The 288358-nt window shown below is 40.8% G+C and overlaps 5 protein-coding genes and 2 long non-coding RNA genes across 9 annotated transcripts; 2 read left to right on the top strand and 5 right to left on the bottom strand.

The window, feature by feature from the left end:
* Positions 1 to 9796: 9796 nt before the first annotated feature.
* On the bottom strand, positions 9797 to 17948 carry LOC307163233. Of its 2 annotated transcripts, XR_013822040.1 has the most exons (6): positions 17725 to 17948; positions 17369 to 17478; positions 17230 to 17273; positions 15575 to 15639; positions 13922 to 14023; positions 9797 to 12163 (listed from the first exon to the last, which is right to left on the bottom strand). It is a non-coding gene; the product is annotated as an uncharacterized lncRNA (long non-coding RNA). The 2 variants fall into 2 exon arrangements; XR_013822041.1 differs by lacking the exon at positions 13922 to 14023 and having other exon boundaries at positions 11486 to 12163.
* Positions 17949 to 65141: 47193 nt separating this feature from the next.
* On the top strand, positions 65142 to 149205 carry st3gal1l3 (ST3 beta-galactoside alpha-2,3-sialyltransferase 1, like 3). Its single transcript, XM_079878107.1, has 7 exons — positions 65142 to 65193; positions 65608 to 65871; positions 66065 to 66255; positions 121423 to 121602; positions 133354 to 133399; positions 136645 to 136764; positions 145282 to 149205. Exons 2-7 carry the CDS (start codon positions 65629 to 65631, stop codon positions 145444 to 145446), a joined length of 945 nt encoding a protein of 314 aa, XP_079734233.1. The 5' UTR covers positions 65142 to 65193; positions 65608 to 65628; the 3' UTR covers positions 145447 to 149205.
* Positions 149206 to 153012: 3807 nt separating this feature from the next.
* vps52 (VPS52 subunit of GARP complex) lies at positions 153013 to 218192 on the bottom strand. The gene is made up of 20 exons (XM_079879279.1): positions 217942 to 218192; positions 211741 to 211825; positions 211590 to 211642; positions 211436 to 211511; positions 210879 to 210946; positions 210117 to 210292; positions 209880 to 210030; positions 209662 to 209762; positions 206950 to 207082; positions 200451 to 200506; positions 200156 to 200291; positions 196503 to 196658; positions 196168 to 196286; positions 162736 to 162859; positions 162134 to 162229; positions 161946 to 162053; positions 158617 to 158682; positions 158392 to 158503; positions 154669 to 154787; positions 153013 to 154565 (listed from the first exon to the last, which is right to left on the bottom strand). The coding sequence occupies exons 1-20, from the start codon at positions 218026 to 218028 to the stop codon at positions 154419 to 154421; spliced, it is 2169 nt and encodes a 722-aa protein (XP_079735405.1). The 5' UTR covers positions 218029 to 218192; the 3' UTR covers positions 153013 to 154418.
* Positions 218193 to 218273: 81 nt separating this feature from the next.
* Positions 218274 to 232975, top strand: rps18 (ribosomal protein S18). The gene is made up of 6 exons (XM_079879280.1): positions 218274 to 218365; positions 218862 to 218960; positions 219051 to 219137; positions 230973 to 231074; positions 232430 to 232521; positions 232871 to 232975. The coding sequence occupies exons 1-6, from the start codon at positions 218363 to 218365 to the stop codon at positions 232944 to 232946; spliced, it is 459 nt and encodes a 152-aa protein (XP_079735406.1). The 5' UTR covers positions 218274 to 218362; the 3' UTR covers positions 232947 to 232975.
* On the bottom strand, positions 230974 to 232423 carry LOC307163260. The gene is made up of 2 exons (XR_013822047.1): positions 231792 to 232423; positions 230974 to 231615 (listed from the first exon to the last, which is right to left on the bottom strand). It is a non-coding gene; the product is annotated as an uncharacterized lncRNA (long non-coding RNA).
* Positions 232976 to 237929: 4954 nt separating the features above from the next.
* LOC307163257 (E3 ubiquitin-protein ligase RING2-A-like) lies at positions 237930 to 257071 on the bottom strand. 2 transcript variants are annotated; one of them, XM_079879278.1, is made up of 7 exons: positions 256937 to 257071; positions 256362 to 256456; positions 255577 to 255737; positions 255226 to 255441; positions 254382 to 254702; positions 239481 to 239691; positions 237930 to 239398 (listed from the first exon to the last, which is right to left on the bottom strand). In XM_079879278.1, the coding sequence occupies exons 2-7, from the start codon at positions 256440 to 256442 to the stop codon at positions 239249 to 239251; spliced, it is 1140 nt and encodes a 379-aa protein (XP_079735404.1). In that variant the 5' UTR covers positions 256443 to 256456; positions 256937 to 257071; the 3' UTR covers positions 237930 to 239248. The 2 variants fall into 2 exon arrangements, with proteins under 2 accessions (XP_079735404.1, XP_079735403.1); XM_079879277.1 differs by having other exon boundaries at positions 239129 to 239398; positions 256362 to 256471; positions 256937 to 256991.
* A 19924-nt stretch (positions 257072 to 276995) lies between these two features.
* LOC307162528 (uncharacterized protein) lies at positions 276996 to 279605 on the bottom strand. The gene is made up of 2 exons (XM_079877904.1): positions 279336 to 279605; positions 276996 to 278704 (listed from the first exon to the last, which is right to left on the bottom strand). Exons 1-2 carry the CDS (start codon positions 279568 to 279570, stop codon positions 277488 to 277490), a joined length of 1452 nt encoding a protein of 483 aa, XP_079734030.1. The 5' UTR covers positions 279571 to 279605; the 3' UTR covers positions 276996 to 277487.
* Positions 279606 to 288358: the final 8753 nt, after the last annotated feature.

Raw genomic sequence — 288358 nt, 5'->3', positions numbered from 1 at the left:
AAAAATGCCCTTAGACCTCAGAGGGTTAATTTGTTTTTGCAGGCATTACCACTGTGCAGGTGCCAGACAGAGTGATAGCCGCCACGGGGGAGCGGCAGGTAGGAGCAATGACTTCTGGGGAGAGGGGGACATTGGTCACCATCGCCTTCGCGGGTAACGCGCAGGGCAACCATGTCCCCCCGTTCTTCATATTCCCAAGGAAAAAATACAAGGACCACTTCGTCAGGGATGGTCCGGCTGGCTCCATTGGGTCTGCAAATGGATCCAGGTGGATGCAAGAGGCAGAGTTTTTGCTCTCACTGTTCCCACCGCCTCCAGCCTCTGGATCGAAGTGTGTTTGGTCCACTCAAACACTACGTGAACACAGCTGCAGACCTGTGGATGAAAAACCATCCAGGCCTTCATATGACCATATGTGATGTCCCCTCCCTGGTGGCAGCAACACTACCCCTGGCGGCAACAATATCTAACCTGGCGGTTGGGTTCTACTGCACCGGGATCTGGCCCCTGAATCCTGAGATCTTTGAAAAGGATGCCTTTGCCCCGTCATTCGTGACAGACTGTCCTCCTCCCCCACCTCCTACCCCATCACACAGTGCAGACCAGGTGCTGGAACCCTCTGCGACTCCAGGTACATTAAATGGATGGATGAATGGATGGATGGATGGATAAATAAAATAAATGCATGAATGAATGTTACATTTAAAATTAACCAGTTCTTTAAAAAAATGTCATCCTTCCATTTGCAGACATCGACATCCTTGAAGCTGCCCAAGAATTTAGCCTGGAGGCAGTCCGTCCTTTTCCTAAGGCTGGTCCTAGGAAGGAAAATAAGAGAGGAGGGAGAAGGAGGCAAGTGAAGTTTAGTGTTTGACTTCTCTTCCTTTCCAGTCATGTGCAGTGAATTCCAAGTTGTTTAACCCTCTGGGGACCAAGGTGTTTTTGGAGCCCTTGAGATGTTCTGACATGCCTTGACATTTGTGGTTTTTTCAGTTATTTATAAACATGTTAATGGCTAAGGTGTAAATTCACTCTATATAGCACAAACAGGGCTACCATAATATGCGAGCAACGTGTATGTAGATGTTTGTATTTTTAAGAGAATAATGTTTATGCGTGGTTATTGGAAAAAATAAAAATGAAAGTTGCTGAATTAAGACCACAAAACACATATTAAATATGTGTCCACAAGACTTTTGACTAATGGGTGTTGTCCCTTTGAGTTCTAGCTTCAAAATTATGTGAAAATAGTCTTGCTTTATCGTTCACAAAAAAAAATACATTGATTTAAATGGTGTAAAACAGGTTTTGCTTGGAAAGCCATTATGCGAGGGGGGCGTGGAGGAGGAGTAGTTTGTCCCACCCACTCTGCATAATGACTCTGCCTAATGCCCATTCATTCAGGTGTGACACTGACTGAGCCACAATGCAAGGACAAAAGATGTATTTAGAAGAAGACTTATATTGACCATTTAAGATTTCGCTTACATCTCTCTTGTAAATATGTTTTGCTATTTTATTAAAAATGTTACAATTACAACAATAATTACAATTTCAACAATATTTCAAGTGTACTCTTTCTTTGTAAAAAAAAAATAAAAAAAGATTATAGGCCTACATTTTATCATATGTATTCATTAGTTTGAATATAGCCAACATTGGAACATCTAACATCTTAGTCTATGACTTTATTTTTGACAAAAATAGTATATATATATATATATATATTATATATATATTATATATATATATATATTATATTATATATTATATATATATATAACGTTAGATATGAGCAGAAATTGCTAGTCAACAAAATGTTGTCTTTCATACTTCGCCTGACTGTAATGTTGTTTTTATGAAATATTAGGGCATATAAATGCTAATTTGCAGTTTAATACGTTGCTTATACAAATACATTTTATTTCAACATATTCCAGTCGATTTTTACTCATCTCAGTAGGCTATAGCAAAGCAGTTTATTATTTTACACACAGACGCGCGATTCATATTTAGGCTAAACAGTCTTTACAAATATGTCCCCTTCATTCATCTCACAGAAAGGCGAGTCATATTATAGAAATGGGATTCATCTTTTTGCGGTTTACATAGGCCTACACTAACGTTATTCCATAACGTTATTCCACACGTGAGAAAAGAAAACAGCCTACCTCACTCCTCAGCGGAATCTGCTCCTCATTTCAGGAGATATTGCTCCTCATCAGCACTGTTCTGAGGAATCGTTTCTCCATAAGGTAGGCTATAATGTCTCACTCGCGAGGAGTCGCGACGCGCTTTGTTTACAGCTGATGTGGGCGTTTCACAGCTCTGAAATGGTTCTCAGAATTTGCGTTTGAATAGCACGCGCTCTCCGGGGCGTGGTCACATTACTGTGAATCATCTCGTAATGAGGTCGACTGGAGTCGCTCTCTTTTTATACAGATTACAGAAGCTGAGAATATTTGTTTTTTATATAAATGACTTCATTTAAAAGATGCGATCTCAAGCTTTATGCCCGTGGGTCTGTTTGCCTGTTTGACTGAATTTTCGCGGAGTTATAGATCATTTTCGAACGCGTTTCAAATGGAGGTTTACTGACAGAGAGAAGGCAGAAATCGCATCGTTAATTTTTCTTTATTTGTCAAAAAGCAAAACACTTTATTTTTATTGTGAGTATACAGAAAAAAAATAGACACTGAACAGGATCGATTGATGTATTACACGAAAATGAAAGATCAAAATTAACAGAGCATGTGGTTCCAACAAATGAATGATGTAGGCTATATGACACCCTCACAAGAAAAACTATATCTCTCAAGTAGATTATCGATGGCCGAGTAACGCGAGAACGCGCGAGACCGAGTGCAAGACGTAAAATGGCGGCGTCCGTCTGCTAGAAACAAACAACCTCAGTGTTTTCTTTTTCTACCGTTTTCTTTTCTTCCACACATTGAAAATTGGACTAAATCAACACAACTGGACTATTTTCCCTCCACTGTTCACCCTGGATCAACTCGAAGAATACATCGACGCTCACTACAACACACTCGGCTGTAACATGAACACGCCAAATAACAAAGGTAATCCCACTTCAATCTCCAAGAGACCCCGTACTGATTCACCTTCAAGTTTAAATTCAACACCATCCTCACCATCTTGCTGTGCCGAGGTAAGCGATATATTACGCTCAATTGAAAACAAACTTTCCGGACTCAACACAAGAATCGCATTAATAGAAGTCATTCACAAGGAATTCCAAGAACTACGTCAAAGTTTAGAGTTCAGCCAAGAACAGATAGACACTCTCACTAAAGAAAATAACTTTTTAAAGGACTCAGTTCACACACTTTCCGCTCAGCTCACCTCCGTTGTCACAGAAAACAAATCGATGAAAGAAAACATTCTGGACTTACAAGCACGCAGTATGAGAGACAATCTAGTGTTCACAGGCATCCCGGATCAAACGCCAGACGACCCCGAAAAATTAATCAAGGACTTCATGACAAAACAACTCAAACTACCAGCTGAAACTGTACAAAGCATCACCTTTCACCGTGTCCATCGCATCCATTCTCAACAAAACAACAACCGACCGCGACCTATCATCGCAAAATTTGAACACTACAAACACAAAGAACTGGTTCAAAAACAAGGCAGAAAACTTAAAGGTACAGCTTACGGTCTCAACGAACAATATCCAAAGGTCATCCTCGAACGTCGAAAACAAATCTTCCCAATCCGAAAACAGAAAATGAATGAAGGAAAACGTGCAATCATAACAGTGGACAAATTATACATAGATGGACAATTATATCGTGACAAGGACATTACCCCCTGGCTTTTTTGAACACATCACTCTGCATTATCTCTTTACTCAGCTCCTTCATATAACTGAGTTATGTTTTTGCAATTGCACCTAGGTCTCATCCCCCCCCCCCCCCCCCTTTAAACATTATGCTGGTCTTTAAGTTTTTTTTTGTTTGTTCATTGTTTTATTATGTACGTTTTGTTAACTACATGTCTAAATTGTACATCTATCAGTATAACAATAACATTGCGTTGTCATACACACACACTCAGGTACACTACCACACCTTTTCAAATGCATACACTCACATACATGCATATGCAGTACTAACAAGCCCATATATTAATATACATACATATCATTTATTTATTCATTTTGTATTTTTTTGAGAAATGTCGCCAATCACTTTTTTATCCTGGAATGTCCGTGGACTTGGCTCCCAGACAAAGAGGATCAAAATTTTTAATCATATAAACAAATTACAAGCAGACATATGTCTTCTCCAAGAAACACATTTATCTGAATCTGATCAAAACAAAATCAAATCATCACAGTATCATTTATACTCTGCCCACTACAACACGAAACAGAGAGGGGTATGTATTCTAATAAATAAAAAAATACCATTTGTTCATAACACCACAATTACAGACCCAGAGGGACGTTTTATCATAATTAACATTTCAATTAAAAACAACTCAGTCACAATAGGAAATTTATATGGCCCAAACACAGATGACCCATCTTTTTTTCAGAATTTTTTTTCTTCCATTTCAAATATTTCTGATTGTCCAATCATAATAGCAGGTGATTTCAACACAGTTTTAGAACCAACTACAGATAGATGTAACAACATTGACAATAAACGCATTTGGAAATCTGCAGAAACCATAAAACAGTTCATGTGGGATCTTGGTCTTGGCGATAGTTGGCGCCTCCAGCATCCGGACTTTAAAGCATTCTCATTTTTTTCACCAGTTCATCATTCATATTCTCGCATTGACTTTTTTCTCACCAGTAATTCTATTATATCCAATATTTCCGAATCAAAGATCCACCCAATAATCATTAGTGATCATGCTCCATTAACATTAAAATTGAATATAACCACTGCACATAAACCCATTTCTAGATGGCGATTTAATACCTCACTTCTACAAGACCACGATTTCAACAGCTACTTTGAAAGAGAGTGGGCTTGCTTTCTAGAGATGAATGACTCCCCGGAAACATCCCCATCTCTTCTGTGGGAAACAGGAAAGGCAGTATTAAGAGGCAAAATAATTTCATATTCCACTTACAAAAAAAGAAAGAGAAAGAACAACAAGATGCACTAGAACAGAAAATTAAAGAACTAGAAGACATCAACATAAATAACCCAACAGAAGAAACACAGGATATTGTAACGCAAAAGAGATGGTCAGATCAACAGCCCTCTCCCTCTTATGTTTAAATTACTGAAATTACCCTGTGATCAAACCCCCTTTGGTCTGAGACCTAATCAAATCACTGGCATCGTAATCCACAAACACCTCTATTGTCTCACAAATGCCGCCACGCAGGACGTGCAGGACGTGCGGACCAGTGGCGGCTCCAGAGATTTTCTGTTGCAGGTGCTATGGGGATGCTCAACACTTAAAAGAAGGTGCTTTGAATTTTGGGGCGTTTCATTTTGGAGGTCGCATTGGACCACCATAATGAAACGCCATCATGAACAACACCATAATGAAAGTATACACATGCGTACATGCCCGCATTAACTATACTCGTTCTGCGACTATAAGTAGTATATATATATACTGTATATATATGTAAAAGTATTAAACGCAAGGGATATAAACAGGGACGCAACTACCCAGAGGGGTATGCAGCAACAATTTTGGCAATCATCAATCTGGTGCACTTTGAGAGTTAAAAATTAAAAGCTCCAACCCATATTCAGTGTGCAAATTAAACAAAGAAAAATTCAAACCTCTTTTAGTTACAGTGTCTACATTACACTACTACATAATAATAGTTATAATATTAATCCCATGATAGTAATAGCCATATATTGTAAATGCACTGAAAAATAAAGGAAACTTCCATAATTAATTTTGTACTAATTTATATATTTGAAAGAGTATATTTCTATACTTCACATTAAAGATGTGATTGGGCCAGCCCAGTGTCAATCAAGAAAAGAACCAATGGGCCGCTGAGCTACGTGTTTCATGGGGTGTCAGAAAAAAACAACAACTAACGCTGACTTTTTTTAACCAATGCATTACACCGGCACTAACCCATGCGCCGCCAATTAAGCAAAACAAAACGAATGGGCCGCCGATGTACTAGTTTTATGGGCCGTTAAGACAAAAAAAAAAAGTATGAGATGTATCGGCCCAAAAAGCACGTCGGCCCACCGGGAATCTCCCGGTAGTACCGATGGCAAGTAGCCTACATGCCTGGACGTCACGCTTTAAATCCTACCTGTTGCTGTAAATAATCCACTTATTTACAGTAGCTGCTGTCACATCAATTGACATGCCATCTCCTTTTCCTCTTTCTTTTTCTATTTTTAGTCCCCGACAGCTTTTTTGCTTTATCCATCTTTTTCGACGACAACTCACTAACGTTACTCGTTCCTGCTCGCTCAGCGCTCATGGCGACCGCGCCCGTGCCCGCCCGCGCGCGTCCGCTCGCGATTTTTAAATGATTATTTAATTCCTATTTTTAACAACATGAAAAAGACTATTCAAACATGACATTAAAATATAAATATAAAAAAATTACAGACATTTCTTGGGGGTGCTGGGCAGGTGCTATGGCTATTATAGGGGGAGCTACAGCACCACCTAGCTCCCCCCTGGCGCCGCCACTGGTGCGGACCCAAATGGCGCCGACAATTAGAAAAACTCATCGATTTCCACCTAAACACACAGAATTCTTGTTCTCGAACCAACAAGCGCCTTTTGGTTTTATTGCCCTCCGGGGAGTCATGAGCAGCAGAAACGCCGTGATGTCTACAATCTTTAAAACCCCTGGAGATCGTTTGAGATACTGATTAACTGCTCAGGACAACAGAACAGTGTCCGACCGGACGTGTTGGCCGCTAATCTAATCAACCCAAGCCAGCACACACACATAAACCATCACCCCGTGGCTCCAAGAGCAAAAGTTCAGCAGCGTGGTGAACTTTCAGTGACTGTTCACACACACACACACAGAAACACACACAGATCCTACACGTGTGAATCAAAATCATCTTGTGAAATGTTTAAAATGTATTCTCTTGATGTATGCATGATCCCTTATCCCAAATATTATGCCTATATAGCTTTATTGATTTGTAATCCATTTGATGTGACTATAATCGCGAAAAATCATGTATCCGCGGGTGACTATGTCATAAAGTTACCATTCGTGGTATCGTTGTGCTCCATAAATCCCAACGGTGTGGAATCTTTAACCCAAAATATCAGAGGATGCATTCTCTTATTAATACCAGTGTTATTAATGTTAGGAACGAATTTATCTTCCAATACTTAGTTGGAAGGGGCGTATCGACCCTCGAAACGTCAGGAGGTGGACCCGACCCGCCGTTAAGGACCATTGGCTCACATACGTGAGAGGGCGTGAGTTGGGCCCCTTTAAAATATCATGTTTTCCTCCTCTAAAGAGCACTTCGCCAGAGAGAGACAGACGACACGCCTTCTTCCATCCTTGGAAGCCTTGTTCGCATTTATTTTCATTTTTCTTCCAAGTTTTACTTTCTTGAAACTACTTTTACTTCAGTTGATAGTCTCCTTCAACCAACCAACGAAATCAACTTAAAGCTAAAATCATCTTGCTAAGTTTTCGCTCGTTTCCAGTCGCCATAGCAACTAGACGCTGTGACATCTGTTTCGGTGACCACGTGACCAGACGCTTTGTCTACTCCGACTCGACGCACGGACACACAAAGGCCGAGCTTCACCCAGAGTAACGTAGACTTTAAATTTACAATCTGAAGTGCTGTTTAAAGTGTCTAACATTACTGTGTCTATTGGGGTTTCGTTGTGAATGACTGAACTGTTCTACCTATCTCTAAATTCTCTCACTCACACTTACACACTCTTTTTACGCACACATCTGCACATACACACACACATACACGCCCACATACCCACGTGTTCCTAGACAGAAACACACAACCACGTGCTGCTAAAGGCGTGCTCCTAGCACACACACCCACACCTCTCCTTACCACGCTCTCAGTGTACACACACAAAACCCATTCTTAAAAATCTCTCTCTCTCTCTCTTATATTCTCCCTTTTCCTTCCCCTACTCTAACCTTTGATCTTCCGTTTATTTTGTTGTATTCCTTATTTGCGATCGTATATTGTTTTTGTTTATGCATATTTACTCCTGTGTGATTTAAAATAGTATATGTAACCAGTAGCTCGTTTGAATAAACTTTGTTAAATCATTTGAATTAAGTTTGCCTGTTTGTTTCAATACTGAGTCCCTGAGTAGTACAGATTTTTACCTCTTAACGCTCTACGATAAATTTTACTATTGAAAGAAATCTCAAATGGTCTAAAACACTAAGATAATTATTTTCTTTGTGGCCACAGAAAAAGGAATCGTCTATCAGTGTTAAAGACGTGAGATTTCCGTTCAGATATTGTACATTTTGTGTGCTGGACGTACAGTTCGTACAATAAATGAACATTCTTCAACTTATACCTAAAATTTCCCCAAATTGAACATATTCTACCCGTCTATATCAGTGAGTACTCAAAGTAATTGTGTAAACTCTGATATAAGCCGAGGTTTTGACCAATTCCCTATTTGGGAATTCTTTAATTCCTGTAAGCAACATATGCATATTCACATTAATGCTGATTTGAGCTAATTAATTCCCTAAACATAAGTCATTGTTGCTACAATATGCTAAGAAAATATAAATCGCAATTAAATAAACTAATTAATATGCATACTCAATTCCTTATTCACAGACTACGACAAGAACACTTCCATCATAGTAATAAATCTGGTAAATACCTGGCTAATCAAATCAAACACAATAAAGAAAAAACAACTATATCAGTCATTAAGGACTCAGCAGGGACACCCACCAACTCACCAGAAGAAATAAATCAAATCTTTCAAAAATTTTACAGTAAACTATATTCCCCTGAAAAGAATCCATCCCAGGATGACATAAATCTGTTTTTAGCAATATCAACTTACCTCAACTTAACAAACAGCAAATAGATACTCTAGAATTACCTTTATCAGAACAAGAACTTTCTAATGCTCTTAAACACATGCCCAACAATAAATCACCAGGTCCTGATGGCTTCCCTGCTGAGTTCTACAAACAATTTTGGTCTATCTTATCACCACTTTTCATCCGGTTGATATGCGAATCAAAACAAAAATCAAAACTTCCAGACACCATGAACACAGCCACAATTGCACTCCTCCTCAAACCCAATAAAGATCCAACATTACCATCAAGTTATCGCCCAATCTCACTAATTAACGTAGACACTAAAATAATTGCTAAAGCCCTTTCCCATAGAATAGAAAAAATCATGCCAACTATAATCCATCCCGACCAAACCGGTTTCATTAAAGGTAGACAAGCATCAAACAATACCCGCAGACTCATAAACCTAATTCACCACTCATCAATAAACAAAAACAAATCTGTCATAGTCACTCTTGATGCAGAAAAAGCATTTGATAAAGTAAACTGGAAATTCCTGTTTTCCACATTAGAGAGGTTTGGTTTTGGGGAGTCATTCATCAACTGGGTTAAAATTCTCTACACATCACCCTCAGCCACTGTCATTACTAACGGACTAACATCACGCAGCTTCAGTCTACACCGGGGAACTAGACAAGGATGCCCACTCTCTCCATCTCTATTCACCATATTCATCGAACCGCTTGCAGCAGCTGTCCGTCAAAACAACTACATCAAAGGAATTCAAACATTAAACATACACCATAAAATAAGTCTTTACGCTGATGATATATTATTATACTTACAAATCCCCCAAAAATCATTACAAGAAACAATAAAACTCATTGATACCTTTTCAAACATTTCTGAATACTCAATTAACTGGAATAAATCGGCTATACTTCCATTAAATTCCACCAGTGTGGATGTGACATCCCAAACATCCCAAATCCCTTTGTGCACCAATTACATCACATATTTGGGAATCAATGTTTCCGCCAAGCTGCCAGAGTTGTTTACACTCAACTATACCCCATTACTTAAAAAAATAGATGACGATCTTCAACGTTGGATGAACTTACCATTATCAATCATGGGCAGAATATCAGTAACAAAAATGTCTATACTCCCAAAAATAAACTACTTATTTTCAATGATTCCAACACAGCCCACTCGTATCTGGTTCAAATCATTAGATTCAATTATTACAAAATTCTACTGGAAAAACAAGACCCCAAGAATTAAATTAACAACCCTACAGAAACCAAAATCACAAGGTGGATTAGAGGCACCACATTTTTATAATTATTTTCTGGCAAATCAACTCCAAAACATATACAAATGGATTCAACCTAACTCTTCAGAATACACATGGCAAGATATTGAACAATCAATCTGCAAAGACATTCCCAGCTAGAAATTTTTTGTTCTAAAAATGTTCTAAGAACATTAGCATGTATTGTTCTATAAATGTTTTCAGCGGCTAGTTTTAGTTTTGTTCTCAGAATGTTCTTTTAAAAATTTGGAGAACATTCTTTAAAAACATTATTAAAATGTTTAGTAGTAACATTCTTTTAACATTATTCTCTAACATTCTTAGAAAGTTTTCAGCGGCTAGTTTTAGTTTTGTTCCCAGAATGTTCTTTTAAAAGTTTGGAGAACATTCTTTAAAAACATTATTAAAATGTTTAGTAGTAACATTCTTTTAACATTATTCTCTAACGTTCTTAGAAAGTTTTCAGCGGCTAGTTTTAGTTTTGTTCCCAGAATGTTCTTTTAAAAGTTTGGAGAACATTCTTTAAAAACATTATTAAAATGTTTAGTAGTAACATTCTTTTAACATTATTCTCTAATTTTCTCAGAACGTTTTCAGCGGGTAGTTTTATTTGTGTTCCCAGAATGTTTTTTTAAATGTTTAGAGAACATTTTCTAAAAACATTATTAAAATGTTTAGTAGTAACATTTTTATAACATTATTCTCTGACATTCTTATAATGTTTTTAGCGTGTAGTTTTATTTTTGTTCCCAGAATGTTCTTATAAATGTTCGTATAACTTTTTTTTAAAAACATTATTAAAATGTTTAGTAATAACGTTCTTATAACATTATTCTCTAACGTTCATAGAACGTTTTCAGCGGGTAGTTTTATTTTTGTTCCCAGAATGTTTTTTTAAATGTTTAGAGAACATTTTCTAAAAACATTATTAAAATGTTTAGTAATAACATTCTTATAACATTATTCTCTAACGTTCTTATAATGTTGTAAGCGGATAGTTTTATTTTTGTTCCCAGAATGTTCTTTTAGATGTTCGGATAACATTATTTAAAAACATTATTAAAATGTTTAGGTGTACCATTCTTACAACATTATTCTCTAACGTTCTTAGAAAGTTTTCAGGGGGTGTTTTTATTTTTGTTCCCAGAATGTTCTTTTAAAAGTTCAGATAACATTTTTTTTTTACAACATTATAAAAATGTTTAATGATAATATTGTTAGAACATTATTTCTCCTAAAAGGTAGGATAACATTCTCTAAGAACACTCTAAAAATGTTTTGTGATGATGACCTTCTATAAATGTTTAATCATAACATTTTTAGAACATTATCCCTTTATTCTTATAAAGTTTTTAGCAGGAAGTTTTATTTTTATTCTTAGAACGTTCTTCTAAAAGTTAGGATAACATTCCCTAAAAATACTCTTAAAAATACTACTTAACATTCTAATAATTTTTTTAGTGGGAAGTTTTATTTTTGTTCCCAAAATGTTCTCTTAAACATAAAAAATGCTTAGCTATAACATTGTTAAAACATACAATTTTATTAATCTCTAAATAAAACAAAAATCTAACAGGTTTATGAATGGCATTCACATAAATTATTAGAAGTTCTGCGTACAGTAGATGCCCAACATTAAATGAAGAACTCAGTAAAGTCCAATGTGCAATCACACGTCTTGACTGCTGTTTGCTCAGAGCGCTCATCATCAGTCTTTGGTTGTCTTGGTTCTTGCAGAAAAAGAATAAAGTCATCTGCATTAATAGGTGTTCTACTGTTCTTCTCTTCTTTTTCAGCTGCTATCCCAGTTAGCAGAATTGAGCTCCATTCTCTGTGTGCATGGTAGAGTTTTTCCTCATAGCCTATAAAAGAAGATCATGCAACAGTGTAAACAAAAAATAATACAAATACATATTACATATTAAGATCACAAGCAATATTGACTTTGAAAACTTTCAAAATTAACCAGCCTAATTATTAATCAGAAATTAATTAGATTAGTTTATTTAAAAGTATAAATATGATACCTTATGAGTATCTATTTTGTTTCTGTAATTTAAAACATATACTTAATCCATTATATACATGTTAAAGGGATACTCCACTTTTTTTGGAAATAGGCTCATTTTACAACTCCCCCAGAGTTAAACAGTTGAGTTTTACCGTTTTCTAATCCATTCAGCCGAGTTTCTGATATTTAGAAGAATGTCAGTAACCAGACAGTTTCTGGTCTCATTGACTTCCATAGTATATATTTTTTCCTACTATGGAAGTCAATGAGACCAGAAACTGTCTGGTTACTGATATTCTTCCAAATATCAGAAACTCGGCTGAATGGATTCGAAAACGGTAAAACTCAACTGTTTAACTCTGGGGGAGTTGTAAAATGAGCCTATTTCCAAAAAAAGTGGAGTATCCCTTTAATAACACAACTAGAGGCTAAATTATTTTAACAAACTACAAACTTGGCTTGAGAAGTGTGAACCTCGAACTCAGGTAGCCTTGAGCACAGCTGCAGCATGTCACAGCACTGCCCACGATGCTTTTGCTCTGATGTAACAGCTCATTTTCATCAGTTATATTGTCTATGGATTGTTACATTTCTTACAGATTTCTGCTTGTTTTAAATCAGATACAGATAATGTAGTACTGCATTTGAGATAGAACAATTTCTAGTGTGATTTAATCATACCTGTGAATCGTCTCTTTGCTATTAGCTAAGCTGTAAGTTTTAGTTACTTCAAAAGCAGAAAGAAAAATATGCTATAAATTCTGTTTCTTATTGAGAAATCACAGGACAGTGTTGACACTAACTTTTTGTGCTCCAGTAGGTTTCTGTGTGCGCACAATCTGCATGTTAAATGTGAGCTACTGTCTGTGCATATGAAAGCTTGTTTCCGCCATGGAATACAATTTTTAAAAAAGGTAATTGCGAATCACAATTCAAACTTTTTTTTCTCAGAAGTGCGAGATATAAACTCGCAATTGGCCGTTTGAAAGTCAGAATCACAGGATAAATTAGTGAAACCTGAGAAAAAAAAGCAATTCTGGCTTATTTTTTTTTTGCTGTCTTTTCTATATGAGAACATTAATGCACTTCATCAATACAGCCGCTCTGAGAGTCACTTCAGCAGCATTTTAGCTTCATTTGAGAAAAACTATCATCATATCATAAAACACAGAGAAACTCAAAGGTCTACACGGCAATCCGTCAAATAAAAGTTTGGTTTAACCTTTGAAGAACGTTTTGCTTAAATCATTACATTTTAAATAATTGGTTATAGCAATTTAATTAAACCATTCAAATGGAATCAAGAAAACAAAAAAAAATTAACTTTTGGGAGATGCGAGAGCGAAGTAGTCCAGTGATAATTAACAGGCAGCCATGGTTAATGCAATTTGCAAAGACCCGCCCCCTTTAGTTACTGTTGCTATGTCCAACAAGCCATGGCGCTCTCACGCCACACATCATGTTGTCACGCAATGAAAAATACATTGCGGATCACAGAAAAAACGCTGAAACGTTTAAACGCAGAGACAAGACAGAGCAGGTTACTTTTGATATGAAAGTTGAAACAAAGAAAAAAATATTTTTGGTAAAATAAAAATGTAAAAAATACCTGTCAATCAAACTCCCTCGAAGGGTGAATTCTGAGGGGAGTAAAAAAGACAGCTCACAATTCTGATATTTTCTTGCAATTGTGTGTTCTTGCCTCACAATTCTGAGAGAAAAAAAAAACTGTAATTTTACTGATGGAAACAGACAGTTAAAAAAGTGGACTTCAAAGATTTCTTATTCTGTAGCTCCCTGTGGGATTTTTTTGACAAGTCCATAAAAATGCATCCATCCATGATAAAAGTACTCCACACGGCTCTGGCAGGTTAATAAAGGCGAAAGGTGAAGCGAAGTGATGCGTTTGTGTAAGAAACATATCCATATTTTATATTTTAGGGCTGGGAATTGATTAAAAAAAGTAACTGATTATTTACACAATTTGCTGTAATTATATGCAATTAATTGCATTTCCCCCAAGCTTGTAATCATCAATATTTAAACTTAGAATAACCTAATTAAACAACAAAAAGGAAAAAAAGGAACAGAAAATAGCCCTGTATTAAAATAATATTAAACATCAATATATCAATATATTATTATTTTCAATAATCAATCAACATAATAAATTTAACAATTTATTATTATAATTTTTTTTTTTACTAATTATCAAAATAAAACATAGTCCTACAAAGCTATTAGCCTATTACAAGAGCATGTGATCAGAGCAGGTAATTTTACCATTGTTGTCAGCATGACTATACCAGCTCAGTAGGGCTATTTCACAGAAGTCTACTACTGAGAAATTTCACGTTATTTGACTTTGCTTTTCCAGTGCATGATCGGTACATGATTGGAGCGTTTGGGCCGTTAACATTGAGCAAAGAGCTCAATGTTTGCTCAGTGTTGTGTGTGTGTGTCAGTGCGCCGACACACACACACGGAATGGAGAGCACGGCGCGGAAAAGACCCGCTCATGAAAGCTGCGCGAGAATAAAACCTGATCGCCAAACACGGAGGGGCGGGACGGCATATTTTGCAGCCTTTTCCGCAACAGGAAGTCATTAAAATGAGGCAAAAGAAAGTGCTGCGTTAATTGCATTTTTTTTATAAACTCGTTAAGCATCTCAAATTAATCGCGAAGATTAACGTGTTAATTCCCCCAGCCCTACCATATTTATAATTTTATCGACTTAAATAACTAGCTTCCAGCAGACAGCCATATGCAAGTCAAATTACGCCCAAAGAGTTATAGAGTCAACGCATCGATACGCATATGCGCCTGCAAGGCTACGCATCACTACACTTCGGCCGCCATATGCGTCTATGTGTGTCGTCCCAGTTTTTGATACGCGACGCACCGTTGTATGCAATACTATGCGTTGTTGGTGGGGGCAAAACTGCAAGTTGCTTGCGTCCGACGTGTTGACTATAAAAGGCTCTTGTCGGTGCATGACATAGGAGTAGCATAAGCTTTGACGGCTCTTGCGGTTCAAACAAACAGGGCTAGGCAATAAATTCAAGCTCCTCCCACATTTCTCTTTATATGATTCTCTTTAATGATAATTTTTCTAAAAATCTCTGTGGAAAGAAAGTCAGATATAAATCTGGGACAGATATAAATCTGGCACGAGGGAGAAAAAAATAGATCATTTTTATTTTGGAGTGCATTGTGCGTTTAAAATTGACTACGGTTTTATAAAATGCAGTGGATACTTACTAGTGATGGACTTGTTTCTCTGTTGGTGCCTGTTCTGCTCCGTAAACATTGGTCCAATGCTTGATCTTAAGAAAATGTAAAAAGTGTGTTAATGTGTGTTAACAGACTATTGATCTGGGTGACATAGGACCATTTTTTATGTTTTTCTTAAGTGTTAGGCTATATAAATCTGGAGAACCCTTACTAACATTAACCATGGTTTTGCTACACTAACTAAATGGTAATAAATTATTGTAATCAATCCACCATAAAAATATTGTTTCTACACTTTACTATAATAAAAACCATGGTTAATTTAGCAAAGGACCCTGGGAACATGTCCTAAAAAGAACAGCTCATCCAAAAAATAGAGTTCTCTCGTTATTTACCGGTACTCCATGTTGTTCCAAAACTGTATGAATTTATTTTGTATAACCTTAATTAAGATATCTTGAGAAATGACTTCGCTGTTTTTTTTTTTTTTTTTTTTTTTCATAAAATGGGTTCCAATGTTGTTTTATTCCCAACATTCTTGTGTTTCAGAGAAGTAAGTCATACAGGTTTGAAAATAATTTCATTTTGAAAGGACATTTATGTTATGTATAAAGACACAATGTTCTCAGTTCCCTCATTGTAAAGCTCCTATTCTGAGGTTTATTTTATTTTATTTTTTCAAAATGTTGCAAGTAAAATGTTCTAATTGTGTTAACTCGTCACATTAGAAGAACGTTTTATGAAGAACATTCAACATCTCATCTCTCAATGATATCCTCAAAACATTTCCCTAACGTGACAGAGAGAATGTTCTTCTTTTGTTATCATGAAACATTGGGACAATGTTATATTGAGATCATTGTACAAACTTTAACTTTAGCAACATTCCCAAAATATGCTCAAAATGTTGCAAGTAGAATGTTCTTCTTTTGTTATCATGAAACATTGGGACAATGTTATATTGAGATCATTGTACAAACTTTAACTTTAACAACATTCCCAAAATATCCTCAAAATGTTGCAAGTAGAATGTTCTTCTTTTGTTATCATGAAACATTGGGACAATGTTAATGTGTGTTAACAGACTATTGATCTGGGTGACATAGGACCATTTTTTATGTTTTTCTTAAGTGTTAGGCTATATAAATCTGGAGAACTCTTACTAACATTAACCATGGTTTTGCTACACTAACTAAATGGCAATAAATTATTGTAATCAATCCACCATAAAAACATTGTTTCTACACTTTACTATAATAAAAAAACATGGTTAATTTAGCAAAGGACCCTGGGAACATGTCCTAAAAAGAACAGCTCATCCAAAAAATAGAGTTCTCTCGTTATTTACCGGTACTCCATGTTGTTTTAAAACTGTATGAATTTATTTTGTACAACCTTAATTAAGATATCTTGAGAAATGACTTCGCTGTTTTGTTTTTTTCCATAAAATGGGTTCCAATGTTGTTTTATTCCCAACATTCTTGTGTTTCACAGAAGTCATACAGGTTTGAAAATAATTTCATTTTGAAAGGACATTTATGTTTGGGTCAGCTTGGCCCGTAAAAACTCATATCAAGAAGACAGGTACAATTTTGACTGGAGGGTTTGGACCAGTGTGCCTTTGAGCAGAGTTTACATGTTCTGCCTCTATTTCACGTGTATTTTACTATGACAATACTCACCGCAACTGAAGATCATGTGGCTGGATAATTTATTCCCAAAATTCCTGGATAATGGGAAACACACACACACAGCAATATTATTAGCTATTTGTATTTACTTACTAAAAGAGACATAAAAAGCTTGCAAAATTTTACTCACCAGCTCAAAAACATATTATGATGATGACTCATCATTTTGACGGTAACGTTAGGCCGATATCCCGCGATCATTCAAAAGCCTAGTTTTCATAGTGTGGTTCGAGTTCCTCTCTGTATAAAGACACAATGTTCTCAGTTCACTCATTGTAAAGCTCAGACTATGCTGAGGTTTATTTTTATTTATTTTTATCAAAAACTAACTTAGCTGACAATATTTAGCCTAACGTTACACATGCAGCCTGAAACATTGACATTATATCGATATTGCTCTAATCGCATTTAAAATTAGCTTCTCAATTTAACACACTATATTTTGATATAGCAGAATGTATTTTTATATAAAATAAAGTTATTTACCTTCCGCAGATTGCAATATGTCCGTTACACGTAGGCTACGTTGTTAAAATTCGTTGTCCATTTACATCCCGCAACTCGCTCAAAATAAAAATGTAACAGTACGATGCAAAATAATCCATGTTTTAAACAATGTAAAAGCCACAGAACCGAAGGAGGCTAGTACTGAAGATCCTCCCGAGCAGCAGCAGCGCGCACACACACACTCACTCTAACAGACGAATATTCAAACTTCAAACTTGACCAGTAAAAGGCGCGCATAGCTGCTATTGGCCAGATTCCTGGATGACAGTCTGAATAGCCAATCATGCTCAAAACAACTCGAAGAGACAGCCAATAATGTGGTAACATTGCAATTACAGGAAAAGATTACATGTTTTAAAAGAAAGAATATGAAAAAAATGTGCACGGCTATTTATTTAGTTGTATTTGTAAGCTGGCTGTTATATTTAATCAATTGGTTAAATGGTGTCTTCATTGCAGTGCATGATAAAAAAAATAAACTTACAATAACATATAAATAATAATAATAAATTACACAAATAATATATACCATGTATAACAACATATATTTACCACTGCTCTGCCAAACAGCAGTTTAAAAGAGCAAACATATTATATATTAAACAGAGCAAACATTGCATATGTAGGCTATTCATATACAATTCTGTATACCTACCTACATGAAAAACTAATGGATTGGTATCATGGTAACATTAGAGTTACATTCATGTGACCCATAATAATCCTTTTGCACTTTAACAAAATATTGACCTTTCCTTTAGAAACACTCTTATGCCTAATAATGTCAACTTGCTTTTCACCCTGTGTGGCACAGTTACACAACCTTTTGGTTTAGGGTTAATCCTCTGTCCAACACAACACTTTGCTAACATTGGCATAATTCTATACAAGTTGCAACATATACCCCAGATTTCACAGGCATGGTTTAAGCCTGTAGTCCCAGACTAAAATGCACGTTTGAGCTGTTTTACCTGAAAGCAACTTGCACTGACATATCTTAAATGTCAGTGCCATTGTTTTGTCTCAAGATGCACACCAGTAATGTTTCTTTTTCTTTTTTCTAAGGCACATTTTTAAAAGCTAATTAAATGCACTAAGGCCTAATCCTGGCTTAATCTAAACTCTGTGAAACCGGGTCTGGGTTAGAAATTAAGGGTTAAGGTTAACCCTAACCCTAACTCTAACCCTAACCCTTGTCTACAGACTTTTATTTAACAGCATGGATAGACTCCAAGGTGTTGACTGCAGTGGTTAGGCCTTTAGCGTTGATACAGGACAAATAACTTCTCACTGTGACAGTCTGTAATGTATTTTAACAAGAGTGTTTGTATGGATTGTCCCTAATTAAGCTAGAGCTATTGGTGCATTCAAGTCATGTCATAAAGATCGTATTTACAAGTTGAACGCCACCACAATGATGAGAATATGAGTAGGAAGCTCAGGATTTTCTTTAACCCCGATCTTGAAGAGTTAGGGGTGTGTCAGTGGGAAACATTGTGGGATACCACTATACTTAGGTATTCAGCAGTGACAATGAAGTAAGCTAATGCCTGCACAAAATATGATAGCATTAATATGTAACAGTATAATATGTGATGATAAAGTTTACAGTGGCTTCATTAATTTAAAACATTAAACAAAATTGTAAAACCTCATGAATACAAACTTCCCAGGAGGACTTAAATGCACCATATGTTCCATCGTGAACCCTGTTGGCCTGCTGTCTGACCAGCAAGCTCAATTTAACAATAATTGTGTAGTTTGATTGCTAAATGTTACATTTAAAATGTTCTAGTTTTGTTAACACGTCACATTACAAGAATTTTTTTTAAAAACACTCATCATCTCAGGTCTCAGTGATATACTCAAAACATTTTACGAACGTTGATTTGATAATGTTCCTCCTCTGTTATTATGGAACATTGTGCCAATGTTTTACTGAGAACATTATATAATCTGTTATCTCAACAACATCCTCAAAACATCCTTAAAATGTTGCAAGTAAAATGTTCTAATTGTGCTAACACATAACATTACAAGAACGTTTTATAAAGAACATTCAACATCTCATCTCTCAATGATATCCTCAAAACATTTTCCTAATGTGACAGAGAGAATGTTCTTCTTTTGTTATGACAAAACATTGGGACAATGCTATATTGAGATCATTGTACAAACTTTAACTTTAACAACATTCCCAAAATATCCTCAAAATATTGCAAGTAGAATGTTCTTCTTTTTTATCATGAAACATTGGGATAATGTTATTTTGAGATCATTGTACAAACTTTAACTTTAACAACATTCCCAAAATATGCTCAAAATGTTGCAAGTAGAATGTTCTTCTTTTGTTATCATGAAACATTGGGACAATGTTATATTGAGATCATTGTACAACTTTAACTTTAGCAACATTCCCAAAATATCCTCAAAATGTTGCAGGTAAAATGTTCTAATTGTGTTAACTCGTCACATTAGAAGAACATTTTATAAAGAACAATAAACATCTCATCTCTCAATGGTATCCTCAAAACATTCTACAAATGTGACAGAGAGAATGTTCTTCTTTTGTTTTTATGAAACATTGGGACAAAGTTATTTTGAGATCATTGTACAAACTTTAACTTTAGCAACATTCCCAAAATATGCTCAAAATGTTGCAAGTAAAATGTTCTAATTGTGTTAACTCGTCACATTAGAAGAACGTTTTATAAAGAACATTCAACATCTCATCTCTCAATGGTATCCTCAAAACATTTTCCTAACGTGACAGAGAGAATGTTCTTCTTTTGTTATGACAAAACATTAAGACAACGTTATTTTGAGATCATTGTACAAACTTTAACTTAAACAACATTCCCAAAATATCCTCAAAATGTTGCAAGTAGAATGTTCTTCTTTTGTTATCATGAAACATTGGGACAATGTTATTTTAAGATCATTGTCCAAACTTTAACTTTAACAACATTCCCAAAATATGCTCAAAATGTTGCAAGTAAAATGTTCTAATTGTGTTAACTCATCACATTAGAAGAACGTTTTATAAAGAACAATAAACATCTCATCTCTCAATGGTATCCTCAAAACATTTTCCTAACGTGACAGAGAGAATGTTCTTCTTTTGTTATGACAAAACATTAAGACAACGTTATTTTGAGATCATTGTACAAACTTTAACTTAAACAACATTCCCAAAATATCCTCAAAATGTTGCAAGTAGAATGTTCTTCTTTTGTTATCATGAAACATTGGGACAATGTTATTTTAAGATCATTGTCCAAACTTTAACTTTAACAACATTCCCAAAATATGCTCAAAATGTTGCAAGTAAAATGTTCTAATTGTGTTAACTCATCACATTAGAAGAACGTTTTATAAAGAACATTCAACATCTCATCTCTCAATGATATCCTCAAAACATTTTCCTAATGTGACAGAGAGACTGTTCCTCTTTTGTTTTTATGAAACATTGGGACAATGTTATATTGAGATCATTGTACAAACTTTAACTTTAACAACATTCCCAAAATATGCTCAAAATGTTGCAAGTAGAATGTTCTTCTTTTGTTATCATGAAACATTGGGACAATGTTATATTGAGATCATTGTACAAACTTTAACTTTAACAACATTCCCAAAATATTCTCAAAATGTTGCAGGTAAAATGTTCTAATTGTGTTAACTCATCACATTAGAAGAACGTTTTATAAAGAACATTCAACATCTCATCTCTCAATGATATCCTCAAAACATTTTCCTAACGTGACAGAGAGAATGTTCTTCTTTTGTTATGACAAAACATTAAGACAATGTTATTTTGAGATCATTGTACAAACTTTAACTTAAACAACATTCCCAAAATATTCTCAAAATATTGCAAATAAAATGTTATAATTTTGTTAACTCGTCACATTAAAAGAACGTTTTATAAAGAACAATAAACATCTCATCTCTCAATGATATCCTCAAAACATTTTCCTAATGTGACAGAGAGAATGTTCTTCTTTTGGTTTTATGAAACATTGGGACAATGTTATATTGAGATCATTGTACAAACTTTAACTTTAATAACATTCCCAAAATATCCTCAAAATGTTGCAAGTAGAATGTTCTTCTTTTGTTATCATGAAACATTGGGACAATGTTATATTGAGATCATTGTCCAAACTTTAACTTTAACAACATTCCCAAAATATTCTCAAAATGTTGCAGGTAAAATGTTCTAATTGTGTTAACTCATCACATTAGAAGAACGTTTTATAAAGAACATTCAACACTTCATCTCTCAATGATATCCTCAAAACATTTTCCTAACGTGACAGAGAGAACGTTCTTCTTTTGTTATGACAAAACATTAAGACAACGTTATTTTGAGATCATTGTACAAACTTTAACTTTAGCAACATTCCAAAAATATTCTCAAAATGTTGCAAATAAAATGTTATAATTTTGTTAACTTGTCACATTAAAAGAACGTTTTATAAAGAACAACAAACATCTCATCTCTCAATGATATCCTCAAAACGTTTTCCTAACGTGACAGAGAGAATGTTCTTCTTTCGTTATAATGAAACATAGGGACAATGATATTTTGAGATCATAGTACAACTTGTTATTTCAGAAACATTCCCAAAACATCTTTTGAATGTTGCAGTTAAAATGTTATATCTTAGTTTTCATATAACGTTATAGGAACATTTTTTAAAATGAGAAAACATCCTTAAAATGTTCGGTAAACATTACATTCAAATGTTTTCTTTAGAACATTAACCAAACTTGTAGGGAATGTTAGCGAAAGTTCTGAGAACGTTCCCTGCTAGCTGGGTTAGCATCTCAGAATTACCTTTTCACAGTCAAACAATCAAAAAACATCACTGTTTTAAAATGCCAACAATAGGAGCAACTCTGACAGCCTGGTGGAAGTTCCATCAGATCACAAATTCCCCACTCATACCATGTAAATACACCCCAATTTGGAATAACCCAGATTTTTTAGCTAACAAGAAGCCACTAAACTTTCGCACATGGGCAGATAAGGGAATCAAACAACTACAGCATAATATTAATAATAACAACCTGGCACCATTTTCCCATATAGCCCAGACATACAGCATTGGGAGTAATTGCTTCTTGGAATATTTACAAATCAAATCGTCAATTAAATCAAAATTACTTAACCAACCAATCAATCTAGACCTTTCCCCTCAAATTTCTGAGTTTATTAATATATCTTCCTCCAAAAAATTACTCTCCAAAATATACAAAATGATATCAAAATCAGACAACGCATTAGCTTTACCAACCACCAAATGGGAATCAGACTTATCCATTACTCCCAATGCTGATTTTTGGACTCAAATTTGCAAAAACATATACTCCATGACTAAAAATGCTAACTTACAACTCATACAGTATAAAGTACTTCACAGAACTCATCTAACTGGGCAGAAATTATTTAAAATGGGCTTCACCTCAGAGACATGTTCACATTGCACACAAAACACTCCTGACACTTATCTTCACGCCTTATGGCATTGCACTCCAATTAAAACATTTTGGGAAAAGGTTACCGACTCACTCTCCAACTTCATGGGATGTCACATCCCACTGTCTCCCTCCCTCTGTGTGGCCGAACAGCCTTGTGGCATATAGTTGCCTTGTCTGTACATAAAATAAATAAATAAAATAAAATAAAATAAAATGGCCATGGTGGTCTTGTGGTCCATTGTGGCCTTGCTTTCATGTGACCTTGCGGCCTTGTCCAGTCTTACTTTGTCTTCTATGTGGCATTAGAGGCCGTTGTGGCTAATCGCCAGCCTTGTCTCTGTGGTCTACTAAGGACGTGTGGCTGTTTGCGGCCTTGTCTCTGTGTGGGCTGTCACGGCTTGCAGATTTCATGGATTGTCTATATGTAGCTATGTTAGCCCTCATCTCGGTTAATGTTCCACTATTCCCCAGCTCTTGCTTCCCTTCAACACGTCCTTCTCGTAGCTCAACAGTGGAGCTTATAATGCTAGGTCATGTGTTCATTCTCCAGGGAAAGCAAGAACTAATAAGAATGTTATGTTATCTTGAATGTAATGTAAGTCGCTCTGTATAAAAGCGTCAGCAAATGCATAAATGTGTTTATGTAAATACAGCACCAGAAAATATAAAAATGCAGAAATGCATGCAGTAAATGCACATCTTCACATAGTACCTTACAGGTTCACTGTTTCTCACAATAATGAAGTGGCCCTCTTTACTAATTAAGCCATCGGCCTATGAGGCCGTTCCATGTTTTATCATGCTTATTTGCTAACGCTTTTTTCTTCCTATGTTTTAGGAATTACAGGATACATGACTGGTGAGTATACTTTTCTTTGCCATTCTTTGGGGTGGGCTCTGTTCCGGTTGAATTATTCTTCCACCTATTTTTGGGGGTTGGCTGCGCCCCTGCCTTTGTCTTCAGACAGGAAATGCAGAGTCCGTACCCACAGATTGCGAGCTACAGACGGGGCCTACGCCATTTGAGTTCACAATGTACGGCCCGCCCTCCAATCTGATGTCTTGGTTTGTGGCAGTGAGTGCATCTATAGGCCATTTACACAGCACGTTGATCCCAGAAAATTGAAGTAAAATTGCTAGAGTGCCTTCTGTGTGAACGCAAACACGTTCCGGGATTGATGCATAAGTGGAACGACATATGGGGAACGAGCCACTCGGCAAACCCAGTGGTGCTACTGGGAAGTATGGACTCGTCTTCGTGTAGAAATGACAAAGAGGAGTTATCAGCAGCATTGACATCTGACAGGACTTATCATATCCTGACATCACGTGTCTTTACCGGATCTCTACGGGATGTGTGTGAAACGCATTCACAGATTCCGGAAAATCACAGGCAGTGTGAATGAACCAAAACCAAATCCCGGGACACATTATCCATGTATTTCTTCTGGAATCTCTGTGTGAAAGGGGCTATTAAGGGATGTGCAAGCACTGAGTGTGATAGGGCATTTTACTTCAAGCAGCTTGTCATCAATGATACCATCAGAGTTTGCTGCTAGCCGTGGGTCTCCTGCACACACTACTAACCCTTTGTCCATCGCTATTCAACCCCTCTCCCTAATCTACTCCTTAGCAAGTCCCTCGCTTTCCTTCCTATACCTTGTGGCCACACTCCCCTGGAACTTTGGATAGAGGTGTTCAGTGAGAAACTTAGCCAGGTCAGTTGTCTCACACTGAGGCATCTTGCTGGCTGTGCTTGCTGTTATGCGCAGCTTGCACGCATCATGCCAAAGTGGTTCTATGCTCTGTTTTCTGGTGTTCCTTTCTAGTTCCACCACTTAATCTGGGTTGGGATCTTCGGACAGCTCAAAGCACTACCATGTTCACTGTGGGGCTGAGCTAAGCTGCTGAACACGTTGAATTCCTCTCCCTGAGCATCTTGCTCTCCCTGACTGCTGGTGAAATCCTGACTACCTGACTCAGAGGCTGTGTCTGTCTCACTGCTGTCACACATGACAGAAAAGAGAGCACAGTCTGACACTTCCTAAAACAAATGGTGAAAATACCTTACCTACACTGCCATATATAGTACTGAATCTTTTAAATTAAATTAACTGGATGATTTGTTAGAGATATATAAACTATACTTAAAGCTGCAGTCTGCAGTTTTTCCTCTTTGTCGCCATCTCTGTTCGAAATCTGCGATTGCAGTTATTCGCGGAATTATCAACTTTACGTGCGTTGTGCCTCGGCATGGCACAGCACGGATGAATCCAATGTTTTGAGGAGAATGTGGCTGTCAGTCACCGAGCCGGTGTGGATACTGTCATTCGCAATCACAGATTCTACTTTTAGGAAGTATGACCAACATAAGAATTTTCACTGGAAAATGTCGTCTGAACAAGTAAGTATCATCCACTTTTGTTCTGCCCAACTAAGGGGAAAAAGCATTGCAGTAAATCGCGCCGATTAAATCTAACGATCGCTCATCATATCACGTCAAACCGTGCAAATTATACTTTGTTCTCAAATTGTTAATGTTAACAACATCAGCATTGCGTGACTACATTTAATGCCCTTCCGATATTTATCCTTGTTTTCGCACGGGCCGGTTGCAGTCTCTTTTTTTCTCCGAAGTCTTTCGTGTTTTACAGCGGGTGAATCTCCTGGTGATCAAAAGTCATTTGAACCTTTCTGGATCCGCCTCGAATTGATAAGTTTAATTATATCAAGTGCTGCGAGAAAAGGCTATAAATCTCCACCTCCAACATCCTCACACGCAATATAGCCTACTAGCCGAGACACCTTCTTTATGTGTACAGATGTGACGTAATGACGCAAAGACATGCTCAAATTTCCCGCGGAAATCCACCAGTACCACTGGAATTAAAAACATTATTACAAGCTTACCATTTTGAATCGAGCTAAGGCAAGCAGATCGTGTTGAACACTGGCTGGTTATGTACTTGCTCAAAAATTTATTTTGGATAATTTTTAACCCAAAAAAGCTACGGACTGCAGCTTTAACTTTCAGGGCTTTAAAAAGCTTTTTAGCGCAATTTTCCACCAGACAAATTGCGATTGTTAACTCATGATTTCTGTTCTGTGCGTCTGTGCGCACCAATCTTGCACTTCTATCTACTCCTCAACCAGACCACCTAGAGACTTCGGGTTTTTGGCATTATGTTAAGGAAGGTCTAATCTCGGGAACGCACAAAAAAAATCCAGGAAACGATTTACTATCTCTTAGTGTTGTGATTCCATGAGGTGAGAAAATTGCGCTAAAACACTCACTGAGTTTTTATTACTTGTTTGGTTACTCATTATGTTGCTGCAGGAAATTGTTAAACATATGTAATGGGCACATTCTAGTGGTTACATTTGTGATTACTTATGCTTATTCAAACTAAAAACTGCCTAAAATCATAGCACCATATCCAAAGTGTAATCTGTCAGCTTGAATTTGAAAATTCAGTTCAGCCAGATTCTCTGCCCCTCCGTATTTGTGATGTTATAGTACAAGTACAAGTATCAGAGGACTGGCTAACTGTAGCCTCAGCTTGTTCCTCTCACATATACCCCTTTTCCACCAGCAACAACCAGGTGCTAGTTCAGAAACAGAGCTATTGCCAGTTCAGAGTTGGTTCGACTGACGAGCCTTCTAAGAATGGTTTGCCTTTCCACAGGCCAGAAAGCCTCCACAGAGCCAGATCTTACGTCACTGTATACATCTTATGTTGCCCAGCAACGCTACCGCGGCAGCGCCAAACACACCAGGCTTGTTCGAGATGCATCGGCTTCTCGCAGACCGATCAGCGCATGACATCAAAGCACTGCGAGAGCAATCCAAAAGCACAAGGAGTCGTATGCTCTCCAAACACTCCCGCAGCTCCAATCGGTCCGCGCCGCCCCGATGCATCTCCAACAAGCTTTCCATCAAGCCGACCATGGCGGTCATTGTGTTACTATTGATGCTTATGGCTTTGCAAACTTACATCGGCATCGAAACACAGTGAATCCAACACGTTTGTGCAGCTCGCCATAACTTGCATAGACGGAGATTACAATCAAGCTGCTATTAGCTCGATTAGCTGCTATTTTAAAAATGGCGGTCACAAGTTTCTGTTCGTCTTGCTGGTAACCCCGCCATCAGCCCCTGACACAAGCGGTTCTCCCTTCTAGACCAGCAATGTTTTGGTTCTACTTAAGAACCACTTTTCCTGGTTCAGAGCTGGTGCTTTGGGTGTCGAAAAACAAAGAACCGATTTGAAGCTAGGCTCGGGCTCCGAACCAGCACCAGCACTGCCTTGGTGAAAAAGGGTTAACAAAGCTGCTGGTAGTATTAGCATTAGCAAGCCTGATAAACAGCAGGGCAAGCCATGTACTGACTCTCCCCCATAGACATAATACTCAGTCCTGAGTTGGTTTGAGTGGGCAGGAAGGCATTAATACCGACTGATGAATCAATTTGCTTGGCCAGTAGGATATTAATTTTGTCCAACAGTTTGCGCAAGTATAGGTCAGTTTGCTTCATGCAATGCAGTATTGCAGCTTTACCTGAAGTTAGTCACTGCAGGTGTTAAGTCTTTCCTTGATGACACTTTAAATATTCATGATAGAATTACAAGATGTTGCCGGTGTGCTTGGCTGGCCGTCTGTTCCTTGGCCTGTTTATTTGCTTTTTTATTTCCTTTTTAACTCAGAATGTTTTTACTTTGATTGTTTATGACCGTCAAATGCTTTTGAATATAAGGGACTCTGTTTAGGTTTCATCGAACGCTGATTTAAAATTCTTTCACTCAAACTACTCCCCTCCATTTTTGAAAACTGTCCCGGCCTATGAAAGCCGGTTGCCATGGGGTTTTCATGGTAAGAAACACCACAGGAGAAGAGGAAAGCGAGGGGGCACTGCGGCTAAATTTAAGTTAAGTTTAGTGCGTCAGCTGAAATCGCGTCATGGCATGGATCGCCTTCAGCTCGGGCCTGGATCTGGTCGCTTTGTTATGCGGCGATCACTTGAGGTGGCTAATCAATGGATTTTACCTGTGACCCAGGATACATTTTTAATCTTCATGCTGTCGGACACCCCGTTTGCGTCACAGAGGTGTAAATCTCTGCAATATTCACCCGTTGTGCCGTGCAGCACAGCCGGACTGCGATCCAGTAAGTGTCAGGATGGCTCTGGTAAACGCAAGATCTCTTGTAAATAAGACATTTATTTTGCGAGATTTCTTCAACTTAAATAAACTGGATTTTTTACTAGTGACTGAGACTTAGATGAGTATGGATGGGGATACAAGCCCTTTTTCTGAACTTGTGCCCTCAGACTGTTCCTTTTTGAACTGTCCCAGACTTTTTGGCAGAGGTGGTGGGCTTGCGTCTGTTTTTAAAAGTAGTTTTTGTTGCCGATCTTTACAGACAAAAATGTTTTCTAGTTTTGAAGTTCTCCTGTTTCAGCTAAATATGGATCAGTTAGCCATCGCTGTGGTTTATCGCCCTCCAAAACCAAATAAGGATTTTTTAAGTGAGTTTGCCAACTTTTTAGGAGACATATTGTTCTTCATTATGATCGTCTTTTGATTGCGGGGGATTTTAATATCCACATTTGTTGTGAGTCAAATTCCTTGGCCAAGGATTTTACTAATCTGATTGATTCTTTCGATTTCACTCAAGTGGTAAATGGTCCAACTCATAAACAGGGCCACACATTAGACCTTGTGTTGTTGCACGGTATTTTGATCTGTGAACTCGAAATCCTTGATTTGCATTTACTTTCTCCTTTCCAAATGAAGTTTCAAAAACATTGAGGGCTTCGCAGCAGATTCATACCTTTAGTCCTTCTTCTAGTGATGATTTGTCTGTTCTTTTCAATGAGGCTTGCCAAATGTATGGTCTTGATTCCCTTTCAAATTTGCTTAATGTTGATGAACATCTTATGTTGTTCAATTCCATTAGTAATTAGTAACATGCAACTGTTAAACCCCTTCTTACAAAACCCAATCTTGACCTAGCCATACTTTCCAATTATAGACCGATTTCAAATTTATCTTTTATTTCCAAAATCTTTGAGAAAGTTGTTTTGGAACAACTGCAGAGTCATTTGGAGTTAAATATTGTTTTTGAAGAATTCCAGTCTGTGAAAATATCACAGTACTGAGTCATCTTTATTAAAAGTTTTTAATGATACTGGAATAACTTCCTCTTTCCTTGATATCTATAACTTCTTTTCGCTTTTTCAGATCATCCCTAGCTCTATATCTTAAAACAACTTGTTTATGCTTTTAACTTTTAAGTTAACTTCAATCCTTTGTTTATTTGTTAAAATGTCATAGTTTCTCATTTATTTATTTAACTTTGAATAAAAAAAACAGGTTAGTGTGATGGTCGGTGTGAGTTGGTGAGAGAATTTGTGTATGAATGAGTTGTGTATGAATGAATTTGTAGGTGTATCTGTAATGTTGTTATTTATTGTTTTTGCTTATGATTTGTCTTTTGTATTCTGTATTTGTGTTTATAGGACCCTCTTGAAAATGAGATGTTGCATCTCATGAGGCTATCCTTTAATAAATAAATTCAAATTCAATTTTATTGTCTGTTGACTCAGGGGATTCTGTGATACTTTTACTCTTAGATTTAAGTGCTGCCTTTGATACTGTGGACCACAAAATTCTTATCTCACGACTTGAACAATGTGTGGGTATTGAAGGTTGCACTCTAGATTGGTTTAAGTCCTATCTGAATTAAGAACGTTTTCTGTTTGTCTAGACGGCTTTTCTTCTTCTATTTCTATTTTGGATTATGGAGTCCCTCAGGGCTCCAATCTGTTCCCTGCTCTGTTCTCGTTGTATATGCTCCCTTTGGGGACTATCTTTTCTAAACATGGGGTGTCATTCCATTTTTACGCTGATGACACCCAAATTTATTTGCCCCTAAAGAAAAATGACGAAAAGGGCCTAAGCTCATTGTCAGCATGCTTGTCTGATATTAAGTCCTGGTTTTCCTTAATTTTTTTGCATTTAAACGAGAGCAAAACTGAAGTTATTGTTTTTGGGACCTCAGGTGTTTATGTTACTCCTGATGGCGATTTGGGAGATTTTGTCCCCTATGTAAAACACTCTGTGAAAAACTTGGGTGTTATTTTTGATTCTACTCTTAAATTTGAAAAACAAATAAATGCTGTAGTTAAACCTAGTTTTTTTCCAATTAAGATTATTATCTAAGGCTAAGAGCTTTTTAACATTTGCAGAGTTTGAGAGAGTGATCCATTCGTTCATTTCATCTAGACTTGACTATTATAATTCTCTTTATAGTGGAATGAGTCAATACAATATTAGTCGTCTCCAGATGGTTCAGAATGCAGCAGCCAGACTTTTGACTGGCACAAGGAAGTTTGATCATATTTCCTCAATACTGCGTTCGTTGCACTGGCTGCCAGTTTGTTACAGAATTGATTTAAAAAAATTCTGCTATTTGTTTTTAAAGCCACGAACTGATTAGCTCTTTCTGATCTTTTGAAATGAAATAACTCTGCTAGATCATTGAGGTCATCTCAAAAAAGATTGCTGATGGTTCCGAGATCTAAACTTAAGATGAGAGGTGACCGTGCATTTTCTGTTGTTGGTCCAAAATTGTGGAATAGTCTTCCTCTATCCCTAAGACTAGTATCCACAGAGTCTGTTTTTAAATCTAAGTTAAAAACCTACCTCTTTTCACAGGCTTACAACTGTCCTTGATTTTAATGTTGAATTTTCAAATTGGTGTTTCCAATGAAAACTCTTTTTATCATTCGTTTTGCGTTTTTTTTCTCTCTTATCTTTTCTTCTTCTTGGTTTTTTAGATATTTAACCTGTTGTACAGCACAATGGCCAACTACTGTTGCTTTAATTGTGCTATATAAATAAAAGCTGATTGATTGATTGATTGATAAATCATGGTGCTATGATCATTAGACAGTTGTTCTTGTTATTTTATTTTATATTATATTTTATATTTGTATTATTTCCATAAACATAATTAATCATAAACATAAATAATCATAAACATAACCACCATGTGTGCCCATGACATAATATACTAGACAAAAGTTGAACACGCTTTCTCATTCAAGTGAATGTGAGGTTGGTTCAAACTTTTGGCTGGTACTGTCCATGTTCTACAACAGCAAAATTAGAAAAGAAAACCGTTAAATAACACAGTAAAATATTACTGAATTGTAAAAAAAAAAAAAAAAAAAAAACGGAATTGATAAAATCACAGGAAACCATAATTCAGATGTCATAGAGTATAATTGTAACATGTATATTCTGTTTTGGTTTTGTACTGTACCTAAGACTAGTATCCACAGAGTCTGTTTTTAAATCTAAGTTAAAAACCTACCTCTTTTCACAGGCTTACAACTGTCCTTGATTTTAATGTTGAATTTTCAAATTGGTGTTTCCAATGAAAACTCTTTTTATCATTCGTTTTGCGTTTTTTTTCTCTCTTATCTTTTCTTCTTCTTGGTTTTTTAGATATTTAACCTGTTGTACAGCACAATGGCCAACTACTGTTGCTTTAATTGTGCTATATAAATAAAAGCTGATTGATTGATTGATTGATAAATCATGGTGCTATGATCATTAGACAGTTGTTCTTGTTATTTTATTTTATATTATATTTTATATTTGTATTATTTCCATAAACATAATTAATCATAAACATAAATAATCATAAACATAACCACCATGTGTGCCCATGACATAATATACTAGACAAAAGTTGAACACGCTTTCTCATTCAAGTGAATGTGAGGTTGGTTCAAACTTTTGGCTGGTACTGTCCATGTTCTACAACAGCAAAATTAGAAAAGAAAACCGTTAAATAACACAGTAAAATATTACTGAATTGTAAAAAAAAAAAAAAAAAAAAAAACGGAATTGATAAAATCACAGGAAACCATAATTCAGATGTCATAGAGTATAATTGTAACATGTATATTCTGTTTTGGTTTTGTACTGTACCTATTTGTCCTGTCATTATTTGTTGACTTTGGCTGCAGCCTAAATCGCATACTTCCCTACTATATAGTAGGCGAAAAACAGTGACAAAAGTATGCCTGAATTCCTACTCATAAAAGAGTAGGCAAAAAAAAAAAAGTTTTTGAAAGTTAATTTGAACATCTTTCAGATCTGTAGAACACAGGATTTTTTATTTATTTCAATGTTGTTGCAATAGACATCAGGGGCCGTATTCACAAAGAATTTTAAGGCCTGTTCACACCGGGACGAATTTCGCGCGCGATATTCGCCGACGTTTAACGCCTCATGACTAAACAAAGGGCGCCAATGTGAGTGTGCACACCGGCGCGAAAAACGGCACGCGTAAAAGCGTCATTTTTAAAAAAACGCCTCGGGTTCGTTTTTTTGGTTTGACGCGCCGCGTCAAAAACTATCCGACCAATGAGATTGGCGCTTTTGTTCACGTGTCTGGAGCTTCTGAAGTTACAGTAAAACACAACTTGGGGGCGCTCAAACACAAAACGGTCTTGCCGTGCACACATGCGTAACGGCGAAGAAGATATACACCAAGTAGCGTCTACACTGCCGGGAAGAAATAAGACGAGGAAGATGCAAGGCAAGATGATTGTAGAGCTGCTCGTTGGTGTCGGAACATAAAGAACTATATGACAAATGCGACAGCGACTACAAAAATCTTGATAAAAGAGAACTGTTGTGAACTGGAGTGGTTTCTGTTTTACATTAAGCGCCATCTAATGTCAGGGAATGAATTTGCATGTTCACTCGGCTCATCGTCAGCGAAAATCGCTTGGGTGTGAACACAAAAAACGCGTTGTGTAGGGGCCTTAAAAGTAGCTCCTAACTGGCGAATTTAGGAGCAACTCCTAAAAATAATGGGCGTGTCACTCGTAACTTTAGGACTCCTAATTTTTTTGACTAAGAGTAATTCACAAAGCATTTTAGCCCTAAAAGTAGCACCTAAGCCTGGGACAGCATAAAAGAAGTCGAGAGGACTCCTAAGGGACCGTTCGGTATTTATGGAAGGGGCCACCGGAGGAAAATAGGGGAGGGTCATGTCTTTTTATTCTTTGTTGAGGGGAGGGTCATCCAACTTTTTTTAGTCTAGGGGGAGGGTCACCCAACTTTTATATTCATTAAAACAGCAACATTTCAAAGTGGCTTGTTTGGTGCTATTTTTTTTTTTTTTTTTCATTTAGCTCCATGTTGATCTCGCGTTATCAGCCCCCCTTCGATATCAGATGGGTCTGACCCAACAAAAATCCAGTTTGGCGCTGTTTGACAGTGCGCGCGCACTTCAGTTCGCGCTTAGAAAAAGTGCATCATGTCAGAACAGAATGCCAAAGAAATGTTTACCCGGCAAAGCTTTAAAGCACGAGCAAATAATGAACTTTTGTTAAGTGCACAGTGTCCTGTGAGTGTAACTCTACGGGCCCTATCTTGCACCCAGCGCAATTGACTTTGTACACCGACGCATGTGTCATTCCTATTTTGCACCCGCGCAAAGCGCGCTTTTCCCTCCACAGAAGCACGTCGCTAAACTAGGGAATGAACTTGCGCTCCCTGGGCGGTTCAGCGCAAAAAAGGGGGCGTGTTCCGGCGCAAATGTTCCTTCATGCTATTTTGCAGGTTTAGAAAACAATTGCGCCACTATAACCAGGAAAAAATAGTTTAAAGTCAGTGGCGTGTTGCGCATGTTATTCATATGCTATTTTAAGGGCGCATGCTTGGCCATAATCAATGTAGCGTGTTCTCAACGTGCATACACTTTAATTCTCTCATCTACACACAGACGCAGCAGTTATCATTTTTGCAAATCATACATTATTACGATAGATAGATAGATAGATAGATAGATAGATAGATAGATAGATAGATAGATAGATAGATAGATAGATAGATAGATAGATAGATAGATAGATAGATAGACGCCAGTTTAACCGAAGTTAATTTGGATGGCTTTCTCCATTTCAATGTAACTTATCTCTTTTACGACCGTGACGAGAGCGTTGCTCTCCTTGGCTGTGAACCGCTCCTGGCACGCGTCTGGCAAATCCGCCGTTATGATAGGAATCCGCTTTAGAACAAGCGCGCATGTTCTTAAAGGGAATGTGAGATGACGCTCTGGGGTGCGTTTCCCGAAAGCATCGTTGGCCAACTATGGTCGCAAGTTCCGTCGTTACCAATAGAGTTCAATGGACATTGCGATGAACTTGCGACCATAGTTGGCCAACGATGCTTTCGGGAAACGCACCCCTGATTGGTTTATTTCACGTTACGGCCAAACCACACCTATGAATAATGAAGCTACTTCAGACCAACACATTTTAGATTTTCGCCTGGCGCAAGAGTCATTTATCCCGCCGGGAAAATAGCAACAGCGCCGAGACCCGCCCACAAAGTTACTTGCGCTTTGCGCTTGACACTTGCGTTTCAGATCGTTAAAATAGGGCCCTCCCAGCTAACACAAATACGTGACTGTTACGTAACTGCAACGTAATCTGGTGACCAAACTTTCGTCGTGGCGACGTAACTAGTTACGTCGTGGCAACCGGAAAAGTGAAATTCCTGGATTCGTTGTCACGACGTAACTTTGTAACGTTGTCAGTAAGTAACGGCGACGTCATTGCAACGTTGTGGATCGACAGTCGTGTGTTGGTAACTAGTTGGTCATTTTAATTTTTAATAATATGGGCGGACATGCAGTGGTCTAATTTAACTTGTCCTCATTGGCCCAAAACTATTTTAGAGACTTTTTCAACAACATATGAACGATACAGACTCAAAATTTGGTTAATTCAGTTAATTTACTATAGAACAAAGCACAAACAGCAAAAACAGTATGCAAACAGGTTATACATTTAAATGAACAAGGTTTTCCCCAAAAGCTTGAACATCTAACTACTCCTACACATCTTCATTTCGGTGGCCCTAATAACAAAGCAAGAATAAGAAAAGAAAAATGCAAGAAAAAAGAACAGTTGAGTGTTTTCCCATTTAACATTTAAATACACAAAGCAATTAGCACTGAAAGATAGAATCTGTTTAAGAAGACAGTTTTGTTTAAAAATCGCTCATATATTTTTCTAAACATTTTCACAAAGTTATGTTGTGGCAAGTGCATTATTTCCTTTTAAAATAATTTGATAACTTCATGACATGTATCACTATATTCTATAAAACCTATAGTTTGAAAAAATTTTTTTTTACATTTAATATTACATATTATTTTGTTTTTGTTCTTCTTAAGTCATGATTACAATGTCCATTTTTTAACTAGGAAACTATAGGCCTATTTATTATTCCTGAAAGCAGCATTAAACCCCCAAATTGTCAGGTGATGGTGCAACTGTCCAAACAAATGAACAGACTAAGAAAACAATTTAAAATGGTGTCTTAATAATAAAAAAATAAAAACTATGCCATCATTTTAGGTTTGAAGCCTTTCATATAATTGTTTTTTATAAATATCAGTAGTTTTAAAGCTGTTGAGATAATTGAGAAACTTTTGTCCAGCAATTTGTATATTCTCAAATGTTATTATGAATTTACAAGGTAATAACAGTAAACATGATAATGCATCATCCAGAGGAGCCTAACTGATCTCTTTGGCAGAGTGAAAAAGTTTGTAGAGCCCTGATAAAATACTGATAAAAACTGCTAATTTCAAGTATGGGTAGGTTGGTGGTACAACTACAATACATAATATTTTTGTTGTACCACCTGACATGAAAACTTAAATTAGTTTAAACACTTTAAAATATCATTTAACATCTGAAAATTGTTTAAACACATTGTCTTCGTGAGTGTTGATGTCATTAGAAGTCTTCCCAAGTGAGGCTGGAGCCTGGATCCGAACTGGAGCTGCTGTAATCTCTAGTAAAATATGCTGAGCATCCTGAGATCGAAACAAGGAGACAACAGGAGAAAGATTAGCATTGCTGCTGTTCATATTATTTCAGGCAAAAGATGGTCATGTGCACTTTTTACTATTTCATCACATAGTGCAAGATTATGAGATGTGTTAATTGAATGCTTGGCTAAAGAGATGTGTCTTTAATCTAGATTTAACCCTCTGATGGTCCTCGGTCATTTCTGACCGAATAATTTTCTGTTTTGAAATTTAAAAAATCACAGCTTCATCGGAAGGTTATGAAACTTGGTGACTTTTCTGGCATTAGGTATGTGAATACAAAAAAAAATTGAGGTCATGATCCGAGCATGCTAAGTGGTCGTAAAAAAAATAGTCACACTCGTGGTCTTCGGTCAAAAATGACCGACCCATAGGAAATGAATGGGAAATTGACAAAAACACAAAAATTCTCAGAATTTTTGTCTGTACAATCTACAAATCGGACACGATTCTAAAAAAAAGTACACCGCAGTAAAGGGGTGACACTCTACAACATCAAGAGTGCAAAAAATTCACACCCACCCACACACACACACATACAAACACACGTTTATACACATACACACCAATAAATTCAGATTACAAAAATCTGTTTTGAATTTTTAAAAATCACAGCTTCATCAGAATGTTACGAAACTTGGTGACTTTTCTGGCATTAGGTATGTGAACACACAAAAAAAATTGAGTTCATGATCCGAGCATGCTAAGTGGTCGAAAAAAAATTAGTTATGATTTTGGTCTTCGGTCAAAATTACCCCCATAGGAAATGAATGGGAAATTGACAAAAACACAAAAATTCTCTACAAATCAGCCACGATGCAGAAAAAAAATGCTCAGCAATGAAGGGGTGAAGCTCTAAAACATCAAGAGTGAAAAACATAACATAACTAATAATTATAATTAATATATGTATATATAATTAATATAATAATTATTAAAATTATTAAAATAATAATTAATAAAATGTTATAAACCTTGGCAAAAAGTATTATTTGAGAATTTCTAAAAAAATACATTCAATCCACATCTTAAAAGTAAGTAATTTGGTCCAAAAACAACTAGAATTCACAAACATCTCCATTTAGAGCTATACAGGCATCTAGTGGTAAACCCATGCAATATCATGTTTTATTTAATTTTATGATTAATAAATTGATGAATTTTTTTTTATTTTATTTTTTTTCTGAAAGCCTAGTCTCTATTTTACCCGAAAATACTGCATAGAATTTTTTTTTTTTTTTTTGTCAAAAAAAAAAAAAAAAACATTATTTTCAATGTCAAAAAATGGACTATAAATATTGCATAAATATTAATAAGTTCAATCAAATTGTCTCAAAATTCTAAATTAAAAAGAATAAATATTATAGAACAAAAATAAATTGCATTGGTTTTTACTGGGATGGAGGAAGTTTCATTTTTAGGTGTCCGGTCATTTATGACCGGGAAGGCCCCCAGTGTGACTGCTAAACGAAGACCATCAGAGGGTTAAATTAGGATAGTGTTTCTGGGCCCCAAACATTATCAGGAAGGTTATTCTAGAGTTAATCCCTTACATTCTATTAATAGGAAATCATCTGATATTAATGAGAAGACATGGCCTAACGAGTCAGCATTTTAATATTTGAATACTATATATTCTTACAATGTAAACGTCCTAAACATTTCTGAGTATTATCAATGTTGAAAACAGTTGTGCTGATTAATTTTTTTTTGTGTAAACCAATGTAAGTTTAATCCATTTTCTTTTTTCTCTCTCCAGGATTCATTTTTAAATAGACCCATCATATATAAACAGTAGTTTACACTACTGTTCAAATGTTTGGGTTCAATAGAGTAAAAAAAATAAATAAAAAAAAATCATATTTTATTCAACAAGGATGCATTAAATTGACCAGAAGAGAGAGTAAAGATTTCTGTTTCAAATAAATGCTTTTTTTCTTTCATTCATCAAATAACCTAGCCTGGGTGCCAGCCCGAACCCCGCCCACAATATTTTTTGGTCGGGAAGTTCGGTCTGGACTCGCTCCGTTGAGGAGCTATTATGCCCGAACAAAAATTGTTCGGACCAATCAAATTGTCAGGGCGGGCTTTATACGATGATGGACAGATGAGCAACGGTAACGTAATCACCTACGTCACCAAAGAGTGCTTGATTTGAATTAGTTTACAACAAAGACGAGTGCAGCTGGAGAATTGAGATTTCACGAGTTCACATTTACAAATAAGTCAGATAGAATAAATGCATATAAGATTTCACGAGTTCACACAAATAAGTCAGATTAAATGCGTATATGACGTGCTGTCCGAGGGCTGTGGGCTCGGTAGCCATACTCCCCCGTGTTCCTGGTTGTGAGAGAACAAGACAAGAGTGAGGATTCGGGGTGGTGGAGGGATGCTGAAAAACTGTCAAGGAGTGTTAGGTAAGTTGACAGAGTGAATATGCTTCCTCATGCTGATATAGGGTAACGTTAGACATGGTATTGTTTGATGACAAGTTGATATTGGATTGATTATTTGTACGTGCTTCTCCCGAACTTTGTTTATGAAACATCATGTGTAGATTCCGCCATCGCGTCTGTTATAGAAGATATCCACAGCGCATTCATTTTAAAAGAGGAACAGAGAGCCGCGACATTTTGTTGGTTGAAAATATGAATGAAGAACATGCGTCATTTACTCCGTTGCTCTGATTGGTTGTAGGTCTATCCAATTGAGTGCAGAGGTTTTTTTTTTTCCTGGTTCGGTTGAGACACGCCCCATAATCAAATCTCTATGGAGCAGTCTCAGACTCACATTCTGACTAGAATATGAGTATGACGAAGTCAGGCTACAAATAACCCTGAAAAACACAAAAATATGAAGCCGCACAGCTGTTTTTAACACTGATAATAATCATAAATGTTTCATCTATGGTTTTAGTTTTACTTATTCACTTATTCATATTGCTCATACAGTGTCATTTAAGTTTGGATGTCAAAACTTTCTTAAAATAAATTAAATAAGTAAATGTAAATATGAGAATTTAAAAAAAAATAAGAAAATAACAGATGCATGGTGATATACAGTAAGTTATGTGACAAAATATTGTGAGAAAATGGATATGAAGTTATTTAATGAGCTTCCTCACTTCACCTGTTTCCCACTTCTCTGGCACCAGCTTTCTTCAGAAATGTTGAAGTCGTGGAGCTTCCCCCCTGTTGTAGAAGGATTATTTTGTTGCTGCTGAAATCACAGAACTATTTTGATCAATTTGTGTTAACCATTGAGCTAGTTTCAGACAATTTTCTCACTCCATGTTGTGACGTCATCGAGTACGTTTATGTTAAATAAATTAGCTCACTTCCAAACTAACTTATTTTTTACAAAACTATCAAAACCTCTCATCTACCCATAAGATGTGATTAAAAGCCTAAACTTTCATATCAAAAGCTCAAGCTATGAAGTTAGCATAACATTACCTCTTCTGAAAACGGTTGAGATGCTAACGGACTTTTTCGAAGACACTAAACCATTTCTATAACGTAAATATTCAACAGAAACATGTCAATTACAAGTAAGAGAAGTGTCAAGAACAGTTGTGTGTATTATTTGTGTGATTTTAGAGACTAAACTCACCTGAAAGCAGTGAAAACAACAGCGAGAGACGGAGATCTGCTGCTTTGTCAGTTGCAGTCAGTGGGGCGGTCTGTCGGTTTCCATGGCAACTCATCTGTTTGAGAGCGAATCGAAGGTTCACGCGCACGCGCCCATTAAAACCACAAAGCCACGCAACATTTATAAACATCTAGAATTATAACCTTAAGGTAATAAACCTTATAATTACTTGAATAAAATGAACGTGGAATGGAATACTAAACAAACAATTGAAACAAATAAAATATTTCATAGAAATGCAGTCTGATAAGATGGTAATGAAATTACGGGCCCGTGACGTTGCAGTTCCGTTGCCAGTAAGTCATAAAATTACCAAGTTATTACGAATAGAGTACGTATCTGGAACGTTGTTGGTTATCTTATAACCTTAGGAGGATGTACTGACGACGTTGTGAGTTGGTAATATGATGGTAATGAAATTCCGGTCCCGTGACGTTGCAGTTACGTTGCCAGTAAGTCGTGAAATTACCAAGTTATTACGAATAGAGTACGTATCTGGAACGTTGTTGGTTATGTTATAACCTTAGGAGGACGTACTGACGACGTTGTGGGTTGGTAATATGATGGTAATGAAATTCCGAGCATACGACGTTGTAGTTACGTTGTCAGTTAGTAAAGTCATGACGTGACCAAAAAGTACGAATACATTACGTAACTGTTACGTCGTGTGTTAGCTGGGCTACCGCTGCATTAACATGTGATGTGAACGTACGTCGAGTTTAACAGTATTGGGACTGAGGCGCCAGAACTGCAGCTGATAGAATGTGCGCTGTAGGGCGATAGGCCTACAGCATATTTTAGTTTCCATTCTTATTTTGTTTCCACGATGTGTAAGATGTAGGGCTACCACATCTTTAAATTACTATTAGTATTATTTAAGTTAACATAAAATACATAGACCTACACCACAAAAACTAGTTTAGGATAAATTCGTTAAAATTGGGCGATTCCAGTGTTATGGACGTGACATTTGCAGTCAAAACTTAAAATAAAAATTCTCAGAAAATGCATTTAATACCAATATTTTGAAACGTCTGAAAGGAGTCAAGACATTAGAAAAATATCAGTCTACACATGCGTTTTATTAATATGAGGGAAATACACATGTGGCAAAATATTTTTTAGTAATTCTATAAATTACACTGTGCAAACCAAAGATATATACCCACCGGATGAATAAAGATCGGCCTCCACAGAACATAAAATATTATATTATTTTTATTTTATTTTTCGTGTTCGCATTTATGTGAAAAAAAAAAAAAAAACAATGTTACGGACGTGACAGTTCTCCATTACGGGCATGACTGCTCTGAAGCGACTTTAAAAATTTCACAGAGACCTCAAACAGAAAGCACAAAGCCTTTCTTTAAAGTGAATTTCGTTTTTTTATTAATTTTATCTTAATTTTAATCAATGTTTCATCTGGATTTAATAAATAAGAAGTAGTCTAAATATAGTAGAAAATAGATAATCATGACACGGAGGCGCGGGCGAGTGAACTGGACTCTTGTCTCATAAATGAACCGAAACTCAGCGTAAGGTAGGCTATGCCTCACAGACCTGAGAAATATATAGAAAGCTTGAAATGTCTACTTTTAAACAGAACAATTCAAAACTAAAGAAAACAGACTGCTTTATGCTTATGAAATGTGCATTTCTCTCTGGCGCGTTCTGAGAAGATCGCGACGCATCGTCAACTTCATCTTTGCAGTAGACACAGAAAACACTTGTTTATTAATAAACAATTAAAATGTCTCCTAGCTATATTTGACATATTAATAATCATTACTTTTGCCGGTTCTTTGTGACAGCTTTTAGATGCTTTATTCGCAACGCCACCCACATGTTGAACGAGTGGAGTCACACCGCATCAGCACCGAAAACATGATTTTTTTTTCAAATCTAAAATCAAAAATCGTGATACGAACCGGTTTGGTCTATCGTTACAGCCCTAGTAAGATGAGAAAGCAAGAGTTTATGGTTTAAAAAACAAACAAACAATGGCTATCTGAACATCTTTGCCAAGCGCAAACCAGTACAGAATTAGGCTAATCAATAAATTATCGGGGAGGGTCATGCCTTTTTTCACAATCATTTTGGAGGGTCATAGAAAAATTTATTGCTGGCGAAGGGAGGGTCATGTCTTTTTTGACAACAGATCTCAAAACTCCTCCGGTGGCCCCTTAAATAAATAACGAACAGTCCCTAATTCACTAAGACCTATTCACAAACCGCTTTTTGTGGCATTTCACGTTGCGATGTTTTGAAATGCGTATGCGGCGGCTACAGGAGCTTCCAATCGCGAGGGAACAATTTTGCATTGTAGGCATAACTAGGGATGCAATAACGCCACCAACAACAACCAAAACTACTCATTGCATGTAAACTAATTGTAACGTTTCATTGTGAATCAAATTAAAATGTTCTTCTCTTTGCAAATGTATAGGCAGAGGCATATAGTGACAGATATTAATTCAATAATGTTGCAAAGATATTGCATCAATCCATATGTTTCATTAGGCTAGGCTATTTGTTTTGCCTTACTCTTTATTCATTTAGGCTATTTATTCAGTTATTCATCATCTTCCGTCCTTCGCACTACTTGAGTAGCGCACGCATTCTCAGACCTGTCACCTGTCACTCATCATCGTAGGGGAGGTGTTTGGAATCATTCCCGCGTTACAATCATCAGCCAATCAAGGTGGTCACTTCAGTCAAGCTCGTGCATGAGTAATGACGTCATCCATAGCAACGAAGACTCACTCTTAGTTTAGGAGTTGTCATTTTTCTTTACTAAGAGTAGGTCTGGAAGGCGTTGTGAATAACTTTTAAGAGAAAACTCCTAGCTAAAATCTTTTAGTGCGATTTAGGAGTACTCCTAGTGGTAAGATAAAATGCTTTGTGAATACGGCCCCAGGTCTTGATAGATATTAGCAGGAACCTCATGACTTAGTTTTGTGCCAGGTTGTGAAATTTGTGCAAGCATTTCAAAGCATAATTACAGAGCTACAAATTCTAATGTTTATGTTTAAAATACAATGAATTTAATGTTACTTCAGTCCTGGTGTATTATAGTGGACATAAAAATTTTCTAATAAAAAATGAGTTGGCACAAGTCTTGTTTTTTAGACTCATTTATTCATTGGAGAAAAACATGTCAAGTGGACAAAAATTTATTTACTCAGTGGAGGTTGGTGGTTGTGGAGATTGCATAACAATTAGCAAGCACCATCGCACACCTACAGGTGATAGGTGCGTGGGAAAAAAAGACCATATGAGTGGGTCAAAAAATCTACAAAAAACAAGGAACTCTCGCACACTATCAGTATTTGCAATTGAGTATCAAAATTTTATTAGCAATGTTTCGGTCTCAAGACCTTCATCGTGTAACGGTCACCAGCTGGAGTGCCTTCGAGAGCCACCAGAGGCCACTCCACACTAGACTGTGATCACTCCTTCAAACACTACATTTCCCATAACGCACTGCCCGTACTCATCAGCACTCATCTCTTTCACCTGTTTCTCATCACCTTGTTTCACTCACACCATAAATACCTGGTTTTCACATTCACTCATTGTGAAGTCTTGTTGTACTGTTAGTCTGCATTCCTGAGCGGTTTTCCCATGTTTGTTTTCTGTTTTTGACCCTGGACTGTTTAACGTTTCTGACTCTGTTCTGCCTGCCCCTATCTGGATTGTTTATTGGACTCTGTTTATTGCTGCCTGCCTTGACCACTGCCTGTTTACTAGATTTCGAGTTTGGATTACCCTTATTTAATAAAGCTGCGTTTGGATCAATCTTCGTGTCTCGGAGCATTCATAACAGAAGACTTCGCCTACTACAGATCCAGCAGCCAAGAAAGATCCAGACCTACCATGGATCCAATAATTCGTCTGTTCCGTCTCAGCCAAGGTGACCGCCCTATAGAGAGGTATGTGGAGTTCTGTGAACTCTGCCATGGGGTGGACGTAGATGAGAGTGTCCTGAAGGACATGTTTCGCTATGGGCTTACAGACATTGTTGATTACCTCATGCCTGATAACACCCCTCAATGGACTTTAATTCAATATATTGATCTCGCTCTCCGGTTAAGTGCCTCATCCTTCACAGTGGGCTTTATGGATGAGGGGTCCCACAAACTCACAGCATCCGCTGAACCTGAGCCCTCAGCGAAAGTGGCCACCGCCACGTCACCAGAGCCCTGTTACGTCTCAACAGACAGTCCAGAGTTTCCCGAGTTGCTGGCTCCGTCCAGCCCAGAGTTTCGCGAGAGGCTGGTCCCGTCCAGCCCAGGCTGGCCCCGTCCAGCCCAGAGTTTCGCAAGAGGCTGGCCCCGTCCAGCCCAGAGTTTCGCGAGAGGCTGGTCCCGTCCAGCCCAGAGTTTCGCGAGAGGCTGGTCCCGTCCAGCCCAGAGTTTCGCGAGAGGCTGGTCCCGTCCAGCCCAGAGTTTCGCGAGATGCTGGTCCTGTCCAGCCCAGAGTTTCGCGAGATGCTGGTCCCGTCCAGCCCAGTGTTTCGCGAGATGCTGGTCCTGTCCAGCTCAGTGTTTCACGAGATGCTGGTCCCATCCAGCCCAGAGTTTCACGAGATGCTGGTCTCGTCCAGCCCAGTGTCTTTGGACAAGATGGCCGCCGCCGAGCCAGTGTCTTCGGACAAGATGGACACCGCCGAGCCAGTGTCTTCGGACAAGATGGCCGCCGCCGAGCCAGTGTCTTCAGACAAGATGGCCGCCGCCAAGCCAGTGTCTCCGGACAAGATGGATGCTGCCCTGCTGCCTGTTCCTGAGCCGGTGTCTCTCCTCTCAGCCGGTCACGTCACGTCACATCTGCCCAGCCAGAGACTCGTCACGTCTGCCCAGCCAGAGGCTCTTCACGACACGTCTGCCCAGCCAGAGGCTCTTCACATCACGTCTGCCCAGCCAGAGGCTCTTCACGTCACGTCTATCCAGCCAGAGGCTCTTCACGTCACGTCTGCCCAGCCAGAGCTTCACGTCAGTCCAGCCAAGCCTGCACTTCACGCCAGTCCAGCCGAGCCTGCAAGTGTCATGCCCGCAGAGCCAGAGCCAAAGCCCTCTTCGCCGCTGGTCCTGCCCAGTCCAAAGCTTTCTTCGCCGCTGATCCTGCCCAGTCCAAAGCTTCCTTCTCCGCTGGTCTCGCCCAGCCCAAGTCCTCCTCCTCAGCCGGTCTCACCCAGCCCAAGTCCTCCTGCTCAGCCTGCAATGCCGTGGTCCCCTGCTCAGCCTGCACCGCCGTGGCTGCCTGCACAGCCTGCTCCGCCCTGGTCGTCCGAGGGGTCGCCTGCTCCGCCCTGGTCACCCGAGGGGTCGCCTGCTCCACTCTGGTCGCCTGCACAGCCTGCTCCTCCCTGGCCGCCTGCACAGCCTGCTCCTCCCTGGCCTTCCGTCCTGCCACAGTCTCCAGGTCCTCTTCTGCTCCACGGACCTGGCCCTCCATCCCGCCCCCGGATCCGCCTCCGCCCCACCTCCCTCCTGGACAGTTTTAAAGCGCCTGGAAGCCGCTCTTTGGGGGGGGGCTATGTAACGGTCACCAGCTGGAGTGCCTTCGAGAGCCACCAGAGGCCACTCCACACTAGACTCTGATCACTCCTTCAAACACTACATTTCCCATAACGCACTGCCCGGACTCATCAGCACTCATCTCTTTCACCTGTTTCTCATCACCTTGTTTCACTCACACCATAAATACCTGGTTTTCACATTCACTCATCGCGAAGTCTTGTTGTACTGTTAGTCTGCATTTCTGAGCGTTTTTCCCGTGTTTGTTTTCTGTTTTTGACCCTGGACTGTTTAACGTTTCTGACTCTGTTCTGCCTGCCCCTATCTGGATTGTTTATTGGACTTTGTTTATTGCTGCCTGCCTTGACCACTGCCTGTTTACTGGATTTCGAGTTTGGATTACCCTTATTTAATAAAGCTGCGTTTGAATCAATCTTCGTGTCTCAGAGCATTCATAACACATCGGGCATATACAAACATTCAAACTCAATCCCATTTAAAATTATCACATGACCAATCAATGTAAAGATCCATTTGCAACCAATTAGGCTCAATGACTGAATTCATAATTAACACCACATCATCATAGACAGGTACAAACATAATTGTAAATAGGGATGGCCCGATACCGATACTGGCATCGGGGATCGGGCCGATACTGTCCTCATATACTCGTACTCATAAAAATTCACGGATACCACAGACATTAAACAGACATCAGTGGAAAGTTTGTTCAGTCGGATGTCAATGGCAAAGAAAATAAAACGAGGCATGTAGCTTATTAACGTTAACTGATGAGAGAGAGAGAGAGCGCACTTCTGTTGAATGCTCTTGATTGCTGATCGTTCACTCAGCACATGTTATTTGGATGAAAACTAAATCGTATATGTAAGTAAAGTAAAACATGAACTGTGTTACCTGATTTAAGTATAACGAGTGGTTCCCTACATTATTACAGGACGTGTGCAGGTCAAGAATTCCATGAACGCAAACATCCAAAGCGTGCGCCCCACAAACCAGCGTCTCAGCGCGCGAATACTGAATTAAATTGTCTTTCACGTCTTGGGCTTGTACGGACGAATTCACACAAAATTATGTAAAAACGCCTGTCTTGGCGAGTATCCTATAGTAAACAAAGTCTGTTATATCTCAAATGAACGTAGCCATGTTCAAATGCGGTCCGTGCGTTCGGTCTTAAAGGGGTAGCAGTTTGATAAACCTGCTTCTGTGTTTTAATGTTAATCAAACAAAGGACAAAGAAATACTCACTGCTCTTGACTAAATAGGCTACCCTTTTCAATTTTACAAAAATATCAATCTATATATAATTTATACAGTAATGAATATGCTTTTTTTCACATTTGATTACTTTATTCAAATTTCTGTACCTGTTAGATCTACCTGAAAAACTCTAAAAACACTGTTTATTTCATTTGTAGCCTTTCTTTGTTCTATTGTATTTATTTGTCCTATTTGTAATTCAGTTGTTTGTTCTTATTTTGTTACTGACTGCTTGCTTGTTTTAAATTCACATTAATTAGGCTGGTAGTTTTTGTTGTAGTATCAAAATTGGATTAAATAATTGATATTTCACTGGTTTTGACAAACATTTGAACCTCTGACCCGATCCTCAGCACTGAGCCCTGCTGAAGCAGCTCTAAATATGTGCTGTGGCTATTAAATGAAGATAAAATATGATAGAGCAATAGAATGAACAGTGACAGTAACAGAAGCTCATACAATGCATTTTAGCAGGCTTAATTAAGCATGAAAATAACTGAAAGAAATATATATTTGATGAACAAATTAAGCCAACTAATATGATTTATATTCTTTTGGTTTATCTACTAATACATTTAAAAATTAGAAATGCAGTGAAAATTCAGGGATCGGTTACGGTATCGGTATCGGCGAGTACCAAAAATGAAAGTATCGGTATCGGACTTGTTCTGCAAAAAGTGGTATCGGGACATCCCTAATTGTAAATAATATCAAAGTTCAAAGTTTAACATCACATTAAATAATGCTTAATCATTCATACCCCTAGGTGATGAAGTCTGAAGGGTAAAAATCTATCAAAAAAATCAAAGTTAAAAAAATAATCAAAACACTTTATAACATCACATTAAATAATGCTTCATTATTCATACCCCTAGGTGATAAAGTCTGAAGGGTAAAAATCCAAAACAGTTCACGTCTCTGTAAGAGCAATTCAATATCACCCCCTCTAGGTGGCACACTCACTTTTTCAATCCCACAAAAAGGTAAGGAGGAAACATTGTGATTCAGACAGAAAATTAGCCACAACTGGATAATTTACATCTTTTCCTCTGATAGAACTCTTATGTTCACTAAGTCTTTGTTTCAATTGACGTGACCGTGACGTTTTTCCCACATAACCTAAACCACAAGGACAACGGATCAAATAAACAACATGAGTGGAAACACAAGTAATCACACAATTGATTATATATTTTTTTTACCAGTTCTTGGATGACAAAAAAAATGATGTCTTAAATGTATTATTGCACTAAGCACAATTCCCACACCGATAATTACCATTCTGTAAAGGACTAAGTAAACTCTGAGATGGACGCTAACACTCTGAAAACGAGTATGTACTAGGCAATCTTGTAAATTCCTAGCCCGTTTATCAACGGAGGATGCTGAAAAATTTTGCTCAACTCCGGATCAGAAGACAACAAATGCCAGTACTTTTTAAAAATGGGTTTTATCACAGAGGACTTAAGTGAATGAGTCATAGTTAAAGTAAAAGAATGCTTTGTTACTTTTTTTGTCTTCTTTTTTAACAACTCAGAACGTGTCTTTTGAAATGATGTATTAAATGCTTCATCAACCCATTCTGAAGGGTAACCCCTATCTAAAAATTTATTTTTCATGATCTTCGATTTTTCTTTTTAATAAAATCTGAATCAGAATAACAAATTCTTTTTTTTTTTTTTTTTTTTTTTTTTTTTACAATAAATCCATACAGTAAATCCATAATTTACAATTATGTTTGTACTTGTGATGATGTGGTGAATATTATATTGTGTAGACTTGAAAACTATGTCTCAGGGAACATGTAACAGCATGTTAGTCAGACAAGTTAGACGCATGTGCTGTTAACACTGTGCAATAGGCTTGCAGTGTGATAGCATAATCATGTGTATAGAGTTTGTGTTTGTCTTCATATATTTGGTTTTATATCTATTTCTTTAACGTGCCATTTAATATGCTACTTATAACTAATACTTGAATACTGCTTTATAAATCTATAATTGTACAATTGTTTATATTTTGTATATTGTTTGTGTTTACAGAACCACACTCATACATGGAAGTTGCACAATAAATCATCTTGAAGCACAGACTTGTGTGAGACGTAATGTTCTAACCGAAACTATTCCTGTAGTTGTTCAATTAATCCAAACCAGTGAGACAGCAGAGAAAGCTGCAGTCTTTACATGGTCCTTCGAGCCAGATTGAGTGGATCTCACCCAGAAAGAGATCCCCCTGCTGTGTGACCAAGGAGACACGTTAACCCCCCCGCTTACCTTTAAGTCTATGAGCTCAGCGGACCTGGGCCTCATCCACAGCAGCCACGGTCACCTAGCTACCAGGGTGTACTGGAGGATGAACCATAACCCTATATAGCGACTCACCGCAGTTCAGGTATCCGGACTCGCCCCCGTATTCCCTGCCATGTAAGCTGTCTGAGTTTATGGCCCCATCACAGGACCAGAGGAGGCCAGCCCACGCTTAATACACTTCAAAGCATCTCTTACCTTCATCTGCCCAGGAGAAAATCTACAGAGGTCCAGCTCCAACCATCCCTTGCTTGACGTCTCCTGACCCTATGGAGTTTTCAAGGCTGAGAATTGCATTAGAAAACAGCCTGACGATGAAAAAGAACCGATGCTAGCGTTGTGGTTGTGGACATGCAAGTGACAATAAGAGGAGAAGATGACATGACTCACCGTGTTTGTGGACTGATCCTACTCACCACAGTTGTTTGATGGACTCGTAAAAGGCACGTGATAAAAAATAAAGATGGCAGACACGGATGGCGCGAGCGCGCACGCGAGTAAAAATAAAATAATAAAGACCGCAGATACGGATGGCACGTTAACAGGCTAGCGAATTCTTAGCGTGTTGAGCTAGTGTAAAGGGTTAAAAAAAAAAGTGTTCAAAGTTAGGCATAAGAGATTTAAAAAAAAAAGGTAATTGAGTTAGTACAGTTTATTATACTACCATTTATCGCAAAAATAAACAATGTGGGAAAAATAGACACCCATATATTTTTTTTATGATAATGTGTACTAAATAGTTACGAAGAGACCAATTTCATTGTATTGTACTTGTTACTATCAAGTCAAGTCATCTTCATTTATATAGCGCTTTTAACAATGTAGATTGCTTCAAAGCAGCTTTACAGAGATAAGCATATAATTTAAGGTAACAGAGATTGTTTTGGCTTTATAGCAGAGTTAAGTTATTTCCATCTAAAGTTAGTTTTGATTGATTTGCTTCCGTCGCAACGATCATTTGTTATTAAATTAGGGGCCGCTAAGACAACACCATTCCCTCTACACAGACTTTAAACGCGAACCTATGAGAAACGCTGATGGCGTTCACATGCGCATTTAGAATGGGTTCTATAGTTATGTGCGTTTGAATATACGCAGGTTTGGAATTCCCTACAAGCCAAGCCTAAACAAAGTACTTGTCTTTCCTTATAAATTTTGATAAAGAATTTTATTTTATTTTGTTGCTTTGGGGTAGGAACGCGAAATGAATTTTCCCGACAACGCCTTATCTGTATAGTGGTAGTGGGATCCTCCATAGGGAGAGACTAGTTGGCACTTCAGCACTGCGTTGTCATCGGTCCAGGCGAAGGTCCTTCGTCAGATCTGGATACGGCCTGGATCCGGCAGGCTGCAGGAAAACCTCGGGATAAACACAGACACTAAAATTAGCGTAGATGCCATTCTTCTCATGATGTAACGAGTACATCAGGATTTTTGGGAAGTGTTCCCGGTTCCGGCTGACCTAATATATGCAGCCTAACATTAAATTATAGAAGTCTATAATGTATTATGTGAAAGCTAGGTCAAAGAGATGTGTCTTTAATCTGGCTTTGAACTGACAGAGTGTGTCTGCTTCCCAGACAATGGTAGGAAGACTGTTCCAGAGTTTTGGTGCTAAATAGGAAAAGGATCTACCGCCAGCAGTCGATTTTGATATTCTAGGTATTAGTAACTGGCCGGAATTTTGAGATCGCAATAGACGTGACGGACTATAATGCGTTAAGAGCTCGCTCAAGTACTGCGGAGCTAAACCATTTAGTGCTTTGTAAGTGATCAGCAATATTTTAAAATTTATGCGATGTTTAATAGGGAGCCAATGCAGTTTTGACAGAACTGGGCTAATATGGTCATACTTCCTGGTTCTGGTAAGAACTCGAGCTGCTGCGTTTTGGACCAGCTGTAGTTTGTTTATTAAGCGTGCAGGGCAACCACCCAGTAGGGCATTACAATAATCTAGCCTTGAGGTCATGAACGCATGAACTAATTGTTCCGCATTTGTCAATGAGAGCATATGGTGTAATTTAGATATATTTTTAAGATGGAAAAATGCAGTTTTACAGATACTAGACACGTGACTTTCAAATGAAAGATTGGTATCAAAGAGTACACCCAGGTTCCTAACCGACGACGAAGACTTAACAGAGCAGCCATCAAGTGTTAGACAGTATTCTAGGTTATTACGTGAGGAAGTTTTTTGTCCAATAATTAGAAACTCTGTTTTTTCAGAATTTAGAAGTAGGAAATTACGAGTCATCCAATTTTTTATATCCGCTATGCATTCCGTTAATTTTGTGAATTGATAAGTTTCGTTAGGTTTTGAAGAAATATAGAGCTGAGTATCATCGGCATAACGGTGAAAGCTAATGCCATGTTTCCTAATGATATCTCCTAATGGTAGCATGTACAGAGTGAACAGCAGGGGTCCTAGTACTGAGCCTTGTGGTACGCCATACTGAACTTGTGATCGATGAGACATCTCATCATTTACTGCTACAAACTGATAACGGTCAGATAAGTATGATTTAAACCATGCTAGTGCATTTCCCGTAATGCCAACATAATGTTCTAATCTATTTAAAAGAACGTTGTGGTCAATGGTGTCAAATGCAGTACTAAGATCGAGTAACACTAATAGCGAGACACAACCACGATCGGATGATAAGAGCAAATCATTTGTGACTCTAACGAGAGCTGTCTCGGTACTATGGTACGGTCTAAATCCTGACTGAAAATCCTCGCAGATATCATTTCTTTCAAGAAAGGAACACAGTTGTGAGGATACTGCCTTTTCTAATATCTTTGACAGAAAAGGTAGATTCTAGATCGGCCTGTAATTGACTAATTCTGTAGGATCAAGTTGCGTTTTTTTAACAAGCGGTTTAATCATAGCCAGCTTAAAGTTTTTTGGTACGTATCCTAGAGACAAAGACGAATTAATGATATTAAGAAGAGGATCTATGACCTCTGGAAGCATCTCTTTCAGTAGCTTAGTCGGTATAGGGTCTAACATACATGTTGTAGATTTAGATGATTTAATGAGTTTAGTAAATTCTTCCTCTCCTATAGCAACGAATGAATCAAATTTTTCCTCAGGGAGACTACAATGCACTGCCTGATGCAATACTGTAGTAGACGGTTGCATAGTTATAATTTTGTCCCTGATATTATCAATCTTATAAGTGAAGAAGTTCATAAAGTCATTACTGCTGTGTTGCTTGGAAACTTCGGTGCTTGAAGCTTTATTTTTCGTTAGTTTAGCCACCGTTTCAAATAAATACCTAGGATTATGTTATTTTCTTCTAATAGGGTTGAAAAATAAGCAGATCTAGCAGCTTTTAAAGCCTCTCTGTAAGTAATTGAGCTCTCCTTCCATGAAATGCGAAATACCTCTAGTTTTGTTTTCTTCCAGTTGCGCTCCATTTTTCTGGCTGCTCTCTTAAGGGCCTGAGTGTGCTCGTTGTACCACGGCGTTGGACTATTTTCTTTAATCTTCTTTAAGCGCAACGGAGCAACTGTGTCTAAAGTGCTGGAAAAGAGAGAGTTAAACGTTTCTGTTGTAATATCTAGTTCTTCTAAGCTATCTGGGATGCTGAGATGATGAAACTGATCAGGAAGATTATTAATAAAGCAATCTTTAGTAGCAGAAGTGATAGGTCTCACATATTTGAAACACGGAGTCGGCTTTGCAGCCTTGGCTAAATGCAAATTACACGAGACTAGATAATGATCTGAGATGTCATCGCTCTGCTGCAGAATTTCAACGGCATCAACATCTATTCCATGTGATAATATTAGATCTAGAGTATGATTACGACGATGAGTAGGTCCTGACACGTGTTGTCTAACTCCAATTGAATTTACAATGTCTTTAAATGCCAATCCCAATGCATCTTTTTCATTATCGATGTGTATATTAAAATCACCAACAATTAGTACTTTATCTGCAGCCAATACTAACTCTGATAGAAAGTCTGCAAATTCTTTGATAAAGTCTGTATGGTGCCCTGGTGGCCTGTATACAGTAGCCAGCAAAAATCTCAAACGTGATTTACCGTTTACACTATATATTTTTACATTAAGCACCAATGCTTCAAAAGAATTATATTTAAAACTTGATTTCTTAGTGGTTTTGAAACTATTACTATATATTACAGCAACACCACCCCCTTTGCGTTTCAGACGAGGCTCATGTTTATAACAGTAATCTTGCGGGGTTGATTCATTTAAAGTAATGTAATCGTTTGGTTTTAGCCAGGTTTCTGTCAAACACAGCACATCTAGGTTATTATCTGAAATCATATCGTTAACAACGAGTGCTTTTGAAGTAAGCGATCGAATATTCAGCAACCCAAGCTTTAGCATTTGCTCATCTGTAATATAGCTGTTTTTTATTTGTTGAACATCAATTAAATTTTTAACCTTAGATGGGTTTAAACGTTTTTTGGATTTCCAAATTCGGGCAACAGACACAGTCTCTATATGATGATAGCTAGGTGAAAGAGGCTCTATGTGATGGGATTTATCTGAACAGAAGCTAAAGTTTTCGTCTCATTGTTTCTATATACAGGATCTAAAATCACACTCACCCCCCCTGACACTCACCAGGCCAGGGGGGCAACAATTTTGGGGGCTCGTCCGGGATTAGTGCCTTGTCCTGATGGCAGCTAATCACCAATAAATGAACCTGACGTCAAGTTCCTGGACCAACGTGCTACACCAGCGATTCCTGAGGGGAAGAGATGTCTGCTCTACAAGAACTGCGAAGGGGAATCCAGAGGCAGCTCCATCAGCTGTTCAACTCCGCCAAGACAGATGTACTCCACAAGCTGGCAGCCTCCATCAAGGATGAGGTGGAGGAAGATCTACCAGGGGATGATGCAACGGAGGTGGAACTCTATGACTTCATCGTGGACTTTTTAAAAGGTGACGAGTTGGCAAGTCAAGAGGACCAAGGCATGACCCGCTTGCTAGTCTTCAACGATCTCATCACTGAACTGCAACAACCTCCAGCGGCTGCAGAAGAGCAACGTGAGTTACTGGCAGAGACTGAATCATTAGTGGCACCTTCAGTAGTGAATGTTAAGGCAGACAAATTATCAGTTGTAGCCAGCCAGGTAACTGATGTGATAAAGTTGACAGATGTTGCTGCTTTACTGCCTCGAAGAGAATTCAAGATATACGGTGGCCAGATTTCTGACTCCGATTCTGATGTTAGCTATAGCTCACTGTGTAGGCAGATTGATGAAGGGATATCTGAGAATTTCACAGAGGTAGAAGTAATTCGTACTGTTCTAAAGATAATTAAGCCTGGTACTTTCAAAGACATGCTGATGACCAAAGATGGGTTAACTGTAGCTGAGCTTAAGCGTTTCCTCAGAGCACACTTACGAGACAAGAGTAGTGCAGAGTTATTTCAGGAGCTTAGCAATACCAAACAACAGGACCGAGAAAGCCCACAACAGTTCATGTACCGGTTAATGGGGCTTAAACAGAGAATATTGTTTGCCTCTCAGCAAGGTAGCTCAGAGTTTCAATATGACGACAAACTTGTCCATGGGGTATTTCTTCACTCGCTGTATCAGGGGATAAGTGAGAAATATGCACATGTAAGGCGAGACCTTAAACCCCTCCTTACCAATACAAGTATAACTGATGATTTCATCTTAGAGATAATGACAAAGTCAGTTAGTGAAGAGGTTGAGAGACAGGCACGCCTAGGTCAGACACACAAAACCAAAACAGTCACAGTCAATGCCACACAACAACGGGAGAGACAACATGCAGTCCAGCCTCCAGCTGAAGTGCAAGCCAGTGTTCTTCAAACGCAAGCCGAAGTCCAGGCGAACCGCACAGCGATACACGAACTGACAGCACATGTCTCAGCCTTAGCAAAAACTATAGAGAAGGCTCTCACCCCTACAGCCAGTACTCCAGTGCCGTCACAGGCCAACCCGTTAAGTACGGTGCAACCACCCAAGTCTGCCACAAGGGGAAAATGCAAGTCATGTTTAGCTCAAGGGACTGCAAACTGCAACCACTGTTTCAGGTGTGGCCAGGAAGGGCACAGAGCTGTGGGCTGCCTGTCAAAGCCTAAGCCAGCGGGAAATGTGATGGGGTCACTGGGGAGGGACCACCAGTGACCAAACAAGAGCCAGAGTCCCCTGCTTCCGTAACCAGCCATGACTCCATAACTCCCACTCATTGTCTATCACTATCGAAACATAGAATAAGAAAAGGAAACCATTTAGCAAAACTGATAGGCAGAAAGTGCTTGCTAACCTGTACTCTCAACGGTGTGCAGATTGATGCGCTACTAGATAGTGGAGCTCAGGTTACGATACTGGAAAAGTCCTGGCTAAAGAAACACTTACCTGACATTAAAATCCAGCCACTCACAGACCTACTACCAGATAATCCACTCAGAATCACAGCTGCTAATGGCACAGATGTACCTTTTGAAGGGTGGGATGAAATATTGGTGGAAATCAAAAGTGTAAGACATGGTCAAGTAGCCATTAATGTACCCATGCTAGTGAGTCAGAGCTGTGTTAGTGGCCTGTTGCTAGGGTTCAATGTGATAGAGGAAATCATTTTAGAGAGTCTGGAAGAGCCAGGAAGTGTCAGTCTAAGTGATTTGCTAGCAGAGGCATTAAAGCTCCATCGAGATACAGCTGAAACTATTGTCTCCGTAATTAGTGATACTCCAGCAAAAAAAAAGCCTGCAAATGACACCATCAGAGTGGGGAAGAAAGGTCTTACAGTCCCAATTAGCCAAATATGTGAACTGAAGTGTCGTGTCAGATCATGGCCACAGAGAGGAACAATGCTTTTTGAACCCACCTTAGAAAGTGTCTTACCGGAGGGATTACAACTATTTCCTGCATTAGTTGATGTGCCCGGTGGTGCCTCCAAAGCTGTGAAAATCTCCATCTGCAACTCCACCAAGCATGACATTTTTCTGCCACCAAGGACAGTCTTAGGCTGTATAGAAGAAATCGTTGACAGCAAACCAGTCAATCTGTGCTCCCCGGTTAAGCAACCAGCAAAGTCAAAAAGTGATACATACACGTGTGTCGCACAGGTTAGCCCAAGCAGCGGTGCCAGCAGCAGAACGAACAGCTCAGTAGAGTCTCACACACAAGAAAAGTGGCACCCCCCGGTCAAATTAGAACATCTTGATCAGCAGCAGCAGGAGATTGTGCGCCAGATGCTTTTCGAGGAGTCTGATGTGTTTGTAAAAGAAGAAGGAGGCATTGGTTGTATACCCGACTTACAGCTGAAAATCAATGTGGTAGACAACAACCCAGTTCAAAGGTGCTATAACTCCATACCTAAGCCCTTATACAAGGAGGTGAAAGTTTATGTGCAGAATCTCCTAGACAGAGGTTGGATCCGCAAATCTGTGTCTTCATATTCGTCTCCAGTTGTTTGTGTCCGGAAAAAGGACCAGAGTCTGTGGCTGTGTGTAGACTTCAGAGACCTGAACCAGAAGACCATCCCAGATCGTCATCCATTGCCCCGAATCCAAGACCTGCTTGACAGTTTGGGGGGAAACACATGATTCTCCATCCTGGATCAAGGCAGCGCGTACCACCAAGGGTTCGTGAGCGAGGAATCCAGACACCTTACAGCCTTCAGTACACCCTGGGGGTTGTATGAATGGATACGGATACCATTTGGCTTGACGAACGCACCTGCGGCTTTCCAGAGGTGTATTGAGGGTGTGTTGGAAGGTATTCGAGATGAATGCTGTGCTCCATACCTCGACGATGTGCTGTGTTACTCAACATCTTTTGAGGATCACATACATCACCTCAGACAAGTTCTCAGTCGCATGAGAGAACACGGCATCAAACTAAGATCAACCAAGTGTGAGTTGTTTAAAAGAGAGGTTTGTTACCTTGGCCGATTGGTGTCTGGGGAAGGAGTCAAGATTGATCCACAGGATTTGGCAGCAGTGATGGCACTCAAAGAAAAAGAGCCTCGCACAGTTGGAGATGTCAAATCCCTGCTGGGGTTTCTGGGGTACTACCGCTCCTTTATCCAAGACTTCTCTCGACTTGCTAAGCCACTGTTTGAACTGCTGCAGAAACCCACGGAAACAGAAGGAAGTCACACCAAAAATCGGACAAACAAAAGTAAAGGTGGAGCTCAGAAAGTAGATAAAGGACAACTCCCATCCAGAACCCCGATCACATGGAGAGCACAGCACAGGGATGTAGTAGCCAAGCTAGTTGACATGTTGACGAATCCACCTATCTTAGCTTACCCAAACTTTAACCTCCCATTCATACTGCACACTGATGCGTCCAATGAAGGATTAGGAGCAGTGCTATATCAGCGCCAGGACAACAAGTTGCGGGTCATTGGGTATGGTTCCAGAACTCTTACACCTGCCGAGAGAAATTACCACCTCCACTCCGGAAAACTTGAGTTCTTGGCTCTCAAGTGGGCCATTTGTGACAAGTTTCGTGATTACTTGTATTATGCTCCAACATTCACAGTTTTCACGGATAATAACCCTTTGACATATGTCCTTAGCACTGCCAGACTAAATGCTGTTGGACACAGATGGGTTGGTGAACTGGCCAACTTTCACTTCGATATTAAGTACAGGCCAGGGAAGATGAACACTGACGCAGATACACTGTCAAGGTATCCTTTGAAACTTCAGGATGGCATGAAAGATCACACGGAGACCATGTCACCTGAGGTTGTGTCTGCGGTATGGCAAGGCAACAAAGCCCTTCAAGAAGGTGACGTACCTTGGGTTGCAGCCTTGCAGCTGGAAGGTGGAAGTGCAGAGGTTGTGCCATCTGCAAGTATTTCCAGTGTTCCATCAGAAAACATCCGGGCAGCACAGCAAGAGGAATCTGCTATCTCAGAAGTTGTTTCCCTAAAACTTCAAAACTGGATTCCCAACAAAATGGACAAAAGAAACATGAGGAAAGAGACCAGGAGACTGCTGTATGAATGGAATAAGTTAGAAGTGGATGACGGGATTCTCTATAGGCGGACTGAACAACACAGGCAGCTCGTCCTCCCTGAGAAGTGGAAACCCATTGTGTTTAAGACCCTGCACAATGACATGGGACATGTTGGTGCAGAGAAAGTATCTCATCTCACCTGCAAGAGGTTTTATTGGCCAAATATGCAGCAGGATATAGAGGACTATGTAAACAAAAGATGCAGCTGCATTAAACAGAAACGCCCAAATCTTCCACAGAGAGCGCCCATGGGACACATATCCACAAGCAGTCCATTTGAGTTGGTGTGCATCGACTATCTCCACCTGGAGCAAAGTCAAGGCTATGAGTACATCTTGGTCCTCATTGACCACTTCACACGCTTTGCTCAAGCATACCCAACAAGGAACAAATCAGGAAAAACAGCAGCCGATAAGATATTTCAAGACTTCATCCCTCGCTATGGTTATCCTGAGAAGCTCCATCATGATCAGGGGAAGGAGTTTGAGAACAGTTTGTTCAACAGGTTACAGCAGCTGGCTGGTATTGGTCATTCACGAACCACACCGTACCACCCACAAGGTAATCCCGTGGAGAGACTGAACCGCACGCTTCTGCAGATGATGCGTACCCTGGAAGAGGAAAAAAAGAGTCAGTGGAAAGATCACCTGCCCCATGTTGTGCACGCCTACAACTGCACAAGGCATGAGGCCACCGGCTTTTCCCCATTCTTCCTCTTATATGGTCGACCTCCACGCTTACCTGTTGACTTACTGTTCCCACCAAAGACAGAGCCTGAGTCATCCGATCGACAGACATATGCACAGAAGTGGGCAAAGAGGATGCGTTCCGCATATGAAATTGCTGCAAACAACAGTGAAAAATCGTCAGCCAAAGGAAAGAGTCAGTATGACAGAGCAGTCAGGGGTGTTGTTCTTCAGCCAGGCGACCGAGTGCTGGTAAAAAACCTGTCAGAGAGAGGCGGGCCTGGAAAGTTGCGGGCTTACTGGGAGCAGACAGTACACCGTGTTGTGGAGAGAGTTGATAATGGACCAGTTTATAAGGTGCAACCTGAGAAGGGACCCAAAACCCTCCGTGTGTTACACAGGAACTTACTTTTGCCGGTGAACGAACTGCCACTGGAGGAAACACTTCCTGCACCATGTTCAAAAGGAAAAACAAAGTTAAAAAAACAGAAACAAGCCATTGCAGATACTCATGAAGAAAACACAGACAGCTCTGATGAGGAATACACTTACCAGCAGATTCCATGCTACAGGTTAGTGAGATCCCAACAGGTAGAGCATCATCAAGCAGTGCATCATCCTCAGACTGATCAAAGGCTAAGGGCTGAAGCTCGTGAGTTTCACTCTACTGTCAGAGAGGGCATAGACACCCAGGATCATGTTCAGAACACATCACACACACAGGACAGAGCTCTTGAGGATTTCAGAGTGGAGGATGTACATCAAGTGGAGGAAGAGCAACAGGACAGGTCGCAAGTGGACATGGCAGTGGGGGAGGATGAACACCAATTGGAGGGAGGCAGTCAGAAGATCCCAAAGGACAGCCAAGCCAAAGAAACTGTTCACCTATGGTACACTGAGACAGCCATCGTATCAGCAGCAGAATGCAGGGGTAAACTCATTACTGCCAAGCTACCCTCTCCAAAGTAATCTCAATACTGTCCCTCTTCCGTACTTCACATATCCACACCCTTACTATTACAACTGCTTCACCCATGCATACTGACATATCACAGACTCACGTACATCTTAAGACATACAGTCAAATGTCAGGAGACATTAAAAAAAACAGGGGAGAGTGTAAAGGGTTAAAAAAAAAAGTGTTCAAAGTTAGGCATAAGAGATTAAAAAAAGGTAATTGAGTTAGTACAGTTTATTATACTACCATTTATCGCAAAAATAAACAATGTGGGAAGAATAGACACCCATATATTTTTTTTATGATAATGTGTACTAAATAGTTACGAAGAGACCAATTTCATTGTATTGTACTTGTTACTATGGTGGGGCGATACTTATAGAGGTCACTAGATGGCGCTGAGCGCCGGGAGGAACTTAAAACCATTATGAGACAAGCGCTGCAGAATAAATACTGCAGTTGAGCTGAACAGAAGCTAAAGTTTTCGTCTCATTGTTTCTATATACAGGTGGGTTAATGTTCCTCAAAATGGTATGCATGTATCTCAGTATAAGAGATAAGAGTGTTGTGAATCTGTAGTGAGTACGTGCAATGTTTAGAGTTGAGTAGTTTTGCCATAATGTGTGAAATAGTGATGTTCAGCTATACACTGCCATACTAAGCTAGCGGACCTGTTGCTATGAGTAACCAAGTAAACAATAGAAACGCGAATGGTCTCGTTTTGATCTGAAAATGCATTTAGTGCTAATGTGTGTATAACACATCATGTTAAACGTTTTTCCTGTGTTTAAACAGAGTAGTTGACTTTAAAAGTGAATCAAATTTAGTAATTTGTGTAATGTGATGGAACTAATGTTTATTACAAGAACTAAATGAGAACAAGTAAAAAATGTTGTTGTTCAACTGGTCAATATACAATTCATGTCAAATGAAGCACAATGAAAAGTATGGACATTAATATGTTTTATTTGACTGTGCTTCCGTTATTATTATTCCATTATATATTTGGGTATTTTTCTGAAGATATGGTGATATCTTAACACAAAGTACTGTGAAATACATGAGGCTACAAGCATTTTGTTTATTACCTCAAGGAGTCAAACATTACTTTTTTCTTTTGTGGAAGCAGAATAAATACTGCAGTTGAGCTGAACAGAAGCTAAAGTTTTCGTCTCATTGTTTCTATACAGGATCTAAAATCACACTCACCCCCCTGACACTCACCAGGCCAGGGGGGCAACACTAGCGATAATGATTTAGATTGAAGTTAGCGATGTCAGGTTAATGTGTGGTGATGAGTAAGTTATATTTAGCAATATAAACAACAAGGAATGATAGTAAATAAAGATTAAAAACAGAAAGCTATACAGAGCATATACAGATGCAAACCACTCAGCAGCAAGGCAAAATAGCCTGCCTTTTAAGCACCTTTGTCACTTTGAGCAGCACTTTACTGCCGGATGTTGGGCAGTCAACATTCAAAAAAGTTGACAACGAAAGTTGTCGAGGCAGCCCTTGTGCCACTCCGGCAACACGGGGTTCACATCCTGAACTATCTCGACGACTGGCTGATCCTTGCTCACTCTCGAGACCAGGTTTGCGAACACAGGGATCTGGTGCTCCGGCACATCGCCTGTTTGGGCCTTTGGGTCAACTGGGAAAAGAGCATACTCTCCCTGTGCAGAGGATCTCAGTATGGAAATCGACTCTGTCGCCATGTGCGCACAGCTTACAAGCGAGCGCGCGCAGTCACTGCTGAATTGCCTGAGTCAAATCAAAGGCAAGAATGCGGTTCCACTGAAGTTATTTCAGAGGCTCCTGGGGCATGTGGCATCCGCAGTGGCAGCCACACCACTCGTACTGTTTCATATGAGACCGTTTCAGCACTGGCTTCGCGATCGAGTCCCGAGATGGGCATGGCAACAGGGCACGCTCCGAGTACCAGTTACTCGGGCCTGCCGTCAAACCTTCACCCAGTGGACGAACCTCTCCTTTCTACGAGCCGGAGTTCCCTTAGAACAAGTTTCCAGGCATGTTGTTGTCTCGACAGATGCCTCCACACGCCTATGCGTTGAAGTGGAACCTTTTCGTCACCTAATGTTCTTCTCACTGAGAAAACCCCAGAAAATGTGCGATAGGGCCCATGCACTCCTTCTTCAAAGAAGGGTTGGAGCGAAGGCTGTCTCCTTCCACCCTGAAGGTTTACGTGGCTGCCATCTCTGTGCACCACGACCTTATGGAGTAAAAAACGGTGGGACAGCATGACCTGGTCGTCAGGTTCCTGAGGGGGGCGAGGAGACTGAATCCTCCTCGCTCTCCTCTTATACCCTCTTGGGACCTCGCAGTGGTCTTATCAGCCCTGCAGAGAGCTCCCTTTGAGCCATTGCGATCAGTGGATGTTCCTGTCAATGAAGACAGTGCTCCTGGTCACTTTGGCTTCCATCAAGAGGGTAGGGGAACTGCAGGCATTTTCGTTTGACAAAGCGTGCCTGGCTGGCTAACTCTCACGTAATCTTGAGACCCTGCCCTGGATACGTGCCCAAGGTTCCCACCTCTCCTTTCAGGGATCAGGTGGTGAACCTGCAAGCGCTGCCCTTGGAGGAGGCAGACCCAGCCTTGGCACTGCTCTGTCCAGTACGTGCCCTCCGTGCTTACGTAGACAGAACGCAGTGTTTCAGGACCTCAGACCAGCTCTTTGTCTGTTATGGTGGGAAGCGCTGAAGGGAAAGGCTCCAAACAAAGGTTGTCTCACTGCATAGTGGACGCCATTGTCTTGGCTTACCAATCGCAAGGTCGACCATGTCCCCTTGGGGTGAGGGCTCACTCCACCCGGAGTGTAGCTTCCTCCTGGGCTTTAGCGCATGGCGCCTCGCTAACAGACATCTGTAGAGCTGCAGGCTGGGCAACACCCAACACTTTCACAAGATTCTATAATCTCCGCGTAGAGCCAGTGTCTTCTCATGTACTCGCTTCCACTAGCCGGTAAGCAGGACCTGCTCGGTGTCATCGCTTGCTGCACCATTCCACTCCACGGACTGGATACGTGTGTCCGGTTGGTCAGCCCTTGTGTCTGGCTAGGTGCTCCATGTGCATGGTTCCTCCGTTGGGCGACCCCGACTTGTGTATTGTGTTTCTATTCTGAGTTTTCCATATGCATCCCGCTCTCGAGTCATATGTGTATTCTAAGTTCTCCCCTCGGGTAGGCGCTGTGTTACATATTCCACCTATATGATATGCGATATGCCACCCAGTGTACCTTGGTATTTCTGCGTTAAGCCTAGCCCTACTCATCACCATTCCAAATCTGAATTTCTTTCTTCTGTGGAACATAAAAGACGATAATTTGAGAAATGAGAAGTGTCTTTTTTTTTGGTCCATACAGTAGAAGTTGAATTGAAATTTATTTGACAAGTTTACAAACTGTACAAAACAATTATCCCACACACTTTAAAAAACTGTCAAGGATAAAAACACAAAGCCATTGGCTTATTTACGTTGCTGCCCCCGATGTTAATAAATGGGAAATCTCAGGCAGAGATAAACATAAGGAACACAGGACCTGCTCGAAATGCTGACAGCGAATACAAACCAAAACAAACAAACAAGACTTCAAATGAATACAGGGCAAAAGGCATTTAAATAGACAGGGATAATGATCAAATGAAACAGGACACAGCTTTAACAGATAAACTAATAATGAGCAGAGAGTTCTGGGAAATGAAGTCCGGGAATAACATGGTGGCAGTTAAAGGGATACTTCACCTCTGGAAAGATGAATGTGTATTTAAATTGTGTCATTTATGTAGTAGAAATGTGAAATTATTTTTTAATTTGGAGCCTTCTAGAATGAGAAAAGCCAGAAAATGTATTTTTGGCTCATGTGGATGAAAGACAACAACTCCCAGAATGCACTTGCTTCGCTGCTCTACGAGGCCACTCCCAAGCCACGCCTACCGGTTACAGAGCAGTTGTAAACAATAAAGCTAAGCTACAAGTGAGTCTCCGTGACGAGTCTGCCCGGGTTTTTGAGATTGCACAAAATGTCCGGCATTCGGCTTTTGCGTTCTACAGTCGCCATTCATCATGTTTACTGTGGCGAGCAGGACGAGGCTAGGGCCGTGGGAGAACGACGCGAGGCCGGTGGCGTGATTACTGATGAGCGACACCTGTGAGACGCACTGGTCGCGTATCTCTCACGGAGGAGCGGGTATTTTCTTAACAATGGTAAAACGCACATCAACAGATCACGCTACCAGCCTCACGCCGTTCTCCTGCAGCCCTAGCCTCTTCCTGCTCGCCACAGTAAACATGATGAATGGCAACCATAGAACAGCCGTAGAAAACCGTAGAAAAGCCGGTGACGTGATTACTGATGAGCGCCTGTGAGACGCACCGGTCTCGTGGGCTATCTCTCACGGAGGAGCGGGTATTTTCTTAGCAATGGTAAAACGCACATCAACCGATCACTTGTTTAGCGTTCATGTAAACACTACATTCAGATTCACCAGTCGGAATGAATTCAGTTAGATTGAAACAAAAGGTGTGCATGTAAACAATGAATGGCGACTGTAGAAAGCAAAAACTGAATCCCGGTCATTTTGGACGATCTCGACGGCCGGACATGTCCGGGAAAAAGAGGATATATGGTAACCCCTACTACTCAGCTTTCTCCACAGAATAAGAACTCGATAGCTTAGCTTCCAAAAAAAGATGGCTGACACTGCTTGTACATTCTGTGAGTGAGATCCCACCCTCTATGGGCGGGTTGAAAACATGCAGAAAAACGCCTTCTACTGGCTGTAGTCTTTAGCCTCTGGCCAAAAAATCCTCCGATGACGCAAAATTACGATTTTTGCGTCATCGGAGGATTTTTTTCAGACAAAAAATACATAAATCTGTCATATCAGGGGGATATGAGGGGGGAAAGCATGGTAATTCGAAAATACTACAGGTTTTCTACTGATACAAAGCTTAATGCTAAATCCTGAAGTATCCCTTTAATGATGGTTAAACCTGCTGTAGATCAGTGAGGAATGAGGCTGCCATCTGCTGGTAGTTAAGGGGACCGTAGCTAACAGATGTAACAACATGAGGGAGAGTAGCCTAAATGATAACAGAATTTATAAAGAGTAATTTACTGCACCCTTATTCAAAATCAATGCTTTACTGTCAAGTGAATTTCTATGTGACAAAAATGCAATATTAACTTTGTTAACTGCGTTTGCCGTCTATTCAATAATATATATTATTATTTTTTCCTGTCCTGTATTATTTGTTCATTTATTTAAACCAATTTAAGGCCATTAACCCCAGCAAAACATTCATGTGGGAACTTGTGAGCCGGATTTTAACCCCAATCCAGCCATGGATGTCAGTGTTTAACTTTGAAAGCCAAATATTAGAAGTCCTGTTGAAAACAAAGAAACATACAGGATTTCAGCCAGGCTTATTTGTAGTTATTCAAATATTTTCATTGCTGTGTAAAGGCAGACACACTCAGTCACACTTACGCACATGTCGACCATTAACTACCTTAACTTCAGGACTCATTGATGAGCTATAATCTGTGCTGTTGGAAGAAAGATGAATGAATAAACAAAGACTTGATACGCATCAATCCTTCTGCTCTCTGCATCTGCACAGGTGGGTTGAAACTCAAAGCCTTATTTACATCAAGTAAATCAGAGAGTAGGGATTCTGATAAAAAGCTGTTCAGCCTTATTACAAGATGGTTATTACAAGTAAAAGTCACTTTAATGAATGAAATGAATCTCACTGGTGTTTCAAGTTAATTAAATAATTAATGCTTGTTATATTTTTAATGTGGCTGTTGCTATTTTGTTACTATCTTGGTTTGACCCCCCTTGTTTTTGTTTTTTTACAAATTTAACTTTAACTGATTTAAATATTAAGTTTAATCAATATAGCTTTCCATTAACCATGCCTGGGGCAGAGTTATTTGTGTAATTCAGATACTTTGATAAAAACAAAGAATATAATACAAACACTTTTTACTAAGTTTACTTTATTTTTACTAAAATACTTTTCTTGTTCAAGGGTTCAAGAGATGAGTAAAAGATGCTGTGCTTTGCCACCAAAAGAGCTCGATACATCACCTTAAGTGTGAGTGTAATCATCTGTCTATTTATAATCTCTCGACCTTCTGTACAAAGACATATCTTTGGAGCATGTGCATGTGGTCAGTGTGTGCTAGACCTCACTCATGACACCTGGTTCCAGCAGCACTATGACCCCTACACCCAACCCTTACTGACTAAGAAAAACAGCAAACTCAGCAACGCCCTCTATTGGTGGTGGCAAGTAAGTGCCTCGCCCAAAATATCCACAATGTAGGATTATCTATGCAAAATCATTATTGGCATTAATTTTAAATTACCTTGAAGAAGGAAATCTAGTGTATTGTACCACTGGAATCCATTGGATTATACTTGGTTTTTTTAGCAGAGAAGACAGCTTTGATAACCATGTATGTTCTTCCATAATTTTTTAACAGAAGCTGCAATATAAGAGTAGAGTGAACTACAAAGCAATAGCCGAGATGTTATTTGGCATCTTCCCAAATGAAGAAGATTACTCTGATGCTGGCCCAGGCCGCTGCAGAACCTGTGCTGTAGTGGGGAATTCTGGGAACCTCAAAGGATCCCACTATGGTGCTCTCATTGATGCCCATGATCTTGTTGTTAGGTGAGTGATTTAACTGCATTGAGTTAACAGTGTTAACTGCATGGAGTCTCCATAAACTAGAATAATTATACCATATGTAGTCTTATTGGTCTTCTCTCTACATATAGATCATTCTATAAATAATGTTTACTCCTTAAAAAAAAATATTCATTTTAAATTAATTTTAATTTTATATTTTATTAAATTATGTATAGCATTGCAAGAGATGATGTATAGTAAGTCAAGAACAAAAAAAAAATCATTACAATGATTTCTTGGTCTGGGTGTTGTTGTATGCACTATGTATGAAGCATTTACGTTTTACTGTGGAGTGAGTGTCTCTTGGCAGTTCCAACTTTGCATAGAATTATTTAAATATACTATTTGCACGAAATAGTACATTTAAATAGATGTTATGGGGTGTATGCTTCTAACATACAATATGTTTCCAAAACACTGAAGTTCTGCAAAGATGAAATGCCTCTGAAAACAGAAACAGAGCATAGTTTGGTCTTGATAATGCAGACAAACTGCTGCCAATATCTGAAATTGGAATCCAGCCTCTGAAGGATTGTGGCTGTGATACAATTAGCAGATAAGCTTGAGAGTTGTAATAACAATGACATAAGCCGCTTTTCCAATGTTGGGCCAGTGAGAGCCAGGGCTAACAACATGCCTTAGACCTCAAGCACTGAGGCCAAAATCAAATTGCGTTTCCACTGTTGGGGCAGTGTTGATACAAATAAACGCCTGTTCTTCTAATGTAACCGGTCCTACTCGACCCACACCAAGCGGGATTCGAACCAGGGTCTCCAGTGTGGAAGGCAGGCGGGCTAACAAAGACGTTAAAGACCACAGCTGCTAGCTCGCCTCTTGAGGCCAAGGGAGTGAGGTTTACTCGCACAGCTCTTACTGGTCCAGCTGTGTTACACTCACCCCCCTAAACCTCACTCCCATCCAGGTCAATAGCACCAAATGTAACCTGTCCTACTCAAACCGCTCCGAGCAGGATTCGAAACCGTGGTCTCCGGGCATGCTAACAAGGACACTAAAGACCTCTTGAGACCAGGGGAGTGATGTTTATATTGCACTAGTGTCTTGAGTCCTCGCCTTATCCCTCACCGACCCTGACAATGACATGTTATGGAAGGAAGGTTTGCTGATAAAATTAGATCAGATTGGAATGGGTGGTAGTGGTAGACTATATCATTGGATTAAAATAATAATAATAATAATAATAATAATAATAATAATAGAAAAAATTATAAAAGTGATGATTAGAGAGTATATATCAGAAAAAGGTTTGATTTAGAATGGGACTCCACAGGGTAGTGTCATAAGTCCATTGTTAATTATTATTATGATTAATGACCTGTTTGCAACAATAGATATTAATATAGATATATTGTTGTTTGCAGATGATGGAGCTCCTTGGTTTAGAGGAATGTGGATTATATTGTTAATAAAATGCAATCAGCTTTAAATAATATTGATAAATGGTCTTATAAATGGGGATTAAAATTCTCTATGGAGAAAACCAAATATATTTTCTTTTCAAATAAAAAGATAAGTAGTGATTTAAATCAAAAAGTTTGTGACATGAAGTACACACATAAATAAGATGGAAGACAAATGTAAGGTTTTAAATGTAATGAGTTGCGTATCAGGTCTTGAATGGGGGGCCAATAGAATGTCAAATCCACTTGAGAAGGAAGCAACTGACATTGACATACTGGGAAAATTTATATGGTCAGAAGAATAATCATTAGAGAAAAAAATATATTAGAGGCAAGTTGGGAACATTAATAGTTTTGGCTGCATCACACTGAAGATTTAGTACAGGATATGAAATTAAACGAGTATAAAGTTATCCTAGCTGTAATATTACCACCAATACCTCTATGGATTTTACCACAACCAAATGTTGTTTTATTCCTATTGGAAGCAAGACAAGAAGGGTCAAAATGCATTAGAGGCAGAGTTAACAAGGGAGTTTATGGACTAAGAACATTATATACAGGTTTTTACAGATGCATCTAAAGATCCAGGGAAAAGTCAGGTGGGGTTGCATACATCATACCAAGATTGAAAAATTATATCAGATCAAGTTTCAGTGTTTACGGGAGAATTACTAGCAATTTTGATAGTAAAATAAAATAAATTAAATGGGATTAAACAAAACTCGTATATGTTCAGATTCAAGCTTGGCCCTGTTAAGACTGGATGCTCAACAGTCTGAAACTAGACAAGATATATTGATGTAGATCCTTCAGATATTATATAATGCAGCAGACAAAATAAGTTTTATGGGTTCCTGTGCATACTGGAGTATCAGGGAATAAGGAAACAGATAAATAACAAAACAAAAAATGACAAAGAAAAGTACAGATATGCAAATAATCTATAGTTGATCAGAACTTGAAGAGGAACTATGCAGGTTTTTTTAGCTTAATATACCTTAACTGAACAGCTTCCAGTCATTGGAAAAACAGTCATTGGCCCATTGGAAAAACACCCTTGCAACTTTGCCGGCCTCAGCGTCAGGACGTATCGCGTGATATCAGGTCTTGCGATGTAACGAGTTGCTTTACGGCACTGCACACATACACTATCTAAACATTTGTATGCTAGCCTTCTGTGTATCATACATACCTCAGTGGACATGGCTTTGTCAGCTTCTTTGAAAACAAATGCACATGACCACAGGGAGAAGATGGGAGAGGATAGAGTCGCCAAAGTGTTTTGACGACAGTGTTGTCAAATATCTATTCCGAAGCTGTAGGGGGAGCTCTATAGAGAAACCTGCGAGCAAAAAGCTAGAAAACAGCAAAGAAATTGCCAAAACTGCATAGCGCCGCTTTAAATCAATAATAAAAAAAGGAGCAATTTTATTGGGATAATGAACAAAAGGGCAGGTATCTACATTTAATACAACCATTAGGAGGAAGAAAAAGGAATTCAGGTGGGAGGAAGAAAAAAAGATTGTATTATATCTAGACTCAGACTGGGACATACAGGCGTCACAATCCCCAGTCACTTTACTATAACCTGTCACCCTCACACTACATTTCCCAGCATCCCTCCTGGTCCCCACCTGCACTAAGTCAGCCATCATCACATCTGCCACTGATTATCAACTCCTCAAGAGACACATATAAGCAGCCACTCTCCACTTCATCCATGTCTGCTCTCGTTGTTTCCTTCGGAGTTATGCTGGGGCCACACCACAAAATATTCGGTCCAATTTCTCCCCTTCCGACAATCCTAAGTAAAGTCCCAATTACCTTGATGTTTCTATTATTTTATCAGATTTTCCTGTGGTATGAGGTGTGTTAAGAGTGACCGAACCTGCCCGGAAGAACATTGGAGCCGCCCGATCGCAAATTGTAAATATTCAACATATTTACCAACCGAAATTTACCAAATAATCCACAGTGAAATACACCGAATACAAACAAATAATGCACTGCTGAGACATTCACATTGTTGGGGAAAAAAACCCCACTATCCTAGCATTAGGATTGTTTGGAAGGTAATGGTATTGATCCTGTATCGATCTTTTCTCGTTCTCATGTCACTGTTGACTAACGCTCGTTTGCTGGCCTTGGTTTCAATAAAAGCAGTTTTTGGAATAACAAGAAAGTTTTGAGTTTTGAAACTTACAGGGTATTTTTATAGTATGACGAACTCTTAACTGTCAAAGGATCAAGGAACATTTGAATTCTCATTCTATTACCCCTTTAAGGCTGTATCAACATATAAAGCAACACCTCCTCCTTTTTTATCATAATCGTAAACAAATTGTATCCAACTCTACATCTTGTACTTTCTCGTTATCAAGCCAAGTTTCTGACTCAGCAATTACATTAAATTTGTTAAACTGGCACAATTTCATCGTTACCAGCGTAGTCACCATCCAACACTACATTTCCCATCATCCCTCCTTCTGCTTACCTGCATGGAATCACCAGGCTCCACCCTCACTCAGTCACACCGATCGCCATCACCTGAATATTAATCACCACCAGCTGTCACCCATCACCGCAGCACCAGTTAAAATGACTTGCCACACACACATACTGCATCTCAATTCGCCTACTTATACTACGCCTGTTGTGTCATGTACTGTAATTCCTAAAGCTACCTCTAGAGACGCTGTGTTGTAAGAAGAAGAAGAAGTGGGTGAAAGAAAGAGAAGAAGAAGAAGAAGAAGAAGAAGAAGTGTGCTTAGTGTTAAACATGTGAAGTTACTGTTCAGAATAAAATACGAGATCTTTGAAGATATACGGTGTCGTGCTTACTACTCACACAAGATCTAACAAATTGGCGACGAGGATACTAAGTTTTGCTTAACGTTACTGACTTATCAACCATGTCTTTGCATGTCTCTGCACCGTCAATGTTCCTGGCCTGCCCGGGAGAGCCTACCATGCCATTCGGCATGTGGTTGCGCATGTTCAATAACTATTTGATGGCAATCAACGCAGTGGGCGCTGCATGGCCTGAAGCTCGGAGGAGGGCTACATTACTTCACTGTTTAGGTGCAGAGGGTCAACGGATCTTTTACGCACTGAAAGACATTACAGAAAGCAACTACCCTTGCAACACAATTAGAAGCTGCGGCAGAGCACACAAAGAGAATGACGGCCGACAGAGATGCTCCAGTGCGAGCCGTACAAGTCAAGCCACATCATGAGAGAGGGAAACACCCTTCACGTCCGACTGCTGTCCCCGCTTCTTCGACCCGTAAGTCATGTTTCAGATGCGGTTCAGACAAACACCTAGCTAACTCAGCACAGTGCCCAGCTGCAAAGGTGTTTTGTAAATTATGCAACAAGAAGGGACATTTTGCTTGTGTGTGCCGTTCAGCCCCAGCGAGTGATGTGCAAGTGCATGACGTCACAGTGCTGTATCTAGAGAACTCTGCCGAAGTACCAAAGAAACTACATTGCGAAGTGACTGTCAGTACTCCTGCTTCACCTGGCACCACAGTACAATTCGTTGTGGATACAGGTTCTTCTGTGTCTATATTGCCTCTTCACATTTATAAACACCACTTCAGTGCCACACAATTATCAACACCTGTCATCCGTCTGGTGACTTATACACAGTAATACATACCTGTACTCGGATGCCTGCAAGCACAAGCGTGTGTATCAAGTGCGTCAGCTGCTGCCACGTTCTTTGTTGTGGATAATGGGACTGCTTTGTTAGGCATGGACTTCTGATTTCTGCCATAAAACTTCAAATAAAGGGTGATAATGTCTGCTTCTCGATCATGGCCACCAATACCACATGCCTGACAGATACTGAAAAAGGATGTGTAAAGAACTTTGTCCACAAGGCAAAAATTGACCCCACAGTAAAACCTGTGCGTCAGAAATTGGGACGCTTACCTTTGCAGTCCGAGCATCTGTTTCAGCTGAATTAGATTGTCTGCTAAAAGCAAGCGTCATCGAACGTGTGGATGCTTCAGCCTGGGTGTCCCCCATTGTTGTTACTGGGAAGAAAACAGGTGGGATACGAATGTGTGCCGACTTAAGTGAAGTTAACAAAGCCGTCATTATTGACTGTTATCCATTACCACACATTGATGAAATTCTTACCAGCCTTAGGGGTGCTACAGTATTTTCTACTATTGATCTGGCTAATGCATACTATCAGCTTCCCCTGCATGAGGAGTGTAGAGATATTACAGCTTTTATCACTCATGACGGCCTGTTCAGATTTTGCAGGGTTCCCTATGGCCTGGCATCGGCACCCTCCACTTTCCAAAAGATGATGGCCACCATCCTGGAGGGAGTAGCAGGTTTCAAAAATTATCTGGATGATGTTATCGTGTATGGAGAAACAGAAATTGAAAGAGTCTGGGCTGGTGTTAAATGATAAAAAATGCAATTTCAAACAGACTTCACTGCAGTTTCTGGGCCATGTAATCATGGAATCCTACCTGATCGAGAGCATCTGGATGCTGTCTGTGAAGCTCCGCCTCCATCTAATGCAGTGTCTCTGCAATCCTTCCTAGGATTACTGTCCTGGTACTCAAAATTCCTTCCTGGGTTTGTGACAGTTGTTGCCACAATGCATGAGTGCGCTAAAGAAAAAGGACAATTTTCTTGGACGCCTGCTGCTCAAAGCAGTTTTGAGAACATTAAACAGATGCTTGTGTCCAGTCCAGCCCTTGCCATTTATGAACCCACAGTTCATTCAGTCATTTCAACGGATGCCAGTGACTACAGGTTGGGTGCAGTGTTCGCCCAAGTGCAATCAAACAAAACAGAAAAACCAGTGGCTTTCGCTTCCCGCACACTCACTGATGCTGAAAAAAATATTCTATAGTGGAGAAGGAGGCTCTGGCATGTGTGTGGGCTACTGAAAAATGGCGAACGTATGTGTGGGGCCATCGCTTTACACTTCGCACAGATCACCAGGCACTCACCACCTTACTGACTACAAAAGGCATGGGGAGAGCCAGAATGCGGATTGCTCGTTGGGCAGCACGTCTGCTTTGTTTTGATTATGACGTTGTCTATCGGCCGGGTTCCCAGAACCACATAGCAGACTGCTTGTCTCGTACCAGCATCTGCTGACTCCTCTGCTGATTTAGAGCCTGAAATAGTTGCATTAATTTTCCTCAACATTATGTTCTCTTTCAGTGACTGATTTTGAAACTGCCTGTGCCTGTTGTCCTGAACTGGAAATGCTGCGAAAGCAAATTACACATGACTGGCCACCCTCCATCAAAGTGGTGAGTCAGGACATGATTCCATACTTCAGAGTGAGAGATGAACTTGCAGTGAAAGATGCTTTCATTTTCAGAGGAACAAGATTGTTAGTTCCTGTAGCCCTACGACACGCTTTGATTTCCTTGGCACACGAGTCTCACCAGGCAGTAGTCCGCACAAAACAGAGGTTGCGGGATCTTTACTGGTGACCGAAGATGGACTCTCAGGTCCAGTCAACTATCGCTATATGCATTCCCTGCCAGTCCAACGACAAATCTGCTGTGACGCATCCAGCACCTCTGCAGCCAGTTCAGTTTCCTGAGGGTCCGTGGAAAAAACTGGATCTGGATATAGTCGGACCATTTGAAACAGCCACCCCTGGTTGCAGATATGCTATAACGCTCACAGACTATCATTCCAAGTGGCCTGAGCTTGCATTTGCTAGCACTGCAACTACTGAGGATGTTATCAAATTTCTGAGTATGGTTTTTAGTCTTCATGGCAACCCAGAGTGTATCATCATGGACAATGGTACACAGTTCACCTCAGCTGTCTTTTGAGTTTTTGAAGGAACGAGAGTTTTGCTGAGTTTTTGAAGGAACGAGATAAAAAAAAAACTATCCGTACATCTTTGTACTATCCAGCATCTAATGGTGCTGTTGAAAGATTTCACCGTGCACTGAAAGGTTGCATCCAGACAGCCATTCAACACTCACAAACATGGAACAGAGCTGTTACAGAGTGGCTCAGGTGTACAAACCCTCATGCTACTACGGGTGTGTCACCATACGAGTTCTTATATGGGAGGAAGATGCGAACCAAGCTTAACATCCTGCCTTTACAATGGGAGAGCAAATGTGATCTTGCTGCTGTCCGTGAAAATGTGAAAAAGAAACAGGACAAAATTAAATTATACACTGATCTCAAATGCAGTGCTCGCAATTCTCTCTTTGGTGTGGGAGGGAGAGTGAGAATAAGGCTTCCTCGTGCAACCCCAAAGGGTCATCCTAGATTTTCTGCTCCTGTAAGAGTAGAGAAGAGAGTGGGACCCAACACATTCCTGCTCATTGATGGGAAAAAGTGGAATGCTGCTCACCTGGCATACTCGACTGGATTGGCTGACTGTGCCAGTAACACATTACAGCAAACACACAACACTACACACAGTTGTGTGAAAGTCACAAGGACTATGAGATACACTAAACAGGACTGTTTTACACAACTGTAGCTCTCAATGAAGAAAAAAAAACTGTTCTGAATGAGTTAATCACTCCTTGGTTTACAAAAGTGTTTGAAGTAACAGTAAAGGAATGTTATTAAATATGTTCAAATGTTAATTGCCTTCTTTTGCTGACCATTCATGTATTGATGTCATGAGTTATTGATGTCATGAGTTATTAGGTAACAGAGATGTCACTGTTTTACATACATTGAATATAATGTACAGACTGTTACTGAATAGTTGTCTAGGTTGTCACAGCTACTTTATTCAGAGTACATGTTTCCTTCTGGTTGAGTTAAGAAAAATGTTTTTACAAAGAGGGGCAATGTTGTGTCATGTACTGTAATTCCTAATTCTACCTCTAGAGATGCTGTGTTGTAAGAAGAAGAAGAACTGGGTGAAAGAAAGAGAAGAAGAAAAAGAAGTGTGCTTAGTGTTAAACATGTGAAGTTATTGTTCGGAATAAAATATGAGGTCTTTGAAGATATACGGTGTCATGCTTACTACTCACACAAGATCTAACAATGCCCTAAAAGTATGTACTCTTTTTTTGAAGAAAAAGTAGATGTAGAGTAGTGATGGGAAACCGAGGCTTTCTGAAGCATTTGAGGCTTTCTGAAGAATTTGAGGCTTTCATCAAATTGTGCCGAAAAAAAGGTTCATTAAGAGTAAAAGAGTACACAAGCTTTTGGACATACTATCATGTTATACAATTGCGTCCTTAACAGTTGCTCTCTGTCGCATCCTGTCACTAGTGATGGGCAAATGAAGGTTTGACGAAGCACTGAACCACTGAACCAGAAGAATTGTTTTGAAAATGGGTTCATTACTCGAAGCTTCATTAACAGCGACCTCACCTGGTGAAGTGCCAAGGCTGCATCTAAATGATCCCGGCTCGATAGTGGACAGGAGGCTTTAAAGGATTAGTTCACCTCAAAATTAAAATTGCCTGATAATTTACTCACCCCAATGCCTTCCAATATGTTCATGTCTTTCTTTCTTCAGTGGAAAAGAAATTAAGTTTTAGGAGGAAAACATTTCAGGTTTTTTCTCCACACAATGGACTTCAACGGTAACCAAATAATTGAAGTCCAAATCAATGCAGTTTCAAAAGGCTTTGAAGTGCTTCAAAGGGCTCTGCACGATCCCAGCTGAGCAATAGGGTCTTATCTAGCGAAACAATTGGTCATTTTCTAAAAAAATAAAAAATAAAATAGGCACTGCTACTTCTGCGGATTGATTTACTCCAACTCTGAGCGAACTCTCTGCTCCTCACCACGGGGCTTCTCAGGTGCTGCAGGCAAATCACTCCGCCCAAGTAGCAGTGCTTCGCCTTCTGAGAATATAGTTCCCAGAATGTATACGGTTAGAAGATGGCTGTGTCTCATGTGACCTTGTTATTTGTACACGCTGTGACTATACAAAAGGATGAAAAGGGTAAGTATGGACTTACCTAACTTTGGGGGATAAGGTGAATAAACTGAAGTCCCAAAAAGTCGGCGTGTTCCTTTAAAGGGACACCAGGCAACGTTTTTGTGTTAATTAATCATCTTCGTAAGTCGGTATATGGTTAAATGACTCATTACAGGGCGAATGAAGACTCTCTCGCCCTTCCCTACTGCTTGTAGGAAGAATATCCCGCTTGCAAGTTCGGTGTATCCTACCCGCGTCTTACCCGCGTCCTTCAGTCTCACAAAGTCTCAGACATCGCGAGAAGCAGGATCAGTTTACGGCAAGCATCCCCAGAACAGAGGCAGGCTAACGAAACCCAGCTAGCGATTGTTGCAAACGTGTGTTGAAAACGTGCCTCGTTCATATCGTTCGTTCCCGGTAAAAATACTAGTATGCATGACAACACAATAAATAAAAAAACTCCCCATCAGTTGGAAAGAAAATATTACTTTACTTACCTCGGTAGACATAACTGGTTTTGAAATAGCCGGTTCCTCTGCTCAGCTGGGTTGACAGCTGATCAGCTGGGTTGCTCGTGGCGAGGGGGGAGGGACAACAGTTCGTTTTTACGACGGTGTGTTTGAAAGCATTTACTACCAGACACTAGGGGGAGACCAGACCTCGCCTTATGGTACCCGGTGCCGGATTGCAGCTTACTAGGCGGCTCGTGGCTAGGCTGTTCGTGGACGCTGCGCGGCGCCCCCTAGATGATTTTTGGGGGGCCCGGGGCCGCCCTGGGCCCCTCGGCCCTCACCCAGAGAGGCCCTGGGAGGCGGTCCCGTGGCCCCAGCCCCCCCGGGGGCCCCGCCAGGGGGCCCCAAAGTCCGACCTGGGGGATTTGCAAAATGCTGCAGTTCGGGGGCTCGCCACAAGGCGGCAGCACGCCGTCCCACGTGCAGCCTATTCGACGGTCGTCGAATAGGTTGTGGTATGGCGCCCACCAAGTGCCTATTTGTCCACCTAAGTGCCTACTCCTCATCATTACGTCCACGAAGTGCCTAAAGTGCCACCTAAGCGCCTACTCTTCACCGTACTCTTCCTCTCGTCCCACGAAGTGCCTAAAGTGCCACCTAAGTGCCTACTCTTCACCGTAGTCTTCCTCTCGTCCCACGAACAGCCTATTCGTCCACCTAACAGCCTATCCTTCATCGTTACGTCCACGAAGTGCCTAAAGTGCCACCTAAGTGACTACTCTTCACCGTAGTCTTCCTCTCGTCCCACGAACAGCCTATTCGTCCACCTAACAGCCTATCCTTCATCGTTACGTCCACGAAGTGCCTAAAGTGCCACCTAAGTGACTACTCTTCACCGTAGTCTTCCTCTCGTCCCACGAAGTGCCTATTCGTCCACCTAAGTGCCTATCCTTCATCGTTACGTCCACGAAGTGCCTAAAGTGCCACCTAAGTGACTACTCTTCACCGTAGTCTTCCTCTCGTCCCACGAAGTGCCTATTCGTCCACCTAAGTGCCTATTCTTCATCGTTACGTCCACGAAGTGCCTAAAGTGCCAACTCTTCACCGTAGTCTTCCTCTCGTCCCACGAACAGCCTATTCGTCCACCTAAGTGCCTATTCTTCATCGTTACGTCCACGAAGTGCCTAAAGTGCCACCTAAGTGACTACTCTTCACCGTAGTCTTCCTCCCGTCCCACGAACAGCCTATTTGTCCACCTAAGTGCCTATTCTTCATCGTTACGTCCACGAAGTGCCTAAAGTGCCAACTCTTCACCGTAGTCTTCCTCTCGTCCCACGAACAGCCTATTCGTCCACCTAAGTGCCTATTCTTCATCGTTACGTCCACAAAGTGCCACCTAAGTGACTACTCTTCACCGTAGTCTTCCTCCCGTCCCACGAACAGCCTATTCGTCCCCCTAAGTGCCTATTTTTCATCACTGTGTCCACGAAGTGCCTAAAGTGCCACCTAAGTGCCTAAATGACCCAAACCCATATGGGACTTTGACCGGGTGCATCTTGGGAACCAAGCCGACTTGGAGCTCCATACTCCGGGCACGGGGAGGTACCAGTGGGACCCCCATGACCCCACAGCCCCCATGGTCCTGTGACCTTCCGGTTTGGAACCAAGCCGACTTGGAGCTCCATACTCTGGGCATGGGTAGGTACCCATGGGACCCCCATGACCCCAGAGTATGGAGCCCCAATTCGGCTTCGTTCCTGAGATATGGCCACTTCCTGTGGGACTTTTGACCGGGCATATCTCAGGAACCACGCCGACCTGGAGCTCCATACTCTGGGCACGGGGAGGTACCAGTGGGACCCCCATGACCCCACAGCCCCCATGGTCCTGTGACCTTCCGGTTTGGAACCAAGCCGACTTGGAGCTCCATACTCTGGGCATGGGTATGTACCCATGGGACCCCCATGACCCCAGAGTATGGAGCCCCAATTCGGCTTCGTTCCTGAGATATGGCCACTTCCTGTGGGACTTTGACCGGGTGTATCTTGGGAGCCAAGCCGAGTTGGAGCTCCAAACTCCCGGTGTGGGGTGGTGCCCAAGGGCCCCCCATGACCCCAGAGTATGGAGCCCCAATTCGGCTTCGTTCCTGAGATATGGCCACTTCCTGTGGGACTTTGACCGGGTGTATCTTGGGAGCCAAGCCGAGTTGGAGCTCCAAACTCCCGGATTGGGGTGGTGCCCAAGGGCCCCCCATGACCCCAGAGTATGGAGCCCCAATTCAGCTTCGTTCCTGAGATATGGCCAATTCCTGTGGGACTTTGACCAGGTGTATCTTGGGAACCAAGCCGAATTCGAGCTCCATACTCTGGGTATGGGGGGGGGGTACCAATGGGGCCCCCATGACCCCAGAGTATGGAGCCCCAAGTCGGCTTCGTTCCTGAGATATGGCCACTTCCTGTGGGACTTTGACCGGGTGTATCTTGGGAACCAAGCCGAATTCGAGCTCCATACTCTGGGCATGGGGGGGTACCAATGGGGCCCCCATGACCCCAGAGTATGGAGCCCCAAGTCGGCTTAGCTCCCGAAATACATCCGGTCAAAGTCCCGCATCCCACCTGTAACTTATTTGACGGAGCTCCTATATGCTGTCTGTGGACAGTTGATTTTTATGCAAATTATGCATAATAAACTGCTGTAATGTACATCAGTGTGTGGGGTTGTGTCCCCTGAGTGGTGTACAGTAGGTTTCACCTCATACAATCACTGCATTTATGAAATATGACCTTTTGATGTACTGGCATCCCACCTGTAGCTTAATAAGTTACTCACCGTCATCCCTAATAATCACACGTATTTACCCTGAAACTCACATCCCACCTGTAACTTATTTGACGGAGCTCCTATATGCTGTCTGTGGACAGTTGAATTTGATGCAAATTATGCATAATTAATAACTGTAATGTACATCAGTGTGTTGTGGTGTGTCCCCTGAGTGGTGTACAGTAGGTTTGACCACATAAAAGCACTGTAGTTATGAAATATGACCTTTTAATGTAATGTCCACAGACAGCATATAGGGGCTCTGTCGAATAAGTTACAGGCGGGACTTTAACCAAAAGATCCCACCTGTAACTTATTTGACGGAGCTCCTATATGCTGTCTGTGGACAGTTGAATTTTATGCTAATTTTGCAAAATTAATAACTGTAATGTACATCGGTGTGTTGTGGTGTGTCCCCTGAGTGGTGTACAGTAGGTTTGACCACATAAAAGCACTGTAGTTATGAAATATGACCTTTTAATGAAATGTCCACAGACAGCATATAGGGGCTCTGTCGAATAAGTTGCAGGTGGGCTCCAAACTTTGAACGGCTATAACTCGGGGGCCCAGCCGCCTAGCAGCACCAAACTCGGGTCAAAGTAAGGTCCCCAGGGGCCCTCTCCAACGGGCCCTAACCCGTGCTTCTAGCGCCGCCACAGGCCGAGATACGGGGGCCAACAGGCAAGGGTGCACTTCAGAAGGAAGGGTCCCAGAGGCTCAGGACTCTGAGGTCTGAGAGGGCCCCTGGGGGCCCCTCACCACCCCGAAGGACGATCTGCTGGGACTCGTCCTTTCCGAGATATCGACCGTTTTGTTCAAAAGTCCCTTATGTATAACCGGGTGTATCTTGGGAGCCAAGCCGAGTTTGAGCTCCAAACTCCCGGAGTGGGGAGGTACCCAAGGGCCCCCCATGACCCCAGAGTATGGAGCCCCAATTCGGCTTCGTTCTTGAGATATGGCCACTTCCTGTGGGAGTTTGACCGGGTGTAACTTGGGAACCAAGCCGAATTCGAGCTCCATACTCTGGGCATGGGCGGGTACCAATGTCGCCCCCATGACCCCAGAGTATGGAGCCCCAAGTCGGCTTCGTTCCTGAGATATGGCCACTTCCTGTGGGACTTTTACCGGGTGTATCTTGGGAGCCAAGCCGAGTTTGAGCTCCAAACTCTAGGTGTGGGGAGGTACCCAAGGGCCCCCCATGACCCCAGAGTATGGAGCCCCAAGTCGGCTTCGTTCCTGAGATATGGCCACTTCCTGTGGGACTTTGACCGGGTGTATCTTGGGAACCAAGCCGAATTCGAGCTCCATACTCTGGGCATGGGGGGGTACCAATGGGGCCCCCATGACCCCAGAGTATGGAGCCCCAAGTCGGCTTCGTTCCTGAGATATGGCCACTTCCTGTGGGACTTTGACCGGGTGTATCTTGGGAACCAAGCCGAATTCGAGCTCCATACTCTGGGCATGGGGGGGTACCAATGGGGCCCCCATGACCCCAGAGTATGGAGCCCCAAGTCGGCTTAGCTCCCGAAATACATCCGGTCAAAGTCCCGCATCCCACCTGTAACTTATTTGACGGAGCTCCTATATGCTGTCTGTGGACAGTTGATTTTTATGCAAATTATGCATAATAAACTGCTGTAATGTACATCAGTGTGTGGGGTTGTGTCCCCTGAGTGGTGTACAGTAGGTTTCACCTCATACAATCACTGCATTTATGAAATATGACCTTTTGATGTACTGGCATCCCACCTGTAGCTTAATAAGTTACTCACCGTCATCCCTAATAATCACACGTATTTACCCTGAAACTCACATCCCACCTGTAACTTATTTGACGGAGCTCCTATATGCTGTCTGTGGACAGTTGAATTTGATGCAAATTATGCATAATTAATAACTGTAATGTACATCAGTGTGTTGTGGTGTGTCCCCTGAGTGGTGTACAGTAGGTTTGACCACATAAAAGCACTGTAGTTATGAAATATGACCTTTTAATGTAATGTCCACAGACAGCATATAGGGGCTCTGTCGAATAAGTTACAGGCGGGACTTTAACCAAAAGATCCCACCTATAACTTATTTGACGGAGCTCCTATATGCTGTCTGTGGACAGTTGAATTTTATGCTAATTTTGCAAAATTAATAACTGTAATGTACATCGGTGTGTTGTGGTGTGTCCCCTGAGTGGTGTACAGTAGGTTTGACCTCATAAAAGCACTGCATTTATGAAATATGACCTTTTGATGTACTGGCATCCCACCTGTAGCTTAATAAGTTACTCACCGTCATCCCTAATAATCACACGTATTTACCCTGAAACTCACATCCCACCTGTAACTTATTTGACGGAGCTCCTATATGCTGTCTGTGGACAGTTGAATTTGATGCAAATTATGCATAATTAATGGCTGTAATGTACATCAGTGTGTTGTGGTGTGTCCCCTGAGTGGTGTACAGTAGGTTTGACCACATAAAAGCACTGTAGTTATGAAATATGACCTTTTAATGTAATGTCCACAGACAGCATATAGGGGCTCTGTCGAATAAGTTACAGGCGGGACTTAAACCAAAAGATCCCACCTGTAACTTATTTGACGGAGCTCCTATATGCTGTCTGTGGACAGTTGAATTTGATGCAAATTATGCATAATTAATGGCTGTAATGTACATCAGTGTGTTGTGGTGTGTCCCCTGAGTGGTGTACAGTAGGTTTGACCACATAAAAGCACTGTAGTTATGAAATATGACCTTTTAATGTAATGTCCACAGACAGCATATAGGGGCTCTGTCGAATAAGTTACAGGCGGGACTTAAACCAAAAGATCCCACCTGTAACTTATTTGACGGAGCTCCTATATGCTGTCTGTGGACAGTTGAATTTTATGCAAATGATGCATAATTAATGGCTGAAATGTACATCAGTGTGTTGTGGTGTGTCCCCTGAGTGGTGTACAGTAGGTTTGACCACATAAAAGCACTGTAGTTATGAAATATGACCTTTTAATGAAATGTCCACAGACAGCATATAGGGGCTCTGTCGAATAAGTTGCAGGTGGGCTCCAAACTTTGAACGGCTATAACTCGGGGGCCCAGCCGCCTAGCAGCACCAAACTCGGGTCAAAGTAAGGTCCCCAGGGGCCCTCTCCAACAGGCCCTAACCCGTGCTTCTAGCGCCCCCACAGGCCGAGATACGGGGGCCAACAGGCAAGGGTGCACTTCAGAAGGAAGGGTCCCAGAGGCTCAGGACTCTGAGGTCTGAGAGGGCCCCTGGGGGCCCCTCACCACCCCGAAGGACGATCTGCTGGGACTCGTCCTTTCCGAGATATCGACCGTTTTGTTCAAAAGTCCCTTATGTATAACCGGGTGTATCTTGGGAGCCAAGCCGAGTTTGAGCTCCAAACTCCCGGAGTGGGGAGGTACCCAAGGGCCCCCCATGACCCCAGAGTATGGAGCCCCAATTCAGCTTCGTTCCTGAGATATGGCCACTTCCTGTGGGAGTTTTACCGGGTGTATCTTGGGAGTCAAGCCGAATTCGAGCTCCATACTCTGGGCATGGGGGGGCACCAATGGCACCCCCATGACCCCAGAGTATGGAGCCCCAATTCGGCTTCGTTCCTGAGATATGGCCACTTCCTGTGGGACTTTGACCGGGTGTATCTTGGGAGCCAAGCCGAGTTGGAGCTCCAAACTCCCGATTTGGGGTGGTGCCCAAGGGCCCCCCTTGACCCCAGAGTATGGAGCCCCAAGTCGGCTTCGTTCCTGAGATATGGCCACTTCCTGTGGGAATTTGACCGGGTGTATCTTGGGAACCAAGCCGAATTCGAGCTCCATGCTCTGGGCATGCGGGGGTACCAATGGGGCCCCCATGACCCCAGAGTATGGAGCCCCAAGTCGGCTTCGTTCCTGAGATATGGCCACTTCCTGTGGGACTTTGACCGGGTGTATCTTGGGAACCAAGCCGAATTCGAGCTCCATACTCGGGGCATGGGGGGGGGGGTACCAATGGGGCCCCCATGACCCCAGAGTATGGAGCCCCAATTCGGCTTCGTTCCTGAGATATGGCCATTTCCTGTGGGACTTTGACCAGGTGTATCTTGGGAACCAAGCCGAATTCGAGCTCCATACTCTGGGTATGGGGGGGTACCAATGGGGCCCCCATGACCCCAGAGTATGGAGCCCCAAGTCGGCTTCGTTCCTGAGATATGGCCACTTCCTGTGGGACTTTGACCGGGTGTATCTTGGGAACCAAGCCGAATTCGAGCTCCATACTCTGGGCATGGGGGGGGTACCAATGGGGCCCCCATGACCCCAGAGTATGGAGCCCCAAGTCGGCTTAGCTCCCGAGATACATCCGGTCAAAGTCCCGCATCCCACCTGTAACTTATTTGACGGAGCTCCTATATGCTGTCTGTGGACAGTTGATTTTAATGCAAATTATGCATAATTAATGGCTGTAATGTACATCAGTGTGTTGTGGTGTGTCCCCTGAGTGGTGTACAGTAGGTTTGACCACATAAAAGCACTGTAGTTATGAAATATGACCTTTTAATGAAATGTCCACAGACAGCATATAGGGGCTCTGTCGAATAAGTTACAGGCGGGACTTAAACCAAAAGATCCCACCTGTAACTTATTTGACGGAGCTCCTATATGCTGTCTGTGGACAGTTGATTTTAATGCAAATTATGCATAATTAATGGCTGTAATGTACATCAGTGTGTTGTGGTGTGTCCCCTGAGTGGTGTACAGTAGGTTTGACCACATAAAAGCACTGTAGTTATGAAATATGACCTTTTAATGTAATGTCCACAGACAGCATATAGGGGCTCTGTCGAATAAGTTACAGGCGGGACTTAAACCAAAAGATCCCACCTGTAACTTATTTGACGGAGCTCCTATATGCTGTCTGTGGACAGTTGAATTTTATGCAAATGATGCATAATTAATGGCTGAAATGTACATCAGTGTGTTGTGGTGTGTCCCCTGAGTGGTGTACAGTAGGTTTGACCACATAAAAGCACTGTAGTTATGAAATATGACCTTTTAATGAAATGTCCACAGACAGCATATAGGGGCTCTGTCGAATAAGTTGCAGGTGGGCTCCAAACTTTGATCGGCTATAACTCGGGGGCCCAGCCGCCTAGCAGCACCAAACTCGGGTCAAAGTAAGGTCCCCAGGGGCCCTCTCCAATAGGCCCTAACCCGTGCTTCTAGCGCCCCCACAGGCCGAGATACGGGGGCCAACAGGCAAGGGTGCACTTCAGAAGGAAGGGTCCCAGAGGCTCAGGACTCTGAGGTCTGAGAGGGCCCCTGGGGGCCCCTCACCACCCCGAAGGACGATCTGCTGGGACTCGTCCTTTCCGAGATATCGACCGTTTTGTTCAAAAGTCCCTTATGTATAACCGGGTGTATCTTGGGAGCCAAGCCGAGTTTGAGCTCCAAACTCCCGGAGTGGGGAGGTGCCCAAGGGCCCCCCATGACCCCAGAGTATGGAGCCCCAATTCAGCTTCGTTCCTGAGATATGGCCACTTCCTGTGGGAGTTTTACCGGGTGTATCTTGGGAGTCAAGCCGAATTCGAGCTCCATACTCTGGGCATGGGGGGGCACCAATGGCACCCCCATGACCCCAGAGTATGGAGCCCCAATTCGGCTTCGTTCCTGAGATATGGCCACTTCCTGTGGGACTTTGACCGGGTGTATCTTGGGAGCCAAGCCGAGTTGGAGCTCCAAACTCCCGATTTGGGGTGGTGCCCAAGGGCCCCCCTTGACCCCAGAGTATGGAGCCCCAAGTCGGCTTCGTTCCTGAGATATGGCCACTTCCTGTGGGAATTTGACCGGGTGTATCTTGGGAACCAAGCCGAATTCGAGCTCCATGCTCTGGGCATGCGGGGGTACCAATGGGGCCCCCATGACCTTAGAGTATGGAGCCCCAAGTCGGCTTCGTTCCTGAGATATGGCCACTTCCTGTGGGACTTTGACCGGGTGTATCTTGGGAACCAAGCCGAATTCGAGCTCCATACTCGGGGCATGGGGGGGGGGGTACCAATGGGGCCCCCATGACCCCAGAGTATGGAGCCCCAATTCGGCTTCGTTCCTGAGATATGGCCATTTCCTGTGGGACTTTGACCAGGTGTATCTTGGGAACCAAGCCGAATTCGAGCTCCATACTCTGGGTATGGGGGGGTACCAATGGGGCCCCCATGACCCCAGAGTATGGAGCCCCAAGTCGGCTTCGTTCCTGAGATATGGCCACTTCCTGTGGGACTTTGACCGGGTGTATCTTGGGAACCAAGCCGAATTCGAGCTCCATACTCTGGGCATGGGGGGGGTACCAATGGGGCCCCCATGACCCCAGAGTATGGAGCCCCAAGTCGGCTTAGCTCCCGAGATACATCCGGTCAAAGTCCCGCATCCCACCTGTAACTTATTTGACGGAGCTCCTATATGCTGTCTGTGGACAGTTGATTTTAATGCAAATTATGCATAATTAATGGCTGTAATGTACATCAGTGTGTTGTGGTGTGTCCCCTGAGTGGTGTACAGTAGGTTTGACCACATAAAAGCACTGTAGTTATGAAATATGACCTTTTAATGAAATGTCCACAGACAGCATATAGGGGCTCTGTCGAATAAGTTACAGGCGGGACTTAAACCAAAAGATCCCACCTGTAACTTATTTGACGGAGCTCCTATATGCTGTCTGTGGACAGTTGATTTTAATGCAAATTATGCATAATTAATGGCTGTAATGTACATCAGTGTGTTGTGGTGTGTCCCCTGAGTGGTGTACAGTAGGTTTGACCACATAAAAGCACTGTAGTTATGAAATATGACCTTTTAATGTAATGTCCACAGACAGCATATAGGGGCTCTGTCAAATAAGTTGCAGGTGGGCTCCAAACTTTGAACGGCTATAACTCGGGGGCCCAGCCGCCTAGCAGCACCAAACTCGGGTCAAAGTAAGGTCCCCAGGGGCCCTCTCCAACGGGCCCTAACCCGTGCTTCTAGCGCCCCCACAGGCCGAGATACGGGGGCCAACAGGCAAGGGTGCACTTCAGAAGGAAGGGTCCCAGAGGCTCAGGACTCTGAGGTCTGAGAGGGCCCCTGGGGGCCCCTCACCACCCCGAAGGACGATCTGCTGGGACTCGTCCTTTCCGAGATATCAACCGTTTTGTTCAAAAGTCCCTTATGTATAACCGGGTGTATCTTGGGAGCCAAGCCGAGTTTGAGCTCCAAACTCCCGGAGTGGGGAGGTACCCAAGGGCCCCCCATGACCCCAGAGTATGGAGCCCCAATTCAGCTTCGTTCTTGAGATATGGCCACTTCCTGTGGGAGTTTGACCGGGTGTATCTTGGGAGTCAAGCCGAATTCGAGCTCCATACTCTGGGCATGGGGGGGCACCAATGGCGCCCCCATGACCCCAGAGTATGGAGCCCCAATTCGGCTTCGTTCCTGAGATATGGCCACTTCCTGTGGGACTTTGACCGGGTGTATCTTGGGAGCCAAGCCGAGTTGGAGCTCCAAACTCCCGGTTTGGGGTGGTGCCCAAGGGCCCCCCATGACCCCAGAGTATGGAGCCCCAATTTAGCTTCGTTCCTGAGATATGGCCACTTCCTGTGGGAATTTGACCGGGTGTATCTTGGGAGCCAAGCCGAGTTGGAGCTCCAAACTCCCGGTTTGGGGTGGTGCCCAAGGGCCCCCCATGACCCCAGAGTATGGAGCCCCAAGTCGGCTTCGTTCCTGAGATATGGCCACTTCCTGTGGGAATTTGACCGGGTGTATCTTGGGAGCCAAGCCGAGTTTGAGCTCCAAACTCCCGGTGTGGGGAGGTACCCAAGGGCCCCCCATGACCCCAGAGTATGGAGCCCCAAGTCGGCTTCGTTCCTGAGATATGGCCACTTCCTGTGGGACTTTGACCGGGTGTATCTTGGGAACCAAGCCGAATTCGAGCTCCATACTCTGGGCATGGGGGGGTACCAATGGGGCCCCCATGACCCCAGAGTATGGAGCCCCAAGTCGGCTTAGCTCCCGAGATACATCCGGTCAAAGTCCCGCATCCCACCTGTAACTTATTTGACGGAGCTCCTATATGCTGTCTGTGGACAGTTGATTTTTATGCAAATTATGCATAATTAATGGCTGTAATGTACATCAGTGTGTTGTGGTGTGTCCCCTGAGTGGTGTACAGTAGGTTTGACCACATAAAAGCACTGTAGTTATGAAATATGACCTTTTAATGTAATGTCCACAGACAGCATATAGGGGCTCTGTCGAATAAGTTACAGGCGGGACTTAAACCAAAAGATCCCACCTGTAACTTATTTGACGGAGCTCCTATATGCTGTCTGTGGACAGTTGAATTTTATGCAAATGATGCATAATTAATGGCTGTAATGTACATCAGTGTGTTGTGGTGTGTCCCCTGAGTGGTGTACAGTAGGTTTGACCACATAAAAGCACTGTAGTTATGAAATATGACCTTTTAATGAAATGTCCACAGACAGCATATAGGGGCTCTGTCGAATAAGTTACAGGCGGGACTTTAACCAAAAGATCCCACCTGTAACTTATTCGACAGAGCCCCTATATGCTGTCTGTGGGCAGTTGATTTTTATGCTAATTTTGCAAAATTAATAACTCTAATGTACATCAGTGTGTTGTGGTGTGTCCCCTGAGTGGTGTACAGTAGGTTTGACCACATATAACCAGTGCATTTATGAAATATGACCTTTTAATGTAATTGTCCACAGACAGCCTAGAGGCCGGTCGAATAAGGTACAGGCTGGACTTGATCCCACCTGTAACTTAGTTGAGGTGGCAGGGGGAAAAGCATTTTTAGGGCAATTTTGCCCCGTTGTGTGGCCCCTGGAGGGTCTTGGGAGACGGGACCACCGTCTGCCGCCTCAGGGGGAGAGGCCGCATCGAACCATGGGCGTTGTTTGGGGGCCAAAAAATTATTAGGGGGCGCCGCGCAGCGCTTAGTGACTCTTGTCCACGGGCTACCTTTTAAGCTGTAAATGGGTACAAGGTTCCAGAATTAAGCAAATTAGGGAAAATAGGCAGTCTGTGGACAATTCTTAGTTCATATAAGTTGCCATATGGCGAATTAGTTGTACGAAGGGATACAAAGGCACCATTCCGGATCCTACGTCCAACTTATATGAATGGTTTTCCCTAATAATTCGTTAATTGAACCGAGGTGGCACATAGGCTCCTAGGTGGCCACCACTAGGGGGCCAGGTTCCCTAATCCATGTCCACGAAGTGCCTAAAGTGCCACCTAAGTGACTACTCTTCACCGTAGTCTTCCTCTCGTCCCACGAACAGCCTATTCGTCCACCTAAGTGCCTATTTTTCATCAATTCGTCCACGAAGTGCCTAAAGTGCCACCTAACTGCCTATTCCCATGTCCACGAAGTGCCTAAGGTGCCACCTATCTGCCTATTCCCATGTCCACGAAGTGCCTAAAGTGCCACCTAACTGCCTATTCCTCATTATTATGTCCACGAAGTGCCTAAAGTGCCACCTAACTGCCTATTCCTCATTACTATGTCCACAAAGTGCCTAAAGTGCCACCTAACTGCCTATTCCCATGTCCACGAAGTGCCTAAGGTGCCACCTAACTGCCTATTCCTCATTACTATGTCCACGAAGTGCCTAAAGTGCCACCTAACTGCCTATTCCTCATTACTATGTCCACGAAGTGCCTAAAGTGCCACCTAACTGCCTATTCCTATGTCCACGAAGTGCCTAAAGTGCCACCTAACTGCTTATTCCTCATTACTCTGTCCACGAAGTGCCTAAAGTGCCACCTAACTGCCTGTTCCTCATTACTATGTCCACGAAGTGCCTAAAGTGCCACCTACCTGCCTATTCCCATGTCCACGAAGTGCCTAAAGTGCCACCTAACTGCCTATTCCTCATTACTATGTCCACGAAGTGCCTAAAGTGCCACCTAACTGCCTATTCCTCATTACTATGTCCACGAAGTGCCTAAAGTGCCACCAAACTGCCGTGCAACTTATTGCATGCGTTTTCATAGGTGGTTCATGGACAGTGGTCCAAAAGGTCCGTTTGGCAGGGGTCAAAAGGTCGCAGGGGCTCCAAATTTGACACGGTGGTAGTCCAGGGGCCCCCGGTTCAGGATCATGGGTTTCAGGGTCCTAGGTGGGTGTTAAAATTTTCCCTGAACTCTAGAGACCTGTCCTCCTGATATGAGTCAGTGGGGCCCCTAAGCTACCAGCATGCGAAGTTTGGGGGCCCTCGGACCCCCGGGGGCCGAACAGTAGCCGAGGACACGTGCAACTTATTGCATGCGTTTTCATAGGTGGTTCGTGGGACATTGGACCAAAAGGTCTGTTTGGCAGGGGTCAAAAGGTCGCAGGGGCTCCAAATTTGACACGGTGGTAGTCCAGGGGCCCCCGGTTCAGGATCCTGGGTTTCAGGGTCCAAGGTGGGTGTTAAAATTTTCCCTGCACTCTAGAGACCCGTCCTCCTGATAGGTGGCAGTGGGGCCTCTAGGCTACCAGCATGCGAAGTTTGGGGCCCCTCGGACCCGTTTTCGTGCTTAATTGGCCCAATTGTCCACGAACAGCCTACATCAAATAGGTTGCAGGACGGACGTCTGGAAAGCAGGGGTCAAAAGGTCGCAGGGGCTCCAAATTTGACACGGTGGTAGTCCAGGGGCCCCCGGTTCAGGATCCTGGGTTTCAGGGTCCTAGGTGGGCCCCGAGTTTTTTTTCTTAACCCTAGCCTCTCTTTTCATTGTGCCCTGTCTCTCTGTCTATGAGCGCAAGAGGCCTTTGTGAGAGATTTTGACAAAGCAGGCCCAAAAAAATTCCCTTTGCTCTACGGACTCGTCCTCCTGGGTTGTGGCAGAGGGGACCCTGGGCTACCAGGATGCGGAGTTTGGGGCCCCTCGGACCCCCGGGGGCCGAACAGTAGCCGAGGACACGTGCAACTTATTGCATGCGTTTTCATAGGTGGTTCGTGGACAACGGACCAAAAGGGTCAGTTTGGCAGGGTTCAAAAGGTCGCAGGGGCTCCAAATTTGACACGGTGGTAGTCCAGGGGCCCCCGGTTCAGGATCCTGGGTTTCAGGGTCCTAGGTGGGTGTTAAAATTTTCCCTGCACTCTAGAGACCCGTCCTGCTGATAGGTGGCAGTGGGGCCCCTAGGCTACCAGCATGCGAAGTTTGGGGCCCCTCGGACCCGTTTTCGTGCTTAATTGGCCCAATTGTCCACGAACAGCCTACATCAAATAGGTTGCAGGACGGACGTCTGGAAAGCAGGGGTCAAAAGGTCGCAGGGGCTCCAAATTTGACACGGTGGTAGTCCAGGGGCCCCCGGTTCAGGATCCTGGGTTTCAGGGTCCTAGGTGGGCCCCGAGTTTTTTTCTTAACCCTAGCCTCTCTTTTCATTGTGCCCTGTCTCTCTGTCTATGAGCGCAAGAGGCCTTTGTGAGAGATTTTGACAAAGCAGGCCCAAAAAAATTCCCTTTGCTCTAGGGACTCGTCCTCCTAGGTTGTGGCAGAGGGGACCCTGGGCTACCAGGATGCGGAGTTTGGGGCCCCTCGGACCCCCGGGGGCCGAACAGTAGCCGAGGACACGTGCAACTTATTGCATGCGTTTTCATAGGTGGTTCGTGGACAGCGGACCAAAAGGTCCGTTTGGCAGGGGTCAAAAGGTCGCAGGGGCTCCAAATTTGACACGGTGGTAGTCCACAGGCCCCCGGTTCAGGATCCTGGGTTTCAGGGTCCTAGGTGGGCCCCGAGTTTTTTTCTTAACCCTAGCCTCTCTTTTCATTGTGCCCTGTCTCTCTGTCTATGAGCGCAAGAGGCCTTTGTGAGAGATTTTGACAAAGCAGGCCCAAAAAAATTCCCTTTGCTCTAGGGACTCGTCCTCCTGGGTTGTGGCAGAGGGGACCCTGGGCTACCAGGATGCGGAGTTTGGGGCCCCTCGGACCCCCGGGGGCCGAACAGTAGCCGAGGACACGTGCAACTTATTGCATGCGTTTTCATAGGTGGTTCGTGGACAGCGGACCAAAAGGTCCGTTTGGCAGGGGTCAAAAGGTCGCAGGGGCTCCAAATTTGACACGGTGGTAGTCCAGGGGCCCCCGGTTCAGGATCCTGGGTTTCAGGGTCCTAGGTGGGCCCCGAGTTTTTTTTCTTAACCCTAGCCTCTCTTTTCATTGTGCCCTGTCTCTCTGTCTATGAGCGCAAGAGGCCTTTGTGAGAGATTTTGACAAAGCAGGCCCAAAAAAATTCCCTTTGCTCTAGGGACTCGTCCTCCTAGGTTGTGCCAGAGGGGACCCTGGGCTATCAGGATGCGGAGTTTGGGGCCCCCGGGGGCCGAACAGTAGCCGAGGACACGTGCAACTTATTGCATGCGTTTTCATAGGTGGTTCGTGGACAGCGGACCAAAAGGTCCGTTTGGCAGGGGTCAAAAGGTCGCAGGGGCTCCAAATTTGACACGGTGGTAGTCCACAGGCCCCCGGTTCAGGATCCTGGGTTTCAGGGTCCTAGGTGGGCCCCGAGTTTTTTTCTTAACCCTAGCCTCTCTTTTCATTGTGCCCTGTCTCTCTGTCTATGAGCGCAAGAGGCCTTTGTGAGAGATTTTGACAAAGCAGGCCCAAAAAAATTCCCTTTGCTCTAGGGACTCGTCCTCCTGGGTTGTGGCAGAGGGGACCCTGGGCTACCAGGATGCGGAGTTTGGGGCCCCTCGGACCCCCGGGGGCCGAACAGTAGCCGAGGACACGTGCAACTTATTGCATGCGTTTTCATAGGTGGTTCGTGGACAGCGGACCAAAAGGTCCGTTTGGCAGGGGTCAAAAGGTCGCAGGGGCTCCAAATTTGACACGGTGGTAGTCCAGGGGCCCCCGGTTCAGGATCCTGGGTTTCAGGGTCCTAGGTGGGCCCCGAGTTTTTTTTCTTAACCCTAGCCTCTCTTTTCATTGTGCCCTGTCTCTCTGTCTATGAGCGCAAGAGGCCTTTGTGAGAGATTTTGACAAAGCAGGCCCAAAAAAATTCCCTTTGCTCTAGGGACTCGTCCTCCTAGGTTGTGCCAGAGGGGACCCTGGGCTATCAGGATGCGGAGTTTGGGGCCCCTCGGACCCCCGGGGGCCGATCAGTAGCCGAGGACACGTGCAACTTATTGCATGCGTTTTCATAGGTGGTTCGTGGACAACGGACCAAAAGGGTCAGTTTGGCAGGGTTCAAAAGGTCGCAGGGGCTCCAAATTTGACACGGTGGTAGTCCAGGGGCCCCCGGTTCAGGATCCTGGGTTTCAGGGTCCTAGGTGGGCCCCGAGTTTTTTTTCTTAACCCTAGCCTCTCTTTTCATTGTGCCCTGTCTCTCTGTCTATGAGCGCAAGAGGCCTTTGTGAGAGACTTTGACAAAGCAGGCCCAAAAAAATTCCCTTTGCTCTAGGGACTCGTCCTCCTAGGTTGTGGCAGAGGGGACCCTGGGCTATCAGGATGCGGAGTTTGGGGCCCCTCGGACCCCCGGGGGCCGATCAGTAGCCGAGGACACGTGCAACTTATTGCATGCGTTTTCATAGGTGGTTCGTGGACAACGGACCAAAAGGGTCAGTTTGGCAGGGTTCAAAAGGTCGCAGGGGCTCCAAATTTTACACGGTGGTAGTCCAGGGGCCCCCGGTTCAGGATCCTGGGTTTCAGGGTCCTAGGTGGGCCCCGAGTTTTTTTTCTTAACCCTAGCCTCTCTTTTCATTGTGCCCTGTCTCTCTGTCTATGAGCGCAAGAGGCCTTTGTGAGAGATTTTGACAAAGCAGGCCCAAAAAAATTCCCTTTGCTCTAGGGACTCGTCCTCCTAGGTTGTGGCAGAGGGGACCCTGGGCTATCAGGATGCGGAGTTTGGGGCCCCTCGGACCCCCGGGGGCCGATCAGTAGCCGAGGACACGTGCAACTTATTGCATGCGTTTTCATAGGTGGTTCGTGGACAACGGACCAAAAGGGTCCGTTTGGCAGGGTTCAAAAGGTCGCAGGGGCTCCAAATTTTACACGGTGGTAGTCCAGGGGCCCCCGGTTCAGGATCCTGGGTTTCAGGGTCCTAGGTGGGTGTTAAAATTTTCCCTGCACTCTAGAGACCCGTCCTCCTGATAGGTGGCAGTGGGGCCCCTAGGCTACCAGCATGCGAAGTTTGGGGCCCCTCGGACCCGTTTTCGTGCTTAATTGGCCCAATTGTCCACGAACAGCCTACATCAAATAGGTTGCAGGACGGACGTCTGGAAAGCAGGGGTCAAAAGGTCGCAGGGGCTCCAAATTTGACACGGTGGTAGTCCAGGGGCCCCCGGTTCAGGATCCTGGGTTTCAGGGTCCTAGGTGGGCCCCGAGTTTTTTTCTTAACCCTAGCCTCTCTTTTCATTGTGCCCTGTCTCTCTGTCTATGAGCGCAAGAGGCCTTTGTGAGAGATTTTGACAAAGCAGGCCCAAAAAAATTCCCTTTACTCTAGGGACTCGTCCTCCTAGGTTGTGGCAGAGGGGACCCTGGGCTACCAGGATGCGGAGTTTGGGGCCCCTCGGACCCCCGGGGGCCGAACAGTAGCCGACGACACGTGCAACTTATTGCATGCGATTTCATAGGTGGTTCGTGGGACAGCGGACCAAAAGGTCCGTTTGGCAGGGGTCAAAAGGTCGCAGGGGCTCCAAATTTGACACGGTGGTAGTCCAGGGGCCCCCGGTTCAGGATCCTGGGTTTCAGGGTCCTAGGTGGGCCCCGAGTTTTTTTCTTAACCCTAGCCTCTCTTTTCATTGTGCCCTGTCTCTCTGTCTATGAGCACAAGAGGCCTTTGTGAGAGATTTTGACAAAGCAGGTCCAAAAAAATTCCCTTTGCTCTAGGGACTCGTCCTCCTGGGTTGTGGCAGAGGGGACCCTGGGCTACCAGGATGCGGAGTTTGGGGCCCCTCGGACCCCCGGGGGCCGAACAGTAGCCGAGGACACGTGCAACTTATTGCATGCGTTTTCATAGGTGGTTCGTGGACAGCGGACCAAAAGGTCCGTTTGGCAGGGGTCAAAAGGTCGCAGGGGCTCCAAATTTGACACGGTGGTAGTCCAGGGGCCCCCGGTTCAGGATCCTGGGTTTCAGGGTCCTAGGTGGGCCCCGAGTTTTTTTCTTAACCCTAGCCTCTCTTTTCATTGTGCCCTGTCTCTCTGTCTATGAGCGCAAGAGGCCTTTGTGAGAGATTTTGACAAAGCAGGCCCAAAAAAATTCCCTTTGCTCTAGGGACTCGTCCTCCTAGTATGTGGCAGAGGGGACTCTGGGCTACCAGGATGCGGAGTTTGGGGCCCCTCGGACCCCCGGGGGCCGAACAGTAGCCGAGGACACGTGCAACTTATTGCATGCGTTTTCATAGGTGGTTCGTGGGACAGCGGACCAAAAGGTCCGTTTGGCAGGGGTCAAAAGGTCGCAGGGGCTCCAAATTTGACACGGTGGTAGTCCAGGGGCCCCCGGTTCAGGATCCTGGGTTTCAGGGTCCTAGGTGGGCCCCGAGTTTTTTTCTTAACCCTAGCCTCTCTTTTCATTGTGCCCTGTCTCTCTGTCTATGAGCGCAAGAGGCCTTTGTGAGAGATTTTGACAAAGCAGGCCCAAAAAAATTCCCTTTGCTCTAGGGACTCGTCCTCCTGGGTTGTGGCAGAGGGGACCCTGGGCTACCAGGATGCGGAGTTTGGGGCCCCTCGGACCCCCGGGGGCCGAACAGTAGCCGAGGACACGTGCAACTTATTGCATGCGTTTTCATAGGTGGTTCGTGGACAGCGGACCAAAAGGTCCGTTTGGCAGGGGTCAAAAGGTCGCAGGGGCTCCAAATTTGACACGGTGGTAGTCCAGGGGCCCCCGGTTCAGGATCCTGGGTTTCAGGGTCCTAGGTGGGCCCCGAGTTTTTTTCTTAACCCTAGCCTCTCTTTTCATTGTGCCCTGTCTCTCTGTCTATGAGCGCAAGAGGCCTTTGTGAGAGATTTTGACAAAGCAGGCCCAAAAAAATTCCCTTTGCTCTAGGGACTCGTCCTCCTAGTATGTGGCAGAGGGGACCCTGGGCTACCAGGATGCGGAGTTTGGGGCCCCTCGGACCCCCGGGGGCCGAACAGTAGCCGAGGACACGTGCAACTTATTGCATGCGTTTTCATAGGTGGTTCGTGGACAACGGACCAAAAGAGTCCGTTTGGCAGGGTTCAAAAGGTCGCAGGGGCTCCAAATTTGACACGGTGGTAGTCCAGGGGCCCCCAGTTCAGGATCCTGGGTTTCAGGGTCCTAGGTGGGTGTTAAAATTTTCCCTGCACTCTAGAGACCCGTCCTGCTGATATGTGGCAGTGGGGCCCCTAGGCCACCAGCATGCGAAGTTTGGGGCCCCTCGGACCCGTTTTCGTGCTTAATTGGCCCAATTGTCCACGAACAGCCTACGTCAAATAGGTTGCAGGACGGATGTCTGGAAAGCAGGGGTCAAAAGGTCGCAGGGGCTCCAAATTTGACACGGTGGTAGTCCAGGGGCCCCCGGTTCAGGATCCCGGGTTTCAGGGGCCTAGGTGGTTGCAAATTTTTTCCCTGCACTCTAGAGACCTGTCCTCCTGATATGTGGCAGTGGGGCCCCTAGGCTACCAGGATGCCGAGTTTGGGGCCCCTGGGACGAACTGGTGAAAACTAAGCTGTTAGGTGGACAAATAGGCTGCTCGTGGGCCGAGAGGAAGACTACGATGAAGAGTAGTCAGTTTGGACGAGTTAATGAAGAATAGGCACTTAGGTGGACGAAAAGGCCGTTCGTGGGACGTGAGGAAGACTACGGTGAAGAGTGGTCACTTAGGGGACGTTTAGGCGCTCCGTGGACGAATTGGTGAAAAATAGGCACTTAGGTGGACGAATAGGCTGTTCGTGGGACAAGAGGAAGACTACGGTGAAGAGTAGGCACTTAGCTGGCACTTTAGTCACTTTGTGGACATATTGATGAAAAATAGGCACTTAGGTGGACGAATAGGCTGTCCTCGGGACGTGAGGAAGACTACGGTGAAGAGTAGGCACTTAGCTGGCACTTTAGTCACTTTGTGGACATATTGATGAAAAATTGGCACTTAGGTGGACGAATAGGCTGTCCTTGGGACGTGAGGAAGACTACGGCGAAGGGTAGGCACTTAGGGGACGTTTAGGCGCTCCGTGGACGAATTGGTGAAAAATAGGCACCTAGGTGGACGAATAGGCTGTTCGTGGGACGAGAGGAAGACTACGGTGAAGAGTAGGCACTTAGGTGGCACTTTAGTCACTTCGTGGACATATTGATGAAGAATAGGCACTTAGGTGGACAAATAGGCTGTCCTCGGGACGTGAGGAAGACTACGGCGAAGGGTAGGCACTTGGGTGACGTTTAGGCGCCCCGTGGGCGAATCGGTGAAGAATAGGCTGCTAGGTGGACGTTTCGGCGCTGCGTGGACAAAACGGTGAAGAATGGGCAGCCAGGTGGACAAAAATGGCTGTCCGTGGGATTGTCCCCTCAGCACAGCTCAACAGCGCCCCCAGAGGTGTCCCCACGGGGCCTATTGCGCAATCTGGTGAAAAAAACGGACTTAGGCGAAAAGCGCCAACTCGCAACTTATTTAAGTGCGAAAATGGATCCAAATGTAGCCTACGATCCCTTGTACAGCCTATGCGTCATATGGCAACTTATTTGAATGGGCCGAGGTCCCACGAAGAGCCTAAAGGTCCTAACTCTCTCTCTGGCGTCTTGTTGAAAGAAAACGCGAATGTGTGACGTAGTGGGCTATGTGGGTTTCCGTAGTGTAAACAAAGGATAGCGGGTGAATCAGTCTGAGTTAACAGTGAAAAATGTGGTAGTGACGCAGTCTATGTGCCAGTCGAATGCTAGCAAGCAAAGTGCCTTTATGCTGTGAATGTGTACCACTGTGAGTAATAAAGCCCGAGTTCATTGCTGAAATCAACCGACGCATCATTGTTTGTGCTTCGGCTCTGTTAGCCCGGATCACTAGACGCAAGTTACCTGCCACGAGCCAAATTATTATGTTTAGACTAGCTCGCTCCCAACTACGGTTCGGAGCGTGAAAGCTGTAAAGGTAACACTGGGGGCTCGTCCGGGATCTAACAAGCAAGAAAAAAAAAAAGTTCGTCGGACGCAGAATGACGGCGCTCGGGGCTCGAGCTAATGGGACTGGGCCTACGAGGTCTGTTGAGATGGAAACCCCAGATATAAGCACCAATCCGTTTTTAACGGATATAAGAGACATTAATATGGACCCAGTTAATCACGGGGACGGCCGATACGCCGACAGCACCAACCCTTTCGCGGCTGGCACAGAACGAACGTTAGCCGCGGACGGCGCGATTGTTTACGCCCGGATGCCGTCATTCAACCTAGCTTCGCCCCCCCCAACCCCCGTCATCACAGTTGACTAACCCGTTCCTAATGCCCGTGGAACCTCAGAATAAAACAGATGGTGAGTCCACATACTTTTATCAGCAAACATGTGACTGTTCAAAACGTATGACATCCAGAACAGCTGCATCTCTACCGAACAGTTTGAAAAATAGCCCCACTCCAACGTTTGCCCTTCGCAGTGCTAACCAGCTAGCTAACCCATTCACCTCCATGAACTTTATGGCACAAAACCCATTTTCCCCGGCCCACGCATTGCTCTCACGGTTCACTTCGACACCTTTTCCACCCTGCATGCCCCGGCCCGTGGAACGTAGTGGAGTAATAAGCTATGATGATGACTATGCCTCACACCGTGATCGATACCAATATGGTCAGTCAGCTGTGGAAAGGGCCAAGTCGGCGTCACGTATATCACACAAAGAGCCAGATGTTGAAATAATGGACACTAGTGATGATGAGTATTATGGGCATAAAGAGAGAATTCCAATATTAAAGCCAGGCCATTTTGATGGAACGGGCTCCTGGAAAGACTTTATTCACCAGTTTGAAAGCTGTGCAAGGGCAAACCATTGGTCAGAAATGACAATGGCGGTTCAACTGAGATTCAGCCTGACTGGCGCGGCTGGAGCTATCGTCCATAAAAACCCCAGATCTGACCGCTGGAGCTACCGGCGGATTGTGACTGAAATAGAGACCGCCTACGGGCCGCGCTCTGACCATGCGGCAGCCATCGGCATTGAACTGAGACAGAGGGTTAGGGGGCAAAACGAAGCCTTACACCTATTAAGGGATGACATATACGAGAAAGTGTCCATTGTGTATGCTGACCGTACAGAGCTGGAGCAGGATGCCATCAGTGTGGAGGTCTTCACCAACGCTCTGGCCGACCCTGAAGTGGTGCAAAAACTACTGGAGAAGCAGCCGCGCACCCTATCCAGAGCATATGACATCGCACACAGCTACGAGACTACCAAGAGGGCCGCCAGAACGGTCACACAGTTCATGCAGCCTGGCCAACGTGGTCACGTAAATCAGAGAGCCAGGGCCACCACAGTACGTGAGAATAACAGCAGGCCAGCTTGCGTGGAGCCAGTGGGGGTAGCTGTTTGGTCCATCAATTCGCCAGAGAAGGCTCCAAGATTTAATCAGCAGTGGCGCCAGAAGAGAGACACAAATGTCAAAATGCCTATGGGGGATGTTCAATGCCACAACTGCTCCGGTCTGGGGCATATCCAGAGGAACTGCCCTTCCCCCCGTCGACCCAGACAGCAAGGCTGGACAGTCAATAAGAACACAGCACCCGACACAGGTAAATTGGTCACCTGTACTGCGAGTCAGGAAGATGATATGTGTGTTAAAATATTGATATATGAACTGGAAATGTGTGCTCTGCTTGACTCTGGTGCTCGGAGGAATGTGTTGCCCCTCCATGTCTTTAACTCCATTCCCACAGAGTCCAGAACCCCAATAGAGCCATCTGTCCCACAGGTCCTGCAGGGTATCGGCCCCAGTGTTTTGGCAGTGCTGGGGGAAGTCAACCTACCAGTACAAGTTGGGAGCAGAGCTACCAATGTGAACTTTATTATTGCCGACACAACGAAGAACACAGAGGTTATTCTGGGGCACCCTTTCCTCCATCAGACAAGTGCCCAGCTGGACTATGGTCGCCGTGAGATAACCCTCTTCGGTGAAAAGGTACCTCGTCTTAACCCAAGCCATCAGTCCCGGGTGCACATTGTCAGAGTGGCCCGCACAACAGTGTTGGAGTGTGAGTATGTAGTGCCTGGCACCGCCCACCTGCGCCATGCTACTGAGGGAGACCTGATGCTGAGCCCAACCAAGGGTTTCAAAGAAAAGCACCATGTTCTTGTGGCTCACATAGTCGTACAGGCGCAGCGGTCAACCAATGTGCCCATCAGAGTCTTTAACCCTGGTGCCTTACCTGTCACTTTGAAGAGAGGTGCTGTGGCGGGGATTCTACAGCCAGCCACGGTGTTGGGGAAGGTGGAGCCCCAGCCACCCTTGGCCCCACCGGCCCTTGAACCTATTAACTCTGTCTGTGCTTCTTTACCTAGCCACCTGCAGGTCCTGTATAACGAGAGCTGTGGTAGTCTGTCCAAGGGCGACCAGGAGAGGTTGGCCCGCCTGCTACGGTCTTACAGTGACGTCTTTTCCTCGGGGCCCACTGACCTTGGCCGTACTGGACTCGTACAGCATGAAACCGCCTGTGAAACAGCAACCACGCAGGATGGCTAGAGACAAACAAACTGCAGCAGACCAGCAGGTGCAGCAGAGCCTGGACACTGGTGTGGCCCAACCCAGCAACAGCAGCTGGGCTGCACCAATCATTATGGTCAGAAAGAAGGACGAGACCTTGCGGTTATGTGTCGACTACAGGCCCCTAAACGAGGGAACCATAAAGGATGCTTATCCACTGCCCCGCATCCAGGACACCTTAGACACACTTAGACACTGCCAGGTACTTCAGCACGCTGGATTTAACATCAGGGTTCTGGAAGATGGAGATGACGCCGAGAGCCCGAAAAGCCGCTGCTTTCTGCACCCGTAAGGGCCTGTTTGAATGGAACGTGATGCCTTTCGGACTGTGCAACGCGCCGGCCACGTTCCAGAGGCTCATAGATTGTGTCCTGGTGGGGCTGCAGTGGGAGACCTGTTTGGTCTTCCTCGATGACATCATTGTCCTGGGGCGGGACGGAACTGAAATGTTGGAGTGGCTGAGTCAAGTGTTCGACAGACTACGCACAGCCAACCTGAAACTTAAACCGTCAAAGTGTGTCCTGTTCCGAGAGCAAGTGGCTTACTTGGGGCACATTGTCTCCGCCAAAGGTGTCGCCTCCGACCCCCAAAAGATCCAAAAAGTGGCTGGGTGGCCCGCACCCCAAAACGTATCTGAAGTGCGTCAGTTTATCGGCCTGGCATCGTATTACCGACGCTTCGTTAAAGATTTCGCCAAACCCCTCCATGAACTGACCAAAAAGTATGCACGTTTTAACTGGACGGATGAATGCCAGGAGGCGTTTGAACAGCTGAAAAGCCGCCTGACGTCAGCACCCGTGCTGGGCTATCCCCTCGACAGTGGCCAGTTGCTCCTCGACACGGATGCCAGTGACTGGGGAGTTGGAGCAGTCCTCTCCCAAGTGCAAGAAGGTGAGGAGAGACACTGCATGAAAAGTGGGATTTTCGACAGTTACCGGCGCTGTAGATTGTCGTGAAAGTTCAGGTTTACGACTGCAAACGGCAATTTACAGGCAACACTGCAAACTGTCGGAAATTGTCGGAAATTGACGTGGGACTTGCTTGCCCCATGACCCCCCTCCCTCTAATGCTTTAACATGTAAATGAGACTGCTGTGAGCTTTACAAATGCAAATGAGGGTAGCAGGGGGAGTTTTATCCCAGGTGACTAAAAGGTATTAACTTAATTTAAAAAAAAATACAATACAATATTTATTTATAACGCACAATTAAAAACAGCCAAGGCTGACCAAAGTGCTGTACAGGGCAATAGATAAAATGCAGGGCAGAAACAGGACAATTAAAAAAGAAAAAAAAAAGGCAATAGTTGTATCATAGTCAAGGGATATTAAAAGCAAGAGAAAATAAATAAGTTTTCAAGGATGTTTTGAAGATGGAAATTGAGGGAGCTAGTCTGATATAGAGGGGTAGACTGTTCCAAAGTTTTGGGCCTGCAGTCGCAAAAGTGCAGTCGCCTCGTTTTTTAAGTCTGGATCTGGGCACGATGAGAACACAGTGATCACTGGATCTCAAAGTACGAGATGGAGTGTACGGGCAGAGGAGATTGGTCAGATATTGGGGGCCGGTTTGTTAAGAGCTTTATACACAAATAGTAAATTTTTAAAATCAATCCTGAATGTGACAGGTAGCCAGTGGAGTTTGAATAAAATAGGGGTGATCGACTCATATTTGCGTGTCCCGGTGAGACCCCAGGTAACATTTTTCTAAAAGGTATTTACTTAATTCTAAGAAAATCTCTGGTATTAATAGATCAGGCTCAGTAAAGCCTAATTATAGACTTTAGCTTAAATTGATATATTTAATGAAAGTAGCTAGATTAGTTACTATGTGTCATTAGCAATAGCCAATGTTATGTAAAAAAGACACAAAACCATTTATTTCAACAAGTAATTTCAATCAGGCTTTGCCACAAAGGTAAAATGTGCATTCCATGCAAACAGCATCACAATCTCTTAGAGCCCAACCACTGTGCATAATACAACACGAACAGAAGATTGTATTTGACTCATGCTGCATACACACACGCAATGACAAGAATTATGCCTACTGTACATATAGAGTTACAACTACGATTAGAGTTGTTTGCATAAAATGTACCGTGAACATTCACATGTTTGCCCTGTGATAGGCCACAATTTATCTCTATAGGCTAAATACTATTTTCTCAATTCTGTGCATATATTTTTACTTAGATCAATTGACATGATGCTGATAATGACAATATTGTGTGTAAGTAACTTTTTTGTTACTTTTCTGGCCTAGTAGTAGTGTAAATATACCTCGTTTCTAGTTTGCATTAAAAATGTGTGTGGCCCCTTTAAGAAATCCTTCTCTTCTCGCGATACTATTCACTTGTGCTGGACGCGTGCGCGCGACCAGAGACGCCATTTTACACTGTTCAGGAGAGCTCCATGACGGTGCGTGCATCGAGCGGATTCTGTGTTATACGTTCTTCTTTCTTGGTAAATATTACTCCAATATCTTTAATATGCACAAATAAGTTGTGAAGCGAAGTTAAAAGAACATTTGATGTGTACATTTTTGTTTATAGATTTATTTGGAGCGCATGTGTGACGAGTGAACCTCGTGGTGATCGGACGGTAAAGGATTGGGTATGTACGTTTCATGGTTTTTGGGGGAAATTACTGATGGCATGTTTATTTGATAAATCTGTTAATTAGTTGAATCTATATTCTGTGATTATACAGTATAACTTAATGGTTAAATGCATATTTCTGGTTCCGCATGGCATGATTAAACGTGGGTTGTGGCTTTGTTAAAGTGCTTTTATTTCTCTTGTAACTTAGGCCTAACGTTACCTCAGCCACTTCCGTATTCCAGTTTGTGTTATCGTATTTAATTGTAACGTATTTTGGTTTGGAGAAATCAATTTAAATCTGACCAGTTGCAATGTATTACACTGCATTTCAGTTTGAATTGAGTTAAGTATTCTGTGGATTTGGGCATTGATCCACTGGTTAAGCTTTTTGTGACATTTGATTGTCATCTTCAAATTTACTGTAAACTGTTTCTACAATTTCTTTTTTTTTTTTTTTTTTTTTTTTGTTTAACTAGTGAAATCTATTTTTTTTTCTTGTGAAATCTCTTCGAACAAGGCAAACTTTTTTCTTAATCAGACTTTTATGTGTTTAATTGTGCTTCCATTGACCGCTGTCACTTATTTTAAACAGCAGTCAGAATAAAACCCCAATTTCAAAAAGCATCGTTTGCTTCCGGTGTGTATTTCTTGAATTTCACCCGGTTGCATTTTTTCTCCTTTGTTTAATATTACTGTGACTTATGTTGTTCTTATTAATTTTACTGTGACTTATGTTGTTCTTATTAATATCACTCTCAATTAATTGTTTTCCAGCTGCCTTTAAGACATATTACACGACAGTGCGCAGGAGCTTCAGGGACAAACAACCAGATCTTGCATTGCAGGCGGAAGCTGTGGTTAATTCAGCTCGGAGTCGAGCGAGAAGAAAGACGGTAAGATTTAGTAGATTAGTTTTTGGTCAATGTGACTATTTTTCAGGCGCATTAATAGATGTGTGTTGTCCATACGCAGTGTATTGCGCAGTATTGATTATCTTTATTGGTTTGTACAGCTGCTAGAAGCGAGACAGAGTGTGCTAGCTGAGGATGAAGTGGGCCTTCGGAAGTGTGCTACCATAGACCTGATGTCTGATGAGGAAGACGGCATCGTCGGCGGGGTGTCTGGATGGATTGTGCGACCTCCGTCCTTTCGCAGCCAGGAGCTCACCGAGCTCTGTACCACGCTGCAGTCGAGATTAGAGTCGACTTGTAAATAATCCTGTAATTTACAGGAAGCAGTATGCCATCTTCTCAACTGAGACAAATTGTGGGCGCTACGAACTGGAGCAAGGTAAAAAAAATAAATAAAAGAATCTTACATTCTTTTTTTTTTTTTTACTTTCATAAAAGCTTACAAACATTTTAAAGGTAAGATTCAAAGAATATGCTTTCATTCTCTTGTATAAGAAAATAGATCCGTTATAGATACTGATCTTAATCATACATTTTGTTTCCACAGAGTAACCTCGCCTCATAACGATGGCTGATGGCTATTATTTGTTTAATGTAAATAATCCTGTAATTTGCAGGAAGCAGTATGCCATCTTCACAACTCTGAGACAAATTGTGGGCGCTACGAACTGGATCAAGGTAAAAAAATAAAAAAAGTATCTTACATTCTTTTATTTTTTTACTTTCATATAAACTTACAAACATTTTAAAGGTAAGATTCAAAGAATATGCTTTCATTCTCTTGAAAATAGATCCGTTATAGTTTACGATCTTAATCATACATTTTGTTTCCACAGAGTAACCTCGCCTCATAACGAGGGTGTAACCTCACATTTACTCAGAGCCATGTCTGCAAGTCCAGATTTTCATGACGCTGATCATGACGACATTGTAAGTAACTTTTACTATTTTCTCCTTGTTTCATTTTACTGTGACTTGCGTTGTTTTTATTCATATCACTCTCATTTAATTGTTTTCCAGCTGCCTGTAAGACATACTACGAGACAGCACGCAGGAGCTTCAGGTACAAACAACCAGATCTGGCATTGCAGGCCGAAGCTGTGAAGAGGGTAAGATTTTGAGTCAATGTGACTATTTTTCATGTGCATTAATAGATGTTTTGTGTCCATACACAGTGCATCACAGTACTGATTGTCTGTATTGTTTTTACAGCTGCTAGAAGCGAGACGGTGTGCTAGGTGAGGATGACGTGGGCATTTGGAAGTGCGCCACCATAGATCTGATGTCCGATGAAGTTCAACCACCAGCCAGGAGCTCACAGAGCCTCTGTCCTACGCTGCAGTCGAGCTTAGAGGCGACTCCTAAATACAGGGCAACACACCACAGACGTTTTCAAAGTGGATCGAATTCAGAGAGAGCGCCGCTAGTCACCTACAGCTCCGAAGATGAAAACAGACACTGAGCTTCCAATATGTTGTGTGTGCAGATGATCTATGCTTTGTACATAGGTTTATATTGTTTTGTGTTTGTGCTAATAAAGCTCTTTCTTTGAATAAACAGCATGTCCCTGGCAAATTTTCCTTTCCTTTATAAATTCATGTCCTTGATGGTAATAGTGTAGTAGTCGATAGGTTAACAATGACATGAATATACCACAGAATAGCATATTATGAATATAAAAAAATAATTTATATATCATAATTTATATGAATATTATAATTTTTTGAATTTATAATGAGCGAGGGTGACCAATAGTAACAGATCTGCCAACCAATCACGAGTGATTTTTCTTGTTTAAACCACGTGGGTTCAACCAATAGTGAGTGAGGAAATTCAAGCCTTTCTCTGGCGGGAGCTGCTATTCATATGGTAATTAGAGCCATTCACACCTCAGGCGTGAGCGCTCTGCATACGTCATGGTTCGTTTCCGACAATATTCGGCACAGACGAACGCGACGTTCACAGGCTGTAAATTGTCGTTAACTGCCGAAAATTAGGGAGATTTACGGCCGTTTACGGGGTCGGAAATCCCAATTTTCATGCAGTGAGAGTACTTGCTTATGGGAGCAGGAGATTGTCAGCCACTGAGCAAAACTATTGCACCACCAGACGAGAACTTCTGGCAGCTGTCGAATTCACCTCTCATTTCCGGCAGTACCTGCTAGGGCAGTGATCTCAAACTCAAATTGGCTGGGGGCCACTGCTGTGAACGAAAGCTCATAGGAGGGCCATTTTAACATTCAAGCACAACAAGAACGCGCAATATTTTTCTGGAAATTTACTTCACTTGCTGAAATGTTAGCTCTCATTTACCTCAGATTATGTAACTAACATATTTGTGTCATACTTAACAAAAAAATGTAAACATCAGTATATTAAACATATATTTAACAATATATAATATAATTTTAACAGTTAGTGCAACCTGTTTTCCCTTACTTTACTTTAACTTAAATAACTTGTCAAAACATTGCACTGAACAACATTGCAGTGAACTCATGCAATCCCTGAATACATTTGCACACTAGTCTATTTCTTGCCAGACACCTGGCAGCGCTTCTGCTCACACAACTGAGCCACGTTTGCACTGATGGAGGTCACAGTTGAAACCCTGAGTACAGCTTCAAGATGGGCATCACTAAGCCTGGAGCTGTACTTGCATTTATTGAAGTTCATAGTTGAGAACAATTTCTCACACAGGTATGTGCTTCCAAAAAGGCACATTACCCGACTGAACACTTTGGACAGCTCTGGGTAGCATGGGGGTAACTCTCTCAAAAACTGTCCAGTCTTGTCTGCTTTTCCCTGTGCCTCTCTGAATTTAGTTTTTAGCTCACTGTTGCACTGCAAGTCAATAAGCTCCATTTGCAACACACTTGGGACACTCTCCACGTCAGTTGAGAAGGGATCTGCGAACAGCTGGAAAGTGTCACGGTGTGACTTGAAGTCAGCAAAACGCTGATCAAATTCCTCCAGTAGGTTGTCAATAGCAGAAGCATATTCATCACCACTGAATTCTGTGCCCTCCTCCACAAGAGATCTGCATGTAGTGAAATGACTGAGTTTTTTTGCAGAAAGCTGAGTTTTCCACAATCTCAGCTTTGTGGAGAAAGCTTTCACACTTTCATATGCTGCTGTGATGAGCTGACCAGGACCCTGGAGCTTCAAGTTAAGGATGTTTAGCTCCTGTGTTATGTCCACTAAGAATGCAAGGTCCATGACCCATTTAGGATAATCAAATTCAAGAACATCCATTCTGCCATCTTCCATGAATCTCTTTACCTCTGCTCTTAATTCAAAAAATCTCTTCAGGACATTCCCCCTGCTGAGCCAGGGCACCTCAGTAAAGTAAAGTACATCGCCATATGTTGACTCAATTTCTTCTAAAAAGGCCCGAAACTGGCGGTGCTGTAAACTTCTCGACTTGATGTAATTGACACATTTCAGGACAACAGACATGACATGTTCATATTTCAGGCATTTGCTGCACAGAGCCTGTTGGTGTATAATGCAGTGCAGAACAACTGCTGGATCTGCATTTTCCTCTTCTAACTTTCTTTGTACCAGCGCTACCAGTCCGTTTTTTTTGCCTGTCATAGATGGGGCGCCATCAGTGGTAATGCCCACCAGTCTGTTCCACGGCAATCCAGCGCGCTCAATCGCGTCGCACAGCTGCTGAAATATATCGTTGGCTGTAGTACGGCCATGCATTGGACACAAACTTAACAACTCCTCCGTCACTTCAAATTGTTCATTAATACCCCTGATGAAAATAGCTAGCTGCGCAATGTCTGTTTTGTCTGTGCTTTCGTCGAGCGCCAAAGAGTACGCAGTGAAAACTCTAGCTTTGCCGCGCAATTGATCATAAATGTCACTCGACAACTCGCTAATCCGCTCGGCCACTGTGTTTGCAGATAGAGAGAGATTGTTGAACAAGCCCTTCTTTTCTGGACATAGAATCTCAGCGACTTTTAACATACAATCCTTCATAAACTGCCCTTCAGTGAATGGCTTTCCTGCTTTCGCGATCAACTCACTCACCACATAACTTGCTTCAACTGCAGCATCAGCATCCTTTTTGGCTTTGTGGAAAAGGCTTTGCTGGGACGTTAGCTCTCTCTTCAACTTCATGGCTGTCTTTTCTCTCTCGTCTGCCTGGTACTTCTCATACTGTTCTCCATGTTTAGTTGTGTAATGACGCTTGAGATTATACTCCTTTAGGACTGCGACTTTTTCTTTGCATATCAGACAGGTAGCATTTCCATTAAACTCCACAAAAAAATACTGCAATGTCCATCTTTCTTGAAACTGTCTGTGTTCATCATCCACTTTCCTTTTCGGTTTAGAAAGAGACATATTTTCAATTTCTTTAGCAGCCAAACAAATAAACTCCTAGGACCAAAATCAGCTCTCTTATCAAATATGACGGGTTTGCGCGTTTTTTTTTTTTTTTTAAATTACGCATTCACGTTTTTTTTTATTTATTATTATTATTATTATTTGTTTTATTTTATAGAATCGTGTTCTTGTTTCAATTTAATATGAAGTGGTATTTTAAATTGGCATGAACCAAAAAAAAAAAAAAAATTTTTTAATTGTTTTGCGGGCCGGATTATGTTATATTTTTTACATCAGTTGCGGGCCGGAGGGAGGGGGAGGGGGGGCCGTAAATGACCCGCGGGCCGGCAGTTTGAGACCCCTGTGCTAGGGAGATCATTCATCATACGGACTGACCACAGCAGCCTGCGCTGGTTGACTCGGATGAGGGAGCCTGAGGGCCAACTCGCTCGCTGGCTGGAAAAACTGGCAGAGTATGATTTCCAGGTGATCCATCGTCCAGGGAGACACCACCAAAATGCAGACGTGCTCTCCAGAAGACCCTGCGGGATGTCCTGCCCATGCACAGTACCAGAGCCTAGCCTTCATAACCAGCTTCTGCACAAAGGGATTCAGTGCAACATGGCAGAGAGTCCAACTGCAGAGGATGCTGGGGAAACTCCTGCAGAGCAACCTCCAGTGGGGGTAGTGGTGCCCGAAGGTAGCTATGGAGGCAGCCCTGCAGTCGAGCCTAAGTATCTTCCAGTGGGGGTAGTGGAAGCTGTCAGTGACAATCAAGCTGGCTCTTCGTTCCATCCAGGTGTCTACAGGGTCAGTGAGCCAGCCCAAACCAACCTGTTCGGTGGTTGGACCAGGGAGGAGTTAATCAGTGCCCAAGAAGCTGACCCAGATATAGCACCAGTGAGGAAGTGGATGGACAAAGGGATGGGCAGGCCATCCTGGGTTGACATAGCACCCTACAGCCCTGCCACCAAAGCCTACTGGTCGCAGTGGAAAAGGCTCTACCAGAAAGACGGAGTTTTGTTAAGAAAGTTTTACTGTACGGATGGAAGGGTGTTCTATCCACAGATCCTGCTGCCTCAAAAGTACCGCGTCTCAGTGACAGAACAATTGCATGATGGCCCAGTCGGTGGCCATTTTGGAGGAGAAAGGACCCTCGCACGTCTCAAGGCCCGGTACTACTGGTACAATATGAGAGATGACGTCACCCTGTGGTGCCGTACTTGCACCAGCTGTGCTGCGAAAGCCCGCCCCAAGAAAACACCTCAAGCCGCCATGGGCACAGTGCAAGTTGGTGCCCCCTTTGAACGGATCGCAGTTGATTTAATGGGACCATTAAATGAAACTGAAAGGCACAACCGCTACATAATAGTAGTACAGAACTACTTTAGCAAATGGGTGGAAGCCTAACCGGTTACCAACGAACAAGCAACGACAGTGGCTGAAAAGATTGTTTCCGAGTGGATGTGTAAGTACGGAGCTCCACAGAGCCTACATAGTGACCAAGGTACCAATTTCGAGTCAGCTGTGTTCCAGGAAATGTGTGAGCTGCTGGGAATCGACAAGACACGGACCACGCCGTTTCGCCCACAGTCAGATGGCCAAGTAGAGCGTTTCAATGCCACCCTGCAGAAAATCATAGCCACCACTGCAGAACGATGTCATTGGGACTGGGACATTATGACACTATATGAAGTCATGGCTTACCGCGCTACCAAACACAGCTCCACGGGCCTGACGCCTAATATGATGTTGTTCAGACGGGAAATTACAGAGCCAGTGGATCTTGTTGCTGGGCTGCCACCTGACCCAGACAACACTACTACCCCTCCATCTTATGTTGTACAGCTCAGGAAACGGCTCAAGCTATCTCACCAGTTGGCCCGAGAGGCGCTGGGAAAATCTGTGGAGCGTGCTAAACGACAGTACAATAAAAACGTTTGCAGAGTCCAACACAAAGTCGGTGATGCAGTATGGCTCTTGGCCAAAGGCACAAAGAGAGTACAGAATAAAGTGCGAAAGTTCCTGCCTTCCTACGAGGGCCCATACTTCATCGTTGGTGTTCTGGATGATTTGGTCTATCGGATTAAAAGGGGCCCGAGGACAAAGATGAAAGTCGTTCATCACGACAAACTTAAAGCTTTCCTTTCCAGGACAACACTAGACAATGGCTGGGTCTTTCAGGAGGCTGAAACGTGGGCACCAGTGGAGGCACCACCCCCGTTGTCAGACCCCAGCTCTTCAGAAATCAATATTAGCCCCCTTGACCTTTGGGGCGAATCACCAGAGACAGAGGACCCTGTGGTGGGTTCCCTTCCGGGTCTCTTCTCTTTACCACCATCATCGGCAGCTTCACCGAGCAGCAGCCAGCTCCCTTGCCACCCCGCTGAGCCTTCACTAATTGAGGCTGGGACTCAGCATGAGGCCAGGGGACAAGCTGCTCGCCCTGTTTTGAACTCCACCCCTTGGCGTCAACCCCGGAGGGTCCGCAGAGCTCCTGACATGTTTGGTGATTGGATTGGTTATTGAGCACATTTGCCTGAGGTTGGGTGTAGGCGGATCGCTGCCCTCCTCAGAGGAAAAGAGTTCCAGTAAAAAGAAAGACAACAAAACAAAAGAGTTCATGTGTTGTCAAAACAAAAGAGTTCATGTGTTGTCAAAAACAAAAGAGTTCCAGTATTGTATCATTACATAAGTAACTTGTTTATGTTGAGGTTAAAAATGTGAAGATGGTTTGGGCTTAATATAATTGTTTACTATCAACAGTTGGTTAATTTGGATACTAATGGGCTACATAGTTTTGTTATAGCATCCTGGGTATGTTTATTGCTAAGAACTTAGTTTAACAGAATATTTTGCTTCAGTTTTGCACTTGAAATCCTGCACCCCTGGGTAATTTTACGCTAACTTTGGGTTGAGTGGTTAAAGTAATAGTCCCATTTTTCTCAGGGAATGTATAAGTGTCATGTCTACATTGCCTAGGACATTTTCTTATATGCAAAGGAGTATGCAATATGCTTTAATGGACATTGCCTCTTCACCTTAACTTTCCACTGGAGAAGGGCCCTTCAAGGACTGTGGGAAATACGGGTTATGGTTGGGGATGTTTGTATAATGGCTGTCTAATTAATATTTCCCTGTGTATGTCATGAAGGTAAGAGGATCAGACAGCAAATGCGGAGAAATAGTCACTTTAATTGAAGCAAAGCTTGCCAGAGAGTTAAAAAAAACAGAAATAGTTCTCTAAGGGAAACTTAGAACTACAAGCAGTAGTAAAATGTCCAAATAAGGTCTCGGCTTGTTGAAAACGAAAACAGCAGTCAGCCCAGGTGAAATGAGATGCTCAGAAGAAAGCTCCGTAACAGGAAAAGGAGCAGGCTAAAGTTTCCCGAGGGAGAGTAGAGGCAAGCGGCGATTCTCCAGTTCAGTAGATCTTTCTCATTGACAATCAGCTCCTGACACGACAAGACTAAGATATGACATGACAGAGATAGGGATTAAATGACGTTCTGCCGTAGAGAGAAAATACAATACTCAGGCAAAGACAGGTAGAGAAAGGGGAAAAGAAATAGGAACGCTAATCAGATGAAAAGGGGATTCAGGTGAAGGGAATGAGCGATGGCTAATAGTAAAGGAGAGACAGCTGAGAGGAATAATGATTAAATGAGGAGGTGTGTGCGTGAATGAGGATATAGCGCTAATGAGTGAGTGTGTGTGAGAGAAAGAAACAGGATCATGACAGTGCCCCCCCCCCCTCAACGAGCGCCCCCTGGCGCTCCCGAGGAGGAGGGTTGACGGGACCGAAAGAAATCATCAATGAGTGACTGATCCAGGATGTCTCGAGAGGGTACCCAACTCCTCTCCTCAGGACCATAACCCTCCCAGTCTACAAGGAACTGTTGACCTCGACCCCGGCGGCGGACATCTAATAACCTTCGGACAGTGTAGACAGGAGAACCCTCGACATGAATAGGGGGCGAGAAAGAGCGCGGAGGGGGACGAATGACCGGTTTAATACACGAAACATGAAAAACGGATGAATGCGGCGGAGGTGATTCGGAAGCTTAAGCTGGACTGCGACAGGACTGATGAGGGGCAAGTTTGCGTGAAATTGACTGAAGAGGAAGATTAGAGGTTGATAACCATACCCTTTGCCCACAGACGTACCTGGGGCTTTTGACACGACGACGGTTGGCGGCTATACGAGTCTGTCTTCGGGAGCGACAAAGGGAGGCTCTTACTCTCACCCAGGTGCGCTCGCAGCGCTGAATAAACTTCTGAACAGACGGCACGTTAGAATCAGCACTCTGAGACGCGAAAAGAGGAGGTTGATATCCGAGACTGGCCTGAAACGGTGATAGACCAGTAGCGGAGGACGGAAGCGAGTTATGAGCATATTCCGCCCAGGGAAGCTGCTCAGCCCATGAAGCGGGGTTACGAAACTCGGGGTTACGAATTCGGCCGACAGTCTGATTGGCCCGTTGGTCTGTGGGTGGAAGCCGGACGAGAGACTTACGGAGGCTCCGATTGAACGACAAAACTCTTTCCAAAATTGTGACGCGAACTGTGGACCCCTGTCAGACACGACGTCAGAGGGGAGTCCATGGAGTTTGAAAACATGCTCAATAACTATCTGGGCGGTCTCCTTGGCCGAGGGGAGCTTAGGAAGAGGGACAAAATGAGCAGCCTTAGAAAAGCCGTCTATTATGGTCAAAATAACGGTGTTGCCACATGACGCTGGAAGACCAGTAATAAAATCAAGCGCGATATGAGACCAAGGTCACGAAGGGATTGGTAATGGTCTTAAGAGCCCGGCCGGGGGATTATTGCTAGTCTTTGTCTGGGCGCACTCAGAACAAGAGGCTACAAACCGACGGGTATCCCGTTCGCAAGTGGGCCACCAAAAGCGTTGGCGAACGGAAGCTACGGTGCCCCTAACGCCGGGATGGGCAGCAAGTTTAGAAGAGTGAGCCCACTGTAAAACAGCTCGACGTGCCGAGACGGGAACAAAAAGTAGGTTAATAGGACACGACCGCAGGGGAACAGCTCGAGTAAGGGCGTGTTTAACTAGTCTCTCAATACCCCAGACGGCAGCGCCAACCACACGCTTCTCTGGGATAATGGGAGAATCTGAATCGACAACCTCCGAGGGATCAAAGAGGCGAGACAGCGCATCAGGCTTTACATTCTTGGTACCCGGACGATAAGAAAAGTCAAAACGAGTAAAAAATAATGCCCAACGTGCCTGACGAGCATTTAATCTCTTAGCCGACCGGATATATTCGAGATTCCTGTGGTCTGTCCACACAACGAACGGAACGGGAGCACCCTCTAACCACTGACGCCATTCTTCAAGGGCAAGACGAATAGCGAGAAGTTCGCGGTTTCCCACATCATAATTGCGCTCCGAGGGAGACAACTTGTGTGAAAAAAACGTGCAGGGATGGACCTTATCGTCAAAGGGCGACCGTTGAGAAAGGATAGCCCTAACCCCCACCTCCGACGCGTCAACCTCAACGATAAATTGTCTCGAGACGTCGGGAAATAACAGAATGGGGGCTGATGTAAACAAGGTCTTTAAACGATCAAAAGCGTTCTGGGCGGGCTCTGACCATTGAAACCGGGTCTTGGATGACGTTAACGCAGTTAGGGGAGCAACGATCTGACTGAAATTACAGATAAAACGACGGTAAAAATTAGCAAAACCCAGAAAACGCTGAAGAGCGGTCCGAGAATCTGGGACTGGCCAATCAGTGACTGCTCTCACTTTGTCAGGATCCATACTAACCCCGTCTGCCGAAATAATCGAGCCTAAAAAGGAAACCGATTGAGCGTGGAATTTGCATTTCTCAGCTTTAACAAACAGTTTATTCTCGAGCAGACGCTGAAGAACACGACGGACGTGCTGGACGTGCACCTGGAGAGAGGGAGAAAAAATGAGAATATCGTCGAGGTACACGAATACAAAAACATTGAGCATGTCCCGGAGGATGTCATTGACCAGCGCTTGAAAGACAGCAGGGGCGTTGACCAATCCGAACGGAAGAACGCGATATTCAAAGTGCCCAAGAGGAGTATTAAACGCAGTCTTCCACTCATCCCCCTGTTTAATGCGGATTAAGTGATAAGCGTTACGAAGGTCGAGCTTAGTAAAGAACCTTGCTCCCTGCAGAACCTCAGAGGCTGATGACATAAGCGGCAGGGGATAACGATTCTTTATGGTTATGTCATTCAGACCTCGATAATCGATGCAGGGACGCAAAGATCCATCCTTCTTTTTAACAAAAAAAAAACCTGCACCGGCGGGAGACGTAGAGGACACGATAGTGCCAGCGTGTAAACACTCAGATAAATACTTCTCGAGAGCTTCGCGTTCAGGCGCCGACAGAGAATACAACCGTCCGCGAGGAGGCGTGGCGCCGGGGAGAAGGTCAATGCTACAATCATAAGGACGGTGAGGAGGGAGTGAGGCAGCCCGAAACCGACTAAAGACCATCCTGAGATCAAGATATTCTTTCGGGACCCCAGACAAATCACCTGGTTCTTCCTGGAAAACAGAGACAGAGGAAACAGGAGGAAGAGCAGAGGTTAAACATTCGACATGACACGAGACATTCCAAGACAAAACAGAACCTTTAACCCAATTTATCTGAGGGTTGTGCTTTGCAAGCCAGGGGTGACCTAAGACTAAAGGGAAATAAGGTGAACGAAAAATTAAAAAAGAGATGATCTCATGGTGGTTACCAGAGACCGTGAGAGTCAAAGGGGAAGTCTCACGTCTAACTCTAGAAAGGGTACTTCCATCAAGAGCAAAAAGAGGCGTGGCTTCATCTAACTCCTTCAGGGGAATACCTTGTTCTTGGGCCCACCTTTCATCAATGAAGTTTCCCTCCGCGCCCAAGTCAATGAGAGCTCTGCAGGAAACTGACGATCCTGGCCAGCGAAGGTGGACCTCAAAGGCGGTACAGGAGTTAGGTGGAGAGTCCGGGGAAGTCGCGCTCGCCAGTAGCTCTCCTCTCACTGGCGAGCTCCGGCTTTTAACGGGCACGATGACACAAAGTGGGCGGCAGAAGCGCAGTAGAGACAAAGACGATTTACAACTCTTCGTTCTCGTTCCTTGGCAGAAATTCGAACGCTGCCGAGCTGCATGGGCTCTGAGTCTAGGGCGGCGGAAGAAGATGATGGTGAGATGGGTGGTGCAGCAGAAAGAAGGGCCAATTCCATTCCGCGAGCTCTGCGGCGAAGGTCGAAGCGTTTCTCAATACGAATGGCGAGCTCTATCAGCGGATCCAGGCGAGTAGGGACTTCTCGTGCCAGTATCTCATCTTTGACTTGAACATTGATCCCTTCAAGAAAACGTGCTAGTAGCGCAGGCTCGTTCCACCCGCAGGTGGTGGCCAGGGTGCGGAACTCTATGGAAAAGTCCGCTATAGAGCGTCTACCCTGGCGCAGTGAGGACAGAAGGCGAGAGGAAATATTCACCATAGATTCTTCACCATAGCTTCTTCACCATAGATCGAGCGGTCAAACACGCGGATCATTTCCTCCTTGAAGAGAGAAAAATGATTAACGCACTCTGCCTCTGACTCCCAAACAGCCGTTCCGCATTCACGAGCCCTTCCGGAAAGGAGAGAGATGACGAAGGCTATGCGGGCTCGATCCCGGGAATATGTTGAAGGCTGGAGAGAGAACACAACCTCGCATTGTGTTAAAAAGGAACGGCATTGGGTCGGCTCACCGGAATAGCATGGTGGATTATTGATGCAAGGTTCAGAGGAAGCCTGGACGCCAGGTGAAACAGGAGGATCATGTCGGAGCCGGTGAAGCTGTAGCGTGAGATCGTTGACCTGAGCAGCGAGGGAATCGACGGCGTGACGCGCAGCAGCGAGTTCCTCCTCGTGCTTTCTAAGCATGACTCCTTGGATCTCGACCACAGACCGGACAGGGTTCTCCGTAGCTGGATCCGTTTGGCCTGAGTATTCTGTCATGAAGGTAAGAGGATCAGACAGCAAATGCGGAGAAATAGTCACTTTAATTGAAGCAAAGCTTGCCAGAGAGTTAAAAAAAACAGAAATAGTTCTCTAAGGGAAACTTAGAACTACAAGCAGTAGTAAAATGTCCAAATAAGGTCTCGGCTTGTTGAAAACGAAAACAGCAGTCAGCCCAGGTGAAATGAGATGCTCAGAAGAAAGCTCCGTAACAGGAAAAGGAGCAGGCTGAAGTTTCCCGAGGGAGAGTAGAGGCAAGCGGCGATTCTCCAGTTCAGTAGATCTTTCTCATTGACAATCAGCTCCTGACACGACAAGACTAAGATATGACGTGACAGAGATAGGGATTAAATGACGTTCTGCCGTAGAGAGAAAATACAATACTCAGGCAAAGACAGGTAGAGAAAGGGGAAAAGAAATAGGAACGCTAATCAGATGAAAAGGGGATTCAGGTGAAGGGAATGAGCGATGGCTAATAGTAAAGGAGAGACAGCTGAGAGGAATAATGATTAAATGAGGAGGTGTGTGCGTGAATGAGGATATAGCGCTAATGAGTGAGTGTGTGTGAGAGAAAGAAACAGGATCATGACAGTGTACATTATAATGATGCTGGAGATATGTTAAAGGTTTAATCATCCTCCAGAGTGGGGGTAGTGTTGCAATGTCTGCCTCTCTCTCTGGCGTCTTGTTGAAAGAAAACGCGAATGTCTGACGTAGTGGGCTATGTGGGTTTCCGTAGTGTAAACAAAGGATAGCAGGTGAATCAGTCTGAGTTAACAGTGAAAAATGTGGTAGTGACGCAGTCTATGTGCCAGTCGAATGCTAGCAAGCAAAGTGCCTTTATGCTGTGAATGTGTACCACTGTGAGTAATAAAGCCCGAGTTCATTGCTGAAATCAACCGACACATCATTGTTTGTGCTTCGGCTCTGTTAGCCTGGATCACTAGACGCAAGTTACCTGCCACGAGCCAAATTATTATGTTGAGACCAGCTCGCTCCCAACTACGGTTCGGAGCGTGAAAGCTGTAAAGGTAACACATGTTTGAGTCATGCTCTTAACAAACTATGTTTTATTTCCTCTTTCCATATTGTGAATAATAAACGTGTATAATTTTAATTTGCTTTAAAATTATAAAGCTCTCGCTCTAGATCTGCAAAGTTTCTTGATAGCAATAATGGCACAAACATACACACTCTCTTTGCCGGCCGAGGACCGTGAGGGGTATTTAAAGAAGCTACTGAATATGGGGTTACAGCGGTGTCCCTTTGAAATGGTCGAAAACTGGATTAATGACCCCACGCAGTGGCCAAATATGGACTATTCAGACATCTACCACTATCTCGTGGAATCACCAAGTAAGGAACGTTAGCCTATTTTTTTGTCATTAACACACTCACAGTATGACAAACTAGACGATGAGGCCATGTCAAGAGGAGTCGGTGGTTTACTTGGATCATATTTCACTTGATTTAAGCTATTGACATAGTTTTGTTGTCGACTAGCTATACTAGTTAGAAAGACGAAGCTGTTAGCAGCTACGTGATTAACTTAGCTCTCACTAGGCACGCTACCTTGGCTGTTAACTGATTTTACTGTTGAAATAGTGGCAGGCTAGGACTAAAGTGGACTTGGCTGGTTTCTGCTTAGTGTCTAGAAAGTGCTAGGACTTTGAAAGTTGTAAAAAGGTTTACAGTGTACAGCAAAATATGTATGGGACCAATGTATGTATGTATGGGGCATGTTTTTCATTGTCTCTTCCCCACTTAAGGTAAGGACTATTTATGTTTTAAGCCTCTGACATGATTGTTCTGATTACAGTGTCTGAGGGTTTCTAACTAGTATAGCTAGTCGACAACAAAACTGTCAATAGCTTAAATCAAGTGAAATATGATCCAAGTAAACCACCGACTCCTCTCCTCTTGGCCACTGCGTGGGGTCATTAATCCAGTTTTCGACCATTTCAAAGGGACACCGCTGTAACCCCATATTCAGTAGCTTCTTTAAATACCCCTCACGGTCCTCGGCCGGCAAAGAGAGTGTGTATGTTTATGCCATTTTTGCTATCAAGAAACTTTGCAGATCTAGAGCGAGCGAGTTCTGTTCTCAGGGGAATCCGTTTGTCTTCCCCCAAAAAGGGGCGTTACCCTTCGATGACGCAAAAGTAGCGTTGGTCTATCGCCTGTCGCCGTGCAGTTTATGAATGGCTCTAACTTCAATGGCGACAGTTGAGACAGACTCTGGGTTGGGAAAGAGTTTGCACACTCTGTGAGGATGTATTCTCTCGTTCGAGAGACCAGTCTGAGAGACTGATCAGTGTTTAGGGTTCGCTGCTTTTATGATCTTGCAGTTAGATCAGTTCTCTTTGTTTGTGCTCGAATTTGTTTGTGCTCTTGATACGTGCTGGAGGTGCTGCTAAATGTTTGTTGCTGTCATGAAATCTTCATATCTGTTCACCGTCCAACCTTGTGTAGATTGGCGGGAGAGGTTGTGAGTCAGGTAAGCAGGTCGCGACCAGGGTTCTAAATTAACACCCGCCAACCCGCCAAATGCGGGTTAAAATTCATTTTGGCGGGTGTTAATAAAAACTTACTAGCCAGTTTGGCCGGTGATGTATGAGGCATGATACATATAAGGCTCTGTTCCGCTCTGTTCTCGGTCATTTATCCCCCTGGCAGTACTTCCTACATTTCCCATGAACACTGTGCCGTAATGCTACGTGATGACGTTTCATACGCCCATTGGTTTCGCCAGATTTCGCGCAGTTTGCAGTGAAACCAGCGCGAGAAACCATGGAAACGAACGGACACAGAAAACACAAGAAATAAGACGAACGGAGTTGGTAGTAAAGTGGGTTAATATTAAACGAAATGCGGCGGTGGTTGGGACAGACTTCTGGGGGCGAGAAGAGGAACGAGGCAGGGGATGAGGAGGGTATCGACAGAGAAACTAAGAAAAGAACATTTAATGCCAAATGGCTGACGGGTCGTGAATCCAATACAGAAAAAAAAATATATTGAAATATATTTTAAAGTGTCAAAAATATATGTGGCATATATTCCAAATACATTGAAATATATTTGCATTGTTGTTCACTTATATTTATCATTTTGAAATATATTCTGAAATATAACTAAAATATATTTATTGGGCCAATTTCGAATATTTGTATATATTCCAAAAATATATTTCAAATATATTGTGAAAACATATTTCAAATATATTTCTTTTGTGTATGGGATGGCTAGTGTTTGATCACAATAATATCGTCATGTATTGTCATGTACGCAAAAAAAAAAAAAAAAAACATTTTCGTAGTAGGCCTAGGATCTAATAATTTTTAAGTAGAGGCAGTAAGGACCATGAGAGTTCCCGAAGTCATTAGGAGAGCCTAAGGATTAAAACTGCCAAGACAGATCGTATTGCCTTTCTGTGTATATTTTGTTGTATTGTACTTTGTGTTTTTCATGCCAGCAATTCTAATAAAATAATTAAATACATTCAGTGGCACTTATAATTTCTCTTATTTTCACCGGAAAAAAATTTGGCTAGTGGATATTCAGATTGGCTGGTAACTTTAGAAAGTTACCAGCCACATTGGCTGGTGATCAAAAAAGTTAATTTAGAACCCTGGTCGCGACCTACATTTGCACACGTAGTTTTCTGTGATGTATTAGACGCACTAGTGTTAGGAGTGGTGCTAATTATGTATGTTTTGTTTTAGTTAGTATAGTTTAGTCATAGCGTCTCGTACGCTGAAGATGTTTATTTCTACCTCTTTCATTGATAGTTAGTTTAGTTCTTTAACTTTAGTTAAAGTTTTTTTTTTTTGTTATATTCAGTTTTTTTATTTAAGCACCACTCTCTTGCTCTTTCCTCTCCCCCCAGATTGTCTGTTGATCTGATTATTCTTGTTACGTTGTACGAATTGTAAATATTCATTACTTTATTACTTTCCATTACTTTATTCCTTTATTACTACTTCACTTTATTGCAGTTGAAGAATTAAAACCTTTCAACTAAGTTATGGATTGTTGTTTGTTCCTTTTCAATTGCAGTTCCCGATACTGTATAAACACACACATGCAAAACTTTTGTTACGTCTAATAATATTCCTAGACAAATAACATCTAATTAACGAGGGACGTAACAGGTACAGAGGGTGATTTTGGACACAGCCCTAGTCTTCCTCCAGCCCAGGAAATCATGGTCATCTGGTATATTCCCCAAAGGTTGCTGGCTCTCAGACCATTATACACCTGTCAGTAATACATCCAACTGGTTAGTTTATTTGCAGGTCCTCTGCCAGTCTTAAACCTCTCTTCAGATGTCAGCAGGAGTTTTTGGTCCCACTTTATATTAAGTGGCTTTAACTACTATGTACTAACATTGAAATTAATAATTTGATACAATGGACTTATTGTGTACATACATGTTTTTACATTGTACTTATATTTGAAAATACCAGCATGTAATTACAGCTGTAATTAATTTATTTGACCCTTCCTTTACACCTCAACCCACCCTTAAACCTACCCATATCACCACACCTGTCTCTAACCTTACCGTATCCACCTCAATAGCAGCAAAAGTGTTTTACAATACAACATCAACTTAATAAGTACATTGTACTTATTTTTTGATGTAAGTAGTACTTAAAGGCACAGTATGTAACTTTTTTGCTTTAAAAATAGCAAAAATCACTATATCTATGTTATATATTTTTTTTAGTTGTGTACTTACATTATCCTGACTGTTTCCAACAACTTTCACACCAGGAGAAATTTTAATTTAATTCGAAGACACGGAACGTTTCTTTATTTCCGTTTTGTTGCAGTCAATGGCGTCATATCCGCGTTGTCCCTGGTTTACGCTCATACTGCCATGGTAACCAGAGCTATGAACCAGAGCCCTCTGATAGTAACCAAGTAGACATCGTTCTTTGCACGCTGTTGTTGTTTCGTTCAAACATTATGGACCATGGCAAGCAGACTTTGGATAAAAAAGGAGAACCAAAACGAGAATCAATATCAGCGCAGTGTTTTCGAGATGCCTAGAGCTCCCATAGACAGTAAATAAACGAGAGCTCCGCGTCCGAGACTTCGACCGCTCCTACATGTACTTTATTAAACAGGTGAGCACATTTACATAAAACTAATCGATGTTATATAGTTCAACAATGATAAAATGTTATAATATGATCTGTATGTTATTCTAATGTTGATCTAGCTTACTGCTAGTCTCATACAGACAAACTAACACATACATTTCAACACATTTAAATGCAGTTTAGTGTGATAGTGTAATGTTAGACCAAGTGAAACAGCGCTGCATTACCTCACAAGTTTAATTTGTCTAATAAACTGACCTGTGAGTTGTAATTCTGCACTTGCGTGTAGTTCGGTAGAATGAAATGTTCATATTCCTTTTATATCCGCGGGACTCGTCGCGTGTGGAGCTGATAGCTGTCTCTTAGCAATCCCGACCTGCTTCATATCACAGTCATGATAAAAACATCGATGTATTCAGTCATCCATAAACATTATTAGATCGGTCGGCTTGACGTTGACGACAAGATCCATAATTCTTAGCAAATGTTGCGTCATCAAACTACACCTTTGTTATTGTAAGAGGTTAGCGACCCCTAGCGGCGAAAAAAATGACATACTGTACGTTTAAGGCCACTTAATATAAAGTTGGACCGAGGTTTTTTTTTTTTTTTTAGGTTTATTTTTATATTCTTCCACAACACCAGTATTGAATAACTACTGTAATGTTAACCCACAGATTTTCAAAAAAGTAAGGTAATAAATCTGATGATTCAATCTTATCTGAAGTTGTTGTATTATTCTTGTAGATTTGTTATTGTTTGTTGTTGTTGTGTGTGCAACTGTCCTAAGAATGTAAACAATATAGCAAGATTTATCAAGATTTAAATTCTTTGGCCCACAAAAAAATACAAATATGTTTTATGCAAGTCATTGAATACAAATAAAAATGAGTGTTAAATATACTCTATCAAAAAACCTCTACCGAAATGATATTTGCTTTTTTTCAGGATTAACAAAGGCCCAACAGAGGGTTTTGAGAGGGATGTGGGGTTTAAGACCACTCACCGTATTATCTACCCTGAGAGTGCTGTAGACATGGACAACTCCACCCATCTGGTGCTGATTCCGTTCAAGACTCTGGATCTGCAGTGGCTCATTAGTGTCTTTACTACCAAACACATTGATCGGTAAGACCAGTTTAACAAATGAACAAGCATCACAATGCCATTGGGATTTCAGTTGTGTAAAACAAACTCACCGGCCACTTTATTAGGTACACCTATTTAACTTCTCATTAATGCAAATATCTTATCAGCCAATCACATGGCAGCAACATGGCAGCAATGCATTTAGGCATGTAAACATGGTAAATACAATATGCTGAGGTTCAAACTGAGCATCAGAATGGGGAAGAAATGTGATTTAAGTGAAGAATAAGAAGTAGAAGAATAAGTTTTATTTGTATAGCACCTTTCCAGAAGCCCAAGGTCGCTTAACAAAGGTGAAGAACATTTACAACAAACAATACAAATAAATAAATAAATAAATAAACACAAAAGCATCAAATACAATTAATTGAAAACACATTTCAAACAAATACATTTTAAGTTGAGACTAAAAGGCAGATAGAGAAGAGATATTACAAAGAGAGGAGGTAATGAATTCCAGAGCTTGGGAGCAATAACACAAAACTATTGTACACCTAGAAAGCCAGAATCTAGGAACTGACAATAGGCCAAGTTCTGATGATCTAAGAGACTGGATGGGCAGGTATGGGTGAAGTAGGCCTGATAGATATACTGTAGAGGTGCAAGACCATTTTAAAGCCTTAAAGGTTAACAGAATACCTTAAAATGAATACGTGATGCAACATGTAATCAGTGAAGATCATGGAGACAGGGAGGTGAGCACTAGTCGAGTCGAGGTGAGCACTCTCATGGCTACATTTTGTACATACTGTAGCCTTCTAATAGTTTTTTTTTTTTTTTTTGGTGTAATGTTTTATGGTCTTAAATATTAATATTTAGTATTATTATTAATATTGAGTTTTTGATCACACGTCACCTAAGGTGAGTGTGAGAGTCTCAGATGATTCTGAGATTACGGAGCACCAACCAAGGAATTCCACCTTGACAGTAAAGAACAATCATGGAAGATTTTTGACTGAATTAGAAATATATAAATTATGTATATAAATTGGACTAAGTTTGTTAGTGAGATATCGTTAACTTGTAGAGCCTCTTACTGTATTATCAACACAAGGAAGACAAGTGTAATGAAAGGATTTTATTAACAAAAGGATAGACACAAGTAACTAAAAACTACTGAATGGATAAAGTGCAAAAAATACTGATAAATGCAAGTGACTGAGTTGGATGTTACTATGGCAGTTACAAGTTATATTCTGGAAAGATAAACAGTAGTTCCTCTGGAAGTAGGTAAACCTGAAACAAATAAATTGAGAGATTATTTGTTATTAACTGACATCAGCTATGCAAAATCTAATGCAAATGCATATACTGAAAATTTACACTAATGCCAAGGTCTCTGGAAAGAGGTTTGGTACGTTCTGCCTGGTAAAGTGCTGAGTCCGAGCGGCAACGTCTTCTGCTTGCTGAGCTGGGCTGCGTTGCAGTGGGATGAAAGGAGTTGGAATCCGTTTCACAGCCTTGAATGCCAAGTACTTGTGTACGTTGAACTCCTGGAGCAAAGATAAGGTCCTTATTCTGGAACACGCAGATGAAGGAACCTTTTAAGTTGAAGGTTCTAACGTCTGTGCAGATGATCCTTATAATCTGGATCACACAGATGAAGGATCCCTGAAGAGAATATTCTGAAGTCCGTACAGAAGATCTGGGCAATCTGGAACACGCAGATCTGGAGAATCTCTGAAGAGAAGATTCTGAAGTTGGTGCAGAAGATCTTGAAAATGGGGGGCGCTAAGCTTGTGGTCATTGTCTCTGTTGTCTCTGTTGCTGTTTTCAAACTTCACAAATTTACTTCTTGCTGAACTTCTTTGTTTCTCTCTTTAGAGCTTCAGAGTCTTGAGAGAGCAACTTCTCAACTAGATATAGTTGCACTTAGATCTTAGCACATCTTGGAACTGGAACCTTAAACCAGAACCAGAACAACTCTTTGTGTTAGAGAGAACCGTATGGCCCCTCTTTGGCATGAGGTTAATTTGCATAGCTTTAAGTTCATGTTTAGAACAATGTCTTTAAGGTTTTTCCTATGCATAATTAACTTTCAAAACCAATGATTTGGTAACCTAGACATTGTGCTAAAAACATAAAGACCAAACATTGATTCATTTTGAACTTTTACCCATGCATACATGTATACCTTAATAGGTAAGTTTGTACTTTTTTGCATGTACGCAAACAACACTCATTAAGTAAATACAGTTCTTTAAATAGATATTGTAAGGGGGGTACAGTTGTAAGACCCAGGACCAGATATGATGAAAGAAGACCAGGAGTCATGAAGTTCAATCAAATAAGTAAAAATTTACTGAAGAATAGTTTGCAGTTCAATTGGTAGAGCCAGCGTCAAAGTCTCACGAGGAGGTCGCAAGCTAACTCTACCTTACACAAAATCTTACACCAATTATACCTTTTACAAGGACATACATGACATCATCGTTGACTTCTGATTGGCTAAGAGAACATAAAGTCTAAACATGAATACATTTTTAATAGATAAGTGGGTATATCATCATTAATCAAAACAGTTGTTGCCCAATTCCAAGATTTAAGTCCATGGTGACCTTTCAGGGTCCGAGGAAGGCGTCTTCGTGTCTATATGTCGTAGATCACAGTGTTAAGAACCTGTAAAGAATATCAAACACACACACACAGCACCAACGAACAACAGTTCTTCTCAAGGCTGAAGAAGGCCTGAGCTCATTATCAGAAGAGCAGTCCACCATAACAAGCTGATAAAACATTTCACTCCTCAGAAAGCAGGAACGATAATATCCCCCTTTACTCCTTAGAAAAATGCACATGAGGATGTAGACTTTTAAATCAGGTAAATTTATGCATTAGAAATTGACCCTTGAACTTATACAAGTCAACCAAGAAAGATATATATATAGATGCAGATGTATGAAGGTATAAGCAACACATGAGTACAAAGTCCTTCTCGCTGCTCTCTGTATCTCAGGAGAATTATTATCAAGAGGGCCCTTGCCTGCGAACACAAATCAAGGGCATACATTGGAATGCACCTAAAAGAAAATGGTTAAACACTCACAGAAATCATATGGGTATATATATATATTTGATTCATTCAATGAATATAGAAATGATTATGATAACATGCATATACTTGTTTATTGAATTGTTAATAAGAATAATAAAGTAATCATTCAAAAGGATATATGTAAATTTAAATTGAAGAGGCAAGGGATTCTGACCCCAACCCTTCAATATGAAGAAGATTCGCTTCATTTTGTCCATTGTGTGCCCATTTTGCATAGAAAATCCATCCTTTGTGGCTTCAAGCCACATGGCAAAACCGGTTTGTTGAGTCCGAGAGTCTGTGGTCATTCAAACCTTGGTCTCAGGACTGAGGGACTGGGGTGAACAATGAACAAATGGTGATGGGATCAGTCTGTGATCAATAACATGCTAATGTCATCATTATTCCCTTCCACAAATGGTACCTGGCAATTGTCTTTGCAGGCTTATCTCCTAGCCCACCTAGTTCTGGAACTTCTTTTGGAGGTGTGAGTTTTAGGGAGGTGGTCCGTTCCAGGGCAGACTATCTGCACATGTATCGCTCTTACTGCCTACAGGAGGAGGCGACGGCGCACCAGTCTGTTCAGCAGACAGGAACTGAGAGCGTGTAAATGTGAAAGTAGGACGCAAAGCAAAAGTCAAGTTAAGTCACCTTCATTTATATAGCGCTTTTAACAATATAGATTGTTTCAAAGCAAATTTACAGTGATAATAGGAAATTAAAGTTACAGAGATCGTTTTGACTCTAGCAGCTCTAGAATAAAGTTATTGTCCAGCTAAAGTTAGTTTTTGATTGATTCACTTCCATTGCAAAGATCATTAGTTATTAACTTAGGGCCACTTACATGACAAGCTTAGCCAGCTTAAAAGTTTTTGGTATGCATCCTAATGACAAAGATGAATTAATGATATTAAGAAGAGGATCTATGATCTCTGGAAGCATCTCTTACAGGGTCTAACATACATGTTGTTGATTTAGATGATTTGACGAGTTTAGACCATTTTTCCTCTCCTATAGCAATGAGGGCTGCAGGGAATTTCTGTACTGCACCCTTTGATAGCAAAACCTGTATTTCAGCTCAGAGAAAGTGGGTGAGTGGGTCTGCGAGCGAATATTGTCTCTAAATCCCAATTGACATGCCAGGAATGGCTTCCCAAGTCTGGCTCCAGACAGGGGCGGGGAGCTGACGCTTGCAGCAGGATTTGTTTTTTGTTTTTTTTACACGCTTTAACAACTGAAGGAGGTCTTGGTGCACATACCACTGGTGGGAAGGACCCAGTACCCACAACAAACACAGCACCTTCAACGCCTGGAACTGAACAGAGGGTTGGGAGGTGAAGACACGGTCACTTTGAGGGTTGTCTGGCCTTGGAGCAACTTAGCCCCCTCCTCCTTGTGCCCAAAGCATCAGTGACTGCTTGAGCTGCTCAACTTGGGAAGCACTTAGCTGGGCGGAAGCATTGCCTCACCTCTGGTTCCGCCTTGGGCTGAGGCTGAACGGGCGCGGGAGCTGGCTTGGTGTGCTGCTGAGTCAACAATGACAACTTAGGGTGACTAAAAGCAGCAGAAGAACTTGTATGCTTCAGTAGGAAGTGGTGCATAGCCTGTGACAGCTTCCAGGCTGCTGTAAAATGTTCAGCAAAGCTGTGCAGATCCGAACACGGCCGAGGGAGAGACGGGTGTCAAGGAGGGCTGTCTTGTCGGTGTCCTTGATCTCCAATTCTGTCAGGACCACTATCGTCAAATACGATTGACCATTAGCATATAGTTTGGATTGACAGTATGGTTCTGTTCTGGGCAAGAACTCCCTGCGCATCCATGCAGCCTAGCATGGATAAGAACAGGGAGAGCAGCAAATAACCCCCCTTAGGGTAAACAAAACAGAACCAACAAGAATGTATTGCAGATTTCATTAATGTCAATATTTTAATATACAACATAATTCGAGAATTTAGTCTGATTCAAGGGCAATCAGAATGCCAAATCCTGACTGGACGAGAGGAGGAGCTGTGGATGGAAGAGAGTAATTAGTTCCTGAGAGACGCGATAGCTGCTGATAATACTGAAGGAGCTTATGAATACAGTGTTAGGCGTGGTATTCCTATAGGTAGACGTGGATCAGCTGAGAGTCAGCTGAAGCGAGCTTGACTAACGTGACCTGCCAGAACCAATGCTATGAACCAACCAATGCAACGCTTGATGTTTAACCATAGATGGCACTTTGAGCACCTAGCGTTTGAGTGAGGTCAGTTGCGCTGTGCAGCTCCTTGAAAGGAGTAGGGTCTGGGCCGGACTCATCCATAGCGTGGAGGAGTTTGGCTAGAAACACTTGAAGGACCGCCTTCATATGGAGAGCGAGTCCAGCTTGACAGGCTGCAGAGTAGGTTTGCGATGGCCTCCTCCAAGGAGAAGCTTTCGGCACCGTCAACAATGGTGAGGGCGGTCAAGCACAAGAGTGACCGCAGGCAAAATAGGTGCCACATATGGTAAGTTCATCATGAATGACTGGGGTGAGTTCCTGATGAGGGGCTGGCTGATGGCACCCTGGCTGCAGGAACCATTCGTTTGAAGCGGCTGTGGGCAGGTACTTCCAGGGCCAACCACTCCAAATCGAGTTTATGACAAGTTCAGGCTAGGCCCTTAACATCACCTGGCTCCTTAGGCGGTAGGGGGCAGAGTCCTGCATGGAGTCCAATGTCATTGGCACAAATTCCTCCTTGGAACCCTTAAAGGACACCAAAACACTCACACCAGACAAGGGGACTGGTCTTCGTGGGTGAAGAGCACCAGGGAATCCCCTCGCTGCAGGGAGAGTGAGCCACATGGGATATGGACCAGCATGAGCTCACTTAGTCCCATTCGCTCAGCCCTATGACTCTATTGTTTCTTCCTCTCAGGCTCCTGAGAGGGAAAGAACGGTGGAGAATGAGGGGCGGAGCAGCTTTCTTCAGAGAAAGCGGTCCGTGAGCGCAGCAAGGTGAGACTCACACTCTTGAAGTGAGAGCGTCAGTCTTTGATGAACACGGTTTGGCGTTGACGCAGCCCTGGCAAGTTACGACCTCAGTGACTAATGTGGCAAGCGACTAATAGGCTAATTATTCTCACCTGAATAATCGCAGAATAGTCGCAGGGGAGAAGTGCCATTCTCAGCTGCCGAGTTGTCAGCGCTATTCTCAGCTGCAGTGCTGTCAGCGCCGTTCTCGCAGTGTGAGCAGCTGGTCTGCATGGGTGCGTCCCAGGCAAGCTATGCAATCGGTGAGCTCGTCCGAGCTACAGTTGTGACGCAACATTTTGCATCAAATGTTGCTGCTCTTTTAGAAAGAAATTTGCTTCTTTGTGCTTTCACCAGAAAGCCACAGGGGAGAATCACTGAGTCAGCTAAAGCTGCAAGGTGCCGTTGGTCCACTGTAGAGGCTTGCTTCAATGGCGAGTAGAGAAGCTTGTTTGTTGTTGTCTTTGGAGTCAGCAAGGAGATGATCTTCATGCTGAAGGAGAAAAAATCTGACTCAAAATGGCTTTTAGCATGACTTAAATAGGCAGTCGGTCCACCTGTTTTGGTGGGCTGAAACCAATCAGGCTTCAATATTCTGAGAAAACTGAGTTTTTCCCATATGCGTCAGAAACATCAACGCAATGTGAGTGAACCGTATCGAAAGGGAACTGAGGATGCATGTTCATGGTTTACCATATTCTGGATCAAAGTATAGTATATGTTACGTTTCCTTAGCTGGTAGCATAGCTTTTCTGTCGAGGTTTATGTAGAGTATAGTATATGTTACGTTTCCTTAGCTGGTAGCATAGCTTTTCTGTCGAGGTTTATGTAGAGCACGGCTATCAGACCAAATAACAGGGATACCATTTGAGCAAGAGTGGAAAAAAGCCATATGAGTCTTCCGCTAACAATGTATACAATGTAGGCATTGCAAAATACCAAGCTATTTATACATTTGTAGCGTTTAAGGGCAAGTGCAGAGAACTTTTACAAGTTCTAAACTGAGCAGTTAAATATAGCAGAGCCATGTCAGGGGGAACCATTTGATTGAAACCATCCAAGAAAAATGCAAAAAGGTAAAATAATAGCCACATCTCCAATGATTAGATGAGACCCAACAAAACGGCTTACTATGTGCGTTAACCAGAACCAGAACCTATAATCTACAGACAGATAGGCTAACCTTACATAAAAAGAAGTTTATTCAAGTGTGCTATTAGTGTACTTCTTTTAAACTAAAATCAAAAAGTATACTTTCAGTCTACTCAGAGATATAATTTATGTACTTCTCAGAAATATACTTAAAATTGCATTTAAGTATTCTTGACTTATACATAAAAGTTGAATAAATATTTGGCCTACTTGTACTCAATCTTTTGTTCAAGATATACATAAAAGTATAATTAACTTGGCTTGTAGTTGTGTTTACTCTTTGGATTGAGTAGCCTATTAAATATTTTTTCACATAGTTTTACATACTGTTTTATAAACTTACACTGTTTGAAAATATTGATTTATAAAGAAAACAGATATGTTCCAAATTCTGAATATCTGAATTTTTGTGTAGGCTAGTCCACTGGTAGAGCACATAGGAATTTTCTTCAAATCTACTTTACTCTTTCCCCGCCAATCCACTGAATTTTCCAGCTATCCATGTTTTCACTGTTATGCAGTATGGAGGGTTATTACACATCTTCTGAAATAGTACAGAATATCCAGATCAAAACACAGGTGAAGAAGAAGCAGAAAAAAGTGATTGAAGCGTTGCTTATGCACATGTAAGCTAACGCGATCATCAAACAAATGAACAGCATATAAGCTCAAAACTGCCTAATTTTACCGAATGAAATGTCGAACCCATGAAGAGGAAATGACTGTGAAGCTTTGATGGACTCGATGTACTCCATCTGTGTTTTGATCATCATTCTGAATCCCATCCGGACGTAGTCTTTAAAAAAATGTGATTTTCTCAACTTTTTGTTTAAAATGTTGCTTTTTTTATGAAACTTACCAACATTCGAGTATTGATAAAAAGGATGCATGAAGCTAGAATTTTTTTTTTTTTAAAGGGAAAGAGTTAAAGTACAGTTAAAGGTATATTTAAAATATAAATAATCAATACCTAAATAGGAACATAGTAGTATACTTAAAGGAACCGTATGTAAGAAATATATTTCAATTAATCATAAAATGGTCCTGATATGTCACTAGACATTAAGAAATCATGTTCATTTCAAATACTTATATCACTGACATCAGTAGTCCGGCCAGGATATTGTCATTTAAAAGTTGCAGCCCTCAACTGATGTTGATGATGTCATGTTGTGTTTTGGCCTGATGCCCCACCCTCCACCTATCTACTAATCACGAAGTCAGTAGTGTTTCGGCATCCGGGTTGCCAGCTCTGCTCTAGTTACCACAGCTGCAGCTACAAACGTGTCGGATAAAAAATGTCTAACGTTACGAAACCTAAAAGACCTCGTTATGAATCCAAAGTACGCAAAACATCTCTCATGAAGCATAAACATAATTAACAGAAAAAAAACTTACTGTGTAGGACTCGTCACTTGCCATTGGAAGCTCCTTGTAGCAGCCTACGTTCCTGCTGAATCCTGCAGCCTAACTGGCAACCTCGAGTCAGGGGGGAGGGGGAGGGGATACACCGCTCTACAGTAATTTGAAAGTGATTGCAGTACCAGTTTTGGCCACAATCTTACATACGGTTCCTTTAAAGTGCAAAAATAATATATCGAAAACTATAAGTATGATGTTATGTTCACTTTAAATTTATGCTGCATAAAACTACTAAAATAGTAGTTTACTGTGAGTATACTTCAAAGTGTACTTTCACAAACTAAAACATGCAGTATTTGACTAGTAAACTGTCAGTAAACCTATAAGTTCACTTGTAGTATAGTTGCAGTACAAATGAAAACTAGTAAACTAGTTATGTACTTTTACACTTGAAGAAAAGTATCCTTTTATACACTAAAAAGTGGGCATATTTAGTCCCATGTAGTATTGAAACTACTAGTATCTCACGTCAGTATTGAATCATCTAATACATTGATATTAGTATACTTACTACATAAAGTATACTTAAATATTATTCTTGAACTTTACTTAAGTAAACTTAATAAAATTAACTTAAAGTATACTTATTTTTTGTAAGGGTACCCAACTATACCAAGGAATTGATGATGCTGGGACAAACGATATAGAGAGTGGTGGTAACTTACTGTATCAGATGTCGGAGAGGTGATGGATACAAATAGAGAGGGCTCGCAGCAGATCAGCTGATGGGTTCAAAAGGAAAGTCAAGCAAAAACATAATACGAATACCAGCGGGAAGCGGCAGCACAAGCACACCTAGTGTTCTCACAACGTAAACCAGAAAGTGACTGGGCTATATGTACCAAGTGACTCTGAATGTGCCGTTGTTGTTGGTGCCAGACAGGCTGGTCTGAGTATTTCAGAAGCTGTTGATCTACTGGGATTTTCACACACTATGGGCGAAAATGCCTTGTTGATGCCAGAGGTCAGAGGAGAATGGCTAGACTGGTTTGAGCAGATAGAAAGGCAACAGTAACTTAGGGCGTTATCACACCTGAAAGTCTGCATGAAGGTCCGAACCAAAGTTCATGTTTTGATACATTTTATACATTCGGTTAGTTTTGGTTTGGTTTCACATTGCAATTATGCGAGCGCACTAAAGAACTTTACATGACATACTTGCGTCCTGTCGTCAACATCTATGTGGGCTGCATCTTGACATTGATTGGTTTGTAAACGGACGGATATCGTTGCCACTATACTGTTATTATAACGGCATTACTATCTGCAGCACCAACTATACTCAAGGCTAGTTCAAATTCGCCAAATGAACGTCCTCGTTGTGCAAACATTTATTGTCACCGGCAGGAAAGGAGGAGAAGACTGCTTTAGGCTATGCGGAAACCACCGGAACTTCATGTAAATGGTCTGAAAGTCCAAACCATACAGAAAATGCTTTCACACTAAAAACGAACCGAACCTTTGTTCAGTTTGATCCGGACCGAGACTACCTCTTTTCGTCTGACCAAATTTTGTCTGTTTGGTCTGGACCATGGTCCGGGGGAGGTTTCACACTTGTAATTTTGATTCGATCAAACTGTCAAAAAAAGTCAGAAAATCCGGACCAAACAAGGTAGGTGTGAAAGGGCTCTCAAATAACCACTCGTTACAACCCAGGTATGCAGAAGAGCATCTATGAACGCACAACACGTCAATCCTTGAAGCAGATGGGCTATAGCAGCAGAAGACAATACCAAGTGCCCCTTTTGTCAAGTCAAGTCAAGTCATCTTCATTTATATAGCGCTTTTAACAATGTAGATTGTTTCAAAGCAGCTTTACAGACATAAACGTATAATTTAAGGTAACAGATATTGTTTTGGCTTTATAGCGGTTCTTTAATAAAGTTATTTTCCAGCTAAAGTTAGTTTTGATTGATTCGCTTCCGTCGCAACGATCATTTGTTATTAAAATAGGGGCCGCTAAGACGACACCATTCTCTCTACACAGACTTTAAACGCGAACCTGTGATAAACGGTGATGGCGTTCACATGCGCATTAAGAATTGGTTCTATAGTTATGTGCGTTTGAATATATGTGTGCAGGTTTGTAACTCCCTACAAACCAAGCCTAAACAAAGTACTGGTCTTTCCTTATAAATTTTGATACAGAATTTTATTTTATTTTGTCACTTCGGGGTAGGTACGCGAAACAAATTTTTTGCCAGCAAAGAACAGGAAACTAAGTCTACAATTCACATGGCTTACCAAAATTGGACAATTGAAGATTGGAAAAATGTTGCCTGATCTGATGAGTCTCGATTTCTGCTGCGAAATTCAGATTGTAGGGTCAGAATTTGGCCTAAACAACATGAAAGCATGTCCTGCCTAGTATAAATGGTTCAGACTGGTGTTGGTGGTGTAATGGTGTGGGGGATATTTCCTTAGCACACTTTAGGCCTTTAGTACCACGTGAGCTTCGTTTAAACACCAGAGCCTACCTGAATATTGTTTCTGACCATGTTAATCCCTTTATGACCAAAGTGTACCCATCTTCTGATGGCTACTTCCAGCAGGATAACACACCAATCTACAAAGCTCAAATCATCTCAACAGGTTTCTTGGACATGACATTGAGTTCACTGTACTCAAATGGCCTCCACAGTCACCAGATATCAATCCAACAGAGCACCTTTGGGATGTGGTGGAACGGGAGATTTGCATCATGGATATGCAGCCAACAAATCTGCAGCAACTGCATGTTGCTATAATGTCAATATAGACCACAATTTCTGAGGAATGTTCTGAGGAACACTTTGTTGAATCTATGCCACAAAGAATTAAGGCAGTTCTAAAGGCAAAAGGGGGTACAACCCGGTACTAGCAAAGGTGTACCTAATAAAATGGCCGGTGAGTGTATTACATGACTTTTAGACATCATAAAGACATCACTTTATTTCAACAGTGCCCACTCTGCTGCTTCAGCCTGTAGATTTTTTCCCTCGTTTCTTTTTTTTTTATGTTGACCAGCTTTATATATTTACATATTGTATTTGAAGTTTGCCCTAGAAGCATTGCAATTGTTAAAAATTGGTCATAATAGCATTTTTCCCCTTTGTTTTTTTTTTTTTGTTTGTTTGTTTTTTTTCTTTAGAACATATGTTCCAGTAAACCCCACAATAAAAGCAAACAGGGACAAGGTGAGTAGCAGCACTCAGTCAATCAGTGCCTCAATATACACTGAACAAAATTATGAACACAACACTTGATTTTGCCCCCATCTTTCATTAGCTGAACTCAAAGATCTAAGACTTTTTGTACACAAAAGGCCTATTTCTCTCAAATATTGTTCACAAATCTGTCTAAATCTGTGTTAGTGAGCACTTCTCCTTTGCCGAGATAATCCATCCACCTCACAGGTGGGGCATATCAAGATGCTGATTAGACAGCACAATACCACAGATGTTGCAAGTTTTGAGGGAGCGTGCAAATGGCATGCTGACTTCAGGAATGTCTACCAGAGCTGTTGCATGTGAACTGAATGTTCATTTCTCTACCATAAGCCATCTCCAAAGGCTTTTCAGAGAATTTGGCAGTACATCCAATCGGTCTCACAACCGCAGACCACGTGTAACCACACCAGCCCAGGACCTCCACATCCAGCATCTTCACCTCCAAGATCGTCTGAGACCAGCCACCCGGACAGCTGCTGCAACAATCGGTTTGCATAACTAAAGAATTTTTGCACAAACTGTCAGAAACCGTCTCAGGGAAGCTCATCTGCATGCTCGTTGTTCTCATCGGGGTCTCAACCTGACTGCAGTTCGTCATCGTAACCGACTTGAGTGGGCAAATGCTCACATTCGATGGTATCTGGCACTTTGGAGAGGTTTTCTCTTCACGGTTGAATCCCAGTTTTCACTGTACAGGGCAGATGGCAGACAACATGTATGGCGTTGTGTGGGTGAGCGGTTTGCTAATGTCAACGTTGTGGATCGATGGTGGCGGTGGGGTTATGGTATGGGCAGGCGTATGCAGTGCTGGGAAGGATACTTTCAAAACGTTTTTCATTACAGAATACAGAATACATGCCCAAAAATGTCATTTGTAACGTATTCCGTTACATTACTCAATCTGAGTAACGTATTCTGAATACTTGGATTACTTCCACATTGAATTGCATTTTATAAGTGTAGGAATGTGGCCATCAAATCCTGCTTACTAAACAGGCCTATTCCGGTGTGTTTTTCTGTTCCAGCTGGCTGAATGTGTTAGGCCCAAGTCTCGCTGAAAGTGCAAAATATTATAATTTGCTGTAGAGACAAATAGACAAATAAAATATTATGTTTCTGTACAGAATTTGGCATTACATCTAAAAAAAATTCACTGAGCAACTTAGTGCATAAGTGTTTCAACTTATCACCTTTAAATAAAGGCACCAGAATGAAACCTGCATTTTCCCATACCCTTTTCCTGATCTTACAGGATAAAAACATAAGGATGATATGAAACATTCCATAAAAAATTTCAAGATTGTTACAGCTGACTATATTCACATTAATGTTCTTTCATTAAGAATGACACACTAATAATGGTCCATCAAAATAAAACAGAAACTCAAACTGAATGTGATGATGGCAAAATAATATAATTGTTTTAAACTACGCCACCAAATATAATTTTACCCACATGAAACAATGTTATATTGAGAAACCAACATTATGTTACATTACTTCTTGGTAATGTAACAACAAAGGCTACTCAAACAGTTTGTCAAATGGGGCTAGTCAGTCTTTCAACGGCTCTGGGGCTAGTAAATCAGCACATAGGAGAATGTAAAGTCGCACGTCAACTAAGCAGGTAGCTACCTGATACAACTATAAAATAGCAAGGTGACCAGTAAAACTACAGCAGACGACTACCCCTGGCTAGTAATAATAAAAAAACTTAATTTAAGATACTTCTTCAGGTTGGAGGTGGAGTCTTTAGACGCTGAAAGAAGGTTGGTTGTGACTTGTGACTGATCACGCAAACTGCACATTTTTTTGTTTTCATATTGGGGCTTCTAGGAAATGCATGGAGTTGCCTTAATTTATTTAGAGAGTGAATAAACTCGTGAAACAGAGAAGTATCGTCATGTAATCCATTGATTTCAACAATGTAACTGTATTCTAAATACCAACTATTTAAATTGTAACTGTAACGGAATATAGTTACTCACAATTTGTATTCTGAATACGTAACACCGGTACATGTATTCCATACTCCCCAACACCGGGCATATGTTATGGACAACGAACACAGGTGCATTTTATTGATGGCATTTTGAATGCACAGATATACTGTGACGAGATCCTGAGGCCCATTGTTTTGCCATTCATCCACGACCATCACCTCATGTTGCAGCATGATAATGCACGGCCCCATGTTGCAAGGATCTGTACACAATTCCTGGAAGATGAAATCATCCCAATTCTTGCATGGCCAGCATAATCACCGGACATGCAACCCATTGAGCATGTTTGGGATGCTCTGGATCAGCGTATACGACTGTCACGGAATGGTAAATAGTGAAGCGAGGATTCATGTGCAGGAAACTCAGGATCTTTATTAAACAAAACCACAAACCAAAACTCCCCGTGGGGGAAAACAAGACAGGCATATGGCATCAAACAAGAACACGAGGGAACATAGACAACGAACCAGCACAGGACTGCAAACACAGGGAGACTAAATAGGGAAGCAAACAAAAGAGGGTAACGAGGAAAACAGGTGAGGCAAATTAATCAATGATCAGGTAACAAGATGGGAGGGGCTAGACAATTGACAGGAGAGCACATGGCACAAGGAAAGCCATGTGCTCACAACAAACCAGACTATACACAAACACATGACAAACCGGGAATGCCAGAGCTCTGTCACCAACCCAAGATGTAACCCAAACGCATGTGACAGAACTCTGACAACGACAGCGTGTTCCAGGTCCTGCCAATATTCAGCAACTTCGCACAGCCATTGAAGAGGAGTGGACCAACATTCCACAGGCCACAATCAACAACCTGATCAACTCTATGCGAAGGAGATGTGTTGCACTGCGTGAGGCAAATGGTGGTCACACCAGATCACACCATATACTGCTGATATCAGTCTCCCCCAAAGGAGAAGTGCTCACTAACACAGATTTAGAAAAATTTGTGAACAATATTTGAGAGAAATAGGCCTTTTGTGTACTTAGAAAAAGTCTTAGATCTTTGAGTTCAGCTCATGAAAAATGGGGGCAAAAACAAAAGTGTTGCGTTTATAATTTCGTTCAGTGTATTTACCAACCAATAAAACAACCTATCAGGCATTCACTCTCAAGACCTGTTTGAATATTATATTTGAATAACACATAAATATAATGATTGTCTAATTTTTCTGGTGTGAATTCTCTCTGTGGCCTCAGGTGATGATTCTCCATCCTGGTTTTCTGAAATATATTCAAGAGCGCTGGCTGCAGAAACATGGCAGATATCCATCCACTGGTTTTATTACACTTGTATTTGCCTTGCACATCTGTGACCAGGTAAAACTCAAAGAATATCAAATTATAGAATATTAAAAGAAAGTGCCTTTGTTATAACACACACAAATAATTGAGGTAGTGAGAATAAGCCTGTGTGCAGTAAATTATACTTGTCATAGCTTGACTAAGCAACATTTAAAAGCTAAGTCTTAAAAGGTGTCTTAAATATAAAGTGTAATAGATTCGCCATTTAGATTTAATATGAATCTGAACTATTATGTTTAGTTTGAAAAACTTGTAATTTAGGCTGGTACATGACTTACAATGCATGATGTCAGCGCTGTTTGTAATGCTGAGGCGGTCTAACCATTTTTTAAAGGGGTGGTATAATGCCCCTTTTCACAAGATGTAAAATAAGTCTCTGATGTCCCCACAGTGTGTATGTGAAGTTTTAGCACAAAATAAAATAATATGTTAAAATTGTCCCTTGTGTCTGTCCCTTTAAATGCAAATGAGCTGCTGCTCCTGGCACAGAGGGCGGAGCTTTAAGAGCTTGTGTGTGTGTGTGGACAATGATGGAGAGACTACGGTGGCCGAGAGAGCTCAACGCGCTGCACCCGAAGAAAGTACATGCAAATAGAAAAAACACATGTAAATAGAAAAAAAACAAACAAACATGCAAATAGAAAAAAACACCCACAAATTATGAAAACATCTTCATCAGTTTCACAACACACGTGTGCTCCAAATACTCATTTTATGCCCACCCACGTCTCCAGTCTAGCTAACAGAGTCGGGTGGTCAACGGTGTCAAAAGCCGCCGACAGATCAAGGAGAACTAGAACCACAGTGTCTCCAGAGTCAGTAGAGATATAAATGTCGTTTAGCACTCGCAAGAGAGCGGACTCAGTGCTGTGGGCAGTCCTAAACCCAGATTGAAAAACCTCACATATACAGTTATCTGACAAAAAGTGTTGGAGTTGATCCAACACGATTTTCTCCAACAACTTGGAAATGAAAGGTAGTACAGAGATGGGCCGGTAATTTTTTAAAACAGAAGGATCCAGTGAAGGCTTCTTGAGCAGAGGAGTGACCGTAGCCACTTTAAGATTGGCCGGAACAGAGCCAGTGTTCAGACACTTGTTAATAAGAGATACCATACCTGGACCCACCGAGTTGATGATTAATTTTAAAAATCTCGGGTGAATGATATCACTTGAGCAGAATGAAGGTTTGAGCTTGGCGCTCACATCCTTCAGTGTCTGGAGGTTAATGGGATCAAAAGCCTTGTTGTTGTTGTTGTTGTTGTTGCAAAACATACAGAGATTACATTTTTTTCATATTATGTTTAAATTTTCATAAAGAAAAGTTTCATAAGAAATGTTAAGTAATGTAGGGTCCAAAGTTATAAAGTTGAGACACTCACACACAGATATATAACGCTGTCACGAATCCGGTCTGTGGCCTTCCGCCCGATAGCCACCAGAGGTCGCTTCTCCATCATGTTGACTCTCACACCACACAGCACACTGGACTGCATTGCCCATCATCCATTGCACAGACGACACACACAGCTGATTACACTAATCACGCTCACAGCTGAGAACTATCTCACAATCACTATCACCCAATCACACACTCTTTATAAGCCTTGGACTATCCCTCTGTGATGGCCGAGTATTGTATAGTGCATATCCTAGCGACAGCTACTCTACGGAGCCCACTCAGTTGTTTTATGCCTTGCCTTGCCTTGCCTTGCCTTGCCTTGATATCTGCCTGTGTTTCCAGGATTAACCCTTTGCTTGCCCTTCGGACTCTGTTTGCCCCTCATTGCTTGTGTACCTGGATTATCTCTCTGCCTTGCCCTGTTTGATATTGTTCACCGATCGTAGACCCACGCTTGCCCTAGGATCTCTCTTGTGTCTTGTCCGTACCATACCTGTTTACCGTGGTCTGACCCTTGCCTGTTTACTATGTTTATAAATAAAAGCTTGCACATGGATCCGCACGCCTCACGTCTTGTTCGCCTCGTTACAAACGCATATTTTAAAAGCTTTTTTGTAAAAAATACTATATTTATTTGCAAACGTTATGTTTAGAGCATTATATTTCTGTCGTAAGAACAGCTATTCAGCTGATGGACTCCGTGCTTCGTTGTCATGGGAACATCCCAGGTGAAAATAATGAGGAAATTACGGTGTCTTTCGTTGCTCCCTTCATTAAGTGCATTCCAAACGGCTACATAATGGCTCACTAGTGCCCTGCTCACTCCAAAGTCCCTCTTCAAGAGCACTACCGTCTGCCTTTCGAAGGGAGCAGGGCATAGGGATGCTCACAAGCAATAAGCACGTCCCAGCCGGGTTCGTCACTTATTTGGTTCCCCTGGAAACACTTCCGTTGTGGTCTGTGCTATTTGCAGCGCAATCTGTATTTGGTTGTGTTGTGAACTTTTGCAGCGCGTTTCTGTATTTGGTTGTGTTATTTGGAGCACACGTGTGTTGTGAAACTGATGATGTTTTCTTAATTTGCGGGTGTTTTTTTCTATTTGCATGTGTTTTTTTCTATTTGCATGTGGTTTCTTCAGTTGCTGCACGTTGAGCTCTCTCGGCCACCGTAGAGACTCAAGAAGTGACAACATGTAGAATGCAACTGGATGTTTCTGAATGGTTAGTTGATGAATTTATGCTTATGCTACTGATGTGGAGTTAACTATCTTCAAGTCATTGATTAGCATATTCTGTCATGATAATCTACAGTATACAATCACTTCTGTGGGAACTGTTGTAAGATGCATACAGAGTGACATGCCATTGCATTTGTGTTACATACTGTATTGCATGTGAAAAGACGGATGCAACAGCTTGAGTATACTCACAAATGTGCTCTACTATAACAACTCTTCCTCTTCTCAACATGGACTCATGGGGGTTTATGTAAATTTGAGGGTTAGTGATGTCACTAACCCGGGAGGAATGTCATGTAGTTGTACTCCTTAAAAAACGATTTCTTTAAAAGCAAATATCTTCCTTTGCTTTGAACTTTGAGCGTTGTAACTTTGCAGATGTTGTTTATGCTCAAACAGCAACATTACACACCAGCTAAAGTTAGAAAAGTGAAATCATAATCAACCACCCCTTTAATGTTTGTTCTCGTCCATAGTGCTTTAAAATACAATAATCTGTTTAAAATTTAAATGAGTTGGATACATTGTGGACTACACAAGATTGTGCATGTGATTCGTGTTTGAGAAAATGTGTGAAAAAGCGACTGATCTTAGATACAGATTTAGTGTATTTTTATAATTTAGGTGAGATGCTTAATATTCTATCTAGACAGCATGATTGGACTGTCTGATTGGACAGAAAATCTGATGAGAAATTGAGGTGCAGAGCAAAATCGTTCATTCGTATAGGTGATGGAGAGAAACTGTGAATTTTACATTTATAACCTCAGTTAGCTTCTGTGCCTTGTCTTGTGTTAACGTTACTACCTGGAAGTTATCATCGTCTGTTTATTGGATTATCTCTGTTTATTTCCTGATTTCTATTAAAAACCACTTTACTGATCCTCAAGCCTGATCTTTCTGAATCCACACAAATCAGGCTGCTCAGGCCTGCCCACGGCCTCTGACTGACAGGCCTGCATTACCATAGATTCCACCCTCAGCGAGTTGTGCGCTATCCGCCATTTTCTCTGCGCTCTAGCAGCTGTAGTGATAATGTCTCGTAAGCAATCCAGGTGTTCTGTTGTTGGATGTAAGAGTGAACATTAGAGTCTTCATTTTCTCCCATCATCCGAGCCACTGAGGACGCAGTGAATTTATTTTATTTTTGAAGGTAATGCGCAAAATATACCTAAATTCGTTTATGTCTGCACAGATCATTTCATTCCAGACTGCTCTGTGAACGAGGGTCAATACAAAGGGACAATACAAAACACAGGCTTTGGTAAAAAGTGGTTACTCAAGGATGGATCAGTAACTACTGCTCACGGCAGTAATGAAAGGGAATAGTGCGCAATAGTGCACAACTCATATGAACACAACAGTTCATATGAGTTGTTTTACGGATATAATGTTTACTTGTTTATTAAGCACCCCCCGAAAAGGCATAAAGTCTGTATATATTTGTTTACTGTTAGTTGTAACAAGTGGTTTTGTGTTATTCGCTGTGTATGTTGATGATAATACAAGGGAGAAAGAGAGCTTATTGATAAGACTTTAATGCACACTTCTTGTACTGTGATTTATTCAACTCCTACAGTGATTTTCTGGAGCGAAAATGGTCGCCTCATCTTTTGTGTGATGTACAATAAACTTCATAAAACTGACTAGCAATGTTTTGGCCACCATTTGGACAGGGTACACCACAACAGACTTGTAGTGGATAAAAGCAATGTGACAACATATGTTATAACTGTGATTAAACTAAACTATACCTGTTCTATCTCTATGCAGCATACTGTATATTCTCTGGCTCTGTAGGCATCATTGCCCGACACCGGTTCGAACTGAACACTGCTAGTACAGTTTCTGACATTTCATTGTGTGAGATTGTCATGTTTTGTTGCCACCGGAGCACAAGCTTTTGAAGCTCCGCACACTTCTAGAATGGGGGCCAGGAGCAGCAGCTCGTATGCATTTAAAGGGACACACACAAAAATGGCGTGTCTTTGCTCACCTCCAATAAAAGTGGAAATTTTAACATGCTATAAAATATGATCTGTGGGGTATTTTGAGCTTCAACTTCACAACTTCTGGGGACATCAAAGACTTATTTTACATCTTGATAAAAGTAGCATAATAGGTGTCCTTTAAGAAATGTAAGTCTTATTTCTGTCTCTCACAGCTTTGCACTTGTCTGTCCACCGTGGAACAGCTTTCCTTGTCATTTTCCCTCTGCTTTTCAATATTGATTCTAATGCTGCCACGAGGATAGTTGCACAAACTTTCTCATTCAAGTTTTCAGTTTCTTGATTTGAATCAATTGCAGCCACTTAAACTATTCCCAATATGCATCTTCTTCTTCCTTGTATTGACATTCTATCTGTCTCAATATCCACTGTTGTGATCTGGGTAGTGAACACTCCTAATTGTAGACTCTTCTCATATATTCCAATTACACTTTCCAGCCAGAGTGTTAGACACTATAGTGTCAAATCCAACACAGATTCCATTCCCGTATGAACCTATATCCTTGTTCCACACCCATCATTCAAACAAACCAGCTTATTTTCCTCTAATAGAGTTTTAATGTGGACGGAGATCAATTCTAATACGCAGCTAAAATGCTGGTGTGGACGGAGATCGTATTCGTTTTAATTCTCCGTTTCTAAACTAAAACGCAGTAGTGTGGATGGGGCCTTGGAACGCTAAAAGGCTGTTATCACAGCTAATAAGAGTTGCACCTTCAACGAGAGTGAGTGGACACTACAGGCTGCAATTCCCTGTCAGTGTTGCCGCAATCTTTTCCCCTGTGTGCCTCAGCACTGAGAGAGCGAGTCTCCTAAAAGAGCTTACATGGGTGTGAGTTCCGTCTTTCTAAAGATGACATTCCACCCGTGTGTTTCTTGATGCAGTCGTTTCTTATCCTCACTGACGGCCACAATCACGGTTTCACATGCCTGGGCAAACGTGTTGAGACTGTGTTCGTGGGTGGTTCATGTTTTCATATGGGAACATGGCCACGTCATCACATGCCAGTCGCAACTCTTTTTTCTCCAGAAAGCTTGAGTCCCCTCTGTTGTTGGCCAGTCACCGCTTGTGTGTAAGCGGTGTGTGTGTAAAAGCACAGCCGCAGGTCTGCTCAACACTCTGGGAGACGATGGAGATCAGCGAATGCCTCCGCCGGGCAAAAATCGCTGCATCGGAGAGAGGGCTGTTATGCTCTGGAAATGAGGGTGATGCTGAGCTTCCCACTGTAATGGTGTGTGCTTATGCTGACTCAGATTCAGAGTTGACAGCCATGCTTTCCCGGGTCTTTTACCAGATGTGCATTGGAAAACTTGACAGTATGGAGCTATATTGGTGCCAAAAATATGGAATGCAAAAATCTGGATTAGTTTTCTTTCCCTCTGTGCGCAGACCACCTCCACCCTGCATTTGAGGCCAAGGCACTCTTAATGCATAAGGGTAGTTTTGAGCCGGGGTTGAGCTACGCATGTTGACTAACCGGGATCAAGGTCAATGCGTTGTGGTTGTGGTCAGAGTCACAGTGGTACCCAAATTCTCAAAAAAAAAAAATCTCTGGATCCAAAGAGGGCCCGGAGAGCAGTGGGAGGAGAGAATCCTCACCACTCTCATTCGCCTCTTCTATTGCCAGCGGGCAGCAATGCGTAGTTCAAGAACGCAACCAAGCCTTCTCCTGCGCCCCCTGCCCTGTTGGGGCAGGCTGGGTGCCATATGTGCGACCCTGCAGGGATCCCATATGTGGATTCTTCCATGGCTGTTCATAAACTAAAGCCCATGTCTTTCCCTTGGGCTAAGTCACCCCAGTATTTGATATGCAGTAAAACCTTTGGGTTAGTCCATTTGTATATCTCCACATAACTCCTTCGGGGAAGAACGTGGCTTCCGCAGCATGCTCCTTCCTAACGGAAAGGGCACACTTTCTCAGTGTTATCCAATAGTATCACCGTATAGGTTACCACGGAACAACAGTGACAGACACTCTCTGTGTAAGCCCTCTCCTATCATCCCTCCAGGCAAGAAGGGGCAGGAGGCTTTCACAGGGCACTGGAAGGGGGCAGCAGCTGTGGCGATTTGGTAGGGATTCCTATTCGTCAGTCATGATGTACGTCGAGAGTGACCGACTGATAGGGAACGTCTCGTTTACGTATGGTAACCCTTGTTCCCTGAAGGAGGGAATGGAGACGTGCGTTCCGTCACCACAACTCCTGTACTCCTCAGCGAAAACCTGAAGATGCAATGCACCTGCTGCTCATTATGTACCCTCTCTGCGAGGCAGAGCAGCTGTTGCAAATCATTGCAGGCCAATGTTCATTGGCTCGTTTAGTTACACTCAAAGTACATTGGCTCTCTGGCGAGATTCCTATTCGTCGGTCACGAACGAATGATTACGTATCCGTTCCCTCCTTCAGGGAACGAGGTTTACCATACCTAACCGAGACATTTCCGTAGTTTCCAAAATTCCACTTTATTTTCACTTTTTTCTATATATCTTTGATGACTGTGGTTGCTCATACCAACTTACAGTATGAACTTTATTGTATTAATAAATATGAAGGAACTCAGTGGTACTCAACTCTATAGTTCTGGAATACCCCCAGCACTGCACAAGATGTCTTCCTAATCAAACACACTTGATTCAACCTATCAACTAATTAGTAAAGACTCCAAGACCTCAGATGGGTGTGTCAGATGAGAGAGACATCAAATATGTGCAGTGTTGGGGGTACTCCAGGACAAAGGTTGGGAATCAGTGTATTAAGCAGTTTTGGACTACTATTTAATAGCCTTACCTTGTACTGTTATTCATCAGACTTAATGATATTCTTAAAATGTATGTATATGTTACGTAAAGAGGAACGGAACTTCATTTTGGGTAATTAATATGCTTGGTTCAAATTCCTAAAAATTTGGGTCACGGCTTCATGAACATGGGAAGATTTGGGTCCATGGCCAAACCAGTTGAGAACTGTTTTAGATCATGCAGGACCCAAGGAGAAGACACACAGGCGCTCTATATTCTGACACCCCACTGCATGTGTCCTTCATCTTTGGTTAAACTAACCATTTAAGTTTGTAAATTTTTAATGTTCCCCCTTTTTTCAGTTTCAATTAAATTTTTAGTTCAAATAAAAATACAGTGCATAGTTCAGAAACAGTACCTTGCGTTAATGTGTAGGGCTAGCGCCACCTAGCATCCAATCAGTGCTAATACCGGTATCATCGGTTTATATCGGTTTAAGTCTATCTCAAACAAACTTAAATGACAGTCCAGCTATGGGATTGTGTCAAATGGCGCTTTTCCATTACCAGTACCAGCTCAACTCGACTCGACTCGCCTCGGCTCGCTTTTCGCTCCGTTTTCCATTGCAGATAGTACCTCCACAATAACTGAAACTGCCGTGACTCGAGGCACCCGCTACCCACACACAGGACAATGGAGGAAATCGAGTGTATGCTGTTTTTGGATGTTTTTGCTGTTTTTTTATTCAGGATACTCCGTCTGGCGCGTGCAATGATGACGCAGTGAATAGTGACGATTCTCTCTGACCAATCAGCAGTCTGCCGTGTTTTCAAGTCACATTTTAGTATCGCCTCAGCTCGCTTAGAACCTCGCCGGAGGTGGTACGAAAAAAAGTACCTGGAAGCAGGTACAGGTACAACTTTTACACAGTGGAAAACCAAACAAAGCCGAGTCGAGTCGAGCTGGTACTGTGTAGTGGAAAAGCGCCAAAAGGTTGAACCTCTGACACTCTTACAAAGGGTTCCAAATGTAAATGTCCACTTTATATTCACAAATATATATGAATACAAATGAGGTCACATTGTTGTTGAAGGCACACATTATTTGGTTGCCACTTATTTATATGATTATTTTTTTTCTTTTCCAGGTGAGTGTATTTGGGTTTGGAGCAGATGAAAATGGAAACTGGCATCATTACTTTGAACAAAATAAGCATCATCGTAACGCTGGCAATCATGGAGGAAGCTATGAATATCGTATTGCACTTAAGCTTCATGAGAAAAAAGGAATACGGTTGTATACAGGATGGTGACATTGCAGTAAATTTCACATTTATTAAGTATTCTTAATATTATGCATGGTCAAGACATTTTTTTAAGGTCATCATGAACAAAACAGAGGCTATGTACAGGCAGCATGCTCAGTAATCAGTACCACCTAAAACATATGTTGTTTTTCTCAAATAAATATACAAACACATCCAGAGTCATGTTCTAACATAAGAATTGCTCTCATTACCAGATGGCATACATGTGATTCTGAGTAGTTATCAACAAGGAACAGATATGTAACAGCTATTATTACCAATGGAGGGAAAGATTATGGGGAATATGTGTTATGTTATAGTGTGTCTTTGTTAAATGAGGTGGGTATGAAGATTAGAACATAATCTGCTGTTAACTTTAATTAATTTATTTGGACCATTAAATGCCATCAAGTAAGTGTATGAGGCATTTGTCACATTACTGGGTTTTCAATTGAATGTTGGCTGTATGGGTGCCAGTCTATTAGTGTGAACCAGCTGAGGAATACATAGAAGTAAAATATAGCTGGTAGTAGAAGGAGGACAATCTTACTTTTTTAAAGGAGGGATCCAAATGTCTGTACTGTGGCTATTACATAATGTGAATTAACATGGTATAATCCATTATACTACTGAAATATTTGGTTCTGACTTAGTGAAAGAGAAAACCCAATCACAGTAAGCAGTCATTTTCTTTATACTTACAGTACAATTTACAGTACATTTATTACAGGAGCTACTCTTGCCACATCCACAACTTGTTATTAAACATCATTACCCATTTACATACAGGCTTAATGTATTTAAACCACTCTTTGTCAGCCTTATCTTGCTAAAGTCTTGTATCTTAACACTGCAACTGTGTGCGCTGATCTCTTCTTGCTTTTCTTTGGTCTCTACCATTTGTCTGTGGTTTCTGGATGTCCCTACAGTGGGGAAAATAATTATTTGATCCCCTGTTGATTTTGTAAGTTTGCCCACTTACAAAGAAATGAAGGCTCTATAATTTTTATGGGAGGTTTATTTTAATGGATAGAGACAGAATATCAACCAAAAAATCCAGAAAAAAAACAACAACATTATATAAAGGTTATAAATTGATTTGCATTTCAGTAAGTGAAATAAGTATTTGATCCCCAAAACATGCCTTAGTACTTGGTGGAGAAACCTTTGTTGGCAAGCACAGAGGTAAGACATTTCTTGTAGTTGGTCACCAGGTTTGTACACATCTCAGGAGGAATTTTGATCCACTCCTCTTTACAGATAGTCTCAAAATCCTTAAGGTTTCTTGGCTGTCGCCTGGCAACTCAAAGTTTCAGCTCCATCCACAGATTTTCTACAAGATTAAGGTCTGGCTAGGCCACTCCATGACCTTAATGTGCAGTCGTCCTGTACCCTTACAAGAGAAAGAGCCCAAAAGCATTTTGTTTCCACCTCCGTGCTTGACCGTAGGGATGGTGTTCATGGGGTCATAGTCAGCATTTCTCTCCCTCCAAACACAGCGATTTGAGTTGATACCAAAGAGCTCAATTTTGGTCTCTGAATCATAAGATGTTTAATGGCAAACTTCAGACGGGCCTGTACATGTGCCTTCTTGAGCAGGGTTCGTTCTCTAAATCTTAAAGCTACACTGTGTGATATTTTCCCCCATCTAGCGGTGAAATTGTATATGACTACCCAGTAAATATTAGTTTCTGTTCCTTTCAATTTCGAGGGCGTTTTAACTCCTACGGTGGCCGTATTATTCCAAGATTAACATGGCTTCCAGTTCAACTTCATCCAATTGCGCCTTTAAAACTATCACCTGTGATCCGTCGCAGCACAGATTTATGTTACAAGGTAAACAATACTTTTTCACCATTGACGCGAGGAAAAGTAACACAAGTTATACTAGAGGTCGTTCTGGCGTTATGCACAACCATGCTATGGTTAGACAAGCAACTATAAAACTTTTAAATTAACACAAATAGGCTGAATTACCTGTCGAGAAGAAAGCAGGCAACTTCGGCGTCCGTTTTAAAATCTTTGCTCCTCATGAGCTCTTTCCATCTGGGAAAAGTTACTCCAGTATTGACTGATTTGCCTGTCGCGTTGACGTTTTAATTCTCTCTTTCGCTTCCTTGGCGACTCTGCTACATGTCCTCGAAAATAGGCGTGATCCTCCATCAGCAATCTTTCAAATCTGCCGGCAGTCGCGAGTAATCTCCCCCTCGCATTCGTCTCTGTGTCACTAAAGCGCGAAAGGCGAAGCTTGAATTTACAGGTATGTCCCTCTTTGGCTAATGTAGCTTCAAGATGGAGGGGCAACATGGCGACCAGCATTCGAACCCCTCACCCGTATGTACTTTCAATGGCAGATTATAAACTTACGAGAATACTTTATTACTTGAAAGAAGTAAATATACATTAATGAACACATATATTTTTGAAAGAACTAAGTGTTTTTTGCTAAGAATCAACTAAAAAAGTTACACAGTGTAGCTTTAAATCTGAATGGTTTACCATCACAAAAATAGACATAGTCATACACTGTGTGAAAATGAATTTGTGTACAACATTTTGTGGAAATCGGATACAAGTTTGTGCATCTTTACAATTTGATAATAACTCCGGAAACATGCATGATAGTATCAAAATTCTAGTTTATTCTGAATTGTGTTGCCTTTTTCCTAAATTTTATGTTTTTCAAAAAAAATTTTTCAAACACCTCCTAGGACATTTGTCAGATCTTCACTAAGCTTTGCACTAGTGGTGGACCGTTATCGGCGTTAACGTGCTGCGTTAACGTGAGACTCTTATCGGGCGATAAAAAAAATATCGCCGTTAATCTATTCTCAAAGTTGGGTTGGGAGCTGGGTCTATACTATGCAAGCTATGATGACTTTCACCTTGATATTTTAGCGCGGATGTATACATAGCCGAATTCGGTTCGGTGTTCGGTACGCATTTTCAAACCGAACGGTTCGTTGGATCATTTTTCCTGCCAGCCAAAATTTTGTTATTTCTAATGTAAGAGACACTGGCGCGACCACAACATTGTCTGACATCAAATGGCAAACGTAATGTAAGCGGAACGAAACTGAGCTACTCCTTATTGTGTGGTTGACGGACCATTGTTTATCAGTTTGGACCAAAGCAGCGCGAGGCGATCGTGATCATGCGACACTGTTACTACACAGCGCTAAGAGATCCAGTAAAGAAAGCATTTGAATTCGCCACAGAAGTAATAACATCGCTGCGAGATCTAGTGAGAAACATTCACATTTCTCCGTTATTAACGGATCAAACAGTGTGTGGAAGCCAGGAAGAAACATTGTGCCATGAATGAACTATCCGGTGTCCACAGATCTGCAACATTTACCATGGATTTACTGTAGTAACACTGCAACCATGGAAGTTTGGCAGGAATAGTAGGCTATAATGCTTTCAAGTAACATTACGTTGGTTTTATTTTGACATTATGAATAAAATTGCTGCCCTCAAATGTTAATCTGAACTAAAAATAGACCTTTGTTTATAACTACTACAATATTAGGCTACATTTCATTTTTTCCAAGGAGCTGTTTTGTTTTATATGCTCATAAGAAGAGTCTATTATAGCTCCATCATTGCTCAAAGTAAATAAAAAAAATTATAATAAAAAAAACAACAAATCATACTTTATTATGTTAGTTTTAATAATAACAAAAAAAAAAATCTCTGGCATTTCTTCACAAGTTCTTTTAAATGTCACTTTGTATTTAAGAAACACGTGCCCTTTAGTCATTATTTGGGTTGCACACATATTCTGAATGCCTTCGGCAGAATTCAAATGAGCCATTTTAATCTAGATTAATCTAGATTAATTCCAAGATTACAGTGAGATTAATCTAGATTAAAAAAATTAATCTATGCCCACCAGTGATGCGCGGGTCAATGTATAAACAAACCGCACCCGACCGACGTTTTCAACTAACCCGCCCGCAACTCGGACCGCAAAAAACGAAAAAGAAAATATTGTACCCGACCCGCATTTTTTTTAAAGTAGCTATAATGCTCATCGTAGCGTCTTAATATAACTTAATATTCTAATTTTGTCAAGAATTATAAAAATCGTCAATATAAGCTCATAATTTGTACTAAAATAGTCTAAATGTTTAGTTTTAAAAACAATTTTAAAAAGCTGGCTATGTCTATTTTGATGTTTCTGCGCAAGTTCAGCAGACAGTGAGGTTCGGGTTTGTTCCGATCAGAGCTCGTGAGCGGAGAGCGCATTTCTGAATATTCCGCTCCGCTCACGGTCGCTCGCCCAACCCAGATGGCCTGCTGGTTCGAAAATATGTGGAATAAGGGCTGCCTCCGACTAATTTTTTTTCTAGTCGACTAGTTGTTCATTTAAGCCATTCGTGGACAAATCGCCCCTTTATATTAAATTAATTACTTAAATAGGCTAGCCTACAGGAATAAGCGTAATGACCGCACGCATAAAGCTTGCCACAAAGAACCGGTTAAAGTAGCCTAATGATTATGAATGTGTCTAAATTAGCAAGGAGACATTTAATTGTTTAGTAATAAACTGGTGTTTTCTGTGTCGCTGCAAAGATGAAGTTGACAATGCGGAGATTGCGGACTCGCCATGAACGCCAGAGAGAAATGCACATTTCATATGGATTAGCCTACATAATCAGAGAGTATAGCCTATTTATTTTGGTTTGAATATTTTCGTTTAAAAGTAGACATTTCAAGCTTTCTGTAATATATAGCCTATATTTATCAAATCTGTGAGGCACAAGCTGAGTTTCGGCGCCCTCCAGTTCACATGCAGTGATCGAGTACCGGCGCCTTATTTTGTCTGCTATATATTTGCTTCTTATTTAATAAATACGGGCAATTGATTGATAAAACATTGATCAAAATTAAGATACAATTTATACAAAACGAAAATCTTTTAAAAAGAGTTTTCTATAAAACAAAACTTAATGAAGTCGTCAAAATCATGTTTTACCAAAAACAGCGCCGTTGCTAGGAGGGCGTCAGCGCCTCTGCCTCTCAGCGCCTCCTCACGAGTGGATGATAGCCCTGAAGATGCCTAGCAATGATATACCTTTACTGGTAGTATACCTTTAGTTAAGTTATCGCAGCGCGCTAAGAGACAATGTTATCGGAAAATGCAGCCCAGGTATATGCATAATGGAGATTCCAAAGCTCTCTTCTTTGGTCAGAACCATGGAGAGCGATCGAGGATTTACTTTTACAATGCAACACAATATTTAAAGAGCATCAAGCTATTAAAATCTATATTATGTATACGCACAGATAATACAACAGTAGGCTATATTAGTCAATATTTTTTTATTAGGTTAAGCAGTGATTGGATAACGTTTTTTTATTTTTATTTTATTTAACGTTTATAATTTAAGGCCCACCCACAATTGGTCTGGCTTATCCAAAACTGGAATCCTGGCGCCGTGCCTGGTTGATCGTGCCAGTTTTGTGGTTATCAAATGTGTAAATAGCATCGCAAGAAGTAGCCTACACATGACAAAGCCAGCACTTTGGTCATCATCTTTCATTATTTCGGCAAATGTCTCCCACACTTTGCTCTTTCTATTTGTGTATTTGCGGAGCTTCCACTCCCCAGTCTTCACCTATTTTCTCTTGCCGCCTCCATCTCTACCTGCAGACTGAGCTCGTGCGTCATCTTCGCGCCAGTTATTCAGCCAATAAGTGTAAATTAAATTTAAAACGTATTCATAGAAAATTGTGTCTAGAACTATATAAATGACAAAGGTTTAATTGGCATCTTTATTTCAAACGACCCGACCGACCGCGACCCGAATATCATTAAAAATATTTTTGGATGACTCGTAACCGCGGGTGACCGCAGGCACCCGCTCATTTCGGATCAACCCGCGCATCACTGATGCCCACCACTACTTTGCACACATTGTCTAGTCTAGACCATGTTGGCAAAAGTTATGAACTTTTTTTGATCCATTTAACCATTTGACATCCATGTGACATGTTGCATCATAAGTTAGGTGTTGCGTCATAAGATACATTTTTGGATTGGAGATACACTCACCTAAAGGATTATTAGGAACACCAGTTAAATTTCTCATTAATGCAATTATCTAATCAACCAATCACATGGCAGTTGCTTCAATGCATTTAGGGGTGTGGTCCTGGTCAAGACAATCTCCTGAACTCCAAACTGAATGTCAGAATGGGAAAGAAAGGTGATTTAAGCAATTTTGAGCGTGGCATGGTTGTTGGTGCCAGACGGGCCGGTCTGAGTATTTCACAATCTGCTCAGTTACTGGGATTTTCACGCACAACCATTTCTAGGGTTTACAAAGAATGGTGTGAAAAGGGAAAAACATCCAGTATGCGGCCGTCCTGTGGGCAAAAATGCCTTGTTGATGCTAGAGGTCAGAGGAGAATGGGCCGACTGATTCAAGCTGATAGAAGAGCAACTTTGACTGAAATAACCACTCGTTACAACCGAGGTATGCAGCAAAGCATTTGTGAAGCCACAACACACAACCTTGAGGCGGATGGGCTACAACAGCAGAAGACCCCACCGGGTACCACTCATCTCCACTACAAATAGGAAAAAGAAGCTACAATTTGCACAAGCTCACCAAAATTTGACAGTTGAAGACTGGAAAAATGTTGCCTGGTCTGATGAGTCTCGATTTCTGTTGAGACATTAAGATGGTAGAGTCAGAATTTGGCGTAAACAGAATGAGAACATGGATCCATCATGCCTTGTTACCACTGTGCAGGCTGGTGGTGTAATGGTGTGGGGGATGTTTTCTTGGCACACTTTAGGCCCCTTAATGCCAATTGGGCATCGTTTAAATGCCACGGCCTACCTGAGCATTGTTTCTGACCATGTCCATCCCTTTATGACCACCATGTACCCATCCTCTGATGGCTACTTCCAGCAGGATAATGCACCATGTCACAAAGCTCGAATCATTTCAAATTGGTTTCTTGAACATGACAATGAGTTCACTGTACTAAAATGGCCCCCACAGACACCAGATCTCAACCCAATAGAGCATCTTTGGGATGTGGTGGAACGGGAGCTTCGTGCCCTGGATGTGCATCCCACAAATCTCCATCAACTGCAAGATGCTATCCTATCAATATGGGCCAACATTTCTAAAGAATGCTTTCAGCACCTTGTTGAATCAATGCCACGTAGAATTAAGGCAGTTCTGAAGGCGAAAGGGGGTCAAACACAGTATTAGTATGGTGTTCCTAATAATCCTTTAGGTGAGTGTACAATTGAATTTTCTTTGAGCAATAAATGGTTAAGGCAGAATGGATTTAGTTTCATAGCTAAATACCAATATGTACGAGGCTATTTGCATTCTAAAACAATTTACATTTTTTTCTTTAGTAAAATGTAATCAAATTTAGTAATTGTAAGTTTAGTGCCTGTAAATGGAAAAAAGTCCTTAAAGTCCAATGTAGCTTCAAACTCATTGCCATCATAAAAACAAAACAAAAAAATAGTGAGGCCAATGTGTGCCCTTGTTTTTTTACACACGCTTTAACAGATTGACAAAATGATGGGAACATTTTCAGAGACTTTTGATTCAATATCTCTTATTTTGAGACCTGGAATGCTTTTATTTGTCAATACAACAGCGCATAGGCCTACATAAAGAACTTTTCAGAGAAAACAAAAAGACATTTTTAGATCTGTTGTCAGACCAAAAATGCATTTACATAAACACAGAAAGAAATCAAATTATCAGCAAACTTAAAGGGTTAGCTTACCCAAAAATGTCAATGTCATGTCAATGTGATGAAATGTCATCATTTACTCACCCTCATGTCGTTCCAAACCCGCAAGACTTTCGTTCATCTTCGGAACACAAATGAAGATATTTTTAATGAAATTTTCGTCCCTCCATTGACAGCTACTTAACTAGCACTTTGATGCTTTCAAGAAGTTCATAAAAAGATTGTAAAAAAAAAATAATAATATAAATTGAGTGGTTTAGTCCAAATTTTCTGAAGAGACATGATCACTTTAGATGCTGAACAGATTGAATATAGGCTTTTATTCACATATAAACATTCATCAATGCACACATAAGTTATGGTAAACGGAATCTCAAGCATGTCGCTTGATGTGCGAGAACCAATGAGATTCACTCTCGTGTGTTGCACAGCAAATTTGAGCTTCCGCAAGAGGTTTGTTCTCGCGCATCAAGCAGGTTTGGTTAAATAAAATCTAGTTTCTTCAGAAAATTTGAACTAAACCGCACAATTCATATGGATTAGTTTTACAATCTCTTTATGTACTTTCTGAAGCGTCAAAGTGGTAGTTGCGTAGCTGTGAGGGACAGAAAACGTTCAGATTTCATTCAAATATCTTCATTTGTGTTCCGAAGATGAACGAAAGTCTTAAGGGTTTGGAACAACATGAGGGTGAGTAAATGATGACAGAATATAAATTTTTGGGGTGAATTATCCTTTAAAAAATAAGACTGACCAAATAATTAGATTAGTGCTCAATATATTAGATACTTGTTGATATAAATCACAATCTACTGAAAATCAGCCTTTAAAAGTCCTGTTATAGCTTCAGCTCTAAACTGCAAAATATCAGACTTTTAATATTTCTGCCTTGTTTTCCAGAAAATCTAAACATCTTTAGGACAAGATATATTTACCTGTTTAGGAAAAAAGTTTAAGATTGTAAAACTGTTGTGAAACAATTGCACTGTTGTTTTGCTTAAGTTAAAAAGTTGACAGAACTTCTGTCAGTGACAGAAGACATATTACACTCACCATCCAATATAGATTTTCTGAAAATTAGTCTTCAGTTTTACACAATTTTGCTTATCAGGAAAATATATATTGTTATATGAATGTGTATGTTCTTAGGTACTCCCAAAGAATGATTTTTAGCAGTGCGACTACAGCAAATATTTCCTGACAGTCTTAGGCCAATAAGTGCTGATGATTAATGTGCGAGTTCAAAAGTTTGGTTTGTGTTTCTTGACTTCAACCATCAGATGATGGAGGTTTATGAGCTCAGAGCGCACCGCCAGACTGCGGAATGTTGGCTGGGAGAGGACCTTATGGAAACCATGATAGTACTGGATGAGCTGGGTCAGTGCTCCCTAGTGAATACAACCAGACAAGAATTCATAACATTTAAATGCATAAAATAAATAACTTAATTGGGACACAAACCGTCACGAGATTTGTCTCATAAGGTTGTACCTGAATTATGCTGGTTCCGTTTTTAAAGTTGGTGAAGGAACGCATCACATCCTGACTCAGGGCCTCCACAGACTGCTTCCATGTGCTGGAGAAACCCCGCACCAACTGAGTGATACGAGCTGACAAACAGATATAGGCAGACAAATTCTTAAAAAGATGCAGATTCCTGGGATTCTCCCAGACCTCTGTGGGTGTTTCTAGGAGCATCCTTTGATGGAAACATTGTAATATGATTAATAAGTTTGGGGACAGGATGATTTTTAAGTTTTTAAAATAAGTCTGTTCACCAACGCAGCATTCATTTGATCAAAAATACAGTAAAAACATGAATACTGTGAAATATTAATTTCATTTAAAATAATTTTTTTAAGTATTTTTTTTTTGTGATGATAAAGCTGAGTTTTCAGCAGCCATTACTCCAGTCTTTAGTGTCACATGGTCCTTCAGAAATCATTCTATTATGCAGATTTGCTTTTAAACCTTTATTCTAATTTTTATTAGTTGTTGTGCTGCTTAAACTGTGGAAGTGTGGACATGTTTTTTCCCCCAGGACTGTTCTAATGAACAGCATGTATTTAACGCAAGTATTTGCTGTCATTCTTTATTTAAATATGAATTTAATTTAATTCACCTTAGCTAAATAATTCATCCTAGCTAAAAGTATTAAAGGGATACTTCTCCCCAAAAAGAAAATTTTGTCACCACTTACCCTCAAGATGTTCCAAACCTGTATGAGTTTCTCTCTTCAGTTGTACACAAAAGAAGATATTTCAAAGAATGTTGGTAATCAGACAGTAGACGATAGTAGGAAGTCAATGGCTACAATTTCAATGGCTATGTTGCTGCAATTTCTCAAACAAATGGTCAGAGTAGTCTTTGAATATGGTATGTGAGTGCTGTACGCAGTCAGGTGACGTGTCTGTGGCTGGCAGGCCTAAGCAATGGGCAAGCTCTAAAGCCCAAACTTCTGCCCCTTTAGCTGTGTTTCTATGCTTGTCCTCCTCCATCTTTTCAAAGGCTTCGTCTCCATAATGGTTGGTCTTAAAGTGTAACACAGCTCAAAGGCAAAGTAAAATAATTCTCGGTAGCAAAGAGGATGTCATCTGCAGGTGCCAAGCGTCCTTTTGCGTTAAACGCTGCATTGCGTTGTGTTGTCAACAAGGGCAACAGGCACAGCCATCAAATGCAATGTCACATACCCTGTTCTTTGAGTTGAGCTCTCAAGCTACTGACGGGTATATGGCAAGTCATCTGTACTTGCCATTTTTTGTGACCCACGTGTTTTCCTGCAAGGACAGGGAATAAGAAATTCTGGCCTCATTTTGACAACACAGTGCAGATAAATAAATTTGTAGTAGACGATTGTGACAAAATCACCTTTGATAACAAAAATCTACATGCTACCTGACAGTTCCAGAGAGGATTCTAATAATTAAATAAAACTAAATCAGATCTAGTAAAGGAACTATATTTCAAGGGAAAGACAGGTTACAACTGAGAAGAATAAATTTAAGGCAGAATTTGCTGTGATTTGTCGGAGCACTGAAGCCACAAGACAGGGTAGCAATATATGCACTATACTGTACCATGAAAATCAGAATGTGCCATTGACAATCAGAACAATCAGTCTGATTACCAACATTCTTTAAAATATCTTCTTTTGTGTACAACAGTAAAAAGGAACTCATACAGGTTTGGAATAACATGAGCGTGAGTAAGTGATGACAGTATTTTCATTTTTGGGTGACAACATTAAATAGCATTTGAAAAGAAAACATACACCAGATACAAGTCAAACTAGAAAAAAAAAAAAAAAAAAAAAAAACCACACAATTTATACTTAAGAGTAAAAAACATTTGTATTTTAATATATGTAAAAAAAAATAAATAAAAAAATAAAGGGGGCAATTGTGTTTAATGATAGCGATGCAGATATTACACACCTTAGCTTAAAAAAAATGGCCCTTTTGGGTCTGATGCAGCAAACTTAGTTTTAACAAAAGTTTTAACTCAGTTAAACTTTTTTTTTTTTTTCAGAAAAGATCTTTCAAAACTAGTCCCCTTTCGAATAGGAACTCTACACTGCGTCTTGGATGGATGCTATGGGGACACCATCAGCGTATCCGATGTGTGGAGCACATGTGAAAGCACTCCAATCTGATTGGTTGGCGAAAGTCCATGATGTCATTAGTGGGAGCACCCGGAATTATAAGAGGGCATCGTAGCACATGTCATCAGCTTTTTTGTTTTTAGGAGCTGTTTGTTTTGTTAGCGTGTGGTGAAGGCAGGATCATGGAAAATTCTAGCAAACATTTTAGGAAGTTTGTGCCTCCGTAACCCAGGTGTTTGACACCTGAGGACACACACAACCTTGTGCCTTTACTGCTTGGGAGAGGAACATGCGCATTCAGTGCTTGAGGGTTCGGAATGCACCTATTGAGATAAATTCACAATGAAAAAGCTTTGTTCACATTTTTCCCTATTCTTAAGAGATGTGGAACAAGTGTCTGCGCTCTATGTCTCAGGCCCCGCTGTTGTCGGAGCAAAGCGGAGGCTTCAGTTGTGGGGATCACAGGTCGAGCTCTGGTGCGCTGTCTAGCCAGGATTTGCTGTCTCTCGACATCCAGTCAAGAGGAAGTGGATGTGGTTAAAGAAGGTGAGGAAAGTGTGTGTATGGATTCTTCTCAACTTGCCAGCTCAGCATATAAGGAATTGCTGGACCTCATGGCCCGTGCCACAGCCAGATTGGATCTGGCTTGGGGTCGCTAATGGTAGGCTGGATAAGTGCTTCCTGTTAGGCCATGGTCTCCCATCCCCCATGAGTCTTCCATTCCTTCCCACCTCCACGCTGAAGTGGAGAAATTGTGGAAGAAGCCATATTCTGCACGGATATAACTGTTTCATCATTCTATGGTAAATGATGACAATTTGTAGATTGAAAAGCCTTCTGATTGTATCGTTGCGCACAGTGTTTCTCCTGTTTGTCAGTGCTGAATCACTAGTTTAAATCACAGAGACATTTGTGTTCTTTGCAGAAATCAAACGCTTCTCACTGGATCTCACAGCGCTGTTTAGTGGTCGAGTGACTGAGACCAATCAGCGAGTACACGCATCTGCTCTAGTAAGCTTGCGCTGCCCTGCCGTTTCAACTTTGGGTCGAGCGGATAAATGATTTGTGAGGCAGGCATCCCCGCGGCATGGTGGAGTGGGTATTTTGTTCCCCATAGCGTCCACCCAAGACACAGCTTAGAGTTCCTATTCTAAACGGAACATCTCAGGTTACTACATTAAATGTGGCTCCATCACTGCAACTTCCCAAACATACACACACAAGCTGGATGTAGGCTTTATTAGTTTATTGTCAAATAGGCTACAGCGCTTCACAGCCGTTACATATCACATAATTGATTGGTCCTGGTTAACTACTTCACTAAAATGCTCCCACATGGTATTTTTCTATCCTTCCTTTTGTTTAGTTTGTAATTCTCCTTATTGAAATTTCTCTAGGATCTGTTTTGCTTCCATTGGATGGACAAAAATGATGAGAGAATCTAAAAAATATCTTAATTTGTGTTCCGAAGATGAATGAAGGACTTAGAACAACATAAGAGTGAGTAAATGATGAAGGAATTTTTGGGTGATGAATAAACCGCATGATAAAAGATGAAAAATAAAGCAGTACAATATAAACCTTAACAGTGAAAACAAAGCTCCAGCACTGACCTTCATCATTTTTGAGTTTGTCAAGTTCCCCTTTCTCTATTAGTCCCTCGCTCTCCTTCACAAATGCAATCATCCCTCCAAACGGAGATGAAAGAATCTCCTCTATAAACTCCTGTAAAATGACATATCAACAAACAATGGTTACTTACATGACAATAAGAAAAGCAATGTCCTACTACAAGACAGCTGTCAGTCTGAACCGATACTTAGTATCCCAGAATGTACCTGTGTTCTAGCTAGTAGGAGCTGCTGAAAGCCCTCAACCTCTTTACTGTCATCAGCTGCTCTCTCCTTTATAACACACAAAACATATCATCATGATGCATTCTGATACAGTCTTAACAGTTAATAAATAGACTGTGGTGTGCAGTATTTCAGATACATGTATTTAAAATATGTAGGCTATTTGAAACACAAAATGCTATTTTGTATTTTCAAGTCTTTCAAAGAAATCAAATGTATTTTGCATTTAAATACATTTAAGTTGACTATTTTTGTATTTTCAAAATACATAATATACTTTGTGCCAGTCACACTCTTTATTAGGCTGCTGATTTCCTGTACCAACTAGTTAGCCAGTCAGTCTTGATAGTTAATTGGTTTATGGTTATCAACTAGCAACTCAAATGTGTTTAAGAATTACTGCTTGCTAGGACTGGGTGATACGACGATATATATCGTGGAATTGATTTAACTTTTTTTTATATCGTTTATATATCACGTAAGCATATCCATGCAGCTTTTAGTGGGCAGGAGTTATTGACACATTAGAGCAATAAAGAAACATGGACGAATGTGTAATAAAGAGTGGGACGTGCTTGATGTTAAAAAGAGCTATTAAAAGTGCAATACTGCACAAAAGAGAACTCGTATTTAGTATTCACACACTGACAGGCAGCTTTCTGTGCACAGGTAAATGGTCAAATGCGCACAAAAATATGTCAAAATCTGAGTATACACATAAACACAGGCGGTTTATGTTTTGAGTGAAGGTAAACAGATGGGAGAATTTGATATGTATCAATTTATTTGGTCCGTGCTTAAGCTCTTATAGTCCCTGTAAAGGCAATTCTAAAAAAAAAATCTAAACGCATTATAAATGTTAGAAATGTATTGCTAAAACATATTACAAAGACTGTGAACTGTGAAGTACTGAATTGTGGAGTTAGACCGTTAAACAGTTTTTCACCATTGCTGTGTTCCGGATTTTTTGGGGCGGGGCTAAAATGGGGGCTTGATGACGCACTGGAGCCCCTGAGCTCCTGGACACGCCCCTATTTGATGACGCACTGGAGCCCCTGAGGCTGCCCCCTCCCCTATCAGTTCTCCGCTCAATCGCGAGTTGCTAGCTAGCTATGCCTTCATCACGGAAATGCATATTACCTGGATCCGATCACTTACAAAACAGATCGGTGTCCTTATTTAAATTTCCGAACAACGATCATCTCAACAAGAGGTGGATTAATTTTGTGAAAAGCCACCTTGATGGAGAGCTGAGGATCACCACCAACACCCGCCTCAGTAGGCCTAGTGATCATTTTACACAGGATAGTTTTATAAACTTTCGTCGGAGACAACTGGAATTCACTGATAATCCGCTGTTACTGGTGAATGGGGCCGAACCGACTATCTCCCGCCTCGGCCTTCATCCTCCCGTCGCGCCGACAACTGGTGCCATCATCGGCAGTGCGTGCGCGCGAGTCAACTTTTCCGCGAGTGGGCGTGGTTTCAGCGCAGCCAGCGGACATGCCCCCAGCGTTTGAGAGCAGAGACCACTGCTCATTTTTTCAAGATTTTGATCGCTTATTTTATTTACTTGGCTGCTTTTTTTTATCATTCAAATTTGGCTGGGTGGCTAATAACACATTTTTCTGTGGTGTGACAAACTCGGAACACATACTTAATTTTGACTTTACAGGGACTTTAAAGTGACTAATATTTTGCTGCTGTCTGTGTCCTTAATCAAACAACAAAAGAAAAAGAAATTCACTCACTGCACTTGACGGAATAACTTTTGTAGCTTTAATAAATATTACTGTGTATTTAATTCATACAGTGAAGACTATGCAGTGTTTTACTTTACTTTATTCAACTTCTGTATTATTTCTTATTTCTGTTAGGTAGACCTACCTGAAAAACTTAGCACTCTTTATTTAATTTGTCTCTTTGTATTTATTTGCCCTATTGCTTTCATTTTATTTTATTAGTAAAGGTTTACTTGTCTTCAATAATTACTTGAGAACTTTTTACTTGCATTAATACTTATTATTAGATTTTGCTGTGCTATCGAAACTGGTATTGAGAATAGTGTAATTTCACCTGTATCACTTGGTATCGTAACAACCTTATTTCCATGCAAAAAAACAACAACAACAACAACAACAACAACAAAAAACATAATATATATTGTTATTGTGAAAATTACTCATATTGTGATATAAGATTTTGGTCATCTAGGCCATTCCTACTCTTTGCTAGATAGCAGGAAATGTTCCCAGTTTTACATGTGATTTAGCGGCATTACATCCGAAAGAGTAGCCTGGGTGCCAGCCCGAACCCCGCCCACAACATTTTTTGGTCGGGAAGTTCGGTCTGGACTCGATCCGTTGAGGAGTAATTATGCTCGGCTCCCAAAAGGCCGAGCCAATCAAATTGCCAGGGCGGGCTTTAATCGATGATGGACAGATGATCTGCGGTTACGTAATCACCCACGTCACCAAAGAGCGCTTGATTTGAATTAGTTTACAACAAAGACGACTGCAGCTGGAGAATTGAGATTTCACGAGTTCACACTTACAAATAAGTCAGATAGAATAAATACGTATATGACGTACTGTCCGAGGAGAGGGCTGTGGGCTCGGTATTCATTTTAAAAGAGGAACAGAGAGCCGCGACATTTTGTTGGTTGAAAATATGAATGAAGAACATGCGTCATTTACTCCGTTGCTCTGATTGGTTGTAGGTCTATCCAATTGAGTGCAGAGTTTTTTTTTTCCTGGTTCGGTTGAGACGCCCCATAATCAAATCTCTATGGAGCAGTATCAGACTCACATTCTGACTAGAATATGAGTATGACGAAGTCAGGCTACCGAAAGAGTGGACTTGGATGAAGATTACGAAGGGTTAGGGTTCCATTTGGGACAGGGCCTAAAATAACTTTTCACCACAAGTAATGGGCTGCAGTGTTACCTGGTCAGATATAAATATGAAGTGGTACCCAGATGACAACTTGAAACCGTCTTTTTTGAAAATTTGGTGGGAGGTAGGTGAAATGAAAACAGTTTCTAAGCAGTTATACACACCAAAATGTTTTTTTGCATTCAGAATAGGTCCAGACAGATTTCAGCCTAATAGTGATACTTCACTAAATGGTCAATTTCACATGTATTCTGTGTATTTCAAAATACAAAATACTGATTGTGTATTTAAATAAATAAAAAATTCCAGAGTATTTGGTATTTCATTTTGATCCATTTCAACTGAGGTATTTTATATTATATTTTGAAAACATGTATTTATGCATTTCTGGCAGTGTGGTATGTGAGTAACCTTACCATGAGCACATTGAGCATCATGTCATAGTTGTTGATGAGGAAGATGAGCTGGTCTCGTCTAGAAGGAAACTCGGCCGCCATTTTCAGCACAAAATTCTCCACCTCAATCTGGAAATCATATCCATGTCAGGTTTCAATATGAGCCACTTCACCTTTCGAGAACACAGAGGGATTTCTGTTCTGCTTACCTGCAGCTGTCCGAGTAGCGTGTTAGTCCTCTCATTGGGAAAGGTTTGATTTATGCTGACAATAGCAGAGGAGAATTCAGCATACCGGCGTGTAATCTACACAAACAAGAAGCAAAAACAGATGATTTATGCCACATACATGTAAATGTGCATTCATATCACACTGTATGGAAAGAACACAGCACATGTAAGTATCTAAAAATAAAAGTTTTTCTTAAAAATTGAGCATTGTTTTTAGGACGGATTTGCTGAATCAGCTGAATCATACATATTTCCCTCATTAATTGAATATTTTATCTTCATACACGGAATGTAAAAGTATAGCTTTGTTACAGTTTTTACTGAGATGTATCTCATATGTTCACATATCAATACATTTAATGCATGTTTGGTAGGAATAAAAATAAAACTGTTTAAATGGAACAATTGTTATTTCATTTTCAAATCTAAAGACAACATGAGCATAAATGAGCATAATCTTTTAATAATAATTGACGATTGGCTGAGGTCTAGTTGTGAACATATAAAATGTTTGCACTACCAGAAAACCTTTTTTTTGGGGTGTGGTATTTCGGCATGTGTTTGTGTATGAGGCTTCGTACATAGTGTGGTCTGGTGTCCAGTACACCCAGTTTCTGAGGGTCAGTGTTTCGAATGCTCTGGATGTTCATCTCCAAAATGAGCTCAAATCTTGGCCACAACAATTCTAGCACAGCCTCCCAGTACCTGCACAATACAAATACAAAAACAAAAGCCATTTATAAAGATAAATCAACCACAGAAACACACAAGTGTCATGAAACTGGCAGGTAATGCAGAGGAGCTTGTATGTGGGCGATCTGAGATCTAATTTCCAGATCCCACCACCTTTATTATTATTATTATTATTATTTATCTCAAACAATCAACATAGTTATACAACATACAAAAAATAATTAAAACCGCGAAATAAAACAACCATCACAAAAACAAAAACAAAATAAAAGTAATAAATACATAAATAAAAGATAATAGTAATAATAATAATAATAATAATATCAAAATAAAAGATTTGTTTGAGCTTGTTTCTCCTCATAATTTAAAGTAGTGATGAAATGGAAGTAGAGACTGATTTTTTCTTCTGTATTGTGACGTACTGTATATCAGAGTGAAACAGATTATCAAAAAAGAAAAAAAGTTGTTGACTGGATTTTAATAGTGGATGTAGCAGAACAGAATGTAAACTAGCAGTCAACTGTAATAGAGGTAAAAAGAGTAGGGTTTAAATATATTTATTACCTGTCGCTATAACTTCATTAAACAGCGTTTATTTTAAGGGAACTTTTTGTCTGTATAGTGAAATATAGTGACTAAAAGCCTGCAAAAGTCTTGGACATGCAATATGTATAGGACACATATAGGGAGTGAGAATGTGGTGAACATTCTCTTGTCTCCTCACCAGTGTAACAGAGCATTACGCTTTGTTTTGCTAATGTTGGAGGCTCTTCCTAGAGAAGTGGCTATGATGGCGATGGCATGCAAAGTGATAGAATATAATTTAAGAATTATAACCCACTAAATTGCCACTGTTGCCTTTGGGTTGCTTAGTTGGGGTTTAAAAGACACTTAATATTCAGTAATATTATAAATTTGGCTACAATGAGACTATTGGATGAGAACAAAAACTTGAACTGAATTGAGCTGGATGATGACACCACTGTTTTCTGCAGAGCTGCTGGAATATATACTGTAACTTGCAACATTGACACGGTTATATAAATAAAGGTGATTTGAAGTTAAAAAATAAGATCAAATATAGATGCATACAGCAATTAAAGGGGCCAAGCAACACAGAGGCAGAATGAGGAGCAAAAAATCAAGGCAGCAATCATCAGACAACTACAAAAAGTAAAGACATTGTAGCCCATAAATACAATCACTTGTAATGTGACACAATTGGTTATTAGTTTTGAACAATAGGTGACACTCACATCAGATTGATTTGATGTGGTCAGTGCTGGGTGACAATTACACAAAGTTTTGTGTCAATATGTTAAATCTTTCCAGAGATGAGATGCAGATTGGCATTATGCCATCAAATTTTACGATGCGGTATGCTAAAACAGTGAATTAGAAAACCTTTATTTATCCCACAATGGGGAAATTCGTTTGAGGAGAAAAAATACAGCATAACATGAGGAGAGGTGAGGAGAAAAAAGGCAACCCCCAGACTATGCTCCTCTTTTTTTCTTTTTTTTTTTTAGAATTTTTTTTTAGAAGACGACCTGACTCGAATTTTGTGAAAATTGGGCAAACAATCTAGGAGTTGTTTGAAAAAGTAGGTTTCTACTATGTTCGGTTTATATTCTATGTTCTCAGCATGAACCAAGGAATCTATTAAGACCAGTTTCATTAAAATATGCATGCGCCACTGAATCTAAAAAGACCAGTCTGATGATTTTTGGTCAAACTGTTCAGTTATAAGCAGATAAAACTCTATAACTCGATGTATATAAAATGTTCATATCTCATGACTTCTAGGTGGCACTGTGCCAAAACTGAACAGATACTGTCAGGTCATGGTTGTCATTACAAACACCAAGTTTAGTCAGAATACATTAAAGCATTGACGAAATATAAACTCACGTCCATTTTGCTGTGTTGTTTGTCAAATTTGTTCTCATGTTAATTTAGAACGGTGTGACAAATTGGCTTGAATGCTTTGGGTTTTTTTTTTTACATTTTCGTCAAAATCAGCGCAACGTTTAGGTGGAGTTTGAAAAAGTAGGTTTTTAAAATCAGTGTTTGGGGTCCAGCTGACCCCACTGGACTTTTCCTTAATTTTAAAAAAAAACTGTTACCTTCATCTCAGGGGCATGAAACTGTGACATTTCCTAAATAATCTATCTAAACAAGCAAAAAAAAAAAAAAAAAAAAAAAAAAAAAAAATCTGGGCTTGATTTGGTTGTTCTAAAGGTGTGTAATTTTTTTTTTTTTTACCGTTTAAGGTGTTTGGAGTCAGATTGACCCCACATTGAAAATGAATGGGAAAATGAAAAATTGTTTTTCATATTGTTTGTCAAAATAATAATAATAAATCCAGTATAAATCTGCAATTTCTACATTTAAATCAAGGTCTGGTCCTAGAGCATAAACACAAACTGGAACGAACTTTCTATCTCATATACACACACACACACACACACACACACACACACACACACACACATGAGTGTGACTGCAACAGAGAGCATTTTTAGAGTTGTTTTTTTCTGAGTGACACACACAAAACTAAAGACTCATAACTCCAAAACTATAGCAAGGAGATTCAATAGGTATCGTTTGATAGAAAACTTTTCAAATTTTGCATTACATTTTGACATTCTCATCCCGAGAAACTGCTGATAAAAGACAAAATATATATATATTTTTATTATGAATTTGCATATCTTTCTTTGACATGCAATAACTCGGGAAGGAAATCCACTAGGAGGAAAATAATTTATACTCCAAAACTATAACAATGAGAGTCAAAAGATAGGCATCGTTTGATAGAACACTTTTTAAAGTTTAAGAAAATATACATTACATTACATTTGGATATTCTCATGCTGAGAAACGATAATATATATATATATATATATATATATATATATATATAAATATTGTTTTTTGATTTTTTCGATTATTTGACATGGAATAACTAAGAAAGGAAATAAGGTAGGAGAATTTTTTTTTTTTTTTTTTGTGAAGTCCCTCTACATGTGAGCTTTATTTGGATCACATTTTGTGGTGATTGCATAAAGTTATCAAAAGTTACAGAATTTGGAACCAAGATAGCATTTTTGTTCAGTCCTTGACACCCCCTAATGGGCATTTTTAAAATTGTTACTCCATGAGGAATATCTTGTGATAAACACAATAGATTATGTTCATTTTGGGCTCATTTTAATTGTAATAATATGCTGTATAAAATGATGTGCCATTTTCAACGATCTGTGAATGTTTCATGAGCTGTATGATGTTTTTGACACATTGCAGTACATAGTAAAAAAATATTTTTTTTATTTATCAGCAAATATCTCTAAGAGTATCACTAAGGAGTTAATCAAATTGGCTACATTCATTGTAAATGAATCTATTGGAATCACTCTATTGGATATATGTGGTCATTGCACTTTCTTTCTTTAACTATAATTCCTAAAGTTTTTCCACAAACCTGCAGATGACAGTATTCTATCCCTAACATATACTGCAATGTCCAAAAACAATTTAGATTGAATTAAGATCATCATTTAAGTAATTTTTTCACGAAAAAAAATATTTTCACTTATAATATCACTTAATGGCGTAGTGAAGTAATTGTGCAGTAAATAGGTAAAAAACTACTAAATATCCACAAAAACACAGCATAAATGTTCAAGTTGAGAAGTAAAAAAAAAAAAAAAAGATATAAAGTTTGCCATGTAAAAACTTTATATTTCCTTATGCAATTGCTCTGTAAAAGTTCGGGGTCTATCTGACCCCAAACACCAAAAAAAACGTAAACCCTACTTGTACACCGATTAAGGGTTAAAGAAGATCAAAATGGCGGACAGGAAGTTCGGCCAACTATGGCAAAATTGGTATCTATGTTCTTGGCATGACCCACGGAATAGTCAAATATTTTATATAAATAAAAATACTATTAAATTTTTACTAAGTTGGTTTGCTGGCCATAAATGCAGTGAATTTATGATAAATCTCAAGCACTAAAACTTGCAGTTATAACTAGAAAAATGCATTTCCGGAGGAACTGCGAAGTGTGCTTGCTCGGGTGCGGTTCACTAACGTTAGCAGGTAGTGGATAAGGGTGCGTTGAAGTTTGCTTGATCTGAGAATTTCAACAATAGTACTTTTTTCAAGATTGTGAAAAGTTATGTGCATTAAGAGACATGTCTGCAATGTAGACTAGTGCCAATGGCATTGTTTATGTGGCTTGGTTGTTGGTTTTGAAATAATTGGTTATGAATATACAGCAGAGAGTGGGAGTGTTTTGGGTGATGAAATAGTAGCCTATTGAAAAGAAGTTGACAGTCTTCATTTACTGTATCCAATAAGCCAATACAAAACTCTCACCCAGCTGTTCTGTGGTTGAGTGTTCCCTTTGATTAGGAACAAATTTACTATCTCAAATTAAGGTCTACCGTAATTAGTGATGCTTTGATTGCTGCTGTCAAGATGGTTGTCATCACCTACACAGAAACGCTGATTTTTATAGCCTACCGTCAGTCCTCATATTGTAATTAAATGAAAAACGCTATCAGTTTCACTATTAGCTTACTCTAGCGATGCAATCGCAACAACATGGATAACGCTGTTTGGCCTTGCCTAACTTTATACAACCATTTCAGGGCTTGAATTTCGGTGCGGGAATGTGGGGATTGCGCATAATTTAAACCATTCCCGCAAGGTTAGCTTTTATAGTGCGAGAAATTCCCGCACAAATACATCCGCTTCATCTCAGAGTAAATGATTAAAAAATAAATTCACAGATGCGAGAAAAAAGATGTCAAACTGTCTTTTATTTTCGAATTTAATTCCTCAATTAGCGCTGGACCGGCATTTTCTGTCTTCCGCTGAGTCCTGGCCGTAGACAGATCATATGCTTCACGCTGTCAATGCAGTGGTCTGCGTTGCGCTGATCTTATTCACACTATCGAGTGTAGGTGCAGCATTCTAACATTGAGTCATAATGAGCTGTTTGTGAAGAAATTATCCGCTTCCAAATCATGTCATTTTAATCACGAAATTGATCAGCTTGCAGCGTAACAACATTGAATGTTCAGCCGAACAGCTGATCATAGCTGTACAGGGCGCCTTATTATTTTTCATCTCCATAAATATATCTAGTAGTAAAGCTAATGCAAGAGCTAGAAATCTATTAATCTTTTGCTGATACTTCCTTGTCATCATGGAGAGCGCAGTTCATGGTTGCATAGCAACGACAGACGCCACGGGAGAACAAGCGCTTGTCGAAAGGAGACAGCGGCGCGCTCGCGCTTTCCACTTGTTTTTACACATCTAAGGTGCGTTCCATTCGACAGGGTCCATACGCAGTGTTCACTGCTCCCCTACTCCCTAAGCACGGTATATCAGTTGAAGTGGACTTCACTGACAATAACCGCTCATTTGAAACGCCCTGCAAATGTCATCAAAGAAAGTCAACGATGGGGTCGCCCAGATTATATAACATAAATATATATAGGACTACATTCATATTTTAATTTTATATTGTTAATTTCATATTTTCATATTATATTATATATTTACAATTATATTGCACTATTTTACAACTACCTAAAATAAAATCACTTTACTTCACAAACTAGCTAAGCTGGCTGCATTCACTGAGGTAAATTATAATCATCAAAAATAGTATGTAATATTCACAACAATAACCGTTAAAAATACTGTCGTTTGTATAACAATGGCGAAATGTATGAATACTTACACACATACGTAAACTCCTCCATCGTTAGTTATGACCGTTCTGACTGGTGATGACGTGCTGCGCGAAATGACAGTTGGGTGATCATCGCTCTCCACTTCCTGTGAAGTGATGTATCAATGTTCCCTTATTCCCTATGCCGTGCGCATGTGAACATGTTCGCTACCTTCGGATTGGAATCTCACTTAAGATGGCGGAAAACCCTGTGAAGTCCACTTCGCAGTCCACAACGCACCTCTAGAGCGACGTTGTTGATTGTTTGAGCATGTGACTGCACGTTTCTCCTTGTTTTCTATGGTTATGCGCAGCATATTTCCCGTGTGCACAAACACAGCCACAGACAATGAATTGTTTGTTCGGTTAGCGAAGAAGAGCATGATGTATTTTTTTGTTATTAACTGTTTTGAGAACTGGAAATGCACAATTCATGCATACAAATCTGTATATATTAATAAATGAAGATGATTAAATTAGACCAATGCAAAAAACGAAATTCATGCCTGCATTTATTAAGACAAACCTAGTAAAAACGAATGCAGTCTATACACGGACTTGGCAGCTCTGTGAAATGTAATACAACAGTGCCACCTACTGTCTAAATGCATTAACATTAAAAGTGTGAGGTGGAACTCTTGCATAGACATAGGTAAATGGGTTTGTCAATTAGCCTGAAATAAAAAAAAAATGTAAAAATCAGATCTTGTGCATCCTCACATTGGAGTCCCGAGTTCATGTACAAAGTTTGGTTTCGATACGTGACAGAGTTCCTGAGATATGGACGACTTCCTGTTTGGCGACTACACCGCCGATTTCGTTTGGCTGTGACGGGCAAACGCTTCCGAAAATCAAAAATCCTTCTAGTAACTTTTGTGAGGCTTGGTCCAAGGATCATGTACGTCCAGTTTCGTGATGTTCGGACCAAATTTGTGACCTGTGAAAATTTTGTTTCGCTTTCTGTTCAATCCAATATGGCGGCCAAATGACATGGACTCGTGATGTCATCTTCGCGAGCAACTTACACCGGTACTGACCGGACGTTTTAAAGTTGGAACGGTGTCTCTGTCTCAAAGGGCCTAGGCGCAGGAGCTGACCAAATAGCTGGGGGGGGGGGGGGGGGGGGGTTGCCAAATTATGTAAAATTTTGTAATGTTTTTTTTTATTTTTTTATCTTGTACATCCTCACATTGGAGTCTCGAGTTAATGTACAAAGTTTGGTTTCGATACGTGACAGAGTTCCTGAGGTATGGACGACTTCCTGTTTTGGCAACTACGCCACCGATTTCGTTTGGCTGTGACGTGCAAACGCTTCCAAAAATCAAAAATCCTTCTAGTAACTTTTGTGAGGCTTGGTCCAAGGATCATGTACGTTTAGTTTCGTGAAGTTCGGACCAAATTTGTGACCTGTGAAACTTTAGTTTCGCTTTCTGTTCAATCCACTATGGCGGACAAACGACATGGACTCGTGATGTCATCTTCGCGAGCAACTTACACCGGTACTGACCGGACGTTTTAAAGTTGGAACGGTGTCTCTGTCTCAAAGGGCCTAGGCGCAGGAGCTGGCCAAAATTTTTCTCCCGGGAATAATAATAATAATAAGAAGAAGAAGAAGAAGAAGAAAACTTAAGAAGAACAATAAGTGTGCTGCTTTCAGCAAGCACACTTAATAAGAAAACTTAAGAAGAACAATAAGTGTGTTTGGCCTTAACGCTGTTTGGCCTTGTCTAAATGTATATGACATATGCGCCATATGCTAGAGTTACACATCCCGCTGCCATTTCAGGGCTTGAATTTCAGTGCGGGAATGTGGGGATTGCGCATAGGTTAGCTTTTATAGTGCGAGAAATTCCCGCACAAATATATTCGCTTCATCTCAGAACAAATTATTAAAAAATAAATTCACAGATGCGAGAAAAATTCTGTCAAACTGTCTTTTATTTTCGAATTTAATTCCTCAATTAGCGCTGGACCGGCATATTCTGTCTTCCACTGAGCCCTGGCCATAGACAGATAATATGTTTCACGCTGTCAATGCAGTGGTCTGCGTTGCGCTGATCTTATTCACACTATCGAGTGTAGGTGCAGCATTCTAACATTGAGTCATAATTAGCTGTTTGTGAAGAAATTATCCGTTTCCAAATTATGTCATTTTAATCACTAAATTGAAACATTAAAAAACTATTTGCTCTTTATGGTGTGCGAGTGATAGAGCGCGGCAGCAACGAACCAACTGATCAGCTTGCAGCGTAACAACATTGAATGTTCGGCCGAACAGCTGATCATAGCTGTACAGGGCGCCTTATTATTTTTCATCTCCATAAATATATCTAGTAGTAAAGCTAATGCAAGGGCTAGAAATCAATTAATCTTTTGCTGATACTTCCTTGTCATCATGGAGAGCGCAGTTCATGGTTGCATAACTTGAATAGCAACGACAGACGCCACGGGAGAGCAAGCACGAAAGTAGACAGCGGCGCGCTCGTGCTTTCCACTTGTTTTTACACATCTAAGGTGCATTCCATTCGACAGGGTCCATACGCAGTGTTCACACTGCTCCCCTACTCCCTGAGCACTGACAATAACCGCTCATTTGAAACGCCCTGCAAACGTCATCAAAGAAAGTCAACGACGGGGTCGCACAGATTATGATATAACATAAATATATATAGGACTACATTCATATTTTAATTTTTATTATTATATTATATATTTACAATTATATTGCACTATTTTACAACTACCTAAAATAAAATCACTTTACTTCACAAACTAGCTAAGCTGGCAGCATTCACTGAGGTAAATTATAATCATCAAAAATAGTATATGTAATATTCACAACAATAACCGATAAAAATACTGTCATTTAACAATGGCGAATTGTATGAATACTTACACACACGTTAGTTATGACCGTTCTGACTGGTGATGACGTGCTGCGCGAAATGACAGTTGGGTGATCATCGCTCTCCACTTCCTGTGAAGTGATGTATCGATGTTCCCTTATTCCCTATGCCGTGCGCAGTGCCCTTCGAACTGAACATGTTCGCTCCCTTCGGATTGGAATCTCACTTAAGATGGCGGAATACCCTGTGAAGTCCACTTCGCAGTCCACTTACGGTCAAATGGAACGCACCTCTAGAGCGACGTTGTTGATTGTTTGAGCATGTGACTGCGCGTTTCTCCTTGTTTTCTATTGTTATGCGCAGCATATTTCCCGTGTGCACAAACACAGCCACAGACAATGAATTGTTTGTTCGGTTAGCGAAGAAGAGCATGACGTATTTTGTATAAAGTTTTTTTTTTTGTTTTTTTGTTATTAACTGTTTTGAGAACTGGAAATGCACAATTCATGCATACAAATCTGTATAATATAAATAAATGAAGATGATTAAATTAGACCAATGCAAAAAATGAAATTCATGCCTGCATTTATTAAGACAAACCTAGTAAAAACGAATGCAGTATATACACTGACTTGGCAGCTCTGTGAAATGTAATACAACAGTGCCACCTACTGTCTAAATGCATTAACATTAAAAGTGTGAGGTGAAACTCTTGCATAGACATAGGTAAATGGGTTTGTCTATTAGCCTGAAATAAAACAATTTTTAAAAAAATTCAGATCTTGTGCTTCCTCACATTGGAGTCCCGAGTTCATGTATAAAGTTTGGTTTCGATACGTGACAGAGTTCCTGAGATATGGACGACTTCCTGTTTGGCTGTATGAATTGTATGCAACAATTGTATGTATGTATTTGTCACGTTTATTGCGTTATTTGATTTAAAAAAAAGATAATAAAAACACTTGCTTGTCATATTTATTTACTTTTTACATTTATATGTGAAAATAAAAGAGAACAAAACACTACACAACACATTTGTTTATTCAAATATAGATATAACGGTATATATAAATAAATAACCAGGCGTCTGGTCTTATAAATGATTGTTTTCTAACTCACGTGCACCGTTGCCATGGTGACATTTTTGTTTATTTTTCATTCGCGCTCTATCGCCTTATTGTGTTGGATTGTGGGAAATAGTGTCTCAGCAAGTGTACATCGTATGTACACTCGAATTCAGAGAGGATTGGGTAAAAGTAGTGAAGAATGGAGGGAATGATGTCGTTCACTCAGAATTCGGACACCTCTACAAAATGGCCGACACCCTAAATAGTGCACTATATAGTGGATAGGGAGCGATTTCAGACACAGCTCTTGTCATCATGGAGAGCGCGGTTCATGGTTGCATAGCAACGACAGACGGCACAGGAGAACAAGCGCTTGTGGAAAGGAGACAGCGGCGCGCTCGCGCTTTCCAATTGTTTTTACACATCTAATGTGCGTTCCATTCGACAGGGTCCATATGCAGTGTTCACTGCTCCTCTGCTCCCTGAGCACGGTATATCAGTTGAAGTGGACTTCACTGACAATAACCGCTCATTTGAAACGCCCTGCAAATGTCATCAAAGAAAGTCAACGACGGAGTCGCGCAGATTATGATATAACATAAATATATATAGGACTACATTCATATTTTAATTTTTATTATTATATTATATATTTACAATTATATTGCACTATTTTACAACTACCTTCCTGTGAAGTGATGTATCAATGTTCCATTATTCCCTATGCCGTGCGCAGTGCCCTTCGAACTGAACATGTTCGCTCCCTTCGGATTAGAATCTAACTTAAGATGGCGGAAAACCCTGTGAAGTCCACTTCGCAGTCCACTTATGGTCAAATGGAACGCACCTGTTGATTGTTTGAGCATGTGACTGCGCGTTTCTCCTTGTTTTCTATTGTTATGCGCAGCATATTTCCCGTGCGCACAAACACAGCCACAGACAATGAATTGTTTGTTCGGTTAGAGAAGAAGAGCATGATGTATTTTGTATAAAGTTTTTTTTTTTGTTGTTGTTATTAACTGCTTTGAGAACTGGAAATGCACAATTCATGCATACAAATCTGTATATATTAATAAATACAGATGATTAAATTAGACCAATGCAAAAAACGAAATTCATGCCTGCATTTATTAAGACAAACCTAGTAAAAAACGAATGCAGTATATACACTGACTTGGCAGCTCTGTGAAATGTAATACAACAGTGCCACCTACTGTCTAAATGCATTAACATTAAAAGTGTGAGGTGAACTCTTGCATAGACATAGGTAAATGGGTTTGTCTATTAGCCTGAAATAAAACAATTTTTAAAAAAATTCAGATCTTGTGCTTCCTCACATTGTAGTCCCGAGTTCATGTATAAAGTTTGGTTTCGATACGTGACAGAGTTCCTGAGATATGGACGACTTCCTGTTTGGCGACTACGCCGCCGATTTCGTTTGGCTGTGACGGGCAAACGCTTCCGAAAATCAAAAATCCTTCTAGTAACTTTTGTGAGGCTTGGTCCAAGGATCATGTACGTCCAGTTTCGTGAAGTTCGGACCAAATTTGTGACCTGTGAAACTTAAGTTTCGCTTTCTGTTCAATCCAATATTGCGGACAAACGACATGGACTCGTGATGTCATCTTCGCGAGCAACTTACAGCGGTACTGACCGTACGTTTTAAAGTTGGAACGGTGTCTCTGTCTCAAAGGGCCTAGGCGCAGGAGCTGGCCAAATAGCTGGGGGGGAGGGGGTTGCCAAATAATGTAAAATTTTGTAATTTATTTTTTATTTTTTATCTTGTACATCCTCACATTGGAGTCTCGAGTTAATGTACAAAGTTTGGTTTCGATACGTGACAGCGTTCCTGAAATATGAACTACTTCCTGTTTTTGCGACTACGCCACTGATTTCGTTTGGCTGTGACGGGCAAACGCTTCCGAAAATCAAAAATCCTTCTAGTAACTTTTGTGAGGCTTGGTCCAAGGATCATGTACGTCTAGTTTCGTGAAGTTCGGACCAAATTTGTGACCTGTGAAACTTTAGTTTCGCTTTCTGTTCAATCCACTATGGCGGACAAACGACATGGACTCGTGATGTCATCTTCGCGAGCAACTTACACCGGTACTGACCGAACGTTTTAAAGTTGGAACGGTGTCTCTGTCTCAAAGGGCCTAGGCGCAGGAGCTGGCCAAAATTTTTCTCCTGGGAATAATAATAATAATAATAATAAGAAGAAGAAAACTTAAGAAGAACAATAAGTGTGCTGCTTTCAGCAAGCACACTTAATAAGAAGAAGAAAACTTAAGAAGAACAGTAAGTGTGCTGCTTTCAGCAAGCACACTTAACTAGAATGTACATTTCCTGAAGAAAATGTGAAATGGTGCTTGCAGTGGCAAAATTCGGCACGGTTGCTAGGGTGCAGTTAGCTATTTTTTAGCAAGATGATAACATGATAAGCATGTGACTAATATAATGCTATGGTGTTGCTAGGCGGTTGCTAGGGTATTCTGGGTGGTTGCTATGCGGTTGCTATGTTATTTTTGGTGGTTGCTATGGTGTTGCTAGGCGGTTGCTAGGGTATTCTGGGTGGTTGCTAGGGCGTTGCTAGGCAGTTGCTAGGGTATTCTGGGTGGTTGCTATGGTGTTGCTAGGCGGTTGCTAGGGTATTCTGGGTGGTTGTTATGGTGTTGCTAGGCGGTTGCTAGGGTATTTTGGGTGGTTGCTAGAGCGTTTCTAGGCAGTTGCTAGGGTATTCTGGGTGGTTGCTAGGGCGTTGCTAGGGTGTTCTGGGTGGTTACTATTGTGTTACTAAGTGGTCGGTAGTTGTCACAGATGATTACTATTGGAGTTCTTAGCATTTTCTTGGCATTATTTAGCACTTGCCCAATCGCTATTAGCATGTAGCTATTCACAGCTAGCATGTGTAGCATGTTGGAATTCCTGTTTGCTAGCATGAGTCAAAAGAGCCATCCCCCATCTCTATACGATGTTCTGATGCAGAGATATAGGTCTTGTAAAATGGTTGCTAGGGTACTCTCTTTGGTTGCTATGGAGTTGCTTGGCAGCTGCCAATGATGAAACTGCAAAGGCTTCTTGTCACTATGAATGATATAAACCAACTCCCATGCCTCTGTGACATTCAGAATGGAAGATATCCCTCTTTGGATTTTGGTTGCTAGGGTACTTTGTTTGGTTGCTATGGAGTTGATTGGCAGCTACTAATGATGAAACTGCAAAGGATTCTTGTCAGTATTAATGATATAAGCCAACCCCCATCTCTATACGATGTTCTGATGCAGAGATATAGGTCTTGCAAAACGGTTGCTAGGGAACTCTGTTTGGTTGCTAGGGAGTCGCTTGGCAGCTGCCAATCGTGAAACCCCAAAGGCTTCTTGTCACTATGAATTATATAAACCAACCCCCATCTCTATACGATGTGCTGATACAGAGATGGGGTATTGCTAAATAGTTGCTAGGGTACTCTGTTTGGTTGCTATGGAGTGGTTTGGCAGCTGCCAATGATGCAACTCCAAAGGCTTCTTGTCAGTATGAATGATACAAACCAACTCCCATGCCTCTGAGACATTCAGAATGGAAGATATCCCTCTTTTGGATTTTGGTTGCTAGGGTGCTCGACAATGTTTGCTAGGGAGGGGCTTGGAAGTGTTGAGGTGATTCATGATTGGCTGTTTGCTGCCCTGAGTCAAATGAGACCACCCCCATGTTTCTATGACAATTCAGTCTGGAGATATCTTTCAATGGAAGTCTATGGAACTTGTTGCTAAGGGGCTCTAAATGGTTGCTAAGGCGTGGCTTGATAGCTTCACAATGATCCTGAGAGACTGATTGGTCGTCTGAGTAAAATGAGCCCTCCCCCTTGTCTCTATGACACTGTGATCCAGAGCTACGTTTAATAAAAAGTCCCTATGCAATTTACCATAGTAGGAAAAGCATGTGTGTTTCACGGGACGTTCCTTCCCCATAGTAAGTCAATGGGGCAACTTTGGGCATCTCCTGCCCCCCAGGGGTGCAACTTTTACCCCATTGTGAGGTATGTTCTTACAGAGCCTGTCAGCCTCTTCAAATGTGGCAAATCACACGTTTCTGCGAAATCCTCGCTCAGAGCTACGTGTGGTCAAAGTTCGTCGCAATGTTAAGTCAATGGGACTTTTTTGGCCACTTTTTCGCCCCTGGGGCGAACACCGCACCCCAGATCGCTTAAAAAAGTCATAGCACACCTCTCCTTAATGAGCCGGTCGATTTGACACCTCACTCAGGGGTCTGAGACAAACGGTGCGGGGCGAGTTACGCGCCAAACTTTGTGTGGAATAATAATAAGAAGAACTAGAATGTACATTTCCTGAAGAAAATGTGAAGTGGTGATGCAGTGGCAAAACTCGCCACTTGGTTGCTAGGGTGTGGTACATGATTGCATACGAGCCAACAAACATGTCTGTACGATGTTCTGGTGCTGAGATATGGCTTATTCATGTTGTTCAGGTGGTTGCTAGGGTGTTCTGTGTGGTTGCTAGGGCTTTGCTAGGTGGTTGCTAGGGTGTTCTGGGTGGTTGCTATGGTGTTCTGGGCGGTTGCGATGGCGTTGCTAGGCGGTTGCTAGGGTATTCTGGGTGGTTGCTAGGGCGTTGCTAGGCAGTTGCTAGGGCGTTGCTAGGCAGTTGCTAGGGTGTTCTGAGTGGTTGCTATGGCGTTGCTAGGTGGTTGCTAGGGTATTCTGGGGGGTTGCTAGGCAGTTGCTAGGGTATTATTGGTGGTTGCTAGGCGTTGCTAGGTAGTTGCTAAGGTATTCTGGGTGGTTGCTAGGGCGTTGCTAGGCAGTTGCTAGGGTGTTCTGAGTGGTTGCTATGGCGTTGCTAGGCGGTTGCTAGGGTATTCTGGGTGGTTGCTAGGGCGTTGCTAGGCAGTTGCTAGGGTGTTCTGGGTGGTTGCTATGGTGTTGTTAGGCGGTTGCTAGGGTGTTCTGGGTGGTTGCTATGGCGTCGCTAGGCAGTTGCTAGGGTGTTCTGAGTGGTTGCTATGGTGTTGCTAGGCGGTTGCTAGGGCGTTGCTAGGGTATTCTGGGTGGTTGCTATGGTGTTGCTAGGAAGTTGCTAGGGTATTCTGGGTGGTTGCTATGGTGTTCCTAGGTGGTTGCTAGGGTATTCTGGGTGGTTGCTAGGGCGTTGCTAGGCAGTTGCTAGGGTGTTCTGGGTGGTTGCTATGGTGTTGCTAGGCGGTTGCTAGGGTATTCTGGGTGGTTGCTAGGGCGTTGCTAGGCGGTTGCTAGGGTATTCTTGGTGGTTGCTAGGGCGTTGCTAGGCAGTTGCTAGGGTATTATGGGTGGTTGCTAGGGAGTTGCTAGGCAGTTGCTAGGGTGTTCAGGGTGGTTGCTAAGGTATTATGGGTGGTTACTATGGTGTTACTAAGTGGTTTGTAGTTGTCACAGATGATTACTATTGGAGTTCTTAGCATTTTCTTGGCATGATTTAGCACTTACCTAATCGCTATTAGCATGTAGCTATTCACAGCTAGCATGTGTAGCATGTTGGAATTCCTCTTTGCTAGCATGAGTCAAAAGAGCCAACCCCCATCTCTATACGATGTTCTGATGCAGAGAAATAGGTCTTGCAAAATGGTTGCTAAGGTACTTTGTTTGGTTGCTAGGGAGTGGCTTGGCAGCTGCCAATCATGAAACTCCAAAGGCTGCTTGTCAGTATGAATGATATAAACCAACTCCCTTGCCTCTGTGACATTCAGAATGGAAGATATCCCTCTTTGTATTTTGGTTGCTAGGGTACTCTGTTTGGTTGCTAGGGAGTGGCTTGTCAGCTGCCAATCATGAAACTCCAAAGGCTTCTTGTCACTATGAATGATATAAACCAACTCCCATGCCTCTGTGACATTCAGAATGGAAGATATCCCTCTTTGGATTTTGGTTGCTAAGGTGCTCGACAATAGTTGCTAGGGAGTGGCTTGGAAGTGTTGAGGTGATTCATGATTGGCTGTTTGCTGCCCCGAGTCAAATGATACCACCCCCATGTTTCTATGACAATTCAGTCTGGAGATATAACTTTGATCAGTTGCTAGGGTGTTCTGGGTGGTTGCTATGGTGTTGCTAGGCGGTTGCTAGGGTATTCTGGGTGGTTGCTAGGCAGTTGCTAGGGTATTCTTGGTGGTTGCTATGGTGTTGCTAGGCAGTTGCTAGGGTATTCTGGGTGGTTGCTAGGATGTTGCTAGGCAGTTGCTAGGGTGTTCTGGGTGGTTGTTAGTGTATTCTGGGTGTTGCTAGGCAGTTGCTAGGGTATTCTGGGTGGTTGCTATGGTGTTGCTAGGCGGTTGCTAGGGTATTCTTGGTAGTTGCTAGGCGGTTGCTAGGGTATTCTTGGTGGTTGCTAGGGCATTGCTAGGCAGTTGCTAGGGTATTCTGGGTGGTTGCTAGGGCGTTACTAGGGTGTTCTGGGTGGTTGCTATGGTGTTGCTAGATGGTTGGAAGGGTATTTTGGGTGGTTGCTAGGGAGTTGCTAGGGTGTTCAGGGTGGTTGCTAAGGTATTATGGTTGGTTACTATGGTGTTACTAAGTGGTTGATAGTTGTCACAGATGATTACTATTGGAGTTCTTAGCATTTTCTTGGCATGATTAGCACTTACCTAATCGCTATTAGCATGTAGCTATTCACAGCTAGCATGTGTAGCATGTTGGAATTCCTCTTTGCTACCATGAGTCAAAAGAGCCAACCCCCATCTCTATACGATGTTCTGATGCAGAGAAATAGGTCTTGCAAAATGGTTGCTAAGGTACTTTGTTTGGTTGCTAGGGAGTGGCTTGGCAGCTGCCAATCATGAAACTCTAAAGGCTGCTTGTCAGTATGAATGATATAAACCAAGTCCCATTCCTCTGTGACATTCAGAATGAAAGATATCCCTCTATGGATTTTGGTCGCTAAGGTGCTTGACAATGGTTGCTAGGGCGGAGCTAGAAAGTGTTGTGGTGTCTCGTGAATGGCTGTTTGCTGCCCTGAGTCAAACTTGTCTTAACCCCATCTCTTTATGATGTTCTGATGCAGAGATATAGGTCTTGTAAAATGGTTGCTAGGGTACTCTGTTTGGTTGCTATGGAGTTGCTTGGCAGCTGCCAATGATGAAACTGCAAAGGCTTCTTGTCACTATAAATGATATAAACCAACTACCATGCCTCTGTGACATTCAGAATGGAAGATATCCCTCTTTGGATTTTGGTTGTTAAGGTGTTCGACAATGGTTGCTAGGGAGGGGCTAGGAAGTGTTGAGGTGATTCATGATTGGCTGTTTGCTGGCCCAAGTCAAATGAGACCACCCCCATGTTTCTATGACAATTCAGTCCGGAGATATCCCTTTGATATCTTTCAATGGAAGTCTATGGGACTTGTTGCTAAGGTGCTCTAAATGGTTGCTAGGGCGTGGCTTGATAGCTTTACAATGATCCTGAGAGACTGATTGGTCGTCTGAGTAAAATGAGCCCGCCCCCTTGTCTCTATGACACTGTGATGCAGAGCTATCTTCAATACAAAATCCCTATGCAATTTACCATAGTAGGAAAAGCATGTGTGTTTCACGGGACGTTCCTTCCCCATAGTAAGTCAATGGGGCAACTTTGGGACGCTCCTGCCCCCCAGGGGTGCAACTTTTACCCCATTGTGAGGTATGTTCTTACAGAGCCTGTCAGCCTCTTCAAATGTGGCAAATCACACGTTTCTCCGAAATCCTCAATCAGAGCTACGAGTGGTCAAAGTTTGTCGCAATGTTAAGTCAATGGGATTTTTCGGCCGCTTTTTCGCCCCTGGGGCGAACACCACACCCCCGATCGCTTATAAAAGTCATAGCACACCATTCCCGAATAATCCGCACGATTTGACGCCTCATTCGTGGGTCTGTGACAAACGGTGCGGGACGAGTTACGCGCCAAACTTTTGTCCAGAATAATAAAAAGAACTAGAATGTACATTTCCTGAAGAAAATGTGAAATGGTGCTTGCAGTGGCAAAACTCGCCACTCGGTTGCTAGAATGTGGTACATGATTGCATACGAGCCAACAAACATGTCTGTACGATGTTCTGGTGCTGAGATATGGCTTATTCGTGTTGTTCAGGTGGTTGCTAGGGTGTTGCTAGGGTGTTCTGGGTGGTTGCTAGGGTGTTCTGGGTGGTTGCTAGGCAGTTGCTAGGGTGTTCTGGGTGGTTGCTATGGTGTTGCTAGGCGGTTGCTAGGGCGTTGCTAGGGTATTCTGGGTGGTTGCTAGGGCGTTGCTAGGCAGCTGCTAGGGTGTTCTGGGTGGTTGCTATGGTGTTGCTAGGCGGTTGCTAGGGTATTCTGGGTGGTTGCTAAGGCGTTGCTAGGCAGTTGCTAGGGTGTTCTGGGTGGTTGCTAGGGTGTTGCTAGGCAGTTGCTAGGGTGTTCTGGGTGGTTGCTATGGTGTTGCTAGGCGGTTGCTAGGGTATTCTGGGTGGTTGCTAGGGCATTGCTAGGCAGTTGCTAGGGTGTTCTGGGTGGTTGCTATGGTGTTGCTAGGCGGTTGCTAGGGTATTCTGGGTGGTTGCTAGGGCGTTGCTAGGCAGATGCTAGGGTGTTCTGGGTGGTTACTATGGTGTTGCTAGGTGGTTGCTAGGGTATTTTGGATGGTTGCTAGGCGGTTGCTATGGTGTTCTGTGTGGTTGCTCGGGCTTTGCTAGGTGGTTGCTAGGGTGTTGCTAGGCGGTTGCTAGGGTATTCTGGGTGGTTGCTAGGGCGTTGCTAGGGTGTTCTGGGTGGTTGCTATGGTGTTGCTAGGCGGTTGCTAGGGTATTCTGGGTGGTTTCTAGGGTGTTGCTAGGTGGTTGGTAGGGTATTTTGGGTGGTTGCTAGGGAGTTGCTAGACAGTTGCTAGGGTGTTCAGGGTGGTTGCTAAGGTATTATGGGTGGTTACTATGGTGTTACTAAGTGGTTGATAGTTGTCACAGATGATTACTATTGGAGTTCTTAGCATTTTCTTGGCATGATTTAGCACTTACCTAATCGCTATTAGCATGTAGCTATTAACAGCTAGCATGTGTAGCATGTTGGAATTCCTCTTTGCTAGCATGAGTCAAAAGAGCCAACCCCCATCTCTATACGATGTTCTGATGCAGAGAAATAGGTCTTGCAAAATGGTTGCTAAGGTACTTTGTTTGGTTGCTAGGGAGTGGCTTGGCAGCTGCCAATCATGAAACTCTAAAGGCTGCTTGTCAGTATGAATGATATAAACCAACTCCCATTCCTCTGTGACATTCAAAATGAAAGATATCCCTCTATGGATTTTGGTTGCTAAGGTGCTTGACAATAGTTGCTAGGACGGGGCTAGCAAGTGTTGTGGTGTCTCATGAATGGCTGTTTGCTGCCCTGAGTCATATTCATGTTGTTCAAGTGGTTGCTAGGGTGTTCTGGGTGGTTGCTAGGGCGTTGCTAGGTGGTTACTAGGGTGTTATGGGTGGTTGCTATGGTGTTGTTAGGCAGTTGCTATGGTATTCTGGGTGGTTGCTAAGCGGTTGCTAGGCAGTTGCTAAGGGGTTCTGGGTGGTTGCTAGGCGGTTGCTAGGCAGTTGCTAAGGTGTTCTGGGTGGTTGCTAGGCGGTTGCTAGGGTATTTTTGGTGGTTGCTAGGGCGTTGCTAGGTGGTTGCTAGGGTGTTCTGGGTGGTTGCTAGGGTGTTCTGCGTGGTTGCTATGGTGTTGCTAGGCAGTTGCTATGGTATTCTGGGTGGATGCTAGGGCGTTGCTAGGCAGTTGCTAGGGTGTTCTGGGTAGTTCCTAAGCAGTTGCTAGGTGTTCTGGGTGGTTGCTAGGCAGTTGCTAGGGTGCCTTCAGTACGGCACTCGGCCTGCGCCTCGTGCCTATGGCCGAATAGGCACAAGCATGGAGCGATTTCGCAAGGCCACGAGTGTAATATTGCTTTAAAAAATAAATAAAAAAATAAAAAAATGTTTTTTTTTTGGTATAGGGTGGTTGCTAGGGAGCTCTTAGTGGTTGCTAGGGTGCTGTAACTGGTTGCTAGGGTGTGGCTATGAAGATTTTAGGCCATTACTTATTGGCTGCTTGATAATATAAATCCTCTGAGGGAGAGAGAGAGGGAGAGACGCAGGGCTGTCAGGCCCTTTGGAGTCTGTGTGTGTGAAAACGGCAGTTGGGATTCAAATATTTTTAGAACTCCCAATGTAAAGTCAATGGGACTTTTTTGGCCGCTCTTTCGTCCACTGTGCGAACATCGTACACCCGATCGCTTAGAAAAGTCATTGCACACCTCTCCTCAATGAGCCGGTCGATTTGACACCTCACTCAGGAGTCTGTGACAAACGGTGCGGGGCGCATTACGCGCCAAACTTTGTCCAGAATAATAATAAGAACTAGAATGTACATTTCCTGAAGAAAATGTGAAGTGGTGCTTGCAGTGGCAAAACTCGCCACTCGGTTGCTAGGGTGTTGTACATGTTTGCATTCGAGCCAACAACCATGTCTGTACGATGTTGTGGAGCTGAAATATGGCTTCTATATGTTGCAATATGGTTGCTAGGTGGCTCTAAATGGTTGCTAGGGTGTGAATACACAGTTACCATGGTGATATTTACAGGCTGTTTTACAACTGAAACTAATGAGCCAACCCCCATCTCTATACAATATTCTGATGCAGAGATGTAGGTCTTGTAAAATGGTTGCTAGGGTACTCTGTTTGGTTGCTATGGAGATGCTTGTCAGCTGCTAATGATGAAACTACAAAGGCTTCTTGTTAGCATGAATGATATAAACCAACTCCCATCTCTATACGATGTTCTGATGCAGAGATATACGTTTTGCTAAACGGTTGCTAGGGTACTCTATTTGGTTGCTAGCGAGTGGCTTGTCAGCTGCCAATCATGAAACTCCAAAGGCTTCTTGTCACTATGAATGATATAAACCAACTCCCATGCCTCTGCGACATTCAGAATGGAAGATATGCCTCTTTGGATTTTGGTTGCTAGGGTACTCTGTTTGGTTGCTAGGGAGTGGCTTGTCAGCTGTCAATGATGAAATTCCAAAGGCTTCTTGTCATTATGAATTATATAATCCAACTCCCATGCCTCTGTGACATTCAGAATGTAAGATATGCCTCTTTGGATTTTGGTTGCTAGGGTACTCTTTTTGGTTGCTATGGAGTTACTTGGCACCTGCCAATGATGCAATTCCAAAGGCTTCTTGTCACTATGAATGATATAAACCAACTCCCATGCCTCTGTGACATTCAGAATGGAAGATATCCCTCTTTGGATTGTTGTTGCTAAGGTGCTCGACAATGGTTGCTAGGGAGGGGCTAGGAAGTGTTGAGGTGATTTATGATTGGCCGTTTGCTGCCCTGAGTCAAACTTGTGTTAACCCCATCTCTTTATGATGTTCTGATGCAGAGATATAGGTCTTGCAAAATGGTTGCTAGGGTACTCTGTTTGGTTGCTAGGGAGTGGCTTGGCAGCTGCCAATCATGAAACTCCAAAGGCTGCTTGTCAGTATGTATGATATAAACCAACTCCCATGCCTCTGTGACATTCAGAATAGAAGATATCTCTCTATGAATTTTGGTTGCTAAGGTGCTCGACAATGGTTGCTAGGGAGGGGCTAGGAAGTGTTGAGGTGATTCATGATTGGCTGTTTGCTGCCCCGAGTCAAATGAGACCACCCCCATGTTTCTATGACAATTCAGTCCTGAGATATCCCTTTGATCTCTTTCAATGGAAGTCTATGGGACTTGTTGCTAAGGTGCTCTAAATGGTTGCTAGGGCGTGGCTTGATAGCTTCACAATGATCCTGAGAGACTGATTGGTCATCTGAGTAAGATGAGCCCTCCTCCTTGTCTCTATGACACTGTGATCCAGAGCTACGTTCATTACAAAATCCCTATGCAATTTACCATAGTAGGAAAAGCATGTGTGTTTCACGGGACATTCCTTCCCCATAGTAAGTCAATGGGACAACTTTGGGACGCTCCTGCCCCCCAGGGGTGCAACTTTTACCCCATTGTGAGGTATGTTCTTACAGAGCCTGTCAGCCTCTTCAAATGTGGCAAATCACACGTTTCTGCAAAATCCTCGCTCAGAGCTATGAGTGCTCAAAGTTCGTCGCAATGTTAAGTCAATGGAACTTTTTGGGGCGCTTTTTCGCCCCTGGGGCGAACACCGCACCCCCGATCGCTTATAAAAGTCATAGCACACCTCTCCTCAATAAGCCGGTCGATTTGACACCTCATTCATGGGTCTGTGACAAACGGTGCGGGGCGAGTTACGCGCCAAACTTTTGTCCAGAACAATAAGAAGAAGAAGAACTAGAATGTACATTTCCTGAAGAAAATGTGAAGTGGTGCTTGCAGTGGCAAAACTCGCCACTCGGTTGCTAGGGTGTTGTACATGTTTGCATTCGAGCCAACAACCATGTCTGTACGATGTTGTGGAGCTGAAATATGGCTTCTATATGTTGCAATATGGTTGCTAGGTGGCTCTAAATGGTTGCTAGGGTGTGAATACACAGTTACCATGGTGATATTTACAGGCTGTTTTACAACTGAAACTAATGAGCCAACCCCCATCTCTATACAATATTCTGATGCAGAGATGTAGGTCTTGTAAAATGGTTGCTAGGGTACTCTGTTTGGTTGCTATGGAGATGCTTGTCAGCTGCTAATGATGAAACTACAAAGGCTTCTTGTTAGCATGAATGATATAAACCAACTCCCATCTCTATACGATGTTCTGATGCAGAGATATACGTTTTGCTAAACGGTTGCTAGGGTACTCTATTTGGTTGCTAGCGAGTGGCTTGTCAGCTGCCAATCATGAAACTCCAAAGGCTTCTTGTCACTATGAATGATATAAACCAACTCCCATGCCTCTGCGACATTCAGAATGGAAGATATGCCTCTTTGGATTTTGGTTGCTAGGGTACTCTGTTTGGTTGCTAGGGAGTGGCTTGTCAGCTGTCAATGATGAAATTCCAAAGGCTTCTTGTCATTATGAATTATATAATCCAACTCCCATGCCTCTGTGACATTCAGAATGTAAGATATGCCTCTTTGGATTTTGGTTGCTAGGGTACTCTTTTTGGTTGCTATGGAGTTACTTGGCACCTGCCAATGATGCAATTCCAAAGGCTTCTTGTCACTATGAATGATATAAACCAACTCCCATGCCTCTGTGACATTCAGAATGGAAGATATCCCTCTTTGGATTGTTGTTGCTAAGGTGCTCGACAATGGTTGCTAGGGAGGGGCTAGGAAGTGTTGAGGTGATTTATGATTGGCCGTTTGCTGCCCTGAGTCAAACTTGTGTTAACCCCATCTCTTTATGATGTTCTGATGCAGAGATATAGGTCTTGCAAAATGGTTGCTAGGGTACTCTGTTTGGTTGCTAGGGAGTGGCTTGGCAGCTGCCAATCATGAAACTCCAAAGGCTGCTTGTCAGTATGTATGATATAAACCAACTCCCATGCCTCTGTGACATTCAGAATAGAAGATATCTCTCTATGAATTTTGGTTGCTAAGGTGCTCGACAATGGTTGCTAGGGAGGGGCTAGGAAGTGTTGAGGTGATTCATGATTGGCTGTTTGCTGCCCCGAGTCAAATGAGACCACCCCCATGTTTCTATGACAATTCAGTCCTGAGATATCCCTTTGATCTCTTTCAATGGAAGTCTATGGGACTTGTTGCTAAGGTGCTCTAAATGGTTGCTAGGGCGTGGCTTGATAGCTTCACAATGATCCTGAGAGACTGATTGGTCATCTGAGTAAGATGAGCCCTCCTCCTTGTCTCTATGACACTGTGATCCAGAGCTACGTTCATTACAAAATCCCTATGCAATTTACCATAGTAGGAAAAGCATGTGTGTTTCACGGGACATTCCTTCCCCATAGTAAGTCAATGGGACAACTTTGGGACGCTCCTGTCCCCCAGGGGTGCAACTTTTACCCCATTGTGAGGTATGTTCTTACAGAGCCTGTCAGCCTCTTCAAATGTGGCAAATCACACGTTTCTGCAAAATCCTCGCTCAGAGCTATGAGTGCTCAAAGTTCGTCGCAATGTTAAGTCAATGGAACTTTTTGGGGCGCTTTTTCGCCCCTGGGGCGAACACCGCACCCCCGATCGCTTATAAAAGTCATAGCACACCTCTCCTCAATAAGCCGGTCGATTTGACACCTCATTCATGGGTCTGTGACAAACGGTGCGGGGCGAGTTACGCGCCAAACTTTTGTCCAGAACAATAAGAAGAAGAAGAATAATAAGTATGAGCAATAACAATAGTGATGCCTTGCTTTCAGCAAGCACCACTAACTAGAATGTACATTTCCTGAAGAAAATGTGAAGTGGTGCTTGCAGTGGCAAAATTCGCCACTGGACAGATGCTAACACAATTACCATGTTGTGATACCATGATATACCACGTTTTAGCATTATTTACCACGAGTTACCATGTTTCTAAGATTATTTACCACATTCCAGCATGATTTACTATGATTAACATGTTGTTAGAATGATGCTAGCATGATTAGCATGTTGTTAACATGATTAGCATGTTGGTAGCATGATGCTAGCATGATTAGCATGTTGCTACCATGCTTTTAACAAGATGCTAGCATGATTAGCATTTTGCTATCATGTTTTTAGCTAGATGCTAACATGATTAGCATGTTGCTAGCATGATGTTAGCTTGATTAGCATGTTTTTAGCTAGATGTTAGCATGATGCTAGCTTAATTAGCATGTTGCTAGCATGATGCTAGCATGATTAGCATGTTGCTAGCATGTTTTTAGCAAGATGCTGTTGCCAGGTGGTTGCTAGGGTGTTCTGGGTGGTTGCTATGGTGTTGCTAGGTAGTTGCTAAGGTGTTTTGGGTGTTTGTTAGGCAATTGCTAGGGTATTATTGGTGGTTGCTAGGCAGTTGCTAGGGTGTTCTTGGTGGTTGCTAGGGCGTTGCTAGGTGGTTGCTAGGGTGTTCTGGGTGGTTGCTATGGTGTTGCTAGGCAGTTGCTATGGTATTCTGGGTGGATGCTAGGGCGTTGCTAGGCAGTTGCTAGGGTGTTCTGGGTGGTTGCTAGGCAGTTGCTATGGTATTCTGGGTGGATGCTAGAGCATTGCTAGGCAGTTGCTATGGTGTTCAGTTGGTTGCTAAGGTATTTTTGTTAGTTGCTATGGTGTTACTAGGTGGTTGGTAGTTGTCAAAGATGGTTACTATGGAGTTTTTATAGTTTTTACAGAGTGCCTTCAGTACGGCACTCGGCCTGCGGCCTCGTGCCTATGGCCAAATAGGCACAAGCATGGAGCAATATCGCAAGGCTACGAGTGTGATATTGCTTTAAAAAAAATAAATAATAATAATAATTTTTTTATTGGTTTAGGGTGGTTGCTAGGGAGCTCTTAGTGGTTGCTAGGGTGCTGTAACTGGTTGCTAGGGTGTGGCTATGAAGATTTTAGGCCATTACTTATTGGTTGCTTGATAATATAAATCCTCTGAGGGAGAGAGAGAGGGAGAGACGCAGGGGTGTCAGGCCCTTTGTGTCTGTGTGTGTGAAAAAGTCGGTTTGGATTTGAATTTTTTGGAATGCCCAATGTTAAGTCAATGGGACTTTTTTGGCCGCTTTTTCGTCCGCTGTGCGAACATCGTACACCCGATCGCTTAGAAAAGATATAGCACACCTCTCCTAAATGAGCCGGTCGATTTGACACCTCACTCAGGGGTCTGAGACAAACGGTGTGGGGCGAGTTACGCGCCAAACTTTGGTCCAGAATAAGTATGAGCAATAACAATAGTGTTGATTTGAAAAGCACCACTAATAATAAGTATGCAAGAGAACACTAATGATGCCTTGCTTTCAGCAAGCACCATTAATAAGTATGAGCAATAACAATAGTGATGCCTTGCTTTCAGCAAGCACCACTAATAAGTATGAGCAATAACAATAGTGATGCCTTGCTTTCAGCAAGCACCACTAATAAGTATGAGCAATAACAATAGTGATGCCTTGCTTTCAGCAAGCACCACTAATAAGAACTAGAATGTTCTGGGTGGTTGCGAGTGCCTTCAGTACAGCACTCGGCCTGCGGCCTCGTGCCTATGGCCGAATAGGCACAAGCATGGAGCGGTATAGCAAGGCCACGAGTGTAATATTGCTTTAAAAAATACAAAAAAATGTAAAAAAATTTTTTTTTTGGTTTAGGGTGGTTGCTAGGGACTTTTTTGGCCGCTTTTTCGTCCGCTGTGCGAACATCGTACACCCGATCACACCTCTCCTCAATAAGCCGGTCGATTTGACACCTCACTCAGGGGTCTGAGACAAACGGTGCGGGGCGCATTACGCGCCAAACAGAAGAATAATAAGTATGAGCAATAACAATAGTGATGCTTTCAAAAAGCACCACTAATAATAAGTATGAGCAATAACAATAGTGATGCCTTGCTTTCAGCAAGCACCACTAATAATAAGTATGCAAGAGAACACTAATGATGCCTTGCTTTCAGCAAGCACCATTAATAATAATAAGAAGAAAACTTAAGAAGAACAATAAGTGTGCTGCTTTCAGCAAGCACACTTAATAAGAAGAAGAAAACTTAAAGGGACACTTCACCCATTTGCATTAAGCTTTGCATTGTTAGAAACCCAGTCATACTATTGAATGGTCATGCAACATTTTTTCATTTTCCCCCGAGACGAGAGAAATCTGTATTTACCTCTTTACACTTCCTCCTACAATGACGCAAAAATCGTCATTTTGCGTCATTGTAGGAGGAAGTGTAAGAGGGGGGGATTTCTGTTAAGACTACAAGCACTAGATCCACCCTTTCAAACCCGCCCATAGGGGGTTGGACCTAATGCGCTAACAGACCTATCACAGATCAGTGCGAGTGCGTTTGATTTCAACGGCAGAAACCTGCAGAAAACAGGGACGAAGAAAGCTGAGTAGTAGGGGTTACCATACTCTATTTCCCGGACATGTCCGGCCGTCGAGATCGACAAAAATGTCCGGGATTCAGCTTTTGCTTTCTGCGGTCGCCATCCATTGTTTACATGCTCACCTTTTGTTTCAATCTAACTGAATTCACCCCGATTGGTGAATCTGAATGTAATGTTTACATGAATGCTAAACAAGTGATCGGTTGATTTGCGTTTTAACATTGCTAAGAAAATACCCGCACCTCCGTGAGAGATAGCCCATGAGACCGGTGCATCTCACAGGCGCGCTCATCAGTAATCACAGTAATACAGGGAGCAGGACGAGGCTAGCGCCGCGGGAGAAAGACGCGAGGCCGGTGGCGTGATCGGTTTAAAGACGCGAGGCCGGTGGCGTGATCGGTTGATGTGTGTTTTACCATTGCTAAGAAAATACCTGCTCCTCCGTGCGAGATACGAGAACAGTGCCTCACAGGTGTCGGTCGTCAGTAATCACGCCACCGGCCTCGCGCAGTTCTCCCGCGCCCCTCAGCCTCGTCCTGCTCGCCACAGTAAACATGATGAATGGCGACTGTAGAACGCAAAAGCCGAATCCCGGACATTTTGGGCAAACTCGTCACGGAGACTCACTCGTAGCCTAGCCTTGCCTTGATGTTTTTGTTTTCAACTGCGCTGTCTTACCGGTAGGCGTGGCTTGGGAGTGGCCTTGTAGGGCAGCGAAGCAAGTGCATTCTGGGAGTTGTTGTCTTTCATCCACATAAGCCAAAAATACATTTTCTGGCTTTTCTCAGTCTAGAAAATTCTAATTCAAAAATAATTTCACATTTCTTCTACATAAATGACCCACTTTCAATACACATTCATGTCTCCACGGGTGAAATGACCCTTTAAGAAGAACAATAAGTGTGCTGCTTTCAGTAAGCACACTTAATAAGAAAACTTAAGAAGAACAATAAGTGTGCTGCTTTCAGCAAGCACACTTAATTAAATGCACTGGGTGGCGCTGTGGAGCGCGTTTAACAAGTTTATTGTATTTGATCACATAATGCTTTGAATTAGTTTAATGAAAATGATCTTACAAAATAGAATTACTTTTGATCAAATGAATTAATGAAACTGAGTTATAATATCACCACCACATTGACAAAATCACATGAAATCCAAACACCAGTCGAATGAGAAAAGACAGTCCATCTCTGCATTCACGACAGGTAAGCGTTACTGTACCCCGTGTGAGCTGAGAAGATAACTTATCTTATAGAAAAATTGTTGTTTTATATTGACGAGAGGACTCTTCCTTCTCATTGTACGTGACTACTACGGATGCCCAACGGGCACACAATACATCCACATAAATTACATCCCTCTTCTTTTAGCTTTTTGTTTTTCTTTTCATTTGCATATAACAAAAAAAAATCATAAACATTTAGTCTGTTACCAAACCAATACATTTTTTTTTTACATTTTTTAGAAACTGATAAACTATCCTAATTATGTAATCTGAATGTAATACATGCAAAATTTTCAGCACCATGTATATTGAAACTCAGTCTCTGTATCTCACAGGCATTTTCACTAATCTTCCATATCTGGTACGGTATGATTTCCTTTGGTCATAATGAGAGTTATCATCAATGTGAGACTCAGGTACTTCCTTGTCGTGAGTATCAGAAAGGTTTTTCTGTAACTGTTCTACCTCCTACAGACCACTTGTTTCCATGACGATGCCCTTGTCAAATACTGACTTATGTGTCTCTTTTGTTTTCCTTAGATGTTTGCGATTCCTCCTGAACAGGTTTTCATCTGGTGTTCTGACCACAAAGGATCTTGGATGCTCTTCGTTTCCTTTGGACTACAGCAGGTTGCCAAGACTCTTCTTTCTGCATTCTGATCCTCTCTCCAGGTTCCAGATCCGGTAAGAGTTTGTCTGCCTGTCATAATAGAACTTTTGCTTTCTTTGTCATTCTTTGAGCTTTCTTTGCACTTCTTTCATGACATTGGATGCTAGCAGTGCAGATGACGTTGGCAACTTTGTCTTGAGACGTCGCCCCATCAACAGCTGTGCAGGAGACAAGTCTATCCCTTCTTGGTGTGCTGCGATACTCACGTAGTGCAACATATGCATCACTGTTGTTACTTTGTGATTTATTCAACAGATTCTTTACAGTTTGCACAGTCTTTTCTGTTTGACCATTAGATCGTACGTAATCAGGACTGTTATATGCTTGAAGTCCCACTTCTCAGTAAGGATAGCAAACTCAGCACTAGCATATTGAGGTCCATTGTCAGATACTACAACATCTGGAATCCTGTGCCTTGCAAAAGACTTGATGAGCTTTCTAATCTCTGGATATTTTGAAAAGTAATCCACACACAACAGTAATGCAATCCCTTTATGATTAAAAATATCTGTCCCAATCTTCTCCCATGGTCGTCCAGGTAAGCAGTCTGGCAGCAGTGGCTCTCTCTGGTTGTTGTTTTTGTTATCGTTGCAAACCCCGCATTTGGAGACTGTCTCTTTAATATATGCAGACAAATTGGCCAATACATAATGTCTCTGCCTCTTGTTTTGCACTTCATGATTCCGAGGTGAGACTCATGTATTTTGCTGAGCATTTCTTGTCTAAGCTGCTGTGGAACACTGAACTTATTGGCCTTGAATAATAGACCATCAACATAGATGATTTCCTCTCTGAACGTCCAGTAAGGTTGAATTGATCTTGGTAGCGCCAATCTCTCAATGCTTGGATCTCTGCATCATCTGCTGTAGCTCTCTTGAAAACTTCCAGCTTTTTCTCAGAAATGGGAAGTTGTGATGTCACCCAATTCATCTCTAGTTCTTCTCCCAACAGATCCTCTTTTTGCTCTGTCAGATAAGCACTATGGCCGCAGGCCGAGTGCCGTACTGAAGGTACTTGTTATTAAAGATTTTAATAACTCTATATAAACTCCATAGTAACCATCTTTGACAACTACCAACCACCTAGTAACACCATAGCAACTAAAAAAAAACCTTAGCAACCATCCTGAACACCCTAGCATCGTCTAGAAACGCTCTAGTAACCACCAAAAATACTGTAGCAACCACCCAGAACACCCTAGCAACTGCCTAGCAACCCCAGAACACCTAGCAACTGCCTAGCAACCACCCAGAATACCATAGCAACTGCCTAGCAACACCATAGCAAGCACTGTGAGCAATTATCTGTTTGTTTTTCAAAACTTCTCTTCTGAGCATCTTCCCAGTGCCATACTGTCTCTTTCTTCAGCAATTTTCTCAAAGGTTCACTGATATCAGACAAGTTGGGGATAAATTTTGCCAAATATTGAACCACCCCAAGACATTTTTGCAGCTCCAGTTTGCCCTCTGGTGTTGGTTACTGAATTACTGTTTTAATATTTTCTTCATCTGTCTTTAGTCCCTGAGCATGTGCCCAATGTATTTGATTTCTTTCATTCTGGTTTAATTTCAGATTATTTTACCTGGCTCTTCTCAATAACTGCATCAGTCTTTGATCTTACTCTTCAACTGTGTCTCCCCACAGTAATAGGTCATCAGTGATGTCCACAACACCTTCCAGGCCTTCTATCATTTGGGCAATGGACCTTTGAAAGAACTCTGATGCTGAAGAGATCCCGAAGGGTAAGTGAAGAAAGCGATATCGTCCAATGGGTGTGTTCATTGTGCATAATTTTGAACTCTCTCGATCCAGCTTGATTTGCCAGAAACATTGATTTGCATCAAGTACTGAGAAGCACTTTGCATTTGCCATTCTTGAGACCATCTCTTCTACAGTAAATATTTGATAGTGCTCTCATTGTATTGCTTTATTTAGAGCTCTGGGGTCCATGCATATGCAAATTTTGTTTGATGTGACCAGTCACCATGCTGTTGACCCACTCAGTAGGCTCAGTTTGTAATAACTCCCATATGTTCTATTCTTTGTAGTTCTTCGATGACTATCTCTGTGAGCTACTGGGATCCTCCTTGGACCATGCACAACTGGTCTGATGTCTGTGTTTATTTAAATGTGGTGTTCACCGGGTAAGCAGCCTAACCCTACAAACAGATCATCAAACTCTTTGAGAATGTCATTTTTCTCAACTTGATACAGCCTTTTAACAATGCCTAGCTTTTGGCAGGCAGCATGTCCAAGAATTGCTGGTGCAACTCTCTCTATGATTTCAAATACAATCTTGTACTTTTGTCCCTTGTACTTACAGGTGAGCCCTTCTTGCCTAATGGCTCCATGTGGCCTGAGAAAGCAACTAGCTTGCAGCTTGATTTTTGTAGCCTTCCTGTGATGTTCAGTGCTTTATACGCATTCTCCAACAACACATTGCATTCAGCACCAGTATCAAGTTTAACTGTGACATTTCTCTTATTATTTTGACCTGCTCTTGAACATATCCTCACGCTGTTCAACTGTGTGCATTCTTTTACCCTGACTCAAATGGCTCTTGGAAGTGCACATTTTAGCGAAGTGATTTTTCTTTTGACAGCTCTTACATTTTTTCCCAAAGGCAGGACAATTTCTATATTCATGCTTGTTGCCACATTTGCTGCATTTCTTTTTTGTCATTACACTCTGGTCCGATTCACCATCTCATTTCTTTGGCTTCACCGTTTTGACTCTGTGTACCTCCATCTCGTCGTTCAGCGCTTTCATCTGACTTGATGTAATCTCACTGGCCCAGATGTCGATGGCTCGAGAGGTCTGCCTTTCTCAGCAGTCAGCCTTTTAACTGATCGTCTTTTATGCCACATACAATTCTGTCACGAATTAATGTCTAGAGATTAAAGTCGTGCAGATCCCCGAAATCACACTTTATTTCTCAGGTCTGTGATATAAGCGTTAATCGTTTCTGTGGGTCCCTGAGAGTGCATGAAGAACACGTGTCTAACAGTACGTTTTTACAAGGTTCACAGAAGTCTTTAAACTTGTTTTTCAGCACTTGTATTTTGTCTTCTCCTGTTCTGCAAAGTGAAACGTGTTACATACTTTAATTGTATCTTCCCCTGTTACATGCAGAAACGTTGCACACTGCACCTTCTCGGATTTCTTAGCTATCCCTCGAATCTCTGAATCCAACTCTTCCAATTCTCAGAGAGATTTCCATGCAGGTTTAACGGCGGCGTCTGTAGTTGTGCCATCGTAACTGTAAACTTTTATTCCTAAACTTCTGCAGCCATGTTATGTTTTATACTGATGAGAGGACTCAGAACTGTAGCTCAGGTACCAGTCACTTTTTATTACCTCCATCCTTCTTGTTGCACGTGACTAGTACGAATGCCTAACAGGCACACAATACAGCCACATATGTGACATGATTGAGACATAAGCTTCCTTTAAGTTTTGTCGAGGAAGACAGATTTAAGAACAGAAAACACAAAGTGCTCTTAGAAACCTCGCATATCTGTGTCCCTGTAACATCTGTCAGCGCAGCACGCTTTCTCACCCGAGCACGTGGACATTACTGTTTTTCTCAACATGAACATGTGAAAAAATATAAACACGTTATATATGGACTCGAGTGTATTATGTACATTCTGTATGATAATAGACCCCATTCGTGCTGCTTGAGCTTAAATGCTTTTGTTCTTTGTATTTTTTGTTTAGCCTACACATATTTTTCAATGTTTTCCACTAAAAGAAAACCTTATAATGTAAGCTTGTTGTGTATATTGCCTAATCGTAAGTTTGTTCAGAAATGGTGACAAAAACTTGAATAAAACCTCTTTCTCGTTGAACGTAATTTAAAATGAATATTCAAATATTAGATTTTCATGAGCCCATATATTCGAATACAATATTTTTGAAAAATGCCCATCCCTAGTTTCACTACAATCGGCAAAACTATAATTAAATAATAATGTTTTGAAATTTCATTATAATTCTTGACCACAAGGTGGAGCAGCCCTGAAACTTGTTGAGTACCTTTCAGGGCATGGTGCCGATGACACTTAACGATTCGTAACGATACGCCAGTGCGTTTGTAAAATATAGAATTTTACAACAGAATTCAAACCATTCAAAAGTTATAAGCAAAAATAGCTGTTTTTCATATCTCTTGACCACTAAGTGGGACTGCGCCAAAACTGTGCAGGTAACATAGCTCATGGATGTCATCATAACACACCAAGTTTGTCAGAATACGCTAAACTAAAGCATTGTGGAGGTATGGCCTCACGTTCACATTTTGGCATGCTCTGTCAAATTCGTTCGTGAGTTATTCGAGAACGGTTTAGCTAACCAACTTGAATTCCGAACCATTCAGGAAAAGTTTGAAAAAGATTTTTAGGAAAATTCTAAATGACAAGGAATCAGAGGAAAAATAACTTTGTTTCTAGCCCTTAAGTCCTGTTCACAGCCAGCGACACAATGCGACATGATCCCATTAATTTTTTTAATGGAGAGCTGGCGACTTCTGGCGAAACAAGCGACAGTGATCGTTGGCAACAGAATATAAGCGTGTCAAGAGATGCGAGTCATAGACTTCAAGAGCAGAAGGAGGATACATTAGGTGCCTATGCACCTACGGTGCTTAGCCTTTAATAACATGGATTTAGCAAACAGATTATATGACTATATTAAAGTAACACCAAAGCTGTATTGTCCTGTTAAAACGGTTCAGAATGTGAATGTTACATTACTAGAAAGAATGACAACTGTCCTCTTTCCAGGTCTGTGTTGGTTATTCTGTATGTTTGCAATGACAGAGGGACTGACTTGTCAAGTGCAGGGATGTTCCTCTTGGCCGTGATGGCTCTGAAGCGCAGAATGATGTGAATGCAGAGAAACACAGCAATACTGTCATAACAGTCTGACAAGTATGTCGACAGATTCTTCTACAGATAGAGAAAAGAGGGGGAAAAAATAGAATGAGAGAATGTCTAATAAAAAAACAACTACATTTTCACAAACTATTTTAAAAAAGTATACTACATAGTGTAGTTTTTGTTAGGAAACTACAAAACACTGTGAAAATATGGAACTTTTAGACCATGTAAAAAAGCAATATCATGTTTTTCCCTCAAAGATTCTGATACTGAGTGTGACTGTACCAAGAACATGCTGAGCGTTTTTCCCATGATGCTGTTGAACAAATCCAACGCAGAATTTCCAGCCACCATGAAGAAGTCAGATAAGAAGAGGAACTCTCGACAGCCGTTATCCAACAAAGCATAGTGCTGACTGCGGAAGAGAGTTTCATACGGGTACTGACAGAGACAGAGACAGAGAGAGGTCAGTAAGAGAGTATACTGCTATAGTAATAAATGTAACAAAAATAGTAATTATGCACAAAAATGTTTATGTGTAAAAAACTATTTAGATTAGTGGATCATGATTATTGGTGGGTTTTCACTGCAAAACAACACATGCTGCAGATATTGTAAACTCAGTTATTTTAGGCTGCAAAAAAATCAGAAAAAAGTCCCATGAAATTCTGGTGGAACTGCTCATTAGAATAATATTTGTGTCTCTATTATATGGCTCAATGTAAGTCTATTGGATTTATTTCATTGGAGTTGTATCCAGGGCTGTCACAATATCAGACTTTTCAGTACACTATTATCTGGGCCAAAAGAATTCACATTAACGATATCACAATATCTATAGAAATATTGAAAAAAATAAAATAATAATAATGCTATTGGTTAAATTCATCTTTACTTTGTTTGTTTGTTTATTATATATATATATATATATATATATATATATATATATATATATATATATATATATATATATATATATATAAAAATTTAAGAATCACACCATTGCATACAAAAGGGACAATTACACTTAATGACAACCAGTTTGAAATAACTTCTGTGAACTGATGTGGCTTTTAATCACAGAATGAGGCAGAAATTATATTATTTTATAGTATTCTATATACAGTGATAAAGGCTATGTCGATTGGCATTGCATTATAAACAAACTTCAAGATGGCTTGAAGAACACAGATAAACCATATGCGGTCACAATGGTGTTAATTCTCTTCATGTTTAATCAGTCAAAATGTCTCTATCTGCATTTTATTCAGCTACAGCATGGCTGGATGTCTTTGTCCATATTGGGGATTTCCTGTTTTATTATGAGCTCACTTGTGTACTTTCTGCGCAAGGGCACCCTCCTGCATCGATTATAAATTAAACATATGTGAGAATTTACATGTAAGAGTTAAATCAGTCAAAGTCAAGTCACCTTCATTTATAAAGCGCTTTTTACAATACAGATTGTTTCAAAGCAGCTTCACAGTGATAATAGGAAATGAATGCAACAAAGTTTGTTTTGGCTATACAGCTAGGGTTGCCAACTTATGGAAAGGAAAATAAGGGACAATAGTGGTTCTTTATAGGAAAATAAGGGACAGAATAAGGGACACCCAAAATATTTGTACTGTACCACACAGTGCATATCATTTCAGCATCTGCAGTTAAATATGTGTACAAAAGATGTATAAAGTTTCTCAGACAAACACATTTGGGTCATTTCGGAAAAATCAACCAAATTTCAGAAACTTTCCCGGCTCAAATTTTTGATTTTGTTAAAAGAAAATATTCTGAAGAAAGACAAACGTAAAAGAAGAAGAAATCCAAAATATTAGGCTACATGTGATGGATGTCTATTTACTGAGTAATTTACAATTTTGTAAAATGGGTCAAAATGACAATTTTCACCAAAGATTTGGAGTCAGATTACAGGGGGGTTAAAATGACTTTAAAACTGCAGCATTATTTTACTTTTACACAGAGATTGTTAGGTCTGTTGGTTGACTTTAGCCATCTTTGTTTCATAATAGCTATGCCAACGGTGACATTTTAAAAATGGGAAAAAGCACTACTTTTGTTTTTTGCCCAAAGTTTGCATGCCTGCAACTCATATTAAAAATATCTTAATATCCTTTTAGATTCTAATTCTTAACAAACTTTTCTTTTGGTTTCTTAATTTTTAAGGCCGAATATGGTTAATTTTAAGTCCCAATATAGGGATGTTAATGTGGCTCCATGAGTAAATTAGTTTACATTTTCAATGGTCACACATTTTCTGAAGAACAAATAATGTTGAAACTAGAAATGTATCTTCTTTGTTTTTCTATCAACACAATTGAACATTACTTAGTGCCTTAAATAGTATTTTTCCAAAGTTTGTGTGCCTGTAACTCTAAAAGTAATAAAGATATCTTAATATCCTTCTATATTCTCATTCTTGATAAACTTTTCTTTTGTAATCTTAATTTTAAAGGCCCTATATGGTTCAGTCCCATAGAAATAATGTGGCTCCATGTTCAAATTGTTGAATTTTAACATTTAGATTTAGCATTTAGATTTAACATTTATGTGTAACAATTAATATTTAGATTTAACTATTTAAAATATCTCTAAGTTGACAAATATTGTTGTAAATGTGCTAAAAAGTGACCGTCAAAAATTCATACCAGTTTTTTAAACATTGTTTGAAGCTAAATGTGACAAAATGTTGCTGTTATTTTCAGCGTGAGCCGCTTTACAAACGGCGCCCCATACCCAAATAGGTTTCAAAATGCAAGTGTTTGAAAATGAGCTATATGAAAACGATACCGTTATCATCTCCGTGTAAACTTAAAATACTTAAATCTGTAAAAATGCCTATGGTTCCCGGCATGCACATGTGTATTACGTGTTTAGTCTATAGGCATGCGTGTTTGAATGCGTATGTGCGCAGGTGCATACACTTTCTTTACAAAGCGTTTTAATACAGCGTTTTTAATAGTTTCCGCAGATCTGTGTGAACAGGAATCATAAAGCCTTTATGGAACATCCTATTTTGGGTAAAATAGACACTGCTCTCAAAAGATATTTGAAGTAAACATACAATAGCCCATGAGTTTTTATCCGAATGAGCACACAATTGGACTAAAAGCCCAGAGGGATGAAAATATAATAAAACACAGAAAGGTGTCAGCAGTTAACAGGTAAATGTAACATTTCCGATTTCAGGAATAGCAAAATAATTGCAACTAACTCTCTGTACAGTGGCCAAATCTACAAGATAACAGAGGCAGAGGTGGATGAACAGGTTGGTGATTTTGCACCTTTAGCACTTCCTGTTGATCTGCAAGTCCTGCAGACTGGGGAGATTGACGAGTCACTTTCACAGAATCCAAAAAAACTTGAGCCACACTGGTAATTATTAAACTTTCTTGGAGTGCCGGTAGAGTGTCTTGTCTGTCATATCCGACTACATGCTTTTACACGGCAGTAGCAGCTGTGCACAGCGCATCATGCTTGTCTGCATGCGTTTTATGACAGGTGGCAACCAGCATTAACGTGCAATACCGCCACCTACTGCACATTAGGATGATTAGAACCAGATACTGGCACTGGATTATTTACGTCATCTATTTTCATATGTGTACTATTCATTTTAAATATTACAGTTATCGCCAATATTGCGACACCCTAATTATCATGATAACTATATTTTATTTTTAATGTACCATGATTTTCGTCAATAGCGGGTCACGACACCCCTAGTTATGTCTTATAACTAAGAAAAGTAATAGTGAACCATGATCTGAAGTATTATTCATGTCCATAGCACATACAATGCTGGAAGAGTTTGCTAAAGCTGGAAGAGTTTGCTAAAGTTTAACTCTTAGGGATAGATTTGTTGAAATCAAGTATTGGTAGCATTAACTGTAATGTGGTATAAAGCAATAGTGTCTCACTCTGGACTCTCCTCTCTGAGCAGCGTGTGGGATCAGTATGGGCCCCTCCAGCTCTGTAGGGTTCAGTACTTCCCCCCTCTGTCCAAGAGTAAAAATAGTGTTCCTACTCTTGAGAGAAGGCTTGGAGAAAAAACCTGTGAAGCAGTTAAAGAAATCAACCACATTACTCTACCAAACTCTTTCTCTACTCTTTCTCTACCAAACTCAAAAGCAAGTATGTTTGTTGAATTTAATTAAGTCATTTGGCATGCTAATTCTATGTGATTGTGATTAGACATCAGTTTAAAGGATATCTTTTTTGGCTGTATCCTCTTCTCCCATCAGATCATCCTTGTCTGCAACGTCTTCATACTGGCAAAAGGAGAGAGAGAAAGTACAAACACACGATAAATTGAGACATATATTTTAGAAATAAATATTAGGGTTGAAGAATCCAAATTTAAGAATATGTTTAAGATCTGCTGATCTTACTTCCTTACATAACATCACATGAAAAACTAAGGTGAATTACACTGTATTGGGCATTCAAGGTGAACATGATGGCATCAATTTACTGATCAGAAGTCAGCTTTAAGTCAGCTGTCTAAACATTGTAATAGTCAGGGGTTTTGTTAGTCTTTGATCTTCCAACTAAGAGTTGGACTGTGTGTGAATGTTACCTAGTCTAAGGTCTCGTGACCATTTGTTGTTTATACCATCTTTGATCTTCCAACTAAGAGCTGAACTGTGTGTGACTGTTACATAGTCTTAGTTCTCGGGACCATTTGTGTTTATACCATTTGGGGAAGTCAGTTGGGGGCAATTGCCTCTATTGTCTTTAGATGATTAGATTTAGTGGTTACCTCTAAGGCTGTGTGTATGTTTAGCACCTTTAAGGACAGCCCACTGAAAGACCTATAAAGAAAGTTAGCCAGACTGATTTGGGAAGAACTGCAGCCGCGTCAACGCGAAGTCCTCAATAAAGAATAACTTTGTTTGAACGTGATCCCCAACGTCTCCTGGTTTCTTGCTTCGACGAAGAAAAAGTTTTCAACAATTTGCTGCCGCGACCCGGATGGAGAAAAAGGAAACTCAAAGAACTGAATCTTGAAACTTCAAGCTTTCCAGCTTCCTCCAGATTGAAAACTTCAATCTCAAAGATCTCAACAAAGCTGACTGAGTCCCAGACTGAATCTTGAAACTTCAAGCTCAAAGATCTCAACAAAGCTGACTGAGTTCCAGACGAATGTTTTCTGTACAACCAACGATTCGGTGAGTTTCACTCCATTTCAAAGAACCAATGCAGACCAGAACAAATGTTTTCCTCTGCGCCGTTCAGAGAAGTAGTTAACAAACAGCTGTAGAGTTTGGTTAACTAAAGATAAGCCTCTAAAAAGTTTTTCTTTTAGAGATGAAATTGATCCTCTGTTGTTGGCAGGGAAGATTAACAGTTACATGTTAATATTGTGTGTATGCTCTTGCTAGAGAAGACCTATCTGTAAGCTAGAGAATTAGCTTTAGAATTAGATTTAGCCTCATGTGCTAATAAGATTGTACCCTCTGTTTGCAAGACAGTAGAGAGAAGTTTTTTTAGTGTTTGTTTGTGGTAACAAAAATTCACAAAATGTTTAGGAAAAGTACTAGACAGATTACACCTTTTTGGACAGATAGTGAATTCAAGTCTTTGTTATCAGAGCACATGGACTCAATCGTGACTGAGGAAGTCAGATTGAATTTAACAAAGAAATTTTGCATTGATCCAGGCAAAGTTTGGTCAATCGAAGATGGTAAGTAGGTACTAGGAGAAAGTATTCGCAAGAACAGTGTGAAAAGTTTTATCTGTTGTCACAGAGAATTCGGTTTAACCCTAGCTACAGAACAGTCTAAGCGCAACTCCGAGCTAGAGAAACAGATCAAAGAGCTCCATGCTAGAATATCTTTGTTGACTAAGAAAGTAAACCGCAACAAAGATGCAGAAAAAACTGATGTGGAAGAAGTTAGTCAGCCTGATAACAATTATCCTGACTTAAAAGCTTTCGTTGAAACAAATGTAGCCATCCAATCAGTAACTGATCAGCCTGTAGATTCAGTGCAGGTTTGTGGGGCTAGGAGAAGATCTCAGGGAACTAAAAGTGTTACTCCGAACTCTTCTGTTGTCCAAATACAAACAGTTGCCAAAACATCTTTAGGTCCTAAGGATATAGATAGACTCTCCCAGAGTTTACCCTCAGCACGCACAAATTTTTCTGAATTTAGAAGAGCATTTTTCAGTAAAATGCATCTTTACGACATGTCGTTGCCAGAAGTCACACAGCTGATGTCACAAATTCTAACTGAATCTGAATTCAACAATTTTGAGTCTGCTGTTACTTCCGAACTGCAACATGTCAGTAAAGGCGATTTGAGAGAAGGTGTTTTGAAAATCCTAAAGAATATCTTAGGACCCAAAATCGATTGGTCGAGAGTTACTAGCTGTGTACAAGAGAAAGAAGAAACTGTGAGTGAATATACTGAGAGGTTCTGTCAGGTAGCGGTAACGTACAGTGGAATAGTGGATGATTCCGAAAGTGTGTTAGCTGACAAAGGAGCTCTAATCCGAATTTGGGCAGATGGTCTTGTAGCTGAGTACAGAACAGCCTTGCCATTCCTAGATATTACGTAGGCTAAAAGAACTCTCAGAAGTAACCTAGAAAGTTTAGCTATTTGGGAAAGAGATTCCGATGTCAAGGCAAGAGTAAAAATTGCAGCAGCATCCATTAAGGTCAATTCAGAGAAACAGAAACGCAAAAGTCCTAGAGAAGCCAGTTGTTCTTACTGTGGCAAGCACGGACATTTTGGAAAAGAATGTAGAAAAAACAAAAATAACTTAAGACAAGTTAACAAGGTTAACCAGCTTCTGCTTAGCCTGCTTGATATTCTGAAGCAGCCCCTCCCCTCCTCGTTAAACTCGTGGGGCAACTTGATACGGTGTTAACCATTTAGGCTGTGATTGCTTAATCTCCCCAGTAACTCACAACAAAGATGAAAGACTTATTGACTGTCACAGCCTTTGTTTGGGGGACATTCAGTATACTCACAGCCTTAAAATGTTATACCACAGAATATTGCAGTTAGACAACCATCCTCTGTTAATGATGTTTATTAGGACTGATGTTTCACTGGAGAATGGAAATGTGCCAATTTTTCTCACACACTGTACAGTGTGCACACAACAGGGACAGAATAGGACACACAGACCAGGGCGGAGCCAATGGAAGAACCGATGTGCAACAGGCCTCGGGGGTCAGCCATGTGGTGAAGATTTCCTCATCCCCCCTCTTATCCCCACCTCACTGGTCCATAGGTGTCAAATCAATTAAGAAATAGGGAAAGAATGAAACAACCGCAGCAGACGCTACAACCCTAGTGTTTAAACAAATACTGCTACAACCCTAGTGTTTGGACAAATACTGCTCTGTCGTCTTTTGTTTTCTTTCTTCCTCTGTGCAGATAAACACTTGATGGCTGTTCCAAAAATCCATATGCAACGACGTCTCACCTGCATATGAAGCCACAACCTCAAGAAGACAACTACACCCACTGCTGAACGAGCCAATCACAAAAGAAAAAGAAGAAAAAATACACAACGCAGAAATACAAAACCTTCAGTCATCCATCGATATGATCAAGACTACAAGCCTGCACCATTATCTGAGTGCTGCACCTGGTTAATATGACTGAAGATAACTTTTCATGGTTCGGAAACCTGTTAGTATCAAGTGTGTCAACCAACAAATGACTCACGTCCAGCACACCCGTAAGATTTCACGGACCCTAAGTGCATGTTTGTTTCTGTGTCAACATGCAATTACAGATGAACAACACAGAGCAAGTTATATGTTCCTGTAACTTACACAAGTTACAAGAATGAACATAGGCGATGTGCCTGTAACTTACACCAGTTACAAGAATTAACTTTCAGTTCCTCTGAAAAGTAAACCTCTAAAGTATTTGATATGCTATCTAGTCAAAAAAAATTCACGAAAATTAGAAAATTTTGCTTGGTTATCACTGTTAGGTGGTTGGGGATATGGCGAGACTGTAAAAACGATGGCAGAGTAATCTCTAAAATATATCCAACACAACTGACAGGAACTGTTAAATGTGGCGAGTCTGTAAAAACGATGGCAGAATAAACTCTAAAACATTGTAACACGCTGGGGTAATACAAGTATAAAAAGGCGCCGTTATAACTAGCTATGATCGCGCGCATCCTGATTTTGACCGTCAAGCTGTTCAAATATTTGAGGATACTATTCTGAGCGATGAATAATTATGTGTTTAAATTTGTATTTTGTGAGAGTTTTTAAGAACTCTCAAACGGGGGACTGAAGGATCCAAATTTAAGAATATGTTTAAGATCTGCTGATCTTACTTCCTTACATAACATCACATGAAAAACTAAGGTGAATTACACTGTATTGGGCATTCAAGGTGAACATGATGGCATCAATTTACTGATCAGAAGTCAGCTTTAAGTCAGCTGTCTAAACGTTGTAATAGTCAGGGGTTTTGTTAGTCTTTGATCTTCCAACTAAGAGTTGGACTGTGTGTGAATGTTACCTAGTCTAAGGTCTCGTGACCATTTGTTGTGTATACCATTTGGGGGGGGGGGGGGGGGGGGGTACCATTATCTCAGTTGGGGGCAATTGCCTCTATTGTCTTTAGATGATTAGATTTAGTGGTTACCTCTAAGGCTGTGTGTATGTTTAGCACCTTTAAGGACAGCCCACTGAAAGACCTATAAAGAAACCATGTGAAGTATGTTAGCCAGACTGATTTGGGAAGAACTGCAGCCGCGTCAACGCGAAGTCCTCAATAAAGAATAACTTTGTTTGAACGTGATCCCCAACGTCTCCTGGTTTCTTGCTTTGACGAAGAAAAAGTTTTCAACAGGGTCATGTCAAGCACAATATAGCACAGCCTTGAGTGGGTCTTCATTTTTATACTGTATATTATAGTTTTAACAGTAACTTATCATAACAACTAAGGTTAACAATGGCTTTGGTATGGGTGCTCTGCATTGATCTTTTGAACAGTGGCCTGTTCCATGAATCTAGTTTTAGTGGTAAATTTGAGTTTAGTTTGAGAAAAATCTGGATTTTCAGGGTCAAGAAGGTGGATTGGTTTTGGTGCTGTTCTTTGACATGATAACTTGTGCTACACGGATAACCTGCTCCAGAGCAGATCTTATACTAGGTAAGATACTGCAAACAAAAACTGGACCAATCAGTGGTGAGTAAAGTTACAGTGATATATCTGAAGCAATAAAGTCTGAATCTCTTGCTCCACATTAAAGCAGTTTATTTATGTACGTATGTATTTATATTAATTTAAATATCTGAATAAAAGCTTTAAAATAAATAAAGCTGTTACTAGATCATGTGTATTTTCACATGACTAGAAAGCTGATTAACCAATGAGCATCCAGGACCAAAGTTAGAGTGGATTAGTGTTGTGGCATTTTCATGTAGTCAAACTTCTAGTGGTAGATGAAGTTTATTTTGGCCAAAAACCACCCAGTTAGACAGGAAGTGATTGTTTAAACAACATTTAAAGTGACCAGCCATAATTAGTTTTTTACATTAGCTTTAGTGGTAAGTAGATGTTAAATCAGACACTACCCCAAGAACAAAGCACGTTATACATGCATGTACGAAGAAATCTTGTTTACTTGTTACTAAGTGTCTCAATCAAAACTTCTAACATCTTTCAAAAAAGTGACGTCAAAAGTTGTAGTGGAACTTGCCGGCAGTGTTGGGAAAGTTCACTTTCTACATGAACTAGTTCAAAGTTCAGTTCACAAATTTTAAAATGAACTAGTTAAGTTCATAGTTCATACTCAAAAAATTTTGAACTAAGTTCACAGTTCCAAAAATGAACTAGTTCATAGTCCTTTTTTCCATGTTGCTGCAAGCTATTATTTTTTCAAAATGATTGCCACAGCCCATATAGAACCACAGATAATTATTTTATCAGTTTTAACACTGAAGCTATGCGTCAGATTTTTCCCATCCTCACCGACCTGTCATAAAACTCGTTTAAATGATCATGACGCCAACATGCTGCTTTTTGTTTTGATTTGCAACGATGAGACGTTCATGAACAATCCGTTCGTTGCGTCTGTCACGTGACAAATGAACGAAAGACTCGGAAGGTAAAGTAATTATTTATGATCCCTGTAAACGATTTTTGACTGCATTATAATGATTTCTTAATTCAGAATATGATCAGGATTGCGTAGGTGGATGTGATCGGGGAATTTGCCAGTTAATGGTATAACATTTAAAGCCCCTTAAATGAACGAAATGACTCGAAAAAAGATTCGTTAATTTTGATGAACGAGATCGAACAAGAGAGTCAGACACTGGTGGCTGGTGTTGCCAGATTGGGTGTTTTTCCGCTACATGTTAAGGCCTGTTTACGGTGTGTTTTAGCCGGGTTTTCGCCTGGAAGGCTCTATAGAAATCTGGCACCCTATTGAACGAAGTTAAACTGAGAGAGTGTGCCGTTCACAGACACCAGAATGAACGAGTTCACAGTATCGTTCATCAGGCAGTAATACAGTACGTTCAGTTCACGTTCGCCCAAAATATGAACGCGTTCAGGCACAACACTGCTTGCCGGTACAACCGTCTTTGTCTCCTGAGCTATATACATGTATGTGCTGACTCCCGGAAATTACGTAAAATTGGCCAATCAGATCAAAGCTTGCGGTTTTGGAAAGCTCTTGCCCTTTAAGACTGTGAACTGTAGTGTACTTCCATGCCTGTCACCTGGACTTTCAGCAGTCTGCTGCTGTATGACTTGAAGTAACTGAAGTAGATTTTGCTCATGGTGTCCACATACTCGTCCCGGATCTCCTTTGCAACTGTCCTCTCATTGGCTAACAGGAACTGATAGAAAAATCTGTAGATGACCAGAAAAACATCCATACTCAGTATTGTGCTTCTCATTTAACAGAAATAAGGAAGGGCCATAGTTAAAAGTGGAGATAATAACTTAAACAGAGTGTAATTTATTAATGTTTCTAGATATTGTTTATTTCTGTTATGGTGTTTACTGCAGGTCAGTCTCAGGAAATGGCAGTAATTTGTATTAATTTTTTTTTGTGAAAGGCTCTGCTAAACTCAGATTTTTCCAGCTCTGCCAGAAAGTACCAGGGCCGTAACTGTCTACTGGACTACAATAGGGGTATCATGTGTGACCCAAAACTTTTAGATAAGTGGTCAACAAATATGAGTTATGATTATTAAGAATTAATTAATAATCCATGACCTTTCTCTTTCAAGACATTTTAAAGAAGATCATTTGGGGTTTACTATTACAGAATTGAAGATTCAAGTAAAAAATATCCAACAAGAGTTTTTGTGTACCACTATTTGAATTCTGTATACTATTAATAATAATATTAATAATAATGAAAAAGTTTCTCCTTGAAGTCAGAAACAAACCTTTGTTTTAAAGAAGTAATGTCACAGCATAATAAGGGTGAATAGAAATTGCAGGGACAAAGACCAATTCTGCATTCTTTGATAAATGTTTTTGCTTTTATTATATTATAATATATCATATTTGACAATAATTCTTGTATGCAAACAAATATGTGTAGGGCTGAGCGAATATGGGTAGAACTCTTTACTGCCCTAATACTTCAGAAATCCTTTTAAAGGTATGCATGTGAATTAAATGTTGCACAATGGCCTTCATCATCACAGTATGCTAATGCCTATCTAGTGCAAGGGATTCATCAATATGCTGATTGAGGACTGTTGTGACACTCCAGGCACAGGATGGTTCTGTCTGGAGAGACAGAGTCGTTTGCACCTCAATGACATATCTGTACCATTTGCTTCACAGGACATATGCTTTCAACTACATACTGTTTATTTACTAGTGTGTTCTAACATGTAACTATCATGTTTGGTCTCATCTGACAGCTTATAAACTGAACTGAATGGTGGTGAACTTAAAATAGATAGTAAAAGTATGCTAATGTACAATCTGGTACTATTGCTTAAAAATGCATTGAGGAGAATATGTTAATGTTCTTCTCCCCCTCTTGATCACCACCCATTTGCCTCATCTTTTGGTTTCCTGTCGGTTGGTTTCAGTGTTGGTATTTCACTCATCTTTAACAATGCTTTGCTCAGGATATAAGAAGGAAAGATAACTATTGATTCTAGGAGAAAGGCATTAACCCTGCCACTCCCGCACACTAGTGCGTAACCTCATACTATGAGAAAGGCTTTTATGGCCTCTTCTGCACAGCAGTGCATTATTTGTTATAACTAAGTTTTCTATACAGTATGTTGTTCCTTTCTACTGTCTGTATATTTAAACATGTAACTTAATAAATAACTTTGCCTGCTTTAAAGGCTTTAAGAATCTTTCATTTTATCACTGATAATGTTGAAAAGCGATTATAACTTTTGTTATCTAAACGTTCATGTTAAATCAGTTCTAAGAAAGACCTTTACCGTTAAAGAATAAGAGGTTAAAGAATAACAACAACAACTTTAACTGAGCCTGATTAATTATATTGGAGTCAGATAAATAACTGAATTATGCACATCATCCTTAAACTGCTTTTTGTTCCAATTATTGGTTCAAAATAGCAGCGTAAGCTTCCAGCCTTACATATGCGTCGTTCACCTGTCGATCGGATCACAGGTGAACAACGCTAAATACAGGTGTAAATGGGGTTTTGAGATTGTCCACTTTTGACCACTTCCAGAGGTTGTCGAAAACACATTCGACCAGATCGCTTGCGTAGTCTAAATGCTCATGTGTTCGAACAGCCACAAAAGACCACCTACTCTCCGCCTACTGACCTAATACGTTCGGCATGGTCTTGTGGCTATCAGAGCAAAACCGAAAGCTGCTGCCCTCCATATGTTTTTCCGTCATCTCTGGGGGCGTACATATGTAAATTGCGCAAACTTATTTTGTCAATTAGATCTAAAGATCTGAAAAAACCCATACATTTACCTGCCCATAGACCATCCCCTCGAAGAAATCAGGACAGAAGTGGTTGAAAGTGGACAAAATTTTGTATTTCCAGATTGAAATACTACGTATATGTGTCTCCCTCGTCTACTTGTGATCCGATTGACCAAAATGCATCTTAATACCTGGTGTAAACAGGGACTGAAACATTTAGCATGTGAGGACAACTAAATATAATAAATATTTTTGATGTACACAATCTCATCACATTCATTTTTTTTTTTTTTTTTTGCTGTGGCATTGTAGATGAATTAAAATGTAATGTGATGAATGACAACATGCAAATTTGCTGATATTGCAATGACAACCTTTTATTTTAAAATATATACTGCATTACACTAAACAGGGCTAAATCTATCTTGTTAATTAGCAGTAATTCACTGGGACACACAATTTCTGAGAATTACCCTTGTGCTGGTACTGAAGTAATGTTATCATGCAACTTAGTATGATTTGATTGTGAGGAGTGCATTTTGTACCTGTACTTGAGTAGTGTGTTCTGAGGGATCTGGTAGTTGGTCATGGGCTTTCTGAATGAGTAGATCTTCTGTAGGATGAACTCACGGATCTTTGAGACGGCCTATGAACAGAATCAAAACAGATACATTCAGCAACAGAAAACTGAATTACATTCATTTTGCATGCATCTCTTATATCAAGAATGGGTTATACCAGCCAATCTTTGATTTGCTCTCACTTTAATTTTGAGGCGATCAACGATGTCCTGTATATCAGAGCAGGCGAGGGTCTCTCTGAAGCTGAGCTCTTTAGCAAAGTTGATCTTGTTGTTAAGCTCGTGAAGCTGCTCCAAAAACTCCTGCTCTGTTACAGGACTGTCTAGAATCACACTGCAACACACATACAGTTCGTCAATCTGTGATTTAAGAAGGTAAAGCAAAATCTCCCTGGAACAATACGCTCAATATATCCTTACGAAATCATGGTGCTGGGAACGACCAGTTCGTCAACCAGCTGGCTGAGCTGACTGCGGACGGCCTGACGGTTCTTCAGCCTCATGTTCATACTGACTGACTGCTGCTGCAGTGTCTGAATCTCACTGCTGATGGATGACAGGTCGCTCTGAAAACTGCTCAACATGCCTTCCATACGCTAGACAGAAAAGAAAGCAGATGCACAGTTCAGGTCAAATAGCACCACAGCTGAACACAGAAAAAAATGTAGGCAGCTTCAAATTCATCGGTCCAAATTACAGCTCTAAATGTGCAATACAAAAATGTACTATTAAAACTCACATGAACACACACAAACACGCACTGTGATATTTCAAGCCCCATGTTCCTGTTTTCTTAAGATATGCTGTATGTCAACAAAATAAGAAAACTGTGCTAATAAACTGATTTCTAAAAAATGTTTGGCCCCTAAATGCATCTGAGGTAATAGCATATAATGGCATTCTCCAGGACTTCTTCCAGGACAGTAAATACAGTACATTAAAGTGATAAATAATAATATATTCCAAAAATTACTCTTTAAACCATGCAGCTTTTTTTCTTAAATATAGTTTGTATTATTTGAAACTTGAATGAGTTTCCTTGATTTTTGATTTTCCGCCAAGAGGTTAAACGGTGATGTTTAGATTTTTGAATGGTAAAATATCTTTTCACAATATGAAATTGCAGGTCATAGTTTGCAAACCACAACAGCTAAGGTCCTACTGTCCACTAAATACACTCACCTCCAGTATTGAGTCACAGGCTGTGATCTGGTTGTGTAAAGAGGCAATATTCTGACTCTCTTTGATATCTACACAAGTGCTACTTGTTAAGGGTTCTTTATTAATATCCATTACTGTTTTAAAAAGTCTTAATTACTGAACCATAAACCATGCTTCATGTTCATTGATCCAAGAGTATCAATAAAACTGAGAAGAAAAAAAAAATGGTTATACTTTATTTTAAGGTGACGTAGTTACATAGTACTTATGTAAGTACAGAGTAATATTAATTAACTACATGTACCTAATATAGAGTTACGGTTAGGGTTTGGTTTAGGGTTTTTACTTGGAACTATGCATAATTTAATGTTATTACTATAGTAAGTACATGTAGAAATGTGTAACTATGCCACCTTTAATTAAAGTGTTACCAAAAAAATATATAAGCAAAATCATTACAGGTTATTGCATCAATATGAGAGTGAATCTCACAAAGTAGTCAGATCAACAGTCAAGTCAATTTTTTTTCTTTTGATTTCAAACTACTATAAAGCCATTAAAAACAGCAGTATGGATACAGTCTTTGATTGATGCTTGTTCAACTCGCTGCAGCTCAGTCTCCACCTGCTTAGAGTACTGCCGCAAATCCATACCCTGTTCCACAAAAAAAAAAAAAACTTTTAACACGTAATGATGATCACACACACATCATCAGCTGAACTTTCATCTCACCGTCTTGAGCGCCTCTTTCACCAGATCATCCTCCAGATTAGCTTGAATGTGAACTAAAAAAGGACAAATGACAGAGCACTTATTAATGCATGATGAATTAAGTTTATTGGCACTTCCCTTACTTAAGTGATAAAACTAAAACTAAACTCACGGTCCACCTCATCCAGAATGAACTCATCTGTGGTGATGTCCAGATCACCCAAATTTAGTGGAGGAACCATATCAAAGTCTGACTTCTGCCAACACATTACAAAGAGAGACAATCATCACTAAACAGTCGATCTTGCTGATCCAAGCATTAACGCAGATTCAAAAAGTGTTAACCTGAGAGGAGGAGAGCAATATTAACAGATCAAAATCCAAACAAATTGATCACTAAGTGTTCAACCCTGCTGCCGCTCTACTGAATATCATGAGCAGGGAGGGACCGGCTGTACAGAGCATCGGGTTTTTGAGACCAGTCAAGTTATATAAAGAAATGTGTTTTAAACTAAAGAAAATTCAAATATGAGGCAGGCCCATTTGAGAAATGTGGAGGATAATTTTTCATATTTCCAAATAATTTATTCAAGTCCTACTGCTGTGGCCAATAGTATTGGCTCCGACATAAATGTTGTTTCTCAAAGTTTGCTGCTTCAGTATCTGTAGATTTTTTCCCACGTTTCTATGGTATACTTGAAAACAATGATAAGCATTTCATAAGTTTTAAAGGCTTTTATTGAAAAACAACAATCAATATATGCAAAGTGTCACTATTCACAGTGTTGTCCCTTTTTCTTCATAACAATTATATAAATTCACTCTGGCATGCTGGATATAAGCTTCTGGGCAATATCCTGACTGATGGCGATCCATTCTTGCTCAGAGTTGATCACAAGTTGTGGGCTTCGGTTTGTCCACTCACTCGGTTTTTGAGGATTGACCGCAGGTTTTCTATGGGATAAAGATCTGGAGAGTTGCCTGGTCATGGATCCAGTATTTCAATGTAATGTTCTCTGAGCCACTTCATTATCACACTTGCCTTGTGACATGGTGCTTTATTCATGGCAGTGTTTTTGGGCAGTATTATGAGACAGCCCACTCCCTTGGATGAAAAAAAAACCCACATATGGATGGTCTTCACTGTTTGCACGACACAGTACTCATGGTAGCAGAGACATTTTCCAGATGTCCCAAACAGTAAGAAACAGGTTACATCAGAGAAAATAACTTTACACCAGTCCTCTGCTGTTCAGAGTTTCAGTCTGTCCTTGATGTTTGTCTTCGTTGCTTCCCTTCTTGACACTCTCTATTCTCTCAAACTACTTAAATAAAATGTGCATTTATATGCATATTTTGTAATAAATGTAAAATATATTGTTTACATAAATGTTTTGTGGCGAGAGGAGCAAACGACAGACACAGTGGGAGTGCTGTCATGCCTCGGAGAGGCATTTATTTAACATAAAGAAACTGTCATAGCATAAAGAAAAATGTCCAAAAATGGGCAAATAAAGTGTTAAAACAAAAAGGGGATCTGGTGTCCTCGTTGTGCCAGGGAATCGTGAAGGATGGGTAGTGATCAGATGGTCAGATGGGATGGGACCTAGTAAGGGGGGCGGTGTCCGACGGTCGCACGCGCTTCTCTCTCTTTTCAGTCTGATGATACGGATCCACTTGTCCGTGCGACACTTCTGTCGCGCCGCACTCCACTTTATTCCTATGGGTGACGTCAAGCGACTTTAACCAAGGGGGTAAGCCAGCACCCGGAAAGTGTAGCTTCCATGGAGGCAGCCATTGGCTAGCAAGCCATCACCTGCTGTTAGCATTCCATTGCCTCCCATTCATTTTGGTGTCACTTTGACAGCGAATAACTTCACATCTGAGGTGTTTAAAGACTCCATTTGTCCATTATTTATTTCTAAAGAAACATGACAATGTATAAAAGGCTCCATTACCTTGGATCTTACGTTATGGCCCCGTAGAAGCCGTTTTTGTAAAAATAGGCTAACGCTTGCGTCATAACCAAGCGACTCTCTGTCGCACAGTAGAGAAATTACTGTATAGACGGGAGGAGAAGCTCGCAGGCAATCGGGGGGACGTGGAGGCATAAAGTCCGATAAAGTCAAGGGAGAAGCCCATAGATAGTCATAAAGTTGCTCCTGCTCCTAGCTCATGGACAGCTTCTACTCAAGCTCTCCATCTCTGCAAGATTCGGAAGGGAATGATTCAGATTTCTCTTGGCACAGCTACTAGAAGACTTACAACTGTCAAACAGGTTGCTCACGTCACATCTACGTCGTCAAGCTCAGTTTGAGGCTGCGCAGTACGCTCAGCCATCAGGAAGTGAGTGCATCTAATTACTTCACTTTTCTCCGCTGAAGTCTTTGGGGTCGCTGTGTCCATTTCTTTTACTCTCTATGACTTTAACGTGCCCGCAAAGCATCCCGGGAAGGCGGCGCTGCATTTGAAAAAATGCTGCGCGTCAAAAAGCTGGCCGATGCCCATCTTTATGCAAATTAATCCGTTGAACGCGTCGCGACTATCCAATAGAAGTAGAGCACATGGAGACTGGGGAAATCATGAGCCGCTGGCTCAAAACCACACCCATAGCGGTAAACTTGAGGAACGCCCATCAACGTACAAATGAGGGGAGGCGTCACAACACCACGCTTCAGTCGTGTCGCAAAAGTGGATCTGTACTGTGAGGCGAGAGGAGTGGCGGCTTGTCCTCTTTAGGCCACGACAACTGAGGGGAATGGCGGCCTTTCTTCATCCGATGATAGTCTTCATCCTAGCCTGTCAGAGGCGTCATGCATGATTCTCCATTCTGGACTGCAGGTCCGGCGACTCACATCTTTGGCGGCGCGGGAATCCCTCCGCCCTCCCTTCCTGGACCCACGAGGACACCAGCGTGCATGCACGGGGAAAGAAACCGGTCTCTTGAGGAGAGGTGCGCTCAGCATTTAAAAGCGGCAGTGATGAGGCTTCATTATCTTCAGGTGTGCCTCATCACACGCCAATTCTCTATTGGACTCTACAAGGCCTCTGAAGGTGTCATGTGGTCTCTAGCACCAAGACGTTAGCAGGAGATGCTTCAAGTCCTGTGGGTTTCAAGGTGGAGCCACAGTGGAATGAACTTGTTGGTCCAACACATCCCACAGATGCTCAATTGGATTGAGATCTGGGGAATTTGCAGGTCAGGGCAACACATGGAATGAACTCTTCATCGTGTTCCTCAAACCATATCTGAATATTATGTGCAGTGTGGCAGGGTGCATTATCTTGCTGAGAGAGGCCACTTCCACTGCTTCATTTGCAAGCAATCATTGCAGGTGCTTTCGACAATGGACAGGGGTATCATAGGCACTCTGATTGTTTGGTCTGCAGCTACGCAGCCACATACAGATCAGAGTGTGATGCACTGTATGTTGACACATTCATCCCATAACATCATTAAAATGTTGTGTGACTTGTGCCACAGTAGACCTTCTGTTGCATCAGACCAGACAGGATAACCTTTGTTGCCCTGTGCATCGATGAGCCTTGGGCGCCCAACACCCTGTTGCCGGTTTGTGTGTTGTCCCTCCTTGGTAGCCTGGCAAGCCAGAACCACATCAAGATGTTGGGTCTGGGAACTCACCATTGGCAGGGCTTAATCCGAGGGGCGGGATAAACGACTTTCTTTCAAATTCCCTCTGTATGCAATAGGATAGCACTACAACCAACCAGAGCGTTTTCCCACCAGCGGAGCTAGTTGATAGATTAAACTTTTGCCGTATCTGGTCGTCAAAACTACGAACACATCTTCCTTTTTTAAGAATGACTTAAGTGCCGTTCTTTGTTCTTTTCTCAAAGAAAAGCTAAACTCCAAGTCTTCCAGAATCGCGGCCAAAGCCGATTCGAAAGACCGCTGTTCGCCAGCAGCAGCCATTCTTTGTTTTCAAGTAGCAGGGAATTCATGCAGAACCGTCGCAACTGTTATGTTAAGCCCGCCCGCCGACTCTATACACGATGTGATTGGCCTGACTAAAGTTTGTTTTTTTTCCAGCTCGAAAGCCAACGGAGAGTTGCTAGTCCACCCCCGATGCAAAATAAAATTTGCTGCCGCTAGGGTGCGTTGAGATTTCTAGGCTACCTCCTTGGACCACTTTTGGTAAATTCTCACCACTGCTGACAGGAAGCAACTAACAAACCTTGCTGTTTCAGAGATACTCTGACCCACAGTCGCCTTGTCATAACAGTTTGGCCTTGTCAAATAAATACTTATTTGTTTGCTTCCAAATTGCACGAGAGAAACACGGCTATGTAAGCGCAAGTTTTTAGGTTAGAGCTTAAATGATATTAAACTACTATAAATAATACTGAATATAATGTATATTGCTAGTTTATTTGCTAATCCTCATAATGCCTGACTTCACCAGTATATTTAAAGTGCATTATTTTACTTGATATGCACATTTTTTTAATATTTCAAAAGAACTCAATCATGATACAAGCTGTACAAAAAGTGTTCAAAAATAAAAAACAAAGTTACTTAAGTTTTATCGGCATGTTCAAAAAAATTTAAAGGTAATTTATTGTTAAAGTCATATTTACATATGAGGAACACAAATGCTACGAGGAGTGTAGAATTATAGGCTATAGTACAGTGCGTGCAGAATTATTAGGCACGTTGATTTTCTGAGCATATTTTTTTTCCAGGCACATTTTACCAATTCCAAACCACATTAATCGTAATAACTACTATTAAATTTGTATTTAATCATTTATAAGTGATATATAATTGCTCATGAAGGCTGGAAATAAAAAAACGCCTTATATTCAGGTGTGCATAATTATTAGGCAAGTTTTCTTTTACAGATAAAATAAGCCAAAAAAGAGATTTAATTCAGACTTAAAAGTAAAAAATTATTAAATCCCCATGAAAAGGATGCAATACTAATGCAATACTAGAGATTGCAGTTAAGGCATGACCATTGGACAGTGAAATGCTCATTGGGTCAACAGGGTCAGACAAAAACAGGTGGAGAAGAAAAGACACATGTTAAGAATTCATTTTCCAGAATACGTTTTAATAAGTTTTGGGAGTTTATTTTTAGTCCATCTCTGAAAAACGGACTTCAGGGAAGGAGATGGACTAAAAATAAACTCCCAAAACTTACTGTCAGATTCTGGAAGATGAATTCTTCAAATAGTGGTAGAAGAGGATGTTGTGCTGGTCCTTCAAGAGTCACTCTCAATCTGTCTGTCTATAAAGCCTATACAAAAACATGTCTTCATGTATTTTACAACACTTCAGCTTGTGATTCTTATTAAGAGGGGGTACATTTTTAGGATTCTTTACCTAACCCAAGTCTCTGAGATCCTGACACCTTGCTCTTCTGGAGACTCCAGGTAGGTTGCAGTTCAGGAAAATGGTGGCGCTGGAGACTTAAGGGTTCCTGATGGTTTCACACTTAATTCTTCACCTTCATTCTTAATTATTTTGCAGTTAACATGTGTCTTTTTTTCTCCACCTGTTTTTGTCTGACCCCGCTGACCCAGTGAGCATTTCACTGTCCAATGGTCATGCCTTAACTGCAATCTCTAGTATTGTATTAGTATTGCATCCTTCTCATGGGGATTTAATAATTTTAGACTTTTAAATCTCTTTTTTTGGCTTATTTTATCTGTAAAAGAAAACTTGCCTAATAATTATGCACACCTGAATATAAGGCATTTTTTATTTCCAGCCTTCATGAACAATTATATATATCACTTATAAATGATTCAATACAAAATTAATAGTAGTTATTACGATTAATGTGGTTTGGAATTGGCAAAATGTGCCTGGAAAAAAAATATGATCAGAAAATCAACGTGCATAATAATTCTGCACGCACTGTAGATATACTACACAAAGAAAAAAGGCAGAAAATAAGACAATAATCAATGATAAATAACTTTAAAGAACAGTGCACAGAAGAATGACAGTATTTCCTGTTGTTATGTGTCATGCCAACTTGTTTCAATTTTAACATCTGATAATCGAGAGCGTTATTGTGTGGGGTTTGTACACATCACTGCACTGTCACATGATCTACAGGATATGACATTGAAAATCTTCAGATGTTGGCTGAAATAAAGACCTGCATAGGCCAATAACAGTCGCGATAACATTCAAAGGAATCATAATAAATATGTTCAATTATGTAATTTAATAGTTCATTGAATTAATTTTTTTTTTTAAACAGCATGCCATGTCTGTGTTATCTCTATTAGATTCAGCTCTGATGCTGTTAACAGAGCTACGCGCTTACGGGTAAAAAAGTGCAACATACTCAGTGAAAAATATCACGGATGCTGCTATAGTATAAAAGAAAGCCATCACCTTATCCTGTAAATACGCCATCGCACCGCTCATGGAATCAACGGGTGTGTTTATATGAACAGCTCCAGTGATCAGCGCCTCCGCCATGGCATATGTAGTTCACAAAAACTACAGGTCCTTTCAGTATTTCAGTCCCTCCAGTCATTAATTCCCCCAAAAATGACACACTGTAAAATCATAAGAAATCTATTTACAAAATAGTAATTGCTCTTAAATATATGCTAAAACAGCAATAACTGCGTTTTATACGTTTAAACTGTATCGGTTTAAAGTATTGTTTTGTATAGCATCTGCCTCAATCTGCCCATCGGAAATGTACATTGTGACGGAATCTGTTCCTGTCAAAGTTCGCGTGGCGAGTGGACAAGTTATCGCGAGATCGTCGTGACCACTTCCTCTTTGCGCGGAACCAGCGAACAAGATGGTGAGTGTGAAATTAAATCCTCAAGATTTTCTATGAAATCTAGTAACATCGTCCGTAAATCTGTGTTTATGTTAGTACTGATTCAGCATTAAGTGTTTTGTATGCATGTAGAAAGTATATAAATTGATATTTTAGGCTTACAGTATAGAGTTAACGTTTAAGTGAGTTATGAAAGTAAGCCCGTGTTCAGTCCGCGCCGGTTTAAGTTTACAAAAGAAACTACCATGGTATTACCACAGTATTTTGAAGGTTCATGCAGAAATTGAACACTCAAATTTTGTAAAATTATAATTTTGTTTGTGTTTATTTTAAACCAGAGAGATGCATGTTTCTATATTTCTAGTCAGTAAGCTAACGTTAGCTGTACAGCAGCGTTACGCCGCTACACTAGCGTTCTAAATTGTCTCTGACTACAGTTACGTCTACTTGCGTCAAATTCATCAAATGTGACTTTTAAACTATATTTGTCGCACACCGTGACTCTGTTTTCTCTTAGTCGCTCGTCATTCCAGAGAAGTTCCAGCACATCCTTCGTGTTCTCAACACGAACATTGACGGAAGACGCAAAATCGCATTTGCCATCACTGCCATCAAGGTGAGTGAATTCAACTTAAATCATTTCTCTTTGCAATGCCAGTGAAGTTGTTGACGTTCTCAAGCCTCCTGTTGTTCATTTACTCCACAGGGTGTTGGAAGGCGTTATGCCCATGTGGTCCTGAGGAAAGCTGACATTGATCTGAGCAAGCGGGCTGGAGAACTCACTGATGATGAGGTGAGTTTTGTAGATTAGAGTTAAATGTTTCTTCCTTCCTTTTTTAAATGTTTAAGTGAAGTTACAAAAACATATCAATCCATATAGAAATAGCATTTAAATTAGAGCCCGACCGATATGGATTTTTGGGCGCCGATACCGATATATCGGCCGTTATTATTTATGTGTATATTATAATACAGTAGCAATATTATTTGTGTATTATAGTACAGTAAGTTTGGACACACTTTCCAATTGGTGTGTACAAACTTTTGATGGGTACATAGAATACACAGTATAAACAGAATAAATATATAAACGTTTTGCAATGATAACTCAAATGTGGTGATTAAACACTTGTGTGACAAAGATGTGTGACAAAGATATGTAATGGAGGCAGGGTGAATGATAGAATGAGAATTTGAGCTGTAACCAAACTAGTTTGCATTGCATTTTATATTATATTATATTCTAAATACTCTATTTTTAATCTTAATTTCTCTAATATCTACCAGTGGAGGAAGAACTCAGATCTTTTTAGTAAAGTAAAATTAATAATATCATAATGAAAACTAGGGGTGGGCAAAAAAATCGATTCACATATGAATCGCGATTCAAACTTTACCGATTCAAAATCGATTCATAGAATTCCAAAAATCGATTCTTGTTTTTTTTTATTTTTTATTTTTATTTTTTTTATAATATATATTTTTTGTTATTGTCCTGAAATGAGTCTAGCTTGCCATTCCCATAGATGGCGCAGCATCGAATTCACACTTGCACTACGCCTGCACACTCTTGTCATAGCCAAAAGAAGAAGTGCAGCAGAAGCGGAGCAGAAGGAAGGCTGGCTGTGTGGCGTGTCTGTTTTTATTTCGGCTCCCATTAGCAGGTTAGAGCTTGCACACAGCCTGCGTGACACGCGCGTCTCAGGTGTGGCCCGAGTCGTGCGGAAAACGCATGCATGAAATAGAACCGACGCCTATTTTTCTCGCGACACGCAAGCGTGTTGGAAGCGTTTCCAGGCAAATTAGAATGTTTATATATGTCATTTTGACACGAATATTCATATTAATAAATTACATTTTGATGTTTGAAAGTCTAGGTTTTGACATAAATGCAGATATAATGTAGGCTTATTGTATTTTTTTTAATCGATTTTCAAAAATTGCACCTGTCAATACAGAATGAAATATTCTGTAGCCTATTTTGCCGTCAATAGCCTACTCCTTAAACTACATTTAGCAGTATTGTTTGTTTGATCTGACTACAGCACTTTAAAGCTAAATGTAAAAAAAAAAAATATTTAAGTTTTAATTTAAACTTGAATTAAATGTATTTGAAAGCTGGCCAAAGCTTGGCACTTTGCACTGTTTAGTTGCAAAAGTTTTTATGAAGACAAAGTAATATAAAACTTCATTTAATTTGTTATTTCTTTTCTTTTAAATTGTATGTCTACTGCAATCACACAGGAAAAAGTCAACTACATTTACATAGGCCTACTGTGAATCGTTTTTTGAATCGAGAATCGTTTTTGAATCGAAAATCGATTTTGAATCGAATCTTGAGACTAAAAATCGGTATCGAATCGAATCGTGAAATTTTCTGAATCGTGCACCCCTAATGAAAACCTTTATAATTATGTACAGTAGTTTTATACTATTTTAAATAAGTAGTAAGCAAAATGTAGGCTACTAAACGTGAAACTAGGCAGGGCTGGACCCGAATATTCGAATATTCATTCGGTGGGTTGGTATTCGATTTGAAAATTTGACATTCGAATATTTGTTTTTATGTTTTTTTTTTTTTTTTACATCTGGGATCCCCCGCGAAACGGTTCTCATTCGCGCTTGAATAAGGCCGGCGACACACTGACTGCGTGCGTGGCATGGCCGTTTTTATTTCGGCTCCCATGTTAACAGGTTGGAGTTTGCACACTGCCTGCGTGAGACACACGTCTCTCAGGCGCGGCTCGAGCCACGCGGAAAACGCATGCATGCTAGAAATAGAACCGACGCGCAAGTGTTCCAGCAACGGGAGTGTTCTCTGGCAAGAGCGCAGAACAGCGGAGTTTGTATGGAGGAAGTGCATGTCTGAGCTTGTGTTTTGGATTAAGCTGTGTTGCTTTGACATTGTGGAAAATAGAATAATAGAAACAAAATGTATTAGCCTTTTTACCCGTTATTATCAATCTAAATTAATCTCGTTTTTTAATTTAACTTAATTTCGTTTTTCTTTATTTAAATTTAGTTTTTCTTTATTTAAATTTCGTTTAATTTCTTTATTTAAATTTCGTTTTTCTTTATTTAAATTTAGTTTTTCTTTATTTAAATTTCGTTTAATTTCTTTATTTAAATTTCGTTTTTCTTTATTTAAATTTCGTTTTTCTTTATTTAAATCTACCCTTTACTGTGTCAGTAATTTTGTTAGTCAGAAAAATATTAGACTACCTTAAAAGTATTGCTTAATTTAACAGACCTGTGTGTGTGCGTTTTATATCACTAACAGTGTCCGTTCTCGGACGCGTTCTCTGCCCGCGTGAGGTGCGCCGCTTCCCGCTCGCGCTGTTCTGTAGTTTACTAAAAGTGTATTAATTCTGAACGTGTCGCATCTCCATCTGGCTACTTTTAATGCAAAATGGCCCTATATAAAGTAGAGCCCGACCGATATGGATTTTTGGGCGCCGATGCCGATACCGATAAAAAAAAAACCCAGATACCGATATATCGGCCGATATTATTTATGTGTATATTATAATACAGTAGCAATATTATTAGGGATGCACCGATGTGAAAATTGTGGCCGATACCGATAACCGATATTAAAATTGCTGTTATGGCCGATACCGATATTTACCGATGTCGATATCTCTTTATAGAAAACAAATTTGAATGATTATCAAATAAAGAGCTATTTTCCAAAACACTTTTTTTTTTTTTACTTTAGAAATGACTGATATTGGGCACCTTTACCTGTATGCAAAATATGTCACACATACGACACATGCATTATATTGCATTGCATATAATGTGTGCTGGTCAACTTGTCTAAAATTAAGAAACTCTTAGAAAACAGAAAAAAAAAAAAAAAAACAGGAAAATTGTCTACAATTAAGATAGGCTACTTAATTTATTATTCCAATATCCAAATATGATACTAAATACCACAGGGAATAGGGCTTCTATTTGTGACGTGCTGTCTTTGCCTTTGAACATTGCACATTTTAAACAGGACACGCATTAGCTGAATAAATGTTAGCCAATACAAACATATTTATAGAAAACAGTTGACAATGAATAGACAGGAGTCCAATAATAGCATAACGAAGCACTTATTCTAAAAATAATAACAAGTAGGTTATAAGACGAATCCGACATATTGGCTGTGTTAACAGTAAAACGTCCGTCATTTAACGAATTTTAAAAACACGGATGTATAATACAAAATGCTTTCTGACATTTTGATAGAAAAAAAACCAAGCAATAACAAAATTTAAACTTAGCCCGTCAATTTTTCATTTTACAATTATCTTCTCTCTCTGTGTGCGCGCGTCCGTGTTTGTGAGGGAGAGCTCGCGCAGCACTGATACAACGGTAGTCTACTTTTGAATCCATAAGTAACGAACGCGCTAGTTTTCATACAAAATAAATATGTAACATAATTAGGTAGGCTACTTTAGTTATTATTAACACAATAACGTAACACATGAAGGCTACGTTTCTCAACACTGAGAATGAATAAATAAACGCCTGTTTCTCCACTCGCGCTTATCAGTAATCCACAAATCACACGCGCTGTCACTTTTGAGAAAAATCAAATTCGAACAGGTATCAAATATCATGCAATATATGCAAATATCTACGAGTCAAAAAACGATCAATCAAAAAATGTGTCATTAAGAGGGAAAAAAAAATAACTGCGTTAACAATGTTACTGACGGGACAGTTCTCTGTTACGCACGTCCGAAAGCGGCATAAAAGACAGCTTTAAAACTTTCACAGAGACCTCAAACAGAAAGCACAAAGCCTGTCTTTAAATTTAATTTCGTTTTGTATTAATTGTATCTTAATTTTGATCAATGTTTCATCCAAAATAAATAAGAAGTAAATATTAGAAAATATCAGGACATGCCAGGCGACGGCGCGTGAACTGAAGCGCGTCTCAAATGAACCGAAACCTACCTGCCTCACAGACCTAAGACATATATAGAAAGCTTGAAACATCTATTTTTAAACAGAACAATTCAAAATGAAAGAAAACAGACTGTTCTCTGCTTATGTCATCTGTATCAAATGTGCATTTCTCTCAGGCAGTTCACTACTGCTAAGACCGCGAGTCAGCATCGTCAACTTCATCTTCAACTTCACACGTCAAATATCGGCCTGTTCACATCGGCCATTTTTTGACATCGGAACGATACCGATGTGTAAAAAAAATGACCATATCGGCCGATATTATATCGCCGGCCGATATATCGTGCACCCCTAAATATTATTTATGTGTATTATAGTACAGTAAGTTTGGACACACTTTACAATTGGTGTGTACAAACTTTTGATGGGTACTAGAGCCCGACCGATAAAGGATTTTGAAGGCCGATACCGGTACAAATATTTGTTGGTTTTAAAATCCGATATTCCGATATATCGGACGATATTTTTTATTTTTTTTCAGAAACGCGCAACAAAACATTAACAAATTTCCCTAACATTAGTTATTTGTAGTTATTTATGAGTTTTAACTAAAATAATATGATAATGCATTTTAAAAAGAAACTTGTTTCTTTTATTGTCACAACAGAACAGAGGAACATCAAAATATATTAAAGTTCTGATAAATAAAATGTATAAAAATACAAACTTAAGATTTTTTTTTAAGACTAAACGTTTAGTCCTTTGAACAAAAACAACAATTTCACATTCAAATTGACAACAACTTCAAATTGTCATAATTTACTCTCTCAAGTTGTTTTTTTCTTCTGTTGAAAATAAGTTATTTGGATGAATGTGGGTAACCAAACAGTTGATGTACCCCAGTGACTTCCATAGTATATTTTTCTCCTTTGGAAGTCAATGGGGACCAGTTACTGTTTGGTTACCCACATTCTTCAAACTATTAATATTAGAAAAATATTAGAAGGAAATTAATACAGTTGGAACAACATTAGAGTGCCTGTAAATAATGAGATCATTTTTATTATTGGGTGAACTATCCCTTTAAGGACAAGCGGCAATGTGTTTACAATGGCTACTGTCTCTTTAAGAGCTGAGCACGACACGTCTAATGTACACGCATTTGACAAGCAGGATTTTCTCTCAATTTTGCCTTCACTTTAGACAACCGACTTTGTTTATGTAAATCTTGTGTGTATTTAACAGTATTAGCACAATAATACTCGAAAGATAACTTAGTCCAGTATCCAGGCGCTGGTAGAAAGGCTTTTAGTGCATGTGACCTTCACATGTACGCGCTGAGAAACGCACACGTTAGAACAGCGCGTCAGCATTTAAAATTAAATGTTTAACCGACAAAGCATTAAAGCACATGCACATTATGAACTTTTGTGAACTGCAGTGTTAACATTTTATGTGAATATAGCCTACGTCGCGTTGTTCAGCTTCACTCTCGGCTTATTTAACCGCAGCAAAACTGGACATGAGTCACGAATTTTGTCATCCTTATTTGAGTTAAGAGAACTGATAGGGATGTTCTTTTAATTGTTATTCAAGCAATGTATGTCTCGTGAGTCGTGACCAACTCACCATGAACACACTTCACCGATGATCTCACTCGCGGTTCTCTCTGCCCGCCTCAGGCTGGATCAGCAGGTTGCAGAATGTGTGGCGCGTTATACACGAGTGTTGCCAACAGGGACGGTGTAGAGTGCCCTCTGGTGGACAAACTATACAACGCCAACACTCATAACATGGTTGAAGGGTGTTTCGTCCGTTTTTATTTTATTTTTGAAATATTCATTTATCGGCCGTTATAAATGCCGATACCGATAGTTTTGAAAATGCCTAATATCGGCCGATAATATCGGCCTGCCGATATATCGGTCGGGCTCTAATATAAAGTGTTATAATTACATAAATTATTGGAATATTGCTTGATATTGTAACGTAGCAGAATGAGCTTTAACACTGTGTCTACACCGGACACGGCTGTTATTTTTTTGCCACTTTTGCCAGTTCTTTGTAACAGCTTTTAGGTGCTTTATTGGCAGCGCCATCCTTACATAAATCACTGCAAGCTGCATTTTTTTTAACCTGTTAAGCTGCAACCCCACTTTTGAAAAATCCCCAGAAATGACATACCCAAACTGAAACAGATACAGTTCATGAACCCTTTGTACTAAAAGCACAAGTATGGTCTCATTTGAAAGCTGACACCTGGCAGTTTATTGTAAATGTAGAATTAATTATTATCATAATGACAAAAATTGTTATAAATAGCTTCAAAGTTTTGTAAAGTTATTAGAAATTAATTTTTATGAAACATCCTCATGAAAATAAAATTGAAGTTGGCACTGGAGCAATCTAGAAATGCACTACAGCTAAAGCCACATGTCTAAACATTTTATGTTTAAAATCTGAAGATAATAAGTCCAAAACTCTGTATTTAGTTAAATGTTTTTCAAGACCATGTCATGTGACTTTATTTTGATTTGACTCTAAGATGCTTCTGATGTTTATTGCCATCTTCTAACCATCTATCCAGTATATTGTCTCTATTGTTTTGTGGTGCAAACGAGCCCCATTCAGTCTCAGTCTCCCCCTGCACACATTCACACCTCTCCAGACTGGTTATGGCTCGAAATATGCATTTCTTTTGTCTGCATTATAGTTACTAACGACTGGCTACAGGGTTTCAGTCCCTAATTTATTTTCTCAAAGTTCACCTCACATTTTAAATAAAGAATAAAGAACATTCTTGAATAAAGAAACTTTCAGTAAGCATTCAAAAAAACATAAAAGTATAACTTCTAGGTTGCAGGTGCACCTAGGGCTAGCTAGCATGTTAGCTTAGCACAGTGGTTCCCAATCCTGGTCCTGGGGACCCACAGCTCTGCACATTTTATATGTTTCCTTTATCTGACACACCCAGTTCAGTTCATAGAGCTCTTTCCTAACGAGATGATGATCTGAATCAGGTGTGTTAAATGAGGGAGACATACAAACTGTGCAGAGCTGTGGGTCCCCAGGACCAGGATTGGGAACCACTGGCTTAGCACACCATCAATACACGACCATTTATGAGATTAAAACCACTTTTATAACGCAAGTGGAGTATTTTAAATAATCTTCTGTGATCTAATTTGGCTTCAGATAAAAAAATCAGACAGAAAATATACTATTGTACTGTTCTGCACAATGATAGTCTATATAGATTAGCATTACATTATAAATATAATCTATTATTATGAAAATACCTGGCATGTCTTGAAAAACACAGGTAACTCAAATATCATTGCAATCATGTTTATTATCTTCAAAACATCTGTATCTGCATTTTACAGCGCGAACTCTGTAGCTTTGTGTGTATCAGTGACGTCCTGGAATGTCACATGATCATGGCTCTTCTTCATGTTCCATATATGGACAATTATTGTGCATATAGCGCCCTCAGGCTGTTGGTATGGATTGAAAACACAGTATCAGAGTATCCAATCGCTCATAATGATTACATCGACGCATTTGGGTATAAATTCAATAAATATTATTCCTGTCTATAGAAATATGATGTGAATCTATGAGAATATATCAATATTTCTCCAAATCTGCACATTTGAGCTAAAGCCCTGAGGGACGTTGTTTTGTGTATCGCTGTCATGACGACAGCACGGGAGTTTTTTATGAATGGAACAGGCTGACGCGCATAATTCATATCAAAGGTATCGACTCATTTTTTCATTTCATAACTCCTGACACAAATTAAGAAATAACTGTCGCTATAAGTTTCTCAGAATACAATAGTGGTCAAATACTGAAACTTGAGTCTTATATCTTTTTAATGATGTATAGTTTGTCGAAGTATAACATTAAATCTGATAGTAACTTTGAGCTATATATAAAAAAAAACGCTTCAGTGCGCCGACGCACTGGTGAGGCTTAACAGGTTAAATATTAATTTATCGGCCGTTATAAATGCCGATACTGATAGTTAGGAAACTGCCTAATATCGGCCCGCCGATATATCGGTCGGGCTCTAATTTAAATAGATTTATCTTTTTTACCAACAACACAAAAATCAGCCATATGACTGTTAAAATAATTGTTTACTGTTATTTTTATAGAAGTGGAATAATTATTAAAATTCTAAAGCTGGGTGCACACTATGATTTGCCCATCTGAGACATGATTTGCAAATTCTGGCAGTGTCAGAAGTTTTGGGGCATACTCCTGCAGTGTGGCTTCTATGATGACCATCAAATCAAAAACCAATAGGAGCGCAGAATCTGGTGATGTAGTTGGTGCAAGAACAACTAACCACCACTTGCTCCACACTTTTTTTTAAGCCATGATCAAAATCAAGAGATTGTTTTTCTTTGCTAACCAACATTTCAATCCTGCATATGCAGCTCATTGTCAACGAATGTGTCATGGATTAACGTAAAACTCTGGACGAGTCTTCTTGTGAGTCCTTTTTAATGAGTTTTAACTGTTGCACAGTCTGACTTTAATGACAAATGGGATCCTACTGTGTGACATGGCTTACAGCTGGGATCATGTTCATACAGTCTGACTAGTAACTATTGTAAAGGCAACTGGCTTAAGTCAACGGAGAACGTTCTAATATTTGGTACAGTTGACATTGCTTTGTTTGTGATGTATCCCAAACACGGTAAAAAAAAATATATAATTGTATTGTCAATAAGACTATGGATAAGAAGCCAATGATAAAACCAATGATAACCTTCATTTTAGCTGTGAAAAAACTGAAGCTTAAAAGGAATGACTGTAAAATGATTGCCAATGACGTGTTGCCTATCAGTGTCGTCAAAGGTGATGGTTTTCGAGAGTTGATCAATTTAATTCAGTCTGACTACAACATTCCATCAGGAGGCACAGCTGTTTAGAAAATAGTTGTGAAAGTGCTGAAGGTGCTGCTGAGATCAGTTGAAAAGATTGCCCTCACAACTGATTGCCGCATTAATGCACAGGCTTACCTGGGCTTAAGCCCAGGGCCCCGGTGATGCTGTAAAAACTGTTGACTATCACTTTAAAATTACGCTTTAAGGCTTTGCTTTGAATGCATGTTTAAAATCCTGCTCGACGTGTCAAGACGGGCCGCTTCTAGCAACTCGCATAAGAATTGCACATCGGATGTGTGCGTCGCTTTCAGTTAAAGACAGCAGTCCAAAACTGAACAAAAGGAAGAAGAAAGCGCAGTCTATAGGGGCTTTTGAACTTTGTTGAAAGGTTTTGATCCACTTCAAATGTTGACTACTGTAGTTCGGACTGTGTGCCAATATGTAGTCCATGCAGTGATAAATGACAGACCTATAGGTTTGAACGTTTTGTTCATGGCATTTATTCCTGTAAAATAAAAGGCTGTTAACTTCTGCTTTGTGATTAAAAAGATTGAGTGAATGTACATAATAGTTCTGGTGTATGAAGGGCCCCTCAAGAGGTAAAGCCCAGGGGCCTCTGATAGTCTTAGGCTGCATTTACACTGCAAGGTCTTGATGCCCAATTCCGATTTGCTGACTATATCTGATTTTTTTTTTGACGACCCGCTTACATCATCTTTTAAAAGTGACCCGTATCCGATATTTGCATTTACACTATACACTGCCAAAACAACCAAATGTAGACGTTCTGGCCCGGAAAATGAAGTAAAACAGCTCGATATGCAATGGATGCAGAAGCAGACAAAATTATTATAGTGATGTGCGGATCGCGGTTATATCCACGGGGGCTCTGCGGATAATCCACGGATCGGGCGGGTTAAGTAGGCTAATAAAAATAACATTCTGATTAATTTCGGGTGGGTCGCGGGTGGATAGATAAATCATTATTAACGAAAATATTAACTACCGTATTTTTCGGACTATAAGTCGCACTTTTTGTTTTGGCTGGTCCTGCGACTTATAGTCAGGTGCGACTTATATATCAAAATTAATTCAGACTGAGATGAACCAAGAGAAAACATTACCGTCTACAGCCGCGAGAGGGCGCTCTAGTTGGCGGAGTTGTTCAGAAGCGACACCAATGATGAAGAAAATGATGAGGAATGAGATCGCGGGAGCTTGGTGAACTTGTTTACTGGTAACTTGCTTGTTGGACTCGCTGGCCTATGTAGCCTATTCAGCCTCCCAGGTATATGTTCTTTATGCTATTGTGTAGCTGAATAACTGTTAATGTGTTACGTTAACATACCGGACACCTATTCAGCCTGTTGTTCTGTGTGCTACTGTGTAGTTGAATAACTTGCCTTTCCTGATTAAATGTCTGTTCTTGATCTTGGATTTTGTGAAATAAATTTCTAAATAAATGCGACTTATATATGTTTTTTTCCACTTCATGACGCATTTTTTGACTGATGCGACTTCTACTCCGGAGCGACTTATAGTCCGAAAAATACGTTACATTCTCTAAAATATGAGCATGTTCCAGTCCAGTTTAAGTTTTAAGGGAGTAAAGCCTGTTTATGCCATTAAGAAAATGAAATTGTCAAATATTTTTGTTTTGAAGAAATGTTCATTTAAAAGCAGCGCTCATTCATCATTGTATTAGATGCGCGCATCAACCGTCGCCTCGAGTCCGCTGTTGAAGGTGATGATCATCCATTTATCCTCACGCTAACAACACATAAGAATAATAACTTTGACCATCGGGTGCGGATGGCGGATCAGAGAAAATTATTGGTGCGGGTGGATGATTTGTTTTTGGCTGAGGATTCAGGTGATGTTGGAGCTCATCTGCGCATCTCTAATTATGCAGTGTTTTGCTTTCCGCACTATTTTCAAAGGTCAGCAAAACATTGCTCTCGTAAGGTGTAGAAAAAATTACTCCACTGTGTTGAGCCTTCGACCTCCATCGCGCCTATAATAAGTCATGTGTTCTCAGTTGGTGGTGTCCACCTGAGTTGACGTTACTTTTTTTAATGACGTACGACTCGCATTTACTGGGGAATATCCGATTTGTCTGCTTACATGGCAGACGCAAATGCACGTATCCGATTCATATCCGATTTATTACCACATGAATGAGGCCTGAATCCGATCTGAGAAAATCGGAATCCATGCGGTTTTTTCCTGCTTACACGTTCACCGGTCATATCCGATCTGTGCCACATGAGAGGAAAAAATCTGAATTTTTTCAATCGGAATGTATTAAGAACTGCCAAAGATGATTGATAAATTAGGTAGGCTAGCCGTTTATTTCAAAACTTTTCACTTGAAAAACATTTTGATGATTTTTTTTTTTTTTTTGTCTGGTTAAAGAAATAAAGAAACAATACATCCATGACATTTAATGACAGTATCCATGACAGTAATCCACTATTTTGTAGAGGGTGGTCAAAATTAAAATTTTCACATGAGATTTGGAGCCAAATTACAGGGGGATAATATCAGGTGAAAATTGTCGTTTTGACCCCCTAAACAAAATAGTGGATTCCTCAGTCAATATACATTCACAACATTTAATATTTTAGCTTTTATCACTATATTTGTCTGTCTTCAGGAAAATATTAACAAAATCAAAAATGAGTGCCGGGGGAGTGTCCAAAATTTTATTTAACACGGAATGACCTAAATGTGTAAAATTCACTTTAAGTATAGGGATGCACTGCATCTAACTGCAAATAACATGATTGTAACAAAACCAATTTGCTCTATTTATTGAACAGGTTGAAAGGGTGGTGACCATTATGCAGAATCCTCGCCAGTACAAAATCCCTGACTGGTTCCTGAACAGACAGAAGGACATTAAAGATGGAAAATACAGTCAGGTATGATTGGAGTGCCTTTTTTGTGCTTTTGGGTGTGATAAAGTCTTGTATCAGTGCAAATCTGACTGCAAAATTAGATATTTCGTGCCCTCCAGAGTTTGGAGTTCAAGTCTTCAAGAGACTGGCAGAACATTAATAATTCATTAATAAACCAGTGTTATCTGAGTCTATTGGCTGCAAAGACGTTGATGCAGGCTTGTAATCTCCAGTATAATGGATGTGCCTATTAGAGAGAAATGTACGTTAAAGGGATGGTTCGGAGTAATTTCAACCTAGGGTCCTTTGCACCATGACCTCGAGCCAAACACCCCAGAAGCTTTTTTCCTTTGGTCAAACATTATTAAAGTTAGAGCTTATTTAAAGATATCAGCCGAATGGCTTAGTGCAGGCGCTTATGGATCCAAAGATGTATCTCGTAAATTACCCCACTAAAAATGCCCAGAATGGTACCTAACTTCTACAGTAGTACAAATAGGTTCTGTACTCATAAAACGAGGCATTGGAAAGTTTGTAAGTACATCAGGAGTTTATTTAAATAACACTTGCCTGATGGCTTATGCTACTGCTAACCCGGACGTCGAGGTCACTTCCGTGATTTGGGGAAAACACGTAAAAGTCCTGGCAGAAAGCGATGCATAAGGATGTAGTGTAACAACGCCAAGTTCCAGGAATGCACTAATATTTTGTTGGTAGTACCAGTAACAATTATTAGTTAACACTAAGTTGTCTACACTTCGGAAAAAAATACATTTCTATGGAGTGTTAAATTCACTGGCTTTTCCCTTACACTTGTGAGTTTTGCAAAGGACTTTTACGGGCTTTGTTAAATGTAACGTAAGCGCTGCACTAATTTAGCTTTCACACTCTGCACGAACATTTGGATATGCATCTAACAATAGTGCACATTTATCAGTCCTACCAGGATTTTGCGATTAAATCACACAAAAAAAAAAAAAAATTGGTGGTGGTAATTTCCAGAAATGTGTGATATATATATATATATATATATATATATATATATATATATATATATAATATATAATATATAATATATATATATATTAAAAACTGGAGGGACTGATTTATCTTGGAAAATGTTAGAGACCAGCAATGTGAAAGTGGCTAACGTTAGGCTACTAACATGTTTCAAATGATAAGCCATGTTTTATGGTCAATGAATGGTTGAAGGATTTCCCTGCCAGACATGCTGTCACATGCACATGGACCGATTGATCGTAAGGATCGGGTGATCGGGGATCAGAATCGGTCTTAGAAAACAGTCTAATAATGCGGTTCATGGATTCCCGTCACTTCAGGTATTTTGAAAATGAGGTTAATGTTGTGGTTTTCCCAAGGTTCTTGCTAACGGTCTGGACAACAAACTCCGAGAAGATCTGGAGAGGCTGAAGAAGATCAGGGCTCACCGTGGTCTCCGTCACTTCTGGGGGTGAGTTTCACTGAAAATATTTTCCTGCAGTACAGTGAAATAACTAATTGATGTCATTGATTTTAGGAAAATGAAGAACTAATGAGGAAATTATTTATGTGATCAGAGATGCAGCAACTTGTATACATGCAACACTTGTTACAATAGCCGTGATTACATTGGAAACTGATGCAATCAGGTCCAGTGATGTTTGGCACAGGGTGCTTTTTTAAATTACTTTTAATAATTATCTGTAAAGGTCCTATCTTTAATGGTCAACTCAAATATAAGTTTCAAAATCCTTATGACCAATCATTAAATGTGATATAATTGTTTTACTTACTGACTGTCTTTTTTTTTTTTTCTTTAGTTTGCGTGTGCGTGGTCAGCACACCAAGACTACTGGTCGTCGCGGTCGTACTGTGGGTGTGTCCAAGAAGAAGTAAACTCAAAATAAAACTGAACTGTTCAGCCATTTGGTGTCTTGGTCTCCATTGGTCTCAACCAAATTTGTAATTGTATGCCCGATTTGCATGATTTTTTTCTAACATTGTCATAAGTTAGGAAAAAAATAACTAACAATGTTTTACCCCCAATCCCCTCAGTAAGGAGGGAGTGATTTTATGGATTCTGCAGAATCCATGTCCCTGGAATATTAGTACAGCTATGATCTGTTAATTCTCAATTAGGATAAAAAAATAAAACATTATAAAGAAAAAGAAAAGTTTGCAAGTATCAAATAAAGGCACTTTAGCTGAGAAAGCAGTTAAAGGGAGTAACCAAAGCTGATGGGACCCCGTTGACAACCATACCCCCTATGGTTGTCAACGGGGTCCCATCAGCTTTGGTTACTGACATTCTTTAAAATATCATATTTTGTGATAAGCAGAGGAAAGAAATTCACAGGTTTGAAACAACTTAAAGGTGATTAAATTACGACAATTTTAATTTAGACGATGAAACCACAGATTCATTAAGTTCAACAGTGTAGTCAAGTATAAATGTGTTTTTATTGATGGGGGGGATGCATGGTGCATTTTTCAAGGCAAGGGTAAAATATGTTCAATAAACCAATTATAAAATAGCAATGAAAATAACAAATCTCATTTTAGCCACTACATCAATGTATCCCATGAATTCTGATTATGTTCCCATAATTCATTCACTTTCATAAAGTGGCTATGTGTGAGCGGTTTTGCAAGTTTTTTATAGACAAGATAGCTGGAATTAGAAATAACATGCAATTGATCACTGGTAATCCTGCAGTTGAGTTAAATTACACCGGCAGACTCAGTAAGTTTACACCAATCACTATGACTTTTTTAAATGACACAGTGAAGCAGCTAAAACCGACAGGATCACCATTAGACACTATCCCAGCACGACTATTTAAAAAAAGTGTTCAATGTAGTGAGTACGACACTCCTACACTTTGTAAATAGATGCCTTGAGTTGGGAGTTGTCCCTGAGCGTTTAAAACATGCGTCAGTGCAACCCATACTAAAGAGGCCAAATTTAGACTCATCGAATCTATCAAATTTTAGACCTATTTCGCACCTCCCATTTCTAACAAAAATTTTAGATAAAGTAGTTCTATGTCAGCTTGAAACTTGTTTGAACGAAAATAAAATCTTTGATATATTTCAATCTGGTTTTAAAAAATTTCACTCTATGGAAACGGCACTTGTTAAAGTGCTCAATGAAATTTTTTTAGCCACTGACTCTGGAGATTCTGTAGCATTGATACTCCTGGATTTAAGTGCTGCATTTGATACGGTAGACCACAATGTCCTGCTATCTCGGCTAGAACACATAGTGGGCATCAGAGGCCCAGTATTACATTGGTTTCAGTCTTATCTTACAAACAGGAGTTTTTCAGTTAACATTAGTAACTACCGATCTTCATCAGTAAAGTTAACATGGGGAATTCCTCAAGGCTCCACACTGGCTCCGATGCTGTTTTCTTTATATATGCTTCCTTTGAGTACTATTTTTAGAAAATATGACTTGAGTTATCATTGTTATGCAGACGACACACAAATGTATTTTCCTCTTAACCATGGAAAGAATCTAGAAGAGATGGCTGATTGCCTTGAGGAGGTGAAAGCATGGATGTCGCAAAAAATTTTAAGTTTGAATGAGGAAAAGACCGAGGTTATAGTGTTTACACCTTCCAGTCTACACGATACAACAAATATAAATCTTGGTACCTTGACACCATATGTGAAGCCATATGTTAAGAACTTGGGAGTGGTACTAGACAGTGCCCTAAAGCTTGATAGACAGGTCAATCAAGTTGTAAAATCAAGCTTCTACCAGTTACGAACTCTGGTAAAAATTAAGTCTATACTCTCATTCTCTAACTTTGAAAAAGTCATACATGCTTTTATCTCTACAAGGCTGGACTATTGTAATTCGCTCTATGTGGGGATCAGTGAATCATCCATTAACCGCCTTCAAATAGTCCAGAATGCCGCTGCAAGAGTTCTGACAGGAACTCGAAAACGAGATCATATAACTCCTGTCCTTAAGTCACTCCATTGGCTGCCAGTGCGCTATAGAATCACTTTTAAAGTTTTATTATTAGTTTTTAAGTCATTACATGGGATGGCTCCATCATACCTCACGGACTTACTGACTGTTCATCAACCATCAAGAGCTCTTAGGTCTGCGAACTTAGGCCTTCTGGTGGTTCCAAGAATAAAACTTAAGACTAGAGGAGACAGGGCTTTTTCTAGTGCCGCTCCTAGACTGGAATAGCCTCCCTCCTGAAATCAGAGCTGCGCCAACTTTGGGCATTTTTAAAGTGAGGTTAAAGACATTTTTATTTGATCTGTCGTATGCAAATTGAATGTTGAAGCAACTGTCTTGTTGCTATCTTTGTAGTGTATTGCGTCATGTCTTTTTTATCCTCTGTACAGCACTTTGGATCAACGGAAGTTGTGCTTATTTGTGCTTTATAAATAAACTGATTGATTGATTGATTGATAATTCAAATCAATTTAGATTAGAAGATGCTACTATACTTTAAAACGGTAGCATGAAGGGATAGAATGTAAATAGATCTCTATGTCAGTTGTTTCTAACCAGAGGCTATTTGGAAGAATCTTTACAAAACAGAAGTTATGAGTTTAATTAGTGTTGTCAATTAGGGGTGTAACAATATTGTCACATTATACCACAATACAAAAATTTATCAATATGTATTGTGGATAGTTTTTATAAAAATTACTGTGAGGAAAAAAAAAAAAACTACATTAAACTAATATATATATAATGTTGAATAATGTATAATAATGCAATGAGGGAATATTTGTGGGTCTTCATAATGTCTAATGTTGCCAGTAAAAAGTGGCTTATATTATTTTAAATATATCTACTCAGTGACAGAGTGCAAGCATATTCTTCTAAAATAATTCTGTATATTCAACTTCAGAATCATATTTTTATTCTGGTGTCACTATTGTCCTGTGCTTTGGGTTTCCAGCACCAAGTCCAAGCTAATTCATTTACACTCCCACTGTAAAACCAAATTTAGCATTTTAATCAACAGTACATTTTTTGTTAACCTTTTATCATATGTTTTGGAGTATCACAATAACATTGCATCGTGATATGTATGGAATCGTGACATGACTGTATCGTTACACCCCTAGTGTCAATAGATTTTAAATAATTTAGTCTGATTATTTGTTACTGCATTCACCTCCATTTAAAATCAAGACTATATTAAGTCAATTTGATTATTGTAAACAGTCATTCACTGTTGGATTCTGTCCACTGTGCTGCAAAGGCTAAGTTCAGACTGCAGGCAAATCAGATTTTTTTTTTTTTTTTTCTTTCTCCAATCTGATCTTTTCAGACTGTTCTCACTATTAATTGCAAGCGATCAAAAAGGATTTGTTTCCAGACATAATCAATGTATCTGCCTGGGTTGCTTTGGTAAACGACATAAGCGTACCAACATTTCAGACAAGTCTTTCAAAACAGGAGAAAGAAAAATGTAGGTGCTTCAAATCTCACTCTCCAAATATGCACCCTGTCGAGTCACAGTGCAGAACTCAAGGCTGCATCTTATGAAGGCTGCATATTTCGGCTGCCACGTCATCAAACGACGCTGAAGAAATCTCAATTTGAAGGATTCTTGGAAGGCAGCCTTCATTTCGCATCCTTCATTCGGCCTGTTTTGAAGGATGCATTAGATGTATCCTTCGCAGCATCACCCACAATGCTTTGCACACATTCCAATTCACAAAAATAAACTGAAGAAAACCGAGTCGGTACTGAGCTTGTCCAAGTTTATGAAATGTAAGACAAAAAAAATGTTTTCGGACATGGAAGCATAGACTTTATCTTTTGTTTTGCTGTAAATTAATCACCAACACTAAACTGACAATGTGGGCCACTGGGAGACTGCAGATGGCTGTCATTTGCTGTATTGCATTAATAAAAAGCCAGTTAATATAAAGATTTGTAATTCAAAGTATTTTTCCAAAATTATGTTTTAATAGTATTTTCGTGCCATGACCGTGTGGGTGGGAACGTGTGACGTAACCATGCGCTCTTATTAGACCGTCTCATTCTAGCGTTTAATTGCTGAGGACACTAGACAACAAGCCTCAGATGGACTGAACTAGGAAGGACGCAGTCTCAGTAGGATGCAGGCTTCCATTTGAGAAACACCCATAGTGATGTTCCGTGCTGTAGTCACGTGCAGTGTGTCTGTCACAGGTTTTGACGTTATCGTTGTGTCACGTTAAGAGTGACGCAAAAAAACATTTGAAATCCGAAAATCCGATTCGTGGAGCCAGTGTGCCCAAACTGAAACGCATCTGTAAAAAAATTTTTTTATAATCTGATTTGCATCGCATTTCAAACCACCTCCAAATGTGGTTTGAATCAGGTTTGGAAAAAAAAAAAATTATCTTATTTCGTGTGGTTTTTTTTTTTTTTTTTTTTTTTTTTCAGACTTTCAAAAACCCATCTGGATTTGCAAAAAATATATTTTTTTGCAGGCGGTCTAAACATGGTCAAAATGCCCCAATCCACTGGGAATATTGGATCCAGTATCTTTACCAGATCCCATCAGAAGCTGTTTTGTCTTACATCTGCACAGGAGGCGGAACATATTGCATTGTATCAACCCCAGAGGCAGGGGGAAAGCAGGAAGCAGTACATTAAGTGATTGTAAAAATGAGAATATAAATCGTTAAATGACTATATGAATAAATGTGATAAATTAGTATAAATGAACAAAAACAAATGAAATGATACAAATGCATGGCCACTCTTTTGGGCTACACACACAGGTTGCTACCAAGAATCCTCAGATCCTTCAGTATAGACAGTTCAGAGGTATTTTTTTGACGACTCATAAACTTTTATACATACTGTATTTCACTAATATAAGCTGAGACTCTATAACATGCCACCATACAACAGCTGCAAATTACTTGAATTTAGGGTCTGCCCTATTACCAACACTTGTGGTCTTTGCACTTCACTACTTGTCTACTTGCATGATGTATTCCATGTATTTGGCCTAAGTGTTCAAGTGGGTGTGAAAACCACAAGTGTGTGTAGAACTTTGATTCCCTAATGTAACACATCATAGTGAAAAAATGGCAATAGCATGTTTGTGTGTTTGTGTGTTTGTTTGTTTGTTTGTTTGTTTGTTTGTTTGTGTGTGTGTGTGTGTGTGTGTGTGTGTGTGTGTGTGTGTGTGTGTGTGTGTGTGTGTGTGTGTGTGTGTGTGTGTGTGTGTGTGTGTGTGTGTGTGTGTGTGTGTGTGTGTGTGTGTGTGTGTGTGTGTGTGTGTGTGTGTGTGTGTGTGTGTGTGTGTGTGTGTGTGTGTGTGTTTTTACAAAGCTGTATTTACATTTCATATTTTGATTTTGGTGGATTCAAGTTTGGAGGAAGATAATTTGTAACAAGATTATAAATTGTGGTGCTTCTAATTTAAGTTATGAAAAGCAGTTGCAAACATTTTACAAAATACACATGCCAAATTATATGCAGTATCTAATTTATTTAACTTGCACTGGAAAGTTTTTCTTGACATCACAATTTTGGGCCATGTGAGTTTCTGACGATGATAAATGATGGGATACGCTTATCCTCAAATACAGCTGCGATGCAATATTAGAGAGAGTGTGAATTTAGTGTGTGTTAAGGGCACTGAGCTTTGGCATTTTTCATACCTCAAACAGTCTTACACATGTTGTTCCTGTTGCATGCACACACTCTCAAGTGTCCAAGACCACAAGTGTAGCTATTGGAGCAAACCCTTCGTTTCTAAAAATTTACGTTTATTGCCTTGTCTATGGTAATTGCTTTGTTATGGTACATGCGAAAAAAATGGGTGGGCAACACTGATCTACATGCCTATCTCTCCAGTCCTTCAGTGGTGTGGACTGACTAGTTGACTAGACCAGTGGTTCTCAAACCTGTCCTGGGGACCTTCCGCCAGTGCACATTTTAGATTTCTCCCTCATTTCACGCCTGGTTTAACTCATCATCTCATTAGTAGAGACTGCAAAACCCAAAATTGGTGCGTCCATTAAGAGAGACATCCAAAATGTGCAGTGGAGGGGGGTCCCCAGGACAGGTTTGAGTAGCATTGGTCTAGACTGGAGGTTCATGTGTCTGTGCAGCAGGATTATGGTGATCTTGATAAACTGTCTCTAAACTCAAGAGTTAGTCACAATTGTATAAAGAGACCGTTATTCGCCTTTAGATTAAAGATAATTTAGATAACATCCATATGTCCTAGTTGAGGTGTCTGATTCTCCTGCTGCTGCTTCTGGTCTTGTGTAGGAGCATAGAAGAGTTCCAGAGGCTTACAGACCTTCCAGAACTTCTCATTCACCAGCTCCAAAGTCAAAGAGCCATTTAGTGTCTGAAAGACAGAAATGATAAAGATAAGACAAGCCAAACTCTGATTTCTCTGTAATTAGAGTACTGATGGCAGTGTGACTCACAGAGAACTGTCCTCGTGCTGTGCAGATGTAGATAGTAAACTGTTTTTCACTGACATCCTGCAGACTACTACTACTACTGTTGCCAGCTCCCGGCTCTCCCTCTATATTTCTGTTCCCCTGCGTGTCACTCTGACTTTCCTCCAGAGCAATGCGGAGAGCCAGGTATTTGGAGAGGTGGTCTACAGTGGCGTTTGCTGTGGTTTTGACATATCTGACAACAGAAAGGAGAATGTAGCACCCAATATGTTAATTCACATAATTACATTTCCATCCATAAAGCTTTAGGAGTAACAACTTAAAAAAAGAAAAAGAAAACAATGTTCAATATGTGTTAATAAACAGCACTCTGAAATATTTTGTTCTGATTGGTCAGTCATGACATTCTGAGGTCAGGTATTCCCTAATAATTACTATTGTCAACAGCAACACTATATAATGACATTCATATGGCTATTTGAGGCCAGTGCTTCTTTTCTCTCTTATCACATTTTGAAGTCAGCTGCTGCCATCTTCGCCTCAGTTATCAATATTTCATGTCCCCATCATTATTCATGTGGTGAAAAGCTGTGTAATAAGGTACATTACATTATCCCTAAAATGTCTGTCTTGTTTGAACTTTGTCTAGACTTAAAGCTGCTTGCTATGATTACCCCCAAGATTAGTTAAAAACACGAGCATCGTCCGAAAGGCAAAGGGGGAGGTGTTGCTGTAATTTATAGTAATATCTTCAGTATTACTTAAGAAGTCTAGTTTCAAATATAATTCTTCTGATGTGATGGTCCTTTATGTAATGCTATCTAGTGTAAGTGATAAATCCCATTTGACATTTGTGCTGGCTACTGTATACAGGCCACCATACAGACTGATTTTCTATCAGAGTTAGTACTGGCTGCAGATAGATGATTTTAGAATCCACTTACATAATGGAAAACGTGCATTGGGATTGGCATTTAGAGACATTCTAAACTCTATTGGAGTTATGCCGGGGACACACTTAACGACTAGCTGAAACATTCTAAGACTGAACTCAACACACTTAAAGACTGTTTCCATCGACTGGAGCAGATTTTATTCTTTGAAAGTCAGAGATGAGCACAAACCTAACGACTGAGTCTGTCCACTACACAATACACTTAATGATTAGTGAGTCACGAAGGGACATTCTGCCAAAATCAACTGTGCAAGATCTTATACCGAAACCATGGATGTCAACAGACAGCCGCCACAACTTATTTGCAGTGCAATTTGTGCAGACCCTGCCAACAACACTGGTTCTATTGGTTTTCTTTTCTACTGGTTTTCTTTTTGCTGTTATCGCCTGAGTAGACAAAATTCATTATGCATTTCCTCATTAATTTCATTAATCACAACATTTCTAGAGCTATTCTTTTGAAACCTATAATCAAACAATAATGTAGACTTTTATTCTTAAATCAGGAATTAAAAACTAATTGGTTCGTTCTGAGCAAAAAAGCTGGGCTATTTTTCCGTTCCATTTCTAGAGTTACCGGTTAAAACAAAATAAAATACTGTTGTTTTTTCAGAATGTTATTTGTATATTTTAATTTTCCTTTTATCAGTCTAAAGTAAATGTACAACACTCCCATAACTATTTAACAGGACTGCCAACACTGGAAACTCTGAAAGCATGACTTCATTTGACAGAAGAGCTGCAGAGATATTTAAGGAACTGCATTTCCTTATATTTCCACAAATATATTAGATATTATTAAAGTGTATATAATTATTTTAAAAGTGTATATAATTATTTTATTTACAAATGTCAAGTTTGATTTTTTTTTTTATTCATTAGACTATTTCAATTAACATTCAGAAGTGCAGTTATATAGCCTACATAAGATACCATTTTATTTTTGTTTTTACTTTTTTCCACCTGCAGAACAAATTGAATAGCCTACAACAATTAATGTGTTTGATAAAATTACAAGAATGATGTTGACGGTCAAGTTGATGAATGAAGACAGGGAGAGCATCTTCTCAGCATAATCGCCGGCACCAGTTGCAAATATTACACATTTAATAAAATCTTTGTGAGGACGACTGGCAACAGCTTACTCTTAAATTCTAAGACTAGAATATTTAGACACCGCACACTACATGACTTTAAACACCGACTGAGCGCAAAAGGAACAAACTCTGTCCGTTTGAGCATGATCAGTCGTAACAACCAATTTACATTCATAATCGGTCTGACAGTCGTTAAAGGAGAACTTGGTAACTTTTTTTAACTTAAAACTGTCTAGAAATCATTTGGATGGTTAAACAACCTGTTATGGTGATATTGGTGACTTTCCCCGCTCTCCCCAGCGTTCCCAGGCGGAAAACCAACCTTGCAACTTGGGGACAACTGTCCCGGCAAGATAGAAATTGGAAGTCTCGTGAGAAGCGAGAACGAGCGCGAAACACGAATTGCTTTACGGCAATTCGACATAAACACACACGCATGTATGATGTATTACCAGATTACCCACCTCGGTAGACATAGCTCCACACGATACAGTTGGCTTGCTCCGATCAAAACAAACGCACATGAGCAGCGGTAGAGAGGGGGAGGAGGCCGCCGCAAGTGAGTTTTTTACGACCGTGTTGTGAAATATACGCCCCCCCACAGCTGTAGGGGGAGCTCGTGGGGAAAACATGGGACAACAAAAGGAAAAATCAGCGAAGAAGTGACTAGAGTTCGCTAGAGTTGCCGAGTTCGCCTTTAAGTGTCCCCAGCTTTAGGCAACACCTGTCAGGACACACTCATTGTCGTAATCATACTTTAGATCTAATGTTGTCACATGGAATCAATGTTGATGGCGTTGAAATTCTGCAGCAGAGCGATGACATCTCAGATCATTATCTAGTATACTCCATTCAGTAAAGGCTAAAAAACCAACACCCTGTTACAAATATAGTAAAAACTATCACTTCTGCCCCTAAAGACTGCTTTATAAATAATATTCCTGATCAGTTTAATCTCCTCCTCATACCAGATAGCTTAGAAGAACTCCATGTTCCAACAGAAACTATTGACTCTCTCTTTTCCAACACTTTAGACAGTTGGGCGTGGTACAATGAGCACACTCAGGGCCCCCATAGAGAGCAGCCCGAAAATTGGAGCGCAGCTGGAAGAAAACAAAACTAGAGGTTTTCCACATTTTGTGGAAAGACAGCACTATTGCATACAGAAAGGCCTTTAAAATGGCTAGATCTGCTTATTTTTCAACCCTCTTAGAAGAAAATAAACACAACCCTAGGTATTTATTTGATACAGTGGCTAAATTAACGAGAAATAAAGCTTCAACCCCAGACGTTTCCAAACAGCACAGCAGTAATGACTTTATGAACTTCTTTGCTAGCAAGATTGTTAATATTAGAGAGAAAATTATAACCATGCAACTGTCTAATACAGCATCGCATCAGACAGTGCATTGTAGTGTCCCAGAGGAAAACTTCCATTTATTCATTGCTATAGGTGAGGAAAAATTGTCTAAACTCTTTAAATCATCTAAATCAACAACATGAACAGTGAGGAAAATAAGTATTTGAACACCCTGCTATTTTGCAAGTTCTCCCACTTAGAAATCATGGAGGGGTTTGAAATTGTCATCGTAGGTGCATGTCCACTGTGAGAGACATCATCTAAAAAAAAAAAAATCCAGAAATCACAATGTATGAATTTTTAACTATTTATTTGTATGATACAGCTGCAAATAAGTATTTGAACACCTGAGAAAATCAATGTTAATATTTGGTACAGTAGCCTTTGTTTGCAATTACAGAGGTCAAACGTTTCCTGTAGTTTTTCACCAGGTTTGCACACACTGCAGGAGGGATTTTGGCCCACTCCTCCACACAGATCTTCTCTAGATCAGTCAGGTTTCTGGGCTGTCGCTGAGAAACATGGAGTTTGAGCTCCCTCCAAAGATTCTCTATTGGGTTTAGGTATGGAGACTGGCTAGGCCACGCCAGAACCTTGATATGCTTCTTACAGAGCCACTCCTTGGTTATCCTGGCTGTGCGCTTCGGGTCATTGTCATGTTGGAAGACCCAGCCTCGACCCATCTTTAATGCTCTAACTGAGGGAAGGAGGTTGTTCCCCAAAATCTTGCAATACATGGCCCCGGTCATCCTCTCCTTAATACAGTGCAGTCGCCCTGTCCCATGTGCAGAAAAACACCCCCAAAGCATGATGCTACCACCCCCATGCTTCACAGTAGGGATGGTGTTCTTGGGATGGTACTCATCATTCTTCTTCCTCCAAACATGTTTAGTGGAATTATGACCAAAAAGTTCTATTTTGGTCTCATCTGACCACATGACTTTCTCCCATGACTCCTCTGGATCATCCAAATGGTCATTGGCAAACTTAAGACGGGCCTTGACATGTGCTGGTTTAAGCAGGGGAACCTTCCGTGCCATGCATGATTTCAAACCATGACGTCTTAGTGTATTACCAACAGTAACCTTGGAAACGGTGGTCCCAGCTCTTTTCAGGTCATTGACCAGCTCCTCCCGTGTAGTTCTGGGCTGATTTCTCACCTTTCTTAGGATAATTGAGACCCCACGAGGTGAGATCTTGCATGGAGCCCAGTCCGAGGGAGATTGACAGTCATGTTTAGCTTCTTCCATTTTCTAATGATTGCTCCAACAGTGGACCTTTTTTCACCAAGCTGCTTGGCAATTTCCCCGTAGCCCTTTCCAGCCTTGTGGAGATGTACAATTTTGTCTCTAGTGTCTTTGGACAGCTCTTTGGTCTTGGCCATGTTAGTAGTTGGATTCTTACTGATTGTATGGGGTGGACAGGTGTCTTTATGCAGCTAACGACCTCAAACAGGTGCATCTAATTTAGGATAATAAATGGAGTGGAGGTGGACATTTTAAAGGCAGACTAACAGGTCTTTGAGGGTCAGAATTCTAGCTGATAGACAGGTGTTCAAATACTTATTTGCAGCTGTATCATACAAATAAAATCATATATTGTGATTTCTGGATTTTTTTTTTTTTTTGATTATGTCTCTCACAGTGGACATGCACCTACGATGACAATTTCAGACCCCTCCATGATTTCCAAGTGGGAGAACTTGCAAAATAGCAGGGTGTTCAAATACTTATTTTCCTCACTGTATGTTAGACCCTATACCGACTAAGCTACTGAAAGAGATTCTTCCAGAGGTCATAGAGGAATTAATGATATTCAGAAGAGGACCTTTGTCATTAGAACACATACCGAAAACTTTTAAGCTGACTATTATTAAACCGCTTATTAAAAAAAACTTAACTTGATCCTACAGAATTAGTCAATTACAGGCCATTCTCGAATCTACCTTTTCTGTCAAAAATACTAGGGAGAAGGCCTGACTCCAGAGGCTGTTAAAGAGCTGAGACGGGCCACTGACTTGGCGCTTAGAGTTACCAAGCACGCTGCCCGAGCAGTAAGCCGGTCAATGGGTATGGTGTCTGTAGAGCGCCACCTTTGGCTCACTCTTACTGACATCAAAGAAAGAGATAAGACCTTCCTGTTGGATGCCCCCATGTCCAAGGACGGTCTATTTGGCGAGTCTGTGACCGCTGTGGTGGAAAAATTTCGATCAGCGAAAGAGCAATCTGCTGTTTTCCTCTAGCTTATTCCACGTAGGCATAGGGAGAGCGACAACCACCTACTCGTGGTGGTCTCCTGTTCGTGCTCGTCTTCCCTGCAGTGCCCCCGTGAGGCACAGCGAAGTAAACCAACGCCTATGGAGCCCCCTCGCAGAGACTGGGGCCCTAAGACGGGCCCAGAATAGCTCTGGCTCCTCGAACGTTCACAAAATGTATGGACGCAGCTCCAGGGCGTCTGAATCTTTACCTGGACGATTGGCTGATATTAGCTTAATCTCAGGACTTGGCAAAAGTACATCGAAACTTGGTACTAGGGCTGTCAACGAATATTCTAAATTCGAATATATATTAGAATAGTTTGAAAAAACAGAATTTCGAAGGTGAAAATTAATATTCGAATGTGGAAAAAACACGCCCGCGGTAGCAGAGGCGCGGCTGTCTGCTTTGCGAGTGGGTGCGCTGCCTGAGGGGTCAGGGACAGGTCACAGGAGTCGCACTATCTGGCACAACGTCACTGCTGAAAGTTGACTTACATGGAAGATGGCAGAAAGTGCAGAGTCCAACTCGACCACAGCAGAGAAAGTGATTTTAACCCCCCAAAATCTAAAAAGCCATGTCTGGAAGTACTTTGGATTTTGGTTGGTAGAAGGTAAAATTGTGGAGCCGCGAGATAAAGTAGTATGCAAGCTATGTAAGATACAGTTAGCATACCATTCGACCACTAGCAACATGGTCACATCTCGAAAATGTGCACCCAAATGAGCATGGCATAATGTGTGGAACTCCAGCTAAACAGCCACGTCTTGACACTTATTTTGCACCGCCCGCCACAAGCTCTTTGTCTGCAACACGACAAGAGGCCATCACGCAGAAATTAATTTTGTTCATTTGTAAGGACATGAGACCGATCAGTGTCGTGGATGGGGCAGGCTTCAGGGAGTTCTGTCAAACAATAGAACCAAGGTACCGTATCCCTAGCCGTGGAACAGTTATTTACCGTTTCATGTCAAGGAAAAGTTCCATGTTTACCACAGCACAGCTCGCTCGGAGCGTTCAATGTCGGTTCTATATACTGTAAAATTTCAATTAATGTTAATAATATTTGTTTCAATCACTCAATGAAGCCTGCTATATTTGGGACAAGAGTCGCGACCTTAAATTGCTTGCACAAAACTCTTGATCAGCGCTCAACATTTGTTTATTGTTGTTGTTCATTTAAACCGTTATGCGCTGAGAGCGTGAGGGTGAGGGCGAGAGAGAGAAAGAGTGCCTGCGTGTGCGAGTGAGCGAGCGAGAGTGAGATCTGCGGTCTTGGCCATTAGTTGATTTACTTGTTTTTGTGTAGGTAATACGTTGTCAAATATGTTTAAACTTAAACTACCTATACAAGTAGTTATGTCTCTTTGAATTAATTTGTCCTGTTATTGACAAAATGCGCAACCAGATGTTCGAATAGTTCAAATATATGTGTGTTTTTTTATAAGGAATATTCAAACATAATTTTTGAGCAATTTTGACAGCTCCTACTTGGTACTCAGTCATTTGAGGAGCTTGGGTTTACGCATAAACTTTCAGAAGAGTGTGTTGCTGCCACGTCAACACACAACTTTTCTGGGCATAAAACTAGACTCTCACACGATGCCGTCTCCTGCACGTGTTCAGTCATTGCAGTACTGTCTGAGTCAATTCAGGACAGGATGTCGAGTCCAGGTGGGTTTGTGCCGCAGACTGATGGGTCTTATGGCAGCAGCGTCCCCTGTGGTTCAGTTTGGCCTGCTCCACATGCGACCGTTCCAGTGGTGGATCAAAAATCAAGGGATCACACCCCATTGCCACCCGTTTTGCAGAGTAATGATCACCCGCAGAGGCTTTTATGCTCTGCATCCGTGGTCGAGACTTTCACTCCTTTACAGAGGAGTCCAGCTGGGGGCGTGTTGTCATTGCAAGACGATCACAACAGACGCATTCCTCACAGGCTGGCGGGCAGTCTATCAAGGTCGCCCAATTTCTGGAGTCTGGGAAGAGGAACATTGCGGGTGGCACATAAATCCTTCGGAACTGCTAGCAGTGTTTCTGGCACTCAAACTCACCCTGTCTGAAGGGGTACTCCTATTGGTCAGGACGGACAACATGACTGTAGTTTCGTACCTGAATTGCCAAGGAGGTCTACACTCACATCCCCTGTATAGGTTGGCAAAGCGTGTCCTCCATTGGGCGCAGACCAAGTTTCTGTCGGTCAGGGCGGTTCACATTCCAGGCCATCTGAACCTGGGAGTAGACCTGCTTTCAAGGCAGGGCTTGGAACCGGGGGAATGGAGGTTGCACCCTCAAGTGGTGAGCCTCATATGGTAGCTGTTTGGCCGAGCAGAGGTAGATTTGTTTGCGTCAAACATGACTACACACTGCCCCACTCTGGTTCTCCCCGTCTCCTCCTTTGCCTCTGGGACTGGATGCTCTGGCTCAGGAGTGGCCCAGGGCCAGGCTTTGTGCATTACCACCATTTCGATTACACTCAGCAGTCCTCCTCAGAGTAAAAGTCAAAGTGAGACATTTGTTGCTGGTGGCCCCGTTTTGGCCCACTTCGATATGGTTATCAGACATGGTCTGTCTGTTAGTCAGCCCTCCGTGGGAGGTTACCCTAAAATCAGACCTGTTGACTCAGGCCCAGGGTACGATTTGGCATCCCAGTTAGGGCTGTGATGGTGGCAGGTTTTTTTTACCACCACGGTGGTAATTAACCAACAACCGGCGGTGGTGCGGTGGTTGGGGGGTTATTTAAAAAAAAAAAAAAAAAAAAAGTGTGTATTTGAGCAATTCCGTCAAAGAAACGACACACTAAAGCATGTAATGCATTGAAATAAATATCAGTAAATAATGGTAACTTAAATAATATAATAAAGTGAAATCAATTTGAAAAATATAATAAAGTGAAATCAATTTTTTTTAAAAAATATTTCAAATATTTTTTTTTTTACTTTTTTTTTTAATTTCCACACAAAGATGCGTGATAAGCCTACCGCTCTGCACTTTGAGAGGAATGTGGGAGAGAGCGCTGCCAGAGAGAGCGAAACTAAAACCACCTGCGCGTGTGAAACACGTACGGTTTAGCCTACAAATAAATTTGACGCACCTTACGATGTCTAATAACAAGCACAAACTGTGTTAAAAATAATTTTTGACGTGCAAGTAAAAATGTAGGCTATCCGTCCTACAGCGTTTTTCTACTTTACCACAGTAAAGAATGCGAATATAATAGGCCTAATTAAAAGCGAACCAATGAAGAAACGTTTATAATCCCCTTAGAAAATGGGTGAGACGTGAGTGAAGATTTGGGAAAAGAAACAAGAGATTCAATGCAGGGATGAGTCACGATTGTTGAATATTCAATTAGTTTATTTAATTATAGAATATCGCATAGGTTGTGCGATTGTTCTCTAAAATAAAATCTCCATGTTTTTGGTGCTGATGCAGTGGTGACGCGTTCATGTAACCAGAGGGTGACGCTGCCAATAACGCACATAACAGCTGTCACAAAGAACTGCAAAAATAATGATTATGAATGTGTCAAATATAGCAAGGAGACATTAATCGTTTATCAATAAACTAGTGTTTTCTTTGTCAGTGTTGGCTGCAAAGATTAAGTTGACGATGCTGACTCGTCATCTTCGCAGTGAACGCGCCTATAGAGAGAAATGCACATTTCATATGGATTAGCCTACATAAGCAGAGAGTAGGCTAGTCAGTTTCTTTTCATTTTGAATTGTTTTGTTTAAAAGTAGACAATTCAAGCTTTCTATATGGAATAACTAATGGAATATTGTTAAATTCGCTGATAATCAGGTGACCAGATCGCAAACCAGAATTCAAAGCCGACAAAGCTTAAATTTATGGGCTCACGCACAACTCTCTCATTCGTTATGAATCCCAATGTTTCCATGGCTGCGATGTAACATTTAATTGCTAACCTATTATTTATTTTGTAAACAAAGCTTTGTGCTTCACTTGTGTCATAATATACATGTAAAACAGCATTCACCTACAAAAAATTTGTTTTGGCGGACCATCGCCGGTGCTACTCAGCCACCGCGGTGGCGTTTTGCAACTGCAGTGGTGCAGTGGTGCAGTTGTCAAGTTTACCGCCACAGCCCTAATCCCAGTCCGGATCTATGAAAGCTGTGGGTTTGGCCCCTAATTGGCGTGCGCTAATGTATTCTGGACTCTCGGCTAAGATTACAGATACTATCCTTAATTCTAGGCCCCCCTCTACGAGGTGTCTGTATGCTTATACACTGCGTGCAGAATTATTAGGCACGTGGTTTTTCTGATCATATTTTTTTTCCAGGCACATTTTACCAATTCCAAACCACATTAATCTTAATAACTACTATTAATTTTGTATTTAATCATTTAAAAGTGATATATAATTGTTCATGGAGGCTGAAAATGAAAAGCGCCTTATATTCAGGTGTGCATAATTATTAGGAACGTTTTCTTTTACAGATTTAAAGAGATTTAACTCAGACTGAAATTCAAAAATTATTAAATGCCCATGAGAAGCATGCGAAACTAATGCAATACCAGAAATTGCAGTTAAGAAATGACCATTGGACAGTGAAATGCTCATTGGGTCAGCAGGGTCAGACAAATACAGATGAAGAAGAAAAGACATGTTGACGTCAGTTTGACGGCTTGGGTTGAAAACGCTTAACCACTCCCCTCAAACCGTTAGTCTGCTATGAGCGAGAGATGGAGAGGAGGAGCGCTAAAGTAAAACCCTGCCCTCTTGTTCAATATTCCGTTTCACTTGGAAATACGTCACAACACTGGAGAAAAGTCGTTTGCAACTTCCGGTTCACGGGGACTTTAAGACAGTTCTTTTGGTGGCCCTTTCCTCTCTTAAGAGAATAGGGGACCTGCAGGCTCTTTCTGTCAGCTCTTCCTGTATGGACTTTGCCCTGCAGGCTGGTTAAAGTCTCAGGCCAGGATACGTTCCTAAGGTTATGTAAACCCCTTTTCGTTCCCAGCAGGTGGTTCTGGAGGCTTTTTCCCCTCCTGATTCGGAAACTGGGAGTGATACACGGCCTCTCGGCCTCTGCCCGGTCAAGGCACTGAAGGTCTATGTCGACTGCTCAGCCCAGCGGCGTAGATCGGAGCAATTTATTGTGTGTTTATTGTTTGGCTTTGCCTCTAGGTGGGCGTGCCCATTCCACTAGAGGAATGGCTTCTTCTCAAGCTCTTTTTAGGGGCTCTTCTTTGGAGGATATTTGTGTTGCGGCAGGATGGTCCTCTCCGAACACTTTTATCAAGTTCTACGGTCTGGATGTGAAGATGGCTCCCAGCTCCCAGGTCTTATCTGCTTGAGCGGATGCTTTCCACGGTCTTCCAGCTATTCTCAGGTATGTGAAGGCGTTATGGTATAAATTGTTCCCATAGCGATATTCGCAGTGTTGAGAGACCTATGAAAGGGAACATCTCGGTTACGTATGTAACCTTTGTTCCCGGAGTAGGGAACGAGACACTGCTATCCCTGCCTTCCCATACTTGAATAGTGCTTCCTTCATCTTGGTATCTGAGGAAATAGCGTGCACCACACTAATATGAAGTAGTGTTGTCAAAAGTACCGGTACTTCGGTACCAAGTCGGTACTGAAATTTTTAAAATGTGACGATAACAGCATTTCTGTAGTACCGGTAGTACCGAGTACCGGGTATATTCGTCACCCAGTAATAGGCAGCTGCTTTCAGTCGCCCCGTGTTTATCTAAGTGCGGGGCTCCAGAGTAACTTTTTTACTAGGATCACTGTCTGTAGCCTATATATATATATATATATATATAGTGTCTGTGAATATTAAACCGCAAAAAGACTATTTTAAATATTAACCCTGCATGTTCTGCTTGTCTCTGTGTGAATGAATGGCGCAGACGCGCGGTTTCATTTACCTCACACACACACACAGACGCACGAGTGACGCTCGCGCTGTTTTCAGTCTCTGCTGCCTCACGATATGATGACATGATGAAATTCATCTCCAGAGCCACTCTGAGAGTCACTTCATGAGCATTTTACCGTTTCATTTGAGAAAAAACATCGTCATATCATACACACAGAAACTAAAAGGTCTTCATGGCAACCCGTCAAAATAAAAGTCCGGTTTAACTTGAAGTAATTGACAGAAATAATTATATTAGGCTACTGTACAGTAGATTTTACTACTACTACTACTACTACTACTACTACTACTACTACTACTACTACTACTACTACTACTACTACTACTACTACTACTACTACTACTACTACTACTACTACTACTACTACTACTACTACTACTACTACTACTACTACTACTACTACTACTACTACTACTACTACTACTACTACTACTACTACTACTACTACTACTACTACTACTACTACTACTACTACTACTACTACTACTACTACTACTACTACTACTACTACTACTACTACTACTACTACTACTACTACTACTACTACTACTACTACTACTACTACTACTACTACTACTACTACTACTACTACTACTACTACTACTACTACTACTACTACTACTACTACTACTACTACTACTACTACTACTACTACTACTACTACTACTACTACTACTACTACTACTACTACTACTACTACTACTACTACTACTACTACTACTACTACTACTACTACTACTACTACTACTACTACTACTACTACTACTACTACTACTACTACTACTACTACTACTACTACTACTACTACTACTACTACTACTACTACTACTACTACTACTACTACTACTACTACTACTACTACTACTACTACTACTACTACTACTACTACTACTACTACTACTACTACTACTACTACTACTACTACTACTACTACTACTACTACTACTACTACTACTACTACTACTACTACTACTACTACTACTACTACTACTACTACTACTACTACTACTACTACTGTGTGCATTTGAAAGTTGCTTATGTTTCACTTTTTTTTAATAAGTAATATTTACGTTTAAACAGCATGTAGCCTTCAGTGCTTATATGTATAATTTACTTATGATTACCGTCATAAATAGTAGGCTAAGTAATTGAATTGAATTTAATATTTTTTTCAAATAGTTAAATAAAATAGAAAAATAGTTCCAACAGATTTTGCTGTGGTACCGAAATTGGTACCGAGAACCGTAAAATTTTAATGGTATCGGTACCGACTACTGGAATTTTGGTACCGTTACATCCCTAATATGAAGCATACGTGACGTATTCTTAGAGTGGTGCTAATCGCTATTGGCCAATCAAATTGGCGTGATGGTATAAGGGCTTCAGACATTCGTCCACACCAAAGGTGTTCCCATAGCGATATACGCAGTCTCTCGTTCCCTACTCAGGGAACAAAGGTTACATATGTAACCGAAACGTTCTGTCAACACTGCTTTGGCTCCCTATTAAACATTGTATACATTTCAAAATCTTGCTAATTACTTACAAAGCATTAAATGGTTTAGCTCTATAATTTTTTTATTTATTTTTTTATTTATATAATTCAAATCATGTAAAATGATTATTAGGCTGTCAGCGGGAACCGGGAACACTTCTCATAACACCTGATGCACTCGTTACATCATAAGAAGAATGGCATCTGCACTAATATTAGTCTCTCCGTTTATCCTGAGGTTTACCATACTCAGCCGGTTCCGGGCCATATCCAGATCAGATGAAGCCTGCGCCTAGACACGACCACAACGCAGCCCTGAAGTGTCAGCAGAGACCATGTTAACTAGACTATCCCCTGCGAAGGCCTCATCAACATAAAAAAAGTCCTCTGTACAAATGAAAACATTATGAAAATGATTCCTGTTCACACGCATCCGCGGTAACGACTAAAAACACTGTATTATGCATGCCAGACAATTAATTGGCAATGTCACTTTGTAAAGAAAGACTACGTGCTGTAGCACATACGCATTCAAATGCGCATGCCTATAAACTAAACACGTAATAAGCATGTGCATGCCGTCACCGTTTTCACAGATTCACGTTTTTGAAGTTTACACGGAGATGATGAAGGTATTGCTCTCAAAACTTGAAAACTTTCAAAATTGCTTTCAAAATTTTTTTTTAAAACTTGCACTTTGAAACCTACTTCAAAGTTTGCGTTCTCAGGCCACAAAAACGTTGTCGTCGTGTAAATGAACAGCTAGTAGAATGCATTAAAAGTTTTCTGTTTTCGGTTGAAAACGGTTTTGTGCAAGCTAAGTTAATAACTAATGATTTTTACAACGGAAATTAATCAATTAAAAACTTGCTTAAAGGCACACTATGCAAGATGTGTACCTTAATATAACAACTTCAAAATCATTTCGATGGTAAACAAACTCGTAGTAGGGCGAATCATCCCAATAGCAAAGAAGGTTGGGGGGGGGGGGGGGGCAAAACCAGCAATGCAGGTATGAGAGGTGGCGCGCGACAAATCTCGCGAGAATCACGACTTGCTTTACGGCACGACGTCACATACATAAACAACATATGAAATAGCCTCTTTGGAAGACACTAGCACGCATTTCAGACGTGAATCATGGCAGTTGACAAAGAAAGCACGGTCGGAAGAGTAAAGGAAAAGAAAACGACGGCTCTGCGTGAGTGGTATTTACAACAGTAATGTTAAATACAAGTACTCCACAGCGACTCTAGGGGTCACTGTTTGAGAAAAACGGAAACTGCATTGTGTGCCTTTAAAGATAGACAATGACTTTCTTCTAGAGCTGCTGTACAGCCAAAACTATTCCTATTATCACTGTAAAGTTGAAAATCTGTATTGTAAAAAGCATTATATAATGATTATATAATAATATAATGAAGGTGACTTGACTATGAACAGTTTTCCTTTGCAGAAACGTTGAGCTTAATGAGCAAATAAAATATAAAAATCAAATATTTTAGCTCAAATCAATATTTTGTCCAATTATTTACTTACATTGCAGTAGCCATGTAATAAGTGTAATAATTAACATCCCGCCAGTTGCTATCGCAAAATAAATCCAGACAGGGTGATTTGGACCCCGACGAGAAGCTTAAAACATTTACTAACATGTCCCAGGAGAAAGATCTCTTCCTGGCCTTAAAGTGGAAGTCTGAGTATGTGAGGAGGTGACGTAGGTAAAATATAAAAATTATGGCAAATGTAATATTTCTACATTACTATGCTGTTAAAATTTATCATGTAAAATTGTCCTCTCACTAAAAAATTGCCCATATACCCTCAGTCACTCATTTTCCTTATACCTTGTCTGGCTGTACTGTTGGTTGTTGACCAGCAGGGGATGTGGGCAAAATATAAGTTCAATTTCTGAGCTCAGCCCATGGCCTGGCAGTTGTCCAGGAGGTGTATGACTCTCTCCAAAAGCCTCAGGTCCAGAATCATCAGACATTTGCTGCTTTTTACTGCAACTCGGTCCGGCCTCTGGAGCGTAGCTTGCAGGGGCAGAGGTATGGTGTGAAGGCGCGGAGTCGTGCGAGACGTGTGAACGAGTGTCACCGTTGTCTTCACCACCGCTAAAGGTAGTGTTTTCACTCTCTGGATGCAGCTTACGGACACGCTGAGCTCTAAAAAAAGGGAGGAAATGCACTCTGTTTATCCAACATGCAAACTTTGTTACTCATTTCAGATATATAAATAAAATATCTTAAAAGTACAGTACTCCTATTTAACTAAGTCTCCGTGAGAAGGTGGAAAATAGTCATGAAAACCCTTGGCAAACATTAGTGCAGCTAAGGTAAAATGAAATAAAATGATATGAACACTTACGGATAAACAGTCTATATACATACTATATACTATAGATGGGGAGATACCAACCAAAAGTACCATTAGTAGTATACAAAACTTGTGCACTATATGCCAAGTCTTTAGATGCCAGAACCAATTAAGTTTGATGTTACCATTAACATTCAACCTGTTGCAGCAGTGCACATTTTTCTTTCACTATAATAGAAAGTGCTGCATGAAAATTGCTCAAGATTTTTATTCAGTGTTCAACGTGAATGTATATAAATAATGAGAGAATTGTCATTTTTGAGGCACTATTTCTTTGTTGACATGCATATGCACTCCTAGCTGTGCTGTGACCTGTGTCTGGCCTGCATGCGCAGTCCCTGCTCGATGCTGCTGTTGAGTGCCTCTTTGTTGTGCAGTCGACTGAGCTGCTCCAGAACTTTGTCCTGATGGGCCTCATACTCATCACGGCTAGGGTACATCTTAGAGATCAGGGCATCAAAATTTGGGTCAGCACGTAGTGAACGCTTGGACACAAGCTTCTTCCTGCAGGTCGGACATTCTTTATTTCTGCAGCGGAAAATAATTAAAGGGCAAAACTGAGCAAAAAATATCTGATTAATTGAAAGAACCAAAAAATGGCAGATGATCTGATCATTCTTAAATGTAAAAGAAAAAGCGTTCGATCAGAAAATGTAGTCTTACCCTGATCGAAGTGCGGTGACGATGCACTCGGAGCAGAAACGATGCAGACACTCTTTGGTGGTCATGGTGTTTTTTAGCATGTCCAGACAGATGGGACACATAAGCTCACTGTGGAGGCTTCTGGGCGACACAGCAATCTCTGTGCTGTCCATGATCGCCTCCTGAAACAATCCATACATGGGTGGAACTTACTATAACTTCTATAAACAATAAAAACTGAAAATTAAAAGTGTGCATCAAACTCTAATTCATCTCTATGTTTCAGGAATATATAGGGGCACTAGGATGAAAGGACCAGTGTGAATGATTGGGAAATTGATTTATTAATCACCATTATTTCGTTTGCTGCTGCTATTATTGACGTAGAAACTGACGGCACTTTTAACTTTATGGAAATGGAGACTGTGATGGAAATGTACTGTAGTCAAGAAGAGTCAGAGAAATAGAAATTAAATTTCACATCTCTAAACACATTTGAAGCATCATTAACAAATGACACATCGAATAATATGGCTAAGATTGCAAACTGCAGGTAGAACTATGAATGCCTAATGACAGTACAACAACTAGCGACATGCAACGACTGTGAATGGGGCTTTGAACAACATCCATAAGGGTTAATCTCAAATGGTCCAATGGAGGTTGTCTGACCATTTTTAATGTCCCTTTTATTCTTTGATTAGTATTGCAAAACCATAACGTTACTTGCCTATGCACCTCCAAAAAAAGTTGGGTGGATCTTTCCTATTATAAACTTATAATTGTGTGAGTCATTGTGTGTGTACCTGTGGCGTTCGGTGGAGTTCATATAGACTCAGTTCCCATGTCTTACTCAGAGTCTGAACACTAACTGGATTCGCCATCATGACTTCACTGACAACTGAAACAGAACACACTTTACACGCACAACCCATGCAAACTTCATAGGCTATTACTGCCAGTTTAAGAACATCATCATTCAAATGGTTATTTTAGAATATTAACAAAATGAAATGTAACCCGTTTGAAACAAAACATGCACACATAAGACAAACTTCCTGGACTGATTCGATGAAACAATCTTTATTACGAAATAATTTTCTCCTACAAAAAAAATCTTGTGTTGTTGTTTCCTGCTTTATTTTAAAATTTATAACATAAACAAATGAACTATAATTAGGTAGATTTACGGTTTGAACGATAAATGATAATACCACTGAATGATACCAACATTGGTATTTACATGATGCCCCAATGTAACGTTAACTACCACAGTACCATGTCTTAGAAACATGGTAATACTATAGTACTTTTCGGTACTTTTATGTTAGTTTAATTGACAGTAAGAGATGATGAAGATCTAACGAAAACTGACACTCACCCTCAAATGTCTGTGTGCGGTCAGAATGTCATCTGCTGCTGAACTTTTTCAGAACACGCGAGAAAAACCTCCTAATATTCTAACATCCTAATACCGGATGTTTTTATCTTCGGAATCACCTCTCACTTCCTGCCCGATTCCCTCTAGCGGTGAATTACAGTACTGCGCACACATGTTTCTTTCTTTCTTCTTTTGTTCTTTTCTTTTTATTATTATTATTATTATTATTAAATGCTTGAAAGAACAGTAACAACAATTGTCATCATTGTCATACCATAACAATACTCCAGGGTCCTTCAGTCTTTCAGTCCTTAAAAACGTCACTGTTCTAATAGCAAGTTTTTTTTTTAGAAAACTCAATAGATTCAAAATTCATTTTCATCTCAAGTTTAAATCTTAAAAAAAAAAAAAAAAAAAGGTTTTCATTTAGAACATTTACATTTGTGAATTTGATATATGAATAACATAAAAATCTGGTTTATTATATATTATATTTATTCTTTTCCCATTCATAAATAAACAAACATTAGCCTACATTTCTATATGTAAATTCAAAATTAGGATTCACATAACATTTGATAAAATCACAAATGTCACACCAAAATGTAAGAACAAAATTGAGAACAATTCCAAAATAAATATAGCGTTTCAGGTTTCTCTAAACAGAAAGAACAGATGGTGTTAATATAATTCTTCAGTCTTTTGAGAGAGCATCTGGGTAAAACCAACAAATTAGCTAAAAGGTCATTTCTCTCATATCAGATATTTGTGAGGTAACGCCCAAACTTTCTTCCAAGGAATGTCACTTGCAAGCCCTTTCCAGTAAGAAATTACATATGTGTCACAGATTCAACCAACACATCCACAAGCACTAGGTCTTTCAGCTCCACACACTCGTTCCCAATCACCCGAGTATTAAATCTCCACACTTGTCATATCATAGTCAAGCGCCACATATAAGCACCCATTGTTCACTGCAGTTCACTGCACTCTACAGTTCACTGCACTCATTGTCTGGTTTTGTCAGTTTCTACACAAGAGTTACTTACCTATGCACTCACCTGCTGATGGCTACCTTCTTCGCCCTCCTCCAGATACTTGTTTCCTTGGACCTCTTATCTTCATCATTCTTGCCATCAACCTTGCAAGGTATAAAAGATTGTCAGTTAAGTGTGACTTTTATCTGAACTGCTTATACTAACCACTCACCTGTCGGAAGATCTTCCAGAACGTCATCAACCTGTCAATAAAGCGTACGTTTTCCTCCATGTCTCCTCTCCAGTTTCATGACAATATGGCAAAGAAACAGACTCTTTTTAGATACTATTTAGATGAAGAAAGGCACTGTTTACCTACAAATGTCTTAAGGCCCTTGCACACTGAGTCTGAAATTATCGCATGCGTTTTTTCACTTTCGTGATTCGGTGGCTTTGAATTGTCAAAACACCATTCAAAATGCTTGCTACAGATGCGAAAACGCATTTTTTTTTTTTTCTATATTTATTTTTTTAACGTGCGAAAATTTCGAACGCAAATTTCGGACTCAGTGTGCAAGGACCTTTACACATATCAACTGAGTGACAAAGAGATGGGGAAAAAACTTAGTATAAGGTATAAAAAGTATAAGGGCTCCTTGTGGCACTGCATCAGCCACATTGACTGAATGGTGTCCAAACTCCACTGTCTGGGTGTCGGCCACCAGACTTGCAGATGAATTAAGGACTTTTAAAGGCACACTATGCAAGATTTGTACCTTAATATAACAGTTTTGAAATAATTTTGATGGTAAACGAACTCGTAGTAGGGCGAATCATCCCGATAGCAAAACCAACAAAACCAGCAATGCAAGTTTGAGAGGTGGCGTCCCGACAAATCTCGCGAGAATCACGACTTGCTTTACGGCACAACGTCACATACATCAACAACATATGAAGCAGCCTCTATGGAAGCCACTAGCACGCATTTCAGACGTGAATCATGGCAGAGTTGACAAAGAAAACGAAGAAAGCACGGTCGGAAGAGTGCAGAGACAGCTCTGCGTGAGTGGTATTTATGACAGTAAAGTTAAATACAAGTACTCCACAGCGACTCTATGGGTCGTTGTTTGAAAAAAAACGGAAACTGCATGTGCCTTTAACAAACTGTCCACAGTCAGTCAGGCTGGGGTCCTATCATTCCTCAGTTCTGGCCCTCAGCACTGGGGTCCCCCCAGGACTGTGTACTGAGTCCTCTGCTATACACCCATGACTGTACACCAATCTATGTCTGTAGACGACACTACTGCAGTAGGATTGATTTATAATAATGACAAGTCTGCCTACAGAGATGAAGTCCAAAAACTCACTGCCTGGTGCTCTGACGGCAATCTGGCACTCAACTCCTCAGAAACAAAGGAGTTGATTTTAGGAGGAAGAGGGGGGAACCTGCCCCTCTTTACATCAAAGTGGACATTGTGGAGAGGGTTAGTGATTTTAAATTCCTGGGAACATACATCTGTCAGGACCTCACATGGTCTGTTAATACCAATGCCCTTTTGAAAAAAAGCACAGCAGTGACTGTGCTTTTTGAGGACACTGAGGAGAGTAAATCTGTCCCAGGAACTGTTGCTGTCTTTTGCTGCAAAATTTTTCAGTGAACTACATGAACAGTTAACCCTTTCATCTGTCTTATCTCAATGTGTTATATTACTTGGTGACTTCAATATACACGTTGATACCGATTGTGCTGAATCACGCGAACTCTTGTCAGTATTTGAATGTTTCAATCTTGTACAACATGTCGATTTTGCTACACACTCAAAAGGTCACACACTTGATCTCGTCTGCACTACTGGTTTACATAATGTTTCCGTGCTTGGTTCTCAGATTGGACTGTCTGATCACCACCTCGTTGAACTAAAATGTGAAATGCCTCTTCCCCGCCTCAGGGTGAAATCCACTATAACATAACGTAACCAAAATTCTGTTGATCCTATACTATTTTCTGAATCTGTACAAACTCATCTCTCTGACATCACTGAACACACAAGCTCACTTGATATCCTTACCAAATATAATGCCTGTATTTCCACTGCCCTCAATATCCACGCCCCTCTTAAAAGTAGATTTGTGCCTTCTACGCACACGTCTCCCTGGTTTACCCCTGCACTTCGCAATCTAAAAACAGCTGGTCATCGTCTTGAACGCCTGTACAGGAAAACTGGTTTAACTGTTCACCTTACTGTTTACAATGACCATATTCAGTTCTACAAATCTGCTATAAATAGGCTACTTCATGCTCTAGTTACTACTCTACCATCATTAACAATGCATCCTCTCGACCAAAAACCCTGTTTTCTATAGTCAACAAACTCACCAACCCTCCTGCACCCGCTATGAGTAACTCAGCAGACCTCTGTGAGTCATTTTTGCACTTCTTTCAAAGTAAGACTGATATAATTTATACTCTCTTCCCATCCACTACCTCTACTGTTCTTACACATGTCTTCCCCACCTCTTCTACATTTGGTACTCACTGCTTTTGCCCCTCCAACCCCCGCTTATATCTCTGAGCTAATTAACAAAGCAAACTCATCCTCCTGTCATCTTGATCCTGCTCCTACTACTCTACTCAAAAAATGTGCACCCGTTATTTCACCATCGATTTCACTTCTCATCACTCAACTTCTAAGCACTGGTGTTGTTCCTCTGGAACTTAAAACTGCTGCCGTCACTCCTGTCCTAAAGAAACCAGGCCTTGACCCCTCTGACATGGCCAACTACCGACCTATTTCTAATTTACCATTCCTTTCAAAACTGCTTGAGAAAGTGGTTGCTGCTCAACTTCAAACTCATTTGTCATCCAACAACCTTTATGAATGTTTTCAATCTGGTTTTCGCACCGTTCACAGCACTGAGACTGCACTTCTTAGGGTTGTTAATGATCTCCTTGTGGCCACTGACTCCGGCTCCACCAGTATTCTAATTCTCCTAGACATTTCCTCTGCATTTGATACAATCTGTCATAGTATTCTCATTTCACGACTCTCTGCTCTTGGTATTTCTGGAACTGCCCTATCCTGGTTCACCTCCTACCTGTCTGATCGCCAGCATTACATCTCTATCCGCCAGTCAAAGTCCACTTCTGCCTCTGTCCCGCACGGTGTTCCTCAGGGTTCTGTTCTTGGGCCTCTTCTCTTCATTATCTACATGCTTCCACTAGGTGATATCATCCGTCATCATGGCTTCAAATTCCACTGTTACGCAGACGATACCCAACTATACATCCATTCCTAACGCAATGCTCCTTTCCCAACGCTTTCCATATCAGCTTGTATTGATGAAATAAATGCTTGGATGACCAGTAATTTTCTCAAACTTAACACAGACAAAACAGATTTACTTCATATTGGTTCACCTCAACTACATCCCGGGTCTGTGTTGACAATCTCAATATTGCTGGAGTTCCGGTTCAACCTTCCACCTCTGTCAAAAACCTGGGTATAATCTTTGATTCCTCCCTTTCCTTTCTTCCTCACATCTCCTCTCTCACTAAATCTGCCTTCTTCCACCTTCGCAATATTGCACGCTTACGTCCATTTCTTACCATCAGTGATGCTGAGACCCTAGTTCATGCTTTCATCAGTTCGCAGCTGGACTACTGCAATTCTCTTTTCTATGGCCTACCAAATTCATCATTAAATAAAATTCAATATATCCAGAACTCTGCTGCCAGAGTCCTCACTTACACTAAGAAATCTTCCCACATTACCCCCATCTTACGCAGTCTACATTGGTTACCCATCCGCTATCGCATTCAGTACAAGATACTCCTTATTACATTCAAAGCACTCCATGGTCTTGCCCCAAACTATATCTCTGACCTCATCCATACACACCTGTCCGCACACTTAGATCATCCGATACCGGTCTGTTGACAATCCCACGGCACAAACTATCATCATTTGGTGGAAGGGATTTTTGCACCGCTGCGCCAACTCTCTGGAATTCAATTACACAACAAATCCGCAATCTCTCATCACTACAAGACTTCAAAACCCACATTAAAACACATCTTTTTGTCACTTGTTTCCCTGACCCCTGAATGTTCTGATTCTATATGTACTATACCTCTACTATGTTATCCTTCACAGTTTATATGTATCGTCTCTATGTCATATTTCTATGTTATGTGCATTTGTAATTATTGTAAAGCGACCTTGAGTCCTCAGAAAGGCGCTATATAAAATAAACATATTATTATGACCGCCGCTAGCGTAGCTAGCGAAAGCAGTCATATAGGGATTCTCAAAGTTTTTTTTTTTTTTCTTTTCGTCATCTACTGAATTCGTCAACGATACCAGGGACACCGAAACACCGGGGAACATGAAATTTGGTGGGCATGTAGCCCCACTAGACTTTTACGGAAAAATTTCGTTTGGTCCCCGGGGGCCACCCCCCCCCCCTGCGCTGGGCCCCCCGTGAATTTTTCGTCAACGATACCAGGGACACCGAAACACCGGGGAACATGAAATTTGGTGGGCATGTAGCCCCACTAGACTTTTACGGAAAAATTTCGTTTGGTCCCCGGGGGCCACTCCCCCCCCGCGCTGGGCCCACCCAAACCCAAAAAATGCAGTTTGTCCTAAATAACTACCTGAACCGTGGCACCGAGGATGAAGACATTTTTATGGTATGTTGGTCTTAAGGGCCCACATCAACCTAGCCCATAATCACTCATTTGTGATTTGCGCCCCTCCCATAAAAAATGAAAATGCAATATTATTCTGCTTTAATCGCCCCTATCTTCAGTTGAGATGTTCAGAACTGCACCATATTTCATGTGTATGATTAACTTGACATCCTCTGGGGGTATGCTAAGTTTCGTAGAATTTCATCCATGGGGGGGTATAAAATAAATTCATTTATGTGCACATTTAGTGACTGTACAATCAGCGGCCTGTAGATGGTGGTGTTGAGCGAAGGGTTGCTGGTTTAGGATGATACTGTCACTAAGGTTGCCAACTGTCCCGAATTAGGCGGGACGTCCCGTATTTTGGGCCTAATTTATTTGTCCCGTGCGTGACCTCCCGTGTCCCGTTTTTTGACAAGCTGATAAACCACTGACTGATACAACAGCAACAGCAGCAGTGCTGACCACGACACTTGAGAATGATCACCGACACCTGTCATCATCCAATCACAGCTTTTTTTAATCACTGTTTTGAGACAAATCATTGTTTGATTTGCGAACATCCTCTGCCGTCTGGTCGCTTCCGCTTCAAGCCGGACTCGTCTCGCGCTAACGGTAATTTCCTTTCACTGTCCACGTTTTGATTTCGGCTAATCAATTTTGGCGAATGCAAACAACGTGATTGTTCATGAGTCTAACATCCAGCCACGCAAGAAAACATGTAATCTACCTGAGGGAATAATATGCTCAAAAAACATTTCTGATTATTATTAATGTTTTAAAGCTTTTAGAAAGTACATAGAAAGCTTTTGTAACATTATCTTAACTGTCACTTTTGATTAATGTAATGCATCCTTGCTGAATAAAAGTAGGCAATTACTTTATTTTTTTTCCCAAAAAATAATCTTACTAACCCCAAACTTTTGAACTGTAAGCCTAGTGTATAATGTTAAAAAAGCTTTCTATTTTAGATAAATGCTGTTATTTTGAACTATTTGTATTTGTATGGTTTGTTTGTAATGTGACTTTTTTCATGCATGACATTAAAATTATTTTTAGAATTAAATACATAAATAGGTTAAGCAATACAAATGTGTTTATGTCTGATAACCTTTTAAACACAAACTTAACTGCAGACACTGATATGACGTACACTGTGTGATACAGTACAGATATTTTGAGTGTCCCTCATTTTCCTATAAATAACCATGATTGTCCCGCATTTTCCTTTTCTGAAGTTGGCAACCCTAACTGTCACACACACACATGCAGGAATACAAACAAACGCAAGCATGCACACACACTGACATCCACACGCACAGACACACACCCATACACACACATACAAATCCACATGCACAGAACCACACACACAAACACACACGTGCACACACATGTACACACGCATACATACACGCACAGACACACACACACACAGACACACACACACACATACACATGCACAGAACCACACACACAAACACACACGTGCACACACATGTACACACGCATACATACACGCACAGACACACACACACACAGACACACACACACACATACACAAACACACACACATACTACTACTTTTTTTAGGTATATACATAAACACGCAATACAGCCAAATTGCTCCACGTCATTTATTTTTGTGGAAAGCCAGTGCAGGCCTGAGCGGCGGTCATATTTTGTACCGCCATGCGGTACATCTAGTTATTATTATTATTATTAACTCCAAAAAATATATGTGTGACCCACTTCTAACTGTCCACACTGTCTCCAGCAAGCCTGCTGCCTGTAAACTTGTTTGTTTCTGATCTTAGGTGTTATAAAGAAGTGGATCAGGCACTTCCAGCTAAACGTTTTGTTGTAGTAATCCCTTAACTGGAAATATTTAAATAAATCCTGATTTCTTAGTCCGAAGTTATCCTTTAAGTCCTGGAAACTTCTAATTTCACTTGGAGATCTTGAACTTGGAGATCTTGTATAGGCCTATTTGTTTCTATGTCTTTCCACTTGGCTATGTAGAAGTGCACAAATATAAGATGGAACGTAACTCTGCTGCACAGAAATAATTTTTCAGATTTGGAAGAGCAATACCATCTTTTTCTTTAGGTAACTGGAGTGTTGAATAGCGCACTCTGTGCTCCCCTGTGAATTGATTAAAATTTCTGCGATAATTTAACCATCATGCAATATTTCTAGGGCTGTCAAACGATTAATCGCATCCAAAATAAAAGTTTGTTTTTACATAATATATGTGTGTGTACGGTGTATAATTATTTTCTATATATAAATACACACACATGCATGTATATATTTAAGAAATATTTGCATGTATATACTGTATATTTATATTATATATAATTTATATTATATATAAATATTTTATATATAAATAACACATTTTTCTTAAATATATATATGCATGTGTGTGTATTTATATATAGAAAATAATTATATTCCATACACACACATATATTATGTAAACACAAACTTTTATTTTGGATGCGATTAATCGCGATTAATCGTTTGACAGCCCTAAATATTTCATTAGTTTTGTTTATCATGGGGCATATTAATATCCTGTAATAAAATACACCATACCACCTGTGCTGTAATCCAAATCTTCAGGATGTGGTGCTTTGTGTAAAGACTATTGTAGAGTGAGATTTAAAAGTTTAAAAGTTGTAGGCCTATGTGAATATTTATTACAGTCTAACTTTAAAAAAGCAGCAAAGAAGAAAAAGAAGAATATTTGTTGTCATGGTATGCACACAGTAGTACACAGTAGAAAAATGGGGTTAACAGCTCTAAAAAGATGCCTAAAACAGTAAGTTATAAATGAATAATTAGTAGAATAACATTAAACAATATAAATAAATATAAATTAAACAATATACACAGTATAAACAGTAGTGCAGCCACAATATAGTGTTGTAAACTGAAGTAGTATAAGAGTACTTTAAAACAGCATCAGTATTGCACTCATTTGCTTAATTGTAACCAGTGTTCACAGTAAAACGGTATATAGTAGGCCTATCTGTAATGTAGACTCACAGGAAACGGATGCTGGGAACCCTCTCCACCCTCTCTCCATTGATGAAGACTAGTGATGGGTCAGTCATGACGATCACAATCTTTAATATGACTCGGGACTACCAAGTTATCTCAGAGAGTGATTTGTTCATTTTGTGTTGACCACGTGAATTGTGGTGAAGTGTGTGTTTATGTAGTGGTAGTGATGAGGGTGATGATGAGGTGCAGGTGTGTGGGATTAGAAATGATGTGCAGGTGGGAACAGAGGAGAGTGATGGGAAATGTAGTGCAGGATCCTGGCAGACCTGTGACAATTAAGGGAATGTAACATTCAAATTCTGTCACTAAAGCTATTGCAATGAAGTGCAATTTAAACAGTGGTAAAAAGTAAAGAGGAGGAAAACACAATTTCAAAAGAGAAAGAACATTTATAAATTTAAACCCCCAACCAGTATACAGAAAATTAAACTTTAAAGTACCACCTACTGGCGGTTTTAATTTTAAAGCATTATTTATTTTATAAAGGTAAATATAAAGGTATTTTTATTATCATTTTTGTAAAGGTAAAAAATGCACTGGAAAAAAACGATTTAAGGGGGCAAATATTGTCCCTTATTGAAAAAAGTGTGACTGCAGAGAGGGGCATCAACATCAAAGCACAATACACATACCAAGGGAAGAAAGTAATATACAAAGATCACTTGCAAAGTTAGGTTAAAGATACAAACAAAGAGGGATTCAAGCAAATAACATATCAATAACAAGGTAGAATTTACAAACTGTGAGCTGAAGAGTAATATTCAGAGAAAAAATGTTTTTAAGAGGCTTTTGAAGGAGAGAAGTGTGGATGCTTGACAGATGTCTTGAGGAAGAGCATTCCACAATATGGGAGCCACAACGCTAAAAGACCTGGCTCCCATGGTTACCAAGCTATTGAAACTGAATATGGCACATCCCTAAACAATAAAAATTGTTATTTGAATAGGCTACAGTGTTTTCTTTATTCATAACACAATGTGTGTAAAGACTAATGTTTTATGTATTTGAGATTTGGAGAAGAGTGTATTTGTCGCCAATGCCTGTGCATTAGCCTGGGTTTCCCCATACTGCCTTGAGCAGCGCGATTTTATTCACGCTGCAAGGTAGTCTGGATACCATGGACTAATTTTTCCCCTGAAATAGGGAACCAATCACAGAACGGGGAGGGAGCAGGAAGACGATGACGAAGTATATGCGACACACCGAAGCAGTTTGTTTATCTATGGATCCAACATGACAGACGTAAAAATATATGCATATTTTTAGGAACACATCTACAAAAATATGCCTGTATTTCAAGTTGATAAAATAATTTAAAATCCACATCAGTTTATTTGTGCCGACGCGCCACGCCCTCCCAGGATCGTTAACCTAGGCTACTTCCACTTTTAAAAATGCATCACAACCGCGCGCGCGCGTTCTGCTTGCAGTCGTCAAGATGGATGCTGAGGAGTTGAAGAAAAGAATAGTGGAGATTGTAAAGTTGTCGACAATACGTCATCAAAAATCAAGTCTAGTGTGTGGGAGAAATTTGGAGTTATCTGAAGAAAATATCGTGAAAGGCTTTGCTGCAAACATTTTCGTGTTGGATAGCCGCAAATGTGGAACTTCATCCCTGAGGAAGCACGCAGATAACTGGTAACAAAGCAGCTCTATCGAACGGTATTTTTCATATCTAACACTGTTAAGTATGTGTGGTGTGCAGGGTGTGTTTGAACCCAAAATTGTCAGATGTAGGCTAGACGAAATTGTGTGGCATATAGGCCTAACGTTAGTGTTGTAGCCGCGTCTGTTCGATTTGTGTGGTAACGTTAGCCATGTTCTTCATGTATCGGCCTTTTGACAGCTTCGGCTGAAGTTGTCCTTGTGTTAATGGTCGTGTAATAACTTCTGTATGACCTGGCAATAAAAATGTTTGTAAGTGTGTCTATAATGTGATAATCTAAACTGATTTTATTTCGGGTGCGAGTCGGGTGTCGGTTCTATTTTAAGCGGGTCGGTGCAGATTTTTATTAGTGCTGCTGTTGGAAAACGGGTCGGGTGCGGATTTACAAAATCGGACCCGTGCAGGACTCTCTGGTGTACACATAAATCTGACCCATCGTCGTCTTCTTCGTTGTCTGTCGCTCTACATACGTCATCTGGTATAATTGAAACGATTGGCTATGAGCTACGTACAGGCGCATTTGATAGACATTCGTAGCGCCCAATAAACGGCTCTGGGCATTCGTAAACCACGCCTCAAATACGAGAAAATGTACATGTGGTATCCAGACCACGTCTCAAAGAGAAAGTGGTCTGACGTTAGCCAGGCTACCTGTGCATAACAATTCGTCTTTTATAACACAAGTTTTTTGCCTAGTATATTAAATGACAGTAAAAACTGAGCACCCACATAGCTCTTTTGTAACCTGTTAGTTGATAAAAACTTAAAGGGTTATTATTCCATAATTTACTCACCCTCAAGCCATCCTAGGTGTATATGACTTTCCTCTTACAGCCAAACACAATCGGAGTTATGTTTAAAATATCCTGGCTCTTTCAAGCTTTATAATGGTATACCATAGATTTTGAAGCCCCAAAAAGCACATCCATGGGATTAATACCAGTTTTAATGTGTTTGAAAGCCAAATGACTTACTGAGTGATAATTCAAATAACAATTGTGTTTGTCAGGAGCTGAATAGATATACAATATTGCAATGTTGGGAAAACACTTCTTAAAAGTGAAATGATTTCTATAAATCCAATGATCAAATGCTGTTGGTCTCTGTTTTCAGCAATAGGCACATGACTGGCTGGTCTGTGTGTGCAATTCCACAAACCTGGAAGACCTTCTGAACATTTGAACTATTTGCAGTGGATGGATCGGTAAATTGAGCTTGTTGGTTGCTAGTGCTTAAAATAAAAAAAATAAAAAAAGATTATTCACACATAATCCAACAAATCAACATGCAATGATACACTTTAGTTTACCTGCATCTTTTTTCACAATACAGTATATTGAAGGTTCATTAATACAAGTCAGACAAGATTCAAGAACAACAGTTTATTGATGTAAAAATACAGTCTGTAAAATGTACATCATGTGCATGACAGTGCAATGAGAAACTCTCAGCCTTTATAAATAAAAAATAAAGTAACATGATATATTATAATTATGTATAAAATATACTTCATAGAGATATTTTAAGTCCACCATGAGTGTGACATCAAGACAAGAGAAAAGCAGAATAAGGTGAGGAGTGTGTGTGAGTGACCAAGCGTGTGTGCTGTGTCTATGCAAATGTGCGAGCGTGCATGATGTGTGCACACATGCATGACTCTCTGTGTGAGTGAGGATTAGTGTGTGTGTGTGTGTGTGTGTGTGTGTGTGTGTGTGTGTGTGTGTGTGTGTGTGTGTGTTGGGGGGAGGGGGGGATTAACCTCAGTGTGTGTCCAGCAGTGATTAGCCTGGTCAGTAAAGCTGTTGTGTATTCACTCAGGCCATTAGCATATTAATGCCGTCTCTCTTGATCTCTCTCCCTCTTTCTTTCTTTTTGCTGTTCACTATGTTGCTTTTCTTTCATTTCCATCTGCACAGATATATTGTCACAATATACCTCTGATTTGAGCCTTTGGTTGCACTTTATTTTCATAGTCCTCTTTAGACTTTCTACTAACTATAATTAGGGCCCAAGCCCTATTGTTTTCGTAAGGATTTTTAGGGCCCAAGCCCTGAAAGGGCGAAGGCCCTATTGTTTTCGGTAGGATTATTATTAGGGCCCAAGCCCTGAAAGGGCGAAGGCCCTATTGTTTTCGTTAGGATTATTATTAGGGCCCAAGCCCTGAAAGGGCGAAGGTCCCTATTGTTTCCGGTAGGATTATTATTTTTTTTTGAAAGGGCGCAGAGCCCTATTGTTTTCGTAAGGATTATTTATTAGGGCCCAAGCCCTGAAAGGGCGAATTTTTTCTTCATTATTTTTTTTTTTGCCTTTTTGCCACTTTTGGGGCCCTTAACATGCTCAAAAACTCTTGAAATTTTGCACACACACGTCAGAACCTGCGGCCATCAGGGCCGGGCTGAAGCTGGTACCGGGGCGTGGCAGGGGGGCTCGACAGCGCCCCCTGGAATGGGGTCCGAAAACTTGGTCCATAAATCAAACACGCTTGCATGTAATAATATGAAACTCAGTACACATATAGATCTCATCGGGCCGAACAACTTTCGTGCTCTAAGTTTTACAAAAGCCCAACAGGAAGTCGGTTATTATACGTTGTTTGGAAAACAAATACAATGGAATGTGAAATACTCCTCCTAGGGATTTCATCCGATCGCCACCAAACTCGGTGAGAATAAAGTCAAGACATTGAGGATGAATTCTTGCGAACAGATTTTTGATATCTCGAACGGTTTGGCCGTGGCGAGGAAACGAATTTATGGCGAATAATGGGACACAGGAAGTGTGTTATAACTTCTGCATACATTGACTGATCTTGATGAAACTTCAGCAGTGTATTCGTTGTAAGAGGCCGATCACATGGATGTGACTATTGTGAGTCAAAGTTATAGCGCCACCAACTGGCAGCAGGAAGTGTGTCACTTTCAAAATGCTTTGAAGTCACCCTCTTACTTTTACCCGATTTGCTTCAAACTTTATGTGTATAATGTAAACACACGGCAGATGTAGACCTGTGAAAGGATTATTGATATCTTAGATACTGTTGCCGTGGCAACGCATCAAATTTTAATATTCTTTTCGGATGCGTTTGAGACTCTTAGCATGCTTGAAATTGGATGAAACTCGACAGACACATAACACTTATTAGCCAGTAGACATGTGAAAAGTTTCAGAAATGGGCGTGGCAGGGGGGCTCAACAGCGCCCTCTTGAACAGGGTCTGAAAACTTGGTCCATATATCAAACACGCTTGCATGAATTAATATGAAACTCGGTACACATATAGATTTCATCGGGCCGAACAACTTTCCCTCTGTCAAGTTTCACGCCAGCCCAACAGGAAGTCGGCTATTATGGGTTGTTTGGAAAACGCTTGCTGTGGAATGTGATGTACTCCTCCTAGAGAATTCATTCAATCACCTCCAAACTCAGTCAGCATGAAGTCAAGACATTGAGAATGCTAAATTGCGGACGGATTTTTGATATCTCGAACGGTTTGGCCATAGCGAGGAAACAAATTTATGGCGAGAAAAGAGAGGAGACGAAGTGTTATAACTTCTGCATACATTAACTGATCTTGATGAAACTTTAGCAGTATGTTCGTGGTAAGAGGCAGATCAGATGGATGTAACTATTGTGAGTCAAAGTTATAGCGCCACCAACTGGCAGCAGGAAGTGTGTCACTTTCAACATGCGTTTGACAAAAGTGGGTGGGTTAGTTTTACCAACAGTTACAAAAATCAGTATATATATTTGTCTCACCGAGCCGGACAACTTTCTAATTTACAGTTATTAGCTCAGAGCAAAAGGAAGTCAGATATTTTGGTTTGAATGTGGATTTTTTGGATATTTCAGACAAACATCTCAAACTGTTTTGCTATAGTGAGGGACTAAAGTAAAGTAACATTTAAAGCCTCATCTTCTAAAAATGTAATTAAACACCATTTATTTCTATATAAAAGTATAAAAATATCACAACTAAACCCATTTTATTCTTTTTTTTTTTCAATTTAATAAATATTTATAAGTTTAAAAATAGTAATTGTACTATTTAGTCCCATAAAAGTCAAGTCATACATAGGGCTATACTGCCCTCTTGTGTTCAAAATCAGGTAGGCCTATTGTATCTACATAAAAATATACTAGGTATGTGACGGTGAGAATATTTTACCACCGGTTAATCGACGTGTGACACCGCTGGGGGCTTTTGAATCGCCAACTTAAAAACGAAAGTAAAATATGTTCGTCCACACTGACATTGATAGTGGTTGAGTGAGCGTTTCAAATGAATTCCTATGGAAGTAGGAATTAACTGAAAAACGTTCACTCTGTTCTGCTCGTTCCTCGCCGTGGATGCGCACCGTTATGAATGCCCGTGCAGCCATGAGCATTTTAGTTTAATTTTAAAATTAGCGCCTTTCGGGGGTTGATTGCTTGAAATTATTTTACAAAAGCACAATGTTGTGTTTTATTGCGACTGTACACAAATATAAGTTAACACTTTGCAGTTTGAATGTCGTCCTGTATAATGACGGAGTATGTTTTTATGTGTCCACTGTTCAATCGCGCCCACGCCACACACACACACACCCACCCACACACACACGGTTTACTATCTTTGTGGGGACTCTCCATAGATTTAATGATTTTTATACTGTACAAACTGTATATTTTATCTCCTTACACTAACCCTACCCATAAACCTACCCATCACTGAAAACTTTCTGCATTTTCACATTTCCAAAAAAACTCATTCTGTATGAAGCTTGTTTACCCATGGGGACCTCTATTTAGGTCCCCACTGTGATACGAGTCCCCATTAGTCTGTGTGCATTCAGGTTAAAGTCCCCACCGGGACAGAAAAACATGAACACACACACACACACACACACACACACACACACACACACACACACACACACACACACACACACACACACACACTCCAGCATTGCAATCTTGACATTGCAGCCTGTTCATTATAGACTTAATAAAATATAATAATAAAATGGTCAACCTAACATATAAAGATTACACTGCTCTAAATAGTCAGTAGTACAATTCGTACAATTTGAAATACTCCTCCTAGAAAATTCGTCCAATCGCCTCCAAACTCGGTCAGCATGAAGTCAAGACATTGAGGATGAAAAATTGCCAGGGGATTTTTGATATCTCGAACGGTTTGGCCGTGGCGAGGAAACGAATTTATGGCGAATAAGGGACAGAGGAAGTGTGTTATAACTTCTGCATACATTAACTGATCTTGATTAAACTTCAGCAGTGTGTTCGTTGTAAGAGGCCGATCACATTGATGTGACTATTGTGAGTCAAAGTTATAGCGCCACCAACTGGCAGCAGGAAGTGTGTCACTTTCAAAATGCTTTGAAATCACTCTCTTATTTTTACCCGATTTGCTTCAAAATTTATGTGTATAATGTAGACACACGGCAGATGTAGACCTGTGAAAGGATTATTGATATCTTAGATACTGTTGCCATGGCAACACATCAAACTTTAATATTCTTTTTTTATGTTTTTGAGACTCTTAGCATGCTTGAAATTGGATGAAACTCGACAGACACATCACATTTATTAGCCAGTAGACATGTGCAAAGTTTCAGAAACGGGTGTGGTGGAATGGCTCAGTAGCGCCACCTTTAGTCAAAAATGGGGGCTTAGTTTTTCCTAGAATCACAAAACTTGGGACGTATATTGTTCTCATCAAGCCGGACAACTTTCTAATTTATACTCCTTAGCTCCGACCAACAGAAAGTCAGATATTTTGGTTTGAATGAGGATTTTCTCCCTCTCTCTCTGCCTCTAGCCTACGTCTCTGTGTGTGTGTGTGTGTGTAGGGGGGTGGGGGTGGGGGTGGGGGTGGGGGATTTGTCTATTCCATTTAATCTTAGTTTTTCAAGGTTTCAGGGGCTTTTGGGGTCCTTAACATGCTCAAAAACTCTTGAAACTTTGCACACAGTTCAGAACCCACGCCCATCAGTGCCGGGCTGAAGCTGGTAACCGGGCGTGGCAGGGGGGCTCAACAGCGCCCCTTGAACACGGTCTGAAAACTTGGTCCATATATCAAACACACTTGCATGAATTAATATGAAACTCGGTACACATATAGATCTCATCGGGCCGAACAACTTCCGCACTCTAAGTTATTAGCTCCGTCCAACAGGAAGTCAGCTATTATGTGTTGTTTGGAGAACGCTTGCTGTGGAATTTGAAACACTCCTCCTAGAAAATTAATTAAATCGCCACCAAACTCTGTGTGCATGAAGTCAAGTCATTGTGGATGCTAAATTGCGGACGGATTTTTGATATCTCGAACGGTTTGGCCGTGGCGTGGAAACGCATTTATGGCGAGAAAAGAGAAACACGAAGTGGTATAACTTCTGCATACATTAACTGATCTTGATGAAACTTCAGCAGTGTGTTGGTGGTAAGAGGCCGATCAGATGGATGTAACTATTGTGAGTCAAAGTTATAGCGCCACCAACTGGTAGCAGGAAGTGTGTCACTTTCAAAATGTTTTTGACAAAAGTGGGGGGGTTAGGTTTACCCACAATTATAAAAATCAGTAAGTATATTGGTCTCATCGAGTCGGACAACTTTCTAATTTACAATCATTAGCTCTGACCAAGAGGAAGTCAGATATTTTGGTTTGAATGTGGATTTATTTGCAAATTCAGCCTCTGCATTTTTACCCACTCCTGCTAAGTGGTTTATTTTATTCACACCAAACTTTTTCAACATGATGAAAATACATTAAAGATGCTAAATTGTGAACGGATATTGAATATCTCAAACGGTTTTGCTATGGCGAGGGATTAAAGTAATGTCAAAAAAGGAATCAGAAAACGTCTCAGATCTTCTAAAAATTTAATTATACACTATTTATTTTTATAGACGGTTTCAACGGCAACAACATAAACAAACGTTACTGCGCATGCGCGCTTTTGTGGCCCAAACTTAACTTCCGGTAGAATCAATAACAACAGAGTTCATCTGTAGAAAGTAACAAGCAAATTACATTAGCAAGTATGTCTAGCCAGTATTATTTGGGACTACCAATAGAAGAAAAGAGCCGTTACTTGGCCAAACTTAAATGTGACAACGTTACACTACCAGATCCGTTCAACAAAATTTTGAGGCAAACATTATTTTCTACAGACCTGTCTGATTTACCGGAGGTCAGTCAGGTAAATATTTTTGAATACTTAGTCGAGAAGGAATGTGTGTACACCAGGGAGGCGTTCAAGGCATATCGCAGCTTGGATGCCTATAACTATTTTCATTCCGGAAAAGTAAAAAAAATTCTAACACACGCGGATGGAAATACCTGTGTCGTTTACGGGGAAATCGAGGCGGGTCAGACGCTTTCAAAGAGCTACTCCGCCTGGATCATTGCGAAGAAGTCCGGCGAAATCCAGAGTGGGCATTGCAACTGCATGGCAGGGTAAGTATGGCTGGCTAGCTAACATTACATTTTACAATAGCATTTAGGTACACTTTTTCAATACTTGCATTTATCCCGTTGATAAAAAGTCTATCTGTATCTATACAGCAATGGAGAGGTGTGTAGCCATGTGGGTACAATTTTGGTTGCTGCGGAGCAGTGTGTTCAGGATGGACTCCAGAGTGGCCCATCTGTCACTTCAAAACCAAGTGTTTGGTCACGGGTGACTAAAAAGGGGAGCATTTGAACAATTATTATATTTAATAACCATATCCTAGTATACTAATTCCTGTTATCCTATTTCAAATATCAGTGTACAATTGGTGGTATTTTGTACAACAATTTTCCTTAATTATTTGTATTATCATGTACAGTACAGGCCAAAAGTTTGGACACATTACTATTTTTAATGTTTTTGAAAGAAGTTTCTTCTGCTCGTCAAGCCTGCACTTATTTGATAAAAAATACAGAAAAAAAAAGTATCACAGGTTATGAAAAAATATTAAGCAGCAGAACTGTTTCCAACTTTGATAATGATTCATCATATTAGAATGATTTCTAAAGGATCATGTGATTGACTGGAGTAATGATCCTGAAAATTCAGCTTTGCATCAGAGAAATAAATGATCATTTAAAGTATAATAAATTGAAAACCAATTATTTTAAATTGTAATACTTTATCACAATATTACATTTTTTTTCTGTACTTTTGATCAAATAAATGCAGGCTTGATGAGCAGAAGAAACTTCTTTCAAAAACATTAAAAATAGTAATGTGTCCAAACTTTTGACCTGTACTGTATATTTATGTATAATGTACATTTCAAATATCCTTTCAGGCTGATCCACAACCAGTAGCTCAGTGTGATTTCTTGAAACCTGGCAAGAAGATCAAGCTACAAGCTCCCCTCTGCCTTCCCCCACTAAATCCAGATGGGTCACCAAAAAAGCTTTTTAAAGCCCTGAAAGTAAGTTATAGTTCATATATCTCTAACAAATCAGCTAGTCTAATGTAAAAAATTGAGGCAATGTAAAATTCAGTACTATATATATATATATATATATATATATATATATATATATATATATATATATATATATATATATATGGCAGTGTAGGTAAGATCTTTTCACCATTTATTTTAGGAAGTTGTGCCAGGCTGTGCTCTCTTTTCCGTCATGTGTGACAGCAGTGAGACAGACACAGCCTCCGAGTCAGGTAGTCAGGATTTCACCAGCAGTCAGGGAGAACAGGATGCTCAGGGAGAGGAACTCAACGTGTTCAGCAGCTTAGCTCAGCCCCACAGTGAGCATGATAGTGCTCTGAGCTGTCCAAAGTGCACAGCATTTTATGATGCCTTCATTAAACTGAACCCAGATCAAGTGGTGGAACTAGAGAGAAACACTAGAAAACAGAGCATAGAACCACTCTGGCATGATGCGCGCAAGCTACGCATAACAGCAAGCACAGCCAGCAAGGTGCCTCAGCGTGAGACAACTGACCCAGCTAAGTTTCTCACTGAACACCTCTACCCAAAGTTCCAGGGGAATGTGGCCACAAGGTATGGGAAGGAAAGCGAGGGTCTTGCTAAGGATCAGATTAGGGAGAGGGGCTGCATAGTGGTGGACAAAGGGTTGGTGGTGTGTGCAGGAGACCCATGGCTGGCAGCAAGCCCTGATGGTATCATTGATGACAAGCTGCTAGAGGTAAAATGCCCTATCACACTCAGTGCTTGCTCATCCCTTAATGATGCACTCACTGGCACAAACCAAGACATCAGAGTGGAGGGTGGGCAGTACATTGTGAACCCTAAAGGCCCCAGAGGTTACTACAGGCAGATACAGTTAGGGATGCACTGTCTCGGGCTGAAAACATCCTGTCTGGTTATTTGGACCCCAGCACAGCACCTGGAACTTGATGTGCCTCATGACAATGCTTTTGTCTCCACATATATGCAAAGGCTACGTAGCTTTTACTTCAAACACATGCTGCCAAAAGTTGTGGATGAATTTGTAGAGGGAAGACTGCAGTTAAGTGACAGCTACATGAAAATTGTCTCAAAAGCAGCTCAATAGTGCTGATCTGAAATCAGTTTTTACAAGAAAAAGAGGGTTTTTTTTTCCTTAAAGCATAGGTTGTTCCTGCCCTTTTTCACTTTTTACATCAAATACATAAATACATTAAAAACGGAAATTGTAGTCTATAGTACTTTATTCATCAGTCAATAAATCAGTTAATCAATAAGTCAGTTAATCAATAGTTGGTAGTGAATATATCATTTCATTTTATAGTTACAATCCATTTGAAACATTGTGATACAAGTTCAACACTACAAATATGATAATGCAATGCATGTGTTTGGTATTTTAATATATTTAATAATAAAAAAATGTAATCCTGTAGGTAAAAGTATCAAATTAAAGGGTTTGTTCATCCAAAAATGAAAATTCTGTCATTCATTTCTCTACCTCATTTCGTTCCAAACCTGTAAGACCTTCGTTCATCTTCAGAACACAAATGAAGATATTTTTGATGAAATCCGAGAGCTTTCTGTTCCTCCATTGACAGCCTAAGTAATTAAAAATAGCTTAATTTGTGTTCCGAAGATGAACAAAGTTCTTGCAGGTTTGGAACGACATGAGGGTCTTTAGGTGAACTATCCCTTTAAGTTGTGGTTAAGTCCTGCTTTATTTTGGTACAAGTGGTTTCCCCAGATTTGAAAGTGCTGCACAAACAATTAATATTTTATCTATTGTGCAAAGACTGTTATCATTTCTCCGTTTGACCATACTGACTGGCAGGGTGTTCCGCAGAATTCTGAATGACTTCAGTTTTCCTATGGCCCTTTCCACGTGGATTCTCACTCGGGACATTTTTCTAGAGTGTGTCACCTCTAATCCTGTCAATTGTTTTCTTCCCTTTGTAGATGCTGGTACATGAAGACGAACACATTTGGTGGCAAAATATTCGGGAAAATTGAAGCCTCGATCAGCCATTACATGGTCTCCTTGTTCAAGAAGGTCAATTAACCCTGAATTTTTTGTTATAACCTTGTCACTAGCACGGCCACCCCAGACTTTTGATAAAAATGTAAAAGCTCCTGTTGGACTAATACCAACAAGGAACTTCACAGTATTATGTGATTTGTAGTGGGAGTATGTGACTGCCCGTGTTTGCAAACTAGTTGGCCTCTCAATGAACACTTCAGTACAGTCTATTATACATCTAACTTGTTGGAAACCTGTAGTCTTGAAGAGGGTGGGGAGATTTCTTCTGATGTCTTTCCTGGATGGCCACCGGACAAGGCATTGTAACTCTTTAGCCATCACATCGAGCCATTCATGAAAGATGTTTGAGACAGTTCCACAACTCACTCTGAAGCGAAAAGCGAGGTCTTGATGAGTTAAGCCTAGACGAAGCTTCATCAGGACCACAAGAAACTGCTCGGGAAGGGTAAGTATGGTTGATGATGCGTTCCATGTTGTTGTCAGGTAAGTGAGGAGGGTGAAAAACACAGAAGCAGATGGTAGACCAGTGTAAAAATGAGTGTGCTTGTCATCATTTAAAATAAAATCAGACGGACTGCCAAACATATGATCTTGTAGTCGTTTTTCTTGAGATTCCAGTTTCTTCTCCAGTAAAGCCATTTTTCTTTTTAATTCAGTGTTTTCATTTTGTAGCTGGTCAATGTCTGCCATTGACAGATCTGTACCCACAGCAGTGCATCCTTCTTCAGGGTCAGCATGGGTGACCTCTAAGGAAGGTGAATCCATAGACTCAACCACAGATGGTCTCCTCTGTCTCCTCTGGTATCGCTCCAACTTCTGTGAACCATCAATGGTGTTTTTATGAGCGAAAATTGATGGAACATGATCTGGATGGCATGGGTCCACTGATGGCGCACCTAAAATAAAGACAGACACAGTTTGTGTTGACAGTATTGCACCTTGCTAGCATCATACATACATGCTTTGCATAATCCATAACTTTTCTGGTTTCATGTGCATTTCTATGATATTGACTAAAACGTATTGATTAAAAAAAATATTAGTAGCCTACTAGTACATTGAAATTAGATCAAAGTCAAATTTATTTCACAATGCACACTGTTTTAAACCAGCTTTACAGATAAAACATATCAGTGATAATGTAGTAAATTCGTCAGTGAAAATGTAGTAAAAGTCCATATAATACTTAATTTAAAGCTTCATCAGAAGAGCTATGCATTATTGTATTTGTTATGTCCCCAGAGAACAAGCCAAAGGTGACTGTTAGTTAAATAATGTAGGTTATTTGTATAGCATTGATGGAAAAACATTGTGGCTTTTATGCTTGATGGATATCAGGTATCATAACACTAGTTTAAATCATAGCTAAAGCGTATCAACTAACATTGAGCTAACGTTACTGTGTAAAATTAATGTATACAATGTTACAGCTACGTGTGTAGTAATCAATTTAGTTAAACACATAACTATTGCAGGCTTGTTACTGGTCAGCTAGCTATTATCTGTTGCTTATCATGAGTTTCTTACCTGTAACGAAGTGAGTGCTACAGATCCTTGAATTCTTGCCTGGTTGCCAAGCCTCTCTTCGCACAGCGGTGATCCAAGCTCGCCGTCTCCCTTCGTTTTTAGGAAACCGAAACATTTTTATTTTCGATAATGTATTTGTTCCAGAGGTCAGGTTGCATCCCACAGCACAACAACCTGAGCCCAACTTCAGTCTACTCATCACCTTCATTTTAATTGCGTTCGTAGTCGGCGCCATAATTATTACCAGAGAATGTCTATTATTACCGATAAACAAACACAGACCGGAAGTTAACTTCGGGCCAACGCGTAACCCTGGCAACGCGCGTGCGTCCGATGAAACCGTCTATATAAAATTATACAAATATCAGATCTAAACCCAGTTTTGGGTTTATTCAGTTTTTTTTTAATTCAAGAATTATGTACAAGTTTAAAAACAGCCAGAATGAGCTATTTAGTAAAAAGAAAAAAGTCATACATAGGGCTATACTGCCCTCTTGTGTTCAAAATCAGGTAGGCCCATTGTATATTGTATTTATATATAAATATATTAGCGATGTGACTGAGAATTTTTATATATATATATATTTAGGGCCCAAGCCCTGAAAGGGCGAAGGCCCTATTGTTTCCGGTAGGATTATTAGGGCCCAAGCCCTGAAAGGGCGAAGGCCCTATTGTTTTCGGTAGGATTATTTATTATTATTATTATTATTATTAGGGCCCAAGCCCTGAAAGGGCGAAGGCCCTATTGTTTTCGGTAGGATTATTATTATTAGGGCCCAAGCCCTGAAAGGGCGAAGGCCCTATTGTTTTCGGTAGGATTATTATTATTAGGGCCCAAGCCCTGAAAGGCCCTATTGTTTTCGTTAGGATTATTATTATTAGGGCCCAAGCCCTGAAAGGGCGAAGGCCCTATTGTTTTCGTTAGGATTATTATTATTATTATTATTATTATTAGGGCCCAAGCCCTGAAAGGGCGAAGGCCCTATTGTTTTCGTAAGGATTTTTTTTTTTTTTTTTTTTTTCTTTTTTTTCTTCATTATTTTTTTTTTTGCCTTTTTGCCACTTTTGGGGCCCTTATCATGCTCAAAAACTCTTGAAACTTTGCACACAGGTCAGAACCCGCGGCCATCAGGGCCGGACTGAAGCTGGTACCCGGGCGTGGCAGGGGGGCTCGACAGCGCCCCCTGGAATGGGGTCCGAAATCTTGGTCCATATATCAAACACGCTTGCATGTAATAATATGAAACTCAGTACACATATAGATCTCATCGGGCCGCACAACTTTCGTGCTCTGAGTTTTACAAAAGCCCAACAGGAAGTCGGTTATTATACGTTGTTTGGAAAACGCATACAATGGAATGTGAAATACTCCTCCTAGGGAATTCATCCGATCGCCACCAAACTCGGTGTGAATGAAGTCAAGACATTGAGGATGAATTCTTGCGAACAGATTTTTGATATCTCGAACGGTTTGGCCGTGGCGAGGAAACGAATTTATGGCGAATAATGGGACACAGGAAGTGTGTTATAACTTCTGCATACATTATCTGATCTTGATTAAACTTCAGCAGTGTATTTGTTGTAAAAGGCCGATCACATGGATGTGACCTTTGTGAGTCAAATTTATAGCGCCACCAACTGGCAACAGGAAGTGTGTCACTTTCAAAATGCTTTGAAATCACCCTCTTATTTTTACCCGATTTGCTTCAAACTTTATGTGTATAATGTAGACACACGGCAGATGTAGGCCTGTGAAAGGATTATTGATATCTTAGATACTGTTGCCGTGGCAACGCATCAAACTTTAATATTCTTTTCGGATGCTTTTGAGACTCTTCACATGCTTGAAATTGGATGAAACTCGACAGACACATCACACTTATTATCCAGTAGATATGTGCAAAATTTCAGAAACGGGCGTGGTGAAATGGCTCAGTAGCGCCACCTTTAGTCAAAAGTGGGGGGGTTAGTTTTATCAACAGCAACAAAACTTGGTATGTGTATTGTTCTCATCAAGACGGACAACTTTCTAATTTACAGTAACTAGCTCGGACCAAGAGGAAGAGAGATATTTTGGTTTGAATGTGGATTTTCTGGAGAATTTTCTCTCCCTCTCTCTGTGTCTCTGTGTGTGTGAGGGGAGGGGGGATCTGACTATTGCTTTTATATTGTTAATCAAGGTTTCAGGGGCTTTTGGGGTCCTTAACGTGCTCAAAAACTCTTGAAACTTTGCACACAAGTCAGAACCCCCTGGCATCAGGGCCGGGCTGAAGCTGGTACCCGGGCGTGGCAGGGGGGCTCAACAGCGCCCCCTTGAACTGGGTCTGAAAACTTGGTCCATAGATCAAACACGCTTGCATGAATTACTATGAAACTCGGTACACATATAGATCTCATCGGGCCGAACAACTTTTCCCCCGTCAAGTTTTACGCCAGCCCAACAGGAAGTCGGCTATTATGGGTTGTTTGGAAAACGCTTGCTGTGGAATGCGAAGTACTCCTCCTAGAGAATTCATCCAATCCCCACCAAACTCAAACCCCAATGCAGTCATGAGCATTTTAGTTTCATTTTCGGGGGCGGACTGCTTGAATGTATTTTAAAAAAGCACAATGTTGTGTTTTATTGCTACTGTACAAAAATATAAGTTAACACTTTGCAGTTTGAATGATGTTCTGAACAAAATGACAAAGTATGTTTTTATGTGTCCCCCCCCCACCCCACCCCACATTTTTGCGCGTGTGAATAGGATGATTTTTTCCGTCGATATTGGAAAGTGAGTGAAGTACAAAGCCTATGATAAAGGATAGTTTAGCATCCAAATACATCGCAAATGTTGAAACATTTTGATTCTAATGAGAGAGTTGTGTGAGCCCAACACTGCTTACTTTCGTTTTCATTTTTATTTTATTTAGTTTCAGCTTGTTTATAGTTCTTTTTTTATTCTTGTTCCGTTCTCAACATCGTTGAATTTAAAGAATTTGTTGTAGAATATTTTGACTGTATCATAAAATCTGATTAATTCACTCGTTTTAGTGATTCCCAAGTTATTTTTTCATTTAAGTTTTTTCATTGTTTTAATCAGGTCAGGCAAGTAAAATTATCTGTGTCTTGTCCCTTACATTTTTATATAATATATATATACACTACTGTTCAAAAGTTTGGGGTCAGTAAGATTTTAAGCAAAGTTTCTTCTGCTCACCAAGGCTGCATTTATTTGATTAAAAATACAAACAAAAACAGTAATATTGTAAAATAGTATTCCAATTTAAAACAGCTGCTTTCTATTTTAATATATTTTAAACTGTTATTTATTCCTGTGATCAAAGCTGAGTTTTCAGCATCATTACTCCAGTCGTCACTGTCACATTATCCTTCAGAAATTATTCTAATATGATAATTGATGCTCAAGAAACATTCATGATTATTTTAAATGTCGAAAACAGTTGTGTACAGTCTTTGATGAATAGAAAGTTCAAAAGAACAGCATTTATCTGAAATCTAAAGCTTTTGTAACATTAAACACTACCGTTCAAAAGTTTGGGGTCAGTAATAATTTTAATTTTATTTTTGGGTGAAAGAAATAAAATAAATCAATACTTTTATTCATCGAGAAGGAGTTAAACTGATCAAAAGTTACAGTACAGACATTTATAATGTTAAAACAAATTATATTTGAAATAAATGCTGTTCTTTTGCACTTTACATTCATCAACGCATTTTGAAAAAAAATCTGTACACAAATGTTTTCAACATTGAAAATAATAATATTTATTGACCATCAATTATCATATTAGAATGATTTCTGAAGGATCATGTGACACTGAAGACGGGAGTAATGATGCTGAAAACTCAACTTTGATCACATAAATTAATTACAGTGTAAAATATTTTAAAATAGAAAACAACTGTTTTAAATTGGAATAATATTTCACAATATTACTGTTTTTGTTTGTATTTTTAATCAAATAAATGCAGCCTTGGTGAGTAGAAGAGACTTCTCCTAAAAACACACACACACACACATATATATATATATATATATATGAAGAGTTCAGATGCAAAAGCCTCTAAGTGCCATCTGAAATTTTCTTCTAGAATTATCATTTTTATCAAGCTTGTATATTTAAGTTAAGTAATTTCACTTAAATGACAATTAATAGGTAATTTGCATTGCCATTTAAGTGAAATTATTGAACATAAATATACAAGCTTGATAAAAATGATCATTCTGGAAGCAAATTTCAGATGGCACTTAGAGGCTTTTGCATCTGAACTCTTCATATATATACACATATATAAATACATATATATATATATATATATATGTTACGGCGGTACCGCCACCCCGGTGCCTGGGGTTGCGGTGCCACCGGCTTGGGCCCGTAATCGCTGCTCGCAGCTATATTTATTATTATTGTTCAAGGTTTCGGGGGCTTTTGGGGCCTTTAACGTGCTCAAAAACTCATGAAACTTTGCACACGGGTCAGAAGCTGCGGCCATTAGGGCCGGGCTGAAGATGGTACCCGGGCGTGGCAGGGGGGCTCGACAGCGCCCCCTTGAATGGGGTCCGAGTGCGGTCTGAAAACTTGGTCCATATACCAAACACGCTTGCATGAATTAATATGAAACTCGGTACACATATAGATCTTATCGGGCCGAACAACTTTCGTGCTCTAAGTTTTATTGCAGCCCAACAGGAAGTCGGCTATTATGGGTTGTTTGGAAAACCAATGCTGTGGAATTTGATGTACTCCTCCTAGGAAATTCATCCATTCGCCTCCAAACTCGGTGTGCATGAAGTCAAGACATTGAGGATGAAAAACTCTTGAAACTTTGCACACAAGTCCGAACCCCCTGCCATCAGGGACGGGCTGAAGCTGGTACCCGGGCGTGGCAGGGGGGCTCAACAGCGCCCCCTTGAACGGTGTCCCAAAACTTGGTCCATAGATCAAACACGCTTGCATGAATTAATATGAAACTCGGTACACATATAGATCTCATCGGGCCGAACAACTTTCCCCCGGTCAAGTTTTACGCCAGCCCAACAGGAAGTCGGCTATTATGGGTTGTTTGGAAAACGCTTGCTGTGGAATGCGAAGTACTCCTCCTAGAGAATTCATCCAATCCCCACCAAACTCGGTGTGCATGAAGTCAAGACATTGAGGATTCTAAATTGCGGACAGATTTTTGATATCTCGAATGGTTTGGCCGTGGCGAGGAAACGAATTTATGGCGAGAAAAGAGAAACACGAAGTGGAATAACTTATGCATACATTAACTGATCTTGATGAAACTTCAGCAGTGTGTTCGTGGTAAGAGGCCGATCAGATGGATGTAACTATTGTGAGTCAAAGTTATAGCGCCACCAACTGGCAGCAGGAAGTGTGTCACTTTCAACATGCTTTTGACAAAAGTGGGGGGGTTAGTTTTAACTACAGTAAAAAAAAAAATAGTACGTATATTGTTCTCATCATGCCGGACAACTTTCTAATTTACATTCATTAGCTCCAGCCATCAGGAAGTCAGATATTTTGGTCTGAATGTGGATTTTTTTGCAAAATCAGCCTCTGAATTTTTAGCCACTCTTCTTAAACTATTTATTTTATTCCCACCAAACTTTTTCAACATGATGAAAATACATTAAATATGCTAAATTGTGAATGGATAATAAATATCTCAAACGGTTTTGCTATAGTGAGGGACTAAAGTAATGTACAAAAAGGAAACTAAAAGCCTCTTCTAAAAATGCAATTAAAAACCATTTATTTCTATATAAAAGTATACAAATATCACAACTAAACCCATTTTATTCTTTTTTTTTTTCAATTTAATAATAATTTATAAGTTTAAAAATAGTAATTGTACTATTTAGTCCCATAAAAGTCAAGTCATACATAGGGCTATACTGCCCTCTTGTGTTCAAAATCAGGTAGGCCTATTGTATCTACATAAAAATATACTAGGTTTGTGACGGTGAGAATATTTTACCACTGGTTAATCTATGTGTGACACCGCTGGGGGCTTTTGAATCGCCAACTTAAAAACGAAAGTAAAATATGCTCGTCCGCACTGACATTGATAGTGGTTGAGCGAGCGTTTCAAATGAATTCCTATGGAAGTAGGAATTAACTGGAAAAACGTTCACTCTGTTCTGCTCGTTCCTCGCCGTGGATGCGCACCGTTATGAATGCCCGTGCAGCCATGAGCATTTTAGTTGAATTTTACAATTAGCGCCTTTCGGGGGGTGGATTGCTTGAAATTATTTTACAAAAGCACAATGTTGTGTTTTATTGCGACTGTACACACATATAAGTTAACACTTTGCAGTTTGAATGTCGTCCTGTATAATGACGGAGTATGTTTTTATGTGTCCACTCTTCAATCGCGCCCACGCCACACACACACACACACACACACACACGGTTTACTATCTTTGTGGGGACTCTCCATAGACTTAATGGTTTTTATACTGTACAAACTGTATATTCTATCTCCTCACACTAACCCTACCCCTAAACCTACCTATCCCAGAAAACCTTTCTGCATTTTTACATTTCCAAAAAAACTCATTCTGTATGATTTATAAGCTTGTTTACCCATGGGGACCTCTATTTAGGTCCCCACTGTGACACAAGTCCCCATGAGTCTGTGTGCATTCAGGTTGAAGTCCCCACCGGGATAGAAAAACATGAACACACACACACACACACACACACACACACACACACACACACACACACACACACACACACACACACATTCCAGCATTACAATCTTGACATCGCAGCCTGTTCATTATAGGCTTAATAAAATATAATAATAAAATAGTCAACCTAACATATAAAAATTACACTGCTCTAAATAGTCAGTAGTACAATTTGTACCATTCACGGTAAGCACCGCTCCACTGTGATGTTTCAAGCACATTTTTGCGCTTGTGAAGAGGATGATTTTTTCCGTTGATATTGGAACACGAGTGAAGAACAAAGCCTATAATAAAGAATAGTTTAGCATCCAAATACATCGCAAATGTTGAAACATTTTGATTCTAATGAGAGGGTTACGTGAGCCCAACACTGCTTACTTTCATTTTTATTTTTACATTAATTTTAAAGCATTTGTTGTGGAATATTTTGAGTGTATCATAAAATCAGAATAAGATAAGTCAAGGAATATTTTCTGTCTTTTATATATTTATATATATATATATATATATTATATATATTTATATATATATATATATATATATATATATATATATATAATATATATATTATATATATATATATATATATATATATAGCTGCGAGCAGCGATGAAGGGCCAAAGCTGGCGGTACCGCCACCCCGGTGCCTTTAGGTAACTAAAGGCACCGGGGTTGCGGTGCCACCGGCTTGGGCCCGTAATCGCTGCTCGCAGCTATATTTATTAGGGCCCAAGCCCTGAAAGGGCGAAGGCCCTATTGTTTCCGGTAGGATTATTTATTAGGGCCCAAGCCCTGAAAGGGCGAAGGCCCTATTGTTTCCGGTAGGATTATTTATTAGGGCCCAAGCCCTGAAAGGGCGAAGGCCCTATTGTTTTCGGTAGGATTATTTATTATTATTAGGGCCCAAGCCCTGAAAGGGCGAAGGCCCTATTGTTTCCGGTAGGATTATTAGGGCCCAAGCCCTGAAAGGGCGAAGGCCCTATTGTTTTCGGTAGGATTATTGTTTATTAGGGCCCAAGCCCTGAAAGGGCGAAGGCCCTATTGTTTTCGGTAGGATTATTATTATTAGGGCCCAAGCCCTGAAAGGGCGAAGGCCCTATTGTTTCCGGTAGGATTATTTATTAGGGCCCAAGCCCTGAAAGGGCGAAGGCCCTATTGTTTCCGTAAGGATTATTTTTTTTTTTTTTCTTCATTATTTTTTTTTTTGCCTTTTTGACACTTTTGGGGCCCTTAACACGCTCAAAAACTCTTGAAATTTTGCACACACGTCAGAACCCGCGGCCATCAGGGCCGGGCTGAAGCTGGTACCGGGGCGTGGCAGGGGGGCTCGACGGCGCCCCCTGGAATGGGGTCCGAAAACTTGGTCCATAAATCAAACACGCTTGCATGTAATAATATGAAACTCAGTACACATATAGATCTCATCGGGCCGAACAACTTTCGTGCTCTAAGTTTTACAAAAGCCCAACAGGAAGTCGGTTATTATACGTTGTTTGGAAAACGCATACAATGGAATGTGAAATACTCCTCCTAGGGATTTCATCCGATCGCCACCAAACTCGGTGAGAATAAAGTCAAGACATTGAGGATGAATTCTTGCGAACAGATTTTTGATATCTCGAACGGTTTGGCCGTGGCGAGGAAACTAATTTATGGCGAATAATGGGACACAGGAAGTGTGTTATAACTTCTGCATACATTATCTGATCTTGATGAAACTTCAGCAGTGTATTCGTTGTAAGAGGCCGATCACATGGATGTGACTATTGTGAGTCAAAGTTATAGCGCCACCAACTGGCAGCAGGAAGTGTGTCACTTTCAAAATGCTTTGAAGTCACCCTCTTACTTTTACCCGATTTGCTTCAAACTTTATGTGTATAATGTAAACACACGGCAGATGTAGACCTGTGAAAGGATTATTGATATCTTAGATACTGTTGCCGTGGCAACGCATCAAATTTTAATATTCTTTTCGGATGCGTTTGAAACTCTTAGCATGCTTGAAATTGGATGAAACTCGACAGACACATAACACTTATTAGCCAGTAGACATGTGAAAAGTTTCAGAAACGGGCGTGGCAGGGGGGCTCAACAGCGCCCTCTTGAACAGGGTCTGAAAACTTGGTCCATATATCAAACACGCTTGCATGAATTAATATGAAACTCGGTACACATATAGATTTCATCGGGCTGAACAACTTTCCCTCTGTCAAGTTTCACGCCAGCCCAACAGGAAGTCGGCTATTATGGGTTGTTTGGAAAACGCTTGCTGTGGAATGCGATGTACTCCTCCTAGAGAATTCATTCAATCACCTC

This window comes from Squalius cephalus, assembly GCF_949319135.1.
Source record: "Squalius cephalus genome assembly, chromosome: 8".
NCBI lineage: Eukaryota > Metazoa > Chordata > Actinopteri > Cypriniformes > Leuciscidae > Squalius > Squalius cephalus.
Note: the sequence above shows the minus strand (reverse complement) of the source record. Positions and strands in the feature narration are given on the sequence as shown.

Excerpts from the sequence above, each read along its gene's own strand:
- st3gal1l3 (XM_079878107.1), top strand. The coding sequence starts at position 65,629 with ATGCTGTGCTTTGCCACCAAAAGAGCTCGATACATCACCTTAAGTGTG. Across the intron at positions 121,603-133,353 it reads ACTACCAAACACATTGATCG|AACATATGTTCCAGTAAACC; the intron begins GTAAGACCAGTT and ends TTTTTTCTTTAG. Across the intron at positions 136,765-145,281 it reads CCTTGCACATCTGTGACCAG|GTGAGTGTATTTGGGTTTGG; the intron begins GTAAAACTCAAA and ends TTTCTTTTCCAG.
- rps18 (XM_079879280.1), top strand. Across the intron at positions 218,961-219,050 it reads TTGCCATCACTGCCATCAAG|GGTGTTGGAAGGCGTTATGC; the intron begins GTGAGTGAATTC and ends TTTACTCCACAG. Across the intron at positions 231,075-232,429 it reads AAGATGGAAAATACAGTCAG|GTTCTTGCTAACGGTCTGGA; the intron begins GTATGATTGGAG and ends GGTTTTCCCAAG.
- LOC307162528 (XM_079877904.1), bottom strand. The coding sequence starts at position 279,570 with ATGGCGCCGACTACGAACGCAATTAAAATGAAGGTGATGAGTAGACTG. Across the intron at positions 278,705-279,335 it reads TAGCACTCACTTCGTTACAG|GTGCGCCATCAGTGGACCCA; the intron begins GTAAGAAACTCA and ends TCTTTATTTTAG.
- LOC307163257 (XM_079879278.1), bottom strand. The coding sequence starts at position 256,442 with ATGATGGCGAATCCAGTTAGTGTTCAGACTCTGAGTAAGACATGGGAA. Across the intron at positions 255,442-255,576 it reads GTCACCGCACTTCGATCAGG|AAATAAAGAATGTCCGACCT; the intron begins GTAAGACTACAT and ends TTTCCGCTGCAG. Across the intron at positions 254,703-255,225 it reads CGCATGCAGGCCAGACACAG|AGCTCAGCGTGTCCGTAAGC; the intron begins GTCACAGCACAG and ends CCCTTTTTTTAG.
- vps52 (XM_079879279.1), bottom strand. The coding sequence starts at position 218,028 with ATGGCGGAGGCGCTGATCACTGGAGCTGTTCATATAAACACACCCGTT. Across the intron at positions 196,287-196,502 it reads AAACGCTCAGCATGTTCTTG|AAGAATCTGTCGACATACTT; the intron begins GTACAGTCACAC and ends CTCTATCTGTAG. Across the intron at positions 158,504-158,616 it reads TCCTACTAGCTAGAACACAG|GAGTTTATAGAGGAGATTCT; the intron begins GTACATTCTGGG and ends GTCATTTTACAG.